The 241,750-nt window shown below is 32.1% G+C and overlaps 25 protein-coding genes, 2 long non-coding RNA genes, 1 other non-coding gene and 1 pseudogene across 49 annotated transcripts; 14 read left to right on the top strand and 15 right to left on the bottom strand.

Moving 5' to 3' along the window:
* Positions 1 to 451: 451 nt before the first annotated feature.
* On the bottom strand, positions 452 to 8,190 carry LOC8276137 (calcium-dependent protein kinase 13). Of its 2 annotated transcripts, XM_002533590.4 has the most exons (7): positions 7,026 to 8,163; positions 5,942 to 6,085; positions 5,611 to 5,763; positions 2,718 to 2,833; positions 2,457 to 2,624; positions 1,076 to 1,306; positions 452 to 992 (listed from the first exon to the last, which is right to left on the bottom strand). In XM_002533590.4, exons 1-7 carry the CDS (start codon positions 7,645 to 7,647, stop codon positions 849 to 851), a joined length of 1,578 nt encoding a protein of 525 aa, XP_002533636.2. In that variant the 5' UTR covers positions 7,648 to 8,163; the 3' UTR covers positions 452 to 848. The 2 variants fall into 2 exon arrangements, with proteins under 2 accessions (XP_002533636.2, XP_048225803.1); XM_048369846.1 differs by lacking the exons at positions 452 to 992; positions 1,076 to 1,306 and adding an exon at positions 1,356 to 1,778 and having other exon boundaries at positions 7,026 to 8,190.
* Positions 8,191 to 22,640: 14,450 nt separating this feature from the next.
* Positions 22,641 to 25,326, top strand: LOC8276136 (trihelix transcription factor GT-3b). 3 transcript variants are annotated; one of them, XR_001536274.3, is made up of 3 exons: positions 22,641 to 23,150; positions 23,340 to 23,950; positions 24,704 to 25,326. XR_001536274.3 is itself a non-coding variant. In XM_002533591.4 (2 exons), the coding sequence occupies exons 1-2, from the start codon at positions 22,848 to 22,850 to the stop codon at positions 23,880 to 23,882; spliced, it is 846 nt and encodes a 281-aa protein (XP_002533637.2). In that variant the 5' UTR covers positions 22,641 to 22,847; the 3' UTR covers positions 23,883 to 24,135. The 3 variants fall into 3 exon arrangements, 1 of the variants encoding a protein (XP_002533637.2); XR_007214461.1 differs by having other exon boundaries at positions 24,861 to 25,326; XM_002533591.4 differs by lacking the exon at positions 24,704 to 25,326 and having other exon boundaries at positions 23,340 to 24,135.
* Positions 25,327 to 35,080: 9,754 nt separating this feature from the next.
* Positions 35,081 to 36,828, bottom strand: LOC125371282. Its single transcript, XM_048379810.1, has 2 exons — positions 35,608 to 36,828; positions 35,081 to 35,485 (listed from the first exon to the last, which is right to left on the bottom strand). Exons 1-2 carry the CDS (start codon positions 36,572 to 36,574, stop codon positions 35,136 to 35,138), a joined length of 1,317 nt encoding a protein of 438 aa, XP_048235767.1. The 5' UTR covers positions 36,575 to 36,828; the 3' UTR covers positions 35,081 to 35,135.
* Positions 36,829 to 46,863: 10,035 nt separating this feature from the next.
* Positions 46,864 to 54,726, top strand: LOC8266616 (annotated as a pseudogene).
* A 12,872-nt stretch (positions 54,727 to 67,598) lies between these two features.
* LOC8286343 (omega-3 fatty acid desaturase, chloroplastic) lies at positions 67,599 to 70,458 on the bottom strand. 2 transcript variants are annotated; one of them, XM_048370089.1, is made up of 9 exons: positions 70,343 to 70,361; positions 69,613 to 70,211; positions 69,419 to 69,508; positions 69,266 to 69,332; positions 69,061 to 69,153; positions 68,787 to 68,972; positions 68,601 to 68,681; positions 68,303 to 68,440; positions 67,599 to 68,168 (listed from the first exon to the last, which is right to left on the bottom strand). In XM_048370089.1, exons 2-9 carry the CDS (start codon positions 70,131 to 70,133, stop codon positions 67,986 to 67,988), a joined length of 1,359 nt encoding a protein of 452 aa, XP_048226046.1. In that variant the 5' UTR covers positions 70,134 to 70,211; positions 70,343 to 70,361; the 3' UTR covers positions 67,599 to 67,985. The 2 variants fall into 2 exon arrangements, with proteins under 2 accessions (XP_048226046.1, XP_002532116.1); XM_002532070.4 differs by having other exon boundaries at positions 69,613 to 70,458.
* Positions 70,459 to 75,495: 5,037 nt separating this feature from the next.
* On the top strand, positions 75,496 to 77,766 carry LOC8286342 (selT-like protein). The gene is made up of 4 exons (XM_002532069.4): positions 75,496 to 75,798; positions 75,882 to 75,970; positions 76,925 to 77,243; positions 77,453 to 77,766. Exons 1-4 carry the CDS (start codon positions 75,610 to 75,612, stop codon positions 77,546 to 77,548), a joined length of 693 nt encoding a protein of 230 aa, XP_002532115.1. The 5' UTR covers positions 75,496 to 75,609; the 3' UTR covers positions 77,549 to 77,766.
* Positions 77,767 to 79,338: 1,572 nt separating this feature from the next.
* On the bottom strand, positions 79,339 to 93,980 carry LOC8286346. Of its 3 annotated transcripts, XR_003080716.2 has the most exons (25): positions 93,751 to 93,980; positions 93,462 to 93,592; positions 93,292 to 93,376; positions 93,150 to 93,203; positions 92,612 to 92,703; positions 92,389 to 92,492; positions 91,676 to 91,751; positions 85,376 to 85,835; positions 84,077 to 84,415; positions 83,777 to 83,983; positions 83,600 to 83,698; positions 83,428 to 83,500; positions 82,465 to 82,592; positions 82,031 to 82,343; positions 81,683 to 81,924; positions 81,477 to 81,601; positions 81,152 to 81,266; positions 81,007 to 81,062; positions 80,834 to 80,927; positions 80,563 to 80,749; positions 80,414 to 80,482; positions 80,237 to 80,337; positions 80,081 to 80,143; positions 79,517 to 79,720; positions 79,367 to 79,423 (listed from the first exon to the last, which is right to left on the bottom strand). XR_003080716.2 is itself a non-coding variant. In XM_015727181.3 (24 exons), exons 1-24 carry the CDS (start codon positions 93,805 to 93,807, stop codon positions 79,613 to 79,615), a joined length of 3,378 nt encoding a protein of 1,125 aa, XP_015582667.1. In that variant the 5' UTR covers positions 93,808 to 93,980; the 3' UTR covers positions 79,339 to 79,612. The 3 variants fall into 3 exon arrangements, 2 of the variants coding, with proteins under 2 accessions (XP_015582667.1, XP_025015379.1); XM_015727181.3 differs by having other exon boundaries at positions 79,339 to 79,720; XM_025159611.2 differs by lacking the exons at positions 93,292 to 93,376; positions 93,462 to 93,592; positions 93,751 to 93,980 and having other exon boundaries at positions 79,339 to 79,720; positions 92,635 to 92,703.
* A 60-nt stretch (positions 93,981 to 94,040) lies between these two features.
* TRNAA-AGC lies at positions 94,041 to 94,113 on the top strand. Its single transcript has one exon. It is a non-coding gene; the product is annotated as a tRNA-Ala (tRNA).
* A 2,566-nt stretch (positions 94,114 to 96,679) lies between these two features.
* Positions 96,680 to 102,573, top strand: LOC8286340 (acyl-coenzyme A oxidase 4, peroxisomal). 2 transcript variants are annotated; one of them, XM_002532067.4, is made up of 13 exons: positions 96,683 to 96,945; positions 97,231 to 97,335; positions 97,484 to 97,590; positions 97,916 to 97,993; positions 98,075 to 98,198; positions 98,349 to 98,422; positions 98,519 to 98,578; positions 98,696 to 98,805; positions 99,750 to 99,909; positions 101,146 to 101,222; positions 101,309 to 101,480; positions 101,565 to 101,657; positions 102,209 to 102,573. In XM_002532067.4, exons 1-13 carry the CDS (start codon positions 96,915 to 96,917, stop codon positions 102,338 to 102,340), a joined length of 1,323 nt encoding a protein of 440 aa, XP_002532113.1. In that variant the 5' UTR covers positions 96,683 to 96,914; the 3' UTR covers positions 102,341 to 102,573. The 2 variants fall into 2 exon arrangements, with proteins under 2 accessions (XP_048236233.1, XP_002532113.1); XM_048380276.1 differs by having other exon boundaries at positions 96,680 to 96,945; positions 97,916 to 98,198.
* A 1,088-nt stretch (positions 102,574 to 103,661) lies between these two features.
* On the bottom strand, positions 103,662 to 104,844 carry LOC8286339 (protein RESPONSE TO ABA AND SALT 1). The gene has a single exon (XM_002532066.4). It carries the CDS (start codon positions 104,462 to 104,464, stop codon positions 103,766 to 103,768), a length of 699 nt encoding a protein of 232 aa, XP_002532112.1. The 5' UTR covers positions 104,465 to 104,844; the 3' UTR covers positions 103,662 to 103,765.
* Positions 104,845 to 113,972: 9,128 nt separating this feature from the next.
* On the bottom strand, positions 113,973 to 116,083 carry LOC8286338 (PHD finger-like domain-containing protein 5A). 3 transcript variants are annotated; one of them, XM_002532065.4, is made up of 3 exons: positions 115,929 to 116,083; positions 114,910 to 115,298; positions 113,973 to 114,676 (listed from the first exon to the last, which is right to left on the bottom strand). In XM_002532065.4, exon 2 carries the CDS (start codon positions 115,267 to 115,269, stop codon positions 114,937 to 114,939), a length of 333 nt encoding a protein of 110 aa, XP_002532111.1. In that variant the 5' UTR covers positions 115,270 to 115,298; positions 115,929 to 116,083; the 3' UTR covers positions 113,973 to 114,676; positions 114,910 to 114,936. The 3 variants fall into 3 exon arrangements, with proteins under 3 accessions (XP_002532111.1, XP_015582662.1, XP_015582661.1); XM_015727176.3 differs by having other exon boundaries at positions 114,893 to 115,298; XM_015727175.3 differs by lacking the exon at positions 113,973 to 114,676 and having other exon boundaries at positions 114,711 to 115,298.
* Positions 116,084 to 117,381: 1,298 nt separating this feature from the next.
* Positions 117,382 to 124,641, bottom strand: LOC8286337 (phosphoinositide phosphatase SAC8). Of its 4 annotated transcripts, none has more exons than XM_015727184.3 (20): positions 124,268 to 124,635; positions 123,882 to 123,959; positions 123,590 to 123,717; positions 123,407 to 123,498; positions 123,206 to 123,263; positions 122,302 to 122,358; positions 122,083 to 122,116; positions 121,829 to 121,909; positions 121,625 to 121,731; positions 121,101 to 121,187; positions 120,926 to 121,003; positions 120,627 to 120,691; positions 119,516 to 119,614; positions 119,303 to 119,402; positions 119,048 to 119,156; positions 118,716 to 118,788; positions 118,528 to 118,621; positions 118,332 to 118,418; positions 117,712 to 117,778; positions 117,382 to 117,625 (listed from the first exon to the last, which is right to left on the bottom strand). In XM_015727184.3, exons 1-20 carry the CDS (start codon positions 124,443 to 124,445, stop codon positions 117,498 to 117,500), a joined length of 1,800 nt encoding a protein of 599 aa, XP_015582670.1. In that variant the 5' UTR covers positions 124,446 to 124,635; the 3' UTR covers positions 117,382 to 117,497. The 4 variants fall into 4 exon arrangements, with proteins under 4 accessions (XP_015582670.1, XP_015582671.1, XP_015582672.1 ...); XM_015727185.3 differs by having other exon boundaries at positions 123,882 to 123,956; positions 124,268 to 124,633; XM_015727186.3 differs by lacking the exon at positions 117,382 to 117,625 and having other exon boundaries at positions 117,741 to 117,896; positions 124,268 to 124,640.
* An 849-nt stretch (positions 124,642 to 125,490) lies between these two features.
* LOC8286336 (bifunctional monothiol glutaredoxin-S16, chloroplastic) lies at positions 125,491 to 127,705 on the bottom strand. The gene is made up of 2 exons (XM_002532063.4): positions 127,239 to 127,705; positions 125,491 to 126,183 (listed from the first exon to the last, which is right to left on the bottom strand). The coding sequence occupies exons 1-2, from the start codon at positions 127,656 to 127,658 to the stop codon at positions 125,680 to 125,682; spliced, it is 924 nt and encodes a 307-aa protein (XP_002532109.1). The 5' UTR covers positions 127,659 to 127,705; the 3' UTR covers positions 125,491 to 125,679.
* A 2,395-nt stretch (positions 127,706 to 130,100) lies between these two features.
* LOC8286335 (protein trichome birefringence-like 3) lies at positions 130,101 to 132,355 on the top strand. The gene is made up of 6 exons (XM_002532062.4): positions 130,101 to 130,489; positions 130,599 to 130,836; positions 130,939 to 131,110; positions 131,281 to 131,480; positions 131,633 to 131,791; positions 131,895 to 132,355. Exons 1-6 carry the CDS (start codon positions 130,342 to 130,344, stop codon positions 132,226 to 132,228), a joined length of 1,251 nt encoding a protein of 416 aa, XP_002532108.1. The 5' UTR covers positions 130,101 to 130,341; the 3' UTR covers positions 132,229 to 132,355.
* A 385-nt stretch (positions 132,356 to 132,740) lies between these two features.
* LOC8286334 (mitotic-spindle organizing protein 1A) lies at positions 132,741 to 133,238 on the bottom strand. Its single transcript, XM_015727187.3, has one exon. The coding sequence runs from the start codon at positions 133,211 to 133,213 to the stop codon at positions 132,989 to 132,991; it is 225 nt and encodes a 74-aa protein (XP_015582673.1). The 5' UTR covers positions 133,214 to 133,238; the 3' UTR covers positions 132,741 to 132,988.
* A 100-nt stretch (positions 133,239 to 133,338) lies between these two features.
* Positions 133,339 to 136,052, top strand: LOC8286333. Of its 2 annotated transcripts, none has more exons than XM_002532060.3 (5): positions 133,339 to 133,475; positions 133,975 to 134,074; positions 135,430 to 135,491; positions 135,586 to 135,644; positions 135,728 to 136,052. In XM_002532060.3, the coding sequence occupies exons 2-5, from the start codon at positions 133,998 to 134,000 to the stop codon at positions 135,743 to 135,745; spliced, it is 216 nt and encodes a 71-aa protein (XP_002532106.1). In that variant the 5' UTR covers positions 133,339 to 133,475; positions 133,975 to 133,997; the 3' UTR covers positions 135,746 to 136,052. The 2 variants fall into 2 exon arrangements, with proteins under 2 accessions (XP_002532106.1, XP_015582674.1); XM_015727188.3 differs by having other exon boundaries at positions 133,431 to 133,624.
* Positions 136,053 to 136,750: 698 nt separating this feature from the next.
* On the top strand, positions 136,751 to 140,958 carry LOC8286332 (protein SCO1 homolog 1, mitochondrial). Its single transcript, XM_048380171.1, has 7 exons — positions 136,751 to 137,205; positions 137,308 to 137,478; positions 137,553 to 137,643; positions 137,930 to 138,142; positions 138,791 to 138,880; positions 138,986 to 139,118; positions 140,584 to 140,958. The coding sequence occupies exons 1-7, from the start codon at positions 137,065 to 137,067 to the stop codon at positions 140,696 to 140,698; spliced, it is 954 nt and encodes a 317-aa protein (XP_048236128.1). The 5' UTR covers positions 136,751 to 137,064; the 3' UTR covers positions 140,699 to 140,958.
* Positions 140,959 to 142,450: 1,492 nt separating this feature from the next.
* Positions 142,451 to 152,711, bottom strand: LOC8286345 (AMP deaminase). Its single transcript, XM_048380178.1, has 18 exons — positions 152,117 to 152,711; positions 151,099 to 151,271; positions 150,693 to 150,891; positions 150,195 to 150,373; positions 149,923 to 150,102; positions 149,637 to 149,816; positions 149,387 to 149,454; positions 148,504 to 148,646; positions 147,937 to 147,998; positions 146,853 to 146,966; positions 146,198 to 146,338; positions 145,393 to 145,545; positions 145,063 to 145,116; positions 144,877 to 144,987; positions 144,547 to 144,720; positions 144,387 to 144,467; positions 143,564 to 143,662; positions 142,451 to 143,029 (listed from the first exon to the last, which is right to left on the bottom strand). Exons 1-18 carry the CDS (start codon positions 152,481 to 152,483, stop codon positions 142,961 to 142,963), a joined length of 2,547 nt encoding a protein of 848 aa, XP_048236135.1. The 5' UTR covers positions 152,484 to 152,711; the 3' UTR covers positions 142,451 to 142,960.
* Positions 152,712 to 168,131: 15,420 nt separating this feature from the next.
* Positions 168,132 to 170,914, top strand: LOC125368654. The gene is made up of 3 exons (XR_007214361.1): positions 168,132 to 168,941; positions 169,275 to 169,733; positions 170,442 to 170,914. It is a non-coding gene; the product is annotated as an uncharacterized LOC125368654 (long non-coding RNA).
* Positions 170,915 to 177,082: 6,168 nt separating this feature from the next.
* On the bottom strand, positions 177,083 to 178,375 carry LOC8283151 (vacuolar iron transporter homolog 1). The gene has a single exon (XM_002530464.4). It carries the CDS (start codon positions 178,040 to 178,042, stop codon positions 177,380 to 177,382), a length of 663 nt encoding a protein of 220 aa, XP_002530510.1. The 5' UTR covers positions 178,043 to 178,375; the 3' UTR covers positions 177,083 to 177,379.
* Positions 178,376 to 179,686: 1,311 nt separating this feature from the next.
* LOC8283150 (exosome complex component RRP41 homolog) lies at positions 179,687 to 184,221 on the bottom strand. 3 transcript variants are annotated; one of them, XM_002530463.4, is made up of 12 exons: positions 183,898 to 184,221; positions 183,321 to 183,377; positions 183,118 to 183,164; positions 182,982 to 183,042; positions 182,852 to 182,890; positions 182,685 to 182,752; positions 181,552 to 181,630; positions 181,408 to 181,444; positions 181,016 to 181,132; positions 180,840 to 180,925; positions 180,260 to 180,349; positions 179,687 to 180,107 (listed from the first exon to the last, which is right to left on the bottom strand). In XM_002530463.4, exons 2-12 carry the CDS (start codon positions 183,372 to 183,374, stop codon positions 180,060 to 180,062), a joined length of 726 nt encoding a protein of 241 aa, XP_002530509.2. In that variant the 5' UTR covers positions 183,375 to 183,377; positions 183,898 to 184,221; the 3' UTR covers positions 179,687 to 180,059. The 3 variants fall into 3 exon arrangements, with proteins under 3 accessions (XP_002530509.2, XP_025015136.2, XP_015581668.2); XM_025159368.2 differs by having other exon boundaries at positions 183,321 to 183,380; XM_015726182.3 differs by having other exon boundaries at positions 183,321 to 183,483; positions 183,898 to 184,216.
* Positions 184,222 to 188,495: 4,274 nt separating this feature from the next.
* LOC8283149 (mitochondrial succinate-fumarate transporter 1) lies at positions 188,496 to 192,187 on the top strand. Of its 5 annotated transcripts, none has more exons than XM_048369783.1 (5): positions 188,496 to 188,651; positions 188,869 to 188,974; positions 189,137 to 189,219; positions 189,341 to 189,770; positions 191,354 to 192,187. In XM_048369783.1, exons 4-5 carry the CDS (start codon positions 189,354 to 189,356, stop codon positions 191,888 to 191,890), a joined length of 954 nt encoding a protein of 317 aa, XP_048225740.1. In that variant the 5' UTR covers positions 188,496 to 188,651; positions 188,869 to 188,974; positions 189,137 to 189,219; positions 189,341 to 189,353; the 3' UTR covers positions 191,891 to 192,187. The 5 variants fall into 5 exon arrangements, with proteins under 5 accessions (XP_048225740.1, XP_048225744.1, XP_048225745.1 ...); XM_048369785.1 differs by having other exon boundaries at positions 188,607 to 188,767; XM_048369787.1 differs by lacking the exon at positions 189,137 to 189,219.
* Positions 189,777 to 190,513, top strand: LOC125368631. The gene is made up of 2 exons (XR_007214308.1): positions 189,777 to 190,050; positions 190,129 to 190,513. It is a non-coding gene; the product is annotated as an uncharacterized LOC125368631 (long non-coding RNA).
* Positions 192,188 to 192,691: 504 nt separating the features above from the next.
* Positions 192,692 to 197,390, top strand: LOC8283148 (chlorophyll synthase, chloroplastic). The gene is made up of 15 exons (XM_002530461.4): positions 192,692 to 193,118; positions 193,217 to 193,261; positions 193,382 to 193,476; positions 194,259 to 194,346; positions 194,706 to 194,791; positions 194,880 to 194,966; positions 195,063 to 195,128; positions 195,204 to 195,287; positions 195,389 to 195,450; positions 196,009 to 196,084; positions 196,170 to 196,232; positions 196,360 to 196,441; positions 196,528 to 196,604; positions 196,865 to 196,912; positions 197,020 to 197,390. The coding sequence occupies exons 1-15, from the start codon at positions 193,001 to 193,003 to the stop codon at positions 197,080 to 197,082; spliced, it is 1,140 nt and encodes a 379-aa protein (XP_002530507.2). The 5' UTR covers positions 192,692 to 193,000; the 3' UTR covers positions 197,083 to 197,390.
* Positions 197,391 to 197,520: 130 nt separating this feature from the next.
* On the bottom strand, positions 197,521 to 198,856 carry LOC8283147 (protein SLE1). The gene is made up of 2 exons (XM_002530460.4): positions 198,182 to 198,856; positions 197,521 to 198,091 (listed from the first exon to the last, which is right to left on the bottom strand). Exons 1-2 carry the CDS (start codon positions 198,294 to 198,296, stop codon positions 197,868 to 197,870), a joined length of 339 nt encoding a protein of 112 aa, XP_002530506.1. The 5' UTR covers positions 198,297 to 198,856; the 3' UTR covers positions 197,521 to 197,867.
* Positions 198,857 to 199,388: 532 nt separating this feature from the next.
* On the bottom strand, positions 199,389 to 200,068 carry LOC8283146 (multifunctional methyltransferase subunit TRM112 homolog A). The gene has a single exon (XM_015726191.3). The coding sequence runs from the start codon at positions 199,875 to 199,877 to the stop codon at positions 199,509 to 199,511; it is 369 nt and encodes a 122-aa protein (XP_015581677.1). The 5' UTR covers positions 199,878 to 200,068; the 3' UTR covers positions 199,389 to 199,508.
* Positions 200,069 to 204,260: 4,192 nt separating this feature from the next.
* LOC8283145 (ERBB-3 BINDING PROTEIN 1) lies at positions 204,261 to 208,989 on the top strand. The gene is made up of 10 exons (XM_002530458.2): positions 204,261 to 204,460; positions 204,563 to 204,682; positions 204,846 to 204,930; positions 205,037 to 205,186; positions 205,292 to 205,445; positions 207,720 to 207,935; positions 208,027 to 208,163; positions 208,250 to 208,341; positions 208,423 to 208,602; positions 208,686 to 208,989. Exons 2-10 carry the CDS (start codon positions 204,592 to 204,594, stop codon positions 208,763 to 208,765), a joined length of 1,185 nt encoding a protein of 394 aa, XP_002530504.1. The 5' UTR covers positions 204,261 to 204,460; positions 204,563 to 204,591; the 3' UTR covers positions 208,766 to 208,989.
* Positions 208,990 to 209,852: 863 nt separating this feature from the next.
* LOC8283144 (ran-binding protein 1 homolog b) lies at positions 209,853 to 211,998 on the top strand. The gene is made up of 4 exons (XM_048380103.1): positions 209,853 to 210,148; positions 210,230 to 210,381; positions 210,552 to 210,677; positions 211,508 to 211,998. The coding sequence occupies exons 1-4, from the start codon at positions 209,979 to 209,981 to the stop codon at positions 211,735 to 211,737; spliced, it is 678 nt and encodes a 225-aa protein (XP_048236060.1). The 5' UTR covers positions 209,853 to 209,978; the 3' UTR covers positions 211,738 to 211,998.
* A 2,701-nt stretch (positions 211,999 to 214,699) lies between these two features.
* On the bottom strand, positions 214,700 to 226,782 carry LOC8283143 (importin-11). 3 transcript variants are annotated; one of them, XM_025159363.2, is made up of 24 exons: positions 226,269 to 226,779; positions 226,019 to 226,128; positions 225,557 to 225,629; positions 225,303 to 225,364; positions 223,864 to 224,005; positions 223,266 to 223,484; positions 223,098 to 223,164; positions 222,126 to 222,525; positions 221,137 to 221,284; positions 220,859 to 221,019; positions 220,245 to 220,344; positions 219,798 to 219,872; positions 219,373 to 219,507; positions 218,773 to 218,862; positions 218,321 to 218,503; positions 218,103 to 218,207; positions 217,696 to 217,854; positions 216,977 to 217,021; positions 216,652 to 216,873; positions 216,270 to 216,376; positions 216,135 to 216,191; positions 215,966 to 216,038; positions 215,627 to 215,885; positions 214,700 to 215,007 (listed from the first exon to the last, which is right to left on the bottom strand). In XM_025159363.2, the coding sequence occupies exons 1-23, from the start codon at positions 226,407 to 226,409 to the stop codon at positions 215,724 to 215,726; spliced, it is 3,036 nt and encodes a 1,011-aa protein (XP_025015131.1). In that variant the 5' UTR covers positions 226,410 to 226,779; the 3' UTR covers positions 214,700 to 215,007; positions 215,627 to 215,723. The 3 variants fall into 3 exon arrangements, with proteins under 3 accessions (XP_025015131.1, XP_048225599.1, XP_048225600.1); XM_048369642.1 differs by lacking the exons at positions 226,019 to 226,128; positions 226,269 to 226,779 and having other exon boundaries at positions 223,864 to 224,000; XM_048369643.1 differs by lacking the exons at positions 214,700 to 215,007; positions 215,627 to 215,885; positions 215,966 to 216,038; ... (2 more) ...; positions 216,652 to 216,873; positions 216,977 to 217,021 and adding an exon at positions 217,148 to 217,475 and having other exon boundaries at positions 226,269 to 226,782.
* Between the last annotated feature and the right edge of the window lie 14,968 nt (positions 226,783 to 241,750).

Raw genomic sequence — 241,750 nt, forward strand, 5'->3', positions numbered from 1 at the left:
ATATTCTTGAAATTATCTCATTTCTCATCTCAATGTAAGGGTTCTTTTGAATTATGTTTTCTTTTCTCTCGGTCATAAAATTAATTTTGTCTATAACTATAAAGTGATTTCATTATAGTTATATTTAACACGGGTAGTGATATAGACTCCATACACAATTAACACTAATAATGTAATTATGATGAGAAGTAACTTAATATTAATTAATAATAATAAACATAAAAATTACACACAAAATTAATAAAAAGAAATATTCCACACCTTTAGACATGCCAAATGTCATTTTCCAGCAGTAGAACCCGAAATAAGTTGGCACGACCAAGTGCAAGAAACTAAAGACTCAAACCAAGAATTGGCCAGTAATGACTGATTTAATTTTCATGATTACGTTTTTTTATTTAATGGAGGTGAAGACAAGAGGGAAGTGCCTAAGGTCAGGTGCATGTCAAAGTTGCAGGCACAAAATGCATTTTATATCGAATTACCTCTTTCCTTATGAGGAAAAATTATACACAGCCCCCCTATGGCTATGGAGTTCAAAACTCGCATTGTCAACCGAAACAATTAACAAAGGTTGAAGTAATAATGGACAGAATCATACATCCTGTATCAAGGCTACTAGGGCACTATTTTTACATAATCAACATTTGCAGAGACAGACAAAGATGTAATCAGCTTCCCATAATCCTCGAAAGCTCCCAAGCAAAAGGGCGCATCCACCCACCCACATAATCAAGAAAGCTCCAGCAAATAATCACAGAAGAAGAAAGCAGGGTTTAAGATGGACATCGAAGATCTAATACTTTCTTTTCATGGATAAATCAAGCACACCTGTGTATTTGTCGCTCTCAGCCCAAGTTTAGAGAACCATCCTTCATTAACTTCATGCTTAGACTGTTAAATCTCCCTCTAGAGTAATGCCGAGAAGCCTTCCTCCAGTCTGTTCCAGTTTTCATCATAGCAACAAACTCATCGTAGCTGATTTTCCCGTCCTGCACTCATAGAGCAACGCTGTCAGACTTCAGGCCACTGAACAAAAGAAAACTTACAATATAGCAAAATATTGGCTCTTCACCTTATCCGTATCCACTTCTTGGAAGATGTCATTTGCCATGTCTGTACAATCATCTGCTCCATCTTCCATCAAGGCATCCCGAAGATCGTCTGGTTCGATATAACCATTGCTATCCTTGTCAAAGTAGGAGAATGCTTTGTGAAGATGCTCATCATTGGCCATCCTTTGTAGATGGAGGGAAACAGCAACAAATTCCCCATAATCTAGCGTACCTTTCCCATTAGCATCTACCTGTTGCAATTGACCATTCAAAACAATAAGCAACTAACAAAACAATCTTTTTTCTTCAATGCCTTTCAAAAAACTGGCCACATCATATACATCATTCATTATCTTCTCAAGATGGACAGATTTATGCAAGCAGGTTCAGACACATTTTTTCCACAAAAATTTTGAGCTTAATTACACAAACCTGCAATTTTCTACCTAAACTTTGTTGTTTTACCAGGAGTTTTAAGTGTTATACTTAAAAGCTCAAGACTTTGAATGAGATTCAATGCTAACTCAAGTGACAGCAGCTTTTCCCACCTTTTTTTACCTTTTCTCTCACAAAAGAAACCAACTTGGAAATAATAAAATAAAGGTTTATTGTCTGAACCACTCAAAACTTTGATTTCATGTCTTCAATAATAGCTGATACTTTAGTTCATGTCTAGTAAATATAACCTTTCATGTCCGAGTCGATTCTGACCAGATTTGAGACCTGAAATAACAGAGTCAAAACTTTCACTATGCTAAATATTTCATTCAAATGAATTCCATACTAGCGTCTGATATGGTATATTTTGCTGAGCGCTCCATTTAGAAGTATTAAAAACCAACAATGGAAAAGGAAAAAGATGTTTTCACTACATTCACTCTCTCCACATTCACTCTGAAAACCAAAATAAGAGGGCGGAAGTGGCTGCATCCAGATCTTGCCTCAATAGTCCCCGAATAACACTTTACAGGAAGAAAGAGAAAATAAGTGCTTTGCATACTTGCGGAAAGAAAGAATTAAGAGAAGGGTTGGAAAGGAGCAAGAGCAAGCAATGCAGATTATTTTTCTTTTGGTGGTCTCTCGTTGTACATGAAGAGGGTTCAACTGCAACATTATTTACATAAGCTTCCCAAGCCATGAGGTTATCTTTGTGGAGTCTGAAATGGGAATTTTGGGAACAGACAGCCTAAACCAAAGACTAATACATCAACTGATCCTAAGACCACTAGCCAGAAAAAGATTTAACAGGTCAGCTAGTTAGGCTTCAAACCATGTGCCAATAGACAATGTTCAACGAGTAAATCACCAAGTTACCAAAGATAAACATCACTGATGGGGAAGGACTTGTTTCAATCACGTTAGAGACATTATTGGTGACAGTGAAAGCATAAGTATACTCACAGCTTCTATAAGCATTTGAACTTCAGATTCTGCAAGCTGGGAGTTGAAATTTTGGAGTCCAGATTTCAATTCTTCAATTGAAACAATACCATCATTATCAGTGTCCATCTTCCTGAACATATCTTTGATGTCTTCAATTTCTTCAGTCGATAAGAACTCAGCAATAACCTACATCAAAGTGCCAACTATTTCTTTCTAAATGTACGGGAAGAAAAACCATAGAAGCAAAAAAGTAAATTTTCAGCGGAAAGATGCACCAACCCTGAGTGCTTTTCTTTTGAATCTGTTCATCATTGAAAATTGCTTGAGTCTTGACTTAACAACATCACCAAGAGGAACATTTGGAGCCTTTTTAGCATTTTGGAGCCATGGGTGCTCTGTAAATGAAAATAAGACAACAGGTGAAACATAATCAGAATATATCATGATAGCTGTAATGTAACAATTGCAAAATTATGATTCTCAGAAAACTTTAATAGACCAATCCTAGTCCTACAATATAAATAGAGAGATGGACATTAAATATTTATGGCTTAACATAATCAAAAGATAAAAAAGAAAAAATTCATATGAAAAATATTAGCATGAATTTAGCTGAATACCTAATTACAAGCTTAAACGCATAATCATGCAATATCTCTGAAACATATAGTTTTTTAGAAGTTGTAAGATAAATAAAACTCTAGCATCTCCCACTCTATTATCCAAATCATACCCAATTTCTGATAATTAAAATATGTTAATACATCTATAAGGAAACCTGTCCTCTTACATTTTCATCCATATTTTTCTTCATATTCTAAAACACCTTTAAAAAAAGCTTAGAATCTGGAATTTTCTAAATCATGGTACAGGTTTGGATACAGGCATATTGGATACACCAAGTAACTTATATATTGTATGCAGGGGGGCAAGCTCAGTTGATATGCTAGTTCGGCTTGTGGTACAAATACTGAACTTAGGCTAGTTTACTTTTACAAGCTGTAATTCTCTTTTACGGTCACCTGTATTCGACAGATAGTGCATAATTATGCTAACTAACCAAACATTGACATTTGTTATTACGTAGTCCAAATCACACCCAAGTTTCTAAAATCAAGATACATGTTTATAAGCAAACAACCCTATACTGCTACATATTCTGTCCAATTTTCACATTCAGAAGTTGATTGGATAAGACTATTGATGCTAAGGGACTCAAGAGTGAATTCATGAGTTTGAAGAAAAAAAACATTAGAAAGAAGTCCTGTGGTTTGATCAAACATACACTTTCCTACCTCACTTTTTAAATCAAACAATTTTTTCCTTGAATTCTATAAATTTGATTCATGACATGCCAAATAATGCATCTCTTTTATCAACATTACATCATTTTCTGGAGCTATTTTTGTCTAGTAAATGACCAAAATATCAGTTATTAAACTAATCAAAGTATTTCATTTCTAAGGGAACTGAACTTCTACAGACTGAACAGCAGGGTTTATGTAATTTTCCCTTTTCAAAATCAGTAAACCCAAGTGTAATTCTCTGTTTGTATTACAGGGGAAATATAGTAAATCATGACGGTGATATTTGGAATCTCTTTCGAGCGCCATTGAGAAATGTAAACATCTAGGTAAAGCTTGGATAGATACAGAGGGAACCCAACTTATTTCCCTTTTAGACTCCTCTCTACCGCAAGCTTAATTTTGATTTCTAATGAGTTGAAGTTGAATCTAGTATTCTGCAGTTCCTAAGGTTAAGCTCTGTTCCGCCTCTAAAATCCAGGATACAGTATTCCAGGAAGTCTAGGAGTCTGCAGGTTTACTCTTTATTTTCTTGGAAGGTACATAAGCATCTCAAGTTCCAGATCCTAGGTTTCTGAAATAAGTATTTAGATTGAGGGTTTCTGATACTCATGTCATATTCATATTTTCTTAGGTTTTAATACCTAGAATGCAGTTATTCTTGTTTTTCATTTTTGTGCTTCTCTCTCCTTTCTCAAATTTCTTCAATAAGGGGTAATTACTATTTGCCCTCTGTTTTTCCATATTATACTAGTTACTCCTGACATTTAAAAAATATATCTTTTCATCCTTCTATTTTGCAATTTTATACTAAAAACCCCTTCCTTACATTAGAACTTCTGTTAGGAAATTATTAATTAGGTTTGGTTTATACTATTTGCACCCTGATTTTTTGTGCAACATACAAAATGCCCCTTATACTTTATTTATTGCACTAAAATTCCCTTGTGTTTTAAAAGTCAATGTAATTAAGGATATAAATTGATAAAAAAAATATAATTTAATCCTCAATCATCTTATCAAAATTCTTGTGTTTTAAAAGTCAATGTAATTAAGGATATAAATTGATAAAAAAAATATAATTTAATCCTCAATCATCTTATCAAAATTACAATTCTACCGTAACAAAATTAATAATAATAGTACTATCTATTTTATTTTAACAATCTTTATATAAATTTTTAATATTTTGATTAATATACATACTTTTAAGATATTTAAGTTTTACTAGAATTTGATAATGCTAAAAATTAGAGTAATTAAAGAACTCTAATTAATTATTTTTGTACAAACACTAAAATTGATTTTTGTATTAAAATTAGACAAGGGGATTTTAGTATAATAAATAAACTATAAGAGGCAACTTGTATATTACACCAAAAATCAAGAGGCAAATAGTATAAAACCAAACCTAGTTAACAGTTGTTTAACGGAAATTCTGACAGAAGGGGTTTTTAGTATAAAATTACAAAATAGAAAGATGAAAAAATATACTTTTTAAATGTCATGGGGTAGCTAGTATAATATAGACAAATACAGGGGTAAATAGTAATTACCCCCTTCAATAATTAGCACCAGCCTAAATATCGAACAAGGTTTCAGCCTGTGCAAGGCCCAAAGATGACATGTCAAACTTAGAATACGAAAGCAGAGAAAACACATAGAAGGGAGCAAGCTCACAGTTAAACTAATTGGGACAAGACTACTTCTCTAAAGTTTTAAATTTAATGATTTCTCGTTCAAGACTTCTGTACTTTTACCTTTATTTCTTTAAATGCACCTATACCACAAATAATTACCTTGGAAAAAGAACGAAGCAGCACAAGAAGAAGAAGAAAACACGTGAAAGTTCTAACATAAGGTGGTACCTAGTACTTGCTTTGCTGTTAATCGAAGTTTTGGGTCAGGCTCCAACATTTGCTTAACAAGACTCTTAGCACTCTCAGAAATGTTTGGCCATGGATCCCGTTTAAAATCTATAATTCCACGAAGAATGGCCTGTGCAACCCCTTGCTCAGACTCTGCATTACAACAGAAACATTTCAACTTTCATAGGAAAACACACAAAGCAAAATGGAATAATAGCTGTAACATGACGATGTAGGATGATAAAAAGCTGTTTGATCATACATGGAAATGTACCCTCCTTCAGCCCATATATATACATGCATATCAAGAGTATCAAAAACATATACTTACCAGCCCAAAATGGAGGGACTCCACACAACAAAATGTAGAGGATGACTCCTGCACTCCATATGTCAATTTCAGGCCCATAATTCCGCTTGAGGACCTCTGGGGCCATGTAATATGGACTTCCAACAATTTCAGAGAACCTCTCGCCTAAAACATTTAAAAGTTAGGCAGAAAATTTCATCAGCATAATATGGTAACCAAATGTAGTAATGACTATATCAATTGAAAGTTTTTAATGATTTTACACAATATGACTATTACTTCATAATATAAGGAAACAACGGCAGTCTTTTTACCTCCACCAAAGAGATGTCTATAGCAATAAAAGGAAAAAAGAAAAAGGAAAGTCATATCTAGAACTTAGAGACTGCAACTCTCGCTCAGTTAACTTAGAAACCACTTTGAAGAAGGTTTTAAAGTCCCCAGAAACACTTATTTAGCATAAGAATGTTGACAGAAAAAAGAAAAAAAAAAAAAGAAAGAGAAAAGGAAGGATTTTCTGGGCATTGCAAAAGTATTTAATTACTTCAACGATTTCACGAGGCATTTTAATGGAAATAAAGAAAGTCGCAAACTACATAAAGTTTCAAAGATGTCTACAGAAATAAAAAGGAGAAAGAAAAAGAAAGTCATATCTAGAACATAGAGACTGAAGCTTTCGCTCAGTTAACTTCAAAACCACTTTGAAGAAGATTTTAAAGTCCCCAGGAACACATTATTTAGCACAAAAAATATTTACAGGAAAAAAAAAAAAAAAAAAAGAGGAAGGATTTTCTGGGCATTGCAAAGGTGTTAAAAAGTTGATAACCCTTCTGATTTGAATTACTTCAACGACCTCGCGAGGCATTTTAATAGAAATAAACAATTTCGCGAACTACAAAATGTTTCAATTAATTTATCCCACTTCCTTATCCTTGTTTCAATTTTTAAGCATATTATTGATGTCTGCAGCCAAAGTATCCCCAATTTAACTAATCCTTCAATATTGAAGAGATCTTTGTCACAGTAAAGCAATACATTAGGAATAGAACATTATCCATGTTAACGACATACATTGTCTAATTTCACTAATAATAAACTTACTGACCTGGCTTAAAGAAAATAGACAAGCCAAAATCAATAGCTTTCAAAGGCGAATTCTCTTTCTTATTAGCAAACAAGAAATTCTCGGGTTTCAAATCTCTATGAATAACACCATGCTTATGACAAAGCTGAACAACTTCAACAATGGTTCTAGTAACCGCCGCAGCAGCTCGTTCTGTATAATGACCTCTAGCGACGATCCGATCAAACAACTCACCACCTTCGCATAACTCCATAACCAAATGCACCGCATTATCATCCTCACAAGCTTCTTTCAAACTAACAATACTCGAATTTTTAGGCAAGTGTTTCATTATAGCAACTTCGCGTCTCACATCTTCAATATCAACGGCCGTTCTAAGTTTCCGCTTTGAAATGCTTTTACAAGCCAACAATTCTCTATTATCACGATCAATGCATAAATAAGTAACGCCAAACTCACCGCGACCTAGTTCTCGATCTACTAGGTATTTCTCTTCTATGTTCTCTTTCGCGACGCCTGTTAAGACTGTGATCGGTTGTTTCTTAGTTGCTGCGTTGTCTTTCTTGCTGTGATCATGGCTTGAGTAGTTTGATTTCACGTCTTCCCTGGCTACTGCCGCCGGAGATCTGCAGCAATTTCCCATTTCTTTTTCTGTTTACTTTTAGACTCTTTCGCAACAGGAGAAAAGGTGAGAGTGATTCAGCGACGGATCTTGTAGTTAGGGTTTCACATTCTACTCTTACTCTTGTTTAATTGAAGAAAGAGAGAGAGAGAGAAAGAGAGAGAGAGAGAGAGAGGAGGGGGACTGGTGGTGCTGTGGTGTTAGTGAGGTGTGAAGGTGAGTACGGTGGCTTTTTGTGAAGAGTTCGTCTTTTGATAATATAATTTTATTTTATTTTACTGAGGAATTAATAATAATTTGTTTTTTGTTTTTTTCTTAAAAAAAAAAAAAAGAAAAAAGAATCGTCGTCTTTGGTAGTGTGACTTTTGTCGGCTAATTGAGGTCGGAACGGGACGGTGGACTGGTTAGAAAGAGAGAGAGAGAGAGAGAGAGAAGGGTTTGTTTGGCAGCTAATTTATCCAACAGCTACAACCAGACAGAATGATGGGAATTATATTTCTGTATACAGTTTTAGATTTACGATAAAGGACCCTCCCCTTCAGTTTCTGCTTTCTTGTTTCTATTCATTTCCTTTCCTCCCTCTTCTACTCTTCCATCTTCTGTATTTGCTTTCCTTTTATTTTTCTTTATTAATTTGAAATTCTTCGGTTATTACTGAGAAGTGCTTTTTTTTTTTTTTTTCAATAAATCAGTGTCGATTATGTAAAACTGATAATAAATGTTAGTTCTCAACAAAAATTTATAATTGTAACTTTAATATTGAAAATTAGCTAAAAGTTTTGTACTTTAATTACACTAATTTGCGATGTCCTTTTATGCAAGATTTTAACTTTTTGACTATATTAAACAATAACTTAAATATATTCTTTTAAGAAAATAATAATTTAAATATATATATTTCTAATACATTCCTGCGATGATCACGTATTTTTATACTAAAATTCTAATTAGACCTTTTATTCAATGAGTTTGGCTAAAATTTATATTTATTTTTTAAATTTTAAAATTTTATATTTTTATAAAATAGATTAAATCACTTAAATTTTTCTATTTAAGTTTGATTCGCCTCGTCTAATGATTAAATTAATTTTTTAATTGAAAACAAGAGGGTTACAAATCGAAATCTAATGTCATATTAAGAAATCATATTATCAAAAAATGTATTATTTTTTTATGAGAATTTATTTTATTATGTGATTAACATAAAGAAAAACCGTCAATTAATAATTATAGTTTTGCTTGTTGATTATATAATTTTTCAATTGTTGAGCGCATCTCTTTTGCAAAATTCACCAAAAATATATATGGGTTAGAGGTCGGGAATACTTTTAACTACCCTAAAATGGACCTTAATCTTCTTCCTCCCCGTTTTGTTAGAAAATTGGAAAAATATAAGACTGGTTTGTCTTTTAGAAGAGAGATTGAGCAAAACTGTAATTAAAAGACGAATACATGTGTGATGGAGTGTTTGTGAAATAAAGTAAAAACATTATTTATATTTATTATTTTTAGTGGAAATCTTAAAACGAAAGGCAATGGTAGGAGCAACAACAAAAAGATCCGAACCCAAAAAAATACAAATTCAGAAAAGAAAAGAATAGAATTGCGAGAATTAAGAAGAGAAGATGCCATATGTTGTCTCTTTTTCTTTTGCAAACATTTGAAATTAAGGAAGGGAGGGGTCCTTCTGTCTGTAACCTTTGTGTTTGTTTGTTCAAAGGCTAAGTTAAGTGGGTCTCTTTTGACACCCTAACAACCACCTTCTTCTTCTCCTCTTCTCTCTCTCTCTTTTCCCTTCTGTTCTCTTCTGTGTTAGCTTCTTCTTCCTTCCATATATCATTCTTCAGTACGTGTTTTACAAGAAACCCAAACCATGTTTTGATGTCTGGTTATTTAGGGTTACTTATTGTTGTTCTAATGGCAGGGCATGTTTAGGACAAACCCCCCACCCCACAATATTGATGAATCAGAAAATAGTTAATTAGTTAGCCTAAGGTAGCTAAGTGCTAAGACAACAACACAAAAAGGAAAATGGTTTTAGCATTAGGGTGGGTGGCTTAGAACACAACTATTGAAAACTCCAAAGAGAAGAATCTGTCATGTTCTTTTAAAAATATTTTTGTTGTGAGAAAGAATCTCTGACCAAGATCTTTTTCCTAATAAAATCATTACGATCAAACAATACTCCACATGTAATTCGAATTTTAAACCATTTCTTGTTATATAATACCATGCAAGGAATATCAATGATCACTAAAAAGCTTTCTTGATTAGCTGCTGTTTTTTTAATTAATTCGTCTACATATATAAAATATATAGTAGAGGATAGGTTTTTTTGGAGTTAAATTAGAATAATATTTTGTTATATTATACTTTTTCAGCATTTTTTAGTTTAAAGATTTAAGAGGGGTCTAACGGTATTTGTGTTACACAATAAAAAATAAATATTTTCTTACATTCATCATAAAAGTAGAAGCATACTTAATTCATAAATTAAAACTTGAACTTAAAACTTTTCATCTCAAAAAAAAAAAGAAAATGTTTTTGCTAAAAAATTTTATAATAATGTCTTTAATGAAAGAGAAAAGCTGGATTGAAACTAAAATGCCAATTTGGCATGAATTCTCAAGAATTTGAGCTCATATTTTACATTTTCATTTTTAAATTCAAGATATGGATGTGTTATTTTAATTTCACACCAAGTGCATTAAAAAACATGACCAAAGAGAAATTTAAATCATAATATATATTATGTGTGTATGCATACGTATGCTTGGATATTAAAAAAGAGTTCAATAATGCTCAAGCAATTTAATAGTTAATTTCAATTAAAACATTTGTCAAACATTGACCCAATTCAAAAACAAATTATTGTTTCTAATTCACATTACTTTGGCATGAAGCACAAGAAACTCAATTGATAAGGGTTTAATAAAATAATTTAGACGTATACATACATTATTGTCAGCAACATTTAATTCTTCTTTTTTTAAACAAAAAAACATAAATTAAAAGTTAAACTTAAAATATATTAAGTGCTAACATCTCATTTCATAGCAACTAATAATAATAATAATGAATCAAGCCATCGATCAATCAACAGTAAATTATTTTTCTTGAAACTAATTAGACTATGCTTTATTGGCAAATGAAATCTCAATTTTCTTTTATGGACTATTAGAAAAATGTCAGTCTTTCAAACCCCTCTACAAACATATGATGCACATGCATGCACCGAGTCAATAATAACATGTAATATTTTTTACATTAATTAATTTGATGTATCAAATCAACATATATTGACTTTGTATTGTTTTATTTTTCTTTTCTTTTTTAATTAATAGACAGACATTCATTTAGTAAATTAGTGACTCAATTTCTTGAAGACTAAGGCTAAGAATTTGACATTATTCCTGATTTTGTTGCAACTTATGATTAAAAGAAAAATCATAATTGAGCCGTCAGAAACAGCTAGAAATAGAATGCTAGCGATGATGAAGACATTTTTATGGTAATTTGTGAAAGACTTTTACTTGAAATTTTTTATTTATTTATTTTGGATCCCTTGGAGAAATAAGCACAAATTAATTCAAGAAAGCATGAAGAAGAAGAAGACCCCACCCAAATATGGTATGCTGGGCAAAGGCTAACCTTATTGATGGGTCTGGTCTCATGCTTTGAGTCCATTGAGTTTCAAACACATTATCATTGCCCCTGTGGAAGTATTCCTTTCTCTGTAGCTGTAGGGTTGAACATAATTAAGACACATTTATTCAAACAGAATGCAAAAAAAGATCCTTTGTTTCCCTAAGGGATCGACGGACTTTTAGCAAAGGCTTCTATGTGATCTCCAGATTCTCTTTCTCATAACAATATCTCTACCAATTAAAGTTAGGGTACTTGCTAGTATCTACTCCAAATTTTTATGTCTTGCTCTTTAAAGAGATATACTGTAATTAATAAAACAATGCCAACCAAAATTAATAAAGAGTAAAGAAAAGAGAAGTTTTATCCATTAGGCATTTCACAATTATAATTTCATTAAAATTTTAATATTTATTTTTATTAGATTTTTTTTTTTATTTAAGCCATCTATTTTTTAAAAATTTCAATAATGAAAAATTCTCAGTATTTTATCAGACATGACAGTTTGGATAAATATTACCAAACACTTTAATATAATTACTTATAATATATTTACTCATCACAAATACTGACTTTTATTATAATACCAAAAAGAGGTTTAATTTGTTATAGTCTTTTGTAAATGAGATAACATTATTATAGTTTATTGTTAATTCTTTTTTTTTTTAAATATCAAACACCATTTTAATTAAATAATAAAAATCCATATATATATAAGACTTAATTAGATTTGACAACAGGACAAGAAAAATCTTTTTAAAAAAGAAAAACAAAAGCTAAACCCTAGTTGGTGTGATGGATGGTTTAAGAAAGACTAGTATACAAATTATGTTGTTGGAATTAATAAAGTGATGGCATTAAAACAAATGGGGTTGAAACTTCAAGTGTAAGATTGTTAAGGAAATATAGGGATAAACTCAAAGTACCCTTTTGTTTTATATAATGAAACCACACCATGTGTGATAGACTAGTCATAGATAGTTCATCAATGGTGTTTTATTTGCTTTACAAAGTGTAATGTTGCTGACCACCACCAGCTAATTAACCTATCTTCACCATTACAACTAACAAAAAGAAATTCTTTCTCATTTTCTACTTTTTTAACTTTTGGGCTCAGCTCTAACTTAAGGACAATCTGTAAATTGATCAAGCAGTTGGGAGCATACTTGATCATAGTATGGTCTCTCTTCACTGTTTTGGGTACAAACACAGCAACATGAACCCTTACTTGAAGGAAGTTGAACATAGATAGACAGTCCCAGTGGCAGAGTTAGAATTTTTGAAGATTGTAAAATTGCTAAAAATCTTCTAAAAGGTTTTCCAGGAAAGAAAACAGATAGAGAATATTGGACTAAAATGTCAATTTACCCCTATAAAGTTATATGTGATGAGCAATTTACTTAAATTTTAAACTTAGAGTCGATTAAAATAAACAAAATATATATATTTATTTTTGACATGTACATATGTATTTTAATTATTATTTTTATTAGTTTAAAGTTTTAATAAACATAAAAAAAATAGTCTCAACAGGAAAAAAAAAAGAACAAAAAAATCCATTATAATCCCTTTCATTTCTATCTCAACTAAATAAAGCCTGAAATTGAAAGTCTTAATTGAAACTTTTTTTTTCCTCCTCTCATGATTAAAATAAATGTGATTATATCATTCTCTTCAATCCGAACTCCAAGAAAAAATGAAATAGATCTTCTTTTATTCATTTCAGCCAACTTTACAGCTTAATCCCAATAAACTGCCAATGACATCCAAATTCAGAGGATAAGTAAAGATCATAGTATTGCTAAAATTCTTTTAAAAGAGTTTTCAAAAAGCAAAAGAAAAACAAAAAACAAAAAACGAGAGAAAGAATATTATGAGAGGTGAAAATGAATGGCAAAGTCTCCTGTAGAAGAGGAAGAAGACAGAGAGTTCCATTCATTTACCCTGTGGAGCCACATCATCGTGTTACGTCAACATCATAACTGCGAAAGCCATCTCATGCATGTGCCACGTTTCATTGCGGGGGGGAGTCTCAGTACATTAATAACGCCAGCCCATAAAAAGGCCTAACTTAAGTCAAGCAGGCTTACAAAATGGGTTCGAAAAGAAAATCAAACCCAGTATTTAGGCCAAGCCCATCTTTAGATTAATATAGTTAGGTTAACAAACTCTCTTTTTTCTTTTCTCTTTTTTTTTTTCTTTTTTTTTTTGTATGGAGAAGAATAAACGATCTTCTTATATTAGGAGGAGGACAATTGATCATTTAGGATTGATTATGGTAATAACAAAATTATTTGTTTTCTTACCAGTTATCAAAATTAAATTAACGTTGCAAAATTATTAAATACTCCATATACTGTTCTTCTTTTCTATCAAAATTTCTATGATTTTAGTTTGTAATTTTTGTATTTATAAACAATCTTAATGCTTCTAATCAAGTGTTGTAATGATTTATTTATCGACTCGGTGTTGATAGAATAACTATAATCTATTTTGATGCTTCTAATCAAGTGTTGTAATGAAATCCAAAGCTCGCTTTTGATTCATTTATCGACCTAGTATTAATAGAGTAACTATTAATACATATATATATATATATATATATATACACATACGAATGTATGTAAATGTTATTTCCATAATATAAATTGCTAGATTCATTAACCTTTTTCTTCATATAAATAATTTCTTGTATGCATTAGCATTTATGTTGTGGAAATAGATTCGTCTAAATTTTAAGATACAAACGTTTTTTGACATATATTATTATGTTATTAAATAAATTTTTTTGACATGTTTATTTATTTTTGACATATAAAATTCGAATTGATATGTAATTTTATATTTTGTTTGTCTTAATTTATTAATAAATAAATTATTATTTTGATTAGACAGTAATTTTTATTTTAATTATATTTTAATATTATATCAATAAATAAATTAACTTTCTAATTAGATAATAATTTTAAAATACATTAATAAATTCTTAAAATATTTAAAAAATACTTAAAAATATTTTACATTATTAATATTTTCTAAATTGTACTAAATAATTATTAAGTACAAAGATTTCTCTTTTTATTTATAATTAAAATAATAATAATAATAAACCATTAGTTTGTTTTTATTTGTCGATGCTAAAACCCTTCCTAGATCATCTATTTTATGGATTGATTTGTCTCAATAGTATTTGTAAAAAAATAAAATAAAATTTTGAGTGCTACTTTTGTGGAATAGCACACAATTCAACACCAAGTACTCCATAATAAACTTAAAATTAATTAAACCATAGACCATGTGTTTGTCTGACTTTCAATAAACCAAACAAATTCTATTTTGTGTTCTTGGGACAGTGAAATGTGATGACAAACGTCTACATTGAAATGCAGTAAAGAAAATGACACTAATATTAAAAAAAAAAAAAAGATTATTTGATTTCTATCATCAATCAAAACCCAAAATAACATGTGTTTCTTCATATAATATTATAATGTGCACTAGAATCTTTAAACCAAAGGTAATTCTAATCAATTAATTTTGCAAGGTATTTCTTTTAAATTAATCCAAACTTAAAAAATTGAGTTTTACCTTGAAAAGGTCCGTAATACTTCATGGCTATACCTTATTAATTCTTTATATAAATTTCACCATAGGGGCGCGCACCAATTTTCTTCTTTTTTTTCTCCTTCAGAAACAACACATTCCAAAATCTACAGCCAGAAACTTTAGATGACCAATACTTTAATTCCACGTGGATTTGTTTGGCTTCAATTTCGTCCTCTCGTCATCATCGGTAGTATGGTAACAAAAGCGATTTTTCAATATCACATGGAAAATGCATAATATAATGTATATATTTATACATCGAATGGTAGATAATTAAATAATATATATTTTATTAATATATATATATATATATATATATATATTAGAATATTTTTTCTCTCAAAATTTAGATTTTTCTTTTATTTACAGCTTTTTAAAACCTCGTTCTAGAGATAAACGTAGTCCTCCATATAAAACTCAGATTTCAAAAAATAAATTAAATTACATAAAAATACATAATCCCCAAAGCCACTTAAAATCTTCATAACTATAGATTTTATAAGTTTTTACGTATAATTTTCTATTTTATTTTAATATATAAAACATACAGACTATCAATAGACACATAATTAATTTGTTATTTCATACTACAGAATTAGAATTTTATAGTAATTTTCTATGTTAACACAAACATGTCCATTATTATATTATCTTAATAGATAATGAAAAATAATATTTTATTGAGATTTTATTAGCACGACTGCATGTGCTCAAAATCCAACATAAATGCTTGATGGAATAACAGGGAGCTAGTTTGTTGAAAGACAAATTGGAATTTGATTGACCGGAGGAATGTCAGAACCCAAAAGGATCCAACGGAGAAGCAGCAAAGTTTACACGTAAATTTGGTCATCATATGGCAATCTAGAAAGAATTTTATTTTCTTGGAAATGTATTGTCCTGACATGTATAAATGATATATTGAATTCGTTTTGGTTTTTGCCTTTTCAGCAAAGGGAGAACATGTGTACGCATTTATGTAATTTAATAATTATGTCAAAAGTTCATATAATAAATTCAATTAAATCTATAAATTCTAAAATAGTTCAATTACTCTCTTGGTTCTATTTTTAGAATGATTATGATTAAAGTGCAATTAATGACTTTAGTTTTTAAACATTCAGTGATTAATACGATAAATAAATCAATCAATATAAATATAATAATTAATAAAATATTAAACATAATTTTATATTTATATTTATTTACAAGTAATATAGCAAAATAAATCTTTTTAGATATTGTGTGCCACAAGATACATTTTCTTTAAAGTATTATTGGCCTTTCTCAATTGGAATTAAAACTGTTATGAATTTCATATTATTTTTATTTTTTAGTCAAAAAAAGAGCAAGAGCGACTAGGAGTAGCAACTCTTGCTGAGCATGACCATACGGGCACTCATTCATTGTAGAATGTTCGTATAGCTATAGGTAGTATGGACCGGGCTCAAAGCCCATCAATGCTGCACTGACTTCGAAGCTAGGCAGGAAGATCCAATTAAAGTGAGACTTCGGGCGCTCTTGAGAAAATATTCTCAAGAAACCATCCCTTTAGGATTTAAACTCAGAACTTCGAATCGCTTGGTGAAAGCCGTTCCCACCGGACTACCATCCTAATATTAGTGGCTAAAAATGATTTAAAGTGGAAGTGTATTTAGTACTCGTAAGTGCACAAATCGTTTTTATAGTAAAAATAGTAAACTCCTCGAAATCGATCTTTTAAGAAACACGAAGCCACTTATTATATAGATTAATTATAAAACACAAAACAACTAAAAATAAATCTAAACACATTAAATCGATATTTTGAGAGAATAATAAAGTTAATAAAATAAATATGTAAGAAGTAATAATTTTAAAAGAATATATGATGAATATAGTATCTAATCGAGCCAATTATTTAGTATTACACTTGTTTTACCAATAAATACGAATCTAATAAATTAGAATAATAGAAACCTAAAACTAAATGTTTTCTGATGAAGAATAATAGAGAAAATTGTGGATGCAGAAATGATGGACAAATAATGAATAAAGAGTAGTGTGTCTTGTTGAGATTTTTTTACAGAGTCCTTTAAGCACAAGTCTTTTAAAAGTTATCATTATCACAAAACTTAATTAGCCTTAAATAAATAATTAATAAACATCTATAAATATAAAAAGACTAGTTTTCTCCTTTGGGTCATATAAATTTCGGCTGGACTTGTAAAATAGTTAATCCATACGTCTTGATTTTAGACTTTTATACAAACACGTCTAATTAAATTTATTTATCAATATAGACAATTAAATTTAAATGAGATAATATATATATATATAAAAAAAAATTTGCAAGCTCACACTACCAACATCCCAGATGCAGCTTGAACAATATGGACAAAAATCTTATATTGAAAAAGCAAATTTTAATAATAAGTAGCACAAAAATTCAAAAGTTTTTTCTTAGTTGAATTGAGAAAACCTTTGCAAGCCGATTAATGTTATTTGAATCGTGCTTTATATGTTAAGACGCCTATTCCTTCATTGCCAGGCATTAATTCCATTTTATTCTGGTCAGAACGTCTAATTCCATCAATGAAAAACGGAATACTAAGGCTTTAGTCTTCTATCCCCAGATTTCTTCGTCATTTTGGTCCAAAATTTCAGCTGAAATGCCCAAAGTTACACCAAATTATATAGACAGTTTGTATCAGGGAGTTTGCTGTATTGTTTTTCATCATGAAATTTTAATTTATTTGAATCAACTACATAATTTAATTCTTTTTTAATTTATTCAATTTCGTAGTAAAAAATTAACATATTACAAAATAAATAATTAAAAAATTATAATATATTATTTTTTTCATTCGCAACGTGGTTAAATTGAAGTATATAATCGGTAGTTAAATAATGTTTTCCTTTGCAATAATAAACTCAAGATAGCAACTGGAATGGAATTAAAGAATTTACTTCACACACACGGAATCTAACGGTGGTCCTAAATGGGTACTCGAATATTTTTAGCAAGCATTATTTCTGCGAAGAGGAAATAAATCAATTAATTAGCACCATTTCAGTTCGTTAATCTTATTTTGACTGTACTAATTGACCAATTAATTTTGGGAAACAACAATTTTTGACGTGACCAAAAAGAAAAAAAAATAGTCCTCCTAATTGGTAAGAAGTAATTGGCAGCTGAGTCCTAAGGTGGAAACAACAATTTGGACATGACAACACCACCTGTTTATTTATATGCTATAGAACATCAAACTACAGCTGCTAATAGTAATTAAATTGAGACGTCATAAGTCAGCTACGTGACAATTATTTCCCTTGGAAACCCACAAAAAAAAAAGAAAAAGTGGGTCAATTACGGGTCTCCCTTTGCTTCCAATCAAAGAACAATTATCTTTTTTATCATCAAAAAGAATTCCAGAAGATATGCACATATTTATGGTCAATTTAAATCAATTTTTACCACTCCCCTTTTATTAATAGTAAAATAAAGTCGATTTATATATTTTAAAATAAAAAAAAGTTGGTTAAGGACATTTTACCACTTTTGCTAAAGCTTCTTTTTCCACCCATGATGCTGAAACATATATTGAACGCCTCAAAGTAACCAATTAATGAACCGATAGCCCTTCTTGGATGAACATAAAATAACCATAGGATAAAAAGAATTATTCTTTAACTTTTTAGTTTCTCCAATTTATAAAAATCTAAAATTTAGTATTTCTAGAAAAGAGTTAATTTATTGGTAAAATGAAATCAAATTTAATATATTACATAACTCGAAAAAAAATTTTAATTAGATATTTCATTTTATAAAGTTATATAGTTAAAATAATAATAAATGGTCACATAATTAGCAAACAAGATTTTTATATTTAAATAATAAAAGATCTTCCGATATCCCATTCTGGATTTATTGTCAAGTTATTAAGATTATTATTATTATATGCCAATGGCATCAATATGTTGATAGATAGATATCCATAAAAATATTACTAGTTGTTGCTAATTATCTTATTTAGATTTGACATCATTAAATAACAAAGAAACTTCTCATACTAAGAGATAAACAATAGACGTTCACATGTCAATAGCTTTTCTTTTATTTATTTATTTATTTTATATGTTCACATGTATTAATAGTAAAATCTTATTATTATTATTATTATTATTATTATTATTATTATTATTATTATTATTATTATTATCATTCAGAGGGCAATTTATAGCATGAAAATAAGCTTTATAATAAAAAATGGTCAAACAGTTGACAAACATATTATATTAAGTGAAATTTGAGTCAACCTGATTAATAATATCATGATATATTATAGTGTCAAGTCGAGATAAATGACTTTAAAAATATTAAAATTCATCAATGTGGTCCATAAGAAGACTATTTTATAAATTTAGCTATTCAACATGCAATCTTTTTTTTTTTTTTGCTTGTTATGCTATTTTGTTTATCTACTCTTTATTCGCAAACTTTTGTAAATGTGTTGATAAAAAAAAGAAAACTTTTGTAAGTGTAATTGGGGAGTAAATTAGCCTATTGGTAACTAGTATATATTATTTTAAAACTTTTGCTATTAGGGTATGTTTGATTAGAAGCATAAAGAAGGTTAAATCAAGATTTTAATATTTAATCTCTTTTATCTTATTTAATAAGTATTTTTATTACAGATTAATGGTCAATTCTTTTATAATATACTTTTTATTAACTGCTTTCCTTCTAGATAAGAAGAGTTAAAAGAAAAAAAGATATTGTTATTTAATTCATCCTCATTTATTTAAACTCTAATTCAGACCCACTTTTATAATATTTCTTTTTCTTGAGAGAAAAAAAAAAAAAAAAAAAAGCACTAGGGGATCAATTTCTTGGGCCAAAAGTAGAATGGGTCATCTGAGGTGTGAACACAGAGAAAAGATGGGCCCGGCCATTATAAAGTCTTGTAATCTAATCCGTGCATGTACTACACGTGTAAAGAGATGGTATGGTAGCCGCACGTGGGACATGGCAGAATTCCGCGTAGTTGATTAAAACAAAACGGAAACAGCCCACAGAACACACAGCTTTTTTTAAATAAATAAAAAGAAAATTAAAATATTTTGCTCAAAAGAAAAATGTTTAGTTTTTCCAGACATAACTTTATGTTACATTGCAATCAAATGATTATTATTCACTATGTAATTGTTGGTTGGTTTACTTTATTTTGCTAATATACAAGTTGGTTTTTTTATATAACTAATGCATTTAAAGCATTAAAATAATTACTAATAACTACACTTATTAAATTTATGTGAAACGTAAAACTTATAAAATTATATAAAACTAATATATTTAAAATAATTCATATAATAAAATTTAAAATTAATAAATTACGGCATAAAAGTGTTTATTATAAAAGAATTGCAAGCTAAATTTTGTATTCATTCTAACAAGAAAAACAATTAACTTCTAAAACAATTTCACTATAAATTGTAATTTTTCCACATGAGTAAATCTTTTCTTTATTTTCTTTATTGACACCACATGTATAAAACTAAAATTATATGTTTTTAGAATTAGTCACTATATTTAATAATTTCCAATATTTTAATTCACCACTTAAGATAAGTACTAAAATGATAAATACTAAAAAATAGGATTTAAATGTTTAGTATTTTTTCTAATAATAATAAAATAATAAAATAATAACAATAATAATGATAATAACGATGATGACGACTATAAATTTTAAAATATATAAAAATGTTAATTAATATAATTACTAAAAAGAATAAAATTATTTTTTAAAATATTAAAATTAATAAATTTTAGTTATATGAGAGTCCACTGCAGTTATATGTAAGTTAAAATTGACTATAATATTATTTAACTTATTATGTTTGAAAAAAATATTTGGTGTTGTTATGTGTAATTATGAATAATATCAAATTATTTGTTGATAGTATGAAATTATGAAATTGAAGATAAATCAAACTTTTTTAGCCGATGGACAATTCTTAAAAGAATTAACTTTTTGATAAAGAAAACCAATTTTAAATAAATAGATTAATATTTTAAAAATATAAAAAAAATTCAAATTAGAAGCGAAAGATATATACAAAACAAAAATCAAAAATTTACTAAGGAGTGTGTTTAAAATTTAATGTAAAAAAATATAAACGGGTGGTATGTAGTTTAATATTAAATAATTAATATTTAATCTAAATCCATAATAAATATATACTACTTATTTATTCATTTGGTATACAATTGAGGGGATTTACTTTAAGAATAGATAAAATTTCTTTTCTAAAATCACAAATATTAATTACAATTATATAAATAGATTTTTTAAAAAATAGTAGCAACTACTCATCACAATGCTTATATACGTACCTGATAGTAAATATATATTATAATCTAAGTAAAATATTAAAGTTTAAGTCCGTCTTATTTGTAACTCAAAAAAAAACTTATCATCCTAAGAAGTTACTTATTGAGAAAATAAAGCAAACAAAAATTAGGTTTAACTTCTTATGTAAATCAATTATTTAAAGCATGTGTGATTAGAAATGGTCCATTGTTTACCCTTACTTCGTTGTACTATAATTACATAAAATTTATCTATAATAACTAAGATTAAATTAAAAAGAAAAAATAAAGTATTTAACAAATTAACCTATATTTCGGAATTTCTGGGATGAAAAAAAAAAAGAAAATAAAGAGGGAGAATAGGTGCCAAGACTCTTCCTTTATTTTTATTTCTTGTATTTTGGATAGAAAGAAAATAAGAAAAAAATAATATTACTCCTCATTTAAAAAGTGAAAATATAAAATACAAACTATTTATTATTTGACCTTTTATTTAATATAAAAGTACAAAATGACAAAGTCTCTCTTACTTTACATATTTCCTCTCTGTTTAAAAAAAAAGAAAAAAGAATATTATTCTATAGACTTTTTTTTTTTCCTAATTAATTTTCCTCTTCATTTTTAACTAAACTGAAATTGTTTTTCATTCCAGGTTCAGATAATAAACGGTACAGATTTTGAAAATCCATGCAAACAAAACAACCGTTACTTTGAGAGAAAAAAACAAAAGCATTATGGGGTGCCTCCACGTACAGTAGTACTACTCTCCAAGCTTTTTCTCATCCTTTCCCCGGTTTAAATTTGTTTGTCCCCTTTACACGGTTCAAACTTCAAACCCACAAGGACCAGAAAGTTGACAATATTATATATCTATCCCTTGGAACAAGATCAAAGTTTCAAAACCTTATAAATATTATAAATAAATAAAGTCGACAATGACCCCAATTTTCCATTTAATTTAATTTAAAATACAGCAAACGAATAAAGATGTAGCGAACACAATAATTTAAATAAAAAGAAAAAAGAATTTAGTAGCTTGCAGTGCAAGTTTTCTATAACTGGTCGCAGAGAATAAAGTCCCCACCTCATCAGGTATTTCTCGTAAGCCTGACGACACGTAAACGCAATGTGAACTCAGAAAAATAAAATAAAAATTAAAGAAAAGAGAGGGAATTGAAATGAAAGGAAATTTAGTTTCCGCGTAGACAGATATGAGAAAACTGTAGAAAATGAATTAAAAAAAGAAAATGATTTCATTTTCTACATCTGAACGAATAACAAAAGCGCACTCTCTTTGACACCTAAGCTATAAACAAAGAACTTAATATATTTTTTATTTAATTAAAAGAAAAAAAAACCCACACAGATCTTTATCTTTCTTTTCTTTTCTTTAATTCTTTTCTTGTCTTTCCTTTCTTTCTTCTTGAGGATTCACACTGCCCTTTCTGTTCACACAAGCCTCAGTATAAATCTTTCTCTCTCTATCTCTTTTTTGTTTCTTTGATTTGCTTTGCTTTTCCCTTTGATCTATATCCTTTTTGGTGGGTGCAAATTTCCATCGATCGTCTTTCTCAATTATTTTATCCAGATTTTGTTGCGTGTGGTGTGTGTATTAATGGAAGGACACCATCCCCATCATCATCATCATCAACAGCAACATCAGCAGCAGCAGCAGCAGCACCATCAGCATCAGCATCACATCAGTGTTAGTGTTGATACTGATAGATTTCCTCAATGGAGTATTCAGGAAACGAAGGAGTTCTTGATGATTCGAGCAGAGCTGGATCGTACTTTCATGGAGACTAAGAGAAATAAACTTCTTTGGGAAGTTATATCTAATAAGATGAAAGAAAAGGGTTTCCATCGCAGTGCAGAGCAGTGCAAGTGCAAGTGGAAAAACCTCGTTACTCGTTATAAGGTATTAGATACTCCTTGTTTACTTTTGTACTTACTTTATTCATATAGCGTCTGTATCGCCCATATCCTTTGTTTGTTTTTTTTTCTTCGTTTCCTTTCTTTGCTTGGATTGATTGATTACTTTATCTCAAAGGAAAGAAAAAAAAAAAACCCTATTTGGTAGATATTTTATACCTTTGATCGTGTTCAGGGATGTGAAACCATGGAACCTGAATCTTTGCGGCAACAATTTCCATTCTATAATGAGTTGCAAGCGATATTCGCAGCAAGGATGCAAAGGATGTTATGGGCTGAAGCTGAAGGAGGTGCAGGCGGGTCTAGTAAAAAGAAAGCGGTGCAGGTATTATCCGATGAGGAGGATGATAACGAAGATAGTGAAGGAGAGAAGGGTAGCATTAAAAAGAAGAAAAAGACCAAAAGCACTACCACTGGTGGAAGTGGGAGTGTAAATAATAATAATAATTTAAAGGAGATCTTGAGGGATTTCATGAGGCAACAGATGCAAATGGAGATGCAATGGAGAGAAGCCTTCGAAGCGAGGGAAAACGAGAGAAGGATAAAGGAAATGGAGTGGAGACAGACGATGGAAGCATTAGAGAACGAGAGGATAATGATGGACAGGAGATGGAGAGAGCGTGAAGAACAAAGAAGAATGAGAGAAGAAGCTAGGGCTGAGAAAAGGGACGCACTTATTACAGCACTTCTGAACAAGCTCAGAAGAGAAGAAATGTAACCAGGCGTTTTGCTTAAGCATTTCTTGTTTAGAACAACAACAGCAACAAGAAGTAAGAGCTTCCAGAGGTTTGTCCCAGAAATTCTCATCTTGGAGATGTTATTAGTTAATGTTCTTTAATTATAGATACATGCTTTCCATTATAATATCTCTGTCTCTCCTTCTTTTTGCCCACTATGTAGCTACTTTTGCTAAGTAGGAAAAAAGCTTCAAAATTTCTCTTATATTAAAATCCTTAGTTATTTTGCTCTTACAATGATCTTCATCATGAAGTTTCCTTGTTATATATCATTTGACTCAAGACTAAGTTAAAAGCAAACAAGCTTTCTCTAAAACATCATGAACAAAGGTTAGGTGGTGTATATTGATAGAGTGGGAGGGGCAAAGAACACTAATCTACACAGCACAATCCATGAGATAATAATGCTGCTCATGGAAAGCACATACATATATACTCTATATAGGCGCAATAAGCTCATAAGATCGTGGTGTGCACAGTTGTGTTGTTAATGGTCCATTCTTGCTAATGGCTTTCAACTTCATCACCATCAAGAAGAAGAGGTGTGTGTGTGTTGCAACTTTCCATTCATTTTTATGCGCATAAGCTTGCCTTAAAAATTCTTGGCAGTGCCTGCTCTAATAACTCCCTTAATCAAAGTGTTGTTAACTGAGTTTAGACGAAACATTTTCTTTTCATACATGCAAACTTACTTTTTCTTTCTTTTTATTTGAATGTAATTAGGTTTCTTAGAAGATCGCTTCAATAATTGACAATTGTAAATACATTTCTTCTAATCTAAGAAAAAGGTGTGTGTTTTTAGGGGTTTGCACTGCAACATATGTACATTTATGGATGGCGGAGGCGGTGGTGGTGGTGCAAATGTTTCTTGCTGCTAACAAAGTTTTCAACTTTGAACCTTGACTGTGAAAGTCAAAAAAATGTGCTTACGACTTGTTTTGATTTTGCTTCTGGAATAGTTAATGTGAGAGACAAATTCTAATTGTAATTCTGAAGATGGAGAAAAGAAAAAAAGAAGAAGAAATTCAGAATATGTGCATTTGGTTTTGTCATGTGCATGAGGTAGGACAAACCAACAAGCAATCAGAAGATTGCCCATTTGGGGAAACAGGCTGGCTGTTGAGCTTCTGAATTTTCCTACGTGGGAAAACAAAAATTGGATTCTGGAAGGAGATGCCACCGATGTTGATTATATTTATGGAAGTCGGCCCTATAGCTATATTTAGGCATATAACTATATATATATATATATACACACACATATAGCTGTTAGAGGTTCTTTAAGAAATGATATGTCTATCTACTAGCTATATGCATGAGCAAACAGATTTTATTTTATTTTATTTTGTTTTTACACTGGTGAATACATGTGTAACACAAATTAGGTTAATTAGTATGTGTGTTTCGTGGAATGTCTTTTTTCTTTTTCAAACATCTCAAATTTTAGATTGGTTTTTCTTTCTTCAGTTTTCTGGTACATGAAAATGAAAATGTAGAGAAATGTTTAGATAATTTTTATTTATCACGTTGTCTATAGATAAAATTATAATATAGTGATATAATATAGCGATATATAGTATTATTTATTAATTATTATATTTATATCCATTCGTTTTTAATTATGAATAACTTATAATAATAAATAAACCAGTTAATACAAATATAAGACTTAATAAATAATATTACATATCAATATTTAGTTCAATCTTTTTACTAATCATATATGGTAAACCGAATCTACCTAATCTACCTAATAATCTTTCAAAATGTAATACATTAGCTAAGCAATTGTATTGCATGGAAATTAACGTACGTAAAGCATGGAAATGTTAAGTGTATCTGTTTCAGATTTTAAGAACAAATACCGTCTGAGGAACAATTATTAAACTTAGTTTATGGGAAATACTTTAGCGATGTAGGCTTTTCTTTTTTTCTTTTTGAGCATTTGGGATGGGATTTCTGAGGTTGAGACTCAAAGAAAGAACTCTCCCATCTAATTTATTTCCAGAGCTGAATTAATATTAGTTAACAATGCGTAGAGCAAACGAATCAGGATCATAAGTAGATGACAATAGCTGATAATATATTCATAATCTACTTTACCATATTACGCTAGTTTAATATAAATGTATTTATGTTCAACTTTACTAATCAGTTGAAGTTTTAATGTCAGTTGTAGAAATTATGTTTTCTATATCCTTTGCATATTTTTGATATGAACAAAATATATATTGATACGGATTATTATCAGTATTATTATTATGTGTTATATTTGTGTTGATTAGTTTGTAATCATGATGAGTAATGATAGTTATATATTAACCAATATAATTATTGTATATTATGTCATTAGATCAATGATTATGCATTTTTGTCAATTATAGAGAACAAAGTACATTGGTATGACTTTAAAATCTATATTTAAGTATGCTCAATGTGTAATTAGATACTTACTTCATTTCAAACAAACCAAGGGTTCAGTACCCACTTATCTTATGCATGAAATTATTACTTGTTTGAGTTTTGTGTATGTAAGCGACCTCATTATGATGACAAAATTGTGAGGCAGTGCTTATGCAATCCCATTTATCGGACCAATTAAAGAAGAATGATGACATGATTAATTTAATTAATCACTAATTAGGAGGTCTGAGCTCCATCTATCTATCTACTCATCCATCCATCCACACTTTAGTACGAACGCATTAATACTGATTACTATTTTATGATTAACGTTAACTTTAGTTCTGATTTCGAGATATTCTTACAGTAGTAAATTTTTTATGGCTGTGTTTCTAAGCAGCTCATCATCATCATCATAATATATTAACGCGTAAGCCAACTTCTTTGAACACTTTGACATGCCAATTCACAACTGTAATACAGATAGATAGACAGACAGTTAGATATATATATATGTGTGTGTGTGTGTGTTCAAACATAACCGTGTTCTTTTTTTTTTTTCTTCTTACAAACCGCGTTTCAGGCTAAATCACTAAGGAATTTTTCTCCCTGACATTCATAGTGCTTTGTGTAGAATATTATGTTATATCTTGGGTCTGATAAACAGCTCAATTGATGCTTAAATTCAAGACAAGTACATTAGAATCGTGAACCCACTCGGATTCAAAATCTTAACAAGATAAAATAGAATTGCACTCGGACCATAGCAAATGTAAATCAAAACCTGAGTCCCACCAAATTTATATGCAATAATTTGCCTAGAGATGAGGCTGTTCATAAGTTTTGATCATTACCATTGCAGTTTCTTTTCCTTCTTCAGTCACGAAAGTGATGAAAAACATATGATGATATGATAATTGTTTGTTTCCTTTTTTTTTCTTTTTTCCCTCAGAAACTAGATTCATAACATCCAATTTATGCCCAGTTCACTATATACTTTCTCCCTCCACAAGTATGTATAATTAGATTGTAATTTGATATGTAGAAAAATATGTCTGGTGTACGTTCCCGCATATGCACCAAACTGATAGATGATGAATACATATTTATTAATTTTAAATACTGAAATATCTTCAATCATCTAATACTAAAGTGTAAAATACTCATACATATGTGTCCCTATTTTATTAGTTGTAGTGTATATACCAAGCATAGGGAAGAAAAATTCAATATTATATTATGGTGTATATACTAAATATAGGTAAAAATCTTCCAATATTATATTATGGTGTATATATACCAAGTATACATAAAAATCTCTCAATATTACATTGGTGTATATAATGGCAGTGTTTTTTATCTTTTAATATATATGAGTTCATAAATATTATAAAAGTACAATAAAACTATGAATAAACACTACTTAATAAGTTTAATTATAAAAAAAAATTTAAATTGAACTAAATTATCCCTCAATAGATATATTTAAAATTTATTATTTATTATTGGAAAACATAAGAATAATACAAGGATAATACGAGAAAAAATAAATATTAAATTACAAATATAAAGATAGATAATAAAAACTTATTTTATTTGAAAAAGCGTAAAATACTCTTGGACTGATGGGAGTAAATAAGATTCTCAAGCAACAAATATTAAAGTCTGAAAATAATTGCTCTCAATTATGAGTAGCATTGATGGCCCCAAGCAATGAGTGACCGCAAATTCATCTTCTTGTCCACCATCCATGACTATCACAAATAGTTGTTCTTAGTTTCGTTCCCTTTTCATATTATAAAATGGTCCCTTTCTTTTATCTATGTATATGTTGTGATTACTGGACAAAGAGCTGTTTGCTTTCCTTCAAGTTTGTTTGTACCATGATTATCAATTCGTTGCTGAAACTGCTAGCTCAATACGAAATAATTGGTTTATTATATTATACTAATGATCAATTAGATATTTATGTAATACAAAAGAAATAATTGAAATAAAAATATGATATTAAAAAATAATTATTAAATTAGTTATTATATACTGTTTATTTATATAATGGGACATTATTATAAATTATTACTCGACAATCATATAGATACGTGGAATGTATGAATCTCACTCTGTTATAGCAAGTCCCTTTTGCACACAAGTAATCTTAATTCTATGATTTTCCAGTATATGTTAAATACTTCTGCATTCACACTTGCATAATTTATATTTTCTTTAATCGAGTCATAAATCTACTAAAGATTTATTTAACTGAAACATAGAAAAATATAATTAAAAATCTTTATGTGGTTTGACTCTTCTTTTACCTTAGTCTATGTAATTTATTTCATCAATAAAATTAACTATACTAGTTGTTTATTCGTGCACGACTGTTGTTATTAATTCGATTATAAAATTAATAGATATAGTTTAATAAATATTTAATATTTAATATTTAATTTAATAATATTTTAAAAAATAATAGTAAAATTAAATATTTATTTTAAAATTGTAAAGTTTATTAGTGTGATAATATAAAAACTATTTTAAAAATATTTATTAATTAATTTTAATATTATATAACTTAATACTATAATTGATATTATTACTTTTAAGATTAAAATTTTATTATATAATTTAAAAATTAATTTATTATTAAATATAATTTAAGATGTTATTTTTAGAATTAAAATTATTATCTAATTAATTTATTAATAAATATAATATTAAATTCTATTTTATAAAATAGAATTAGTATCATTATCTTACTAAAAATCTATTTATTAATTAATATAATATTAAAATATAGTTAATATCTTATTTCTCAGGATTAAAATTAGAGTATTGTTTAATTAGAAATGTAAATTATTAATCAATAAATTAATAAAAAAATTATAGAATATACATAAGGTTGAATTTTATGTGTCAAAAATAATACATATATTTAAATAAAATCTTATTGTGTCAAAAATTGAGCACACATGTCAAAATAATTTTAAATCTCAAATATATATATATGAAAATTTAAATAAAACATGCTTCTAAATATAAGCATAAAGATGTTGCTGGATATACAAACATGAAATTTCAAGAAAATAAAAAATCTTCCCAAATATACTGTGGTTAGCTCAATGCTAGAGTATAGAACATCGAATTAAAAAAAAAAAAAAACAAAAGAAAAACTGAATAACAAGAAAAAAGAAGAAGAAATTGAATTAGATTACTCGTTTTGAGACCGTAAAAAGCAATACGAATGAGTGGATGATTTTCATTAATTTTGGGAGATAGATTATAAATAAAAGTGTTAAGAATGGATATATAGGTTCATAAACAAGGCTAACATAATTAATCTATTTTGAATTACAGACATTAACTATGTACTGTTTCAAGTGAAGCTTTATATATATATTTTTTTATTTTTAGAAAACCTAATGGATCGTGACTAAGTTGTAGAAAATGAAGAGCTCAAATATATGAATTGTTAGTGTTCTTTTTTAAAGAGAATTTCGCCTCCCTTGACTCTATCTATCCAAAGGAAAGACTTTCACTCACCTTCAAGCCTTGCCACAATTTTAAAATACTATTAAAATTACTTGTAAAAGTAACTAATTCAAATTTGAAAATAGATTTTAGAGTACTATCAAAATTACATATAAAAATAACTAATTCAAATCTTAAAATAGATTTTAGAGTTAGTATTGCACTATTCTCTATTTCTAATGTGATTATTAAGATAATTCAATTACAGTATATAACATCCAAGAAATAGAAATAATGAAAATTAAAAAGATTAAGATTAAAATCTTTTAAAGTAAGATATTAAACCGGTCTGAACCTGAAGTCGGTATTCTTTTCTTCAGAAGAAAGTAGAATCTTATAAGCATGAGAATGAGAAGACAATTGTATTAAATTGCTTAAATAATGGGCCCTACAAATCCAATGCACTGAAGAACTACAACAGTATAAACGAACCGTCACCAGTTATGATATAATATTTAAAAAAAAAAATACATTTAGTAATTTATAAAAATGATAGTTTTATTTTATACATAAAGTAAAAAGTTTCTAAAAGAAGCTGATCACGTTGGCTGTTGGTTTAATTTTAATCTGCAATCAATAATTGAAATTAAATTAGCTTTTCTTTTCTTATATTTGAGGTCAAAAGCAACAATCTTTGCTATTATAGATTCTATTTGACTAAACTGTTACTAGTAGGTGGGATAGTTGATTAATAATTTAGTAGTTAATAGTTGATTAATAATTTTATTTGATTTATTGTGGTTGTTGTGTATATGTTTAATTACCAATTTAGCCATCAATTTATTTTTTTAATTAAATTGCCATATTTATTATTTCACTTACAGAGTTTTATATATAATATAACATATTATTAGTAGATAGAAATCATCATTTTAAATTTATTTTTATAATAGCATATACATAGAAAATAAAAAATAATAATAAAAGAATTGAGGGAAATAATTAGAAGATATATATTTTATAATAGTTTATTTTAAAATATTTAATAGTTAATTTCCTTTCTTGCATTTATTTCTTATATTTTGAAAAGATACTAAAATTCTAAATATTTTAAATTAGAATTTTAAAAATAAATAAAAATAAATTAATTATTATATTTAAATTAATATAGTCATTCACAAAAACTCCAATTTGAATCTGATATGAACTGCATTATTAGGAATCCTAAAAACTATCAGCAATCATTCAAAAAAATTTACCAAACACATTGATATGACTATTTGAAACTGAAAAACTATTTGTTTATCTTCAATGGCTATGTCAAATATTATCTTGTGCTTTAAGCCATAACATTAAGACTATTTTATCGAGAATTGATGTTCCATTGGCCTAATCAAATAAGCCAATTACAAAGGAATTCTATAAATAAGGCTATGTTCCTTAAACGTAATTTAGTTATGAAATAAAAAAAAATATTTGTGAATAACTACAATTGGATAATAAAATATTATATCTTCCTATAATGATAGAAACAAAAATGAAGAAAAAAAACAATGTAAGCATAGAATACAACATTCGATGAGTTCAAATACTTCATTGAAATGAGATTATTCAAGATATTTGGAAATGAATTTTGGTTAATGGATAAGAAAAAGATATTTGAACATGCATTCTATTAAAACCTTTTAAAAGATGAATAATACAAAAGATAGAAGAATCCACATGGACCAGAAAATCAGCCCAATAAAAATAAGATATGGGTAACAATCCATAGACCAACAGCATTAAAGCCCATCTAAATCATCTTTTCCTTTTCCTAGTTTGAAATTGTTTAATTTTCAATAATACTTTATAATTAGGGACATTTACCCGTCTATTACGGCAAATTTTTATTTATAATATTTTTTTATCTGTATTATAATATCATTTTGATATTTTTATTGATATATTTTTAGAATATTTTTATTACCATTAAATATATTTTAAAATTTTATTTTAATTATATCTTTTATATATTTTAAACTTCATTTAGTAGGTATATTTTTAAAATATGCATCTTTATATCATTAAAATACACCAGTTACTACAAAAACACGTAATATCATTCGTTTCATAAATACCAAACATAGATATATAAAATAGAAACGATATATATACCTCATTTGGATGCTTTCGTAGTCATATAAGCTAAAATCATATCCTATTGGTATTTTATGGGTATACTTTTAATATTTCTCGAATGAAATTCATAATAATACAAATTAAAATAAGAAATCTTTTAGTATCTTTTAGGTATACTTTTATTATCTTTTTTTTGATGAAAATATAAAAAATAAAATAAATCTAAAATAAAAAATAAATTCACAATAATACGAATTAAAAATAATATCTTTTCAGTATTTTACAGGTATATTTTTAGTATTTTTTTTCGGTATCTTATAGGCATATTTTTAGTATTTTTTTCTGATGAAATTTTAAAAAAATAAAAAAGATATAAAATAAAAGCTAAAGTTATAATAATACAAAATTTTTAAAAAATATTATTCAATAATCTTATAGGTATACTTTTAGTGATCCGTGAAATTTTTTTTATAATTACGGTCTTATTCTCCTTTTCGAGGTTTGGTAGTTTATTGAAATTTGGACTGTTTAATTTTTTTTTTCTCAACATTTTCTATATCTTTATGCTTTATGAGACTTTCAAATGAGTTTGAAAGTTGTATTTGATTAATTTACATCTGCCCCAAATCCTGTTGAATTGGTAGTCAATTAAAGTAGAAATAAAAGAGGAGGACGAAAGTGGTGACATTTGAACCAATAAGGAAAAAAGAGCCTCATTATGTTAAAGAAAGTTCGTCCAATTCTAGTTTATAACTATATTGTTTTCAATCTTGTAGTTGTAGAGGTAATTAAGGAAAAGTAAAAGCAAGTGGTACGACATCGTGTGGTTCAAGGCGAATCCCCCCTCTTTTAAACAGATTTGTTTTGTTATAAATGAACTAATAAATGTGTCATCTTAAATTTTGTGAAATCTACCACGTGTGATAAATTGAAGGAAAAAGTACACAAAATCTCCATATGATTTCACACTTTTACATTTAAGAAAATATGATTTTCATTTAATAAAAAAATACTCTATAATTTAATTTATTTACATTTTTACTGCCTACAAACTAATATTTTTAGATTTCTTATAATTTAATAATAATATAATACTTATTTTTAATAACGTAGTTACTTATTAAGTGATTTAGCATATAATGAACTACATTGAATTTATATTAAATAAAATTAATATTATAATTTTTGATTTTATTAGAAATAAAATAAATTAATTTTTAAAATAAAATTTTAAATTTTTTAGGAGTATCCTAATAGTTGATTTGATGGTAAATCACCTATACAATAATTTTAATATTGAAAATGAATATTATACTAATATTGAACTATAGAAATCTAAATATATTAATTTATAAGGTAGTAAAAATATAAGAAAATTAAATCACGCGGTATTTCTTTATCACGAAAAGAACTACAGTCCTCTAAGTGGAAAAACGCCTAACCACAAAGGTATGTTTTTACATTTTTTCCTAAATGGAATTACTTATTTATTTTTTACACAATATATGTATTATTCTTTTAGTCAGTTTACATATCAATCAAAACTATATTTTGCTTTTATGACATTTAACTTGTTGAAAATAAATTCTCAAAATGGGTGCCATTGAGGAAATCGCATAATTGTAAATAACAAAAGGGAATAATTTTCGGATAATATTAAATCCAACTCTATACATGTCTCAATATTTATAGTTTTCTTTTAAATTATAAGATTTCCTTTTTAAACAATAAAGTGCAATTATATGTTAATTTGGAATAATTTTTTTGAACCAGCTTTTCCTTTTCATTTTCTAACTTTTCTAAAAGAATTTCAAGATCAGTCTTTTTAAATACAATTATCAAACATTTCCTGCAAAATTCTAAAAACTAATTTTTAAATTATTAAAAAATTAAAAATTCAAAGAAAATAAGAAAAAAAAAAAACTTGTAACCTTGACTCCACAAAGCTAGGCTACACCACAGAATTAAATGGCTTTAGAATGTATTTCTTCGATAAAAGTTCAAGTCTAGATTTAGAATATATCTCCTTTCATGTACCAATTTAATAAATGATTGACACATATTTAATAGTTAAAAAATAAAAAATATATTAATCATTCAATACTAAAATATAAAATGTTTATACATACATGTCACTCTTCTATTAGTTAATAATATATATACTAAGTTTGGGTAACAATTACCCTTCTTTCAATGAAGCGAGCTATATAAACTTGCTTGCTAATTGACTAATTCTTATCTATATCAAGTGTATATATCTCAATAAAAAATACAAGAATATGTTTGTATTAAATAATTAGTATATATTTAATTATTTTAGATTAATAAATATGTATTGTTAATTTATGAATTTAGTGTTTAAATTGGGAGAACACTTAAATATAATAAAAGAATTTCATGGGAATTAGACATTGAATTAGGTTTGTTGATTTCACACGTTGTTTAATAAAATTGAACCTCATGTGACTTGGAATGGGTAGAAAACACCAAAAACAAAAACAGAATGCTGCAAGGAAAGGTACTGAGCCATAGGTACGAATTATAGATCGGGAGTGGACTCCACACTTTGCCTAAAACGGAGCAGTTTTTGGCATTGCAACTCCCAATCATATGTATATACATATATCTTTACGTTCTAATTTGAAAGCTTCCCCAACTCTGCAGAGCCGCATAAGTTGACAATTGGTTGTTTTGGAACTTCGCCACATGAAGAGCAATTGTGTACTGTCAGAATCCCCTGTCGCATATGTGCAGACCTTTACTCTTCTCCACCAAAATCAATTGGAACCCACTTATTATAACCCTCAACTCAACTAATTCCCTCACCTCTAATCTGGATTAATTAAGACTTTGCATCTCTTTTGAGATAGAAATTTAATATTCGAGACTTTATTTTAAAAACTAGATAAGAAATATGGGATTCATTATTATTAACCGGAGGCTATTTTATATTATATTTATAATTATTTTAAATTAAATTTATAAATATTTTCTTAATTTAGATAAATTTTAAAAAAACAGAGTTAATATGAAATAAAAGGAATTCAAATGAACTCTTAAAAAACAGAGCTAATATGAAATAAAAAAAAGGAATAGTTTTAATTCCTATCCACATGCGCATACATAATTGACAATTGCAATAAATGCACAATCTAATTAATTGGTATTCGAACTTGGTGAATTAAAATGGCAGAAATACACATACATATATATATATATTTTATCAGTGTACATTTACATTATCAAAAAACTTTGCCATCAATAAAATTTTTCAAATGAAATCCCTCAAGTTCTTCTACTACTTGCTTTACAAGTACATTGAGGATTTGTTGCCCCAGTTCCACACAGATATCTTCGACGCTTTCATAATCCAAGGAGGCCTCATTCGTGCTCCATTTTGACTCTTTGATATCTTCCTCTGTCAATCTGCATAGCTTTTTCACTACTTCTACGTAATACCTGGAATCTCTTCTCTGCTGACGATAGTCACTTTTCTTTAATTCCTTTGGCTCAAGATCAATCGATAAGCGAGCTGAGTGTGCAATTGATGAATAGTCGAAGTTAGTGGCTTTCGGTGAATGGTTCTTCTGATCTGCTCGACAAGTTCAAGATACAATTTATGAGCTTTAATGGTGGTGGGTAAAAAGATTGACATTTTTTTAAGAAAAACTATAGAAATAACAACGATTTCAGTTTCGAGATAAGAGAAGTGACCTGACAGAAGCATTTCTTCGTGAATAGGAAAAAACTCATCAAGATCAAGAACAGAAACTGGACTTGAATCTTCTGAGCTACACTCAGATTGCACGTCTTTAAATGCTTGTTGGTTCTTGATTTTCTTCATGAACTTCGATTCGGCTAATGCTTCCTTCTGATTCATCGGTTTCTCTGGACTTTTTGGCTTTGGATTAGTCATTCTTTCCTTCTTATTACGAGGTGAAACAGTGCCTGATGAAACTTGGGTTTCTTTGCAGCTACCGAATCTCGAAAATTGCTTGTTAGACACTTTTCTTGGCTCCTCATCCTTGGACTCGGAATCTTTCGAAATGTTCCGTTGATCTTTCTTTTCCTTCTTCACTGAAGCCACTCCTTCTATGTTGCTGCTATTGTTTACCTTGTTCTTGCTTTTCTCTTCCTTCTTGTGCTTAATGATTTCCTCAAGACCCACTTCAGGTTTACTCAGTTTAGATCCTGTTTTCTCTGCATTATCGTTTAAGTAAAGAACGAAGATATCACGATTATGATTTTGCTGATTTAACAATGTTGGTACCTCACGAAATGAGACTGAAGTCCTCACTCTACGATGCTGCTGGTCCTCAGCTTGTTCTAAATCAAACTGAAGCAAGTAATCCATAAAATTCACTGACCTACTTCTAGTGACTAAATCTGCTGGAGTTCCTTCTCCTTTCAAAACCCAGTTGGTTTTTGGCAATGAATCTAAACCCATTAACCTTGCTACCACTCCAGGAGTAGTCGTAGTACTAGTTGCTGGAGTATGATCGACTTCGACATGGATCATCACTTCATTCTTTGAGTCTTTGTTTACACGACCACATTCAATTGGAGTGCTGTTGGGCTCTGTTATCTGATCCGATGGGTGGGTCTGGAGACTGCCTTTGCACAGAAGCAGCCGTGCAATCCCTGAAAAACACCCAGAACCTTTGCTGTGTGATTTAGTCATGGTTTTGGAATAGCAGAGCGGGCGATGAGAAAGAAGAAGAAGAAGAAGAAGAAGAAGAAGAAGAAGAGAGATAGGCTTGGGATACAGAAGGGGAAAGGTTAATATTTGTCAGCAAAACAATAGTTGGAAGATTCTTTCCTACTCCTTGCTGCTGCATAAAGCCAAGATTATACTTGTTAATTTTTTATTATGCAACTATAGAACAACAATAATTCCATAAATTAAAAAAATCACGGAAAGAAAATAGAGAGATATTCACGTGAATTGGAATTACAAAGTTATGATCGCGTGTAATTTTTTAATAATTTATAATCTATGATGGATTTTAAAAAATTAAACATGAAACTCTAATACTTTTTCAACCCTTACATTCCCAAAAGTTAAATTAATTCAAATATCCATAAAGTTGATGAGAATATATAAATATTACTTGACTTTATTTTCAAAATACCTTTGATTCGAAATAAAGAAAAATGTAGAAAAAAGAGGGGAGAGAGAGAGAGGCGGGCTTTGGATTTAAATGCTAATTTTTGTTGGGTGGTAGAGAGAGAGAGAGAGAGGAAAGGACGTCGGTTTGGTCGTTGGATTCACATTGAGAAAGAAAAGGAAAGAAAATGGAAATAGCTATATCATAGGCTTATCGTCGTACAGTCTACGATAAAGTGCACTAAGACAAACATCGCCTTACCAATATTTTTCCCTGCCATTATCATCTATTAAAATAAACTTATTATCACATTCTCTGCCATAACATTCTATTGGTACCTGCCCACTGATGACATGATATCCCATGTACATTGTTCTGTACCAGTTTTTTCTATGATATCTTCATTTCAAACAAATATTATTTCATTTTAGATGAGAAGAATTAAATTATATTAAATAAAAATAAAGTCTAATTTAATATAAAAATATATTAATATTTAAATAAAATATAATAAAAAATATATATATTATTACTTTTCGGTAATTTTTAATATTATATTTTTAATAATAATACTTAATGAGACATATAGTGGTAGTATCGAGAGCAGTGAAGATAAAAGTAATTTTTGACAGCTATTTATTATTTCATTATATTTAGATTATAAATATTTTTAATGTAATTGTAATAAAATTATATTTTATTTAAAAAAATGACTCTTGTTTTTTATTTTTCAAGATAAAATTAATTTAAATAAAGTATATTAAAATTTTATAAATTTAAAAAATAACTAAATAAATTCAAATGATAAAAGCAGTCAAATTGTACTTTACTCTAAATAAATAAATAGTATAAAATATTATTTTATTATCTATTTACTGATGAAAAAATAGAATAATAAAAATATTATATAATAACACATCCTTATTATATTATCTAGCGCAGAATAATGAATGTTAAAGAAATTGAGACAGAATAATTTGTGTGCTCAGAAAGAATATTATTAATAATTCGTGCGCACAATAAATATAAACTTATCTGATATCACAATCATATTATATAGAGTTTAATTTATCAACTGAGAAGTTTATATTAGCTGACAAAATAAAAAAAGAAAAGAACACGAGATCATTGTTTGGAAGATTCTTAGAGTTTTGTTTGGGAGTGGGTAGAGTTGGATCTGTCAAGGAGTAACGAATTTGTTCAAGTAGAGCCGTGTTTATTGACTATTTTTGAGTCTACTCGTTTTCTGTGTTTTGGACCACCGACTCACCTGACTCGGTTTTCTTTGAATTCGATTAGGATATGTATGTCCATAGGTTGGCATTTATTCCATTTGGGCTAAATACATCATATGGGCTTTAATTGAATTTGTTAAAGCCCACAATCTACAGAAACTGTTTTGTATAAGAGTGTAAAAATTAAAATTATGAATTCCATTCCGGTCGTAATTCCAAATTTTTCATTAGAATAAAATATTTAAATATTAGAGTATTTCAGCATTCTATTTTAGACTATTTTAAATTGTATAAATATAATTTAATTTTAAACCATTAAAATACAATACGAAAAAATTATTATCCATAATCTAATTAAATAACATATTAAAAAACAACAAGCAAACATGAAACCAACTTTTTATTATTATAGAATTATAATAATAATTTTTTTTTATAATATAATCGACTAAGGTACAAAATAGTATCTTGTGGTGTAAAACTATGAAAATCAAATTATATAAGTCTTGAGTTGTTATTATTAAATAATATAAATTCAATCACAAAAATATTTTAATGAATTAGTGAAAAGAATATATGGTTAAACAAACTATAGAGCACTTGAAATGATAGATAAAGATAAAGAGACTATTATGTTGAGTTTTTAGATCTTTGGTCTTGAAATTTTAGATTTAATTCATTTTTACTGATAGAAAAAAAAACTTTATTGAGTTATGGTTAAATGTTATTGAACTATTTAACTCAATTTAATAACATAATTTTTTTTTAATAAAACTACCTTATCTCAGTCTACCTCGTTAATTTCGACTAAAATGGCTATTTCGGTCCAATCTCAACCTTTCCGACCCGAGATGGATGAGATTTTGGCCGATATGAAACAAAATGTATTTTATTGTCTTTTCTTTTTAATAAAATGAGACATTCTAGCCGACATGGAATAAAATCAATAACCTTAGTAAAAATATTTTAAGCAGAGTTTTATAGCTAATGAATTTATCTAAATTTTATGTATTTATGTATTTATATATTTTAAATATTTTATTTTTTAACTAAACATAAAAACTATAAATTGATAATTCAATTAATTTTCTTTTATTTAAAGATAATAATTTTAAATAATATAAATTTAGTAATATTAAAATAAAAACAATCCTTAGATTTTAAAATTTTATATTCTACATAGAAAATTAAAATTTTAAAAATTAAAAATTTTTCAGAGTGAAACATTTTTTAAAATACACAAATTTAGATATTCTTTTACTTACCAAAGAAATCTAGATTAAATCTATAGATTCTCCCTTATAATTTCTTAACTTAAAGGAAGTCTTACAACAAGCAAGTTAGAATAAAAGCCATAAATTTTAACTGAGATAATAGCATATACTTTGACTTTGTAAAATTTGTAATACTTAAAGGGCTAAAGTGAAGAAATTTCTAAAAGAATTTACAGTTGCATATCACAAAGTAACGATTAAAGGAAAACTCTAGCGGCTGAATATTTACTTTTTCTATTTTCTGTTTCGATGTTATTGATTTTTTTTTTTTTTTACTTTCGACAATAGCTAATTCTAATTTAATTATAAAAAATAATCAAATTGTATTTCAATTTTATTTGTGTCAGTTGGTCGAATCAATAGATTTTAATAGTAAAATCTTTTATATTTTTTAGCAACAAATTTAAAAAATAAATAATAAATATATAGAAGAAGGTCCATTACTACTAAAATTTTAATATTTTGAAATAAATCAATATTATGACTTTTTTATTTTATCTTTTTTAATTAGAGTTTTTTTTTTTGTTTTTATTTATGGGAATTTATTTATTTTCTATTATGAAATTTAAGATGAATTTGAGTTTGATATTCAAAAATTTAGATCTGTTTAAAAACTCGTCAGATAACAATTAAGTCGATTTGTTGCTGAGTGTAGCTACTAAGTTGAATGTGTTTCTTATTAATGCGCCAAATACAACCAAGATATTGTATTCAATTGTTCTATCAATACGATTAATGAAGCTCAGAAAAAAAAAAGTTAATTTTTTAATAAGATTAGTATTATATCTCTTAAATATAATCAAATTTATTTATCTATTACAAGTTGCACTTATTAGTTATTATTAATAAATACTTATATTATTTAAAGAAAGAAGTAATGATTGAAGGAATTAGAATTTAGTTAAGATATATATACAATATTTTCTTCAAAATGCATTGCATTCATATTCTTAGGGGATTTAAAAAAAAAAAAGGTGAAGCTCTAAGCTAAGAGTTCTTCACCCACAAAAATTAGCAAAGGAGGACTGAATGCCATAATTAAGGGAAAGACTCAATTGCTTTGTCTAATCCTCCAAACATGAACCTTGTAAATGAATAATAGCGACACTGTAATATTTTATATCATTGAGTAATATTAACAGTGTATAGCTTGAATTAATTTAAATATAAAATGTCAATCAGGAAATAATTTGATTAGTAATTTAAATTTTCTCATCCATCTTCCATGATAAAAAAATTATCACTTTTATTTTAAATAATAAAAAAGGATATAGTTATTCTGTTACGTAGTTAATGGTTCATTAAATTAATTCTGATTTTTTTTCTAATAGAACTTTTAATCCCAAAATTAACATTTAATTACATTTATTATTGATTTATAAATATAATTGATTTATTAACTAATAATATTGACAAGAAGGAAAGAATTCTAAAACACTTAAAGTTCAAAGAATTGTAAGATATTGGATTTGATACACTATTTATTAAGTTGTAGTTTTATATATTTAATTTATTATTAATCAAATTAAATATATCAATTTTTTTTTAAATAAAGGAATTAGGATTATAATTCTTAAACTAAAAAAAGTATTTGTAATTGATATTAATATTATAACAACAGTCCGCAATGGGTTTTCTTTTTTCTTTTTAAAATTCAAAGTAAACAACTAGTTAATATAGAAGGAAAAAGAAAAGGAACCACCAAGCATGATATATAGGTAACTTTCCCTAGTATTGTTATGTAAACTACCTTTTCTTTTTATTAATCCATATATTATATATATGTAGGAAACTATCATATCTTTTTTATTAATGGAAGGACCAATGAATCATAGATCAGTCATATCTTTTTATATTTATAAAAACTTTATAAATTTATTTATTGTGAAAGAGAAAATTTAAATTCAAAACTTTTTATTTTTAAAAATATATACTCTTATCACTTCAGTTAGGTTTTAAGTATTTATATAGTGAATTAATTTTTTTTTTATATTCAAATTAAATATGACAGGTCGGGTTTGGAGATGATTTTTATACGATATTGCAAGAATAATATATATAATAATTTAGAAGTATATTCTTGTCGTTTTCATTTCTTAATTGTGGCATTTGTCCATTGATTTGAAGGGGTGGGGTGTTGGTTCTTCTTTTCTTTGCTTTATTGGCACCCATTATATTTTGCATAATTGATTTGCTTCTAGGCGCAGTACAGCCTACGTGCTATGTGTTTTACAATATGCTTTTGGTGGGGATTATGTAAGCCCTAACAAAAATGTAACTAAATGTTAACCCAACCAAGCTTTTTAATCTAAAAAAGGAAATAAAATTTAAAAATTTTAATTTTTAATTTCAATATCATATTTTAATACCAATTTCAATTTTTATTTTTTATTTTTTATAAATAATTTTTTAATATTTTAGCTCTACATTCTATTTCAACATATCCTAAGCATTAAATTGAAAACATCCATTCTAGCAATGTTAAAATATGAAGGTTCCATACGTAGTATGTCATCTATTTTGGATAATGTTAATCTAGCTTTTACATTATTATTCTTCTTCTGTTGTTTTTTTATTTTTAATATTTTAATATCGTAGTTTTAAATATTTTATTTATTTATAATATTTTAGTATTGTAATTAAATAATTTTTTTACCTTTTCATTTATACTCTTTTAGTATTCTAGTTATATATAAATTTTGTCCTTATATTACCACAATATATTATCTTTTTAGTTAATAACATTAAATTAATAAAAACCTAAATCAACCGATCTTACCACTACTAATTATAAAGGATCTTTCAACACTTTTGCCTGTCCCCCCTCTTGTGCTCTTAAATATATTAGTATTGTTTCTCACACGCTTTACATATGTAAATTATTATTATAAAAATTACAATATAAAAATATTTGATAAATTAATATATAAAATTATACTAATTAAATATATTTAACTATTTTGTTGATTAATTATTTTTATTTATTTTATTAATAATTTAGTTATATTATTTAATACTTATTTAATAAAAAACAGTGAAATAAATCTCCATGTTAATAAAGAAATAAATATGAAAATAGTTTAATATTTTAACACGTTTAAATTTTTTTAGTATTAAATTATGCTAGAGAAATAAAAAATATAAACAAGTAAAAGAATATTAAATTTATAATTTTAATCAGACACTAAAACTAACATGTGCTAAATAAAATTTTTACTCTAATTTAATAATAAAATTAATTCTTGATGAGTTTGATCCTTGATAGTAAGTTTAAGGACCAAATTGTAATTTTAAATTATTCATTTAGCTCTTCAACTAATACTAAAAATGGTAGTAGTTAGTTTTATTAAAACTTAAGGAGATTTTAATGTAATAAAAGAAATGCAGGAATCAACTCATATATTAGATCAAACTTGAGGAGGTCAATAGTGTATATATATATATATATATATATATATACATATGTATATATGTATATATATGTATATATATATCTATAGTGTATATGATATAATAATTCATCAATTTTTTATAGGATTAGGAATGTATATGAAATTATGATATGATTATAATTTATTAGATTAATAACTAATTAATTTTATAAGAATTTAAAAAGTTAAATTAATTCCATATAGAATTACGATAAAATAAGATTAGTAATTACTCATTAATGCTAAGAATATCTTGGTCAGTTCATAATTTTTTTTTATATATTAGTTTTTTTTACTCACGTGCTACGTACGTGAATATTAATATTTGGACTTGTTATTTTTCACATAATAGAAAATAAATAACTATTGAGTTTAAAATAAAAATCAACATTTTTTGTGTAATAAATTAATATAATATTTTAAAATAAAATATTATTTAAATTTTAGTTTATTTTTATAAAATATATTGATGTGTTCACAATTTGAATATGGTTGTAATGCTTATCTATCTTTAATTCTAACCCACCTAATTATATATTTAATATTTTAATCTAATTGCCAAATTTAAATAAAAACATAAAATAGATATTTATATTATATTAAAACAATTATTGCTTGCTTATATTTTTTTTCCTTCTTAATTTCTATTAATAATCTTAAAGTAATTAATATAAATACAAAAATTTGATAATTAATTTTTTATAAAAATAATTTTGAATTAAACTATGATTATCTAAGTATGTACTGCAACTACATTAAAACTCTTGGGACAATACTTTATCACTCGTAAAAATTATGTCCGATGCACTCTAAATTAACTCTAGAACTCTTGGGACAATACTTTATCAGTAGTAAAAATCATGTCCGATACACTCTAAATTAACTCTAGATAAATGTAGATTAAAAGAATACATAGTCAATATATGTACTAGATCAAATTTTAGAAAGTAAATATTATTTATTTCAATTAATTATACAACTTACTATTGGCCAAAAGATGGTAAGCTATCATCCATGATCTCTTTCTATTGGCTTATAATATCTGCCGGAGTTAGTTGTCAAGGAGTCTAATTTTGAGGGGTATCTATTGGTAGGTATTTGAGGTCCTCATGAAAAATATCGGTCCTGTAATTGCACGTAGGGGTATCCTATTTTTTCTTATTTATTGTCATTGTGAAGTCTTCTACTTGAGGTATTTCTCTCCATGGGGTTGGTGGGTTTCTTAAGGGCTGTGATATTGTTCCTTCGATGGTTTGAAGATTAATAAGTGGTATAGGTGGAGTACCAATTCCTGATATCAGTTCAACCCCCGGAGGAAGAACATCAGTATTTTCATGTATGTTTTTACCTTGTGATTTGATTAATAGAGAAAAAGATTTTATGTTCTTTTTTCTACGGACAATGCCAATTGATAATTGGTCAAAGAATGGTAAGCTAACAATAATGATCTCCTGATTATTTGACCTTCTTAATTTCTGCAAAAATATTAGCAGAGGGTTGTCCGACCACTCACTCCGATAACTAAGTCAATAAAAAGACTTTAAGAATATAATATAATTAAATTGTGAATGTATTATGTCTCTGGTAGTCTTATGGCCATACATTTATACACGGCTTTGAGATCTTCTTATCCTACTACTCGGAGTATATGTGGAGCACTCTCATTCCTTCTAGAATTAGTTTTCTTCAACATCTTATATTTATAGTGCGCCAATATATGTTGTTTGGATACACTATTTATAGTTCAACTATATTAAGTTTAGAGAAAAAAATTGATTTTGTATATATTGATGTTTTAAAGAATACAACCCTAGATATATTTATAGATTACAAAAAAAAATATTGAAAATAAAATATAGAGCTGGAATATCTAATAATATATCTTATACAAACTATAATTTAAAATACGAGGGAAGATTGTTAGTCGGTTAAGCTAGGGTTTCCTTGATAAACTAGAATTAATATTTCATGATGCTCATAATCTTAATAAGATATGGACCTGGCCAATTACAATTTATTCTGTATAATTTACTCGGTGTGTTCTAGTCGATTATCAACCTTTTAGAAAGCACTGAGTCGATAGAAGTAGGAAAATAATTTTTTATCATTTTTTAGAAAATGAAAATATTACTAAATGCCAGATACCATAAAAGCAAATTAATGTAACTCTATCATATATGTAAATACATTTAATGAGAAATTTAAATAAAATAAGAGAAAAAAGTAGAAAATTTACTAAAAGTTTCATTTTTGGTTGAAATGTATTAAGAAATTCATTTCATTTGAGAAGAATACATAAAAAAAGAATGTGAAACAAAAATGACAAAGTTGAAAGAGATATTTTAACATTATAGAATATATTGACTCATTAATATAGAATTCATTTGGAAATTTTACCTATTTTGTTAGAATTTAGTTTAGCTATAACCAATTAGATACAAATTTGACTATATAGAAATCTAAACTAACTTCACTTCATTCAAAGCACATAAACTTTAGATTTACAAATGAATTTCATTAGTTATATGGATTTCCACTAAATACAATGTAAAACTGCATTTAGAATTGTATTTCTCATATCATCGTTTTTAAAATATGTATTTTTATTATTATTCTTTTATTCTTAAAACTTTATATAAACTTCTCTAATAGCAGATTTTATAATTGCAATTTATAAAAGAATTAAGAAATTAATTGATTTTATAAATAGAATAACTTTTTTATTTCACAATCTAGTTTATGTTGTATTCCATTATTTAGTTGATTAGCATTGATATGTAGAATGAGTAAATTATGGAATAGAATAATTATTTTATATGATGTGGACCAAATTGTAGAATAAGAATAGTTTTACCTTTTGTAGTCTATTCCATTTCTAGTCAATTTCATTTTGTGAAGCATCTTTTTTCAATTTTGCGATTATTCATGCCAGATGTGACAATATAATTATTTTGTAATGGTTTGATTATTCTAGTTCTCAATTTAAATAGTGCCAAAAAGAAAAAAAGATTTCTCTCATTAAAAGACTGGTTGAAATTAGTTTTCTTTAAATGATAGAACAAAACATTTTCCCGGTTAGCTCCAAAAGGACGTGTCATTTTGGATTTAAATAGAAGTAATAGGATCAGATTGTCTAATAATTTTAAAATATGATTAAATTTAATATTTAATATATGTTTATTCCTTAAGTTAAATTTATAAAATTATATTTTTTAATTTAAATTATGGAATTATATGACAATTCAATTTTGACAAGAATAATGAAATTTACTCATTTCATATATCATGCTAATGGACCAAACAATAAAATAGGAATAGTATTCGGTCATCCCATGCTATGGACCAAATTATAGAATAAAAATAGTTTATTCTATTATCTTTTTCAGAAATAATCTTTTCATTATATTCCATAAAGGAAACATGACCATATAGTATTTAAATTAATCACAAGATTTGGTACGTTTTAGCTCAGTTTACTACGTGACCAATGGCTACGTTAATATATTTTTATATCAAATTGAGATATGCATTACATGAATATAAAAGATACAGAGTGTTATAAGTCCAAAAACAATTTCAACCTAATTCAAATAAATAAATAAATAAATAACCCAATTTGTAAAAAGAAGCTCTACTCCTAATTTTAATATTATGTTGCACTTAGTGACGAATGCAACATTAATTTAGGATTGAACATCAAGAATTAGGTTTCACTAAATGTCAATGCCCAAAAAAGAAACCTCATGATTATGATTAACCTGCATAGATATAGATACCAAGAATTTTACAAGAAAGCAGGGTGTAGATATTGAGTTCTTGTTTTTCTTTTCTTTTAATAAAGTCTGGATATTGAGTACGTGGAAATTATATATTTACAGAATCCTTTTGGACTGCGAAGGAAGCATCGCCTTCTTGTTAAAATAATTACATGTACTTATTATTTTGATAATATATAACATATATAATTAAAAAATAAAAAATAAGGCAGCCCTTTCAGGCTTCCAGGGAAGAAAAAGGTCAATCTATTGGGCACCTTCTTCATCTATAAAAGAGGTTCTACTAAGCAGAAAGGGAGATTATACAGAGAAATATGGATTCGTTAGGTTCAAAAAATTCCTCTCCTCATGCAGTTTGTGTTCCGTTCCCCGCACAAGGTCATATAAACCCAATGCTAAAGCTAGCAAAACTTCTTCACCAAAAAGGCTTTCATATCACTTTTGTTAACAGAGAATACAATCATCAGCATCTCCTCAAATCAAGAGGCCCTGACTCTCTCAATGGCCTCCCTACTTTTCGGTTTGAAACTATCCCTGACGGACTTCCTCCTTCATAGAATGTCGACTCCACCCAAGAAGCTTCTTCCATCTGCTACGCAACCAAGCATAGCTGCTTAGCTCCCTTCAGCGACCTTCTCTCTAGACTCAACAATTTCTCTTCGTTGAATGTCCCTCCTGTCACTTGTATAGTTTCCGATTTTATCATGAGCTTTACAATCAAAGCTGGTCAGGAATTGGGCATCCCTGTCGCCCTTTTTTGGACAGCTAGTGCTTGTAGGTTGATGGCTTTTTTGCATTATCGCCCTTTAGTTGAAAAGGGTTTTATTCCCTAAACCCTAAACCCTAAACTCTACTTTCAGAGCAAGAGGATCTTACCCCAGAAAGCTTATTTGGGTTAGAAAAAGAATCTGAAAAAGCACTATTCGGCTATGTCCAAACTCTACTATGTCATTGGAGGAATGTCTTTATCTCTTCCAGAGTACACCAGGCTTCAATTTGTCGCACTGCCAATCTATCCCTCAGTGATCCTTATCTTTCCACTACACTAAAAGGATAAAAAGAGGGTTTGTAGCTTGAACAGGGGTCGGAAGATCAGAGAAACAGAAATGTTCAATGGATTGTCCAGTTGACTGATCCGGCTTCGATCTTATTTCTGAACATGGAGTGTCCGTCCCTTTCTTTTGCAGATGAAACATCTGTCAGACTTGTCCAAAAGGCTTGCAACAAGAACCACCTCAAGATTAAGTGCAAAGCCGCCAACTGCGTCTGTTCAACCTTGCTTTCGGCATCCAAAGAAGAATCCTCGAAATACTGCGATTAAAGTCATGGTTCAGCAGGTATGTGGCCTCTCGAACATAGTTTAGGATTCCAAGGACTCGGTATCCAGCCCACAGAGAGATACAAGACCAAGCTCCTTTGTCAGGTAGGGACCATATGTATACTGGCCATTCACCCACTACTTCACAATGGGCTTGCCAAGATAGATGGGAAATTGGACCAAGCTTTATGCCAGTTGGAAGAATTTGGAGTTTTTGAGCTTGATGATAAATATCAAACCATCTTCTAAAACCAACCTGCAACCTCCTTCACCACCAGATCTTCCCAACAACCTCACAACCAAACAAGTCACTGACTTTGCCCGGAACATGATGTTCCAATTCCAGAAGACCATGATTAAGATTTTTGGGCCTATCATTTCATCGACGTCATTGGAGGACATGATGGTGACGATACATTGTCCAGTTGACTGATGTCCATTGAATGTGCATACTAATGGTGTTGAGACATTAGCCATCATTGATTCATTTTTGGATGCCGAAAGCAAGGTTCAGCATAGTCTAAGTCATCGTCACAAGTGCTTTCACAACCAGAACAACCACAAGAAACCCTTTATCAGCCATTTGGCACTTTCTCTCTTTGATCTACATCGACGACATCCTACTATTCTCAGAAACAACAGAGGAAGTTGGGATTTTGAGAGTAACGTACTGAACCCAAGGGTTCTCCCATCAGAGTATTGGAAGCCCCCAGACAAAGTGTCCTTTGACCTGGGCGGCGTAGATCTAGTGTCCAGACGATCGTTCCGATCACTGCATGCTCATACTTGAGGTAGACCATCTTGTAGAAATTTCTCATATACCTGAGAATGTTCAAATAGGTCGGAAGATCAGAGAAACAGAAATGTTCAATGGAGTGAGAAGGTTTGTTGAAAAGTTGCCAAATAATGGAACATCATGTTCCGGGCATTTCCAGAAATATACGCGCAGCAACAAGGAGTTCAGGAAAAAGGATGTCGTCGATGTAGATCAAAGAAGAGTAAAGGTCCCCACCTGACAAAGGAGCTTGATAATTTTCCAGAAGAGTCTGGAAGAGATAAAAACATGCTGACTTGTTGAGCGAATCAAGTCGATAACGCTCTTTCTGCAACCCTAAATAAGAAGAAGTCTGGACATCATTTCCAGAAATACACGCGCGGACACTCCATGTTCAGAAATAAGATCGAAGCCGGATGACCGGAGTCCTCACAAGAATCTTCTTCAGACTCAGACGATAGAGATTCTATCTCTGCTTCAAAAGAGTCTGGAAGAGATAAAGACAACAGCTGTCAAAAAGCTAAAAGAGCTGGCTCACAAACCTTGTCATAAGATAGCAGAAACAAGAGTTCTTTGATAAAAAATGGCTTCGATCTTATTTCTGAACATGGAGTGTCCGGTGACAGTCCTTGATATCTCTTTCGATGAATTTAAGGTTTCTAAGCATGTGATGTTGTCGGCCACTCCTCCTCTGATGCGTTGTTCATTATGGCCGACTCTGGCCAGATCCCTACTATTGTCCAGGCTCCCAGTTCCAGTTCCATATATTCCCATACAGATCCTACCTTCAAAATACTCCAAGCCTATACCAGTAATAACTTTCTTTGACACTGGAGCACAAAGAAGCATGATGAACCCAATGGTTCTCCCATCAGAGTATTGGAAGCCCCATGATCAGTTCTTTAGGGCAGCCAATGGTCAAACCTTCAAAACCACTCTGATCACAAGACAGAGGATCGGAATACAGTTCTTTCCTGATTGCGTTGTATGGACGCACATCATTGGTTCGGATATTCCAAATAAGGATATCCTACCTAATAGGACAACATACAATAATTCACTCCACTATTCTACTTATATGCCTAATAGGACAACATACAATAACACATTCAATGGACATCAGTCAACTGGACAATCCATTGAATTATCCAACAAGATAGACCATCTTATAGAGTCTGGAAGAGATAAAGACATGCTGACTTGTTGAATCATCTTTTGTTTCTTCAGCCGTGTGATCTTCTTTTCCTTTTGCACGAAGGCGGGAGTGATGGGCTGAGATATCTGAAGCTCTCTATCCAGAGCCTGATACTTTATAGTGAGTGATGAATGGAGCTGGAGTACTTCTTGTGAGAAAGTATCCAACTTATGATCCAGTTTTTGAGCCAGGTGTAAAGCTTGGTCCAATTTCCCATCTATCTTTTTTAGATAAGTATTATGGACGATCAAGTTGGAGGTTTGCCAGTTTAGCACCTCTTTTGGAGGTGTCAGGGGCTCTATAGATCCAGAGGGAGAAATCCTTGAAGGAAGAATTTCTGATCTCTTGTTCTCCATTTTCCTTAAAGGAGGGAAATCCTCTGGCTGGAACATGTAGCATCCTTGAATTAATGGTTGTACCACTGGTAGATCTGGCTGGATCTCCTTTCTGCAGGTTGCGGAAGGGGCTTTCCTAAATTCGAGACCGAGTTGGGCCAACAGTACCTTAAATTCATCGAAAGAGATATCAAGGACTGTTTTTCCTTCTTTTGCAAGGAGTTTGATAGCCTCATCAAACATTGGGAGTGGTGTCTTACTCTTCTGTTGTTTCTGGGAATCATCCGGCTTCGATCTTATTTCTGAACATGGAGTGTCCGGTGACATATTTCGAGGATTTTTCTTTGGATGCCGAAAGCAAGGTTCAGCATAGTCTAAGTCATCGTCACAAGTGCATCCCGGGCGGCACATCTCTGGGGCAACATCCCAGACAAAGTGTCATTTGACCTGGGCGGCGTAGATCTGGTGTCCAGAGGACTGGAATGAATGAATAGGGCTCTTTTCCCTTAGCCTTGATATTGGTTGTATCATGGATGCTTGAAAAATGGATGGAGCTGAAGAAGTTTCTCCAGTCTTTGTGAAGATCGTTTTAACAGTCCCGTCTCTTTGTTGGATAAAAAGAGGGTCTGTAGCTTGAACAGGCTTAGTTTGGGATGCCTGAAGCTTCTCATAGTTAGTGACCCATTCTGTTGGGATCAACTTTTGTAGATCTTCTTTTTCCAGTTGCCTGGGAGCCTGGACAATAGTAGGGATCTGGCCAGAGTCGGCCATAATGAACAACGCATCAGAGGAGGCTTAAAAGCATGGGATCTGTAGATTCAATGCATGATCCTGTAGTCTATAGACTATCTGATGGTGTAGGGTTACAGAGAGAGCGTTATCGACTTGATTCGCTCCTGTTATCTGGACTTGAACTTTTAGTGTAGTGGAAAGATAAGGATCACTGAGGGATAGATTAAAATTAGGGAAGAAGGTCAAGACAACACTTCCTGTGTTGAGTGTTGTGACGATCGTTCCGATCACTGCATGCTCATACTTGAGGTATCTTGTATCCAGTAGCGACATACGGGCTGTGACCGGTAGACCCATCCTTCCATGATAGGATAGAACTAGTCTAACTGCTCCAAGATGGAGGTGTGTATAGCCCTGTTTTCTCTATTGTTCTATGAAGGAAGTTGGAATTTCGAGAGTAACGTACTGCTCCTGTGTAGTAGCAGTGAGAGAATATTGAGAAAGGGAAGAAGATTGAACATATTCCTTTACAGAAAGAGGTTGTTTATGGATAATCTGGTTAAAGGTTTTTTTGACAAAGTTTTATTTTTTAAAGATATTGTATGAGTTCATAATAGGTACAAGGGTGTTTTTCAATTTGAACATTCTCAGGTATATGAGAAATTTCTACAAGATGGTCTATCTTGTTGGATAATGTTTTCTTACATGAAGGAGAGAGTTGCAGGGTTGAAGTGTGGGTTATGATTTCTGAAGTCATTGTGGTTGGGTTTCTCTTCTCTGTCACCAAAGGCTCTGATACCAAATGGAGCCGAGAGCTGTTCATGGTATAGTCCTCATGCTGTAAACTCAAGGCATGTGAATATCCTCAAGCCAACAGTACCTTAAATTCATCGAAAGAGATATCAAGGACTGTTTTTCCTTCTTTTGCAAGGAGTTTGATAGCCTCATCAAACATTGGGAGTGGTGTCTTGCTCTTCTGTTGTTTCTGGGAATCATCCGGATCCCGGTCATCCGGCTGTAAACTCAAGGCATGTGAATATCCTCAAGCTAAGACCACAAGACAATCAGGATGGCTTATAATAATTCACTCCACTCAGTGACAGATACAATTCCACCATTCCTACCATACACAGAACTATTTGAAGAGGATTCTGAATCATACGGACTGATGAGAGATTGCTCTGAAGCAGAGATAGAATCTCTACTTTCAGAGCAAGAGGATCTTACCCGAGAAAGCTTATTTGGGTTAGAAATGGAGTTCTCTCTTGTTCTCCGTTTTCCCTAAAGGAGGGAAATCTTTCAGATTTTTTTCCATATAAAAGGCTTGGCAAGTCCATTGTGAAGTAGTGGGTTCAATTAGGCCTTGCACGTGTAACTAGACAGGTGTGGAATGGCCTTTCGAACATAGTTTAGGATTCCAAGGAACAAAGTGAGTTATGGTTCTTATGGTGCCTATCTACAGTTTGTCGGAGTGGCCGACAGCTTCACATGCTTAGAAAATATGACATTCATCCGGCTTCGATCTTATTTCTGAACATGGAGTGTCCGGTGACATATTTCGAGGATTCTTCTTTGGATGCCGAAAGCAAGGTTCAGCATAGTCTAAGTCATCATCACAAGTGCATCTCGGGCGGTCTCAAATTTGGGAAAGCCCCTTCTGCAACCTGCAGAAAGGAGAACAAGAGATCAGAAATTCTTCCTTCTACAGGATCATGCATTGAATCTACAGATCCCAGGCTTTCAAGCCTCCTTCAACAAACCTTCTCACTCCCAATACAACCCAACTTCTTCTTATCTGTTTTCTGTGACAGATACAATTCCACCATTCCTACCATACACAGAAAACCAAGAGTTCTTTGATCGAAAATGCTGTTCATTAAAAATGAAGGATCTGGAAATAGTGCTCTTCTTTTCTGACAGCATAATGCCATATTTCTGGATCTACAAAAGCTGATCCCAACAGAATGGGTCAGTTCTTCTTGAGCATCTTTGAGAGGTGGCACTTACATGAAGGAGAGAGTTGCAGGGTTGAAGTGTGGGTTGTGATACCATTGGAGAACACTTAATAGTCCTCTAAGTCCGTATGATTCAGAATCCTCTTCAAATACTTCAGAAATGGCGGCCCAAATAAGCTTTCTGGGGTAAGATCCTCTTGCTCTGAAAGTAGAGAATTGCCAGATTTTGCCAAGTGTAATAGTGGTGACTGGTCTCTTTGTTGCCGTATTGCGGCAACAAAGAGACCAGTCACCTCTATGCATGGGGGGCCATCCTCCTAGAAAAGCTCCACGACAAGGAGGACAAGCTTTCCGAATTCTTGGCATGGATTGATCTTCAGATGACCCTTAATACTCTGATGGGAGAACCCTTGGGTTCATCATCAGAGTGGTTTTGAAGGTTTGACCATTGGGCCACACTCAAAAAGGTCCTTGCTGAATTTGTCACAAGAGACCAGTCACCTCTATTACATCCGAGGAAGAGGAAATTTGTTGTCTTGAAGGAAATGGTTTAAGGGCTTGTCAAATATATATATATATATATATATATATATATATATATATATATATATATATATATATATAGATAAACTAGTACCTTTAAGGAGAATAAAACTCATTGGTCAAGCTTACTTTGATTGATGATGAAACAATACAAGTAATATATGCTTCTTATTTTTGGCTTTAAAAAACATTCAATGCATGCAGATGCAAGCTACTTGACAAACGGATACTTGGATACTGTTATCAACTGGATTCCTGGTATGGAAGGTTTTCGGTTGAAGGATTTGCCAAGCTTTATTAGAACTACAGACCCTGATGATTTTATGGTGAATTTCATCATAGGAGAAATTGAGAATGCTCGATATGCTTCAGCAGTAATTTTTAACACGCTCGATGAATTGGAGCATCAAGTTTTAAAGCATCTTGTTCAATCCTTCCAAATCCAGTGTTCAACATTGGCCCTCTTCAGCTGCTACTTCAACATCAGGTCCAGGAAAATGGTTTAAATTCTATAAAATCAAATCTATGGAAAGAAGAACCTTATTGTCTAAAATGGCTCGGTTCGAAAGAGCCCAAATCAGTTATTTATGTAAATTTTGGTAGTATCACGATCATGACACCAGAACAACTAGTAGAATTCGCATGGGGACTTGCAAATAGCAAGAAACCATTATTGTGGGTAATAAGGCCTGATCTTGTAATTGGCGAATCCGCAATTGTCCCTGCAGTATTCTTGGAGGAGACTACAGAAAGAGGTTTACTGGCAAGCTGGTGCCCACAAGAAGAAGTTTTAAGGCACCCTTCAATTGAAGGATTCTTGACACACTGTGGATGGAATTCTACAATAGAAAGTTTGTGTGGCGGTGTGCCTATGATCTGCTGGCCTTTCTTTGCAGAGCAACAAACAAATAGTTGGTTTTGTTGCAATAAATGAGGTATAGGAATGGAAATAGATAATGATGTGAGCAGGACTGAAATTGAGAGGCTAGTGAAGGAGTTAATGAGTGGGGAACAAGGAAAAGCAATCAAGAAAAAAGCAATGGAATGGAAACTGAAGGCAGAAGAAGCTACTAATAGTTCTATAGGATCATCTTACATGAATTTGAACAAGATGATAAATATGGTGCTTCGTTCTCCAATAAACCAAATCAATTAAATAAAGGAAAAGGGAGAGAAATTTGAATATTTTATTTTATTTGCTGGTAAAGTAAAAAGTGTGTTAATTTTTAATAAGTTAAGACAGTGTCAAAGAATGTTTTATTGTTCAACATTTAACATTTCTTTTATGTAGGCCAAAGGTGCCACCCTCCTTCATATATGAACTTGAAATTATTAAGACTCTGTTTGGATAAAAGAAAATTGTGAACGACAGATTTCAAATATAACACACGGGTAGACCATGGTGTCACGTGCCCGCCTCGCAACCAGGCCAAGAAGGCTACCGATGCGCCGAAAACTGCCCAACGAATGCCCGTATGGACGGATCAGTGTACTCTCGAAAGTTATTGGAGGCACTACGTGAGGAGATTGGGCGAAGCTGCTTGATGTTGCCCAATTCTTGTACAATTTGCAAAGAAGTGAGTCTGCAGGCAAGAGTCCATTCGAGGATAGTTATGGGTCGGCAACCCTACACACCAGGTACTCTTGCCTTGATCTGGACAAGCCGCAGTCTACCCGCCTTCAAGCTTGCAAAGGAATGGTAGGAGCAAGACGACGTTGCTCGAGCCTATTTTGGAGAAGGCATTCAAGCAAGTGAAGGAGCGGGCAGACAACAAGAGGAGACCAATGGAGTTCAAGGACGGGGATAAAGTGCTTGTCAAGTTATCGGCATGGCAAGGCAGCGGACTTCATTGGAGACTCCGGAAAAGGTATGATGGACCTTTCCTCATTAATAAAACGAGTGGGAAAGGTAGTGAACAAAGGTAGAGTAGCAAGGTAGATCTTCCACAAAGGCATCAAGATCCATCCCGAGCATGTTGAAGCTTTATAAGGAGGATCACGATGACCCAAGCCAGGGTAAGTCTATAAGAGCTCTTTGGAAGGTGCGGGCTCAGTAGGACAAAGAGGTGGACTACATCATCTCCCATCGTAAGGCGCCACAATCCAAACAACCTCCCATAACGGAGTTTCTTGAGGAAGGGACTCCCCGAAAGTGAGACAAGTTGGGAGCTGATTCGTGATTTGTGGCAACTCGAGGAGGAAACAAGAGCTTACGAGGAGAAGGCAACGAGGGCGTTGCCGGATTGAGTGGGGGAGAATGTCACGTGCCCGCCTCGCAACCAGGCCAGGAAGGCTAGATGCAGCGCCCGAATGTCGTATGGACGGACACGGCCGTGTTGGTTTCAACACTGCCCGTGTTGACCAACACGCCCACGGACACGCCCGTGTTGGTTTCAACCCTGCCCGTGTTGACCAACACGCCCAAGGACACGCCCGTGTTGGTTGAATACAAATGCGAAAGGCCTAGAAGCTTCGGAAAACACGGCCACAGTAGGTAACACGGCCAATTACCCCAAACCGTGTTCCCAACATGGCCTTGAGCACGGCCATGTTCCCAACACGGCCAGGAACACGGACAGGGGGAAAAGACTATAAATACCCCTTCCTTGTATCATTTGGAAGGGAAGAAGGGAGAAGAAGAGAAAGAGAGAGAGGAAAGAAGAGGGCTGGAGAGTGAGAGTCCATAAAAGGGAACAAGGGCAGAAATAAAAGAAGAGTGTGTGGGCACAAGGTGTGCCAAAATGTAGCCATATAGAGGGGAAGAGTGTTGCTCTACATAGAGCAAAGAAAGATGCTCTATGTAGAGATTGTTGTAGGAAGTAGTTATGTAAATTAATACATGTTATGAGAGAGGAAGAGAGCTTGTGTAGAGAGAGAAAGTGTGCTCATTGTAAGTAGATTTAGTGTGAATTAATCAATATAAGTATACACTTCCACAACTCTTGCGTCTCTTTGTGCCACTTTCGTGAATTTACTTCCGCTAGCGTATTTGCTATTATTCTGCCGGGTTTGGCAATCAAGGATAGGCTGACTAGCTATCTTGACTTTCGGAGAAATCAAGCGAGCTAGGCCGCACGTGGGCAAAGTTTTGGAGATAAAACAAAACTCACGTGACAATGGGTGGATTTGATGTAGGAGTGTTTTTTATTACTATTTTATATATTTATATTTAAGAAATTGAATAGGTGGGGTCAATTGTTTTAAGAGACAAGGTTCAATTAAATCCTAAATAACTGCAATAGAACTGCGTGAACCGTCAAATTACTCTCAATTTCTTAGGATTAACATTAATTTTTTTTGGCATATGAATTCGATTTGTAGTATTTTCGTGTTAAATTGGAAATTAAGGTTCCACCGATAAAACCACAAATTTTGATACATAATAAGGAATGTGATTGTTTTTTTTTTCTTTAGGAAAAATAGTTGAGATTGAATTGAATTCAAATCTTTTAGTTACAATAAAAGAATCAGAAATAATAGCCTAAACAATCCAAATTTTTATAAGATTTTACTATTTTGATTAATTTTTTAAAAATTTCAACGTCAAAATTATCCTACTTAAAATTTCTTTTATCAGGAAAAATTTAGCGAACCACCATGTCGATTCTAGCATTAGCTTAAGCGGATGAAACTTACCTATACGCCCCTTTTTCAGCCTTTGCCTGTGTGCTTCAAAAGTGGAGCTTGGAACTATGCCTCCGGGCCTCTGTTTGCCCCGATGATTTAGCCAAGGGTAAGAGTGTGTTGTCAACTGGTTCATGAGGTATATAAAATTGGAATGGAAGACTGGTCAATTTAGTCACGATTTAGCAAATTGAGTACAATTTGACTTAATTGAATTATTTGTTAAAATAAGCAACACAAACAATGACATGGAGGCTAGTTAGGAAATAAAAAAATCTAAATGATGGGTTATATAATGCCACATTATTATACATGTTACTTAATTTTAAATTTTTTTTTAAAATTATATTCACACTACTATCCGCGTTGTTTAAATTTAACTAGACCGTTAGGCAAAAGAGTTATATTTTGAAATCATTACATGCATGGTTCCAAGTTAGAGTGATTAACAGGCATCAACCATCATATACTAGCGGTACACTAATATCTAACAAAATTTTTGCGCACAAAGCACTTGAGTGGTATCATCAGTTAGCAGCAGCAACAGCAGTTTTATCTTCTTCATTCAGATAGTTCCCATCCAAATATTTTTTAATTTCAGTTATTATCGTTTTGACAGGAATTTATAGAAGACACTCAAAAGATGATATCGTTTTGACAAGTATATATTCTTACTTATAGTAAGTGGGAGAGGAAAGAAGTCATGGTCCCCTAAATTGAAAATTTCTTTTAGAGTTTATTATAGAAGCCTTCCCTAATTCTTTTTTTAAACTTCTTTTGAAATTAATTAGAGTTTGATTAATAAACTCTAATTTAAATTTATTTTACTTATTTAAAAGTTAAATAAATTCTTAAAAAAGCTTACACCTTTTAAACTTTAAATAGGAAAATTTTAAAAATTCTAAATAGGAAAAGAAGTTTAGAAAATCTATATGAATAAATCTTACAACTTTAAAATTTAACGTAACTAATGGTTTATGGTAGACCCATGGAGTAATTTTTTTCTCTCTATTTTTGCTGTATATTTTTATTAGTTTGTTAATTGTTAATTGATTATAATGATATTGTTTAATTTTTCTATTTTGTTATATTATTTTGTGAATTCTACTTTATTTTAGATATGAAATAGTATTAAATGAATAAATTAATAACAAATGATACATTTTTTAAAAGAAAAAAATATTCAAAATTAAAAAAGTAGAGAAAATAGTCAATCATCATTCCAAACTCTAAAATTTTTTCGTACATGAGCCTCTTAATAAGATTCAATGGGTTGATGTTGAAGAAATTGACATTGCTTTTTTTAGAGCAATGTCAATATTCGCCAAGCTTATCTCAAAGACGGGTGATATCAATTTAATCTTAAAAATTATTATTTATCTGGTTCAAAGATACATCTTCATCATTTTTGCAGTTTTTAGTTTTAAATTCTTTCCATCTTAACTAGAATATTCCCCAACAATCAATAATGTCTTTCTTGTTATCTATTTAGTAAGCCACATGGACGGATTGAGTTAAAAAATCTGTTGTTAGTGAGTTCAAGAATTGGAAGAAAGTCAATGATGGAGAAAAATGTATTTTCTTACGCTATGTAGGAAAAATCCTACATATAGTGATTTGATGGATGCTTTCTATACTTTTGAATAAGTCGAGACTAGTTGCTTGAGACTTCAAGTGTCAATTGATTTGCTTTCCAAGCTTGCGCCTTTTAAAGACATGATGAAAGTCAAAAATCAATGAACCATAGAAATTTTCATCAACCTATTAAGTTATTAGCTTCTTATAATGAAAAAGGTAAATCTCTAATTTTAAAATTCAACTCTTTTTATTTATTTTATACTTATTCTTTATTAGCTTATAATAATAAAACTCTATTTATGATGATAATAGATTTGTAAATGTTGTTCAAGATAGTTAGTTATTTTTTAATTGACTTATTTATTGCAACAATTAATTATCAGTTGCAAGAATTGAATAGCAGATTTGATGAACATGCTGTAGAGTACATTGGATCGTAGAGATGGATTTACATTATTGAAGATTGATGAATCAATCCTAAAACAGAAGGAGGTGAGTTGCTGGTAAAGGAGGAGTGCCTTCACACATAGAGTGTCTTTACAAGATAACCAGAGTGTTTATGATCAAAGTCTTTACTGTTCTTTATTATTCATAGTCCTCTTCCTAGTAACTTCTACTTACAATTATCATCTTGTTATCCTCTTCCTAGTATCCTTTATTGTTCGTCATCCTCTTATCAGTACAATCAAGAGTATGCTCTGTGCTTGCCTCTTTAGAGGATCCTGCACATCAGAAATTGCTAAAGTACTTCTGATCTGAAAGTTTATAGGCTGAATAACGGAACCTGCAAGAGCTTTGCTCCCACAGGCTTAGAAAGCGCGGTTTCGGTTACAACGCCACGAACTAAGGATCTTTTATCCTTACCACCATGGAAACCAGTACTAGCCCTATAGTTCAAACCTCTTCCCTTACTCTACCTGCTTCCTATAAACAATATATTACAGATAAGATAGATAACCTGGTAGAGATATCTCATATACCTGAAACAGCCCAGATCCAAAATTCCCTTGTACCTATACTTAACCCTTACTCAGTCTTCCGCCGTAATCAGTCTTTCTCCAGACAGTTAAGACATATAATTTATAGGCCTTCTATTGCAGTGAAAGAGTATGTACAGTCATCCGCTCTTTCTCAGTGTATTTTGTCCTCAGTAACTACTGAACAGTATGTAACCCTAGAAATCCCTCAACACTTCATACAACAGTGGAGACAACAAAAGTATACACATCTTCATTTTGGAGCCATTAGACTTGTGCTTTCCTACCATGGAAGACAAGGACTTCCAGTCACTGCTAGACTCTCTTTGTTAGATACTCGTTATCTAAATTATGAACATGCGGTGATCGGCTCTATAGCTACAACTTTGAATGCAGGGAGTGTCGTGCTGACATTCTTCCCCAATTTCAACATGTCTTTGGAGGATTCTCATCTTAGTCAGGCCTTAAAATTTCAAATTCAGATTCTGACACTATTTCAGCCACCCTCCATCATCAGATGGTGTACAGGCTACAAGACCATGCTATAAACCTGCAGACTCCTGGTCTCTCCAGCGGAGATGCAGTCTTTATCTTTGCTGACAGTGGTCTTACTCCAACCATAGTTCAGACTCCCAGGCAACTGCCTCGTGAGGAGTTAGAGAAATTGATTCCCTCAGTATGGATCACGAACTATGAGAAGCTTCACCAGAGCTCAAAGGCTGTCCAGAAACAAGATCCCATCTTCATCAAGCAACTTGACAAGACTGTCAAAGTCTCTTATCTGTCCTCCACGGCCTTGTCCTCTTCAATACCTCATACTATCTCTATGATCCAACCAGTAAAGAGATATTATGAGAAGAAGATTCCCATTCACAGCTTCAGTTCAAATGGATGGGAAGTCTATGAAAGCAAAATCAATGGTCATTTTATTTGGGATGTTGATCCCTCTATGTGCGATGCCGAATGTCTTTGTCATGATGATCTGGATGACTTAGAGATCATATCAAAGGAAACTAAGACTTGGAAAAGAAAGCATGCATGTACTAGTTCTCATCGACATAATGACAAAGATGATGATCAACCTGATTCAGTTCAAATTTCTGTTCAAACCAGGAAAGACAGACCTTGGATTGGTCTTCCACCAGAAAAGAACAAACCTATGACCAATGATGATTACCTGAGGAGATGTTTTGAGATACTAAAAGAAGAAGGACTTCTGTCCTGTCCTCCTCCTCCAGTTGTTTGTTCTTGTTCTTTTGAGCCAGTTAAGATTCCAGAGCCAGTTGCAGTACCTTGCTTTATGGTTAATCCTGAGGAGTTCCCTCCTCTGGAAAGAAAAGAAAATGAGCAGTCCAAAGCTCCTACACGACCTTTTATTGTGAAAGATACAATACAATCTGCAGGCAGCTTGGCCCCTCTCTCAGCTGCAGAAGAAGTTTTAAACTGGCAGACTAACAATGCCGTTGCTCAGAATCGATATCTAAAGAAGATTAACAACAGACTCTCTGAGGTCTATGAAAGGACAAGCTCCATTGAAACTCATGTCACTTCTTTCAGACAAGAAGCTTCACAAATGCATACAAAGCTTTCATTCAGGTTATCTAAGCTTGAACAAGAGATGGAACAAATTCTGGTAACTCAGCCTACATCGCCTTTGCTCTTACAGAAGGACAGAGAAATCCTGAGGCTGAAGGAACAGATCAGAGAAATTGAAAGAGATCTGTATCCCAATCAACAACCTGTCTCTTCTCCGCTCAACTTTCCTATTGCTACACCTCATCCTTTCATGTCAAAGGTTATGCTTGTCAAGCAATATGCCACAGTCTCAGATTTTGGTGCCTCGGGCACCCAAACTGGCGTCTAAACCTGCAAAAAGGACATCTTCCACATCCTCTAAAAATCCATCCTTTTCTTCTCAAACCTCAAAGGATAAAGGACCTGCCAAACCACAGTTGGCAATACAGCATACAAACTCTGCCTCGACAGAGTTGACTCCTTCCTCATCAGAGTCGTATGTTTCTGATTCAGACCTATCTCAGTTTGAGCTACGACGCTCTAGTTCTTATTCTTCTGATCAAGAGACTGGTACCTCTGTATCTACAGCTGAATCTCAGACACAAGGTCCTCATGTATTGATGAATATACAGCAAGAGCCAGAAATCACAGAAGAAACTGAAGAATTAGAATCTCTTGCTCCAGAATATTCTCTCCCGCCAAAACCAGGTTCTGGTCCCTGGTTCTCTTTGGATACTGTGCCTCCATCACAATGGCAAAACAAGATCTTGGAATTCAATGCTTGGCTTGATTTGCAAATGATAAACTCTCAGGCCAATCTCCAAGCTGTCTTGACTGAATTCATGTCAAGATTCACTGGCACATTAAGGGAATGGTTCTCTCACTTGTCTGAATATCAACAGCTCCAATTTGTTCAAACTGGTACTGTTGCTCAAGCTCTAGCCTAGATTTATCAACAACTTCTGGGAGATTACAATTTGATTTTCAGGCAACGGAAACAAGAATACTTTGACAGAAAGTGTTGTTCTATGAAAAGAAAAGACCTTGAAGTTCATTATGTTCATATGTCAAAACTTTACTATGAACTTGCTGGTCCTAACAGTGATGATCTTAAGTACACATTCGTCAGTTCTCTGCCTGAAAAAATGCAACCAGAAATTCAGAGAATGATGACAGAAATACATAGAGACATCACTCATATCTCTCTTGGAGAAATTTGGCAGTTTACCATGGCTACCCTTGATAAAATGTGTGAGCAGCAAAAATTATTCAAGAAGATTGCAAAAGGAGAAGCACTGTTGAAAAATCTATGCAATCAGGATTATTTGCAAGTTAAATGCAAGGATAAGCACTGTACGTACAAGCCAAAGAAGAAGAAACATTTTTCATCTTATTCAAAGAAACCTCCTCAGTACAAACAGAAAAAAGGAAGAAAGTTACGCTAGTTCAGAAGAAAAAATACAAAGGAGCGTAAATCAGATAGATGCTATATATGTGGTCAATCAGGGCACTATGCAAAAAGATGCCCCAATAAGCCTAAGAAGACTGTTGCTCTTCTCCATCAACTAAAGGCTTCATGTCCAGATGACTTATCTGATCATGATCTTGAGTCTCTTTTCTCAGAAGAAGAAATGGCGTCTTCTTAGACTCTATTTGCCATTCCGTACTCAGACACCAGCATAGATGATGAAAATTCTTCAGACGAAGAAACATCTATTTTTACTATTGGTCCTGCTCTTCAAGTAAAACAAGAACCACCAGACCTTCCAGATCTTCCATCAATTTTTGAGGATTTACAATGGCTGTCACCTCTACCTTCATCTGATTATATCCTTGCAGATATATCTTACTGTTTCCCTGAAATACCTTCTCCAAGAAAAATACCTACACCAGTTCAAATCAACTCTTCTTCTTCTACATCATTATTCATTCCTACTTCTCCAGAAAGTATGGAAAATCCATCTTCACCTAAGTCACATCAAAGACAACCTATTCATCCTACACCATTGGTATCCATCCATGTCTTACCTGGCAAATATGAAAAACCTATTTCTGTTACTGCTTTGATGGATACAGGATCTCATTGTACAATGTTAAATCCTGATGCTCTGCCTAGTTCAGCATGGAGGAAAAAGATTTATCACTTCACAGCGGCAGATGGCAAAAGTTTTCAGACCACAATGGTCTCTAAACAAAAGATTGGAATACAGTTCTTCCTTGACTGTATTGTATGGATCCACGTCATTGGTTCCTATCTATTTGGAAGAGATCTTCTAGTTGGGTTTGATACTTATCATGCGGCTGAAAGACTACAAATCCTGCCAACAGGGCTTAAGTATAAGCGGGAATTTCTCCCTTATACTCAGAATCCCAACCAGTTCTCCATTGCAGAGGTCCCACTGGACTTTGCTCACTTAAAAGAGTTGTTCATACCATGTTGTGCTGATTCTCATAGAAACTTCTATCACCTTTATCCACTGTACAAGAACTCAGACTTCTTCATCACTCTCCCCTTCAAATTAAATGAAGATGTCAACCCCACTAAAGCCAGCCATCTTGGAATGTCTCCATCTGATTTGGCTTTAGCAAGACAGGAATGCCAAGAACTTCTCCAGCAAGGCTTGATAGAACCTACACAGTCTCCTTGGACATGCCAAGCATTCTATGTAGAAAAGAGATCAGAGAAATTGAGAGGAAAGAAAAGGCTCGTAATTGATTACAAGCCTCTGAATCATTTTCTTTCAGATGAAAAATTTCCAATTCCTAAAATCTCTTCTCTATTGATTCGTCTTCAAGGAGCAACCTATTTCTCTAAGTTCGATCTAAAGTCAGGATTTTGGCAATTGGGCATTCACCCTAAAGAAAGATATAAGACCGCCTTTTGCATCCCAGATGCTCAGTACTAGTGGACTGTTATGCCTTTTGGGCTTAAAACAGCTCCTTCCATCTTCCAGAAGGCGATGGTCCGAATTTTCGAATCAATCCTGGATACTTGCATCATTTATATAGATGATATCCTGCTTTTCTCAAAGTCAGCTAAAGAGCATGATGATCTTCTCAGAAGATTCCACAGTTTAGTCCATTCCTACGGGATAATGCTTTCAGAAAGAAAGTCTTACATTGGACAGACTGAAGTTGACTTTCTCGGGCTTAAGCTAAAAAATGGGCAGTATGAAGCAGGCTCATACTTAGCCCAAGAATTGTGGCATTTCCCCAATGAAAATCTATCCAAGAAACAGATTCAACAGTTTTTGGGGATCATTAACTACATTCGAGACTTTATTCCAAAGGCCGCGGCCCATACAAAAGCCCTGACTGCACAGTTGAAGAAAGATGCGGGCCCATGGACTCAAGCCCATACTGAAGCTGTTAAGATGTTAAAACAGCTGGCCCAGAAGACTCCAGCCCTCACAATTCCTGCTGATGACGCACAGCTGATCCTTCAGACTGATGCAAGTGACTATGCTTGGGGCGCTATTCTTCTCGAGAGACATAACAATAAGGAGTCACTATGCAAGCATGTATCGGGACAATTCAAAGACAGTGAACTTCATTATCATTCAAACATCAAAGAAATTCTGGCAGTAAAATATGCAATTCAAAAATGCGAATTCTTCGTTGCCTCAAGACATTTTTTAATTAGAATGGACAATTCTAATTTCCCTCGCATTCTGGAATTCAAGGGACGACAAATCCCTGACAAACAACTGCTCCGCCTGAAAGAATGGTTCTCTCTATATGATTTTGAAGTACAACACATTCAAGGTGATAAAAATCTTATCCCTAACTTCTTATCCCGATTATCCAAATCTTTTATGGACCCTCCTAGTCCTTCTTTCTTTATCTTTATGGCACAATTCAGTCCCAGGACTTTGCACCCAAATCAACCTGAAGGTATGTCTATTCAAGAATTTGAGCTTTGGGTCTATAGACGTATCTTAGCCTTCTATCAGACTATTGTACCAAATCCAGAAGACTTTTCTGCCTCATTTCCTTGGAAACTTTTCCCCACCATTACAGAAACGTTTCCTTCAACTTCTGAACAGTTTTGGTATCTCTGGTACCTCACATGTCTGTATCATCTTCCTGTAGAACTACCATTGTTGCAAACCTTATGGTTCTTACACAAAGAAGAAAATGAGTCACATCCAGCCTGGCAATTTTTCCTACTATTTGACAATCAACAGGCATGGCAATATCGACTCAGAAGGTTGGTTCACCAAGCAAGTCTTCTCCACATGGCAGATCATGATAAGGCTTTGACCTATCATACCATCCTCTTTCTCCATCAACGACACAATTCGAATGACACTGTTTCAACAGTCATTACAGAATGGAGAACTCTCCCTGGACGTTTTGAAGAGATGCCCTTTGTCAATAAACATGCTTTACTTCACAAAGGGAATGAGCTAAATCAAACAGCCAATGAGGTGATTCCAGTCATCAACATGCAAAGGCGATCCTCAGATCAAAGACGGTACTGCTCACTTCTACTTCTTCAACACAAATTAGTCAACAACTACATCTTCAATGGCAATGAATCCAACTTTTCAGGAACCATGGTCACAACTAGAAAAGTCTCTTTACCGTACCTCACGTGACTTTTGGCCCAAATGACACCATTAAGGCCTTCTAGGCCTTGTCCAACCCGAGAGCTATAAAGATAGTGACTCGGATGATTCTGATGATAACTACTCAGAGTGTGGGTCCACAAACAGACAAAATAAGTGATGTCATGATGCACTCCCAACAACAAGATTCTATATTAAGGTCTCCATCATTAAGAGTCGTTTGGCCTTATATATTTTAGCATTATATGTCATTATTAGGATCTCCATTATTAAAGTCATTTGGACATATATGTCATAATGTTTTGGAGTCTTGTAAGGGGGAATATATTCCTTCACATGTATGATATAGAGATAAGGGTTGAGAGTCATGTAAGATAAGATTGCCAGATGGCAATCTCTGATAGTTGGGATGTATTTCTAGAGAGTTCCTCTTCTTCTATATAAGGAAGAGCTCTCCTCTCTTTTAGTCAGGTTGTCGAGTAAAAGGTTGTAAAATACGAGTTGTGAGAAATAAAAACTCTTATCTTTTCTTCATATCTCTCATGGCATTCTAAATTCTTTATACTCCTTCTTTAACAGTATTCTCCTTCCTTCTTCACTTGGGTTTTCGAGATTAGACTCTGGTCTGTCTCCTGTATCCATTAGAAATGGTAAAGTTATGAAATTCTATTCTGAGTTTCGATTTTCGTCTGCTAAGCAAGTTTTATACATATTAAAGACCCAGAACGGCATTTGTAGCCCAGGAGTGGCTTTGTTGGCTGTGGGGTTGCGTATGTGTAAGCGTGGCTTAGAGATTGATGATGATCAATAGTACTTTCTAGTGGGTATAGTGAACAGCTCCCGACCGCCTGCTCGATGAAAGTACGCAAACCTCAATTTACATATAAGAAAGAAAAAAAAGGAAATGTTCAGGCCGGGCGAAAGTAATATTAATTTTTTTGAATTTATAAGTCATTCTTTTTTATCTATATGGTTATATTTTGTTTTGTTGTGAACTTTGACCCTCTTATGCTTATTTCTTGTTGGTCACTGCCTATACATTAAACTAAAATAATAATTGATATGTATTTATTAATTTTAAATAATAAAATCTAATATTAAAATATAAAACATATAAATCAGTCTCTTATTTACTATTATGTATATACTAGATTTAGATAAATTTTATTTTTCTAATAATACAAATACACACAACTTAGAAATAGAACACCTGTGATTTTATTTTCTTCTTTAAATTTCGTTGCACTTGGAATTTCTTTTATCTCAAAAATCAATTTTTATTGCTAGACGCCATTTAATTTATTTTAAGAAATTATAATTATCAAAAGAACATCGTATGCAAAAAGAAATTCATCAATGTTATTAAATCTAAAATACATAATATTTGCACTGTAATGTCATTTTCAATACAAGGAAAAAAAATAAATAATGATTTTGATAGTTGATGGGATTTGATTAGTCATTATAGAGTTGAAATGTTTTTCAACTTTTTTTTTTTTTTTTTGACAAGAAAATGATCCAACTAAAAGATCATATATGAAAAGTTTGATTAATTGACTATTACTTTTGTCAGGGCCTACCACTCCTCAAAGGTAAAGAAGGTGCGGCTGGCATAGTCTTCATGCCCTTCTCTATCACAGAATATGGAGAGGGAAAGAAACAAACTAATTGCCTCCAGTATCTCTGTTATCAATATCAACTTCCTCTTTTCTTTTTCCACTCCAATAACTAGAAGAAAGAAATAGAGGGACAGATACTCAGTATGAATCAATTTAGTTCTTTTCAATTATGAATCAATTGACCAATATATAATGTAATTTGCTGAAGAAATTAGGACTTCCTCTTCAAGAATTACAGCATTACTATGCACACTATCCTACATATTATATATATATCCCTGCCTTGACTAAAAAGACAGCCTCAATGATCTTATGGAGGCATAAATTCCCTACCAACAATGATCTCTAACAGACATCTATAAGAAAATTATTTTCCCAGGACGAGTACGTTGGAAAATAATTTATACCAAGTGCGCCTGATCATGCTACCGAAACACATCCCGGACGACTTGTTGAAGTTAAGCAAAGAGACATTCTATGGAGAACCAGAAAGCCCTGTTTTCAACACAGTTCAGGAAGGACATATGAGTTTTACTCTGATGAAGTGCCACTAAGTTGAGGATCAGTTTGATAGTACAAAACATCCCCAGTGTCGCTAACGTAGTGGTCTTTCTTCAAGCTTCTTATTAAATCTTCAATTAGGTGAAAAGGTAAAAGTCCTGATTTCTTTGGCTCCCGGTAGTACTTTCCGAGCACGGGTTTGGCTGCTTCAGTCTAGGTACAAGGTTAAAGAACAAAATAATTAGAAAAGAAAAGGAATAGCAAAATGAAGAAAAGGAGCTCTTAAGGAGAACGCTTTCCACAATTGCATATAGAAATTTGTTTCATAGAAATAAAGAAATACTCACTGCCTCAATTAAGTGATAATGTGGGATTTGGGGGAAGAGGTGGTGAATGACATGGGTCCCTATATCATGATGGATGTTATTAATCCAGCCATAGTCACGATCAAGTGTCGTAAGCCCTCCTCTCAGATAACTCCATTCCTGTCCAATTCGAGGGAAAAACATAAACTTCAGGACAAACAAGACAAGGCTGCCACTGATTGATAGCATTTTTTTCTTTGTGGTGGTGTATTTAGAAAAGACTTGTTGAACCAATTTTCAACATTGATCACAAATGTCATTCACAATTAGTAATGCTTACTTTTCCACGGTACCAAGGAAGTTTATCTTCATGACCATGGTGATGCATGTATGTCACAGAGTCCAGCCACATAACAAAAACCTGATATCAAAGCAAAGTCAAGTTAAAACTTTTCCAGTTGGAGGAACAGAACAAATGCAATGCATACTCAATTTCCATGACAGGGGAAAGAAAACTCAAATTTACCCAGTATGGAATTCCATAGAGCTTAAGCAACTGTATAGGACCCATTACAAAAGATAAACCCACAAGCAAAGCAACCATGGCTGTCCAGCATACGGTGGAAGTAATCACATCCTTCCTCTCATTCTTCACAAACAGGTCACTGTCCGGATGGAAGTGAGAGCCAGTTTTTCCAGGGCTTCTGCTCCACTGAAACGTATTTGAAGAACTATTCATCGACCAAACTTTCATCATCACACTGGAAAAATTTTGCATAAACAAGATAGCATACACTTACAAGATAGAAAGGATATGCAAGCATTGGGAAAGGTAGACTGAAACGCAGTGTCCTGGTAATGCCATCCAAATTCCTAAAGATTTTCTCAGACAACTACAAGACATAAACAGGAACTAATTAAAACTTCAAGGCAACCTGAAAAAAATGCAAAAACAAGCCCGATAGGAAAAGAATAGACAATACATAAATAGATTATATCACCTACCGGATGCCATGATTCATCATTCTCAACATGTCCATGGTTTTGATGGTGAGTCCTGTGACTGATTCTCCTGTGAATCAATGACAATATGAATTACTACTACCAAGTTACAATTACAACAGAATTACATTGAGACAAGAAACTAACGTATATTACCATCCATGATAAGGTACAAGAATTGAAGAATGAAGAAGATGTCCAACAACACTATTTAACTTATTATTATTTGAAAAGCTTCCATGCCCACTGCATAATCAAATCCAATCACCAAGAGAAACAGATTATCATTCCAATTGAGAAAGAAGAAAAACAGAATTCAGAGATCTGTAAATAGAAGAGAGAGTGATTACCAATCATGGCCAAGAACAAACAAAGCCCAAAACATGGTTCCTTGAGCAGCCCAATACAAAGGCCAAACAACCCAATTATTGAGATAAGCAGCAGCAGCAGCTAAACCAAAAACAACAGCAACATCCCTAACAACATAACTCATTGACCTCCATGAATTCTTAATCCAGCAATGCTTTGGTATAGCAGCTCTAATATCAGACAATTTGAATGGAGGTGGTGCACCCGGGTCAAATTCAGCTTCTTCTTTTTCAATTCCAATACTGCCATTCTTTTCTTCCTCATCTTCTATTGATGCACTTCTATATGGAGCACTCACTTTAGCACCCCAAGTTTTCTCTCTAGAAAAACTAACAAAAGGAAGCTTTTTTAGATCTGTAGCAGCATTAGTACTCTTGCTTATGTGTAAAAACCTAGGCTTTGAAAAATTGCTGTTAGAGACAACACCAGTTCTGGTTCTGGAAAATTTTTGAGGTTGAGAAAGAGGCTTTAAGCCACATTCTGATATAACCCAACTCGCCATTGAAAACCCAGATAACGAATTTCTTTATTTATACAGAACGAGTTCCCTTTGCTACTCTATCTCTCTCAAAATCTCAACCTTAAAAAGAAAAGAGAGAGAGAGGGACAATAAGTAAGTGAAAATAGAATCTGGGCAGATCAATAAGAAATAAATGAAATAACACTAAAAGACATGAAAATATCAAATCCTTCTGTTGTTTCAACAACAACCTCAAGTTTGTATTTTTTTAGTATTTCTTTCCTTTGCATAAAGTATTATTTGCTTTGCCTATCCATAAGCCTGAGTTGTTTGTCGTTGAATAGGCCTTAAATATAGCAAGTACAAGGTGGCGATGTGCTGCTGTGTTGGTGGCGAAGACTTATACTGTGCTTGGTACGTGTGAAAATTTTTTACCGCCGCTGGCTAGGGCTTTGACCTGTTCGGGAATGGAATAATATGTTTGTAATTGGTGGTAAAGGCACTGTGTTTTGTCAGGTTCATTTGTCTGTCAAGATTAAGATTGGGTAAAATTAGAACACGTATGTATCATAATAGCCATGTGTTTCATAGGAACATTCTTTAATCTGTTTATTATTATTCTTTTCTGTAATTGGAAGGTCCATAAAACTATCCTTTTTCTTTGTTAAAGAATTTTGGACCCACTCCATTAATAGGACATACTGAATTAATAAAATAATTAAAATGATATTGAAAAATTAAATATATATTTAAAAAAATCAATTTCTAATTTATTAATAAATATTTTTGAAACTTATTTTATTTATACGTATTAAATATTTATTTATATTAATTAGTAATACATTAATCATTATTTCTCATTTTATAAATGTTATTCAATAGGGGTACAATTTAATAGTTATATATTTAATTATTACACTCTTAATTATATAACTATTAATTCTATGTTTTAATCTTGATCCAAACATATCCTTATGGTGACTGTAATTATTATGTAATTTTGGTTTATTAGCTCTAATTAATCAAATAGCCCCCACCATACCATGCTATTGTCATTTTGTCTTTTTTTTCTTGAGAGTTTAGTTGTGTATTTTTCTCATTCCAATAAATATCTTAGAATAATCTCTTAAGATTGAGAAATTTGGATGGAAATGATATGAAATTTATATTATTTATGAAGTAAAATTAAATAAGATTATTTTCATTTAATATGTTTGAGAGTTATTTTATTATTATTTGACATGCAGAAACTAGTAATCTAATAACATTTCTCAATTGTATTTTATAATATATGTCATATATAATTTATTATTATAAAAGTTATTATCATAATTTAAATAAATAGTTATACGATTGAGCCCTCCCCTTTACTAATGTTGGCTAACCTTTGACCAAATTAACCTAAATTGTAATATCCAAATTTTTTATATATTTAACAATGAGTATTTATTTAAATTAATTTTATTTTATTTTTATTTGGTTTAATTGGAATGATTTAAATGTAAATTTTGAATTTTAATATTAGACAATTAAATGAGTTATTTTTTTTATACCCAATTTATTGGATCTTTAAGAAATTAATTAAGTAAATTATTTGGAGGGTAAATTATAGTTTTGGTTATTCTAATTTTTCCAATGTATATGTAATTTGTATAAATAAAATTATATATTGGAAATTTATTTTTGGATGAGGATTAAAAGTATAATTTTATTTTTATGGGGTTCTAATAGAAATTTGTGAGTTTGGTAATTTTATAAATAAATATGTCGGTCAGGGATATATATGTAATTGTGTATTTTCAATAATTCTATTTCGTCCGCAAATAATTAGTTAGGGGTTTAATTGAAAGGCTAAAGGAAAGTTTATGCGTTAAACTGGAGTTCTGCTGGATGAAATTGTAAGTAATTAAGAAAGTTGAGTGACCAAATTGTAATAAAGAAAAGTTCAGGGGTCAAATGTCGATATTGAAAGAAAGGAAAGAAGGATCGGGGAGAGAGAAATGAAAAATCGGGGAGAGAGAGGGAGACGTCGGGAAGAGGAAAGAAGAAGCTGCGGTGTTGGAGGCCGAGCCGGGCGAGGAGCCTTGATCGAGCGCAATGACAGCGGCGTGGGGGCGGAAGCGGCTTAGAGTGTCGTCCATTGCTTCCGGCCTTTGCGGCCGATCTCGGTGGCGATCGGCTCCCCTTGGAGAGAGCTTCCTTTTGGCGGTGGCGGCGTCAGTTTTAGTGGCCGGAGGAGGGAGTTCCGACAAAATGGTGGCAGCTGTGTTTTTCGACTTTTCCGGCGATCTCCGGCGGAGGATGGACGATCAGAGGATGTATCCCGACTCTCATCAGCTCAAGCTTCGCAATGGCACCGGTTTCGTGGCGATCGGGCTCCGATTGCAAATCGATGGCCGAAATCGTCCGTAAATCTCTCTGGACGATCGGGTGTCAGATCGAAAAATCAGAAGTGGGGATCGTCGTCAGCGTGTCATTGTGAGTCCGATGGTGTATTCGGATCGTAGATTGGACTCCAGCGGCCGGAGGCGAGTCGACCGAGCGTCTCGGTAATTTTCTCTGGCCCGTTGATCTTGGAAATCCTTTAATTTAAAATTGTGCTTATTGTTTTGTGTTGAGTATTTAATATTTGTGAGTCAAAAATAATTATCTGTCAGATTGTCTGCCTCGTATTTTGTGCTGCGTGGCGGAGTCGGGAAATAGTGAAGTTTGGGGACCCGACTTCCGTTGTTTGAATTGTTGAATATTTGAAGTATTTTTTTGGCAGGTCCTGGACCTGTTTTTACGGGGAGGTAATATTTGTGTTGTATGGGAGGTTCTGCCGAATTTTCGGTAGAATTCTCCCGAGTCGAGATTTTTAGACAGTCAGTCCTAGGAGTCTAGACCTAGGATTAATGATCGATTGTTTCAGTGACTAGATAGTCCGTTTGTTCGGCTCGCTCCAACCGAGGCACCGGAGCAGAGTTAGGAGGTCGCCAAACCTGTAAGTTAAAGTCATATATCGCTTATGCACGTGTCATGCATAAAATTTGATTTGCTACTGTGATTATTCATTTGCAATTTCAATTTTTTATTTAATTATTATTATTATTTACATGATGCTTTTAATTACTATTTAAATATGTTTTTCCTTTATCATCAATTTTAATATTGCATGATGACTCAGGATGGGACGACAGTAGAACATAGGAGTTAGATGAGTGTTCCAATATAAATATGAGAGAGATGGGGAAAGGGTAAAGAGGTAAAAAATTTAAGAAAGAAAGATTAGGACTTGCCCTGGTCGAGCATCGCTTTCTGGGCTTAGTTGAGTGTGGTTGCCGGAGTAAAGGTCCCTGATCGAGCTTTGCTCTCTGGGCGTCGGTTTATTTAGAAATTTAAGTGACCAGACTGGAGGTAAGGTCCCTGATCGAGCTTTGCTCTCTGGGCACCAGTCCTATTGGAATGAGAGAGTTGAGATATAAGTGACCAGGCTGGAGGTAAGGTTCCTGATCGAGTTTTGCTCTCTGGGCGCCAGTCCTGTTGGAATGAGAGAGTTGAGATATTAGAGTTGAGCTTGGTCGAGACTTGAGTTTTGAAATTGATCGAGATGTTAAGTTGGGATTAGGGTTCTACTGAAGTACTCTAACCCGTTGCGTGTGGAATAATTTTTGTTTAAGCATGGCATGATACATATGTTTTAACATGACACGTATGGTTTGCGTGATTTATTAATTATTTTAAAATTAAATGAATGTGATATTGAGATGTTTGAAACTGTTTTAGATATATGATTTTAGCTCACTCTCGAGACTAACAGTCTCCATTTACTGTTTTTCAGATTCGTGACTATTAATCTTCCCTCGACTCTTACTCAGTAACCTGACTTCTTCATCATTGGGTGGTGTTTGATTTGGTATGTCAAATTGTAAAAATTTTAGATTCTCCGCAGTAGTAATAGTAGATGTATCAGTTATAAATTTTCTGAGTTTCAGGTCTCGCCTAGTTCTTTTGGCAGACCGATTTAATTGTGTAAAATTTAATGTTACTGTAATTTGTGGCTTTAATAATATTAATTTGAGATGAGATTTGTTTGAGTTGTGAGTTTCAGGCTTATTACGGGATTCGGTGGCCTTACACCTACCCATTCCCTAGTGCCGGTCACGGACCCTCGGGTGGGGTCGTGACATAAATTTAATGGTATTAATTTGCCTAATTTGTATTTTGTTTGTTATTCATCTATAAATCTTTTCCAACATAATTGAGTGTGGTTTAGTTGTCACTTTACTATGTTTGAATATCATTTCAATTTATATTGAACAAATCTACATTGTATACTAATTAATTTACAATATCAGAATTATCAACAATTTAAAATATTATTAAAATTAGTTTATTCTATTTTAAAAATATTCAGGATACATTTTTGGTTCTTTTAACCTTATCCAGTTTAAAATAAATATTTATATATTTTTATTGAATTTAAGAAATAATATATTATTAGTAGTTTATCCGTGAGTTACATGACCGTTATTATTATTTCTATTACAAAATCAAGTTGATAGATACATTTTAATAAATATTTAATATTAATATTAATTAATAATATTTTAAAAAATAATAAAATAATTATTTTTAAATGTCTTTTTTATTTTTTAATTTTATTAATACAATAATATAAAAATATTCTAAAAACACTTTTTAATTAATTCTAGTACTATATGAATTAATACTATCAATATAATTGATATTACTATTTTTTAAATTAAAAATTTATTATATAATAAAAATTAATTTATTATTGATTATAACATTAAAAATATAATTTTAGATATTATTTGTTAAAATTAAAATTATTATCCAATTAGAAAACTAATTTATTAGTTAATATAATATTAAAATATAATTAATATGTTATTTCTTATGATAAAATTAGTATCATTATCTTATTAGAAAACTATTTATTAGTTAATATAATATTAAAATCTAATTAATATCTTATTCTTTTTAGAATTATAGTCATTATTAATTAAAAATATAATTTATTAATTAATAAATTAATAAAAATTATAGAAATATAATTTATTATTAATAAATTAATAGAAAAAATTATAGAATCACAAACTTAAATCTCATGTGTCAAAAATAAATATATATATTAAAATAAATAATACACATATCTAAATAAAAATTTTATATGTCAAAAATTAAATACACATATTAAAATTAAAAATTAATATACTATATATATAGATTCAGTGGGAAATTTAGAATGGAAGGACGAAAATGTTTTTGGAAAAAGTGTAGGACTAGATTGTAAAATAAAGAAGTTTTAGAACTTAATTATAAAAATATATAACGTTTAAGACTTTGGGTGACAATATCCCATCTCAAAATAATAAATTAAAGAAATTTTATTTTATCTTTTCCTTTATTCTTTCTCTAAAGAGAAGACCCTCGACTTATCAAACGATTCATCATCGTCTTCTTCTTTGTGTCTCGTAGAAGCGTTGTGCCTGGAAGTGTGCTTAAAATTTCAATGGATCGATCTCAATTACTGCTATTAGGGTTACCAATCTTTCTATTATTTTCAGACATTTTAAATCTATTCACAGTATCACCGCCACCTCCAAAACCCACTCAACATGTTCATAAAATCCAATCCAATCACAATCATCTTCTCCAACAACCCCAGCCCCAGTCCCAACCCCTTCAATTTCCAACTCAGGTTTGCTTTCCAATTTCTTGTTTTAATTTGTTTGATTTCTCATTAAAGAGACAGTGTATCTACTATTTTTTTTTAAATTGCAGAAATCATCAGACGTTATTGGAGGAGCAGGAGGCCTTACTGGCATTGGAAACACTGTTAATATTGACTTCTGCGCTTCTTGTTCTTACAGGTATTTAATTCCTTTTGGTTTTATAGGTGAGGTATTGAATTGGGGTTTTGCATTTACTGATTTAATCACTGCTTAATTTTTTTTATGCAATTTGTTTGTTGCATTGGATTCTTTGTCAATTGAGTTTTAATGGAGGTATATACATGTTTTCTCAATTTTAGATAATAATACACCATTATGTAAGTTCATTTCTGATAATTGGTGACTGGACTAGCAATGAGGAATAGAAGAACTAAACCATCATTCCAAATCTGTTACGATGGTGCTTGATAGTCCAAGCTGGCGTTCCTGTAAGATAGAGAAGGTCAGAAATGGTCTGGGAGGGGTTTTGTCAACATCATTCCCTAAAGGTATTCCTTGAATATAGAGAATAGAGAGAAAAGTAAAGAGAAATAAAATGAGAGAATGGAAGATAGAATATAAGACATTAGACGGTTGAGAGGTTTTCCTTACTTAGGGCTTAAGTTATTTGGAGTGTTCCATTAGGATTTATTGTTGAGTGGACATGTCAGCATGTCTGCTACTGGGAATGTGTTGGTCGTGCTGAGACGTTTTCTAACTTTGCTCAAGTATTACGCTAGATCTAGTTCTGTTCGATATACTCTCTCTTTAGTATTGTTATCAATTACGGCTATGAATCAGTACACAAAGTCCGGATCCTGATAGATCCACTATCAACATGAGTAGTTTTTCCATTTTTGCTTAGTTCCTTTTGTTTTTCAGTACCTTTGATTTTTGAGAGATCATTTTCACATTTATGATATGGGCTCTCTTCACCCCTCTCTGCAGTAGTATCACATAATGCATAAAAGCTCTTCTTTTTTTAGGTTTCTTAACCAAAAATGAGAAAAGCAGTATTGGCTTATCTTCTTATAGGTTAATTATGTGTATATTTGGTTCTTACTATTCATATTCACATGAAAATTTTGGGTTTCCTTTTTTCTTTTTGGGCAGAGGAACTGCTATGACTATGAAAAACATGCTGGAATCACAATATCCAGGGATTAATATCGTTTTGGCAAACTATCCTCCCTCATTTCCAAAGCGCTTATTGAGCAAAGTTGTTCCAGTTGTTCAATTTGGAATCATTGGATTAATAACGGCAGGTGAACACATTTTTCCACGGTTAGGATTTGCAGTTCCACCTCCTTGGTACTACTCTTTACGTGCAAACAAGTTTGGAAGTATTGCAAGCACCTGGCTCTTTGGAAATTTCATCCAATCGTTCCTCCAGAGTTCTGGTGCTTTCGAAGTATATTTCAATGGTGAACTGGTAAAATCCTATCTTTTTTCCTTATTCTGGCTTTTTGACTGAGCAAATGACTTTTGGTTATGATTCTTTGATAGACTACTGCAGACTTTAGGTGGAAAAATTCCCATAATATGTGGTTACTTGTTTGGACAACTTATAGTGATGTTGCTATATCCAAACATCTATTTTTGCATGTTTTTATCATTTTGGTCTATTTTTGGACATTGTAGGTTTTCTCCAAGCTGTCAGAAAACAGGTTTCCTGGTGAGATTGAGCTGAGGGATCTTGTTGGCCAAAAACTTGCTATAACAAGAACTGTTCAGTGATGGAGGTGTCTTGTCATAGTGCCCTGACAAGAGTAGCAAATTCGATTTTCAATGCTAGTTACGTGTATCTCATAAGCATGTCTTAGTAAGCAGGTATACTAGATAAAATGGCATTTTTACCTGTTTGTAACCTCTGCTTTGATACGTTTTCCTGAGAGACATTAATTGTGAAAGGAATATTCACATCTTCATGAAGATCGTTCATCTGTTTCTTACAACTTGCTGCCATTACATGTTTAGATTCATTGATACTCTTAACTCGCAGTTTCACAAATTAGAGTTGCTGATGACAAACTCTAGTTATTTGTTCTTCTACTTCTCCCCTTGCGTTGATAAATTGCTAGCTGCTTCATGTGTAGCCTTTATTTCTTATTCCGAGTCCTAAACACATGGAAATAAGTAAGACTTAGATAGCTGCTAGCTGTTGGCTTTTTAGACATAGTTCAGAGTTCAAAGAATATATATTGTACTTCCTATTGTTATGTCTCTCCATGAATTAACTATACTAGTCATTGTATCATTATTGCACTGGGGTCAGTGAATGGAAAAACTCTGTTTCTATAATGGACGCCTAGATCTGCCAGAGTCCATGCTTTTGGACAATGAGGTCCCTGACTTACAATGTTAAGAAATCTCTACCATTGAAGTTGAAGAGATGGAGTTGGTGGTGAAATTAAAGCCTTTTGAGGACATGCAGTGCTCTTTCATATGCAGGGATCTGATATAATGCTCAGGTTGGAAGCTTGACTGTCAAAAAATGGTCAAAGCTCAAGGCTTGTAAAAGGCCATTGGAACTCACTTAAGGTCATTGAGCTATTAGTTCAAAAAATCAGTACTCCTGTTTTTGGGTCCATCTATTGTAGGTTATAGTCCGTGGACAACTATTGAAAGATATGGTTGCATAAACCTTAATAATTTTGGAGGTTCCATACTATTCGGCTATCGCTTATGACAGTGCAATTCCATTTGTCAGGTTATATGCATTAAGGTTAATAGAAGTAAAATACGATATTGCTGTTAGCAATTTTTCATGTGTCCAGAATTTACTAACTAATCGCCTACGGCTATTATTATTAATTTAATTATAAAATTAAATTAATAAATATAATTTAATAATTTTTTAATATTTAATATTTATTTACAATATTTAGAAAATTATAGCAAATTAATTATATTTAAATATTTATTTTAATATTTTAAAATTCATTAGCATAATAATATAAAAATTATTTTAACAATATTTATTAATTAATTTTAGTATTATATAAATTAATACTATTAATATAATTGATATCATTATTTTTAAGAATCAAATATTTTTTATATAGTTAAAAAATTAATTTATTAATAAAAATAATATTAAAAATATAATTTAAATAATATTTTTTAAAATTAAAATTATCTGATTAAAAATTATTTATTAATTAATATAGTAATTAATATTTTTTAAAAATTAAAGTTACTATTTAATTAGAAATTATTAATTAATAATAAAATTATAAAATTTTACGTGCGATACATATCAAAATAAAAATTTTATATAAAAATTAAACATGCATATCAAAAAATTTAATTTAAAAAATTTATATATATATATATATATATAGATTACCAGTCTACAATTTCCTTTTTTTTTTAAATGTGTTCTTGTTTGTGCATCGAGATGGACTCAAATTTTGGGATATTGACTTGGGTACCTTTGATCACAAAAAGGAAAAAGACTTGAGGTATCATACGCTAGATTAGCTTCATTAATCATTGGAGCGCCGTAAGAATTTCTCGATTCCGAATTAAATTAAAAAATTACCTTCTTTTTCCTTTTCCTTTTCCTTTTTCTTTTCCCCTTTTGATCTACAAGATGAAATGAAAAATCTCCTGTACAAGGAATATAACAAAAATAAAAATAAAAAATGCTGCACACAAGCTGAATGTTATAATGTGGAAAAGGAAAATTAGGCTGTGCTTTACATCCAACAAAACGATGGCACTTGTTGATGATGCCCGAGTTACTAAGGATGTGAGCAACCAAGTTGCAGGAGCCGATCTAACCAGACATTCTCTTGTTCATATTTGCCACCATTTTCTATTCTCCATTGCCTTAACTAGCTCATCCGCTAATGATGCAAAGTCTTCAGCTCCGTTTTGCAGCTCTGCAGTGCGCCTACTGATTCTCTGATAAGGAGCAAAGGTTGGTATTTTTAGAGGTCAGTCAGGACACCTTTTCCACAGTTAATAGATATAGAAGAATAAACTGATCTGGACCAGAGATATACAAATATAAACTACAAGGACTATATCTACGGTGTAAAGGTAGTAGTGGACTTGCAATATAGGTTGTTCCGGTTAGATTTGGGGATTAACATTTTAACTACAATTGGGAAGAGACTTTATACATTAGGATTATCATTTTGTTTCTCTCATCATTGCCACTCAAGAAAATGTCTAGGAGATAGGTTATGTCCAAAAATAGGAAGAATGCCTTGAGCTTTACAAGTTACTAAACAAGTTCCACATTAATCCTCAATAACATACCTCCAGCTTTTCTTGCCTTTCCACAAGCTTGTTTCTTGCATGCGCAGCAACCGACGAGGCATCCTGAAAGCAATTACCAGGTCAAATAAGGCGATCTATTGAAATAGATGTTACCATGGCAATAAAGTTGATTACTGATACCATCTGCAACATTACCCCAACTTTTCTATATTGAGCTATAATTTCTTCAGGTGTCCTAAGTCTGGGTTGCATATCATCAGCCTTGCCCAATAACTGTTCCCTTTCCGTACCCTTATCTGCAGTGAAAAATCATTTTTGTAAGCAATCAGCGAGCCAAGATATGCACCCCAAATATGGGAAAGTCAAATTTACCTTTTCTGCTTTTCACTTCCTGTGATGAAGTTCCTGTGGCTAGAGGAGATTCATCTATCTCAATATCATCTGTACTTAACAAAAGCATTTAGTGAGAAAGAATAATTAGCAGAATAGAATATGGCAAAGATAATAGATATGAGTGAAACCTATATTAAGCTCCAATTCCTGATTATCAGTGCCTGTTGGAAGTAAGCCTGGGAATGGGGACTTCAAGAAAATGTCCTCTAGGTGTCTAAAATTGGACTGCGCTGTTGGAGTAAAATCCAGAGTCCGCTCTATTTTTTCTGACTTAAAGCCTTTGACAATACCACCTAGAATTCCGGGTTTAGTACCCTGTAGAACAAATATAAGCCACAGAAGAAAAATTATACCACGCAGTTCTGAAAAAGAATAAAGTCTCTGTTCATTAATTTGAACCTGCTTTTTCTTCTGGTCTGATGAGAAACTAATGGCAGCATCTGCAGCGGCAGCAAGGACATCATCATGAAGACACGGAAATGACTCTGGGATCCTAAAACAGCAACTTTTTTTAATTAAAAATTTGAATTTATGCATCTTTTCATAGCATAGGCTGAACATAGACAACATACCTTAAACCAGTTTCATCATATAGTAGCGAGATAAAAGCCAACTCGCATCCATTTGCCTAAAGATTACAGAATTCTCAATATTAGAAACAAACCTTCAATTGATTCATCTAGAGTACAATACAATTTCAAAATTTTAAAACAATACCAATGCAATGTGCTCATTGTCCGAAGTAATCATTTTCTCCATGTTTGCTTTGAAGTTCCACCTAAGAATTGACATTAAGGAGCTTTCTTTCACCAATTCAAAATCCAGAAAGGATCTGCCCAAAATACAAGGATTACAAACAACAAAGATAAATTAATATTAAAATTAAATAAATTAATAATAAAATTATTATATTTATTTATAATAATTATAAATAATTATATTATTATAATTATATAATTTATAAGATAGTGCTAAGAAGGCAACTACCCTCTACAGATCCTGATTCTTTAACTAAATATCTTAATGCTGGTAAGTGCTTCACCTGATTTCAATTACTCCAGTCTGAAACAGCAAGATCAGTCCACAAACTTTTTCATCTTTCTTAAAAGTTGAAACCCAACAGCAAGGGTTTGTGTGTTTCACTTTGGAAATGGATTTACTGTTTCCCTAAATATAAATTTGATTTCCACTTAGCTTGCTAACAGAGTATGACACTATAGGATGCACAAGCAGGGGGAACACAACTACCTGAATCACATTCTTTGCAGAGTACAAGCTCAATGAATCTTCACAACATAGCAGAATAAGTGGATCCATTAATCTGCCTGTGGTGAGCGTGGCACCTGCAGAGGAAGCGTGCTTGCTGCTATGTGAGCCGGTGTCTGTTGAAATAGTTTTATCCCTTGGCTCAACACTATGTGTAGCCATATCCTGGAAAGACTCCTCTGCCTGCTTTCCATTTGTCGAGACAGAGACTGGACTACTGTCCTCTGTGATTTAAATGATGGAAGATTTCCAAAGTCCACTAATTTGTAAGTGCAAAGCAAATATGTAGGAAAACAAAAATAATTCAGTGTCGCAATTGAAGATACTTGCCTATAACAAACATCGAAATAGCAATTATTTTCTTTTTCGGATATGATTTCTTTTTCAGGTGCCAGGGACTAGAGCTGATCATGCTACCACTACAACCATTAATAATGTTAAGGAAGCCATCCTTGGTTGAGGAAAAAATGACTTCATCTTCAGGATTCATAGGAGTATTAGTTTCTGAATGCTTTGGTGTTTTTAAAAGGCTACCAATGCTTTCATATTTCAACCAGGTCAGTGAAATGACTGGAGAGCTAGAGCTAGAAAGACAGTCCGTGAAGAACAGAACTGTTAATGAACACATGTCAAGGACTGCCACCTGAAACATAAACATCAAATCCATCTGAACAGGGAAAGCTAAAAGAAAGTGACAGTAATCTAACTTGATCATAAACAAATTATTGGAAGACGGCACAAATAAAAATACTGATGATACTCACCCGACCGTATTCAAAACCTATGGCAAGTTTTTCTCCAGAACTTGGAAACTGTAGTACATGAATCGGGGATGTAAGGAGAGAAAAAACCGCTCTACAGTGAGGTCTTTTCCCTTGAGGCAGAATGTGAACTACAAGATGAGTAAATATATTAGTTTGAAGAAGTAGATGTCTAGGAGGCCAGCAAATCAAGCCAAATGTAGCACATTGATGTAGACACAAGCTACAGCATTTTTTGCAGCGAATTTACTAAACCAGCAAACATACAGTGCAGTAACTGTTATTTAGATGAACTGATTAAATTATTGAGGAATCATCTTGCTTGTCTACTACCTATATTAATTACAGTATGGACGGATGCAAGTAAAGTGAAGCAAACAATAATAAAGACTAATGAACTAAACTACCATACAGATTCTTTTGTTTACAAAAGCTTCTCAGTTGGCTACCACCATATACTGTCCCATATAAGCTAATAAAATGATTTTGAAGTCATATTTTCTTGATGTACAGTTTTTTGAAAGAGGTGATGCTTTAAATCAGCTCTCAGAACAATCTAACAATTTTCTCCAGTCTAAATCATTTTAACTGGGTTTTGAAATTTCACATCAGCTTTAAAAATGGTACATTGGCAAATTATTATTGTTCTAAATTCTGGCTATCAAATGGAAATCTTCCTGTCATCTTTTGTCCTTGAAAAGAATAACATATAATTGACCAGAACAGAGAGCATATAACATATCTTGGCAAACCTAGAACTTGAATCTCTCAAATTTGGAAGCACGTGCTATAAGAGGACAATGAGACAAAGATAACCAAGGTGATCTGCTTGTAGACTGTAGGCATATTTATATTCATAATATTTTATAATATAAAATATTATTTATATTAAATATATTTATAATATATTAAATTCTATATCAAATTTATATTGATAAATTAATTTATGGCGCATGTGCAACTTACTTTCATTTTTATTCTGTGTCACAAGGTGAAAATTCTTCTCAGTTGAGTTGCTGCTGAGGTTATAAATACGAACCTACATGTTTAAGATAAAGCCCAAGATCATAAATTATTTGACAGGAAAGTGATGGGGAATAGAGGAAAAATAAAAGACCAACAAAGAAACATTTCTCACCACCCCATGCTTATTGCCAACTGCCAAAGTTAAGGTAAGAGGACAGAAGTCCAGACTTGATACCGGAGAACTAAAGCCAGCAACTTCTACACCTTCCACCTGCAAATCATACAAAATTACTAGACATAAAAATGGCTTTATAGATAGCTGATAAAACTTTTGCAATAGGATTCTAACCTTGCCTTCTATAACACAAATAGGTGATAGGACAGGACATGAGGCATTCCAAAACCGAACAGATCCGTCTTCATAACCTGCTATATACAATCTTTCAATACTACTTTTATTTGCCGAGGACAAATAGGCAGGTACACCCCCAGTCAAAGGCCACTTAATACCACCGGTTGGGGCAAGGGTGGTGCCTTGTTTTTTAACTAAGGCCATCTGATCAATAGTATGTGAACAATTTAAAATATAAAATCAGCAGACAACCAAATGGTTTCAATTAAGATATAATTATTTAGGAGTTAGATGTACCTCAGATAGGACTTTTGACAAGTTTGTGCATGCAGGCAGCACAGTGAATTTTGCAAGAGTCAAGGATGGATCAGCCATAGGTATCATTGCAGGAAACTCTACAGCAGAGACAGATCTTTCCTTCTCTTGCTGAGATAACAAGACAGATAAGCTAGCTTCATCATAAAGATGCAACTTTCCGGGATTTGTCAATACAAATACAGCAGCTTTGTGACTACCCCCTGTTGACCCAGCACTTGGAGACAAAATCATGTCAGCAAAAGAGCCAGTGAGTGTGATGTCAGCACGACCTGTACATCTTAATGTCTCTGTCCTAGATGACCATTCTAGTGTTAAAACCTGCGGCACTCACATATTAGAGCAATTCTTAGCCTTGAAAAAAGTTGCAATCACCGATTAAATAATGCAAAAGGTACAGTGAATGAATAGAAGTTACTACAATAAAGCTTATATAACTAGGACATTCCTCACATAAAACATGTCAGTTTTTCCTATATAAACTATTCAATGATCCGAACTCCAATTATGAGAATGCAAGAATTCTTGAAAAAGTAGCACCTTCATTAATTGCAAAGTTGGTATCGTATTTCTCCTAATCCAACACACATTATAATCATGACAACAAACCCCTAATTATGTATTTATAGCAATTAAGGGAACTGAAAGCGATTAAATTTGGTGTTTAGAAACTTAGGATCTACCTAAGGCTTCTTAAGAGTCTCACCAAGAAAAGAAATTTCAAATGGATTCTGAGATGTAAACTTGAAGTAGAGGTAAATCTAAAAATCAATGTAACAACAATAGAAGAAAACAGTCTTGATCTGTAACAAAACAAAATTGTACTTACTAAAGATTCCCTACGTAAAACCAAGTATTAACAGGATGGACTACACTTGTAGCCACAAATCAACTGAAAGTGCAAAGAAACCCCAGTGCTATGAAATTTTTTTTATACATGGTTTTACTATTTATTACTAATGCTGAAACTAATTAATTAATCAAATCCTTAAAAAAATCCTTTAAATGTAGTTACTAACTAACAATGATAAAGCTAATTAACTAAACCAAACCAAAAATCCATCACCATGTAGTATCTATATAATAGTCTATTCTCGAAATCAGATTGCCTTTGCTAATACCATGATTTCCCTTTTAGGTCACATATTTGCAGTAAGATCAAATTCTTACTTGTATGAGTGAAAAGTTAGGGGAAGAAGAAAGGCAGATCCCACAAATGGATACAACTGTGCGCCAAGAGAAACAATGAAAAATAAATAGCTCTGATATACATCAACTCACCGTCAGAACTTCTTCAGCTCCTATTTCATCACCACCATAAATAAACAGATGACCATCACAACCATTACTAGATCTATTGCTGGCAGACCAGTGTAAGACAATAACAGGTAGTCTCCTCTCAGCAGATGATAATCGCAGCTTAACAATATTGCTGCTTGAGGATTCATTTTGTTGACCTCTAATTGAGGAATCAGTTGATGTTTTCCAAAACAAGATATCTCCATCTACATATCCAACTGCAAGAATGGACCCATTGGAAGATGCCCAGCAAAGAGCACTTATCTCTTTGTCTTGTAATTGATCGTTAGATGCGTTGTCTTGAAGATTAGTATGTGGCCCACTTTGGGAATCAACATTTCCATCCTTCAATTGAAGATCCTTACTACCTCCAACAAAAAGAATCCGAGCTTCAGAAACATCCCAAAGAACCATCAGTCCATTTTCATATGCAATCAGCACTCTGCAATAACAAAATGGATCAAATTGTTCCCTCTTCTTGAGAAGATCTTTCATTATATAGGCAAGACTACCATCTGTGCAAGGAAACTAGAGCTGTACAAGTTACATAGAGTGATCCTAGGAAGCTATGTATGGTAAGCTAAATCTCCTCCCTTATTTATAAGAATATTTACAGCCTAAATTAATGGCTTAATTACAGAAGTAATTTAGTTGTTGACCCTATTTATGGCTTTCCATTGACATGCAAGAGATTATACATTAAAAATTTCAAGTAGAGTACAATAAAACACCTAGGATTAATATATCGACAGCATAATCTGATGAAGGTTAAATCTCAATGATTATTCTTAACTTAACTAATTGAGGATGTTGCAATAGTGCATGATGTACAAAACTAAGGGCTAGATCTACATTGGAACAAGAAACAATGAACATGTAGTGATCCTCTGCACAAGACAGCCACACTGTTTTCGTACGGTTGTTCAGGTTAGTAGTCTTGTGCCTCAAATATAACCACTACTAGTATCTATTTGTTAATTCTAGTAAATAATTCTTCAGGATGCCCAGATCACTTACTTAACATTGATGAAAAAAGATAACTTTAACCTTTACCACTCAAATAACTACAGACACAAAATTCTTCCAAGGACATGCACGCACACACAATTACCACTAGTACAAATACAGGAAAGCTAGGAAAAAAAAGATGGGAGAAAAGGTAAACGATTCAACAAATGAGCATCAATATTAGGGAATAACTATTCCAGTAAAACTAAATTCGCAGTAATACCCGATAGATACCTATATTCACAGTGTGACTTATTTGCATAACCATTAGCAATTATGAAATAAGGATTTTGCAACAGCAAAACGAAAAATCACTTTTTACATCATTAGTTCTATTTTGACACATCTTTGGATAGTGAAGAACACATGAAAAAACTAAATAAAGAATCACTCTATGCATCAAGTGAAATGACAAAAGATGGTTGGTAATGAAAACATCCTAGGCTAATAAGTGTTGAGATTTTGAGTTGTTAGGGTTATTAGGATATGATAAGTATTTATCTTTTAAATTTAGAGTCTAGCTATTAAGAGGTTGTTATTTAGTTTCTATCAAAGTCTTCAATATAAGTATAAATATAAGGCTGATGTATCTCTTTTTGATATCAGAATACAATAATGAAAACCTAATTCTTAGGTTATTTCTTTCAAATTGGTATCAGAGCCTACCAAAAAAAAGAAAAAAAGGCTTTGAAACACTTAAAACAACATAAGTGGTAGAGATGGTGAACTATCTGGATTGAAACCTATTATCATTCAATCTGAAGGAGCATTCAATGCAGGAATTACGCTTACAGAATCGAATTATAACGTATGGTCTCAACTAATGGAAATGCATATTGTTGAAAGAGAAAAGCTTTCCTATATTCGGGGAAAAACAAAACCACCTGCTGAATCAGATGATGGGTATGAAAAGTGGTATGCTGAAAACCAAAAGGTGAAGAGATGGCTGCTAATATCTATGAGTCCAAAGATCATGAAGCGATATTTACGCTTATCCACTGCCCATGAAATCTGGACTGCTTTATCAAAAGCTTTCTATGATGGCAGTGATGAGTTGCAGCTCTTCGCCTTAAACCAGAAAGCCTTTGCAGCCAAACAAAATAGAAGATCTCTCTCTGAATATTATGGAGAACTAACTGTAATTTTTCAGGAATTGGATCACAGAGACAAAGTGGTCATAAAGGATCCTAATGATGTGGTTGTGTACCAAAAATCTATTGAACGACTACGGGTGCATATGTTTTTAGCTGGACTGGATGATCACTTTGAGTAGGTTCGCAGAGAAATCCTACGTCAGGAGTCTACTTCAGGCCTAGAAGAAAGCTATGCCCTGATTCGACGAGAGGAGAACCGCCATGTAACATTAAAAGGAGACTATGGAGACTCTGATGCTGCTGCTATGGTGATTCGCAACAAATCAAAGACATCTGTTGGTATTGGAAAGTCCACACAAAAATGTACTCATTATGATAAGTCAGGCCACATCAAAGATCGTTGCTTTGAGCTTGTAGGCTATCCAGATTGGTGGGATCAGAATTGAGGATCACAAAGAAGGAAAGCTAAGAATTCCCTGATTTCCGCTGTTGCTGAAACCAAAACAAGTGTGGACAATGTTGAATCATCTTCAACATTACTAGCAACCACAAGCAAGAAAGGTAAGGTGTTTAATGTTTCTACATCTGTTTGTGATAGTACATGGATAATTGATTCTGGTGCTTCAAATCATATGACCTTTGATTCTGGACAGGTTAAGAAACTTAGACCATCCTTACAAAAATCTGTTTCGATAGCAAATGGTAATGAGGTTCCAATTATTGGAGAGGGATCTATTACTGCCACCAATTCTTTAAATTTAGACTCAGTTTTAATTGTTCCATCATTAAATTACAGCCTTTTATTTGTTTTCCAAATAACATCAGCTTTGTCTTGTGTTGTTATTTTTTGGCCCAATTTTTGTTGTTTTAAGGATATCCAAACGAAGCAGACGATTGGCTGCGGTATTAGGCGAGGGAATTTGTACTACTTGGACATGCAATCGAATACTTCTTCCAAGTTGCATCATGCGTTTGCAATGGATGGTCTAAAGAAGGAAAAAAATGAAGCAGAAATCTGGTTACAACATAGACGACTAGGGCATGCTTCTTTTGGCTACCTAAAAAAATTATTTCCTGGTTTGTTTAACAACATTGATGTTTCTATTTTTCGTTGTGATGTTTGTGAACTTGTCAATAGTCATCGAAGCTCTTTTTCATCAAGTTTTAATAGAGGTCATTTACCTTTTATGATTGTTCATTCTGATGTTTTGGGTCCATCTAAAATTTCAACTTTGGGGGGATCTCGTTGGTTTGTTACTTTTATCGATGATTGCACAAGGATAACTTGGGTGTGCTTAATGAAATCTAAGAGTGATGTGAGTGCATTGTTTCAGAAATTTCACATACATGTTAAGACTCAATATAATGCACATATTCAAGTGCTTCGCAGCGATAATGGTGGTGAATACCATAACTCTGAATTGAAGCATTATTTGGAAGAAAATGGAATTGTCAATCAAAGTACATGTGTTTATACACCCCAACAAAATGGGTAGCTGAAAAGAAGAATAGGCATTTACTAGAAGTTATTCGTGCCTCATTGCTTCATGCAAAAATGCCATTATCATATTGGGGAGAAGTTGTTTCTTCTGCTGCATATTTAATTAACCGAAGTCTTTCACGGACTCTTGATTTTCAGACACCTTTTCAGGTTCTTAATAATACTACAGTTGCTCCATCAACATCAAACTTATCTCCTCGTGTCTTCGGCTGTGTAGTATTTGTACATATTCATAAACATCACCGTCATAAGCTTGCTCCTCGAGCAATAAGATGTGTGTTTCTTGGATATGCAACAAATAAAAAGGAGTACAGGTGTTATCATCCTCCAACTCAACGTATGTTCATATCCATAGATGTAGTCTTTCATGAAGATGTGATATATTTTGAGTCTGAATTTCCAGAGGAGAGACAGGAAGAAATTCAGACATTAGATTATCAATTTCAGGAGGAGTATGAAGTGGTTGATAATGGTGTTGGTGATCACTCAGAAAATCATGGGATACGTATTGAGCAAGAAGATCTAACTCCATCGATTGAAGAAGAGTCCTCAAGTGAAGAAGACCCTGAATCCCAAGCTGAAATACCATGTCAATCACCTGCTGAAGATATTCCTATTCCTGAACCCGATCCACCGAGAAAACAATTACCAGAACGATCCACCAGAGGTATTCCTAAACTTAGTTATGAGCTTGAAATTTCTGGTAAAGTTAAATACCCAATGAGTCATTATGTGTCGAATCATAACCCGCCGAATCAAATAAGTCATCACAAATCAAATATCTACTGTATCTATTCCTAACAGTGTGCAGGAAGCTTTATCTGATCCAAAATGGAAAGCTGCAATGAACGATGAAATGAAAGCCTTGCAAAAGAATGAAACATGGGAGCTTGTTGATTGTCCAGCAGGAAAGAAACCAGTAGAGTGTCATTGGGTCTACACCATAAAGTATAAAGCAGATGGCACAATCGAGTGATTTAAAGCAAGATTGGTAGCAAAAGGATACACTCAAGCCTATGGGATTGATTACACTGAAACCTTCTCTCCCGTAGCTAAAATCAGTACTGTAAGAGTGTTATTATCCTTGGCTGCAAATTTGGGTTGGCCATTACAGCAGTTTGATGTTAAGAATGCTTTTTTACATAGTGAATTATCCTAAGAAATCTATATGGAGCTTCCACCTGGATGTATGTCAACAAACAATGCATAATGGGAAAGTTTGCAAGTTGAAGAAATCGTTGTATGGACTGAAACAATCTCCACGGTCATGGTTTGGGAGATTTTCAAAGTCTATGAAAGCTTTTGGATATCATCAGAGTAATGGAGACCACACCTTATTTATAAAGAAGGCAAATGGGAAGATCACAACTCTCATTATCTATGTGGATGACATGGTAGTTACAGGAAATGATCCAGAAGAGAGGAAGGCATTACAAGAATACTTGTCCAAAGAGTTTGAAATGAAATACCTGGGTTACTTGAAATATTTTCTTGGGATTGAAGTTTCAAGATCAAAGAAATGAATTTTTCTGTCCCAAAGAAAGTATGCATTGGATTTATTGCATGAAGCGGAATGTCGATGTCAACCAGTTGACACACCAGTTGAGGAAGACCTGAAGTTGTGCATTGAGGTAGACCAAGTACCCGTTGATAAAGGAAAATATCAGAGACTTGTAGGAAGATTAATGTATTTAGCTCACACAAGACCTGATCTTGCGAATGCTTTGAGTATTGTTAGCCAATTCATGCATAATCCTGGAGAAAGACATATGAATGCTGTCATAAGAATCTTATGGTATTTGAAGTCTGCACATGGAAAAGGAATTTTGTTCACTCAACATATAGATTGGCAAAACATAGAGGTTTACACTGATGCTGAATGGGCTGGATCAATCGATGATAGACGATCAACTGCAGGATATTTTTCGTTTGTGAGTGGAAATCTTGTGACATGGAGAAGCAAGAAGCAAAATGTTGTTGCCCGATCTAATGCAAAGACTGAGTTCAGAGGAATGGCTGTTGGTGTGTGTGAAGCCTTATGGTTAAAACAAATTTTGGAAGATTTGGGTTACGCACTGAGGTAGCCAGTTAGATTGTATTGTGACAATAAAGCAGCACGTGATATAGCTTATAATCCAGTACAACAGGATCGGACAAAGCATGTAGAGTTTGACAGATTTTTTATCAAAGAGAAGTTGGATGAAAATATCATAGAATTGCCTAAAGTTTGTTCTGAAGATCAGTTGCCTGATATCCTTACCAAAGCAGTCTAGAGTCACATGTTCTTTAAGTGTCTAGGCAAGTTGAGCATGTATGATATTTATGCACCAACTTGAGGAGGAGTGTTGAGATTTTGAGTTGGTAGGGTTGTTAGGATATGATAAGTATTTATCTTTTAAATTTAGAGTCTAGCTATTAAGAGGTTGTCATTTAGTTTCTATCGAAGTCTTACATATAAGTATAAATATAAGGTTGATGTATCTCTTTTTGATATCAGAATACAATAATGAAAACCTAATTCTTGGGTTATTTCTTTCAAGTATAAGTCACGACGGATGCATCAAAGACAGAAAATTCCTCAACTGCTGAACAAGTGAAATTAATGATTATGTCAAAATCTATATCCAACTTCCGAAAGCAAAAATATCTTATCTGATTATTTAAGCAATTTTTCCTTACCTATTTCCAGAAGAACATGGATGAGGAAGAAGTCCCACAATAGGTTGGTGATCAGATGATGGAAATCCAGCCACTTCTGTGAAATAACATAATACAGCAAAAAATATGAGTTGTAACCCTGCCCTGAATTCTCAGTATCACTTACTTACAATTGGCTCTGAATGAGATAAAAGGAAAATCATATTTAACACGTTGTCAGATATTCAAGCCTCTTCTAACATGCTGTATGTGTGATACAAGCATCTAGGCCTGACTAATCTTACATATAATAATTATGAGATGACTAATGACACCATGATTTAGTGGAGAAACAGTTCCTAAAACATGTATATTATAAAAAGAATTTCAAGTGTTTCTCACATCAAAATGAAATCGACTTTGCACATCAAGATTATCAATTAGTGAAGCCACAATGAGAAGCGAATTGATTAAATTGGTAAGGACCAAGTAAAACAAGAGAAGGGGAGAGTGCCAACAAGAGAAGACAAGATAAATGATGCATGCATCCTATTAATATCTTCATAAAAAACTACTGGAGGCTCATTTTTTACCTAATTTTCTAGTTATCATATTCATGGTGGCGAAGAAATGGATTTGGGATATATATAAAACAGCAAAATTTTGATTTGGTAAATGTGTAACCTAATAGCTCAATGTGAAGAAGAGTGTCAAGTAACAGGTGCCATAAGCATATCAAAGGAAAAAGAAATTACCATTTAACTGGTTTGAAGGTATGTTATATGGCAACCGTAAAAGCTTAGCATTATCAGCGTCATACTTCACTACAGACATCAAACCATATTCATCTCCAATATACCTGTGTGAAACAAAAATGCAAAAGCAGCATGCATCAAGCAATCATTTCTGTTTCCAGACGATTATAAGCAAATAAAAAGCACATTGGATGCTCTATATTATATTCTGGCAATGATATACATGAGGTAGGAGCCACTGATTACAGAGAATGCAGTAATATTTTTTTCCCATTGCAAACAACATTTCAGGCATCTGCTCTTCAGATTCCACACCTGCCAAAGTTGCAATTAAAGTTATTCACACATGTTAACATATCTACACAATATTTTACACCTTAACTCAACACCCAGTTATCCTGTTATCAAGAAGTCAATAAACAATTAACAAAAATGAAAAATGGATATTAAATCATTAATTCGTACAGTAAAAATCAACTAGTAGCAGCATTCATTAGTGTGTTTGGGAAGTCTAAGAATGTAAGAACTTATTACTCATTTCAATTGAATTTTATTTAGTCAATTCTTGTGCTTGGAAAGCCAATAGTTGGAAGAAATGAAATCACTCCCAAAATGAACTGATTGTGCAGGAATTCAGTCTCAAAAATGTATTTCAATATGTGACAACTGAGAAATCTAAAAAGAAGCTAAAATGCACGGCAAAGCATACTCTTTTATAGCGAAAAGAGGCAGAAACTGCACATCTAGTGAAGTATAAATACCTCAATATCATTCTCATTTGAAATGCTAACTAAGAAACCACGGTTTTGCAGAAACTGCAAAAAGATACTAGACATGAATCAGAATTTCTAGTTTAAAAAGAAAAAAAGACAAATTTTTTTTTTTCAGTAAAATGAAAATAACCTCTAAGTTTTTATAAGGCAATTGCTTCGGGGATATAAAAATTCCTTCAATTCCATCGCCACCAATAACTTTAATTCGCCCATCTCTGCAAATAAACGCGAAATCTAAATTTCATTAATTGTATATATTCGATATGTACTGATAAATAAATAAAGGACAATTTAACTTACAGTGTTGCAATGGCTAATAGACGCTGAATAGAGTCAAAAGCAAGAAGCGACGCCGTAGAAGGGACACCGTAGTGAACAGAAATATGTAAATCCAAGTCCGTCGATTTCAAGTTGCCACGTTGCACGTCCAGCTCCATTAACACACACACACACACACACACACACACAAAAAAAAGAGTAGAGTGCACATTTATACTTCACATAAAAATTAACAAAATTTCAAATGAAAACCTAGAGAATACATGCATGATGAAACTGAAAGAAATGGATGATGATTATGCGTATATACCTGCTGGTGGTGGTGGTGGTGTACAGCTTTCTGTATCAGTCGCTTAGCGGCAATCATGATCGAATTTGATTTCACGGTAAAGCGAAATGATGTTTGAATTCGTGACAAATTTATATATTTGAAAATGAAAGTTTGATTGTCTGTTTTGTTTCTTCGTTAACAATGTGGATTATACCGATGATGCATAACGGCTCGACTACCCCCTCTGTCTTACCAGTCAATCCAACAGCAAATATGTTTCCATCCTCCGACATTTTTTCATTCGTAAAATGAAAATCAAACCAAAAGGTGGGGATGTAGCTCAGATGGTAGAGCGCTCGCTTAGCATGCGAGAGGTACGGGGATCGATACCCCGCATCTCCATAAGTTTTAATTTTGCATGTTCTAGTTTTAATTGATGAATAATTTGGCTGTTATTTTAATTTCTCATTAACAAATTTCAATATGCATTTTTCTTTTTCTTTTAACTGATGATTTCTTTTTCCTTTTGACTAAAGGATAAGTATTGTATAATTTTCTTATATATATTCTTAACCAATTAATAAAATCTCTCTATAATAATATTTTATATAGAAATAATCTCTACATACTGATAAATAATTATTGTTCAGCTAGTTATAAATAGAAATAAATTCTTTATTATAATAAGTTATTAATTTTTTAAGTCTCATTTTGAGAAAATATTTCTTTATTTAATAATATTTGTACATATAACTTTTAAAACTATATGTTATAATATTATTTTGTCTCATAAATTTTATTTGTATAATATGACAAAATATTTATGTATCTTATCTTTAATTTTTATCATTTCACTAATAAAATTAAGGATTAAGCTTTAAAAAAAAATTAGTGTTTAAACTTCCATTAAGTTATAACTTTTTGATAATCATAAATCTTATTTGGTTCCACATTTATCTATAGAAAAGTTCTATTATACACTTTTGACTGATGAATATGTATTATATAATTCTATTTTTTTTTAATTCTTTATTAAATAAACATCGATGTAGATCTTAATCATTCTCTTAATTGATAAGTTTTGCTTTTAATTTTAGACTAAATAAAAGGTGCTTTAGAATTTTCTTTATATATATATTAGGAATGAGCGATACCTTATGACTAAAAGTGCCTACTATCTATAAATGACTAGAATCAAAATACCAATCACTAGATAAGCCTATGAAAGATTTAAAGTTCAGACTATAATGACTAGCATCCTCATGCCACGAAATTGAGTTGACGGAGTAGCCAGTGCCCTTGAGTTATTGACTAGAATGAGTGAATGTTAGGCATGCAGGGAAGGCTCTTACTATGCGCTGGCACTAGCCCTAGGCGGGATTCTTCTTTGACTGAAGGAATAGGATAGAACATAACCATAACCCTATCTTTCACACATTTAATCTGATCATTCAGACCTTTCAATTCATAGATATGGATTTCAGACCTATGAATGGTATTCCCGAAACTCAAAAGCAATTAGAAAATTAGTAGAGAAAAAACTTGGATAAAAAGAAAGAAAATGCCTTAACAAATTTTTTTTATCGATAATCCTATACCAATCAATCGAATATTGTTTAATACGTAATCAATTGAACATTACTTGAAAAAGAAAACAATTCTTCTGCTCAGAAATAAAATGTTGCAAATGTATATATATTTTAAATGACAAATCTTTTTTTTATTATTATTTTAATTCTTCATTGATAAATTTGAATATGAACTCTTCAGTATATTTTTAACTAACAAATAAGTGTTGTATATTTTAAATTTTACTAATTTTAATTCTTCACTGACAAGATGATTTTATTCTTTTTACTTCTGACCGATGAATATAAGGTCTATAAAATTTTCTAATTTAAAGAGATTTGCAAGACGTGGGGAACCATGGCCTTCTATCTACCCCTTTATACAGTTTTCTTAGGTAAACTCCATACTTAAAAAAAAGTCCCTATAGTTTTAGTTTTAGTTTTTTTCTTTTTATTTTTCTTTAGGCCCCAGCATTTTATACAAATCACAATAGTATTAAAGGACAATATACAAAATAAATATAGCTACTCATTATCAGTCAAATATAAATTAAAAAAAAATGTTAAGTTCAATTGAGCACAATAAGAATGTGGACTTTAACCTTTATTTTTCCATCCACAGCCTATATAATATATGACCCTAATCCGTGACTCTAATGACATTATATCTACCAATAAAAAAGATTTAAAAGTGACTCCAATATATTTACATACATTAATAAAAAGGAAAAGTATTTAAAAGGCGGCGATATTTAATATAAGAAAATATTAAATATGGTCAAATTGCTGATTCTTGATCAGCTTAGACGTCATGGGAAGTTCCCTTGACCAAATTGTGGGTTATATTATGTAACTTCACTAGCATGTTGTACTATCACTTGCAACTCCGTTAGTATGTGTATTTGAACCACGACTTTCTCTTGTAAGCCTCTTAATTTTTATGCTAAATCGGTACCGAATGACAATAAATAATTAAATCATAATCTATATTTATATTTATGTATAAATTTTAAAAATTTTAGAATTATTATTATTTATTTTAATATTTGTATTTATTTTGAAATATAAAATATAAAATTTATGTGTAATTTTATATAAAATTTTTAAAAATAAAAAAAATATAATTTAATAATAATTACTAAAAATTATAAATTTTATTTTAAAATTAATTTTATAATTAAAATAATAACACTGCACCGTAAAAATATAATTAAATCTCAAAATACAATAGAAAAGATTATCTTTGAAATTTTTGCCTAATTAAGAAAAAACCCGCAGTTTTGACTTTTGAGCGTTATCCCCATCGTGGCGCCACTTTTTCTACCAATTTAATGTAAATAATCAATCAATTAATTACATTCGTCAAAGAAATAAATAATTAATTAATTACATGAATATGCGTGCCATTCTATCTCATCGAATCATATCTCGTCCTTATGATCATCATCATCGTCGTCGTTAGCACCATCATCATCGAAAACCAAAACTACTGATACCTCTCTCTCTTCCTCTCCCTCTCCCTCTCCCTCTCTCTATATCTTTCTATCCTCCATAAACTCCTTTCTGCTGCACATCAATTATTCCCCCTTTCTAAAATTCTAATTATTTAATTGAGTTCCAATCACTCGATCAATCATGACAATTTACGCTTCTTCTAAAAATCAAGGTTTGTTATTTGGTTTTGTTTGTTATGGATTTTGAGTATTGCCGTTCCTGCTAATTGCAGATATAAATTTTTCATTACGAATGCGAAAGTATGGATTTTTGGTTGTAGTATTTCTTTGTCTGATAGAGATTGAATATCATCAACTGTTTAACCTAAAGTTTTTTTTTTTTTTTTTTTAAAAAGACAAAGTTAATATCACTTACTTCATGATTTGATTTGGTTTGAAATATGATTTTCTTGTTGTTTATTAAGTCTCTGTTTTTTTTTTTAATTTTAATTTTGCAGATGATCTTGATCACAGTCAAAAGAGTTCTTATTTTAATTTACCACCATTGAATGTGTCTATTGCATTCCCTCAAGCAACTCCAGCATCCATATTTCCTCCTTGTGGTAAGAATGAAGCTATAGTGTTGTCTGATAAGTATGGAGTTCCCCATATTCTGTCAACTTTTTTTCTTTTGCAGTTCCTATAAGCAATTTGTGCTATTTCTTTAACGTATTGTTATTGTAAAATATTTACTGTGTTCAAAAATTTCAGCTTCCGATTATTTTCAATTGGATGATCTATTGACTCCTGAGGAGCAGGCTATTAGGATAAAAGTAAGACAATGTATGGAAAAGGAAATCGCACCTATAATGACAGAGGTATTCTTTTTTCTTCTTAATGAATCCTTTTGGACAAATGATGTCAATTGACTGCACAATGGCTAAGTAAAATTGGAATCTTTGCCAATGTTAAAACGGAAACTTAATTTTCAAAATCTTTTTGTGCATATCCAGAATTTGATTGGATCGCTCTTTATTGGATTGATAGAATGGGTGTTTCATATAATTTCTCAATCTTTGAGTTTATTTTATGTTCTTGACAGCTAAATGTTGCTGTTATTTTATCTTTTATTTCTCTGTGTAAGTTACATGGAGATATGTTTAGAAATAACCAATGTTTCTATGTGTATATTGTTTTGCTCAGTATTGGGAGAAGGCAAAGTTTCCGTTTCATGTTATTCCCAAGCTCGGTACCCTTCGCATTGCTGGTGGCACAATTAAGGTAACTTTTCTGATCTTTTTTCAGTATTTTTTGTTCTTGAGGTGGAACTTTGAGGAGTTATATGATAGTTATAAATCCCAGGGTTATGGGTGTCCGGGCCTCTCCCTAACTGGAAGTGCTGTTGCTACTGCAGAAGTCGCCAGAGTTGATGCAAGCTGTTCTACGTTCATTTTGGTGCATTCATCTCTGGCAATGCTTACAATAGGTGAAATCTTGATTGTATTTTCCTCAATTTCAATGTTTGTAACTCTAGTTTCTGGATTTTGTTTGCAAAAGCCCAAGGCTCCTCACAAGTCAGCATTCTTCTAAGTATACATTATTTGGTCTAAATTGTTTTTGACTGTCAAAAAAACAGCACTTTGTGGGTCAGAGGCACAGAAGCAGAAATATTTACCTTCTTTGGCTCAGTTAAGCACCGTAGCTTGTTGGGTAAGTTAGTCCTTTCTGCACTTGGCTAGTTTGTTCATTTGGTATTGGTTTCTGCTAAATTTTAAGTTACATGGGCATGTTTTCCTTCTTCTTTAGGCTTTGACTGAACCTGAATATGGAAGTGATGCAAGTGCTCTAAAAACTACAGCGAGAAAGGTTCAAGCTATTACCTCTTATATGTGATTTACATTTTTAGTTGTCTTCTTTTCTATCCTGCCATGCTGCTGAACGTCACGCTATATTTTCTTCCTGCTCTCTTGTTGGGATATTCAGGTGGAAGGGGGTTGGATACTGGATGGCCAAAAGCGCTGGATAGGAAACAGTACCTTTGCAGATGTTTTGGTTGTATTTGCTCGTAATACTTCAACAGAGCAGATCAATGGGTATGTTAGATGATTTACCAAATGTAGGAGACTTGTGTCTGAGGTTTTATGGAAACAGAATCCACCCAAATTGGCTTAAAGATTTGCAGAAAAATTACTTAAAGATGTGCGGAATAATTAAGTCCTCATTAACATGCACACATAAGGAATTAAAAAAAATATTTAAGCCGCCATCATCATGCATGCATAAGCTCACATCAATATGCATGTTAGTGGACATAAATTGATGCTTTATCATATCCAGATCTTAAACGTGTGCATGTTGAACAGTAGATATCTGTGCTAATATGCAATTATTCATCCTTCTCTTCTCTTCCTTTTGCTTAATATGCATGCATGTTAACATAATTACTACTATTTGATTGTGCATTTAAATCAAATGAAATGGTGTTCTAATTAAAACATCCGGTTCCTAGGTAGAGAATGGCCTATTTATATTATTTGAGTCACATTATGCTGACTCAGGAAATGCATAATAAACATTAAGAAGTTACAAATAGATGAAGGTCTCTTCTTGGTCCACAATGGGATTTTCATTGATATATAGTCTGTAAATGAGCTAGGTTCCCTGGATAAATGAGCTTTCTAAATATACAGGCTTCTAAGCCAATATCTGGAAGTTCTTGCTTATCATGAACAAATGCTTTGAATAATTGATATGTTGATGAATGGAGTTAGAAGTCTGGTGGATCCCAATGTATATTTAAAACAACAGCTGGTTTAACTATTACATTTGGCATCTTCACTATCTGCATCATGTCTATTTTAGGTAATTCTTTGTGCAATTCTATACATTTGGATAATAATTTCAGATTTTATTCTCGTCCTCATTTTTGCTCTTTTTTAGCAACACTGCATTTTAGACAGTTTCCCATCTTGTTTGCTATCTTCTTTACATTCTTAAATTGCCTTTGCACTTTTTCTTTAAAAATTTCTTTTTTCAGATACATAGTAAAGAAGGATGCCCCAGGGTTAACAGCTACAAAAATAGAAAATAAAATCGGCTTGCGGATGGTACAGAATGGAGATATTCTGCTAAAACAAGTTTTTATCCCAGATGAGGACAGGCTGCCTGGTGTTAATTCCTTTCAAGATACAAATAAGGTACCATCGATACGATCCTCTTCGAGGATGATTGCCCTTAGTCATTTGTGTACTTGCTTGCACTTTTTGGCGTATTATCATCTGCCCAGTGGTCAGCATCTCATATTTTGTTTTAATTATGTAAACAATCAACTCGGGCTGCCTATAGATGAAGATGAAGAAATATGAAAAGTTTGTCTTACAACTGCAAATCTGAGCCTATGTCATTCTCGTCGAATTCACTACAATTCATTTGATATATCTACCGCAAATGATTATTGTATGCAGGAATCTGCTACTAGAGCTGCTTCAGCTTTCACTTCAAAACAACAATGTCAATTCGGCATCAATTCCAACTAAATCAAACTCTAATGCTCCCCAAAAAAAAAAAAAAATCAAACTCTAGTTTGCAGTATCATATACACACATGAGATAACCCATAATTTTCCGTTAGATAATGGATTCTATGCTTCGCTACTCTCTTTCCCTATTTCCCGATATTTTTACCTTATTGACCTCCCAATATTTACCTTTTTTTTTACTGATACGTGCTTTGGTGCAAGTTATATTTTTTGATTCAATAAAATATTCCTCATAGGTGTTGGGTGTTAATCGAATAATGTATTGCATGTATAAATTCATTTGTTATTCTAATTGTTTTTACAAGTTTATGGTAGCAGCAGGTATTCGGTCCATTACAGGCCGATTTAGCTCAATATGTTACCCCATTTTCGATATTGATACGGTGCTCGATACCATTATTTAACAAATGAAAACCAAAACAAAAGATATAAGCTGTTGGATTAGATAGAACTAAAACCCAAAAATTTAATTGGAATGTATTCTCCCTTTTCCACTATCACCTGTAATGGATGGGCATTGTTAGAAATCGTCTTGACTCCACAATGTTTCTGTGCATTTTTCTTTATGCATTGGTGGCTCTTAAAAATATTTTAGGCCGAGTATATCTATATTGGTTTGTCTATTGCTATTATATCTATATTGCTATAAACAGGCTTGTATTATTTTTTACAACAGTTGTGAGCAATAATTCCAAATAATATATTAAACCTAAAAGAACATCTTTTTTCCCTTTTGTCCCTTAGAGTTTGTGCTCCTTCAGTAAACTATATAGATATATCTACTTTTCGTTTTTAATGGATAGCTAGATTATTTGAATTGGCTCGCATATGTTATCAATTTGCAGACATATCTTCTCTAGTGTTGCCTCATCTCATTGCTGCTGTTTAAGACTAGGTTCTTGCAGTTTCACGTGTAATGGTCGCCTGGCAACCTATTGGCATATCAATGGGAATTTATGACATGTGTCACAGGTATCGCAGTATATATGTTTTTATACTGTATACTGTTTAATTGTTTCTCCCTGAATAACATTTGCTTAATTTTGACTGATTCGAAGATATTTAAAAGAGAGGAAACAGTTTGGAGCCCCATTGGCTGCTTTTCAAATAAATCAACAGAAACTTGTTCAAATGCTTGGTAATGTTCAAGCAATGGTACTTGTTGGCTGGCGCCTTTGCAAATTATATGAAACGGGTAAAATGACTTCAGGTCATGCCAGCATGGCAAAGGTGTGATTGAAAATACAAAATCCTGCAATAATTTGGCATGAACTGTTCTCTCTTTAATCATGACGTGGCTTTTTGTATCTGTAGGCATGGATCACTTCCAAAGCAAGGGAAACTGCTGCCACTGGGCGGGAGTTACTTGGCGGCAATGGAATTTTGGCAGATTTTCTAGTTGCCAAGGTTCATGCTCTAATTTTTCCTGATACATTTACTGATTACTTGAGACATGTAAAACATTGGCAATGTTAGAATGGGGTCTCATTTAAACTCCAAAAATACGTGGTATGCTGTAAATGTATTTGTGGTGGAATGCTTATCTCATAGTTTAATAGATTGGGGATTCAAATATAAATCTCCTTTGCTTCCTTTTTCTAAAAATTGATGATAGAAAAGACGTACTTAATATCCCTTTACATTGCAGTGCCCACAAACTTAGAATTGTCTTTGGTGCCTTGAGTTTCTTACTCAGCGATTGCATGGACTGATGGAAAACCTAATCATTGACTCGTAAACTTCTTGTTTAAAGAATATGATGAAGCTAGACCTCCAAGCATGCTAAAAGTGACTAATTTGTACTTGACTTTTATCAGAAACTGGTTGCACCTTTTCTTTATATTACTTGTATGAACCAAGCAACCCAGACTACTTGCTTTAAACATGAGGCTGTTGCATTGAATCTGTTTTTTTCATATTCACTAATTTAGTCTCTTGTATTCTGTGTCACGTTTCAGGCATTCTGTGATTTGGAACCCATATACACATATGAAGGCACCTACGACATCAACACCTTGGTAACCGGTAGGGAAGTCACTGGTATAGCCAGTTTTAAGCCAGCTGCATTGAGCAATCGAAGCCGATTATAAAGTTGCAGTTTCAAGCTCTCTTCCTCGCGGTTCCTGCATGGCAACTCTGCCTCGCACCATATAAATGTGTTACACAGGTTTGATATATGCCAACAACAGAAGGCAGCTTAATAATCTTTAGAAGGGTCAGTTGTTGAATAACGTTCCGATACAGATTATGGCACATGAAAATAAGAAGTTTGTATTCAGTAAAGCTTTTACCTTTCAAAAATATTTATTATTTACGGCCCTAACATTGCAGACTATGGCAACCCCATTGATCTTTTCCTGTGCAAGGCCCTAGAGGTTAAAGCTACAATTTTGGGGGCACAACGAAGAAATTATAATGAAATTCTATTTCTATAGCCAAGAAATTTTAGCATTTAGCATTAATAAATCAATTGATTTCGCTAATTCATTTAGGACCGGGGAATGGGAAGAAATAATTATATTTAATGTATAAATAATAAATTATTATATATTATTAGTTTAATTGATTTTTACCAGAATAATAACGGAGAGGGTGAAAAGGGAAATTTCTATTGATGTAGGAATTTAATTATGATTTTCTATTAATCTTTTTTATGAATTAAACATTAATATTGAAAAATTATTTTCGTTTCTATTCTATTCTATGCTTAGCCGTTTGATATATCCGCTTGTCCCTTCTCATGAACAAGTCATTATGAGAAGGATATCATTTATAGGAATTTAGAGGTTCCGTAGCACTTTTCATTTTTTTTTAATACGGAAAAAGTTATCACGAAAAGTTTAATTTTGTATTTAGATTAGACGCTAAGTATAGTGCTAGTGTTACCATGATAGAATATGTATGCAGTTTATGATTGGTTACAAATTCCTTTTCTAAAAAAAAAAAAAAACAACAAAATAAGGCTTAGGAGTCCAAATTAATTTTGTAAAAATTCAAAATGCTAATGTAGCTTCTGACTGGCTACAAATTCCTTTATTTTTTAAGAAAAAAGAAAAATTAAATAAGGCTTAATTTTGTAATTTCAAACATATCTTTTCTGAAAGGTTTGTTTGAACTAGGAAGAAACGGTCTGATAAAAGCTTTATAAAACTTTTTGAGGTAAATTAGATCAAAAAATTAAAAACATTAAAAAGTTGATTTTGGAGTCAATAAGACCTCGAAAAATAATTTCGCGCCAAATTGACCCTTAAGCCTGACAACAGCTATCTATGATAACTGCCATTTTGTCTACTTTTTAATTGGATTTCAATTCCAAATGCCAATAGTCTTTCATATTTCAAGATGAAAATTTCATTGACAATCAGAGAAAAATATGATAATCTCGTAACTGTCTAATCGAAAGAAAGAAGGGAAAGAAAACCTGATAACAGATTAACTGTATTAACAGAAAAAAGATTTAAAAGAAAAGAACCCGATAATCTCAACAAAAACTGTATTTTCCTCTCTAAAGATCTCTAATACTCCATATTCCTAATCCTTAGCTGAAGTCGAGTTACTGCAGTCAAAAAGTTAACCTTCTGCACGGAATTCAATATCTCCATTACTTTAACCACTGTATTAGTCCTCAACAAATCCGCTTTTGCCACTACGGCTTCCAGCCTGGATCTAAGGGACCCAACGGCTAACCGATCACTCACTCTTCCATCCTCCCCCGCGCGCCCTTGTAGCCTCGCTTCTTGCAGCAAAGGTGGCGACGCCAGACTTTCTTGGATTTTGGCGAACTCATCAGCCAACAGTCTTTCATTCACTTTCGTCTCTTTCTCTAACCTACCCACTTCTGAATTCTGATCCTCAGATAAATCATTGACGGAGTTACTAAGTACGCGGAAAGCTAGCGAAGGTTTGAAACCTGCAATCCAAAAAAAGCTCTGCTCAAGAGAAGAGAACCACGGGGGGGAGAAGACGAGAAAGACGTTTCCTTGAACGAGTCTTGATTTTTCTTCGTAGTATTGTTCGTAATGAGAAAGAATTCTTGAAACGAGTTCTTTTAAATCTTCCTCTGTGGACTCGTGGCAGTGTTGTTGAACGGATAATAGTTCGTCGAGGTAGTGTTCTTGACGCACAAGCCATCCTTCGAAAAATGAAACGAAGGACTGGGCAATGGTTTTACCATCTCTTGTTGATCTTGACGTTGAACCTAACTCCTTTGGCATAAAAATACCCAAAGAAAAAAAGAAGACGACAAATAAAAGAAGGAAGAGGAGTAACGTAATTAATAAGCTAAACGAGAGTAAAAAGGGATGGCTACTTCTGATGTGTAAACAGACTTTGATCTGTTCTTGATATATATACAGGAAGAGCCAGGTGATTTCGTAATTCTAAGTTTACTAATTGATGTCTGCAATATGCATGTCTTTCTTGCTTAGTGTGCAAGTAATCCAGGAAGGAATTGCTTAGAGAGGAAGGTTTGGTTGACTGAAACGAGAGGGATAAAAAAGGATAAGAATTGAAAGACTCCCCAGCTACATATTAAAGCGGTTTAAAGGAGCGCGTGCTGGAGTTTGTCCTGAAGCAGAAATGAAAAGCAGAGGACGGTACCTGAAAAATGTACTGTATACATTGGGGACTTAAGAGGGAGAAACAAGGAGCTTATGTGGCAAAGTAGTGGTCAATTAGGGAAGCCAAGTGTTAAGGACAAGAAACTGCAAAGTGGTGGCCAATTAGGGAAGCCAGTGTGAAAGGACAAGTGTTGATTGAAGCTGCACGGTGGAGGGGAAATTGGGAAGCCAAATGTGTGTGTATCTGTGGGTGTGTTTTCCTTTCTTGAACTTTCTCTGGGGATGAATACAGAAGAGGTGGTATGCATGGGGTCGGAGAGAAAGAAGGGAAGAGAGGTGATCCAACTTTGATGATTGGATGGATGCTCGGCGGTTAAGGGACAGAGGAAATATAGTATGGTAACGGTGATGTGCTTTAAAACTTCATATACTAAGGTGCCGCTCTTTTATGCCTCAATTTGAGAGGTACAGGTGATGAATGTTGATCTTTCTAACATTTAGTCTTACTTAGAGTTCATGACTATCTATCAAAGGCTATTATTATTTTATACAAGTAGAGGGTGTAATGCTATTTGGAATACGGCTAGATAAATTAAAGCTCGTTTAATAAATAAATCAATTTCAAATTTGATAAAGCTTAATTTGTGAACTAATTTATATATAGATTCATGAACTAACTTGTAATTTAATATGTTGTTAAGGGATTATAGAAGATTTATATGAATTTATTTATCAAAAGAACTTCTACTTAAACATAATTATTTGACTAAAATTATAGAATTTATTAAATATGTTAAAAACTTTATATAGATATTGTAATATCCGGGAATTTTTCCTTTTTAATAATAGTAATATTAGTCTAATAATGAGTTTTTATTTAAATTAATATTATTTTATTTTTCTATTAGTTTAACTGGGATGATTTAAAATAGAATTTCAATGCTGGATAAAAATAAGAGAGTTATTTTTCTATATCTAACTAGTTTGATTTTCAAGAAAGTAATTAAGTAAATTCCTTGGGGAATAAATTATATTTTTGGTCATTAAATTTTTCACCCAATATGAAAATATGAATTAAATATTATATTTGAAAATTATGGAATAATTAGTAAAGAATTTTTTTTTATAAAAGAATTATTGGGAAAATGTAAAATTTTAATCAGCAAATTGTGCTAATTTTGATGGGAAAATAGTTAGAAAAATTGATTAATTAAGTTAGTTAAGGGTTGATTAAATTGATAATTAATTTTGAAATAAAGACTAAAAATATAATTTTATTAATATGGGATTTTTATGAAAATTTGTGTGTTTGGTATTTTTGTAATTAAATATGTCGGTAAGGGTATTTTGATAATTTTATATTTAAAAGCAAGGGTAAATAAGTAATTATATATTTTCAATAATTCTAGTTTGGCCTAAATTAAATAGTTAGGAGCTTAATTGAAAAGCTAAAGAAAAGTTGAAGGGTTAATTGAAAATTTTTCAGGACGAAATTGTTAGTAATTGAAGAAGTTGAGGGACTAAATAGTAAAGAAGAAAAGTTTAGGGACCAAAAGTCGATATGGAGAGGAAAAGAAAAGAAAAGAAAGAAGGAAGAAAGAGGGGAGGCGTCGGGGATGAAGAAGAAGAGTGTCGCGCTGCCATCCGTGGCTAGCCGAGAGTGGCGGCCAGTGCAGTGAGGTCGAGTGGTGGCGATGGCGCCAGCGTGGCTAGAACGACAGATTTTTCCTTGCCGCCGATTATAGAGTTTCTGGCGACCATTTGTGGCGTTCTTGGGCTCAAAATGATCAGCAACTTCTGGGCTTTCTTTTCCGACCATCGCCACCCCTTGAAGCTGCCGGAATTGCAAGATTCGGCGAGATGAAAAGAGTAGGGGCAGCCGGAATTTCGGGCTTTTCCGACAAGTTCCGGCGAGTTTTGGCCGATTGGAGGGCATATTCAAACTCTTCTCAACTGAAGCTTTCCAATGGCACGGGTTTCATGGCGATCAGACTCTGTTTGAAAATCGACGGTTGAGATCGTCCGTAAATCTCTCCATCATCAGCGCGTTGTTTCGAGTCCGTTGGTGCATTTAGATCGTCGATCGGACTCCGTCGGCTGGAGGCGGGTCGACCGAGTGATCAAGCGTCTCGGTAAATTTCTAGCCCGTAAATTTTAGAGTTCTTTGATAAAAAGTGATGTATTTAATTATTGTGTTGAATATTAGAAAAATTATGCGAGGTTTATTAATTAAAATAAATAGTTTGTCGGATCGTCTGCCAATAGTCGTAATTTGTGATGTGTGGCGGAGTCGGGAAAAATAGTGAAGTCTTGGGGATCCGACTCCAGTTAAAATTAAATTGTTGAAATATTTGAAGTGTTTTTTGGTAGGTTCTGTACCTGTTTTACGGGGAGTAAACGTTCGTGTTTAGGGGATGTTCTGCCGAATTTTCGATAGAATTTACCCGAGTCGGAATTTTTAGACAATCAGTCCTAGGAGTCTAGACCTAGGATTAATTGTCAAATGTTCTAATTTTATTGATTGAATTATTTTCCGTGATTAGATAATCTGTCAGTTCAGCTCGCTCCACCCGAGGCATCGGAGCAGAGTTAGGAGGTTGTCAAAGTTGTGAGTTAAAGTCATATGTCTGTTTACATGTGTCATGCTAAGATTTTACGAAATAACTCTGATTACATGATTTAATATTTTAATAGCTATTTATATAAGTTTCATTTTCTGCATTATGATTTATTGATTGCGAGTTGACTCGGGATAGGACGACGGTAGAACATGCCACCTGATGGGTTGCATCAAGACCGCATGTGCACCGATATGAATCCGAGACTGATAATAAAAGGGTAAAAGGGTAAATTTAGGACTTGCCTTAGTCGTGCATTACTCTCTTGGCTAAGTAGAGTGTGTTTGTCGAAGTAAAGGTCATTGGTCGAGCATTGCTCTCTGGGGGCCGACTTATCTGGAAACTTAAGTTACCGAACTGGATTTAAGGGCCCTGGTCGAGCTTCGCTCTCTGGGCGCCAGTCTTATTGGAATAAGAGACCCGAAAGGCTAAGACTTATAGTGATAATTAAGTCACCGGACTGAAGTTAAGGACCCTGGTCGAGCTTCGCTCTCTAGGCGCCAGTTCTATTGGAATGAGAGGGTCGAGATGTTAGTATTGGGATTAGGGTTCTACTGAGGTGCTCTGTCCCGTGGTATGAAATAAAAAATTTATTTTATTTTATTTTTGCAGAAGCATAGCATGACATGTATTTTTTATTTTAAATTAAGCAAATATTTTATTGAAGTATTTATATTCGTTTTTGGGATATATGATTTTAACTCACTCTCGAGACTGACAGTCTCAATTTCATTGTTTTTCAAGTGATTGTTAGTCTTCCCGCAGTTCTTATCTAGCAGTCTGACTCCTTCATCGTCGAGTTGATGTAATTGATTTTGATACGTTTGGCTTGCAAAATTTTAGATTCTTCGCAGTAGAAATTTTAGACTTATTAGTTTGTAATTTTTTTATATAAATTCAACTCTGGCCTAATTATGCTGGCTGACCGAATTTAATTTATAGTACCCGTTGATTTAAGATTAATTGTGGAAAAAAGTTCTTTGGATTGAGTCTGAATTCCAATTTGATTTAGTGATTTGTCAGGCTTACTATGGGATTTGGTGGCTTAAGCCTACCCATTCTTTAGTGCCGGTCACGGGCCCACAAATCGGGTCGTGACAAAGTTGGTATCAGAGCTTAGGTTTAGTTTTCCTTCGACCTAGGTTAAGATTCTTACTACTGCTAGCTAGGATTAAGTATGTCCTTGTTTGTTTTCTTTGACTATAGTGTCTCAGCTTTCACTGTTAGGGGGTCTATCTTTTCTTTTCTTGTGAGCTTGTCTTTGATGCCGTATTGGAAATGAACGCTATAGTGAGAGCAAGATCAAAAGCGCGGTAGACTCATGTCGTTTTCTTTAAGTGATTAGTGCAGACCGGCCTTAGATGCTTCGATTGTTGTTTTGATGGTGGGCACCACAGTCAGAATTAGTATAGAGCGTAGTCGCAGTCATGTCATGAACTGCCTCGTCATCGCATCAGGCATCGCCTTAATGAGTAGCACCGAAGTTAATGCGTGGAATGTCGAGCAGAGGTCAGAGCATATATAGTTGAGTTTTGTGGTTGTAAGAAGTTTAAGAATGGTGGTAGGAGTATTCTCGGATGCTCGGAATTCAGAGAAACTTAAGCGAACACTATTTATTTTTCTATGTAGAACAAAGTGTTTTAAAGTACAATATTACACCCATTCCCGAAAGAATTCGTTATGGCATTTCATTGTTAGGCATGCACATTTCCATACTCATTTTTAGGGCATGCATCATACATCGTGCATTGCAACTCTTAGTGATAGGGGGCATCATCACCCTGGTGCGCGATATTGTAGAATTTTATATAAAGAAAATCACTAGAGATTTTACGATTTTATAAAAGTATTTTTTTTAGAATATAATAAATTTATATCAGTGATGGTTATAAAGCAAATAAATAAGTAAATCTTTCAAAATAAAATTGTGTTAGCTTGGGATTCTCTGGATGACAAGATGAGTTGTTATGAGAATGAATCTGTGGCGCAGTAGGTTTCATGTCGGTTTTTAGAGATTTTTTAGTTTTCACTCGAGGAGGAATTTTATGACAGGATGACATGGTTTTGTATCGGTTATCGCAACCAGATGGATGATGTGACGTGGGTGATGTGATGTGGGTGATGTGATGTGGATGTTAAGGATATTCTGTATGTGCAAGGGACACGTCATTAGGAAGGAATTTGGCGAATGGATTTTTGGCAGGACTAGAGTTGATCCAAATCTTTCAGAGAAGATTCTTTTCTTGCGAGCGACTGAAGACAGCTTTCAGAAAGCAGAGGAGTTGTGTGAACCCGAAGTGGGAGCACGTGAAGATTTCTTTTAGAGAGTATGTATTCCTAAGGCGTCTCATGTGCAAGAAGTGATGTGGTTTGGTAAGGAAGGCAAGTTAGCCCTTAATTAGATATAAAAAAATAACTCTCTTATTTTTATCTAGCATTGAAATTCTATTTTAAATCATCCCAATTAAACTAATTAAAAAATAAAGTAATATTAATTTAAATAAAAACTCGTTATTAGACTAATATTACTATTATTAAAAAGGAGAAATTTCCGGGTATTACATTCTCCCCCCTTAAGAAAATTCGTCCTCGAATTTTAAAAGAATAAGGCTCACACTAAGACTGAAACTAATGAGAATAAGAACCTCTCATCTCCAGCTTGGCTTCTCGGGGTACTTTCCTCGATAGAATAATTCAACCACAAGACCTTGGCCATCGGCAATACTCAAGAGCAAAAATTGATGAATTTGAGAAACCACGATCCTGGCTGACTGCTCCTCGGAAGTCAAATCTTCACTTACTTCCACACACCGAGGTTACAACACAAGCGAAAGATCGAAAATACACTTCCTTAATACAGATCTACGAAATACTAGATTGACCTGCTAAAAAAATATTTTGCGGCAAGTCCAACTTGCATTCCACCTTACCAATCCTGCCGATAATTCCAAGAGTTCCACAAGTTTGATTTTCAAGAAAGTAATTAAGTAAATTTCTTGGGAAATAAATTATATTTTTGGTCACTAAATTTTTTTCCTAATATAAAAATATGAATTAAATATTATATTTGAAAATTATGGAAGAATTAATAAAGAAATTTTTTTTATAAAATAATTATTGGGAAAAGGAAAATTTTAATTAGCAAATGGTGCTAATTTTAATTGAAAAATAGTTAGAAAAATTGATTAATTAAGTTAGTTAACGGTTAGGATTAAATTGATAATTAATTTTGAAATAAGGACTAAAAATATAATTTTATTAATATGGAGTTTTCTTGAAAATTTGTGTGTATGGTATTTTATAATTAAATATGTCGGTAAGGGTATTTTGATAATTTTACATTTAAAAGCAAGGGTAAATAAGTAATTGTATATTTTCAATAATTCTAGTTTGGCCTAAATTAAATAGTTAGGGGCCCAAATTAAATAGTTAGCTAGCCGAGCGTGGTGGCGATGGCCAGAGGTGCAGCGGAGGTCGGCGAGTGCAGTGGCGGAAGTGGCTAGAATGACAGATTTTTTCTTGCTGTCGATTATGGAGTTTCCGGCGACCATTTGCGGCGTTCTTGTGCTCAAAATGATCAACAAATTCTGGGCTTTCTTTTCCGACCATCACCACCCCTTGAGGCTGCCGGAATTGCAAGATCCGGCGAGGTGAAAAGAGTAGAGGCAGCGAAATTTCAAGCTTTTCCGGCGAGTTTTGGCCGATCGGAGGGCATATCCGGACTCTCCTTAGCTCAAGCTTTCCAATGGCACCAGTTTCGTGGTGATCGGACTCCGTTTGAAAACCGCCGCCCGAGGTCGTCTGTAAATCTCTCTGTCATCAGCGCGTTGTTACGAGTCCATTGGTGCGTTTGGATCGTCGATCGGACTCCGGTGATTGGAGGCTGGTCGGCCGAGTGATCAAGCGTCTCGGTAAATTTCTAGCCTGTAAATTTTAGAGTTCTTTGATAAAAAATGATGTATTTAATTATTGTGTTGAATATTAGAAAAATTATGTGAGGTTTATTAGTTAAAATAAATAGTTTGTCAGACCGTCTGCTAATAGTCGTAATTTATGATGTGTGGCGGAGTCGGGAAAAATAGTGAAGTCTTGGGGACTCGACTCTTGTTAAAATTAAATTTTTGAAACATTTGAAGTGTATTCTGGCAGGTTCTGTACCCGTTTTACGGGGAGTGAACGTTCGTGTTTAGGGGAGGTTCTGCCGAATTTTCGGTAAAATTTACCCGAGTTGAAATTTTTAGACAGTGAGTCGTAGGAGTCTAGACCTAGGATTAATTGTCAAATGTTTTAATTTTATTGATTGAATTGTTTCCCGTGATTAGATAATCCGTCAGTTCGGCTCGCTCCACCCGAGGCATCGGAGCAGAGTTAGGAGGTCGTCAAAGTTGTGAGTTAAAGTCATATGTCTGTTTACATGTGTCATGCTGAGATTTTACGAAATAATTCTAATTACATGATTTAATATTTTAATCATTTATTTAATCTCTATTTATATAAGTTTCATTTTCTGCATTATGATTTTATTGATTGCTAGTTGACTCGGGATGGGACGGCGGTAGAACATGCCACCTGATGGATTGTATCAGGACCGCGTGTGCACCGATATGAATCCGAGACTGATAATAAAAGGGTAAAAGGGTAAATTTAAAAAGGTAAATTTAGGACTTGCCCTGGTCGAGCATTGCTCTCTAGGCTGACTAGAGTGTGTTGCCGGAGTAAAGGTCTCTGGTCGAGCATTACTCTCTCAGCGTTGGCTTATCTAGAAACTTAAGTGACCAGACTGGATTTAAGGACTCTGGTCGAGCTTCGCTCTCTAGGCATCAGTCTTATTGGAGTAAGAAACCCGAAAGGCTAAGACTGATAGTGATAATTAAGTGACCTTACTGGAGTTAAGGACCCTAGTCGAGCTTCGCTCTCCGGGCGCCAGTTCTGTTGGAATAAGAGAGTCGAGACTGACATATCATGACATGTATTTTTTATTTTAAGGTTCTACTGAGGTGCTCCGTCCCATGGTATGAAATAAAAATTTATTTTATTTTATTTTTGCAAAAGCATATCATGACATGTATTTTTTATTTTAAACTAAGCAAATATTTTATTGAAATGTTTATATTCATTTTTGGGATATATGATTTTAACTCACTCTCGAGACTGACAGTTTTAATTTCACTGTTTTTCAGGTGATTGTTAGTCTTCCCGCAATTCTTATCTAGCAGACCGACTCCTTCATCATTGAGTTGATGTAATTGATTTTGATACGTTTGGCTTGCAAAATTTTAAATTCTCCGCAGTAGAAACTTTAGACTTATCAGTTTGTAATTCTTTATATAAATCCAAATCTCGCCTAATTATATTGGCGGACTGAATTTAATTTATAGTACCCGTTGATTTAAGATTAATTGTAGAAAAAAGTACTTTGGATTGAGTCCGAACTCCAATTTGATTGAGTTAGTGATTTGTCAGGCTTACTACGGGATTTGGTGGCCTTAAACCTACCCATTCTCTAGTGCCGGTTACGAGTCCACATATCGGGTCGTAATAAATATTTTACTTTTTCAATAGTTTGAAGAATTATTTTATTTTACTTTGTATTTATTAAATTTGTTTAAACTCAATTAAATTCGTCTAAACTCAAAAGATGGAATGAATTTGAATCGAACTGATTCAATAATTCATAAATCAGTCATGAGCTGATGACTTCTTAGCTCATTTTAATCTGTATTGAAATGCTTTATAGTTTTAATAGCATATGATGATTTATATACATTTATAATAAAATTATTATATTAGTAGAATTTTTATCTGTTAATTTAAGATTTTACTAAAATATCATTGATATAAATCATAACTATTTCAAGTTACATGTGCAATACAGTAAAGTAAAATTTTTTTGTGGCGATACTCTAAATAAGAATGACTTTATATAGTTATAAAAGAATCTAGCGCTAATTTGGGCCAGTTAGGAATAAATTATAGACTTTTTAAATTCCGTTTTACAAAAATATTTTATATATATATATATATATATATAAAATATATATTATGCTATATTTTATATTATTATGTTATTATTTTATCTTTAATTTTATTTATATAATATGATAAGATATGTGGTTACTATCATTTTCATCAATAATATTAAGTATTAAGTCAAAAAAAATAAATTTAATACTCAAACCTCCATTAAATTATAACTATTGTAGTCATAAATCTTATTCGGTCCCAAATATAAAACTATAAGGAGGTTTTACTGTAATTATTTATTTCAAAGAAAATTATTCACTATATTTAGCATAACCGTCCCGATGAATTTTCATGATGATCGAACAGTCTACAAAGACATGAGAAAAGATTAGCTACCAATGAAATAACACAACTAACAAACAAAAATTATTTCATATGTGAGTTAATTCCTCAACCAAAAAAAAAAATACTAACACCAAAAAGAGTCTAAATTAGTTCCTAAAACTTAACAAGTCTCATATTTTTATTTATTTAACTCCAACCAAAAAAGAAAAATAACTGCAACAATCGACGCGCGAGAATTTTCAGCCACCAGCAACCAATCATCAGCAATATTTATTCAGAATGACCTGATTCACCCGTTGAACTACAGTTGGAACATTACAAAAAGATGTTCCCACAAATAAAATTGCGTTTGAAACACATTTGACTTTTGAAGCATATTCTGAGGACAAACCAAACAGGGGTAAGCTATGGTTGTCTTTATCCAGCCATTTATTGCTGCAGCTAAAGGTACTCTATATCGGTTCTTAACCTACAACTCACTGTAATTATTAGGTATGGTGTGCAAAACATGGGCTTCTCCTACCCATTTTGGTTTACCTGAACATGCAGCTGCCAAGCTTGTCTGCATTAACCATGAACAATCACTTAAGTTGCATCTCCTTCCTCAAAGATGCTTAGACAATTGAAGAGCGTGCGCAGCAATCCAAAGGTAGCTTCAGTGAGCATGAAATTAAGAAATCCATTAATTCAAATCAGTTACAATTGCAACATTCTACAGATATTGCACTTGTGCGCTACAAATAAACACAATGCCAGTTATCCATCTGAACAATGCACTAAACCAAGAGTTTCCAGTTAGTAGTTCTTTTGCTGGATCTCTGAATATGTAGATTGTTAAGTCATAATGCTGTATAAGGATTATGTGCCTGGATGAGGATTCTTGGAATTGTGGATGACTTGCTCATAATAAAAGTCAAATCAACAAAAACAAGATAATTCCCTGCAACAAAATTGAAAAGCTTGAGTTTACCATGTAAAACTAGAATATTAGACTCATTTAAACAAGGAGGTACCAAGACATTGCCAATTGTGATTTCTGATAGAGATATCAAGTCCCAAATCCATCAAAATCCAATGGAGAAAACTAACACTAAAGTAGGCATCTCATACTGATAGGAAAAAAAAAAAAAAAAACCAAAAGGAAGCATCCGCTCACAGCAAGTAATTTGTTACCATGCAGCAACATGGCTGCCCCTGATTTCATCTCTTCTTAAAGCCATACTTCTTCCTTTCATAAAATAGATCTGTTTTTGCACTTCCCAAATTGACAATTTTTGGACACCCATCTCGGTCTTTCTCCTGTTGAGTACACTCCTTGCAGTAATATGCATCAGAAATGCCAACTCCTCCACAGATAACACACCGACCTTGGAAGGATCCATAGTTACATTCGTCGCAAACCCGCACAAGCGTGCAAGGACGCACATATGAGTCGCAAATCACACACTTACCATCACACTTTTCACATAGCCGTCCAATAGCAATTCCCGGTTGCTTCCTGCACATGATCAAATCAGGATGATGCTTTGCCATTCTGTATTACCTTCTGCACTTTGAGTTCTCTGCATGTACCAAACAATTTTAATTTATTAAAATCTGCATTGTATATAACCTTAACTTAAAACAATGGACAAAAAAAAAAAGTGTAATTAAAATCAAACATGAGGTGGCTGTGGGCTTTCGAACTAATACAACAATCATACGGAGGTTGAAAATTGTACTTTAAAGTTCATGGGATAATGTCAGAGGAAAGCATGAACACTTAAACTATTTTTACAATTTAAGCCAAAAGTATACTCCAGTAACAATCGCGAGCTAGGAACTTATCCATCGTTAAACCAAACAAAACATATTAATCAATTCAAGTACAATTACAAGTGTCAGGTAACACCCATTCAAGTTCAAAGACAAATTAATAATAAACTGTTTGGACATTTTAAAACTAACTCGGAAATTAAATAGTAAAAAAAGAATTTGAATTAAGAAATTGAGCGGAGGAATTTACGATTACTTCCATAACTAAAAACTCACACAAATGTGAGTTGATTACTTATATTTATAAGTATTAGCATTCTACACCGTTAAACTTATATTATAAATGCAACACTAATATGGAGTAGCTGATAAACTAAAACCGCAAATAAACCCTAAATCTTGTGCTGTAGAATTTGTTAAGGTTCAGAAATTCGAACCTGATTCCTGTCGTTGCTTCTTTCGCTTCTTTCTTTCTTTCTTATTTTTCATTCATGACTTGAACTTTTGCGAAGAAGGGGTTCCTGTAAAAGTTTTTTCTTCATATGCAATTACTGCTACGTCCTCAATAATTCTTTTCCCTTTTTCAAACGTGTAAATGGACTTCAATTCTGCAAAACCGAGCACGTAGAAAATCTTTCTATTTTATTTTCTAATTTTTAAAAAAATAATAATTTCTCATTTTTATAAAAAAATTGTAGAATTTGTATAATATGTACTTGCTATAATACAGAAAGTTTTTAAATTATTATTTAAATGATATTTTAAATTTAGAGAACAAATTTGAAATAAATTCATTTAAAATAAATATAATTTTTGTTTTTCAAGTTTAATTATGATGCAAAAAATATAAAAAAATATTTTTTTATTTATATCTTAAAAAAATAATAGAAGCAAATATAAAATTTCATTTTTAAATTTTGTTTTAAAAGATAAACTTTTTATAAATAAACATGCTTGAAAGGAAAGAAAATGAATGGACTTTTTTATAATAAGACAAGTCCACTATTTATTATCAATGGACTTTTATAATAAGACAAGTTCACTATTTATTATATTTTTTTCTTTATTTCAGAAAAAAAAAATGGAAGAGAATAAAACTTCTTAATCATTTAAATAAGGGAATTTTTGAAAAATATTATTTTTATTGTGTAATTTTTTTTAAAACTGTTTTTCTATTTTTTTTTTTAAATTTACAATGTAGTTACTTTTTAATTGTTTTACCTAAAAATAATAAAAAAATAAAAATCAACCAAAACTTAAAAAAAAAAAAAATCTACCATATTTTTAATATTTTAATACAGTATCATAAATTTGATAAAAAATAAAAAAAAACATAAATATTTATAATATTTTCCTTTTAAATAAAGCGTACAAAATAATTTCAAAAGTTTATGTAATGTTGCAATTTTATCCAGTGGTTTCTAATTTTTTACAATTCGATTTTTTTTTTTAAATTTTACTTTATATATATATATATTTCAAGAAAGAGTCAAACAGGCATGTAGTCATTCTCTCGCCATAAATATAAAAATACCCCTAATGCAAAAAAAAAAAAAAGACTCAAACCTAAGATCTCTCGCACACAAAAATAAATACACTTCTCATACACAAAAACAAATACACTTTTAATTGCAATTTTATCTTGCAACTTAATTTAAAGGCTCTTTGACTGCAGTCAATAACCATCTTCAAATTACAGAGCTTAGCTATTCCTTTCTCTTTTCAACTGTCATTTTGAGAAAAAGAAAAATTTGCCTCAAAAGAACAAAGAAAAAAAAAAAAGGAAAATTGATGCCTATTGGAAATGATAGCGTAAACGTTGTACGTTGTTGCGGAGTCGCATGTGAAGTCCAATTAAACTATTTTGTGGCTATATACAAGATGCAATAATTTAATTGAAGAATAACGAGGATTATTTCTTATAAGTTACAAGAGAATACATTTTGTACAAGTATCTTGAGTGGCAAAAAAAGAAAACAAAGAAAGAAAGAAGAGTTGAAAATAACTTATAGAAGGCCACACAAGCGAGGCCTAGAACAGAACTGCCTTCCATTAGCTTTAACAACCGCCATGACTCCCGCAGTCACTCCAGCCCACAGCACAGTCGATAAATATTGTTGTGCATTTCGCCCGGCTGTTCAACAAATGGAGCCGGAATGTTAGATCTTGAAAAACAAGAAAGCAGGAAAGGAAATTCAATACTCAAGAATAGTGTAACACCTTGCTGAACGGTGAACGTAGTCAATGTCAAACCTCCAATTACCAAAGCTGATGCCACAGGAAGATACTGCAATATGTTTTTTGTTTTGTTAATCAAAACATCGTTAGGAAGAATGCCAAAATCCAAGGACAGCATGTAAGGTTGTATGACATGGCAAGCACTCCAACCAATGCTACCCCTTTTTCTAAATAAATAAAAGAAAAAGAAAAAGAAAGAATCAGAACACATTGATGCTTAAGAAATGCTGCAGCTACAATAAGTTTGACAAATAATGACAATCCTGCTCAACTGAATCTCAAAAGCCACCAAGGCCTTATACTTTTCGACCCATGATTGAGAGAAACCATCTCCAAGAAAATATCTACCCAAAATCTGGAAGCCTTTTTAATGTATGGGCATTTCGTACCATGAGGCAACCAGGAAAGTTCAGTAGTTCATCTAAACTACTGCTAACTTGATAAAGAGTAACTGGTTTGAGTTAGGACAATCCAAAGTGGGGTTTTGTGAGTGCATGCATTTGGCTGTCTGGATTACTATTGCTTGGAATGGTAATGCAGACAGGACTAATACCAATGACATTACATGCATACTAAAATACCAACAGTATTGTATTACATACAGAGAATGATTCGAATCCATTAAGCTGGAATGGTGAAGGACCATTTCTGTTGATTGTGTAGTGGCCACTTATAAGATCCAATGCATCCTGAAAACATGTGAAATTTGTTTAAGCACGTTTCAAGAATGTAGCCAGAGCCTTGGCTCTCTTTGAGTGAATAACAGAATTAAACTGAAAACATAGAGAGGCAGCTTGCCTGCCGAACTCCATCTTGAAAATTATTCAAATAATATCTTGAAAGAGCACTCATACCATCTTTGATTGCTCCCCCTAAAGTCTGTTTTCCATATCTATAGTATTGCATAGTATATCCAAATTGCATAAGAAATAGGATATGCATCGAAAATAATACTTGCCAGAGTATAGATTTTAAATTCAGCTTACCTAACCAGGTCCCCTTTCAGTGCATGAGTTCCAGCATATTCTAGGCTTATCTCATCTCCTTGCTCGGCCCACACTAAATGATGGTTCCAAAGCAGGAAAACAAAACTATTGTTACAGCATGTATATAGGATAGGTTGTATACCCTAAATAGGATTCCTCCTTGTATAGTATTCCTACCATGTTTAGGAGTCTTCCTACTTGTGTATATATATTTGTTTTTAGTGTGAATAAAGTACCCGATTTTGTTTGCTCAGATCTGTGATTACAACTATTACACAGGAATACCAAATCATCATCAGGGGAGATTGTAACAATATATCGAAATTACATACATGTTCTGAACTTTCCATAGTCTTCAGTAAATATAGAAATGCACTCGTTAGAATTAAGTACTCCTATCCTCTGCAATTGTAAATTTAAAGACTTCTGAGCCAGAAAACTCTGTTGAAACATAAGATGGAAGTAGCTTGGTTAAATAAATAATATAGCACATTTCACCTAAAAACAGTAAATATCAGGGAACAAAAAATGCTAAAGAGAAAACTAGAATTATGGGCAAATAACATGCTAAATACTTCTACACGGACCTGGGTAACATTTGTTCGATCAAGGCAGTCAATGCAGTTAGATCTAATAATGCCTTTCTGCTCCTCTAGTATGTTTCCTTCTGGGTCTACAATGAAGTATCTGCTCAGCTGGAAGAGTAATGATTAAAAGCCGTATTACGGATAACTACCATGCAAGATCATGGCACACTTTTTAATAAGAATACATGTATGCTTTCCATTTGTTTTTATTACCCTTGGTTCCCGAAATCCTCGGATATTTGATCATATAGGATCTGTAGGTTATCAAAGTTTGAGTTGCCACAGACATGATGAAAGTCAAATGACAGAAATCTGCAACAAACACAACAAAATTTATTAAGTTGACCACAAACTAAATTTTCACATACAAATGTGATTTTGGCAGAAGAAGGCATACGAGTATGCTATGCTAACAAATAGCATAACTGAAGCCACTATTTGCTCCAGCTTTTGAGAAAAAGGCAACTAGTTGTGATGAATGGGCAGAGCAATACATTAAAAAGAAGGTAGTCAAATTTCACAAGCAATCCCATTAATTTACGTTTTAGAGAATGAAAATATAAGCTTTAGAGGCAATAATTTTTCAAAAAAAGCTTATTCTGAGAACATAAGTTGGCATTTTTCTTCCCCTTTAGAACAACAAAACTTTTACAAAACTTAAAGGTGCTAGAGAGTAGCAGATTCGGTTCCTCAACATTGTTCTAGCAAACTGCGATTAAATTTTGCCTTAACTGGTGAATAGGATATTTAAAGGAGGGCTAGGCCATGGAGTGTAAAAGGAGATGACTTAGCTCAACTTCGAAATCCAAATGCCTAAATAAGATATGGTTTGCACATAAACATTCCAACCCCACGTATCAACACATATCCTCTTAGATCCCATTTTACCACTTGCAAACCCTATCGCATCTTGGAGTACAACTTCGTGCTGAACAAATAAGTTATTTTGTTTCAAAACTAAATCTAGTCCTTCAGCATTTTCTAATTAAGTTTGTCCCTAATCAAGACCAATGTTGACAACCAAAACTTGTGACAACAATTACACGAATGGAAAAGGAAAATCAGAAAACTGCTTCATACTAACAGACAAAAACATTGATACTAAAATCAAACTATATAGTGCCAAAGTTGAGAGTCAAATGGGAACAATCAATGCTTTGCTATCAGCATATAAACAGTTCATAACCTGAAACCATTGATGAAAACCATTACAGAGTAAAGATGATGACAAATTTATCTAGAAGTGATCTCATATCTTGAAGAAAATTATATAAAATGGACTGCAGATTGACATATTTACATACATAGAAGTGCAAAATGTCACCTCACATTTGGAAGCTTTTGCACTTCTGCAGCATATGCTGAGCTTAATTTCCCTTCCTCGCCATGCTGTAATGGTGAAACAAAATGACTACTGAAATATTTCTACATTTTGAATCTACTAAATATTGTAGCCTTGAAGATTTATCAGATCATTAAGACAAACAATATGTCACCATCCATGAGCTTTGAAGAAAAAAAGAAAAAAGTTTTATGCTCCTATCTAGCTGGCCAAACTACACCTTCTATAGTTTGCCAAATTTTTTGAATTGCAATGAAAAACATCAGGGAAAAATGCCTTACTTTATCGGTTAAGTCAACTGCAATAGCGCCCCCATATCGCTGGAGAAGATCATGGAAATGACGCTCTACAACTTTTGACTGGAGGAGATTAAAAATATACATTGGCCTTAATGGGAAAACTTCATAACAATTCAAAAGGAAAAGAGCCAGACTATGCTTTGGCATAGAAACTTACTGTTTGCTCATGATTGATAATTCTAATTCGTGGTTTATAGCTCAAATCAACAATCTGTTCCCAAAGAAGAGGAATAGAACCGCGAATCTGAAGAAGTAGAAGAAGAAGGTATCATATATTGAACAAAACATGCGGTCCTACTAATTGGTTAGATTAAATGTGACTTTGGGGAAAAAGCAATTGCTTGTTGCGTCATGATACGTAACTCAGGCTTTGAACAGATGAGGTAGATGTGCTAGTACACATAACTATTCTTTAATCTGAATCCAAATTCTTTTGCAAAGAACAGAACTATGTTAAAAATGTACTGTTTGGTTTTAATAGAACATCAAAGAAAGTGAATTAAATTACAAATGTAGGATGTCAAAAACAAATACATTCATGCTTCTCCACCCTTTGAATGCAGGAATCCTCACAGAAATGAACAAGCATGCACTTGTCACGTTTGGACTACCTTGAACATATAAATCATTGTGCTGAATGATGAAGATACAACTTTAAACTATGAGATACAGAAGACATACCTGCAATAATGAGGACCTGAAACCTCCGAGCTCTAACAACTGCTCGGTTTCAATAAAATTTGCAGTATCTCCTTCAAGGTTGGCTCCCCTCCTCCACATTCTGGTTCCTAGACCACCATATTACCATGTTATAAAACATAAGTTTAACTGCTCACATGTAGCCATATGGAAAACTCAGTATTAGTAAACCCTACAAAATTGTACCTAGACGCCGAGTACACCTTCTTGAAACTAACGTGATAGTTGCAGGTTTATCTTTCAGTTTCAGCTGTGCAGCTCCAAAGCGTGAATCTTGGTTAAATGAAAACAAAAGAACGAACACTCAAATGGAATGTGTCAATTCAATCTTTTAATCTCCTCTCATGAACACAATATATGTCCAGATATAGGCAGAGAGAGTAGGAAGAAAGGGGCTGGTGTTATATAATTAACATATGATATTAGACACTTTAGGATATTTCCTTGGAGAAGGGGGATGATGAACTCATCAAGCTGCCAACAGAAAAACAGAAAAAAAAAATGTATTAGAAAAATTAAAAACATTTTGAATATCCTATTTTAACTAAGATAAATTTGTATATTTTGGTAAAGAATGTCCATTATCATTTTCATTTGTGCAAACAAGAAAGTTAATTCCAAAATGTTGATGCAGTTATCTAATAAATAAAATTTCTGACCTTACACTCAATGAATTCCTCCAAAAGATTTTTGTTCCAAACAAATCGAGGGTCAGCCTGAAATGCATGAAACCAGAAGTTCAACTTTCAGAACAAGCATGAGTGATTACAGATGATTGCTTGCTATAGGAGAAGAAAGAAAAGTGAAATGATCAGAAGCACTTTTCTTTTTGAAAAACTCTGGACAAAAGCCCCAACTGAGAACAAGTTGGTAGTGAACAAGAAAGCAAAGAATTTAATCAAGAAGAAAAATCTCCACTTGAGAAGATAAATGTAAACTTAACTCATAGAATCTATATTTCACAAGGATATGCCAGTTTTCTTTTTCATTATTTCAATAGAACAAAAGGATGTCTTCCAACTTCCATGCAAATGCAAGTCAAAAAAATATTATGCGATATACCACTGTTTTCAAAATCAACAGGTAATTCAAAGAAAAAAAAAAATGGAACCTCAAATAAGTGAATTAGCATAAACTTCCATGAATTTTTCAAAATTATAGCTACTTAGGGGTGAGGGTTTGGTATTGTGTTAGATTCCCATGTTTGTGTTGAGTAAAAATGACTTGAGCAAATATGCTTTTCTAAAACCTGAGTGTAGGAGTTTTATTCATTTTAAAAATCTGTTTTAGTGCTCATCACCAAATAGTTATAAAATTGTGTTTAATTTAAAAAGTGTATTTAAAAGGTGAAAATACAACCTCAAACGGACATTGAGCAAATTAAATTTGTTGCCAAACAACACCAATTACAAGAGCAGAAAGCTTTTCACCCTATTAAACACAGCATGCACAAAAGAAAGATAAATTGAAACACACACACACACACACACTTGTATATTGGCCACTGCAGCAGATATTATCTTCATCTAATAAATTAGCTTTATAATTGATGTGGAAGCTAACCTGCTTCCAGATTGGTTTACCCATCCACCCTTCTGCTAATTTACATCTTCTCTGTAAACTGGAACATGTGACGAAATGCAGCTTTATAAACATAAGACTAGAAACCCACAAATAATGACTGAAATATCCACAGGCCTCAATAAGGACAACAGAATTAAACAGTACACCAAGAAAATATAAAAAAAGGAGGAGATAAATTACTTCAGTGTTATATCTGTTTCATATGAATAGTACAAACCAGGAGTTGATTCAACTGTTTTCAACAGATTCATAAAGTAAGCCTCATCTCTTTTCTGCATTTAACAAAGAACATCTTAAGAAAAAAAAACGCATTTCTGAAATATATGAACCTTGCATTGATGAAAAGTAAGTCAAAAAGTTTACTTCTTGAGAAGTCGAAAACTTTAATGATTCATTGCAGGATAGAAACTTCATAGACACTATCCTAAAAACTGGAAAACCAAGAAAACTTCCAACTTCCTCCCGCGAAGTTATTACAAGTATGTATGTACCTGCATAAACATATAAGCAAAAAAATTAAACGCAAAAGCCTTATGTAACCACCGAAAAGAGCTTATATTATAAATTCTCAAGAACTGCACAGAACAAGGGTAGATTTACTGTTCATAAAATAAGTACATCACTTAAAACTGTGAATTTTTCCTTAATTGAATACCTGCAACCAGTCTAATTGTACCAGCTACTCCGTAGATTATCGAGGGTTTTGACGGAGTTCCAGAAATTGTATCATCTGCTACAGATTAACAAACATAAACACATCTTTTAGATATTTGGAAAAAAACCAAAAGAAAAAACAAATAACAGACAAATAGTCCTGTTTTCAAGTTTGGACTCTATGCAAAATGCTTGACGCGTGATTGATCCCACTTAACAAACCAAAAGAGTACTTTCTCACTTCACATTTCATAATCCATTAAATGACGTAAAAAAAAAACTGTCGTATTAACAAATCGATCAAATTCAACATCCACATCACAGGTTTTCAAAGCAATAGCCAAACATAAGAAGGGAAGAAGAAAAAGAAAAAAAGAATCTTCTCACTATTAAGTGGCTCGATGTTGCCATCGCTACGTCCAATGGAGAAACCTCGGTTAGGAGATTCAACAGATTTGATGACGTACTTGTCTTGAAATTCGTGCAATTCTAACTGGTCATAAAGCTTGAATCTACCTGAAGGAGTTGGTGAAGATGGAGAGGACGAGCTGCTGTCCATAATCATGGAAGAAAGTGCGCGACGGATTGAGAACTGAAATGATCGAGGGGATTATATTTTAGTTATCGGTTGATTCAGTGACTGAATGAAAATCAAAGCAATGACGTGAACAACTGAAGAAGGGTAGAAAAGAAAGTCGCAACAGCCATTCTGTTCATTGTTCAACGCATATCAGACAGTTTGTTTTGCGTTTTTATTACGAGACAATAATACGGGGTGTTTTCGAATTAGTAATTGACGTTTATAACCTTAATCATGCACCCTAACCTTTTTAATGACAAAACGAGCTCCTGCCTGTAGGCAACAGAACTTGGGCGCCTATAAATTGATTCAAAAGGTTAAAAAAGGAAAAAGTTGAATTGAGCTTCTGCAATAAATGAAAGGGCCAAATATATAACAAGTTAGGGATAATATGCATTAAATAAAAACAAGTTGGTGAAGTACACCTGGATTAAAAGAAAATTGAAAATTATACTCATTAGCAAATGTCTTTGTATGAAGATATTTCGTTATTGCATCAATTAATTATTATCCCTATTATTACATTTGTAGCTTACAGCTTTCTATGTCCGGTGGTTAAAAAGACAATAATTATGTGCCAAAATAATAAAGGGAGGAGATTAATACAGTCACGTCTGTAGCTCCAAGCATACTGTACCGTACACGTCACAACCGGTTCTAAAATAAGATATATACCAAGAAATAAGTTATGCATATGTTCAAGGAAGGGAGGGAAAGAGACCTTGTTCAGAAGGCATTTCCAATGTCAAATAATTATACGAGTCCTACTTATTCCAGTAGAAAACTAGAAACACTGCTTTATCTTGACATTGTCATTGCTTGTAACAAACTTTATATCCGACACAAGCTAGTTCAAATTAAAACCAACTTCACCGAAATATCATATGTACTTGTTTCATAGCTTTTCTCTACTCTTCTGCAATATATTAACATGTCACAGCTTCATTACTTACATTTGAATGCTAAATAAAAATAAAGATTATGGTGTCGCCTCGACAAGGACAAACATTTATGATGAAATCCACAGGTCTGTGATGAAAAATTAGCTGGCATTTTCTCATCTTTACGACTCGGATGGAAGAAAGCTTACGAGTTGAAAACATTAAAATACAAGAATGATAAACTTTAAAGAGCTCCATTTTCTTGGTTTTCTCCTAATGTCAAATTGATCTATTACATCTCCCCATTCAGAAAGGGCAAGTGCTGAAAAGTTAAGACCCTACTTTTTCAACAAACCAGCAAGCTCACCCTTTTCATGCATGGAGGTCAAAATATCACATCCTCCAATCAACTCACCATTGACAAAAACTTGCGGGAATGTAGGCCAGTTGCTATACTTCTTTAGTGTCTCCCTCAACCCATAATTGTATTCTTCATCAAGAACATCTACACTCTCGTAATCTACTCCTTGATTTTCAAGAATGCCAACTACTCTTTGAGAGAATCCACACATTGGAGCACTTCGTGATCCCTTGATAAAAGCCACCACCTTATTCTCCTTCACTAATCGCTCAATAAGGTCCTCTAGAGGAACTGTTAGCTGCACGTGACGGCCAGGGGTAAGCCGGAGATCAGCCTTCTTCTTCGGTGGCTGCTTGATCCATGTGGCATTCCCTGATTCATTGCCTGGTGGAACCTTTCCAGTGGTTTTTATGTGTTCTTCTATCCATGATTTCCATGCTTGGGTAAGTGTAGTTCTATCAGGTTCATCTACCACTCCAACCTGCAAGACAAGTTATCTAAATCATTTTATGCCCACTTTCAACAATCAAGTTTTGATGACACCTTTAATACTGAAGCCAAACGGCATTTCCATGCATCTATAGAATATCCCTTTTTAATCATACCCCAACAGCCTAACAAGTAAAGCTGACTCCAACATAGCCCACATCTCAATTTCAGTTGCCTCACAATGCTTACTTTGACCACAGCAACTAAAGGCGCAAAGTATGAAAGCTGATTCAAAAACTCTCAACATATGTGCATTGCAATTATAAATAATTCAACCTCAAATGCTCTATAAATTACTCAACCTTGGTCTTCGTAGTGCTTAAAAAACTCGAATTTGCTTATGCTATCAAATTATACTAATTTCCTTAAGCTATGTTCAAGATTTAGGGTATGGATTTGTAACAAATATTTTGTTTGGAAATCAGATGAATTTGTATGAATGAGTATTTGAAAGAAGTCCATAGTGAGCTCGAAAAGGCAGTTAATGAGGATTTAAAATAACAACTGACTACATGTTATATTAAACCCTTATACTCGGAATTTAACATTTCAAACACAAAATCTTAGATTTAAATCCAGGAATTGAGATGCAAGGTAATAGAATAGCTACTGTATCATTATTTTCATCCAGTGGACTTTGGATATAGTGCAGAAACTGTTCGGAATAAATCAATCACAAGAATTCACTTGTTCAATCCAATTCTTGCAAAATCGTGTCACCTATGCATAATCTCATTTCTTTCGAAGTGCCTTGTTTTCTTAAGTTGAAATAACTAAATTCTAGCATGAGAATTAACCAAATTGAATTCGATTGACTTGAATTCTTGCATTTTTATAACTTTGCAATAGGGCTAGTCCTTCAATTCTACATAAAGCAGCATCTATCCATGAAATTAAAAATACAGCACGAAGAAATCGCTGACTTTCATCATTACCAGATAATCCAAAAACAGCATCGCTTCATTAAGTAATACCAATAAGAATCTTACAGAATAACTTCTTATTATTAGCTAAACAAACCAACAGAAATCGTTCTTAACGGAGTACCTTAACTGAGCAGCAAAGCTCTGGCACAGACTTAAGGTGAGAGAAAACGCTAGCAGCGATGTCCCGTGATATACCAATGAATTGAAGGTCATCGTTCTTATCGTAAACGGCGTAAACCCCAGATTCCGACGGTAATTTCTGGGAGAACTCATCAGCCGTTAACGGGACGGAAACTAACTCCGTCTCCGTCAGGTTCTTGACGGCTGCAGAGATAAACAGAGGACGAGGTTTAATTACTGTTACGGAGGGCTTTAAGGAGATGGAAGGGAAAGGGAGGAAGGGTTTAGAGTGTGAATAGAATGAGAGTTTAGGGGTATTTTGGGAAGAATAATAAGAAGAAGATAGTAAGCGAAGATGAAATGGAGATTTTTGAAGTGGAGAGAGACTGATGGTGTTGGTAATGGTGGTGGTAGTGGCCATTTGATGGAAATGCGAAGTGTTACAAAGGTCAGAGGAGAGAGAGGCTTTTAGGATTTGTCTGATGAAAACTTTGGTTGAAACGGGTCGGGTTCGGTTCGGTTCGATTCGGTTTGGTTTGGTTTGATGGGTAGACCTGTTAGGCTAGCTAGCTAGTCAAGGGAAGGAGGTTCCAGTGGTTTGCATTGAGACGAAAGATTAGTGTTATGCAATATTAATTTAACGAGAAGTGTTAGCATTATTCTCTTTTGGACAGTTTCTTAGATATTTTTTCTATTAATAAATAAAAATAAAATAAATTTATTTATTAATGATCAATTTTAAAAATATTTTATTATATAAATAATAATATTTTTATTTTTTAAAATTTTAAATTAGATTTTACTTTTATACAAATAATTATAAAACATAAAATTATTAAAAATAAAAAATATTATTATTTATATAATAAAATATTTTTAAAATTCAAATTAAAATAGTTAATTTTAATAGTATATGTGAAAGCAATTTATTTTAGTAAATAAATTTATTTTAATTTTTATTTATTAAGAAAAAATATAAAATTAGTTTAACTTGTTAAATAGATAATAAAATATTAAATTTAAAAGGTTGAATAAAGTGAACCAATAAAAGAATAATTATCGAACAAAAGAAAATATTACTAACATTCGTCTTAATTTAATTTATATATTGAAAATTTTTAATTCATAAGAAAAGATTTATTTATATTTTATGATTCGCATATTTCAACCCGTGACAATTAATACAACATTATCATGAGAACAAGCTATCCAAAAAAGAAAAAACAAAACATGATTAACAGAACAAGATGAAATTTGTGCATATAAATTATTAATCCCTAGTGGCTCTCCATGATTGGAACTCGAAGCCTTCTATTTCTTTTGGAAAGGAACTTTGCACTTTTGAGGTCAGTTGATGTGAAACATATATTAGGCTAAAATCCATTTTTTAAGCGACAGCATGCTCCACACCTCCATATTACTCAAACTAGGACATATAACTGATTTAGATATTATATCTACATTGTACTTTAACTTTTCATTTCGGTTCTTGATTTACACAAATTAATCATGAAGGATTTTGCCAATTTATTCAATGAAAATCACATTCATAAACAATGATCCAAAACCATAGTTAATGTTTCAATCATAACATTTCGATTTTAGCTATTTTTTCGCCTGACGCAATTTAGAAAAATAATGATTTAAGATTTTGAATTTAAATTCTTCATGTAAGAGAATAATTACATTTTATGACACAACTAAATATTTCAAAATTTTGTTATTTAATTAATTTTGAAAAGTAATAATGTCCCGTTGTATAGATATATATAGTAGTCATTATGAGAGTGGTGCAACCAATTTATAGTCTGTTGCATTAATGATATAGAATGTAGTATGTCATTATTTCTTAAAATATTATCCAACTATATAGCAAGTTGTTGACAGCATGTATATTAAAGGGACATTTGATTAGCAAAATCTCTGCAAGAAGTTGTGTTAAAAGACAATTAAATACTCAAAAAGTTGAATTCTTGAACCCATGAAACATCATGTCAAGCTCAATGGAAACTTAGCCAAGAACATTCAGTCTGCTGACAGTATTTGATCTCCAAGAGAGAGCATTCCCAATAGTGCTGTCTGTTTCTCCATTTGAAGCAAATATATAGTAACTAACTATAATGCAGGGATAGGGTCACCACAAACCAATACGGTTGATATCAATCACCAAAATTCCAAAAGTACAAGTTCGATATATGTCAATTTTGAAGCCATTACTAGCACATAAATGCATGGATAGGGTCTTGCTTTGTAAGGATTGAAGAAGATATGTCTATGGTACACAAATACAACCTTCCCCCTACTTTATACGATTATATTTTTCTCTTTTTCTTTTTGGTCGAAAAATCACATATTATAACTCCTGCCAGAAGAAGGATCTGAGTATAATAAACTCCTCAACTGAGGAGGAGGAGGAGCATACAACCACAAAGGAACACAAACTTGGAAAATAGATTCTCTAGCTAAAAAGCCTGCAACACTATTTACAGCAGATATATTGAAACATCAGCAGATAACAAGGATTTTGTTTCTGCAAAATACGACTATATACAGCATATATATTGAGCAATGTTAATTTCAAGCAAAAAGAAAAAGAAATGTGCTCTGAGACATACTGAACAAAAGTCAAAGTGTTAGGAAACAAGAAAAGAAAGAAATACAGAGAGAGAGAGAGTTCAAAACCTTATGTAACAAGAAACCTTTTCCTACCTAATAACCATTTTAAATGGGTAGTATTACATGATGATAGCAATAGTTAGCATCACAATAGTGGTTAGGGAGCTAGTGATGTAGCTTCCACTAATGGAGAAAGAAAGCTAGACACAATGAGCCCAAGATGTATACTTCCCAACTTATTTCCTAACCTCCATTTCACATACTAGAAAAAGATGTCTAAAAATTAAGGGAAAAAAAGAAAACCATTAATGGCTTTAGCTTTACTCCTACTCAAGCCTCCATAAAATAAACCTCCATAGATACTTATGACCAAGTCCTCATCATTCTGTTGTTTCCAGTACTACTCTTTAAGACTTTAACCCACCATTTGTTATATTTTCCATCCGTTTTCTCTAACAGTGAGCTTAGTTCCTTCTCCCTCTGCTAGAATGAATTCTTCACGAGGAAAGCTACCTCTTCCAATCATCACTATTGTGATATGCAGTTTTGCATTTCTTGCTCTCTTGTATACAGACACTTCCAGGTCCTTTTTCAGGCTTAAATCCTGTCCTAGAAGAAATGCTGCTAAGAAGTCAAGTAAGTATAACAGGTAGAGCAGCATATTAAGTAAACTTTCCTGTTTAGATTCATTCAGATAAAAGCATGATCTCATGTTGTACAATGTATGTATTTGTCATTGTCACAGAAGATAAAACTGCCGAGGGTAATCTTAAAAGCTTCGAAATGGATGATAGATTTGAGTTTGACCCGGAAGAGTGCACTGTTAACTCTGGAAAGTGGGTGTATAACAAGACATTCAAGCCTTTATACACAGACAGAAGCTGTCCATATTTAGATAGACAAGTTTCTTGTGTAAAAAATGGAAGGCAAGACTCTGATTATCGTCGTTGGGAATGGCAGCCAGATGACTGTACCTTGCCAAGGTGCTATTACAAGAATGTTTGTGTGCAAGAACAGAATGCATATTGAGTTAGTAATCTTTCTTTCATCTAACAGTTGTAAGTGATGATTACTTCCATGTGTAGATTTAATCCGGAGCTCGCCCTAAAGAAGCTTCAAGGGAAGAGGTTACTGTTCGTAGGGGATTCACTACAGAGGGGTCAATGGCAATCATTTGTGTGTCTGGTGGAATGGATTATACCTGAAGACAAGAAGAGCATGAAACGGGGTCGCTCTCATTCAGTCTTCAGAGCCAAGGTATTAACTGGACTCCACTATTTGGACGCTGTCCAAGCAACTTATACAGGACAAGCAATTTCTAAACAAACTTTATTTCCATTAGAAGTTCTGCACATCTTTTTTGCCTAAAAGTGCTTTAATTGCTACAATAAAGCAGAAAAATTAAGCTACTGTGATCAATGCTTCAGGAATATGATGCTACCATTGAATTCCACTGGGCTCCATTTCTAATCGAGTCCAATACTGATCTCAAAATTATAGGGGATCCAAAGAAGAGAATAATGAAAGTAGACTCTATTGAAAACCATGCTAAACACTGGAAAGGAGTGGACTTTATCGTCTTCAATACTTATGTTTGGTGGATGAGTGGTCTTAGGCTCAAGACATTGTAAGTTTCTTAATTTAACATTTGAAGTTTGAGAATTAAGGCTTTGCTTGGTAAACAGTGACAATCGCAACAAGCAAGAAAAGCATTTATCAAACCAAGCCTAATTAAACATTGCCTCATTGAGCTCAAAAAATATATATGGTTGAGTGCAGATGGGGTTCATTTGCAAATGGGGAAGAAGGATATGAAGAACTAGATACCCCAATTGCTTACAAGATAGGATTGAAGACATGGGCGAACTGGGTAGACTCAAATATTAATCCCAACAAAACTCGAGTGTTCTTTACTACTATGTCTCCAACACACACAAGGTTTCTTTCATTTCCTTCTCTATTGCCAACTATTCAACTTTACTTCACTTAGGCTACAATTAAGTGTATTAACATACTGCCATCATATTTTCTAAATATGCAGAAGCGAAGATTGGAACAATACAAAAGGGATAAAATGCTTTAACGAAACAAAGCCAGTAATGAAAAAGAGACACTGGGGAAGCGGCTCTGATAAAAGAATTATGAGTGTGGTGGCTAGCATAGTGGGGAAGATGAAAGTTCCTGTTACTGTCCTAAACATTACACAATTATCAGAGTACCGAATCGATGCTCACACATCGGTCTACACAGAGACTGGAGGCAAAGTGTTGACAGATGAAGAAAAGGCTGACCCACTACACCATGCAGATTGCATACATTGGTGCTTGCCAGGAGTTCCAGATACATGGAATCAAATATTTCTTGCATATTTGTAGCAATAACTAAAAGGAAATGAAAGGAATTCATGTTTTTTATTGATCAACTGTAAACATAGCATGAATTTTGAGAGATTTCTGTGTTATAAAGATTCTTTCTATTGCAGCAAAACAAAATTTGTTCATTTTCAAATATTTCTTCTTTACAACATAAGAATTCTGTATTAAAATTTAGAATATATAATCTCTACTGACATCCTAACCATATTACACTAACAGTACTGCATCGTGGGTTTTGCCACACATATCTAAACAGTGGAAAAGTGAGAATTACCAACAGCACCAAAAAAATAAAAACGTCAGCACATGAATTGGCTTGAGTTTGCCATTTTTGCCATCAATTAACTTGTTGATCCCAATGACTATACTACACTACAAATCATTTTCCATATCATGATTTTAAAATCTAATCAGGGAAAGCAACAGTTTTTTTCTTTTTGGTAGGGAAAGCAGCATTACTCATCAGCTATATATGGATATCTTCAATTAAAAGCTTTCTAAAATAAAGAAGATCAGGAATTATAAGATTAATTACAAAGATTCATAAAACAATATCACATTTCAAATCCTTGCATTTTACATTGTGTATTTCTTAACACAAAGAAACCAGAAATTATATAGGCAAATTTAAAAACAAAAGAAGAAAGGAAAACATCAAAGGTAAAATTCACACCAAGTAAATCAACTCAAATTTAAACCTAATCTAAACTTGGGATTTTACTATCATGGCAATGATATTGGTAATTCCAAAAACCTGTTTTTATGGAACAGATGAAGGAGCATGATTAGGGATTGATGGAGAGGAAGAGGGTTGTTGTCTGAGTTCTTTAACAACAGCAGCCAATGCTTCAGGATTTAAACCCAAGTCACACAACGCAATTAGCACTGATAGCGTGTGGCGATCAAGCCCTGTGTCAAGAATGTTTGACATGTGAAATGCCAAATCTAGAGATTCCCGTGCAGTCTTTGCAGCCTCTGGATCCATACCTCAAATTTTCTTAAATCTGGAAAGTGTCTTGTGTGCATCTCCGACGACAGTAGCTTTTGTCAGTTCAATTCGGAAGGGTAAAGGAAAGATCCAGTTACAAGAGCTTTTGTATTTAGGCCCATGGGCCGCGGTTCGAACATTTATTTAAATCGAGAAAAACCCTAAACACTCGCCTCTATAAATAACTAAAAGGCGTCCAATTTCCCAATTTTCCGGTAGCTTCGAGAAATCTCCACCGTGCCAATCAACCTTTTGACGGGTAAAATTAAAATCCCCAATCTACGAAGTTTGCTTCATGAATTAGGCGTATTCGCTGCTTTTTAATCGGTTCTGTAGGCGGATTTGGATCATCGTGAGGGTTGATTTATAGTTATCTTTCTTTTTTTCCATCTGTCGTTAATTGGCTTGGTAGGGGTACTGTTTGTTTCCTTTTTTATTTTTTTGTTTGTTAAACAACACCGTTTGTATCTCCTGTAGATTCAATTTTGTACTAAGTTTTGTCTGTTTTGTTTCTACGTAGTTCATTATACTGTTTGGATTGATTATTGTGCTAGAATTCCATGCAATTGACTGTTATCAAATATTTTCGCTGAAATGTCCTACTGATATATTTTTCCAACTTAGATGATTTCATTTCTTTTTTTTTTTTATAACTCGAGAATTTCATTATCAACAAAATTTACTTCTCAGAGCATGAAAATTGCGATAAAGAAGAAATCATTCTCACTGAATTCTTGCATATTTGTTTCATTTGATAGAGGTGATAATTGAACAAGAGGCAATGGCGGGTGGGAATTTCATGCACAGAGTGATTTCTTACGTTGTCAATGAGGTTCTTGTCAATGGTCTTGCTAACAGGTACTTCTGCACTTCCACCATCTATATACAATTGCAAAAGATATATTTTATGCTGTTGGTTTAGACTGGCTTCTTTCTCTGACCAGTGAGGGTTCGTAATAAGTTCCTCATTGGTTCGTTCCATTGAAGCAAAAGTGTCTCATGTCTTCATTGTTAGTTTTGTTTGCAGTGTCAAATGTTAAAAATGCACTGTGGCATCTGAAGTATGAGAAAATATTGTAATAAAAAGAAATGTTTTATTTAGTTAGTGATTTCTGTTATGAGGCTGTTTATTATTTTTACTATAATGAGTTGTGAACTTGGTCATGTGAAGTTTCTATGATTGGCCGTTGGGGTTAACTAGCCCATTCCTAAACATTTTGCTCCCTGAAGTGAAAATGTCTCAAAGCCTCCGTGTCACTGTGGCTGCAGCGGTGCTACTGCTGGCATGTATTTTTGACATAAGCTGAGCGTCCTAATTTCGACAGTTTAATATTACTCCACCATGCATCCACCTAGAATTTAACTAGTTCAATTTGTGAACTTGAGAATATTATTGGGATTTGAAGCCATTAAGACATATGTTTATGTTAGTTTGTTGTTGCAAATTTACGATAGTAATTTTTTTTAACTTATCAACAGATGAAGGGCCATATAATTGTAATGATCTCGATCAATCTGTTTTTGTTATTGGCTTGTGAACTTGTAACATTTCAAGTCTGTAGTTGATCTTCTTGGCTGAATACTACTGGAAAAGTGAATTCGTGTCTGTCTACTTCTTACTGCTACTGCCTATGTCGACTCTTTAGATCTGTAAGATAGCAGAACTGCAAATGTCATTTGACATTTTAGAGTTGAAATTTTTTTGGCTTACACTCTTCCTAATGATAAACTTCTTTTTGTGACCAAAGTAAATGGATTGTCCCTGAACACATTGCTGGCCTGCAACGTCACATGCTAAGCATCACAAGTGGCATTATCTTTCTATCCTATTTTGACATCTTTTCTTTTCCTCTCATATCTTAAGTAATTTGAACCAGTGAATGCGCTTTCTTGGATTAATGCATTGGACTGTTGCAACTTAGTTTGTTCTGTCAGAGTGGTCAATATCGGAAGGCTCTTTCCTTGGTCTTCGTCTTCCCTTCTGTACTTTGAAAGTCTTATAATACCTGCTTTGGTGTTGACTTTCTCATCTCTATTGATTCTAAGCCAGCTAGAGTTAGTCAACTTCTTAACTTACTGTCTCTTGGTATTTGGTACCTTCTTTCTTTTTTTTTAAGCTTTTAGCCGTCCAGGACATTATTTGAGTCAATTATCTGTGGATGAGAAGATGTGAATGAGCTTTAAAAATTCTATTCTTCCTTTTATGGTTACAGTCCTGCATTTCAGAGGTTCGCAGTAAGGACATCTAGAAGGATTGAAGATATCTCAAATATTGGTATGCATCTGCCAACATACATGCAATTTTTGAGTTGCAGTTGACCTAACTGTCATGATGTTTAACTGATGTTGATTTGCGGTACTGACTTCAGCTGAAAAAAAGAAGCGAGAACTTGCGGAGCAATTGAAAGATATCTCCAAGAATATGGATGTGAGACACTGTTATCAATTTTGATCAGTTCCAGTTTTTGTCTTAAATTAATTGCTGCTAATTGGTTGTGATATTTTCTGCAGTCCTTCAAGAACCAGTGATGTATGGCGGTGGTTATTATCTTTGACTCCTTGTTTATCCCACTATAATGGCGCGGGAAACTACAGAGATGTGTAAATAAGAGAATGTCACTATAATGCTAGCTGTCAAGTTGATGGATTTATATTGGTGAAAGATATAGTTTAGGGCTTGTCTAGTCCTCTGTGTGGCCTGTAGACATGTTGTGTTTTAGGGTACTCTTTTTCGAGATGCTGCAAGGGATTTTTGGTGCTGTTCTGGCAAGGGATTTCTGGATAACGTTATATGAACTATTGAATCAATATTATTTTTCGGATTTAGATTGCACAATTGCTACATGTTGATACGAAGTGACCAACACTATAAAGGCTAAGAGGATACTAAATACAGGTTCCATCCATTTCTGCATTCTTGTTTATAGCCACTAATTTTTGATACGACACATAACGACGGGTTTGGTTAGGCTTACACGTGCAGGCTATAAATGCTCCACTGCTAAAAGAGTTGGGTATAATCGCTCAAGCCGCTTACCCCAATTTAGCATGTTTGATGTATTTAATTAAATTTTATTAATATATTAATCAAGTCCTAAAAGTGATTATGTTATAAATTTATCTATTGTTTTACCTTCTATTGAAAAATATGATAATTTATATAAAGAGAAAACTATAATTTTGAGTGAAATGTTTGCTCAATCTTCAAATCTTTTCCCTTTTTGAAGATAAAATAAAGGAAGTGTAGTGGTAGTTATTTTATTTAATTTTTTCTATTTTCCCACTAAAAGAAACCAGGAATTCTTCTTATTTTCATTTATATCTTCCCAACTTTATTTTCTCCTAATCCAAACATAGGATTAAGAGTAGGCAGGTAATTATGGCCTTACTAGTGATAAAATAAAAGTTTAAATATGGATATTATAATTATTTAATTATTAATTATATAGTTTTAAAAGAATAATTGTTTGCTATGGATGGTAAAAGATTACTCTTATATTTTTTACAATAAAAGTGAATTAAAAGCTGAAAGATGAAAAAGATAAAAAATAATTAGATTCTAACAAAAAATAAAAGTAGTTAAGAATTATATAAATCAAATTTATGAAGTGCCAGAACTCAATTTGGAAAGCTTGGAAATGGAATTGTTTATTCCGCGAATATCAAATTCCAAAAGGAAAAATTCAACCAAAAACAAAATGGGCCAACAGAATCTCTGAGGTCAAGGCCCATCTAAACCGAACAATGTTGACAAAGCTGAAACAAAAAGAAAAAAGCATAAACAAAAAGTAAAACCCCTTGATAGGGTTTAATCTAACACGGAAACCGCAGTGTAATTAGTTTCATCAATGGCGATTACTGCTTTAACCAGAAATGCCAATCTTTTCCGCAACGCCCATCGCGCAATCTACTCCCGCATTCTTGGCCAATCTCCGCCATTACCGCCACCGCCATCTGTGCTTCAGAATCGAAAACTCTCTCTACTTCCGGTTTGTTTCTTTTTTTGTTTTAATCTGTTGTTGAAGATTTTTCTTTGAATTTTAAATCTCAGTAACCATTAATAGTCTTTCTTTTAAATTCCGTTTAATTAGGTTATACCTGTAGGTGTAGGAGTCCATTCCCTCCCTATTTATCAAAGATTTTTATCCAGTACAACGGCGTCTACTATTACTTCAGAATCTTCATCGGAATCTGGAAATGCTGAATCTGATGGAACTGAGAACTCTGGTGATTCACAACAAGGAAAACCTGTGCGCGGCGGGGTAATTGCTTAGGTTATTATCTTGAAATTAATTGAATCATTTTATGTAATATTGGTTACACTGTTTGTTTACAGCCTGTTTCATGGCTGAGTTTTTTGTTCTTGATGGCTACTGGAATCGGAATAGTCTTCTATTATGATAAGGAGAAGAAGCGACATATTGAAGGTACAATTCTAATGGTGAGTTGCATTTTAAAAAAGAAATTACAATTTACCATCTGCCTAATCATCGGTTTAGAAATTAAAGAGACCATACTTGAATTGTGAAAATCCTTTCCTCTTTTTTCTTTGTCTAATTTGGAAGTTGACTTATTGATGGTGCTGCTGCCTTTTTTTTTTTAAGAAAGAAAAAAAAAAAACTCAATTTAAGCTTTTTTACTTCAAAAAAAATTACTCAATTTTTGAAGCATGATGTTTAGTTCCTTTTCTAATTTTATTATGAGTTCTTGCAGAAATTAACAAAGCTTCTGAGGCTGTAAAAGAAGGACCGTCTGCCGGAAAAGCAGCCATAGGTGGCCCATTTAATCTCATTAACCATGACGGAAAGAATGTAACAGAGAAAGATTTCATGGGGAAATGGACAATATTGTATTTTGGTTTCACTCACTGCCCAGACATTTGCCCAGATGAACTGCAAAAGCTAGTTGCCGCAATTGATAAAATAAGTGAGCTGCTGCTGGTGTTTTCACTTGATGGGAACTTAATTTCCATGTGCATAGCTACAGAGTAGGTGTAGAATTATGAGTTTCGTCCAATAGAGGAAATTGTTATCCAATATCAAGCACCAATGCTCACCTGTTGATTTTGGAATGGCCTAGAGGATGTTTTACTGCATTTGAGCAAGATATAATCATAGGTGTGATTGGTAGGCTGGACTAGTCTAGTTGGCTGTATGTCTAGTGGTCACAGTACTTAAAAGTCTCTGAAAAGGTCTTATTTTCTAAAATACAGACCCTCTCGTAGCCAAAAAATATGTTTCCTATACCATGCGTTCTATGACAGTCATTAGAATCTTGAGGGCAAATTGAATAGTAAATTGACCTGGGCATAGTTTATCAATTCTAGAGTTAATATAGCAAACTGTTGGTAATTGCCCATGAAGGAGTTCTCTTAATCTCTGCTTCCTAAATTGGTCCATAACAATTTCAGTTGCAATATGGATTGCAGAGAAACTGAAAACTTATTCAATGCCATCATTTGCCTTAATGCTTAGCATCATGTTTCCATTTATGTACATATGGAGTGCATTTATCATCACCCCTATGTTTGCTTGATGCTATGTTATGACTTTCTTTTATCTGCCATACTTGTAGAGGAGAAGGCCGGGCTTGAAGTTGTGCCTGTTTTCATCTCAGTCGATCCTGAGAGGGATACTGTTGAGCAAGTGCGTGAATATGTACAAGGTGGTTTTTTAACATACTTCATGGAGTATGCTGTTAATTTATTCTCACATCTTATTTGTAATTTGGTTGTCAAGTTCACATGTATGCTTCTTTTCTTTGTTACAGAGTTTCATCCAAAATTAGTTGGGTTAACTGGCAACCCTGAAGAGATAAAGAAAGCTGCTCGGGCATATCGAGTCTATTATATGAAGACAACAGAGGAAGATTCAGATTATCTGGTTGATCACTCCATAGTCATGTATGTATCTGCTATTGGCATTTAAAGTTTGCTTAGCACTTTTGTATCGACTCCAAAGAGGTCACAAAAATATTTTGTGAATGCCTGCACAGTAATATTTTGGGTTTGGAATGTATATACAGGGCGTGTTTATTTGTATGTTGCTATCTTCTTAATTGTTTTTCCACAAAAATAGATATGGAAAACTGAAATTTGTTGTTCAGATATAATAATGTTCCAATTCTTTAGGAGCAGATGTACAGTTTCTAAATTCAGTTAATACCTGAAAAGGATTTGGATATAAGTAACATTGTTTCTGCTGTTTCTTTTATAAAGTTTCTTGGTTTTTGATTGAACAGCTTGCACATATATTTTTTCATCATCACCACATCTGCTATTACCACTAGAACTTAATAGGTGGCATTGCTACCACAACCACATCATAGTCGCCAAGACCTTTAACACTGCTTACACCAGCAGAGTATTATTATCAACACTTTTTCGATTGCCGCTGTCAGCCAGCGCCAGTAGTACTATGACTATCAGCTCTGCACCCGTAACACCTTGATCGCACCAATGGCATTACTGCTACCACATGCTGCCACGGCTGCTTTCTACACCTTCCTGCTACTGCAGTCACCATGGCCATTACTGGCATGAAACCATGACCATCACCCTCATATCTTAAAGATTGATGATATGCTGTCACCTTTTCCATCACTACCCACCACCACATCATCCTTGCCAACACCTTTAACACTGCTTACACCACCAGAGTGTTATTATCAGCACTTATTAATTGCCACCCACCAGTGACCACTAGTAGTAGTCTGACTACCTGCCTTGCACATGTAACACCTTGATACAATCAATGGCATTACTGCAACCACAGGCTGCCACTGCTGCCTGTCTACACCTTCCTGCTACTGAAGCTGCTGTAGATATTGCTGGCATGCGTGGCCATGCCGATCACCCGCATGTCTAAAAGATTATTGATATGCTATCACCTTTGTCATCACCACCCACCACCATTGTACCACAATCACAGCCATCATATTAACATGAACACTTGTTACTTCCATAACAAGTAATTTTGTTTCTTTACTTTGTATGTAAAGTTTATCCAATTTCAATAATTGGAGAACAATTGCTGAAGTAACATCTCTGATCTTCATGTGAAAGAGAACTGGAAATGGAAAACAAAATTTTGTTCATGCATGTGCATAGGCCATTATCTTTGGAAGAGATGGATAAGAGTTGATTAATAGAGTGTATAACTAATGTTTAATTCTTGAATTTTCTCTTCTTTCATTTCTCTGCAGATATGCTCACCAACTTTAAGCTGCATTTTTATTGTTCTGCATGCATACTGCGTACTGTAATTGGTTATTGCATATGTTGGATTGCCACCTTGAGGTCAAATGATCTCCTACCAACCCTTATGTGTAATTTTTCTTTTCTAACAATTGGCTGTTATCTTGTGCAGGTACTTGATGGGTCCTAACATGGACTATGTCAAGTTCTTTGGGAAGAATAATGACGTGGATTCACTCACTGATGGCGTTATTAAAGAGATAAAGCAATACAAATCCAAAAAGTAGAAGAATATGCTTGGTTTTTAGAGGTGCCTTTTCCTGCTAAAATGCCTCTTATATATGCTCAACGCTGTGACGTTTCTTCTTGCTGGAAGCAATTACAATTTTATTCCCATTATTTAATATTTTTCCTGAGAGATGAAAGTGCTGCTCTGATAATCGTTTCCTCGGTGTCCTAATTTTAGAAAACCTTAACTGATTTATTGTGTTTTTCCTCCGACATCAATGGAAAGACAGCTGCAGAAGAGAAAAGATTTACAGGATAATTATATTCTACGTTTTGACGTTTGATAGTATGGTGTCACAATTCATTGTTGTAACCTGGAAAAAACATGACCATGCGTAGTAATAGAAGCAATCCAACTTGCATGTGCTAGAATAGAGAAATAGGCAAAATAACAAAGACTTGCGAAATGCAGTCCCACCTTCAGCGACAAGATGCGTCATCATGCAGGATGGAATATGGAATTTCTAATTCCTATGGAAGAACCCGTTTTCCGCTCATGTGGCCGCCACATTGCAATTTCCTCCTAAAAGCATGCCAAATTCACCTAGTATTATCTGGGCAGACTTCAAGCTATTAAGTAACTGAACGAGAACTTCTATTATGCTCTTGATGTACAGGTTGGAACATTGGAGTAGAGAGAGAGAGAGAGAGAGAGGGTTCTCATTTATGCTGGTGATATATAATTCGCTTTTTTCTTTTTTTATTCAAATTATCCTTGGAGATTCGCAGAGGAAAAAGGTCTGACGCATTTAGTGTTCAAAGGAAATACAAAACAACTCATTGACACAGGCTAATGGTAGTACAAGCATTTCTCAAGAGCTTATTTACCGTTGCCTCTAGGAATATTCTTTTCCTTTTGTTCCTAGGCTGAGTAAATGGGCGGCTGATTTTTAGGCTAATGATTTCCTGTGAATTCATCTAGAGTTAGTGATTAGCTTTAAGAGTCTTTTTGGTTATACTATATCCAGAGTTAATCTAGAACGTGCTAGCAGAATTCTTACAGATAGTAAAATATTATTTCAAAAGTTTTAATGCAGCTGTATATTCAAATTTGAAATCTTAATTAAACTAGAAAAGACATTTACTATCTTATCTACACGCATTTAAATAGCTTTAAAAGTCTTTCAATTTGTAATTTGTTCCTTTATTAATAAAATCCTGTGTTAAAAAAAGAATCAACCCTCTTTGTTCAATGAAATCGTATGACAAAAAATTATTTGACTATTTTTATAACACCAGATGTATCATTATTTTATTTGTTCTCGTCCTATTTAATTAATAATATTTACCAATACAAGATTGCCATATTATATGGCACAAGAAGTAATACAAAAGCGTTTCATGAAGTTAGAAGGAGCAAAAGGAGAAAGAAAAAACTTAAGATAAGTCCCTAAAGTTTGTGTATCAAAAGAAATATTAGTGAAAAAAACAAGTGATTCTTGGAAAAAATAGTTGCCCTATACCATACTCATCCTTGAATACAGCATCTACATCATCTTCCCCCCTTGTTTCTTTCCAAAATAAACGAAGCACGTGGGATTATATCCTCGACCGAACACCGACACACCTGAGAGATTCACCTTTAGTTCTAGGACTCGGACAATTGCACACAAGGCCAGGACTGTCGGAATAACATGTGCTTGGATAGCATTGTTTTTTGTTTCATATAAAATAACAAAATTCTTCAATTATGCAGAGCAGTGAGACAAATTGCAATTTATAAAAAAAAAAAGTAAAAGAAGAGTAAAAAATAAAAGAAACAGAGGTAGGCAGATACACTAAGAAATAATATAAACTTCCAACAAAATTTTGATGAAGCACTACTGGTGAAAAAAGACAAGCCAGAGTGCATCCTTTCTCTTCTTCTCTTGGAATACATCGTCTTTATTATATTCTAAAAACACCACAAAATTCATCCTTTGATGTATGACATGATTTTACTAAGCTACATGTAATAATATAGATTACACAGTTATTTCAGCTGCCACAAGATCGCCCCTTGTTGCGGTCCTACAGATTTCAGCTCTCAAACTCAAAGTCTTAACAATTTCATTTTGTCATCATAATTGGTCTTGGTTCTCCAATCTCGATCAACCCCTCTTGGCATGTTTGATCCAAGATTTGCTACTTCTCACTTTGCATGATTAGGGGGCCATATTGCCCTCCTTTAAAAATTTATCATGCCAGCAGGAAATGATGATTTCCTAGAGAACCTTTACAATCACACGTTAAGGATGGGGCTGCAGGTGATTCCCCGCTATTTACTTGTCCACCTCGACAGGAATAACAGGCTTGCCAAGATAAACCTGCCGCATCTCTTCTCTCCATATCTGCAAGAGGCATGTGTTACGTTGGTCAATCCTGACTTGAGGCTCAACATGTTTCAACACAAAAGAAAACTAGGCAACAAACTTTTCTCAGCGCTAAAAATCTTTGTTCAACAAAGTATTTGCACATCATCAGTATGAAAAAAAAAAGGTTTCAAGAGGGGAGAGAGATTATGCAAGTGTTGAGGTAACACTTCCCATGGAACAGAATTAAGACTGATGTATCTCACATCTTACTGCTATTAAACAGCATGGTACAGATGATAGAGAAGCATTTACAAGAGATAAGGAAGCTTCAAACAATCCAATGATAATAAAGGGCTCACATGGTGCACAAAATGCTCCTTAGAAAGTGCAGGGGTAGGGAACGGGTGGGCAAACATGTATGTAGCCTTCCCCTGCTTTTTTGCAGAGGCTTGAACCCATATGACCGACAGGTCACCAAAGGAGCAACTTACCAGTTGTGCTTAGGCTCACCCTTAAGCAAGCTATTGGTGATAAGACTTTTTTAAATAATTCAAAGAAAAAGGTCAGTACCGTATCACGGAATTCCAACCGGATATGAGGCACGTTTGTCCTGTGAATGTCATTTCCATCAGGTCCTCTCTTGTAGTACTCTTTCCCAATCCAGTGCGACTGATGCACAAATCAAAGGCTTAGTTTCAAACTACGTTAAAAGCATCAATTATCCAAACTGCTCCAATAAAAAAGGAATACAATTGATGTCAGTAAAGTAGATATGTACTAAGTTTGAGCTAAGAATATGGCACTTAGTTTAAGAAAAGCAGACAATTAAAAGCTGCTTACTGAATCAATAAAATCCTAACAGATGCTAAAGGCAACTCTTTATAATCACATTATTATAGCTAAGAAGCACTTTTTTAAATAATGAAAACAATAAAACATGGCATCCAAAATTGGTTGAACTGCAACTGGAATTACGATTCATTAATTTGGGTAAATGCCACCTATTACACCAGTCAGTAACTACAAGATGCCTGTTGCAGTCCAAGTAATGTCAGTAAGAATTGTCAGATAGATACTATTCAATAGTACCACAGCCATAACGTCAATAGACAATTCACTATATTCTGAAGATAAACCTCCGTATTAAATTTTTCCTACTCAGAAATCCATCCATGAATTTTTAAGTTCCAAAGTACAATTTGTTTTCTCATATATTTCCATTACATTCACAGGGATGAGCACAAAATGCTATTTGGGTTAGCACTACTAGCCCAAGAGGAATAATCAAATCATTGCCAGTTTTAATGCCCCCACTCTATCTTCATTATTGCCACACATGTGGATAATCCCCCATATTTCAGCATCTTCTGTCAAGCTAGGATAAATTACATACCTTCAAAGCATGTGAGAAACCTGATTGGTAGACTGAATTACGGGCAATCTCACACAGATCACATGAACTTAACTTCCATACCTGTTAAGAAAAGATTTAACATCTTTTGACCTTTATAACTACAAATCTCAAGTTTAGACAGAGTGAAAAGAGTTCTCACAGAAGCAGCTATGCTATATTCTTCAACCAAAGGCTCTTTAGTCAGGTGGATTTGGAGTGGATCATCTGTTGACAGGGAGACATTGAGACCGCGCAGGAAAAACATAGGAAAAGGGTTCCGATGGTAGTCTAAAAATAATGAATTATTGCTCAGAGGAGACATTGCCAGACCAATCTGATAAAGACATGCCATGATTTGTCAATTAAATATCACAAAATTGAAGTGAAAAACCTCACTTTTCCTTCCTTCCATCGCCACCCCTCAAACCCAAAAAAAGACCTCTCAAACCCAAAAAGAAAAAGAGTATAACACTTAAAAGAAAAAAATTACCTGTGCTAGATAGTATAAATATTGAAGCACAGGAGATTTCCTCAAATTGATCCCATGCGCAATGTTATGAGACGTAAGAAATGTTGCCGCAAGGTGGTCAATGTCACCAGCCTGACAATAACAGCCATATGAGAAAATCCAACATTTACACATTTACATCAAGTAGGTTAAAGCTTCCATTAATACCTCTCCAGAATGTGGGCGGAATTTGATGGTGGTCATACCCTTAGATTCACGAAGCTGGAAAATGAAATAAAGCATTAGATTGTTTAAAAAGATTGCACTACTTAAATCATAGCATTTCCCAAACTCAGCTGTCGAGAACTGAAAATAGATAAATTTTCAGACTAATGACCTCATGAGAAACAAAAAGAGAACAAAAAGGAAAAAGGGATAAACTTTGCAACAACTTCTAGAGAAAATTATCAACAAAGAAGACAGGCGAATAGAGACTGACAAAGCATCCACAAGTAAAACCTCAATACTTGTGATATTTTCTTATGATACATTACACACCTTGTTTAACGTGTACAGGTTGGCATAACAATAATACACATAATATGAAAATGCAGGATTGAACACATTCGTCCATTGAGCCGGTGTAGGCATGTGCTTTGTGGGGCGTCTTTCAGGCTTACTTTCATCATCAACCAAATCCAATCCAACAACCTGACCATTAAAGAAAAGCAAAGTCAGACATCATTGATCAGAGAAGAGACTTATGCCGTTGAAGTCTCCTAACTATTTCTCCACACAAATAGGAATGGAAGGTGAGGTTACCAGATCAAGGAAAAAATAAGTGACAGAAATTTAAGTACTTCTAGTACCCAAATCATTTTATGCTTCAGTCCTAACTCATATACTTGATCCACTGAAACTCCTAGTTGACCTTTTTCTCTTCCTTGACAACCCAACCAGATGTTGTCATTTGAACTCATTAAATAGTATTGTATGACGGAGTTCACATTAAAATCCTAATCTCCAACAACAATGCTTCTTCTAGAGTAGGATTTTTTTTATTGATCTACCAGTTTGTTCAATAATGATTTAAATTTTATTTTTCATACATGCATAACATAGCAAATAATGTACATAGAATGTAGGCAGATAAAATTGGAAACTAGCACCCATGAAAGGCAAAAAGAAGAATCTAGAGAAATGAAGCAAGCAAACTAATCAAGTTTATCAAAATCAGTTCGCTAACTCCATGACTGTAATTATCTTCATATACAGATCAATAATCAAATATATAATCCAAACACCATGCCTTGCACCCTTTGGCATGTGAACTAACAGATCCTACAAACAGAAAATGACAAACCTGTTTCAAGAAAACATGCAACTGAGGATGTGAATCTGGATCCACAGTAACCTCAAAGAGTGGAATGAATATATTGTCAAGAATGTTCTGAAATGATGTCACGATCCCCATCTCTTTGTAGATATTGTACAGTCTTGGAAGCTGAAAAGAGTACAAGAAATTAAACAATAGAAACTCAATGAGACTCAAAAAGTTTTTCTTCTGCAGAAGTTGAAAAATAACATAATAGTTTAAACAGCCAAATAATATCCAGAATCATGTCAGGTATCATATCATATTAACTAGTAGGTTCCGTGACAGTTAAGTATCATCATCATCATCATCAATAAAACCAATGAAACTGGCAAAAGCTCTGATCCAAGAAACTCTTTTTCAATGCCACTGTCCTAAGCTTACAATAAACTAAGGCGCGTTCCAAGACCACACATTATAGTCATGCCAACAAGGAATTAGATATTTACTTCACAACTTAAAAAGAAAAAGAATGTCCAGAACTTCCTATTATCATCATATAAGCATGTATACAAGCACATGACGTTTTAATGTATCACAAGCACAGACAATATTTTGTTGTTGGGCAGTGATTTTCTTTTGATGAATATATGAAAAACAATCAACTTCCATAAGAGGAGTTTAGATATTTTGTTGCCAATACCTGAATTAACCAAACAACATTCTCACTGTATAATTCATTATTCACTATCCAGCTTGCCAATTGATCCCATTCACTCTGCTTCCGACCATATATTGATATTCGATATTCAGCCATCTGCAGCCACAAAATTGTGTATCAGGCATATATAATTTCTCTCAAAAATTTCCATAGATGAAAGTCATACATCAGAAGCAAAATCTAGAAGAAAAAGATTTCACCATTATATATAGAATATCAAATATTAGAAGAAGTTAGAACTTATACACGTTGGAAAGAAGAAGAAAAAAAAAAAAAAAACCTCCCTCCCATTTTTCAAGATACTATTCAATTTCTTTTTAATACCAGAAAAGCTTCTAAAAGTCCTCTGCACTTGTGCAATGCAGTTACAATTTGACAATGTTCATAAACATGCTTGCAGTTACAAGCAAATGCAAGTATGTCAACAAGTTGAACAACATATCAGCAAACATATTTCATCTGTCCTTGATTCTCAGCATGATGTCTGGAAGCTTGTGAAGAAAAATAGGAATGATCAACAACTCATATCCCGAGCAACATAGCAGAGGCACTTGAGATATGAACATTTCAGAAGTTCACATCACTATGGTAATATGCCATTTTCCCTTCACTTGATCACCAGATCAGGAAAGAGAGTGAGACATAAATAACAAAAGCAAGCTCTTAAATTTACAGCGAATATATGCCAGTTTGTTTGTTCAAAACAAAAAGAACTTCCGATCCATTTTAGCACCCCAAAACAGAAGTCTTTTTCCTTTAGTTCATTGTGGTTCTAATATGAATACAAGGTTTCAATCGATTTATAATACAAAATATGAAAATATAAATTGAATACAACTATATAGAAACAAATTATTCATTTATATAATAAATAATTAGTAACAATGCCAAGAAAGAATTTAAGAATGACTCAAAGCATGCATTTACTTCTGGCCATCCTTGGTCATCAAAAGACCACGGATCTCAAGATTCTATGATTTCATTTCTCGTGAGCATTGACTAGCAAATCCAAGAAGACAAGTGAAATAAAACATATGCATAAAAATTTATCCATGTAAGGAATCACCTGATATTTACTTGCACCAAGATCAGAAAATACTTGTTTTGTCAGCTCAGCGAGGAAACGACCTGCCCATGCACAGACAAGATAAGATCATACTAAGCCTGGTCAAAAGCTCAGATAGGTGAGACTACCTCCAACTACCTACCCTTTACCATGCTCAGCCTGGCTCTAATTAATATATAAAAATACATATAAGATATATAAAAAATATTGATCTGGGCAGGTGAGGCTTGGGCTTGCCTAATCCCAATAGATTTGAGGTTGGGCCGGTTGAATACTGAGGTCCATGAACAGGTCTAAATCATAGTGGAAAGTAGGATTGTAAATTAAAGACAAACCTTACATAGTGGCTGAAATAGAGGCTGGATAAATTTACAATACTACTGAATTCTACTACTGTGAATTTAACAATGCAAGCACTCCCGAAGTCACCACCCCCACCCCCGCGCCCAAAAAAAAAAAAAAGAAAACAAAAAAGGAACACACTATACGAACTCGGCATAAATAGTAGTTTTTTATCTTGAGTTCAACATCGCAAGGGCCATCCCTTAATCAAGAAACAAGACATACCTTGGATGAGATTATCCTGCTTCAGAAAAATCTCCCTGAGTCTACTCTGACCACATGGATTGTACTTGAGGTTGAACTTATCAAAGCGATGAAATGTGCTCTTGTCAGCATGAACATCCAAAAGGTCAACATTTAGGTCATACCTATTTGTGAAAATATGTGTGTAGTTAAGCTTCTAACCGAAGTGTGTATTTGTATGACCGTGTATATATATACATGGTCATACATACATATATATGTATCTGTACACAGTTACATATGCATAACCATGCAGAATCGTATACACTGTTACTTTTAATATATAAGAAATGAATAATTACATCAATTAATATATTTTTGAGGAACCGACTCAAATCCACATTGGGCAATTAATAATTCCATCATTTAATAATTAATAAATCTTAATTAAAATCCTTCATAAATAATTATTATTAGAGATGATTTTAGATAACAGTTAAGGGTTTGTTAGTGACAACGCCAACTTTAAGGTATGAGTTGGCAAATGACGTCACATTAAATTATTACTTATTCATTGAGAAAATTGAAAAAAAAATTAGGATACAAGCACATAAAACAATCTCATCATTGCTATAAAAGACATTAAAAATTTTTTCTAGCGCATGATATTTTTAAGTAATCGCTTATTAAAGTGGAGTCTAAGTATTTATTTGAGAATATAATCTTTTTAGTTCAATAATTTGTTCACTTTAAACCTATATACATGAGTTGTTTTGAATAAATATGATGTTATAACTATATTATAGTTTTCGATCTTTATAAATTTGATAAATTAAAACTTCTAAAATTTAATATTTTTTCTATCCACCCAATATTAGAGGGTCAACTGTATAAACCAATGAACTACAGGCCACAAAAACTTTACCCAGTCAAATCCAAGCTCTCAAAAACTTCTTTTAAAGTCAAGTATGTCCCATCCCGAAATATGACGACCTGAAAGTCACATAAAGTTCAAGATATCAAATATGTTATACATTTCAGTAACCAATAGATAAATTATAATGTTGCTTTGCAAGTCTTTAATCTTAGAATACTGGTCAAATGACTCAAATCAGCAAAACTTTTTGGCTATGTTAACAGGTCCCAACACATAAGCAGGGAATACGAAGTTTCACCTCATCAGGCTCTTTCCTCAATTTTGACTTTATAAATCTTAAAAGATGTTTCTGGTTCATGCACGCCGAATGATGAACATGTGTATCAACTTTCCTGACATTATAAAAGTCACGATGAGGGGCACTTTTTTGAGCAAGAAACTCCCTATCCGCATTAAGCATCAAATGAAGGTTGAATTTCTGAACAGCATAGAAACAAGCAAAATGTCAAAGGTCAGTCATTTTTCCGTCATGTAACAAGCTTGCATTTCCGTGATTTGCTTCCATCAAACAAAAGGATATGTACTTGCTCAAGAAGATTTAGTCGATGATGGCACAAAGTTCTGATATTCCCAGCTGCAATAACTCTAAGTATGTGATGCAAATCAGTGAAGAAAGTTGTTGCATCAGCAACTGGAAAGAGCTCTTCCTTACAATCTTTATTTGGATAGACATGAATGACCCCATCTTGCATCTCAAAATAATGCTGCAAAGTTGAACATGTGTGTGAATAAAGAATAAAATAGGTGAAAACCTGCATAATAGTTTGCAAATACAAGAACCGCATATTAGACTCACATCAGATTTTCCCTCTGGGGCATAGAAGAATGGATCAGGATTAGGCTTCGGTGTGCCAGGGTCAGAAATAATTTCTTTCTCCCACGGAGCAATTGCTTCCTTGAATATATACCTCTTTCGCATTTCAAGACATTCTTGAAGAACTATATAGGACTCCACTTCATCAGGAGATGGCACCTCTGTTTAAATTATAAATTACAAAGAAAGGCGAACAAGAAGAAAATAAATCAAATCCCACTGTTAAACATCAAAGAAATTATCATGTACAAAATAACAAGGGACAAAGAAGTTGATCTCAAAATGAGAATTCAAGTCATAATAGAAACTTAATAAACTAACAGATGAAAAGATAATTTATAAAGATAGGACAGACTAAACATAATTTAAAGCACATAATTTAAAGTGATAACATCCCCCTTGACTTTATAAAACACATACAAACAATGGCAGTATCACAATTAAAATCAAGTGGAGATGGAGACAAAAGGCAGCAAGTACCAGTGGGCGTAACTTTAAGCCGTGCAAAAGTTTCTTGTTCTGGCTCTTTCCTTAGAATATCAGCTGCAATAGGATCAGGCTGAACACCATGCAGGTCACCAGATACACTATGCGATCGAATCAAAGTTGAAGCAGGTATAGGGATTTGCTCCCCATTGGCATTAATGTGTTCAGCTAACAGGCTTTTACACTCAGGACCCTGAAATTGGTAAGTACCTATAGATCTTAAAAATGCGGAACATATAACCAAAAAGTAACCTCAAGCTCTTTGGCAAGATTGGAAGTACTTTGTTGACATGTCTGTGTGTGGAAGTTGGAGGCAATGAGAGAGATTGCCCATTAAGAGGAAGCGGGAGAATTACCCCATTGCACAGAATAAGGAATAAGCACATAACAATAAACTTACAGCATTTCCATTGGTATGCAGATATGCCGTATCCAGCTTGGAATTGTCAGTGAGGTTATCTTCTTCATCTGATCCTTCCATACTTTCAAAGGCACTGGCACTAGCAACAGGAGATTTTGGAGAAGTTGGTCTAATAAGATTTCCAGATCTCTTTGGATGACTAGCAGCTTTTCCTGAAATAGTGTTATTACCTTTAATCAGGATCCCAAATTCCCATTTTACAATAAGAAGAAGAAAGAAGGAAAGAATGATCAGAGTAATTAAACTAGAGTTTATAGGAGGTAGCAAGAATTTATTGACAAAGGCGAAATATTTCAGCTGCAACCAAGTTCATCTCTTGATGTAACACAGTATAATTGGACGCGCAGAAAAGCAACAAAAAAGAAAAAGGCCAAAATGAGCTGGAGCGTCCACAATTTATTAATTGTGATGAATTGCATTCTCAACATCTATAAGTCCCTGGCCTTGGTTTCCTATATCCTCTCTGCTGGATGACCATCTTCGCAACCAAATACGCCTAACCCTAACCTGACAAGTTAACAATATAGGATTCACAACATTAAGTCGCTAAGATTTATAAATCCTCTGCTTGTAGTTGGCTGAAAACTGTTATTTTTGTTTTCCCATCATTTTGATATCATCTTTTTCTCACAACAAAAAGGGAAAATAAATGATAAGTGCAAAAGCTTTTGAACTATACCAAAATGAATCAAATTCTCCATAATATGATCAAGTGTGGTTCCAATATCATTTTATCTAAACAATTAGCAAAAGTAAACTGGAAAGCCCCAATCACTTGCAAATTGGTATATCACACTGCAAAAACTAAATCCAGGCTTAATCAGATTTATATATATATATATTTTAACAATTAACTACATAATTATTTGAAAAAAGAAAGGCCTAATTAAAACATTCCTAAAAGCATCTCTCTCTAAATTCAACAACATTTAAAGTTATATAAATATCATGCAAGCCGAGTTAAATTACTCCGGCAAGAACTCCGACAAGCCCGTACCTTCCGGCAGCGTGTGAAGTCTAGGTAATCCCGGCGGAATACCGTCGACATGAATAGGACCATTCCGTTTCTCCTCTCCATCGCCAGCAGAAATGACAGTTACATCCGGCAGAGAAGCAGAGCCCCGACGGTAATAACCGTTCCCCTTTCTCCGACCACCACCACCGTGATGGCTACGGCGCTTCTGCTTTAAATGCAGAGGCGAGTCTAAATCCGAGTTATTATCATCTCTATCTCTCTCAACAGTCTTTGCAAATTCTAACAACTGAGTTAGGGTTTTACGATGCATATAATATGCCGATACTGCCACTAGTGAAGCTCCTACTAGCGCCGCCATCGCTAGATGCACTGTATAATTTGTATCCATCACTTTCTCTCTCTAGAACAATCTCTCTCTCTCTCTCTCTCTCTCTCTCTCTCTGTGTTTATGTATAGACACTTTTACAGTAGAGTACTGGAAAACAGTAGAGGTCGAAATGAGAAGCCAAATTAGAAAGCTCCTGAATAACAGTAGAGAGAGCTATAGAGGGAAGAGGAAAGAGTTCTCTCTCTCTCTCTTTTTTTTTCCTGTGTGTTTTTATTCGAGACAAGTGCGGCTTCTTGTGATATTTATAGGCTTGAAGAAAAAAAAGAAAAAAGAAAAGGACATATTTATTAATACTTTCTGTGCCTACTTTTTAAATGTGCACTACTCAACTGGCAGTGCTCTGCTGCTTTTTACTCGTTTTAATCATTTTTTTATCTTCTCATTTTATTAAATTGGAAATTTAACTGCATTTATGATTCCTCAATTACAGAGCTTGCTTATAATAATTAATATTTTCAATATTCATAACTATAGACATTTAAGTGTATACTATAATTTTAAGAGATTAAAAAATAAGCTAAAATAATTTATGAGCATATAAATTTAACTCAGTAAGATATTTAATATTAATTATATTGAACTTGAGCTATTTGATTTAAAAAATTATTGAATTTAATTAATTTTATTTTAACTCAATAGATATTTTATTTAGTTTCTGTTACATTATTAAAGATATTTATTAAAAATTGAGTTAAATTTAATTTTCGTGAACTGATTTCGTATTTTTGAAATAAAATATGATCAAATAATTTTAAATTTTATAATTTAAATATCTTCTATTTAGAGTGAATTTCACTTTTTTATACACTCAATTTAGAGCATTACAATGCATAATTATAATTTATTAAATTTAAAATAATTAATATAAAGCGATTAATGTAATTGTATAAATTGGTAGATACATAATTAAAATATCAAGATATTTTAATTTTTATAAAATAATTATTTTGCTGTGCTGTTTTGAGTTTTTAGAAAATTTATGTAATAATGATTTAATGTAATGAGTACATTTTAGTATAGAAACAGATCAAGTTTGACGTTTGATGGTTTAAACCTTTGGTATAACGAAAACGAGATTTCAATTTGAGATTTGGGATTTGGGATTTTTCTGTGATATAGAAAGAAAAAAGAAAAGTATTTTGGATTGAAATAAAGGAGAGAGAGTGGGGCATGGATTCGGTGGGGAATGGGAGAAGAATGCGTGGAAAGAGAAGAGTGGACGGTCAGTCCTTTTCGTTATCCATTACTAATGTGGTATCTATGCAGATGCAACACACATGTTAAAGGAGCTCTTTTTCTTTCTTTTTTTTATGTTGCTGTTACTCTTTATTTCAGATGTTTCACATTAAAGCAAAAAGAATTAGAATATTATTTTCAAGGATTTTCGAATATTATTATTATATTAACTATATTTTTTAATTTATAAGGAGAAATTGAATTCCTTTGTATACATAAAATCTGCTTAATTATTAAATTGAATAAGTAAAAATATACCTTCCTTATCTATTTAAGGAAACAATCAGACTAGTGAATAAATAGGGTAACTCATTTTTATGCTTATAAGTTCAAGTCTCTTTGATTATAGTTCATCAATGCTGATGGAGTTTGTATTAATTAAATAATCAGAAATCTATATATATATATATATATATATATGAAAGTAATATTTTAACATTATTTTCTCTCTCCTACATAATATATTATATGAAACTTAAATTATTTTTTAAAATTTTTAGAAAGATAATTTTATATATTTTTAATATGTTATATAAAATATTATATTACACCTTAATTATGATATATAATTATTTCATTTTCCTCCACCTTTTAAATTCTTTTCAATACTTTCACTTTAGATAATTCTTTTACATATTGCAACATAAAACAACTTAATTATAAATTTTAATTATTTTATAATTTTTTTTTATAATTTCAAATTTTGGTTTATTTTTTTAGAATTTTTATTTTTATAATGTAATAATTATTTTATTAATTAAAAAATATTTTTCTTTCTACTTGTCACATTTGTACTCATTTATTCTCTTATTCTATCTTTTCATTCTATCTTACATATACTTCATTGAAATTATTTTGGCAGAATTTAGTTTCAAGTAAAAGGACTTCGTTAATGAAATTAATTTTTATATTAATAAATAAAGTATTGTTAATGTATTTATTATCTATTTATATATGAGAGTAATTTTTAATATTATTTTTCTCTATCCTATATGTCATGTCATATGATTTTTAAACTATTTTCTTTTAACTTTTAGAGAATTAATCTATTTTAACATATTTTTCTACTATTTTAAAGAATATTATGTTACAACTTCCAACATTTTAATTATGATATTTAATTATTTCATATTCCTATACCCTTTTGGGTTCTTATTTATAACTTCCACTTTGAATAATTTTCTTTTCAAATATTGTATTACAATATACAACACCTTAATTATAAATTTTAAGTATTTAATAGTCCTTTTTTTCTCTAAATTCTTTAAGATTTTCTATTTTCATAGTTGAATAATTATCTTATCAATTAAAGAACTATTTTTTAATTATAGTGTTTATATTTATTTATATCTTTCATCCCTCATTGCATTTTATCTTAAATATATTCCAATGAGATTATTTAGATATGGTTCAATTTCAAGTAAAGAATTCAGTTAATTAAAAATGAGATTTTTAGATTAGTTTTTTTTATAATTTAAATCAAAAAAATAACATAAAATATTTTTATTTTTTATATGTAAATAAAAAAATTACTAAATTCTATACTTAAAATATATAAAATACTAAATCAACAAAAATATTAAAAATAAATGACATAATCTAATATTAAATCAAGTTATAACATAGTAATTTAATTTGATTTGATTAATATTATTAAAATATTTAATTTATTTAATTTTATGAGATACTCTTATTTATTTGATTTTATATAGATGTTACGAACGTAAAAAAATAAAATTAGTGAGTTCAAACTATAGAAAATTATTAAATTATGTAAAAAAAATAAACATTTCTTAATGAATGAATGTAACGTTATTAAAATTAATAAGTACTTAAATCATTTTAAAAGATATAACAGGCGTATATATCCACTAAAAAACTTAACATAATATATATTGTTAATTAATTAGTTATATAATCAATTAATCTTTTCAATATTTTGCTAAATCTTTATGGTATGATGTTATTCAATTTTAATTTTAATAATTTTATAATTTTTATTAATATTAAAATTAAACTGCTTATAAGACATGCAATCATCTAATTATTAAATAAGCTAGTTCAGTTCACTACATAGAATTCTGAAATTATTGTAATTATCCATTTTATATAATTTATGATATATTACACGAATTACATATTAATATTATACAATATGTTATGTTATATAATAATATTAAAGAAAGGAATATATTATTGATATCGGAGAATAATATCTTTTTAACAATAAATAAATAAAGCAATAAAAGCCATGTAGTTCCTAGTATATTAGGGGGGGAATTGCGTTAGATTCCCGCAAACAAATTGTACCTCAACATTTAATGTTTGTGATGATTTTCTTATTTCGTTTTGTAATCAAGATTATCTTTATTTTCTCCTATTTCCTCTCATGTTTAATGTTTTTGTATTCGAATTTCAATGATGTTGGCTAATATGGAAGGCTAATAGTATATTCCTTTTTAGCATTTCGTCATGCCGATGAAGAATAATCCCTTGACACGGAAAATATGCCAATTCAGCTCAACAGGAATACTTCTTTCTTTCTTTCTTTCTTTTTTTCCTTTTGCAAATGCTTAAAAAATAAACATAAAATAAATATCTTCTATATTTTTAATTAATATATAAATTGTATCATAATACTTTTTTAAAATTTATCTTGCAACTCCTCTATTGAAGTCCCACTGAAAAGAAAGGAGTAACTCGCTAAAGAAGAGGAGACAATTACTTCTTACTCTTAATAAAATAATATATTATTTAATACTAAAATTATAGTTACATTTTAGATTTTTGCCCTTCTTGTAAACAATAAATAACTGGCCTAAAATGATACAGTGGGGTAGGCCACTAATACAACCGCCTAAGGCCCTTCAGTTATGATGCTCTTCGTTTGTAAAAGTTTCATGTAAATTATAGTCTGAAAATTGAAAACTTTGGTTATCTTTAACTATAACATATATAAAAAGTAAAAAATCATAATTTTATTAATTATAATTAATGTTATTAAGATTTATTATATTTTAATATTTTATTAATTAAATATAATTAATAGAAAATAATGATATGTAATAGTAGTATATAAATAAAATTTATATAAAAATAGCACACTAAAATATTATTAATAAAAAAGAAAAAAATTACATCAATAAAAAGAAAAGAACCAATGATTGAAAATCAAAAAAGTAAAGAAAATTCTATTTAGAATAAAAGAAGAAAAAAAATCAACAGAAACTATGAGTTTTAGATATATCTTAATGCTCATCAAGTATCAAATTTGGACATCATCATCATCATTAAATGCAAATTTGGACATAGTGATTAAATTTTTTAAGATATATTATATTATATTATATATTGTATACATGAATTATAATTAATTAGAAATGACATTTAATTTAAATTTTATAGTTGTAGAAAATAATTGACTCTTAACTTTATTTTCTTTTTGTTTCTAAAAAAAAGAAATTTTTTTATAAAAGTTTTTTATGGGCACAAAGTAATAGAAAATGATATTCAAATAATATATAATTATGAGACTCACATAATTTATTAATTTTCATTCATAAATTAAATATGAAAGAAAAAGTTAATATCATTACTATGTTAACCTACTAAACAAAAAACTAAAAGTTTATAGATTCTTAGTATTTATAATATAAATTATAAATACAATTTTTTATTTTTCTATTTATTAGAGGTCTAATAGTTTATAGGTCTGATATAAAAAATAAATATTAAATTCTAACTAACAGTGAAAAGATTATAAATAAATAAAAAACAAAGAAATACAGTTTCAACATTAGAAAGAGATAATAAAAACTAAGTTGACTCCCATGGTCACTGTTTAAAGTGGCGAAGGTCGCTACCATCACCACATTCTATTTAATTGCATGTGACCATCCATAATCGCCACTTTAGGTGGCCAACGCATGACACATTTTTTTTAATGATTTGTATTGGTATTAATTATTTTCTAGAAAATAATTCAATTAGTTGACGACTTAAGTATCCAAAAGCAACATTTGAATAATATTTGAATTTCTGACTTTATGGATTTTGAACTAAAAACTAATTACTAATGCATATGATATGTTTTGCATATCTTCAATTAATAGCCACATATATTATAATATTATTGAAGAATTAATATAAGTTGTAGAGATAAAATATTAAAAGATTGTCAATAAAATTTTTAAAAATTCTACAAAAAAAAATGATTGCAATTAAGATATATTTCGTTAATATATCGATTTATTAAGTCATTATGTATATAATTTATAAACTGAATCAGTTTTGCAGAGAGTTATTATTATTATTCTTTAATAATATATTCTGGAGAACTATTAAATCAGTTTTTACAGTGTATTATTAAGGTTTTGTGTTGAAATGTATTTTAACTTGGATTTTTCACTTACAATTGAGAAATTAAAGACTCCTTTCAAGTCTATTTAAATAGGTCTCTTAGTTTGAGTAGCTATTTCTAATTGTAAATTTTTTTGTTAATTGATAAAAATATGATTATCAAAACAAGAAAAAAGTTGAATTTAATTATAATAAAGAAATAATTTGATATTTTATTTATTAGAATAATTCAACTAATTATTAAAATCTATTAGTACTAAGATTTAAATCTATTAACTAATTAATTACACACATGTGTATGACTAATATGAGAAATTTGAAATAAAGCAACAACTGTGCATATTAATATTCTTTGTGAAAAATTGAAATTTCTTAAAATGTTTAATGAAAATAAAATAAAATAATAGATTAGGATAAAATTAAAAAAGAAATTTAAAATAGATTAATATTGTTGTAATATTATTATCTAAAATTAATACTATTGACAATTGATATATTTTATAATAATTTAATATTGTGATCGACTATATATGAATTTTATAATAATAGTAAAAAATAGAAAAAAAAAGACCGAAAAAAGTGATAATTCAAGGTTTAACATACAATAATGCTAGATTAGAGCTTTAATAATAAAAAAATTTGATGAAAGAAAAACTTAAATAGAGATAGCCCTATTATATTATCCTTATTAAGAATATTGATTTTCTATATCCGACTGACCTGTCTAAGCCCGCCCAAAAATTTCTGAATTTGGACACCTTCCTTTATGTAAGCTCGCCTAAGTTTGAACCCGCAAAAGTTCGATTATTTTTTGAGCAAGCTTGAGGATATCATTTCTTTGAAATCCCCCAAACAAGCCTGACCGAAAAATTATAAAAAAAATATAGTAGATTTTTTATGATAAATTGGGCTTGATCAAAAGTTTAAGCTTGTATAGCCGGATCAAAGCGAGCTCAGACCTAGATTTGAAAATTTCAAGCCCAACCCGAAGTTTGAATAGTGTTACTATTAATAACTAATAAATTTAATAATTTAATAATATTTTATTAGTGATTACTGTTAATATATTAAATGATCATTGATAGTATATTTAATTTTAAATATATTTTATTTTGTTATACTATTTTCAATTATTAAAATTAATAAAATAATTTATAATAATATTATAGTTAATTTTATTTAGCTCAATTGTATTCATTATTATAAAATTATTTTAAAAATAGAAATTCAAATTTAAATTTCACTAATAAAAAGTTTATAATTTCAAATGGTAGAATTATAAATATCATAATTATTTAACTATTAAGTATAATTTAAAATAATAATATCAATTATGAATTATTTAAAAAAATTATTATATTGGATGAACTTTTTTTTTGAAATAAGAGTTTTTCATTAATAATGATTAATAAGTATAACTTATGGCGGACAAGTAAATTTGACTACGTTTAAGAAATACATACTAATCTTGCTATAACGATGAACTTTTCCTCTAAGCTCCATTGATCATGTTAATGGAACAATTTTATACAGCATTTTTCTTGCATTTGGCTCATCGACAAGCAACACATTCCATTTGATGTCTATAATAAACCACAAATCGACTTTATTATCGTTTGGCGAGTCTTTAAATGAGTATGATCTTTCTAATATTATAATTAAATTTATGTTAATTCCCATGACGAAAGATAAATAAACTCCCATAAAAGAAGAATAATAAAATCCTATTAAGGAAGATAAAACAAAAGACTCATAATATTTCATATACAAAATTAACAAACAACTAAGAAAAGTAAATCTAACATAAAATCCTAAACGAATTTTCAATCAAATAAATTCATCTTCATTGTTGTGAGGCTTTGATTTATCTCCGAATATTGAAATCTTAGTAGTCATGAGATTTTCTTTCATGCATTTTTAATTTGCTATTTATTTTCTCAAATTCACTACTTAAAAAAAAAAAACAAAACCCTAAGACATTTTACCATCAAAATCTATAAGTTTCGATCAATTCATATAAAAGAAATCAAGATATAATTTGGTTAGTTATTATAATTTGAAAAAACTATTAGAGGAGAAAATGAAAAAAGTAGCTAGCAAAGAGTTGAAATGGCTACCGTCGATGGGAAAAAAGCCACACCCGACAGTAAAAAGAGAAAATAAAAAAGAAATGTCTATAGGTGGCTAGGGTTTTCTCTTTTTATTATTAGGTAACTATTACAAGATTATATAGAATCAATTTAAAATAAACTATTATTAATATATTTTAATAGGAATAATAATATTTGAATAAATAAAAGAATTAAATCAATTATCAACTGATAAAAAATTCTAAAATAGAGTTGATACAATCTGTAATTATTTGAGACTAAATGAATTATTATATACTAATTTTTAAATATTTACTAAATAGTTTAATATAGATATGGAATAAAATACAAGTGTGAACTACAACACCTTTCAATCTTGCATTTTACTCATTTTCCAAAACTCCATCCTTTATTATAATATTTAGGTTTACTTTGCATTTTCTTTTTTATTACAAACTTTGCATCTTAGTTAATTGGCATTTTAATTAATTTCAGATTTTAGTTCTTATATTTTTCATAAAAGAGAAGACAAAAACAATATGTAAGAAAGTTATCAAAATCTATGACATGAAAAAGGCCTAATAAAAATAAAATCTAAGCATTTTTTAGTCAATTATATGCAGAAGTGGCGTTTGTCATTAACACCGTTGGGTTCCAGCTTCAGAAGGATGAGGCCAAATGAAATTATTAATAGCGGAGCGAGGACCAAGATAATGTTGGATCAAAGTGACATGTTTTCTTGTCTCCTTTGTACTATTTGTTGAGATTAACCAAAAATTGAAAGTATTAATTTAATTTACCAACAGGATTTAGACTGATTGCATTTACCCAAGACTAAATCTACAAAAGACTTTAATCAATTCATTTTTACTTTTTCTTTTAAAATTCAGAATCTCATATTTGTTTCATTCAAAGTTATCTTTTTAATATTTATCATTAACTGGAATAAGATTTTTAATATTAATGATATAGTATATGATAGTATTCATTTCTTAAAATAATTATACAAATTTTATTTTACTGCTAAAATAAAATCGTCGTTTTGATTGAAACCTTAAAGTTTATTATCGATCAATGCATATAAAAACAAAACTTTAAATGGGATTTTGAATTTTATTGATTTTAAAATTACAATTTGTTTGTTATGTATATAAATTTTATAGAGTTTAAAATAATTTTAGAGAAAAAAAGAAAGTTGGATAAAATTTAAAAACTGATTTTTGAAATATTATTTTAAAGAAATAAATGATGAATTTCAAATAAAAAATCTATTGACTTTAGTCATTCTTTTAACTATTAAATTATGTTTTTTTTTCCAAATTCATGACTCTTACAAAATGGCGGACCGAACATTGCCTGAGGCACAAATTGTCTGGCGGCAGTAAGTATTGAAAGGCAAAGGCATAAATCTAGAAACGCAAAAGTCAGGACTAAAAGGTAAACACGGAAGCCACTCTATATCAGAGCCAGGTTTCGATCCTGGGACCTGTGGGTTATGGGCCCACCACGCTTCCGCTGCGCCACTCTGATTGTTGTTCAACAAAGCAGGAATAAACTCAAAAACAAAGTAGGTCAGGAAAACGTGCCCCTGGCGTGCAGAGTGTGAAATGCTGATGGTGTTGCAATACATTCTGGCACATTATAATCAGGCGATTATTCCTGTTTCCTAAGAGAAGAATCAAAAATAAATTTTAATTGACTATATTTTGGAACTGATGGTACACTATTTTCAGTTTTCACCAACATTTGAACTTTCATGAATCACTCTTTTCACGCAACCTGGTTGATATTTTTCACTTGCGAGAGCTGAAGGAGCTCATTTGGATCTCTTCATCAACCATCCACCAATTTTAATATACTCATTGTTCTCCAATTAATAAAACGAAAGCTCATCATATCAACCCTCATCTTTACCCTGCACGCCATATTGGATCGTAATCTTTTCTTCATCCCAATTAAAAACCTAATGTTTTAAAATTACTCCAATGAAAATCCTGCATTAATATTTTTTTATTCTAACTTTTTATTCAATATTCTCTATTCTAATTTTCACCTTTTTTCTAAAAATATTTATACTTAAACTTTTCTTCATCTTCGTAGCTATACCTTATCTTTCAAACTATCTATTCCACCATCAATATATCCATCTCCATCACAAGTCATAAACCCTTCTCCTTTCTCATTCGAATCACACCCCAAATCAAACCCATCAAAGCTCATGCCAAACTCATCCAAATTCAAACCCATTTGCTACATACCTTTCTCATAAATAGTATTGCAGCAAAAGGGCGGAACTACCTTGGAGCTGGGGTGGCTGTAGTACTAGATAGTTTTGGAAAAAAAAAAAAATATATATTATCTTTTAACTTTTTTAATTTATTCTAGTTCGGAGATAATTTATAAAAAATATAATTAAAAGAATACAATTTTAACTCGGAATTAATTAGCAATTATTATTATAAAAATATATTTATAGTCTAACTCAGACTGACTAAAATTTCCGGTTACGCAACAACGCCAAGACAATGATAGCAACTCCTTTCCATACTGGTGGTGGTGAGCAACCAGTGAGCAGTTGGATTTTCTTTTTCTTCTTTTTTCGCATTTTTCTTGTATTTGTTGTTAAAGGCGAATAATCTTTTTGGGTTACAAGGCAAAGTTTAGGCCTTGATTCAATATGCATTTGTCGCTATTTTTTGTGTGTGAAGATGGTGGAATTGGGAGGAGGCGATGAAGAGTATCAACTATGGATTATGGCGACAAGCAATGACAGCAACATAATTGATGATTTTTTTTTTCTGGTGTTGATGGTGAGGTTGTGGTTGTGATGGTGCAATGATGTTGGACGAGTTGGGATGAGGTGGTAAGAATAACAATCATAGATGATAACAGATAGATTTGGTGGCATGACGATGGATGGATTTTGGTGCAGTGGCGGCGATAGAGGAGAGTCGTAATAGGATTCGGTCCCGTCTATCTCGCATAGTTAGTATAATGGTATAAAGATTCAGTTCATCTAAGCCTAAAGAAATTCAAATACGAGCAGAGGCATATATAAGAGACTCGAAAGGTAAGAATACTCTATTCAAGCCATTCACCAGCAAATTATCTCACCTCATTATTATTAAAATATAAATCTAATTTGATTGTTGTAGTAAATATGGAAGCACCGGTTCAATATTCCCTCTAATCCTTTGTTTTTATAGAATCAGCCAGGGAAACAACGAATGAAATTAGACTAGAAATCAAAACAGATTGACTTTATAGAAATCAAATAAGACTAGAAAGAAAATAAAAGTAGGTTTTGAAATTGGAATAGAATCCATTAATAATCCAACTTGTCATTAAAGCCACAGGAACTATGAGCATAAGAATCAACAGATGACCGAACGAGGGCCACTAAGGAAAATTCTGTGTTTCCAACTCAGGACGTGCTTTCATTTACAGCAGGGAATATGGAGTAGTAGACTAACATCCTCCTTTTTATTTTAAAAAAAGCAAAAATTTTATGATAAATAATATTCTTTATTATACTTTTATTTTTATAAGTATTAATAGTATATATATTTTTTTATTTTTCTAACTTTAGCTAATAATAAAATAAAATTAAAAATATTAATTAATCTTTTTGTATTAATAGTATATATAAATTTTATTAAAAAGAGCAGCTTAAAGAGCATGTATTTATCTAGTTTATTAGTATTTGTTAAGAATCTCATATAAAAATAAAATAATTTGAATATGTATAAATATAGGCGGTGGCAACTCACTTTGACGGTACTTTATTGATATAATTAATTTTTAAAGTATAAAAGTTACTTTTTTTGGCTTCTTAAAATACAAAATCACCATTATTAATCTTTTTGTATTATCGTCTAGAATGTAATCTTTTGTCACTGACAATTTAGAGTCCTTAATATCATTTTGCTAAATAAAAATAATTTATAAGCAATCAAAATTGTAGCACTGGATTTATGTTATTATGACAAACTAATGTAGAATTAGTCGTTTAACCGTGATTTATACTGCCGCTATTTTTATTTTAATTATAAAATAAAATTTATAAATAAAATTTATAAATAAAATTTAATAAAAAATTAATATCAGTATTAATTTATAATATTTTAAAAAAATAGCAAACTAATTATTTTAAATGTTTTTATAATTTTTATAGTATAATAATATAAAAATTATTTAAAAATATTTATTAATTAATTTTACTGTTATATAAGTTACTACCATCAAAATAATTGAGATTATTATTTTTTAGGATTAAAAATATTTTATATAATTATAAAATTAATTTATTATTGAATTTAATATTAAATATATAATTTAAGATATTATTGTTTAGAATTAAAATTATTATCTAATTATCTAATTAGTTTATTAATTAATATAATATTAAAATATAATTAATATGCTATTTCTTAAGATAGAATTAATATCATTATCTGATTAGAAAAATATTTATTAGTTAATATACTATATTTTTTAGGATTAGAGTCATGTAACTTATTAATTAATAAACTAATAAAAAAGTTATAAAATTACACATAAATTTGAATCTCATGTGTCAAAAACAAGTAGATATGTCAAAATAAAAATTTCATGTATCAAAAATTAAACACACATATCAAAAATATTTTAGGCTGAAAATTTTATATATATACTATTTTGTTAGAATTAAGTTTGGCTATAACCAATTCTATATAAATTTGGATATATAGAATTATAAATTAATTTTGACTTCATTCAAAGCACATAAAATTTATATTTACAAATGAATTCTATAAATTTTATTAATTTCAATCAAACACAATATAAGTGTATATATATCAAATCGATAGATGATCTATACATATATATTTATTAATTTTAAATAACTAAATATGTGTCAATTATTAATGCTGAAGAATAAAAAAAATACTAATACATATATGTCATTTTTCTGTTCATTACAGTATATAAACATAATATAGGTAGGAATTAGCCATTATGACAATAATTTCGCCAACAATTACAACCAATTAGATGTGTGCAATATATATGCGAGATCATGCAAATCAATCTTAAACATTTTTTTTCATGGACTAAAAGAAAGAAAGTTATTGTTTAGACTTAGTATATGTCTCTATCTATACACCAAACCAATGAATATTTGACACATATTCATTAGTTCTAAATAACAGATATGTGTCAATTATCTACTACCAAAATATAAAACACTTACAGTATTTATTATTCTCTTATTTGTTATAGTATATACACCAATCTTATATAAAATTTCTCTGAAAACAAACTCTTCGTGGCCAATGAATCACAATTCTTCATGGTTATTAAAGGATTAAAATATGTCTTCACCAATGCTTAGGGTTAAAATATTTAACCTACTCACTTATTCATATAAATCTAGCCCTTAGAAAACTTTGACTATTATTGATTAAAAAATTTATTTTGACAAAAATGGATGGAAGGATATCGAAAATGACCTTGGTGCATCTTATACCTGTATCGGTGGTTCCTTGCAACATGATCAAACCTAACAAAAAGATAGATTTCATTGCCAAATAACCATGACGACATTTGCCGAACCATACATTTTTGGGCATGACTAACGTTCCAGTAGGTTCCTCTGTCAAGTATAAGTTGAAAATTAGACTATAGAATCGAGGGAGTTGAAGTTGAGAACCCAATTCTCTTAAAATGCATGAATGCATGTAATTCGTCAAGAATCTGAAATAATACATTTGAAAAAAAGGAAAAATGAAAAATGATAATAGCACAACTTGATTGGAGAATAGAGAATATTTCTCCATTTGTAGCAACATTTCCGGACCAACTAGATTGGAGTAATATCTTTCAACCAATAGTTCGTCCCTAACTCATCTCTTTATGCTGTTAACCTTCTCCTTTTCTAGGATAAGGTCAATGACTGATCTCTTTCTCGTGTATTTTGGTTAACCTTCTCCTTTTATAGGACATGTCTGGTTGGAAGTTAAAAAAAGGTTTCTCTTTTATTACAAGTAGAGGGAAAGGAACTTGAATTTAAAACTTTGGCCAAATTGAGATATGCACCTATGACGAGCTAAACCTACGTCTGCGTACGGGGTTAAAAGAGGTTAACCAATTAATAAATTAACACTTGATTGGTGTGTGTATATATATAAACACTGAGACCAAATTTTCTTGACACAGATATATAATTCTGGTACATAAGTTTTTATGTTTCGTTGGATTATTATTATTGTATTAATAATATTATATTATAACTAACACATTAAGTAATTGCACAAGTCTCGTCGGTGCTCTTCAATATTTGACACATACAAGACCAGACATGTCTTTCAACATTAACAAATTGAGCCAATTTCTTGAAAGTCCTACCTTGAATTAGAAGGACCTCTACCACTGCCAAATTCGTTGCACTCGAGAGTTCAGCTTCTTGGAGACAAACTTAGAGTGATAGAAGGACCTCTACCACTGCCAAATTCGAAAGTGGATGTTGAAGCAAGGACTCCAAATGACTGGTAGTTAGAGGCCCAGACCGAGGACCCCAAGAAATAGGGGCCCAACAAATTATATATATTATGTTATAATCATTGATTATAGAAAGCTAATTTTATTAAAAAGCCTAATGACCTTAAAAATTTAAATATTTATGTTCTTTTGCATATTTGACCAATTTTTTAAATTTTTATTTAAATGATTCAATTTGGCTAGTATCACTAATAGTGGTTACAAAATTGGATACTGCTCTCTTAATTCATAAAATAATTTTAAAAATTCATACACTCTTAAAATATATGAAAAGTTAGCTTAATTCATGAAAATATATGAAGATTATCGTTATTTTTCTTAATTCAGCAATAAATTTTGCAATTATAAAAAGATTTAGTATTTTTCATAAATTATTAAATTTCATAAAATTATCATTTTTTTTCGTAATATTATTCATTTTTTCGCAACTAGTAATTTATGAAAAAAATGAAAAAAATTGTAATTTAGCAATACTTTTCATAAATTTATCAATTTTTTTATAAATCATTAAATTCCGGAAAAGTAATCATTTTTTCGTATCAATTATTTTTTTGCAACTAATAACACTTACGAAAATTTAGTATGGCTTGTAAAAAATATGAAAGTAATTTAATAAAATATTTTGTAATTACAAAAAGATTTAGTATTTTACGTAAATTTATCATTTTTCCATAAGTTACTAAATTTTATAAAAGTAATCATTATTTCATAATATCCTTCATTTTTTTGCAACCAGTAACACTGAGAAAAAACTAGTATAATTTGTAAAAAAATATGAAAAAGATTGTCATTTTTCATAATTTAATAATATATTTTACGATTACGAAATGTTTAGTATTTTTTCATAAATTTAATTTTTTCATAAATCATTAGATTTATTTATAGTAATAATTTTTCGTAATACTATTTATTTTTTTACAATTAGTAACTCTTATGAAAAATTAGTTTAATTAGAAAAAATATAAAAATAATTGTCATTTTTCGTAATTTAGCAATATATTTTGTAATTATAAAAAATTTAGTTTATTTTTTATAAATTTATCAAAAATTTTATAAATCATTAAATTTTATAAAAGTAATTATTTTTTCATAATATCCTTCAATTTTCTTAATTAGTAACACATACAAAAAATTACTATAATTTATAAAAAAATGAAAAGAATTGTTATTTTCGTAAGATATTAATTATTTTTATAATTATAGAAGTATAAAAGATTTCACAGATTATAATTCATTTTTATTTATAAAATTTAAATTAATTAATAATTAACGATGATATAAATACAATTAGTTTATTTTAAACAAAGTGACCTATAAAGCACCTATTGTTTATGCATATGTATTTGTCTTTTATGTTATGCATGGCTTTGAAATAGTTTCTTGCTTACACATAATTTTCCCTCAAGGGTACGTGTCGGTGATCTGCCATGAAGACTTCAATTTCTAGTACTAATTGTCTTAACAGAACATCACATTGCTCGAGGTTTTCTGTTTTCTTTTTTGTTTTTCCATATGGATGCTAGAATGTTAGAATTTGCCGATAAAATTGTAAAAATGGAACGGCTTACTTCTATATTGTGGAATGAGAAAAGGTGCATTTTAGCCCTTAACGTTTTAACACAATGAGTAAATTGGTCTCTAATCTATTTTTTGGAAGAAATAACAGTAAAAACTATATTTTTGTGTGGTTTTAACACCTCAACAGACAAAAGTATAAACTGTGATTAGTTGAAAATGATGTGGTAAATTTTTTGACTTTTATTTAAAGTGGATCTCATTTTAGTGCATAAAATCACTTAAAATTATAAAATTATTAATTATAAAACACTTAAATTTATGTTTTCTCTTTTAATAGTATATTCAATTTTTTTATTTTTTCTAACTTATTCAATCAACCATGGTTTTTTTTATCCACCATTCCACCACCATCCATTATCACCACCGTCTCTCCACCATCTTTGGTGTTGCTTTAAGACCAACTGCCACCACAAAGCACTATCACATCTCATTATCACCATCAAAGTAACCAACAACGAACCAACATATTTTAATTTTATTAAATTTCTCAAATACCTAAAGTGCTCTATCGTTCATTACTTTCTTCATTGCAAATGCAAGACTCAATATTACTGTCAAATGAAGCTTTTCTGGAACTGCAACAATAGTTATAGTCACTGAATCTGCATTAAGCTCCACTTTCAATGGTATCTCATTTTTCTCTGTTTCACTCAAGGTAACTATTAATCTGCCTCATTTAGTCCTCATACCAACTGTTGTGACCAACATTTACTATATCTTTGGTCCTTGGAGAAGAAAAGGTATGTTCTTACTCATATCCACTGGTTCACTCTCCCCTAACAAACTTGATTCATTGATGCATAAGCTATGTCATAATATAAGAACACCATTTGCAAGAACTAGATCTCTAATAGAATGTGAAATAAAAAAATCCATCAAACTGATAGTGTGCATTTTATGCATACTAATTATCATATTTTCTTGGCTATTATTGAAGTACTTATGCTTAATTATGGATTTTAAATGTGATTATTGATTTTCATGTTAGAAGGAACGCTTTGATGCAACATGAAGCTGAAAGGATGATATTTGATGAGTTTTCATAGAGATTGATGCTTTGGAGAATTTTGGATAAAATGGAGAAAAGATGGCAGAAGATCACTTCAGTTAGAGCGTGCCCGCGGCATATTCTAGAAATCCGAATTTGGGAAAAGAAGCTTAAAGTGATACTATTTGCCATGTGACTTTTTAATTTATTTTTGGGAATGTTTATTTACTAAAAACCCCTCACAACTTAAGGTTATTTTAGGAATTCTTAGGGATCAAGTTCTTCTATAAAAAGAAAAAGATGAAAAAGAGAAAAGGAGAGTTTTTTTTAGGTTTGAAGAAAAGGGGGCTACAAACTAGTTTTCTTCCTATCATCCATTGTTTTCCTTCTTTGCTTTATTTTCTCTACAACAATTATGTGTGGCTGAACTCTTTTCTTTCCAACTCAAGATTAATTAAGGTTTGAATTCATATGGGTTGTGAGATTTAATTATTCTTCATTATTTTCTCAAATCTATTAATATTCATGTATCTTCTATGTCTATTAGGAATTCTATTTTTGTTGATTGTGTGAGAAGGCCTATTACTCAATTATCAAAATAGTCTATGCCAAATTAGAATATTAAATCCGTAATTGTTTAATTATTCTAATAATTAGTGGTAGAATAACATGCCCATGTTATGTGAATACATGATATAGTCTAAATGAATTCATCTTATGTATTTGTTGGTTAGGGTTGGGTTTCTCTAAATTGCATTGCTATTGGTAAATTAAATCTTGGAATCTTTTCTAGGGTTGTTTATTCAGTAAGAGAATTAATCAAATGGCTTCTATTGATTAACGAAAAATTAAGGAGAAATTAGGTTGTTAGAGTTTCTCAACAACTATAACCAATTTATTAATGGATTTGGAAATTATATTTGCATCAATGATCAATTCAATGAATTAAAACTGAGATTATACATTGGGTTGGAGTTTTCTCATATTGATTTATCTTCTCAAATTTTATTATTGCTTCTAATTGATTTCTAGTTTAATTTGTTTTGATTCCAAATTTAAAATCTCTCTAATTTTATTTGAATTTTGTTAAAGAAATAAATCTTACCAATCTCTATGGATTCGACCCTACTTGTCACTATTTACAAGTTGTTTTTATTTGAAGAATAGGAACTTATTTTTGTTGGATTCGACACCCATCACAAACACTAGAGAAAGACAAGTTGTGCAAGTTGTTGCTTCAATGACAACGAGGACGAGCCGAACAACGATGAGCATCAAAAATGTCGTAGAGCATCAACGCCGTCGCAAAGAATCAATGTCATCGCAAAGCATCAAAGTTCTCGCGGAAAATCAACATGGACGCAGGATTTTAGAGGAAGAATAGAAGAAAAATGGCACTTTTTGAATACTTAGGATTTAATAAAGAAGAAAAAGGAAATAGATTTTGGGGATTCAATGGAAATAGGGAAGATAACTTCTTTTTTCCCTTCCTTTTAGTTTTTGTTTCTTTTAATTAATAAAAATATTACATTTAAAAAATTTAATTAAATATTGATGAAACACTCCTAATGTCAGTTTAATGGCAACTTTATTAGCCATGTCAGGGATAAATAATGAAAGTTCATTCTGTTTAGTTTTCAGTAAGATAGAAGGACCTGAATTACGAATTTTGTAAAGTTTCATAGCTCATCTGCTCTTCGGCCTCAACATTAAGGGTGAAAATGCACCTTCTCCCTTGTAGAATTTATTGGAGAGGAAATTTTTTTATTTTTTTTCATGTTGGTTATAACAAAACTTAATAGTAAACACATTAATCGATGTTAATTTACTTACTTCTATATAATCTACATTTGTTTAGATGGCAAGCTTATTTGCTAAGTTCTTAATTCATCAGTTGGGTTATGCGAGGAAGTACAATGATCTGTCAATCTTTTCTTTCTTTTTTTTCTCTATTGATTTCTTTTAATTCAATTTACAGAGTTGAATTTTCCTTTCTCTAAAAAAAAGGAGTTGAATTTTCTAACTTTCTAATAAAAAAAAAAAATCCATAGTCCAGATTTTAATTAAAAAATTACTATCTAATAAATTAATTAATTAAATTTTTTTCTTTATCGTTGTAATTGAAAATAGAAAATAGAAAATATTAATGAACAATACAAGTAAAGAGAAATATGAAATAAAATTATTAATTCATAAATAGCAACACAAATCTATACGCATAAATTTAATTATTAATTGATTTATTGGACTGCTAAGTTTAATCCATTAAAATTAATCCTAATAAGAATGTGTAGTTGAGACTTGAGCTTATGCCAAAAAATTATATTAAAAAGCTAAATTGTCTTTATTTGTAATTTTAATTTTGCATGAATGAAATTTATAAGCAACTATGTGTTATTATTAAATAAATATAAAATCAAGTATATAATGTGTTATTATTATATAAATATAATGTAATTCCTTATATATGTAATGTTTACGGTTATTATAAATGAATTATTTAAATATTATTTATATATATATATTATATTTAAATAATGTAATTCTTTTCGTTATATAATATATAATTCATTTATAATAACCTCATTACATATATAAGAAATTACATTTAAATTAACATAAAAATAATAGTTCATATGCATTAAAGTAATGAAAAAATGGTTGTTATTTTGTATATTTTGTAACCTTACTATTTTTAAATTCTCTATTCTACTATTCCTTTACACTTTTTTATACTCTTAATTCATAGTTATTTCTAATTATAATAACAAATTAAATTAAGTAGAAAATATAATAATTGACCCTAATGTAAGTTATTATATAATAATCCGCCCTACAGACAAACACAAAAACTAGTGTATATGAAAATAATATTTTAACTTTTTTTTTTTTTTTTTACATGACATATTATATGAATCCTAAAACTGGTTTTTTTTTTTTTAATTCTTAGAGAACTAATCTATTATAATATATTATTTCAAAATGAAGAAGGCTTTTGGAGAATAAAGAGCGATGATCAATCTTTTTCATTATAGGAAGCCTATATCTACTGTTTTATTTTTTATATTTAACTATTTAATTATTATGACCATTTGATTAAATATGTTAAGCTAAATTTTTTTTAATATTTAGTTTAACCTTTTTACTTTTGTATGAAACCTTGTTATTTTTATATTTAATGAATTATTTATTTGTTAACATTTCTTTATTAGTTTCATATATTATTATTATTATTTAACTATCGTATTAATTAAATAATAATAATTGTTATAAAAATATTTAAGTTGAATACATTAAAAACACCATCTTTATTTCAATCTATATTGATATAAGGAACTTTAGTTACACAATTAATTTGAGTGATTAAAAGAAAATGAATATCACAATCTTATTCATTAAATTCATATTTATTATTAAAACAAAAGGAGTATTAAGTAATTGGTTAGGCCAGATACTGCTCTTATTATATAATTTTTTAAAATTATCTCATTTATTACTTTATTAGTTTATTTATTTATTTTAAAAATTTATTTATTTATTTTAAAATATTTTTTTAGTGTGTTTAGATTTACCTTTTGTGTTTTGAACTCGATAATTAGTCTTTATAATAAATGACTTCACATTCATTGAGAGATCTATCTCGGAATGTAATTATCTCTTTACTATGCATTTGCGAATTCTAAGTTTGACAAATTAATAAATGAATAACAACTAAGAAAATGATGTTGATTTTCTGTATTTGCAAGTTCTAAATTTGACAAATCAATAAATAAATAACAATTAAGAAAATGATATTGATTTTCAAGTTTCATCTTGATTGAGAGCTGCAATGGAACTCTTGTACTAATTTTTATTTGTCAATTAATTTATATAAATAATAGATAAGATATGGATAAAATTATATTATATTATTTAGAAACATTATGTACGGTTAAGAAACAATTTTTTTTAAAACCATAATCTTTAGTTTTTTAAAACACAAATTCTGTTTATTAAACTGTTTTGAAAAGAATTAAATACTTCTAAACAACACGTGTTATTTAATTTTATAAAAAAAGAAAAGAAAAAAAAAAAACAGAAAACCAAAACGATAAAAAGCACTCCCTAAAATGTTCATCCTTTTTTATTCTTTTAATCGAATAGTTTTTTATTAATTAAAGTTCCAGAATATTAACTAAATAAGCCTTAAATTTTACTTGCATGCACATTTCACATTCATCACAAATAGCATTAAGATGATTTTTCTTTTATACTTTTATACGCCTTTTAACCTTTTTTAGAAAAAACTTTGAACACTTTTTGAATTCTTTTTCTTACTTCGGTACACTTTTTGGATTCTTACTTTAATACATGTTTTAAACTCTTTTAACTTGATAAGATAAATAATATCTATGCATAAAAATATGACCGATCCGATTAGGATTAAAAAGTCAGAACAATTCGGATTAATAACAGCTCAATGTGCAAGTCACAAGTGAATAAAGATTAATAACTAGTAGAGAAACTCGAACAACATGCTCATTCCGAAATATAGGAATAAATCCGAACAGAATAAAAAATAGAATTTAAGTAGAAGACTAATGCTCTACAAGCAAGAAGATAAATTCTATTTTTATACAATTAAGGATCAATCAAGCAGTATATAAGGAGGAGGTTTGACATCCTCCTTATATACAATTATATATTATTTAAGTAGAATACAATTATATAATCGTAATATTCATCTTACGATTATATATTCCTTCACTTGTCCTCCAAATCACTCATTTAACCATCGCAGTAGATTTAAAAGATTCCCTTCTGGTGATTCTTTTGTTTTACTTATTTATAGGTATTCATTTTTAAAGATTATTGTGCCAGGCGTTCATTTACCCAACCAGGTGATTTTTCAATATATATATCAAATACAAATGATATAAACATAATATTACTAAATTCAAAAAATATATACTTATGATATATCTATATATATTCGATATATGTTATTCTATATTTTTTTGCAAAATATATATAATCTCTTAATTTTCTAAAATTATGAGTTTTAAAATCTAATATTCATCTTCCACAATTTTTAAATCCTTATAAAAATTAGCCATTTAAAAATTTTAATGCAATAAAATTTAAACCAATATAAATTCAACTAAATTTTTTTGAAATTAAATTTACCTTTTATGAAATTAAAAAATTTGATGATTAGTTTGGCAGAATAATACAATGAATATATTGAAAGGTAGAACAATATACTAATAAATATGGTTGCGGGGTATATTTGAGGTGGTATAAACAAAAATGGATCTTAAAAGTAAATGTCAAAAGGCTTTTGGTACGAGAGATAAAGGTTCTGAGTTCAAGATTTCCATTTATTTTCTATGGAGGTAATCTTTATAATTGAAAACTACGAAAAGTGTGAAATCCATAAAAAAAATTCTTCATTCCTCTAATATTAACATTTAACATATACTAATCATATTTTTGATAAACAAAATATAAAAAATGCCACAGGTTTTCCTTTGATACTGATCCAGCAATGGAACATTGGGTCGAGCAGAATAGAATCTGAAAGTTTGGCTTTCATATATATGGATGCATTGTACAATGGTGAAAAATCCTTGTTGAGGATGAATTCCAGCCTTACATTTCAAGTTTTGGACTGACCCATCTGGTGTCCAGGTACCTCCAATTTCTCAATTTCGCCATCCTAAAAGCAATTGTAAACCCGACAATGAGATCAAACAAATATCAGCTCTCTCTAATTCCTACTTGGTACCGGAAGCTCCAGTATTCAGAAACCAGATAGAGGCGTGTTTTTTTAGGTCAATATTATTGTTTGATTTTGAGCAAAATCATGTGATTTTAAAGCCTGAAAGTATAAAAGTTAGATGAGTTAGTTATTTTGAGCACTATGACGTCATAAATCAGAAGTGTGCATTGGCTGACTCGGTTTGTAAACCAAAATTTGTTAATTTTTATAAACCGATGCAGATCAAATAAGAAAATTTCAATTCGATTTATAAAATCAAATTATAAACCGAACCGAATAAAAGATGACAATAAACTAATATGATTTAGGTGAATGAGATGCTTGCACTTTACCTTATGAACCATAGTTTGATACGTAAGGCTTGCCATTTCTTTCTTTTAAACTTCTTTTTTAATTTCTTTCTTGTTTACTTCCTTCTATTTTTAATTTCTTTTTCCGTTAATATACATATAACTTTAAAATCAAAGGCTTATCATTTCTTTCTTTTATTTTCTTTCTTGTTAATCTACATATAACTATAAAATCAATTAGTATATATTTCAAAATAATTATTATAAATAATTCATAGTATTTCTTTTTGAAGAAAAAAAATTAAAATTTAACCTACTAACTGCTATTCTAATATTTTTTTCATTATCAAATTTAATATATTACATACAACTAAATTGATTTCTTAAAACTTATTAAAAATAATCTGTTACATAATTTCCAAAATTGGTTTAATAGTGTATTTTATTTTATTAAGCGCTAAATGAAAAAAGTTAAAAAAGAAAATCATAATTAAAACATCGAAATAAAACACACCCTAAACAAGATTGCATTACAGCAGAAGACAAAGTTTCATAGTCGCCAAACAATTTGCAGTATAGACAAAATCTCCTGTGCAAACCTATATTTAAAAAGAGAGCAATTATATAAAAAATTTGAAAAAAAACTCTCACTCATAAAAAAAAAAAATATCTGACTAATAAGCAACACTTAAGATAAGAAATTGTTCTTTTTTTTCAAAAAATTATGGCACGTTATGATATCAACAAAAAAATCATTAAAATTATAATTGATTGTTTGTATAATGGAAGACCGAAAATTGTAACCGACTCCTAAGAATTAGTTAAGGTATAATCTTTTATGTCAAGTGACATCTATGTGACAAATGGGACTTCTATAGTTTAAATCAAGTGGTATATATGTGTCAAATGGAACTTCTATAACAACAGAGATAATACAATCTCTTTAAGAAATTAAGAATATATAATTTAAAATTATATAACTTGCCATATGGAATATATAAAGTAATGGTAGAGAATAATGTTAATAGTAAACATTAACTTGATTTTAATAGTTTAAATTTCTTATAATAAATAAGAAGTTATACTTTAAATGTTACTTATAATTTAACAAACCTAATAGTGCACTAAAATAACTAAAATTCTTATAATTTAAAAAAATAGTGTTAAAATTTATACAAATTGCTAAATAAGAAAGAAATTTTTTTGTATAGATAACTGCTTTCATATATATATATAATTTGTTATATTTTTTCTTGTGAATCGTAAGAAGATAAAAGGCATATAATTTTTCAACTTTTATATATTGATTATACAATAACTATTAATTAATAATTTTAAATTTTTTTTATTTAGATATATACGTTTCCACCTATATACCAAATCAATAAATGATTGACACATATTTATTAGTATTAAATTACACGGTGTTAGCTATTTATTTGGAAGTGCGGTTTGATGAGTTGAAATTTTATGTTAGTTGCTGTTTAGGAAGAAAAGTAAAGCATGTTAGTGACTACCACTTCTCCTTTCAATCGTCCACTTCCACGATTCTTTGCTATTCCGTTTCCAAGTTCTGGTACCAATCTTTTCAAAGAATCGACTGGAAGTTTTGAGTTTGTTCTTGCTAATAAATGTAGAAAGCTAAAGGGAGAAGGTGTCCCTTCGATAAGATATTATTACCTCATTAATAAGATATTATGATGAAATTATTAGAAAATCATAGACAAGAATCAACTATAAAACATCATATAGACAGATTCTGTAATCTTAAAATGCATGTTTTGAAGGGAGAATACAATACGTATCCCATGTCCCTTACTTTGCAAGAACTGGACATCTTTATTTGTAGTAAGACACATGATCATTAGATAAGACAGGCGATGCAATCAGATATCACTTCTTTGTTTTTCTGTTGGCTTCTTTCTCATCAAAGCCAACCTTCTTTCCATGCATATGTCATACCTCATACACACAAGGAAAACACAGTAACGTAGTTATACTGGACACGAACAACTTCACAGAAAGAAAAAAAATAAAATAAAGAAAAGGGTAAGTCACAGAGCAGTTGATCCAATAAGTTTGGTTAGACCGAAGGTTATAGCAATAGCTATCAGTCCTCCAACCAAAACCCTAGCTGAGGACCTCACCACTGGAGCCTTCCCCAACACAGCCCCAACCCATCCAAAGATCACCAAAGCCAAGCTCACAGCTCCAACTACTGCTCCTAGTCTCGCCTTATAATTACTTATGAATGAGGCAGCTAGCAATGGCACTATTGCACCCATTGAAAAGGCAAGAGCTGAGGCTACAGCAGCTTGCAATGGGTTTGGTAAACTCTCCTTATCTCCTTCTTCTTCTTCTTCTTCTTCATTTCCATGGTCTCTCTTTTCTTGAGCTAGCTCTATATCCAACTGAGAATACACAGACACAAACTCGCCTATAGCCATACTACAAGCACCAGCTACCAAACCAGCAAACCCAGTTAATATCATGGCCTTAATGTCTTGTTTTATAGCACCAACACCCATCATCAATGATCCAATGGAGACCAAACCATCATTTGCGCCAAGAACAGCCGCTCGCAGCCATTGTGCTCTTTTTGAGTAGTCAAAGTTGTCCTTGGCTTCAAGCTCCAGAGTAGTTATTTGTTGCTCAACATCATTATGAACAGCAAGAGGAAACTTGGTGCTGTTGAGAGATGCTTGATTGCTTGCCATTGAAAATAGAAAAAGAAAAGGTGGAATGGGAATGTGACAAAGATGTTATATGATGATGGAAAGCAGATAGAGAAGTGGGGAGGACACAAGCCCCTGAAGAAGGGTATTTATAGAGGGACAACTTTGCTCGGTGGAGGCAAAAATGGCCATATATTTATGAATAAAACTCGTTGCACTGAACAACACTGTAATAAAATGATTTCTCACGCTCAGTTTTGGTAAACATTTATCTGCGGAGTCATTTCAGTAGCTTTAGCTTTTGTCATAGAAGACTGTTATTATTATTATTATTATTATTATTATTAATGCATAATCTGACTTTCTGCAGCATACCGAACCTACCTAAGTTGTATCAATTTTAGTACAAATTGATTAATTAAAGACAGCTTTTTAATAGCATCACTGACTATAAGTAAGACTGTATAGATAACTAAAAGAAACATAGTTAATGACTCATTATAAGGCCTAAAGAACGCACACACACACTCAAAATGAATTGCTGAATCGGAGAGCACTTGTGGATGAAGTTGCGGGTAAGGATATAATATTTGTAAATTAGAGGGAGTGTGCCTTCCACACGAAAGCCGCCATCTTCCCATTATATTTAATTAACAAAAGCAGCAATGCCGATATTGGGGAATATCCCACTCAAAAGAGGCCATCGCTATATGTGTCATTATTCGGTTTTTTTCCATCTTTAATGGAGGCCCAACTCTCTCTTATTATGCATTTATAATTTTATTCGTTTCTTTGTCTTTGTTCACGTGGGTGATACTTATAAGGAGGATTAAGTATCGTTTTTTATTTTTTGCATAGGCTTGAAATCTGGCAAGATTTCATTGTGGAACTTTACATGCTAAAATAATGAAAGAAAAATATGGTATTTATATCCCTTCATTTACTAGTTTATCCACAAATTAACTCATCTGACGTGATTCTACTATAAATTAGAAATTTGAGGCATCTCAATTTTAACCACCAGAGGCGCTTGTGCCGCGCACGCATTCGAGACCCACCTCTTCCTCTTCCTCCTCCAAAATTATAATTGTTAAAAGAAAAAATCTCTCAATTCTTTATATCCCATGGTGTCCTGAATTTCTAATAAACAAATAAGCACTTCCTTATGGTGGAGACCTTGCACTATGGTTTTTTATATATAAAAGAAAGCAAATTATATCTAGAATCGCTGGGATCTTATTATTATTATTATTATTATTATTATTATTAATATAAGGAGCAGTTAGCTTTACAATTTTGAAGTAGTTAATAATCACTTGACCCAATACCTCAATGAGCAACAGTTGGAGTCGCAAAAGAAAAGAACTGTGAAAGATTAGAATACAAGTAAGCTATCTGCAACCACTCCAAGCAATCCATGAGGCCTCATTTAATACAAGCAAGCATGGATAAAAAGGACAATTGACACAGAAACACAACGCAGCCATATTTCCAGCACTAAAATCTTAAGCAAAACTCTATGGTTTTGCCATAAAAGATGCATGTTATCGTCCTCTTAAGAAATTCTAATCTCTCTTCTTCATTCCCAAACCTGTTCCCATCTCTTCTCTCTATCACGGGTCTGATATTATCATCAGCTTTTATGCAACAAAGATGCTACATAACCACTTCAAAACATATGCCACATTACTAGAAAAATGCTCTAAAACCACTTAAAAGTGAACAATTTGCCAACAATATTCAAAATTGATGCCACGTAATTTCTAAACCAAATGCTACCAGCAGAAGGGAAAAAAAATGAAGCTAAACATGTTTGCCACTCAATTTTACCTTGGGATGTAACACCCACTTGGAACTGGAATAATACAGGCTGAATAAGATAGGGAAATTCAAGAACCTATGAATAATACAAGGTGTACTTAAAAGGTGTTATCAACCAGGCCGACCTTTGGTTGGTTATGAGTAAGTGACCTTTTGAATTCCCTCGTTGACTGTTATATCCCTATTTGACATTATCAGGTTATGAGCAAGTGACTTTTTGATTTCTTACTAACACCAACTACAACCCTCTCCGATATTCCAGTTGCTTGGTATTCTCCAGCAATATCTGCAAGGAAGCCGTCACAGAAAAATAACTCTAATTAGGCCGTCACAGACACACATGTGCTTCTCAGAAGGAATAAAAACATTCAAATTGCACAAGATATTGATTTCTTAGTGCTGATACTCAAACAACATTTTGTGCAAAATTTTCCTTACTTCTCGAATATAATTTGCTATTGCCTTGCAGCCCTCGACAGCAAGTTGCATAACGTTTTCAAAGGTATCAATTGGCAACTTAGCATCCATCTGCATTAGAAAGTACAACACTTCATGAGTTTTAACTTTCATCTCGGGAAAAGGAAAACTAAAAAAGCTAGTGAAGGAAAAAAAAACTAAGCCCTAATTCTCTAAAGATGGCTTAGAAGTTAGAAAAAAACGAGATTGGTTGAAATCCAAGAAGTTAACAAAATTTTAAGTCATTGAAGGAATTAAAGAAGCAGACAATGTTAGCCGACCCTTAGCCCAACAAAGCTGGACAAAATCATGCTCAGACAACTACAATGACTTGGTGTTTTCTTTCTTCTAATTCTTACATGAAGAAAGATTCACCTGGAAATTGCAGCCGAAAGGGGACAATGAAAAGATTAAAGAAACAGAGAAAAAAAAAAAAACAGAAATAGGAACCTCAAAAAGATATCACGCTGCAAGATTACATAAGCACAAAACAGGAAGCACAAGTCTCAACAAATTTGTGACAATTAAATGAGAGACGGATCAGATCTTGAATGATGCAAACCTGAAGAAGAGTGACTTTGTCCAACTTAGGTAAGATTCCAACAGTAACATCCGGACCTCCTGCACTGTCTTCAACATAGTTCAAATCTGCATACATTTGACTAGTGTCAACTTCACAATTAAACATCAAATTATCATTGGGAAAGAGAACTACATACTCCCATAAAGTTCAATTACCAAGAAGAGGAGTGCTATTGAGATATCCAGCACTACAAGAAGTAACAAGATCACGCATGGGGATTCCAGCATCTGCCAGGGCCAAGGTTGCAGCATTGATACATGCAGATCTAGTTCCTGCAGACAACATATAGCAGGATCAAGAAAACCTGTTTCATTCTTGAAGATAGATCTTTAACAGGAATAAAGTGAAGCATGGAGTAATTCCCACTATTAAAGATGCTACATAAACTCTAAGAGATATAGGCTGGTTGAGCTTCTTTACTTTAGGTTGTCTTGAGAGTCTATGCCTCCATGCACCACCACAGGATCAATTTGTTTTACAAACATATTACGAGTTGACAATTAATCATCTAGTTAGCAAAAGAACTCATTAGTGACTTGGATGTTACCTCCATCTGCTTGCAGAACTCGTACATAGATATCTATCTGCAAAGTAAAATACAATGCTTTAGAGATAGGATAAGAAGGATGGGGATGTGGAGGGTAGCAATATCCAGTCATGTTAGAAAGATCCCAAGAAGTTGCAACAAGACCTGAGATCGAGGCATCAAGTGTGTCAATATGCATTCTTCCATTGTCTGACGAATAACTAGAGATATTTCTGTTGATCGCCTGCATTTAAAACAACTAAATAACCATACAAAGCCAATATATAGAGTGACAACCATCAAAACATAAAAGCCTTGCCAATGTGTTAACAGCATGCAGAATGTGTTACTACTACTGCAACAACCAACTATATATGTAAGCAATGCAAACACAGCCCAATTTGTGACTACCATTTGAAAAATGAAAGCAGCCTTATTAACACTAGCTATTCAGGATACAATAGCGTAAACTAGAAAATTAAGGAAGTATTAGTGTAGGTGATCTCTTTAATGTTCTAGATATTCCTTCACTTGAATATCCTGGGTATGATCTAATAAAAATTAACAATCACAATAGACCCAAATTGTTGACTAGTTATCAATGATTTTAACATTTAGTTCTTAATAACAATTGCTGCATTTATTTATGAGTTCAAATATGAACCTCCATTGCAACTAAAATGAAAAAAGAAGGTCCATAAAAGTAAATTTGTTACAGTTTGACGTTTACCATTCTTTGGATGCTAAGATGTCAACCTATTAGCAATTCCAAGATGGCATAGGCAACATCGGAAATCTTGTAAAAGCATTGGTTCAATTGAGAAAAGCAATTGCCCCCTGAAGCATGAGTTTGACAATATACTTGAAACAACAGCTGCATTATGGACAATCTGAACTACATATCAATAAGCAGTTGCTCTTACTATACTTGCAGAACCTCCAGCTAATTATTGTTGGCATCATTTGAAAGTAGATGGGTTTATTTATTACTTCACGAAAACAAACAGGATTTTTTAAGCTTAAAATTTTACAAGAGTAGCTCCCAAACAAATATTTCTTCCTCTTTCAATTATATTATAGATATGATTTGCGTTGACTACCACTAAACAGTTATTTTGACATAATAAAACTAGCTGAATCCCGATTTTAACGGATTAACAGTTCTTAATGAAATAAAGATTACAATAACTTCTTTAAACGTAATATAAGACTAAAAAAATAAAAAGAATACATTAAAAAGTCAAATGAAACAGTCCATTTTCAAGTAAATGAACCTCACAAAATAAAAGGTTGATTACCTGTCCCCCTTTGGTTTTCTCATGCGATCTCCAGTACTAAAATTAGCCATGGTGTACTCACATCGCACCTGAGATATGCATAAAGACAAACATTATGTGAGAGTTACTCCTAATCAAAAGGAAGATACCAAAATGTAGGGGTTCAAATACAGAAATAAAAATATTACCAATGCCTGATCAATAATCTGTTGGCTTCTGTTTTGGACCTGGACAAGAAGGGAGTAGAAACCAATTTAAACTGACACAAATATATGACCTCACAACCTGACAGAGGAAATATATATAAAGAAAGAATACCTCTCTTGGCCCATAAACTGCAGCAATCACTTTAGTGTTACCCATCTCAAAAACAGCAGAACTGCAAAACCCCAACTTTACTTCAAATATTCTAAAACAGAGCCAAGAATAATTGAAATATGAGTTGTTCACATACCCATCGGCTTTGGAAACAGCACCAATCTGTGCTCGAAGTTGCCTCATCTGATATTAAGAAAACAAATGAGAATCTAAAAAATAGGCAATGAAGCAAAAGCTGAAAATGGAAATTAAAGTTCTACTATTAAACTACTAAACTAGGATCAATGTACCTAAACCGATGAATAAAAAAATATAGTGTGAAGAGAAAGAGAGGCATACTTCCATGGGGCGCCGACCATCCAGACGGAGTCCTTCAGGACTAACGTACTCCATCTTCTGCTGATGATGGAGCAAAGGAATAAAGAGAGAGAACCAAAGCAACAATACTATAACAGGAATAAGAGCGTGATGGCCTAAGATGTCACTTCCAAATCAGCAAATCCTGAACATACAATGCAATAAGGATCAACTTAGGCTAACCCAAAAACAGTACTAACAGCTAAAGACCCATGAGAAGCTATTATTCAGCGTAAGCTAAAAACATTGAGCATGTCATCAAATTCGAAAATTTTCAATTTGAAACTATTTAGGCGAAGGGCACAGTGACAGCAATTCGGTTTTATATTTAACATGTCAAGAAATCAGAAACTGCTATTGAATGTTATTATTCCATGTCAAGAAAAAAGAAAAAGAAGAAGAAGGAATTAAATAAGACTAAACATGCTTCCTGCTGTAAAATCCTTCTCAACAAATCTAAAAATTCAATCTTAAGCTTTCACAAAAGAAATGTCTAATTAAAAACCTTCAAATCTATCAAACCAACTAGTTTTAATCAACAAAAAACAAGCAAACAAACCTTTTTCTATGGGAGAGCAGAAATCAATGCCATTCCCTTGCCATCCATGTTTCGACAAAACTCGATGAACGGGTCTTACTCAATGGAGGCTGGCGTCGTGAAAACTCAACAGCACCACCTCAAAGAAGCAGTGAAAGATTTCTACTTAAGGTGGAGCGAGGATGGTGAGAGAATGGGTTCGAGTTTAGGTTTTTGGCATGATTTTTTTTTTTTTCTTTGTAATATGTTTATTTTTAAATTCACTTTTTTTATAAATTAATTAAGAGTATAGTATTTTGGACAAAGGGTCAATCCTGTTAAGTGGTCAAACAAGTCGAATTTAGACTATTTCAACAAATTGGCCCAAATTCTATTTTTTAGAGCAATTTAGTTCAAATTATATTTAAATATTATCAATTCACTAGCTTAACTGGTAAAGACTTTTACCACTAGAAATAGAAGTCTTAAATTCGAAATCCATATATTTCTTATGGGATTAATTCTTTATCCAATGAAAAACTAAGAAAAATATAAAATTCAAAGTGACCCATTCAAGAATCTAACATTCTAATAACTAACATATATTAATCGTATTTTTAATTAAAAAACATTTAAATATTATATATATTTTTTACTCTTTAAAATATATTAAAATACTTATTCTTAATTTTTTATACTAATTTATTATTTTTGTTAGAAATGTAAAGAAAAGTATTGCTTCCCCACACCAATATCAAAAGCAACTAAAATCATAAGATTCAATTGGGAAACAAAATTAAAAGCTACGAAGCAATAGAATAAATAAGATATAACAATTTAATACCTTATCAATCTCCTATTTATCTTTTATAAGGATTAAAAATATCTTAAATTTTAAATTTCTAGAACGTCCAACATAAAATTGAGAGATAAATTTTTATTTAAAATGTATAAGAATAAGTTAGTAATTCTAATACTAATTCAATATTTTTATTATTGTTGTAGTTTTAGTAATTTCATTAGAGGTTAAAACTAAAATTAATATTAGAAATATAAAAACCATTTATGTACTAGATTTAAAATAAAGTGTAAATTAAAATATTAATTTAGCAATCAAAAGAATTTGTAACAAAAAAAAAATAGACATATTGCATGATGTTCTTACATTTTATTTGATTTTTTTAGCTTTTCAATAAAATAAAATAAAATAACATATTTATTACTGGAGATTCGTATCTCAAAATTTAAGAAATATAACAATTTTTCTTCTCATATTTTAACTGAAAATAAAAGATTCAGAAAAAAAAAAAACTGAAATAAAATTTACATTTTGCTAGTTGAGATTAATTCATCATTTCTCAATTTCATGGAGAAAAAATAATAATAAGCTGGTGAAGCAAGCAACATTAAAGCAAATGAAGCTACTAGAAAAAATATTCAAAAGCAAATTGTCTATATTTACAACACTTATTAATCCAGCAAAATTATCAAAATCAACTTATTAACTTAACATTGTTCTGTAAGAGCATCTCAATAATTTTAAAGAATATAATTTTTATTATAAAAGGTATTTTAAAATATTATAAATAGTCTTTTATTTTAAAAAATTTAATTTTTATAATAAATTTTATTTGAAATAATGAACTCTTAGTAATTTACTTTTCTTTATTCTATAAATATTTATAAGTTCTTTCTTTTCAAAAATTTCTGATAGGAAAGATAAAAATAAAAAACTTCAATTAATAAAGTATATGAAAACTGTTAGTCCATTTAATTAATTTTAAAATAGAAAATGAAGTTTGATTCTTTAAATGTAGAGAGTCAAACCAAAACTCACTTTATATTTAAATAATAAAAGTCTATTAAAATTTTACTTTATGAAATGGCTTTTTAAAATAAATTTTTTTATTTATATAAAAAATACGTTTAAGGTAGTCTAACAAAATATTTCAATATAAAAAATAAAATAATTTATTTAAGTCCAGTAATTTTTATATTTTACTTTCTATTTATTTTTATAAACATCAATAATTTAAATTTTTTTAATTTTTTTGTCAAAAAATTAAAGATATCAATTAATAAAATATATGAAGATTTATACTGCATTTAATTAACTCAAAAAAAAATTAAAATTGGGCTATTTAAATATGTAAAGTCATACTAATTTTTGTTTTATATCTAAAAAAAGTAAAAAAATTATTAAAATCTTATTTTATTTTTATGAGATGAGTCATTAAAGTAAAAAATTAATATATATTAAAAACAGGATAATTACTATTTATCCATTGCCTTTTTATTTAAGAAATTATCTCACAAAATAAAATTTTGATGGATTTTTTGTATAGAGATTGACTCTTTATTTTTTTTTAAGTATAAAATGAATAGTTGATTTGACTTTCTATGTTTGGAGCCACACATTTCACTTTCTATTTGAAATTTAATAGATACACTATAAATTTGTATATACTTTATTGTTTGATATTTTTAATTTAATTTTTATTGTCAAAAGTTAAAAAGATAATGAAAAATTAAAACCATAAATATTAATAAAATAAAAATAAATAATAAATAATAAAATATTGAAAATCTCACTAAACTTAAATAAATTCTTATATATTAAAATATTTTTTAAAATATTATTTATTATAGAAATCAATAGTATTATTGGAGATGCTTTTATATTATTTTTATTATATTATTTCCTTTTTATATTTCTACAAAATTAATTATTAGCGTTCTCCTTTCCAATCAACACAATTAGAAGACCAAATTAATAAATAAAAATATAATTTGATCATTAAATTTATTATTAACAGTTAAATCATTAAAATTAATTTTTTACTCAATTAAAATAAAAATTTTATTTTTAGTATTACTTAATTCTAATATCTAATAAAATAATAGTAAAAATAAATATTTTAACTATGAATTTGTTTTTATTTTAGGCTGTCTATTTCCTTTAAAATAACTTGTTTCTTGAAAATACTTTGTAAGGAAAATATTTTTTTATGTGTGGCTGCAATGTTCAAAGTCATTAAAAGTGAAGAAAGAGTATGTACTTTGAGAAGAGGAAAGAAAAATATTTACTTCAATTAAGATAAAGAAAATTATTTTACCGTTTTAGATAAAATTTTCGGTTGTTAGTGAAAAAATATTAAATTAATATTTAATACATAATATATAGTATAATAATATAATAAATTAATATACATAGTATGATATAGTATAATAATAAATTATTAAATAATATAGTTAATAAATAATATAAATTAATATAAATTAATATTAATATTAATAATTATTAATAAATAATTAATAATTAATAATTAATTAATATTAAATAAATAAATTATTTAAATTAAATTTATATTAAATATTCAATTTAAATTATATTAGATAATTCTAGAAAATAATTATAATTATATATAGTTGAATATTTTAATTTTAATATAATTAAATATTATATTCAATTAAAATATTATAATAAAATATAATGAAATTAATATAAAATATAATAAATTTAAATATTCAAATTAATAAAATTTATAAATAAAATTGATTTTTCTTCAAATTATAAAAAGAATAAATTAATAAAAATATTAATATAAAATAAATATAATGCGAGATAAAAATAGATAAGACTGCTTCCTACATATTTTATACCCTCTCTTATAAAAAAACTGGTAACACCGACTCTATTGGTAATTTCATCAATCATTCATTTATCATAAAAATAAATTAATTCAACTAATCTTTTTATACCTCTAGTAAAAAATATTTCATAAAAAATATCTATATGATCTTAATTATAGAATGAGTTAAATATGACATTTATTATTTTGTCTTAAAAATTCTCTTAAAATATTTTTTGACGAGCAAATTGAAAAATTTTAAATTTTGTAACGATGAATAAACATGCTTATATAAAGAGGATGTGTAAATATTATAACAAAAACTAAATTGGTAAAAAGAATATTGTTTTAATTTTTAAAAGGAAAGTTATTTTCTTCTAAAAATTATAAGATTTTTTATCTATTAAAAAATATACTTTTTAAGTCATTTTCTTAAGCATCGAAAATATGAGAAAGTTTAGAAAATACTTTTTTGATAATATTTTATGTAAAATAAATAGAACTTTAATAATCTTTAAATAATTTAATAATTTAATAACCTTATTCTAAATATAAGTATGTTTAAAATATTTAAAATATTAAGACTAAATTATAATAGAATTAAATAATTTTAAAAAATATTTAATTATTTTCACTATGTACTAAAATTAATTTATTATAAAGCTAATTATTATTTCCACTAAGATTAATAAACACAATACAAAAATAATAATTTCGAATGAGTTTTATATTTATAACAATTTAAAAAATTAAATATAATCTTTTTATAAATTTAACTATTTAGCCATATTGATTTTATTTTTAATATAATAAAATGATACGAAAAATAAGTCATGTATTAAAAGAAAAATTGAAAGATAAATAATAATTTTGTCATGAGTAAAATATTGAAAATGCTTTAAAAACATTTGAACACTCAATTTATCTTCATTTCAGGTCACAAAGAAAACCCTAAAACGCATTTCCATTGCCTCGCACAAAATGCCAAACATGCCCTTTTAACTCTTTCGGCCCCAAAATTTTACTTTTACTTGTAAATATATATATATATATATATATATATAAGCCTTCAAAGGCAGAGAACGGGAAGATTCCTATGTAGCTGCCACAAGGACTAAATCTAGCTCTTCACTGAGCCACCTCTTTTTTTTTTTTTTTTTTCGGGTAAATATTTATTCTCTCTCTTTTCTTCTCTTCTTTTCTCTGCTAAACCCTAGCTTCTAAATTATACTCTCACCCACCAATTCGCCGTCAATTTTACTTATTTATAAATTATCTCTGTAGGTTCTATTTTCCTTCTTAGATCGATTTGTTTCGTTTTTGATATTAATACTTTGTTTTTTGCTTGAATTGACTCCAAGTGATATTTCTGGTAATTTAGGAGGAAGTTTCTTTAAACTTTATCGAACGATGTCGGACGATGAAAGAGAGGAAAACTTCTCCTGAAGTATTTACCAAATAAAAATACCCTGCTGAGATCGTCAATAGTATATTTCTCTTTCTCTCCATCCTTGTTTTTACTCTCTGTAATTAATGTTTATTAAATGTGTTTTTTCTCTTTTCTTTTTATTGGTATGCGGCTTGTATCGAATTAAGTACTGTTTGATTTTTGAGTTTGAGCTAAAAAGGTGAAATCTTTATTTGCGAAGGCATTGCAGTTGGGGATTTCAGAATCTAAACCTAAGGCTGAGATCGTTGACGTTTGTGCGAAAAGAGATACATTTGTCTGAGAGTAAATAAATCACTTAATCTCTACTAATGGATAATGTAGGCTTTTTTGGTTATTTCACTTGTTAATTATGTAAATGATCTTTGGGTTTTTTTTTTTTTTTTTGTTGTTGTTGTGTTTATAGGCAAACTGGTAATATGTACAAGAATGTGACGGAGAAGAAATCAAAGTCCCAAAATGACAGCAGGATAGCAATCCCACCCTACATGAAAGCAGTGTCAGGGTCAATAGGCGGGGTTATGGAGGCGTGTTGTTTACAGCCAATTGATGTAATCAAAACAAGATTACAGCTGGATAGGAGTGGGACTTACAAGGGAATAATCCACTGTGGTAAAACCGTTTCGAGAACGGAAGGAGTGAGGGCTTTATGGAAAGGATTGACACCGTTTGCTACTCACTTAACGTTGAAATATGCATTGAGAATGGGATCTAATGCGTTGTTTCAATCTGCGTTCAAGGATTCTGAGACTGGCAAGATTAGTAATCGAGGCCGAGTGTTATCTGGCTTTGGTGCTGGTGTTCTTGAAGCTCTTGCTATTGTTACTCCCTTTGAGGTCTGCTTATCTTTTGTCACCCTTTTGTTTTCTTAATATTTTTTTATTGAAATTTAATTCCTTGTGCTTCTCAGTATTTGGATTTTGCTGTTAATCTTTGTGAACAGGCATCATCTTTGTGTTTCTTAAACTACCAAATTCAACAAATGCTAAATTTTGGTGATACAACAGTGAAACTAAAGGGTCTGTTTGACAGTAGAGGAGTTGCCCATTTCATGCTAGCTTTTCTGATATTTTGTGCCTATCATTTTGTTTGCAACAATACTATTGGTCCGATCAGGTTTATGTAATTTTTATTTTTCAAATGGATTTTACTTTGTGCAAATGGAAGCTCACATGAAAGGGAAATAATTTTCAGGATTCGTATTGTGCTTGTCTGGACAAAAAAAAAAGACTTTGTGTTGAGGAAAATCGTGGCACTCGCTTTGCTTTTTCAAATTATTAATACATTCTATTTCATAGCCTGGTGGAGGTCAAGGAGATCGTGTTTTGTTGTTATTAGTATTATTTTTGTGTTTCCCTTTCCTTGCATTCTGCAAAAAGTAAATCGAGCAAAGGGGTAGATTTGTGTTTTAACCATATGACCTTGTTGATGGTCAATTTGGTACATGTGAGGTCAGTTCATACTTTACCCTCTTGGCATATTTGCATATTTGAAGAGGTTATAGTATTAGATGCCTTTAAAGTGAGATCTCCTATATGTAGGATGGTAATGATATAATGATCCTTGGTTCAGGTTTTTAGTATTAAGCTTCTTCAGTCGCTTTTATCTTTCTTTTCATTTATATCTTTATTTCCTTAAAATTCATAGTTATTTGGATTAAAATGATGATTGCTAAAGCTGCGCTATGAATTTAAGGTTGTTTAATACATGGAGATTGGTTAGCATCTTTCAAGATTATTTTCAACTGATAGATTGCTGCCTGCGAAATCACAATTTGTTTTTCAACTAATCTGCCCATAATGTTTAAATCAAAGAGATAGGTAGCCTTTTTTTTGGAGTTATCATGTCATATTGTATGCTTGCTAAACTTAGGAGCTCTATTGGCAAATTAAGCTTTATTTGTTTAAACCTTATGCTTTCCAAAATGAGGATGAAAAGAAACGATAATGCTTAATGATTTAAATTCATGAAAAGCACCATTATCATAAACAATGATGCCAGTGGCATGATCTATTATCTCACTAGAACATTTTGTCTTATATTTATGTGGGGTATTTCTTTGTTATTATCAAGAATTAAACTGAGATTAATTTCCAACTAATTCTCATTAATCCAACAAACAGAATTACATTGCTTATATCTATACAGAATTGCTGAGTCAACAATGAAAGAATCTACTTTGACTAGTTAGTCTAGTAACCAATAAGAACAGGAGATAGAAAAGAGAATCTAACAAACTAGCTAACTAATCCAGAATAAATAAATTAATTCTACTTGGTATTATATCCTGTTGTTGCTGTACTGCTAACTTTTTGTCTGCTTGAATAGTTATAGCATGGGCATATCAGCATCTATGCAGTCTCTTTTATAAGATTTTAGGAGATGACTTTAAAGTTCACCTGATATCTGGTTGGTGCAGGTAGTGAAAATTAGACTGCAGCAGCAAAAAGGGTTGAGTCCCGATCTTCTGAAGTACAAGGGTCCTGTACATTGTGCTCGTATGATCATCCGTGAAGAAGGCATCCTTGGGCTCTGGGCAGGGGCTGCTCCAACTGTGATGCGAAATGGGACAAATCAGGCAGCCATGTTTACGGCAAAAAATGCTTTCGATGTAGTGTTATGGAAGAAACATGAAGGTGATGGGAAAGTCCTTCTACCTTGGCAGTCTATGATATCTGGATTTCTTGCTGGGACAGCAGGTCCAGTGTGCACTGGGCCGTTTGATGTTGTCAAAACAAGATTGATGGCTCAGAGCAGAGAGGGGGGCAATTTGAAATACAAAGGCATGATCCATGCTATCAGAACAATATATGCTGAGGAAGGCCTCCGTGCCTTGTGGAAGGGACTGCTGCCCCGGCTCATGAGAATTCCCCCGGGCCAGGCCATAATGTGGGCTGTGGCTGACCAAATTATTGGTTTGTATGAGAAGAGATATATACACAATGCTCCCTTGTAGGTAGTTTTTTTTTTTACCATGTCTTGCTCCTTCTGATCTTAAATACTAAGCAATTTTGCCGGCTGAGAGGACATTGTACCCCCTTGTAAGTACTATTTACCCTGTTTTGTCTATTCACCCTTGTAGGTATTGCTTACATTATTTTGCTTGTTCTGGTTTCAAGTCCGGTGCAAGTATATTTCTTCTTGAATTTGTTGTTTAGAAGAAATTATTGAAGTATGAATTGGACAATGATAATAAGCAGTGTAATGTTTACATTGTCTTTATTGAGGGACAACAACTTCAGTATTTTTGAGACGCTGGGGTGAGTGTGGATTTGTGTTTTCTAGGAGTGTAATGGCACTTAAGGTTCATATAAGGTGGTATCTTCTCCCCAATGTATAGATGTATAATATTAACGAGCTTTTCATAGTACATGTATTTTATTGATATTAAATAAGTCGTATTGTATAAAGGAATTAAGTGCTTAATGCTATACAATTGAAGTTTAATGCCATACAATTGATGTTTAATAGTTTAATAAAACGCACATGAAAATTTACAGACTACAAAATAAGCTTCATCAGTATTTCTTTTAATCGCCAATCAGAAAGATTACAGAAATAAAAATGTAACAACTTAGATAGAATACAAAGAGTAAAACTGTTAATGTAATACAATTAAAGTTTAAAAACTTATTTAAAACAAAATGTGAAAGTCTGAGGCTTAAAAATGTAAGAAAAAGGAAAAACATCTTTACTACGTCGTTTTAAAGTTAATTGCTGAGCTGACCTTGAATTGAGTACTGTCGGAGATTGGTAGCTTAATCTGGTCCGATCAAAAGCCAAAATCACCGGACCAAAGTTTCTCAATATGAGGTCCCAATCAAACTCCAGAATCAACTAATTCAACGCCGCCACGTCACGGATAGACCTCACTTTGAGTACAATCAAACACACATTAATCGCACTCCTCTTTCTTCAAATTTTTTTTAATCGTCGTCTTCATCATCACCAGCATTACATTACATTATATTAATATTATTACTATTTTTACACTTATTCTTCTGCTTTAACTATCTCCGCCAATTTGAAACCTCCATTAGCTACAGCTTCCTGCTCTTTATCTTGAATGGCGTCCTCACTGCATACCGTTTTGTCAGTTAGTGCATCATCATCAAATATCTACACTAATAAACGAGTTTTTAAAACTCGGTCACTTCTCTCTCCGCTCTCTGTTTCTTTTTCAAGTGAGTCAACTCAACTCAACTCATCCAAGTTATATTCATTTGTTATCAGTTCTTGAGGACAGTTCTTTCTTTTTTCTTTTCTGAAATGTTGTTTTCAGGACGTAGGCTCACAATTAGAGCAACAGAGACCGATGCAAATGAAGGTTTTTGAGTTTTTGTTCTTTTTTTTTTTTTTTTTTTTCTATTTCTATGCAGATTATGAAATGAAAAGGATTTTTGTTTTCTTTTTAGTGGAATTTCTGAATTGTTGGTTTATGTGGCAGTTAAACCTGAGGCACCGGATAAGGCTCCAGCTAGTAGTAGTGGTGGTTCAAGCTTTAATCAGCTTCTTGGAATTAAAGGAGCTGCGCAAGAAACTGTCAGCACTCAATACTCCTTATGATACTATTATTGTTCAAGTTGTTGCTTTTAATTATTGTTGTTATTATTATTATTATTGTTATTATTATTTGGAGATATTATGTTGAGATTCAGTTCCTAGATTTCTTTCTTTCTTGCTAATATACCAAGAAATTTGATTGATTTGTCGGATAACTAATTATGAATCTTAATCTCAAAAATATCCATCTCTGTAGCATATTAATTCATCAAGATTGAGACTTTGGCACATGGAAAAGGCAAAATCATCTATATTGTTTGATCCTACAAGTAAACAGGATATAAGATTGACAGCTAGCATTATATCAATGTAATAAGCAACATTTTTAAAACGAGGAGAGACAACTGGTTTATTAGACTGGTAATACTATTATGATTCAAATAGAGTACTGGCACTAAGCATTAGTGTAATTTTGAATTTTGTATGCAAGATATAAGTAAATGTGAGTTGGCATTCTATGCCTAAAATCAAGGTTTCCATTCATAGCATTCATGTTTTGTCGTTGCCTAGTAGACGGCATATAAATTTATTTCTCATCAGATAAACAGGTAAATAATAATAATAATAATAATAATAATAACAATAAAAGGGCAATTATGTACCAAGGAAAATTGTACTGTTTTGGTACAGCTTTCTGAATTTCATTTTGTTCTCCTATAATTGATTTCATCTGCAGTTTAATTGTATATTTTGACATAGAGTTAAGAAAGAATTATAAGCCATGAAAAGGTATGAGCTGATTGTGTGACTTTAATCTGCAGAACAAATGGAAGATCCGTCTTCAACTCACAAAACCTGTTACTTGGCCTCCATTGGTCTGGGGAGTAGTCTGTGGAGCTGCTGCTTCTGGTATATCCATATATATTCTTAAAGAAATTCTGTATAAGTTTTCCTGGTCACTTGATATGTAACACAGGACATTTCAATTCCAAGTTGCTAGCATAATCCCGAAGTTTGAATATTTTCCTGGTCATTTTCTCATGCAGTGGATGAATTTTGGCCATACATAATCTTTCTCTCGTTAAATGTATAGATTGTCACTTTTCTAAATTTATGGTGCGAGGATAGCCAGATCATTAATTAGCTCATTAGTACTAGTAGACTCATTACTCAGAATGCTTAGTTAATAGCTTTTCATTCTGTGCGAAAGAATTGTAAGGAATCTAAACCTAGTAATGCACTTTTGACAATATTTGCTTGCTTGGCAGGAAACTTCCATTGGAATTTGGAAGATGTTGCTAAATCAGTTGTTTGCATGCTGATGTCTGGCCCATTTCTTACTGGATACACGCAGGTTAATTTCACAGATTAAAATGGTCCAAGTATCTGACTGACTTTATATCATTGACCTCATATTTTGCAATTTTTCTTCACTTTTGTAGACAATTAATGATTACTACGACCGAGAAATCGATGCTATTAATGAACCTTATCGGCCAATTCCATCAGGGGCTATTTCTGAGAGTGAGGTTTGTAATACAACTCATTCTTACAAATTTTTTTGTATGTAATAGAGCTTGGGCAATATATATATCTTCTTACCTTTTTCTTGAAACTTACTGTAGGTTATTACCCAGATATGGGTATTGCTTCTTGGAGGGCTTGGCTTGGGTGGTTTATTGGATGTGTGGGTAGGTAAAATGTATGAACATGTTTTTTTAAGTTTATAAAATTAATACCAAGTCTTGATTCCATGTACTTTATAGGCGGGGCATGACTTTCCTATAGTATTTTACCTTGCACTGGGTGGATCCTTACTGTCATACATCTACTCTGCACCACCTTTGAAGGTTAGTTTACATTCAAGACAAACCATATCATTTTCATGTTATGTACACCAAAAATAAAAGAAAAATGCTTAAAGAATGACTAGGCTTCAAATTTATTGCAGCTGAAACAAAATGGATGGATTGGAAATTTTGCCCTGGGAGCAAGCTATATCAGTTTGCCATGGTGTGAGATCATCCCTTTTTCCGTTCTGTCAAATTGATGTTTCTAGAATTGTTAAGTGATTATTGTCATCTACTATGTCAACTAGCTCATTCATTTACTTAACCTCTGAAACTCCAAACAGAAAGTTTAAGATATTCTATCGTAGTTAGTATGGTGTACAGTGCACATCGCACCATGCACATGAGGGGGGCAGGGCGCGTTTGGTGGGCTATGATCAGAAGATTCTTTTATGTTTCCAATTGAAAATGATTCTAGAATAACCCTTTATCTTGAAATATATAGGAACTTCTGCTGATCATGAAACCAGTCATGGTAAGCAATAAATAAGATGGGCACCATATTTTCTTATTCTTGCAGATGATATCTTAGTAAGGACTCTCCATCTGCTTGTGGCTTTTGTTACTTTTACATCTCACAAACTTTGCTAGTTTGCATTGATAGGCAGGTCCTGGCCCATCAAAAATCATTTTTCTAGCATCTTACAATTGGAAAGTAAAAATCTATACTATATACCATTAGGCATCTTTCAAAGTTTTAAACTCGATCTCTTATTGATAGGTGGGCTGGTCAAGCTTTGTTTGGGACCCTTACACCGGACATAATTGTTCTAACTCTCTTATACAGCATAGCTGGGGTATGAGCTAACTGAAATTTCTCATATGAGAGCTATTGGTTCTATCCAACCATTATTACCTCACAATTAACATTTCACATTTCAGCTGGGAATTGCAATCGTGAATGACTTTAAGAGTATTGAAGGAGACAGAGCAATGGGTCTTCAGGTTAACGCTATTTTCTGCAGATGCTCATAACATGAAAATCTTATCATCTTCGAATGTAACATCACATGTGATTATGTGCGTAATTTTTTCTATATGTAACTTTATTGTGCTAATGCCGTTTAAACAGTCACTTCCAGTAGCTTTTGGCGCTGAAACTGCCAAGTGGATTTGTGTGGGTGCTATTGACATCACTCAGATCTCTGTGGCTGGTATGCCTTTCATGATGGATTCATGTTTCGTAAATATAGCACTTCTTGTACAACATATTGATCTACTTCCATTCTCATGATTGTAGGATATCTACTAGGAGCTGGTAAACCTTACTATGCTTTGGCCCTACTTGCTTTGATAATTCCACAGGTTGTTTTCCAGGTAAAAGAAACTCCTTAATTATTTGATTAACATCATGCTCAGAAATTTTATTTTGTGATACCCTTGTTGCTTTAATATGCTATTTTAACATGTTGGGAGCTGAGTGAAAGTAATAAAATCTTGCATCACCGAGTATTTATATGCGGAAAGGACTATACATATTGCCTTCGGGTTTTAGTTGGATGTGGTTTCCATTCTGCATGAATACTCCTCTTAATTACCCTGCTATTGCCGTCTTGTCTAACTTATATGTACTGCAGTTTCAATACTTTCTGAAGGATCCTGTCAAGTATGATGTTAAATATCAGGTAAATCTTGACAAGCTATTCTTTTTGACATTCCATTGATATGAACTGAAATGAGTTTTATTTAAAAGCCATCAGCATCATATATTCTATGATTCCTCGTGTTTCAGGCTAGCGCGCAGCCCTTTCTTGTGCTTGGTTTGTTGGTAACAGCTTTAGCAACTAGCCACTGATTCCCTAAACGAGGCAACGACAATAGCAAACTGCTGGGTAGGAAAGGTGCTCCACGCTAGCGCATAAATGCCAGACATCCATACACATCACAGGTTTGCTCTAGGAATGGTGTCTGCATTAATAAGGTCCCCTCTCCTCCACTCCCCCTGCCTTGAACAAAATTCTACTCTTAAAAAAGAAATATTTTTTCCCTCCTATGTTCCTTCTCCTGCCCTCTTTTTTTTGACCGTGTCATCTTATTCATGAAGGAACCAGTAGTAACACTTGCTGTAAAATTTTCCAAGGATGATTTAAGCTTTGTTCTGTACTCCCACTGTTAAGGACAAATATAAGAGAATCTTCTTAGGGCTTAGCACACAAGGCTCAAAGGCACCCAAATTACACAACTTGAAATAATCAATCAAATTGGTAAAAGATCAATCAACTGAGAGACTTACTAACAAAAGTGACCATCTGTATTTCGTACACAAACTACAAGCTTTTAACTGCTAGCACATATAACAGACACTGCATACTGTAACAAAAGGCCACAAAAACAGCCATGGATGACGGGAACGGGAGGCCTGTGCCAGATAAGAGGAGAAGCTAACCTACATAAAACTTTCTACAGTACAACAGGTACCACACGTATTGCACTGCTCAAAGTCATTTAAACAAACAAACAAACAAACTAGAACGAGAAGTAACATGTCTATGCACTATCCCTACTACTGCCATGAAAAAACTAAGTACTAGAAAGACGAACAACTACTGGAAAACAAAGACCGAAGATCCTAATTACGGGCTAACTACGGGCTTTGTACTTGGACTCGTCAATTTCGATCCCTTCCTCAGCAGCACGTTCTCCACCGGACTTGTCAATAGTGCTAAGTCCACCTTTGCGTCCCATTTCCTGATACCCTTCAGTCCCAATCTGCTCCCTTCTGGTTTCCCCTCCTTTGTGACCTAGCTCCTTGTAGCCCTCAGTTCCCAGCTGCTCCCTTCTCGTCTGTCCACCGCGGCTCCGCCCTATATGTAACCATCGCCAGGAAAAAAGGAAATTATAGTTATCAAAGTTTGAAGAAGATTAATTGACAAGCAAATTGGTAAGGAACATACCTTCAGCAAGGTGTTCTTGAGCTTCAAGACTCTTGCCACCAGTTCCACCAGGAACAACAGTCTCTCCTCGCTTAGCTCTAGCGTCAAGTTCAGCTCTTTCTTGATCAGAAGACATTCTTCTGGCTTGAAGTAGTAACCCCTTTCTTTCCTGTCTAACAAGGATGGTTTTCTTTACCAAGCCTACAAACTCTCGATATCCCACTCTGCTCAGCACTCAACTGAGACACGGCACATGTAGAAAACATATTTATAGTGCAAAATAGTGACAGTGAGTGAGGAAGCAGAAGAAAGGAGAAAGAGACACGTAAGAATACAGACGCGGCAAAGCAGGAAGAGAAAGCTATGTAGTAATGACACGCTTGCTACATACAAAAGCAAGCAGAATGACACGAGTCCTGGCCTGGTGGTGAATATATTTTCTTTTTTCTTTCATTTCTCGATTTTCATCAAACAAGATAATAACAAATGGAAAACAAGAAAGCAAAACAACAACTAGATTTTGTATAAATGAGATATCACTGATCTGCATATGCAACGTCCACCTCAATCTCGAAGAGAATTACTCAGATAGAATTAAAGAAGACATCCATTCCGCAAAAGTATTCCTCCACCTGCTGCACATGAGGAATCTCTTCCTACGGCTGGGGTTTCAACGTCAGTTCAATTCCTTTGCCAACTTCGCCTACCATTTCGAGATTCCTCATCAGTGTCGTTCTTCTGTGGCTTTTATTCAACTATTTGATGTTCTTTCTGAAGTCTAGGATTTTTTTAGATATGATCAAATGCCTTATATTCATGCTTATTGTTATGTTATTGTCCGCCTCTAGGATAATATGTCCTTTTTACAAACTGGTAGACAGTTTCGTTAGAATTTCTGCATATGCAGTCAATTAAGAACCAACAGAATTAGAAAATAAGGACCACTTCAAATAAAATTGAAATAGATGAATAGAGACCGAATGAAACTGAGTCGACAAGTGCAGGAACAAAAATATGCATTCGGCCCGTCCGTTTAAATGAACAGATGCTTTACATTAATCTAAGCAGCTCAATTAAATTCTGTAACAAAATTATTATTAAAAGAAATGCAAATTATATTGAGGATAGTGTTTCAGTGAAATTGGAGGCTATGATTGTTTTCTTTTTCTTTTCATGAAAAGAATGAGATCATTAAAAGAAATTGAAACTGCAGCAATGAAGCTTATAATCATAGAAGACACCTCCAATATATTTATACTTGGGATACAGGAAAATCCATCACTCAAATCTCTAAACCACAAAAAAAAAAAAAAACACAAATCTCCTTCAAGACAACCAAAATCCTAATCTACACCTCATCTTCATGAAGAAGCATATTAGGAATCCCTTTATTAACAGGAAACTTACGACCAGTTTCAGGGCAAATCAAAGCCCCTTCTTCAAGATCAACCTCTAAAAGCGCGTGATGGAACTTCCTCATAAACTCCTCCGACTCGAGCATCGACGATTCCGCCGCGTCCGGCAACTCAGTATATCCCATGGTTCTTGCCGCGTCGACGAGTGCTTTCCATTCGATTTTTGAGAACATGTTTTTCAAAAAATCGGGATTGAAATCTACTTCCTTTTCAATTACTTTCTGCACTTCTATTCGAAGAGGGAAACCGTTGGCTACTCCCTTGATATTGGAGGACAGCATGTTGTGAGTGAGGAGTCTCATGTCTCTCTGGCAGCAGTAGCAAAAGTCGCAGAACTAGAATTGGCTACGAGGAAAGAAGAGTATTTAGGAAAGGCATGGGCTAACCCTAGGCCGCCTTTGGGTCCTCATATAACAAGAAGGCACTGTGTTTGTTAGGCCTGATAATGGACTCTTACTTTAGGTTTTACACCCGTTATGCACAAGAACCAGAAAAAAGAAAAGAAAAATTGAAAACATCTTAGAAAATTAATACTAATGTTGTGTTTGTTTGGTGGAAAGTAATCCATTACAAAGTTTATTTTGCTTAGAAAAAATATAAGATAGGAAATAAATTAAAAATAATAAAATCAAAAATTTATTTCAAATTCCTTTTATTTAAAAAATTCAAAATTAAAAATTTACTAAAAAATTAATTTTATTTAAGAAAATATATAAAATAATAAACTAAAAATATTTCTGATATTATAAAATATGTTGGTGTGAAAATTTTATTTATTTTATTAAAATCTAATTTAATTATAGATTAAATTTTATATAAATTTAATTATGTATAGTTTTAAATTAAATTTTATTTTATTTAAAATACATAGATTTTAAATTTGTAAATAAATTTTTTGAATTTGAACATTTTCTGTTGGTTTTAATAAGGATTATACTTTCTTTTACCGATTGCCAAAAGCAAGTGTTGTTAATTACTTTTTTTTTTTTCTTCTTATGTTGTAAGCTAGTTGAGTAGAATATCATATTGAAAATACCCTTTAAAACTATGAAATTCTGAATTATAACTTTAAATGAGCTCAATTATAGAAAACTATCTCAATTTTAATGAAAGTTATTTGGCTATTAAAATTCAACCAAGGTTAAATCACCGACTAGTACGAAATAGCAGTAGGAAAGAGTGAAGGAAATAATAGTCCCATGGGGTGCAAGATGGGAACTAATATTCCATTTTGTTTTTATAATATATAATGTTTTCTTTCTTTTCTTGGAAACGATAAATATATTTATTAGCCTAAGTTACTTCCTTTTTGTCAATAGAAAGGGATATTTGCATTAAAAAGTATTTATTAGCAGAGTCTCATTGGCTGGAGTTTGAAGAAAAAACTTGTACCGAAGGACCCAAACACTAATCCACGAAAAGGAAAAGGATTTAAGATGGGCACACAAGTGACATAGTGTTAACTCCTTTTGTCATAGCTTTGTAGATCTACCACTTGTGATGAAGAAGGTCCATTCTATCTTAATAACAAAAACTTGCTTCCACTTTTGAATCTTTGTCAATATCCTCTTCTCCCTCTCACCGCTAGCCATCAGAGACAACAACCTCAAAGGGCTAATTTCAGTGAAAGAGCCAAACGGCGCCGGACTTAACTAAGGCTGGCATATCACCGCCACAAAAAAAGATTTGCATATCAACATCAATAATAAAAAGACAACAACCAACATATAAGACACATGGCCATAAAATAAGAAAAACCCATTAACTAAATTATATAAACATAATAAAAGAAAAAGACAACCGGAGAGGTAGATTCCAGTGGCTAGAGCCACTAGAAATCACCCCTCTGGGATAACCCAAATCCTGGGTACTGCAACTAATGGAAAACTATGAGAGGAAAGACACTAGAGAGAGAGAGACGGTACAAACTTAAATGCCTAAGTTTTTTCATTCACTTGGTCATCTTTAATTATAATATTGACAATAAAATTAAACAGTATTAATATTATTTTTAAACAATTTTCATATATACTCATCATTTTAAGATTGAGCTTTTATAAATCAATTTCTGCATAAAAATTGCGACAGTAAATTTCAAGATGCAACCATAATTTTGAAGTTGTAACCGCAAAAATAGATAATTTCAATATAGAGAAATTTGACTTAATTTTACAACAGCTAAATAAGAAAGTTCAATTGTAAAAATTATATAAAATCAAACTGTTAAAGACTGTCAACGGCTATTTTTTTCACGTATACTAGTTATTGCAGAAATTTTGCAAATTGTCACTACAATTCTTGGTTTTTCAATGCAATTGATGCACTATGTAAAGTAAAATAAAAAGTAATAGCCTAAGGTTTTAATATAATGAATCTTTAGAGTTTGAAGAGTATAAATATCCTCTCCAAAAGTCATTCATGGATGATCGACAACCTACATAAGTGTCAAATCTTTGCTTACTAATTTTTTATTTTATTATAACCATTTTAATTTGGTTTTGGTTTTTGTGAGGTTTGATTGTAAGCCGTAAGCACTTTTAGGGTTTGAGTATGAGCTTCAAATACTTGGGAGAGTGTTTGAGAGTTAGCATTAGGAATTACTTTTGTATGGTTTAGTATAAACCTAAACACTAAATTTGAAGGTGAACTTGAAAAAACTCTTAAAGAAAAGTTTGAGTGTGAGTTTGGAAACACTTGGATTTGATCTTGTATCTGTAAAATGATCATTGATAGTGAAATACTGAATTAGAGATTGGGGAATAGATGTAAGGTTGATTTATACCCGAACTACTATAAATTTTTGTGTTTATTTTTTTTCTTCTTTCATTCTCTTCTTTGCATAAAATTGTTATTTATCATTGTTTCTACTTCACCAATTCAGCCCCTCTTTCTTGGTGTATCAAGGGCCAACAATGTCATTAGTGTTCAAGAGGATGTAATCCAACTAGAGTGACCTCTCCAGCTGCTGATCAGGAACAACCAAAAACCAGTTGGGATTACATATTAAAGAGTAATCAATCCGCAACAACATTACAAAACCTGCTAATATATATACAAAAAAAAAAAAAACTCAATAGAATTTGCTAATTTTTTGATATTCTTGACAATGGATTTAATCTCTCAAAGAATTTTCTTACTGTGGTTGTTACACTATCAGCAACTACTAAGGAGTCAGCTTCACAAACTACCCTATTTAATATGAGATAGTTTGCGCGTATGGCTGGATCCTTAGAGCTTGAGCTTCTACTAATAACACATAACTGCACAAGATTCTTTTTGCTCCACCAACAATCAAATGATCCTCTCAAATCTTTACCAACATAAGTTGCTGACACTTACTTGAATTGAACTGGCATCAAATAAGACATCTGAATTCAGTTTAATAATTCCAACTTGAAGGGGTTTCCATCTGCTATCAGTATTATCCCCGTTATAAATAATGAAGGGTTGCATCTCCTTGTCTTTAGATCGTCCACAATTTATAATTGAATCCTTGTATATGAATATTACTTAAAGGGTACCTTTAGGATCAATAGTCTTGCAACTATAAATGGCTTTATTCCTAGCTATCGACATCGCCTAAAAGATATGAACAACCTTCTCAATCCAACCATACCAATCTCAAAACTACAAGAAACCTACTTGTTTTATAATTTGTTGTAACGTATAATATTAATGTCGTGTTTTGTTAAATTTATTAAAAAAATTATTTCATTTGAGAGAGAAGACACAAGAAAGAAAGTAAATTAAAAATAATAAAGTTAAAAAATATATTTTAATATTATGAAATATATTAACTTACTAATATAAATTTTATTTAAATTTTTTAAATTATTTTTGTTAAAATTAATTTAATTATAACTAATTTTATGAATTTGATTCCGTAAAAATTTAAATTAAATAATTATTTTAATAAAAATATATATATAAATATTAATTAAATATAATATAAATAATTAGAATTAAAGCGCGTATTAGAGGCAAACCATGCAGCCCGAGCATGGCTACATAGCAAGCACGTCCATGATTGTGTTGTGGCTCCTGATCACAGACACGACACACATTTGGTAAGCAGCAGTTCCTTTTAAACAAATTGTCCATTACTGCAATCACGCTCTTACGGCACCTCCAAACGAAATTGGATCCTCTGGTGGCACTTTCAATTTCCACACCAAGTATATCTGCACAATTTGCGTTCAACTGTTTTTCTCTTTTACTTTGTAATTTTACAAATTTGAATTAACAATAATTGTAACAATCGTTATGCAATAACTCTAACATTGAATTTGAAGCACTAAACATAACGTGGTATTCATTTTGCTAGTTGAGATTTTAATTCTGCCATTTATCAAATTTATAGGAAAAACAATATAACAAGCTAGTGAGTGAAGCAAGACAAGCGACATAAAGCAAAGTGAAGCCACTAGAAAAACAAAAGCAATCAAACTCAACTAATTTACTAAAAATAGTTTTGTGAGGACAGTTGTACACTCCTGCAGTCAAAAGGACACAAAGAAAATACTAAACCGTATTTATTTATATCGCCTCACACAAAATGCCAAAACAAATAAAAGGCCAAACAGGCCCTTAACTCTGTAAGCCCAAAAACTTGATTTTTTTCTTAATTTTACGCCCCCAAAAGGAAAAGAAAAAAGAAAAAAAAACCTACAAAGGCAGAGAAGTGGGGAGAAAAAGGTTCCTATATAAGCAAACGCTGCCACAAGGACTAGAACCCTAGCTCTTCAGTGAGCCACCTCATCTTGGTTTCTTTATATATTTTGCTTTCTCTTCTCTTTTTTTCTTATCTCTGCTAAACCCTAGCTTCTTACTTTATATTCTCACCTTCCGCTTCGCCGTCAATTTTGTTTATTTATAATTTATCACTGTAGGTTTTGTTTTCCTTCTTAAATCGATTCGTTTCGTTTTCGATATTAATACTCTATTCTTTGCTTGAATTGACGTCAAGTGGTATTTCTGCTAAATTCAGGAGGAAGTTCTTTAAAGCTTATCAAAACGATGTCGGACGACGAAAGAGAGGAGAAGGAGTTGGATCTCACTTCTCCTGAAGTTGTTACCAAGTACAAAAGCGCTGCTGAGATCGTTAATAGTATATTTTCTTTCTCTTTATCCTTATTTTTACTTTATTTGAAATGCTAATGTTTGTTACTCTCTTTAAAATGATAGTATTTGTTAATTGTGTTTGTGTTATTATGTGGTTTGTGATGTATTGGGTATTGTTAGTTTATTGAGTTTGAAATCTTTATTTGCAGAGGCATTGCAGTTAGTAATTTCAGAATGCAAACCAAAGGCTAAGATTGTTGACCTTTGTGAGAAAGGAGATGCATTTATCAGAGAGTAAGTAAATTACTGAATCTCTGCTAATTGACAGTGTACTTGTCTTCTTGGTTATTTTGTTAATGATGTAAATGATTTATGGGTCTTTCTTTTTGTGTGCTTTTAGGCAAACTGGTAATATGTACAAGAATGTGAAGAAGAAGATTGAAAGAGGAGTTGCATTTCCTACTTGTGTTTCTGTAAACAATACTGTCTGCCATTGTTCTCCACTTGCTAGTGATGAGACTCTGTTGGAAGAAGGTGATGTTGTCAAGATGTAAGCTTTCTCCAACATCCTTTTTATCCCCTTTTACATGTATTGTATTTAATTTCTTGGTCACTTTGGTTAGTCGTGTGATTATGTGTTTTTACTGGGATGCAGTGATATGGGATGTCATATAGATGGTTTCATTGCTGTGGTTGGACATACTCATGTTCTTCAGGCAGGACCAGTTACTGGCAGGGCAGCTGATGTTATTGCGGCTGCAAATACTGCTGCTGAAGTTGCCTTAAGGCTTGTAAGGCCAGGAAAGAAGGTAATTTATTTCTGTAGTAATTTTCTTTTGTTTTGTAATGACTATCTTTGTGTCAATTGTTGCATTTTGTTGAGTTTCTTTTATTCACTACTCATATTTTTTGCACCATTTGCTAGTGATATGCAACAAATAAATGATTTCAGTTCATGATATCTTTGATGTGCTAGTTATAACACCTGCCCATCCTGGAATGACACTTATCGTGCCATCTAATAGGGATTGCATTTTATACCTTCTATCTTGTCCCCTAAATGATGAAGTTTTTTAGTATGCTATGGATTAACATCCAAATGATGCATTAAGTCATAGTTACTCTGATAGGGGTATCCTTGTAATGCAAGAAAATCATTTCTTTGAAGCAGCAGTTTGTATTTTTAATGTCAACAAGATCATTCCTTGTGATGCCAAAATGAGTCTCATTTCGTTTTGTGCATATTAAAATCCAACAGTTATACATTTGACTACATTTCTTTTTCCTCCTTAGTTCTTTGTTGGTCTGAATGTAAACCATTTTGAAGTTTGAAATACAGGCAACTTTGCCGAGGTGATTAATTGTTTGTTGATTTCCTCTTTTCCCTGTTGCCTAAATTTTTTCTGGCCATATTGCAACTATTTTTGGTTGATACATCTTATTCAGATTATACCTATTGTTAGCATGTGCCAACATCTCTAATCATCAAGCATTAATTAAGTACTGTTGAGCTCTCAACATAAATTTGCTGACTTTTTGTTTGTTAAGCATCTTCTAAATGATGTCATCTTATTTCTAATTTGTGTACGATATTAGCTTGCTTCAACTTCCCTTTTTCCTCTAATATTAGATGGGGTTTCATTTAGGCAGGTTAAATCCAACAAAAATAATTCGTCTGTTGTCATGATCTCTATATGATGAAAACTTTAACGGGCTAAGGACTAAGCTCCAATGAAGCTTGTTTTAGTCATAGTTACACTGATAGAGAGCATAATCTATGTTATGCCATTTTCTTTTTAGTTATTCTCGTGTGTTTTTACTTTTCTGCATTTTGTGTGTTCAATGGCCTTGGAGATATATCTTGTGTACTGTTGCACTGCCTTCTCAAGAGTTTAGCCTTTAGGTTTTTAGCAAGTGTTTTGTTGTATGCTTTACTGCAATTTGACTGGACTTTCTGAATTTACTACTTGCATTTTATATGACGGTAATTTTGGTTGCAGCTGATTTTACAGTAGCACTTAAGACTGACTGAAGATTGTGACTAGCTATGGTATCCCTAAATGATGATATATGTTTTAAAGGCCATGGGCTATCAGTGTCCAAGTGAGGCTTTTTGTCATAGTTACTCTGATAGGGCAGTTTTCCTTCTAATTATTTTTTTTCTTCCGCTGACTATTTTCTTGTGTGTAGGCCAAAGGTTAAATGACAAGTTTAGACTGGTCCTTGGTTTTAGTTAGAAAAAAATGAAAAAGTAAACCACTTCATTATCAACTTATTTTTGAAGATGATTTCTTAAGCACTATGTTTTGGAAAAATAATGTGAGCAGTGAATAATCTTAATGCTAATAGAAAGGCAACTTTGCCGAGGTGATCAGTGCAATATTGATTACCTCTTTTCCCTGTTGCCTATATTATAAATGGCTGGATTTTGTTGTTTGGGACCAATCTGTTTACTGTTGGTGTGCATTCAATCTACACTTGCCTAAATAGCCATAAAAACATTGATAACATATATAATTACTGCTAATAGAAAGGCAACTTTGCCGAGGCGATCAGTGCAATATTGATTTCCTCTTTTCCCTGTTGCCAATATTATGTATGGCTGGATTTTGTTGTTTGGCACCAATCTGTTTACTGTTGGTGTGCATTCAATCTACACTGGCCTAAATAGCCAAAAAAACATTAATAACATATCTACTTCATGCTAATAGAAAGGCAACTTTGCCGAGGTCAACAGTGCAATATTGATTTCCTCTTTTCCCTGTTGCCAACATTATGAATGGCTGGATTAGATTGTTTAGGACCAATCTATATTTTTGTGTTGGTATGCATTTAATCTCCACTGGCCTAAATACCAAAAATGCATTTATATGTATATAAATAAATGTGTGTATATTATTTATTTATTGTTAAATGATATCTGTGTCTTGCTAATTCATTTCCTTCTGATTTTATATATTTTTGTGATATTTAAATTATATTCAACTTTTAATTTAATATAATATTGTTGGTTGATTGACTTTGAAGTTCCCTCTATTTCCTGTTATGGACTGGTTCATTCTCAAGTCTTTCATTTATTGCAGAACAAGGATGTGACAGAAGCGATTCAGAAAGTTGCTGCTGCTTATGACTGCAAAATTGTTGAAGGTGTCCTCAGTCACCAGCTGAAGCAGTTTGTTATAGATGGGAACAAGGTTATACTGAGCGTCTCTAATCCTGAAACAAGAGTCGATGATGCTGAATTTGAGGAGAATGAAGTGTATGCCATAGATATAGTTACTACCACAGGTGAAGGCAAGGTAATTATGAGCCTGGTGTCTCTGAAGCTTCTATTTCTGTGATTGTCAAAGCTATTTTCGTCCTTTGACATTTCAGCATTGATTTTTGCAGCCTAAGCTGCTGGATGAAAAGCATACGACCATTTACAAGAGAGCTGTGGACAAGAATTATCACTTGAAGATGAAAGCTTCTAGATTTATCTTCAGTGAAATTAGTCAAAAGTTCCCCATCATGCCATTCACTGCCAGGTTTTTCAATTTTACATTGTTATATAGCAATGTCGTCTAGTTCTTGTTCTGTATGTCTTTACATTCATTTGAGTTTCTGTGGATAGGGCATTGGAAGAGAAAAGAGCTAGACTTGGATTAGTGGAATGTGTGAATCATGATCTTCTACAGCCATATCCTGTGCTTCACGAGAAGCCTGGTAAGAATTGTGGGAATATTTTGTTTTTGGCTTAATGTAAAGAGATTTTGACTTAAAGACTATTGAAACCGTGCGTTGCAGGTGATATTGTTGCTCATATCAAGTTCACGGTCTTGCTAATGCCAAACGGGTCAGATAGGATCACATCTCACTCTCTGCAGGAGCTGCAACCCACCAAGACAATAGATGATCCAGAAATCAAGGCCTGGTTGGCTTTGGGTACAAAGACAAAGAAGAAAGGCGGTGGAAAGAAGAAGAAAGGTAATAAGGATATGAGATGTCAGTTACTTTTGGCCTAGTTGTTCAACAGTAGCGTCATTGAGACTTGTTTTATATGGTTGCAGCTAAGAAGGGTGACAAAGCTGAGGAGTCGACAGAAGCAGAACCTATGGATGCAACAAATGGGGCCGAAACCCAAGAATGAGGCTTTAATAAATAATTATTTTATTCTGCCTTGTTTCTTTCAGTTTTGTTACTATGTTCACCTGATTGTATCTGGTTGGTTATGAAATGATTTTAAATATAGTCCCTGGACATTGAATTCCCCACCATGAAACCCATCTTGTTGCATTGATCCTGCTTAAATGTTAAATCCATACTGGAATATGAAATGGGCATCAATAATAAGCATACATACTTTTGCATAAATATCACTTTGCATTGTTAACCATCCCATCTTTCGACTGTATGCAGCCATTGAACTTGCACTTTTATGGTTTCGGGTACATGCCTGACCTGATTATGATTTATTTCTTTTCAATAAGTAATGGTTGTTTCTTTTATTATTTTTAAAAAGGTTTTACTATTTTTACCAAAAACCGTATTTGATTTCCGCCGTTGGATGCCTCGTCATAAAACCAAGTTGAATTGTGATTTGATTGAATAATAAAATATCAAATCAAATTGAAGCAAAATAAATGAGATGTTCGACTTAAATGCAATGAATAATCCTAATTTATATAATTAGTTTTAGAAAAAACTAAGATAAAAATGAAAATAGAACTCATTTAAAAAAAATTGATTAATAGATTATTGGTTGTTAAGAAAAATGTGTCAGTAAAAGGGAATTCTAAGTACCGTTCAATATTATCTTAAATAAAGTTAAAGTGAAATACATAAATAAATTCTCCATATAACTTATAGGGCATCCTTAAAAAAGAAAAAGAAAACAGCTGATAAAAATGGAAGAAAGTGAATCCTACAATGGTAAGAGAGAATAAAGTGTAGAAAATAAAAAGAAGAGAGCTCTGAAGATGGTGAAAAGAATAAAGTGAAAATAAAATATATAAAAAATAAAGTCATATGTAAGCACTCTCCAAAAAAGAACAGCTGACATGACGGAAAATGGAAGAAAGTGAGAAGAAAGGAAGAAAACATAATTTGTTATGTAATTTTCCTCCGCTTTCCCAGGAACCAAACACAAAACACACAAACAGTCAGCAAAAATATCTTTACACCTGTCACGCGCACTACATCTCGGTCCCACAATTCACGCCTCTCTCTCTCTCTCTCTCTCTCTGTTTTCAAATAATAAAACGTACTGTCATCTCTGCAAAACAAAATCCCTAACTTGCTAATTACTCTCTCTCTTTTCGCGAGAAGCTTTCACTTTTAACGGCAACAAAGTTTAAATAAAAATGGCAAGCACCGCGGCAACTAGCGATCCAGAGCACACCAGCAACAAAGAAAGAGAAGAGGAAGAGAATGCACCTGATGAGGACACCGGTGCTCAGGTTGCTCCCATTGTGAAGCTCGAAGAAGTCGCTGTTTCTACCGGCGAAGAAGATGAGGATTCTATTCTCGATCTGTACGCCCTCTCTTCTTCTTTCAATATTTCTAGCTTTTCTAAGTTATGCTAATTTTGTTTTTAACTGTAAAAAAAAAAAAGGAAAGCAAAGCTGTACAGATTTGATAAGGAGGGGAATCAGTGGAAAGAAAGAGGAGTTGGAAATGTGAAGCTGTTGAAGCACAAAGAATCTGGCAAAGTTCGCCTTGTTATGCGTCAATCTAAGACTCTCAAGATCTGCGCTAATCATCTAGGTTTCCTTCTGCTTTTGTTTTTTTTTTCTCTTAATTGGATTAGTCATTTTTAGTAATCGTTATTTAATTTTATTACTGAAAAGTGGATAAAATGTTTTAATGATTAGTTTTAAATCAATGGCTCTGATTTTTCTTTTTTCTTAAATGTGTGGACGTGTTTGGTTTTACAGTGGTCGCTTCCTTGAATGTACAAGAGCATCATGGAAATGATAAATCATGTGTTTGGCACGCCGCTGATTTTGCTGATGGAGAATTGAAGGACGAGCTCTTTTGCATCAGATTTGCTTCTGTTGAAAGTATGTTCTTTTTCTCTATTCTGTTGACACTCTTTATTTATTTTATTATTGAAATTTTCATACTGCTTTCTTCTTGGAAAACTTGGATATACGATTTAGAGAGATAGATAAATCCATGTTTGGATTTAAATACCATTCTGCTATGCACATCTTTCCTTTTGTATTTTTTGTCCATTGTCAATAGGCTATGTGTTTGTTGCCTGTGTATGCTTGCTGTGAGATAATTTAGGCTGTTATAAAATGAGCCAAGCTATTCTAATTTGTGTGCTGGATGAACTTTTCGTTGCTCTATCTTCCTTTTCTTAAATAGTTATCCAACCCATTGTAGCCCTTATTCTTTGGTGTCATGAATTGACATCTCATCATTTTGCCTTTAGTGTTTGGACTGCGTGAAACCCTCTCTTTGGCTCTAGTTTCATCCAACTCACTTCAGCATTGATATTCTAGGAGGAAAATCATGCAAGCACTACAAAAGTGCTATATTACTGGCTTTTTGTTACACTCCCAAATAGGGAAATTTTGAAACCTATTGCATGATTCTTTGCATTGGCTTATAATATTTTTCCCCTAGTACTTGTAATTGATAATTTCCATTTTAAGAGGACATAGTAAACGTTCTTCCTGCGCAAGTAATGACACGTGTTTAATCGCACAAACAATTATGTTCTCAGAAGTTCGGCTTCATGTTTTGTCAACCGGAGATATATGGTCTACTCCTATACTATACTCTTGAGACTTCCTCAGTTTCTGCTGCTTACTCTCATGTTCTGCAATTGGGTCTTAGAGTATCATCTTAATTTCTGCATTTCTGATGCTTTTGCATCTTTTAGATTGCAAAACCTTCATGGAGACGGTTCAAGAAGTGTCTGAAACTCAGGGAAAGAAAGAAGAAAGGAAGGAAGCAGAAGATGCTGCTGGATTACTTGAGAAATTGAGTGTTGGGGATAGTAAAACTGAGGAGAAAGAGAAGGAAGAGGTTCCTGTTGAATCAAAAGAGGCTGAAGGTGAGAAAACAAAAGCAGAGGCAGGAAAGGATGACCAACCTGCTTCATCAGCATAGACATCAAAGAATCTTGCTCTTCTGAGGCGGCATTGCTGACTTGGTTTCGAGTGGTTACTTGATTTCCCACAGTTTTGGGATTACGTACACAATTTTATTGATCGTGTTGGAACAGGTGGATGGCTTTTGTTTGTGTTGGTCGGTTTGAGATTGCAATTTATAAATCATGGGTCTTGGATTCTGTTTCTTGGTAAAAATCCTGGCAATTATAGTATGGATGGGTGCTTCTTAAACTTTTATGGATTCCCTTTTTCGCCTGGATTTAGATTTTCTCCTTTGTTCTTTATGTTGCTTTTGAAAGGGTCATGATTATGCATTTGCTAGCAGTTCAAACTGTTTGAAGCATCATCAGTTTACATGGGGTGAGAATGTGCATGAGCAATTTGGCGAATAACTAGGTGCGTAATCCCAGGGAACAATATAACACTCTATTTGTTTACACAGGCGTGCTGTTGGACATATATATTCACCTGATGAATTCTTATATATTTTTTATACTAATGTAATTTTTGGTAAATTTATATTATTCTTTAATTTGAACCAAAAAAAAAATTAAACATCAATTTATCATATTTTTATATTTAATATAAACGAGAATTTCTAAAATATCTGAATTAAATTTTGACTTATGAATTTAAACTAAATCTATGAGTTTTAGAATCCTTTTACCAAACAAGGGTTTAAAAATTTATTTATTTATTATACTCTCAATGTAACAGAATTTTATAAAGGGTATCAAGAAAATGATATTATGTTTAGAAAAATATTTGTCATTTATGATTATTGTTATTCATATTTTTCAAAGCTGACCTAAAATATGCCTAGGGCGCTGAGCCTGATTCCTTTCTTTTATATGAAATTGTTTTTTGGTTTTTTTATTAAATATTAGAAAATTATATAATAAATATAAAATGTGAAAAAATTTACCAATAATAAAAATATCTAAAATGAAAAATTTATTTATAAGAATATTCTATAAAATGGTCATTTATAAATATATATATTTAATTTCTTTCAGAAAAAAGATAAATATTTAATATATTTTTAACAGATATTGAATGTGAGATATATTAATTTTTATGAAACATCATTGCATTTTATTTAATTTTGAGATATTAGGGGTGAATAAATAAATAAAATATTTTATTGATTTAAGAATTTTAAAATATGTTGAGAATATTATATTAAAATAAAATTGCTATAAAGTGAAAAAAATTATATATTTGTATTATACTGAAGAGAAAAGTATATATATAGTATATTTTTGATATAAACTAAACAAAATATATGTTGATTTTCTAATATGTTTATGTTTAAATAGTAACATTATGAAATATCAATTTCTTAATATTAAAATTTAAATGAATAATTTATTAATATTTACAGTATTTACAAGTATTTTAATAATTTAAAAAGAATGTGATAAATTTATAAAATAAAAAAAAATAAGTAATAGCATAATAGAGATATGTTTAATAAAAAAATTAATATATATCAAATATAAATTAGGTATTCAATTTTTTACAAATAAAATAAAATATAAATTTTAAAAAAATCAAATAATTATACATTTACAAAATAATAATATCTTTAGGTATTTAAATTTTTTTAAAATGAAAGAGAATGCAACTCAAAAAATGCTCAATAACAGAAAATATATATTACAAAAAAAAGATATATGTTAAGTATCTGAAAATAATCTCGACCTTATGCGGAAAGTTTTTTTGATTCATATATAGAGTTTGCTTTCTTCTCTATTCTTCTGCCTCTTCTTTTCTCCTTCCTCCAACTACTTTAATCTCCCAAACTCTAGTTATAATGTCTTCCCACCATAGCTGATTCCTTTCTACTTTTTGTTTCATTGAAAACTGTTTAGATCCGACGAATCAGCAACATAAAAATTCATGTCTCATTCTTCTCTTGCTACAATGATCTGTTTAGCCATCTGCTAGTCTCTTTTGCCAAATTTGGTACCAGAATTAAACTCTCCATCCTTAAATTTTTTTTAAGTAAATCACAATAACACTTGACATCGTAGTTTGACTGGAGACTTAATGGAAAAAATAAAGAAAGGTGAAAAACAAATACTTTTAAAAAGAACAGTGATTTTTTTGAAAAAGAATAAATAAAAAAAGGTGTATTTTTATAATTGTTCAGAAAAAATGGGTAACCGGTGATCTTTTTAAGAGCCTAACTGGAAGTGTATATTTTTGTATATTCATAAGGATTTGGCCTAGACTGGATCGAACATACTCTCACTCAACCGGATGGGTCTTTGGACCTAAATAAATTAACCTTATGCTTTTAGGATAGTGTGTTCCAAGTTAATTTTTTTAAACTGTTTTAAAAAAATAAAAATTAAATGTATGCTTTTAAAATAAATTTGATAGAAATAATTTATGATAAATACATAAAAGAATTAATCAATTAAATTAAAAAAAAATTTATATTCATTCCTACATCAGTAAACCCAGTGAAACATAGAGCAGGAAAGCTGCACTCAAACAGGTGCTTCAGCAGCTGTAGCAAAATACATATTTTTCTTCTCATGGTAGCTAGAGAGGAGATAATTGAGCCAAAAAGAAAGAAAGAAAGAAAGCTAGCAAAATGATTCTCAAAAGCCAATTTGAATCTAAACTGTGATTCTCTGCAGTGTGCAGTTTAGTTGCCATCAAAGAGGAAGTTGACAAGTAGAATATGTATAGTATTTGGAAATGAGTTGGCAGTTGGATTGGTAGGAGGATTACAAGTGTCTGTCATTCATACATTTTAAAGGAAGAAAAAAGAAAAAGAACACAAATAAAAATTGCACGCAGCCACTTGAAATACTCTTTTCAGCCGGAGTTTCTTTCAAATAATCACAAGCCCGCAATCAATATTACAATGACCAGAAAAACAGAAATTAGTGAAGGAAATTGTTCAGAACTGCGTAAAGAAGATACAGTACAATATACGCCCTCTCTCCTCTATAACATTTTCTTTTTTTTTTTTTAATTTCATTTGTGAGTAATGACAAAAACCTATAATTAATTAAAACCCTGCGGCCGTTATGCCTGAATAAGTAGGCAAGAAAGGGCCAGCAAACTATTTACAGAAATCTCATTTTGCCGATAAGGGCATATACAAATGATTTCCGGAAAAAAGAAAAGTAAAAGAAGAACTTGCCCACTCTTTGTTTTTCCCCTCTCAATAACAATCAAAGAAAAAGAAACAAAAATCCTAACCAAGAATGTGGAAACCACCAGCTAAGTCACCAAAGCATCACCACACCTAGCATTAGAATAACAAGTAAAATGATATCAGAGTTAATCTACAGGATACCAGCTACAATAATGAACTGGTCGTTGTTATAAAAAGGGAGGGGATATAACCTTTATACTCCCTCTATCAGTTTAGTCAAGGTTGTGGTAGGTTTGCTTAATAAACTTGCTTTTTGCTATTTTATTTTACAATACCAAAAAGAAAGCAGGCAAAGAATCCATTTAGCAGGCTCCCAAGTATCAGTTCACTAACATACAAAAGCATAAGCTATTAAGAAAACATTTGCAAGCTAACTAAACAGAGCCTAATACAAATCCAATAAATCTAAGTGTAGTCCTTGATTATTGATTTTTTTCGGATAGGGGGTGTGTGCGAGTTGTTTATTTCAAGAATAGGCTGGATTATAATCCAGCGAATTACTTCTGAATAAATTGAGAAATCATCTTTAAGAACCATGGCACTTTGTGATGCATGGATAAGTAAGTATGCTTTGATTCTCTATCAACCAATAATGGGGTTTCATTGGCCTTAAGATAATGTTAGATGACTCGAGGGAAGTTTTTACTATTAAAAAGAGGGGATAAATCAAAGAATAACTATTCTGGTTTGATCAAGAATCAAGACTTACCTACATCTCCCTTAATGCATGAAACAAATAAAAGAATTGAAAGAGCCATGAGCATGACATCATCACTTGATCTGAAAAGAATCTCTGCAGCATGCAGCTATGGCATCTTCAAAGCCTGTTTCAATTGTGCTAGTGCTGCAGGATGCATTCTACTAATGGCTGAACTAAAACATTCACCATGAAGAGTAGCGCATGTTTGAAGATTCTCACGCACCGAGTTCTCTAGTGACAGTCGGTTGATAGGGTCTGCTAAACTTATCTGAAGACAACAAATCCACTGGCATAACTATTCATTCTTTATCAGAATCTGGAACTTGGGCATATTTCAGGAATATTCACCTGTCTTTTTCTGAACTCTTTGCTTGGAACAATGTCCTCCCCATGAGACATGCTGGAGCTCATGTTATCACCACTGTCATTCATAATGAAAAGATAAGATTGTCAACTAAAAATTAACTGAATAAAAGTGCAATCAAACAAATCAAGCTAAATGCACAAAACATCTAACCTGGACTCCTCCTCAGTTTGATCATCATTTCCACCCAGAATAACACTTGTACATACACTGCATGGATAATTAAACATCAAAACAGGTAAAGCAAAGTGATTCAAAATGGACCGTGGACAAAGATTGAATTCACACCTAAGGATCTGATCAAGTTTATCAAGCACTTGAGGCAATTTTAGTGTCAAAATTATTGAAAGCGCTAAGCCAAATATCTTTCTCTGGTTAGAAGATGCACTATCTACCTGCACCGTAATAGTAAAATGAAGCAGTGAGACTTACCAATCATTAATCACTGGGAAAAGTCTCAGGAATATACATATCAATTATGATTCATCAACATACATTTTATTCCTTCCCCAGATAATATGGATGCATGAACTACAATTAATCCATAACTAGCTCTATGCATAACCAAATATAGTCTAAAATGATATAAGTTAAAATGATTAAACAAAATTAGAGGAGTGCTAAGTCCAACAATCGTATAAAGTATTCAATAATTTCAAGATCCACTGACCTTGTCAAGCCATAGGTCAACTAAACAAAGAAGTATATTTTCTTCAATTTGAATGCCTGCTTGCTGGAGGAGCAATGGAAGAGATGGTTCTGCTGTCAATTGGCCAAGGTAATTGGTATTCATCACTAAAATCCTAGCCAGTATTGCAGCAGAAGATACTTTAACAGCTGTCTTGGAAGGCTCACGGTCATCTCCTCCGCTCAAACATATAACAATTAATTTCTAGCAACAAGAATAGAATGCGGTTAAGAAAATCCAAGAGCATAAGAATCCTGGATTATGTATTTAATTCAACAAAAATCTGCACAGACAAGGAACTTCTTACTTGTAAGGTACTGCTAATCAATGGTGGCACTTCTACTGGGAAACACTGCAAGAGATTGCAAGTTATCGCAAATCCAATAACAATTTATGGGAACACACAGGAACCTTCTTTACAGATTTCAGTATAATTATTGAACTTCAGTAGTATTCATCATGCAACTTAGAGGAACACTCGAAAAAGAATCGTTTTTTCATTTTCAACTTAATTTTACTGCACAAATTAAATTTCAGTAGTTTGTACAACAATCATGAAAATTCACAATTTGTTACAATAAGATATCCATCTCCAGCTTGCCAGAAGCACAAGATGGCACCCCAAGTCAGCTGTGCGCAATTGGGCCCATAAAATTGTGCCATTTGAAACATTTAAACCAAGTTATCTCACTTTATCAAACCTTCAATTAAAATCCACTGGAAGATATAGATAAAAAGGAGAATGATGATTGTGAAGAAAAATGGAGAGAAGAATATGTAACTTTGAATTGGCCCAAATAGATGACCTGGAAGTCCAAAGCAAGTTTATGGTGAGTTAGATATAAGAATCCAGCCTTGAAACCTTGTTGCAACAATGTGTCCTCTGATGTTTTGTATAAAAAAATGAAATTTAGAAACCATGATGAAACAAAATAATAAATTTGGTGACTATGGATGAAATTTACTTATTATGTCTCAGTAACTGTACTTGGGAAATTTAGACACGGAAGTTTTAAGAACAAGTACCTGTATTAATATATCAATGCCAGGAAGTATTGAAAGTAGGCCTCTATCATTGACATTTCCAACAATCAGATCAAGAAGTTTAGCCACAGTGGAAGCATGCACAGTTAGAAATTCAGTCCCACCCAGAATTATGTAACTCTCAAGTATATTTACTGCAACCTGTGATTTTCAGGGCAAATAAAATTCAGAAAATGCTGGCTAGAAAAGATAAAAGACAAGAACAGAAATTTTCAAAAATGATGTAAACCATAAAACAATTTAAGAGCATCCATATACGGGTAACTGATTGTTAACATATACAATTACTGGTCGATAATTCGGCAAATCTAGGTACGAGATTATACATATAATAACATATTAATGCACGTAAAATGTATTACATGCTCATTTGACCCAGTGAAGCTAACCTGCAAGTGATCGAAACTTCTTTCCATGACTTCCACCAGACATGGAAAGTATGCTAACAGCTGAGGCACCATTGCAGGAGCATGTGAGAGCGTGGCTTCCCATAGCTACAAAATTAAGCAGAACACAGTTGTTATGATTTATTTAAATAGCAAAAGCAGCCATTTTTTCTTCCTCGTCAATTCTTCTTCAAAAGATATAAACTCGTCAGTCAACTAACCAGCATGATGTCCTCTAGAAGATTGAGTTCATCTGGGTTATTTATATCAATTCCCCTTTGCAGAATAGGCAATAGTACATTGTAGCAACTGGGTGACTGATAGCCAAGTGCAACCACAAAGTTCCGCAAAGCAATTAGAAGCTGAATCTGTAGAAGGCTCTCGCCAGAAGATTCCTCCCAAACCTTTCAAGCAACAAAACAATTAATGGCACCAAAAGGCCAAAATCAGATATTTATTGAAAATGTACCCCAATAACTACCTAGCTCAACCTCATATATAAAATCAGGATTTCTCAAAGCATCTGCGCAGTGCTAGCTCAGGAGCAATTATCCACTCAGCATAAAACCAATCTTTGATAATCATGCCTTTGTCCATGTCAATGGGCATATTACGTGCACCAAACTATTTTAGCATTAAACACAAGGAAGAAAAAGTAACACAGTTTCAATACCTTCTGAAAGAATTCCACCAACTTGTTTGCGAATGGAATGACTTCACTAACATATCCAATTAAAACAGAGATCAAATTCAAAACCTGCACCTGAAATTCAATGATAGGAGACGCGAAACTCAAGTTAGTTTATGAAAAGTAAGTCAAATGGAAGGGAAAATGAGAAGTGATTAAAGAAAAAACAATCCAGAGTAATTATGCTGCTAGCAGAATTGATGCTTGCAAATATGCAGAACTAAATAACTTTTAACATTTAACAAGATGAATAGCCAGATGCATATCTTCTGCAAGACAAATTTCCAAGAAAGCAATAATGGGACATAGTAATCTGCCGGTCCACACAAAGTTCATATCTTCTATACAAGATAAAGAACTTCAAAAACTGGAGATGCATGACAAGATTTCATGATATTTAAGTGCACATCATACCTCATAACTCATCTAAAATCTGAAAAAGTAAATGCTTGATAGTCTTTACTCATGGTGCAATATGATAAGTAAAATAATTGAAATATGAAAGAAAACAATGACAAGTAGCCATTATAGAAGTAGTGTTGAAGCACACACAAAAACTGAACATTAACCTAAACACCATCTAACCTTTGAATCAAACTCTTGAACCTCCTCAATCAGCTTAAAACATGAATCCCAACAAATAGGAAGGAGATCTGCAAATTCTTTTTCGGAGAAGTTTGCGTCTTCAATATGCAAACACAAAGACCGGCAAGCTGCCAGCTACAGCAATTAATGCACAACTTTTGTCATTGAACAGAACGCAAAGACGGAAATCTAGGAGGCACAGAACTATCAACCTATTCTGACAAATTTAAAAGAAAGGAAAAAAAGAGAAATAAAGCAAAAACAAAACATGACGTGATTAAGAGAGCTAAAAAAATCATAAATTGCTGCTCCAGGCAGACAAATGAAGGTGGTCTAGGTGTCACCAACTTGCATTGTGTCTGACAGAGAACTGCTCTTGGAATCCATAATAACCTCTCTAAGAGAGGTGAATTTGCAGGCCATACCTTGACAGACAGATCTTTGTCTTGTAGCAGTCTGATCAATCCACAGTACACTGGTCTTTTTATTTCATCTTTAATCTGCCAAGAGACAGTGATAAGTGACCGTTCATATCAAATACCTTTTCACCTCAGTGGGACACTACAATCTGACATGTTCTTTTATATTATAGAACAAGCATGCAGGAGTCTTAAATCCTAATAGAAGTATACATGACAAGACCAGTTTATTCACAGTAGCACTGACACACAGATGAATAAGTTTTAGTTAGCCATTCATTAGGCGAGCCACATTAAGAGCAACTTCTAGTGACTATCATGACACTAATCACCATATTGAGGAGAAACGTCCATAAAATTGAATACACAATTGCATGCATTGCTGACAGAAATATAATATCACAATTACTTCCTGTAGACATGTATATCATGCAGCTTAGAAAATACTGGTACCTCAGAAACCCATTGTCCCAATATTAATGCAACTTTCCGATGGATGATACGCATATTTGGATGATCATTTGACAGTTCAAGGGATAAAGCACCATTAAACCTGCAATCATCGGTTTCAGGGGGAAGAATATGTCATTATATGATCTGACAAACATAACACTAGAATGGCTAAATTTGGTAGCGAAAATGCTAGTTAATAGATTAATGCATTTACAGCATTTCCCCCAGGTAAAGCATCAAGCCATTGACCAAAAGACAAAAACAGTGAACTGCTAGTTGTCAGCATTACTCCTGATAGTTTACTAGAGCTGAAGAACATAACATAAGCCAGCAATGAAAAAACAAACTTGATGAGATCTGTCACAGAAGTTCTCCTATCTATGAAACCTTTTCTCATCCACAAAATCTAGCATTAGGATTAAACAAGTTCAGTAGCCAGCAGAAATATCATTCTGTAACAGAGAGCACGGTAGAAATGCAGCGGAGTAATAAATTGCAATTGCAAAACACAGCCTTAAATGTAAAAATAATTGATTGCAACCGAAACTAATTCATCCAAAGACATATGGAGTGATGAAAAATACTAAAGCTTTGCAACAAGGAAATCAGAATACCAATCTTTGAAGCTTAGGTAGTTTGACAACTCATAGTAAACATATGCAGCAGCACCATAAGCAGCATCTTTAAGAAGCAACCCCGAAGTGACATCAGTAACTGATGATGGGCAACCATTCATTGCTTCTCGAAGGATAGATACCACCACAGGACCTAACAGCTAAAAGTAACAATGAAGAAGAAAAATATAAGCCTTAAAAAAATTTTATTGAACATGTTAAGCATGCAATGTTTCTGCAAAAATTGTTAAAGAACCACAAAAGTAAATTCCACCTACTTGGCTATGGTTTTCAAACAATACAATGTACAATGCTTCAGCACAAGGCCTCAGTTTTTCAGTCCACTGAACCACATCTTGCTCATGATGAAAATATTCAGGGTTCTGGTACAACTCCTCCAAATCACTTGCTGTTAGAACAAAATACCTGTCAAAACATCAATTACACATTTACTCATAATTTTTAACAAGATCTAGTGTTATAAGATGAAAGTGCACAAGTAAATTACAAATTATCTGCCAATAATTCTTGAATGATGTGAAATGAAAACCAGCAGGCAGGTGCCATATGTGGCTTTCAATGATGAAATCAAAGATTTCTCCTCGTGCGATTGCTAGAGCCAAAGCCTTACCACTCTCATTATATCCATGCCATTTTGGTTCCCCCATAACTCGCACCCATGAGTTCTGGTATGGTCAGGCAGATTATTGTTGCCAAAACCATTACCAATAAACATCTAGAAGTAACTAGGACAAAGAAGCAAGAAGCACTAGTGTTCAAACTACAAATTTGCAAATAAACACAACTACATCTTAATTGTATATTCATGCGCATACTTTTCATATTCTAATGACTTGAACAGAAGTGTTTCAAGGTTTTCCTACAAGATACTATGGAATTGAAGCAAATGATGCAAGTACAAGACATTTAATGCCACATGGAACATGCATTTCACAAATTTATATACAGACCAAAGACATTTCTCCAAATTTATACTTGGTATTGTGATTGTCAAAGCAAAGCCTTAGGACTTTAAATTAAGAAATGACCAAACAAGTTACAATAATGCAACAGTTGTTGACCAATGGTTTCTATCATTAACCAGCAATCCTTCTTTTGCAGGATAAAATTCAGAATAGAAATTCAATATTCTAAATGTGGCAATTAACTCAAACAGGAATATAACACCTCAAACTTTCAAGTAAGAAATTCCAAGAGTCATCCGTAACAAAACTATGAAGCTAAGCATAGGCTAGGGCGCCATTACCTCCTTATTAATACGTTGCATAGATGTACTAAGCGTTCACCCGGGAGAAGTGAAGTGAGGACACCACCAACAACATGAGAGATATTTTTTTTCACCTGCTCTAATGTATTTGTGTTTTCATCCATCACTCGACCAGTAAGAACTGGCTTATATTCCTTACATTCAAGTACACACTTTACCATTACCATGCACTGAATAAGGAACTGCTCAAATGATAATAAATCAGGCTCAGGCTCTGCAATCTTGTTTAAACAGAAATCCACAACAAGTGGAAGGACGGATTTATCACCAAATGAATAAGGATGCCTGCCCTGAATTACAATTAAAACCTTCATCAACTTCGTGCATGCCCTCTTAATAAAATCCAAGAATTTTGAACGTCCCTTCTGAAAAGATGAATCTGCAAAAATGAGAGAATGCATTAACTAGTTTTAACAATAGACTTGCGACCTGAAAAAGTGATATGAGATGCAAGTGAAAAGGCTTTTTTCCCCCTTTACTAGATTATATGTATGACGATTACACTATTAAAACGAGGTAAAATTAAATATTTCTCTAAGAATTACAATAGGAAATATGACATTTTAGGAGCCAAAGAAAAAGTATTAGTGGAAAGAACCCTACCTGTCACCATGTACACAAGGAGCATAAACAGCAGGAAGCGAATTTATTATGCTCATGAAATGCACATTGTGGATGGATGACGTCGAACAAGTAAAGTTAATCCATTATTTGTCTATACTTTCTTTTGTTCATATCTTGTAAAGCTATTAGAGCTTATCTACATTGGTTTCAGTCTGTGAACTTCTTTTTCATAATCTTAGGACTAGTGGTTAACTTAGCAATAATAGTAATTCTATATTTTCGAATACTCCATAAGTGCTAATAATTAGGATCGCCTCCAAATCCTACATCCCCATGAATGCATGTGTGACACAAATTAATTGTCAAAAAACAATAGGGTCATCTCACAGTATGGAAGCAATGACTGAATGGCATTTAAGAGCATAGGAGAGACCTCCTTCACTGGTCGGACTTCCTGCACCACATAAAAATTGAAAAATGTAAACTGCTCGCTTCCAGGTTATTAGCAGTTACAAGTCATCAAACTCATAGAGATAGAGAATCCTAAAAAAGCACCTGTACACTTTTAGCATCACTTTGAAACCCTGAAACTATCAGCTGGCGTATAATCTTTGAACACAACAACCATCTTTCACTAATTAGATAAAGCTCGTCATGATGCTGTTCCAGAGCATTTGGATTGTAGCTTTGAGCAAGTGCTGAAAAACCATGTAATATGGTCTGCACATCACTCTGCCATAGGCGCCAGCAATAATCAAAGAAGTGGGATGATATCTGCCATTGAATGTTTGTGAATGCATCATCCTCTTATGAGACAGAAATATAAGTCAAGAGTATTGTATAAGAAAAGAGAGCTTGTACAATATTGGCAAGAAAACCAAGCAAGATCATATGCACTAACTGATCATGAAAAGCCTGCCAATAACTAATATCATTGTAAGGCCTGAGTGCTCTTTCTATTGCCAAGGGTATGCATAATCTTATTATGACTGCTATTGCTTTTTTTATCCCATAGAATTAACACAAGATTTAATCAGTAAATTTCAAAAGAAGTTGGCTTTTGCTTCGCCCGGCTAGATAGCATAGACTAATTAAGCAGATTGGACAAACAGAGCAAAATGACAAGATGAAACTATAGATTCAGTAGCTATACCTCTGCAAAGTTCCTCTGGTCTGCAGTTAGACGTTTTGTGGACAATTCTTTCAAGGTTCGAAAGAGAATCATGAATATCCTGTGAGATGTGAGAACATCTGCTGACTGAAGCTGGTGCGCTAAGACTGAAAAGAGCTCTGGCCTAAATATATCATGTCAGAAGATAAATGAAGATAATTATCCTAATGGAGGCAATCAATAAATGAGAAGATTGACAGAACAAGGAGAATATAAATTGGATCAGTAGGCAGATTCTGGACCTATTAAAATTTGGAGGTGAAATTTCTTTCAACATTATATTCTACCATTGTCTACCTACAAACAATTTAGGCCTTCCATAACCCCCCACCCAAATTAACAAAGGAGCACTCAACAAATCTTATCCATAGTCCACAGTAGTTGGGATCCACCAGAACTCATATTTCCTCAATCAGATATAACCAGTTTATCATGGCATTAAGATCAGCTCATAAATGCCCTTGAAACAAATTATTCTTCAAGCTTCTTCATGGCATTTTGTTTTGTCCACATTTTATCATATTTTTACAAAATGAAAACTAGCAGAAACTATGACCACCTGGCAGTCATCATGTTCCAACTTCAACAGTAGAAAGATGTAAGGCAAATGGAATTATATCACCATGGGATGTGGAACCAAAACAATGACACAAAACAGAAGTTAGTATAGTTTTCTTAAAGCACTTTTGGTATTGAAATTGGGAATCGAATGCAAATTTTAATAGGATCCCTTTTCCCTGATTGGTATGCAAAGAACCCAAGCTTTCCATGATATTTTGACATTTGAATAACTTGAATTTACTGGAAATAAAAGTCACCTATAAGCATAAAAATCCTCAAATTTCATAAATTATTTTAGAAAGAAAATTGGAATAGAATCTTTTGTATCTAGAAATCCTGTCTCCAAGGCATACCAAACATATGCCCTTTGACTACAGAGTCAAAATAAAGTAATAACAAAGAAACTTTGTTGTGTCCACCCCTTTATTTAATTGCCGTATTACTGCACAATGCATTGTTAAATATCAGGAATCTGTATAAATGGTAATTGCATCATCACTTTCTCCATCACTGATTAGAATGTTAGTTAAGGTACTCCAGAAATTGCTCATGAATCTAAAACATACATAAGGGTACAATAGACTGGTTAATTTCCTTCATTTTGCAATAGAAGAGCATCACAGAAGTTTAAAGAACTTGAACATTCCAACCCCAAGTTTCTTACTGAACATCAAACTGCATCTTTAAAGAAACAAACATCAGACAAGCTTCAGGCTACAATGTTTAAAATTCTAAATTTAGTCATGCTTGCCGCAACTTACACCTTAAAATTCTCAAAAACATAAACAGAATAAATTGACCATCAAGTATCAAAAGCAATTAAACAGAGAAAAAAATCATAACATAAGTAAAAGATATACCATTCTTTTGGATAATCGAAACGAGCAATTTTGGCGATGAGCACAGACAGCATTACAGCTATCTGACATGATGAAAACACAGAAAAGCATACTCAATTAGCTAAATTAATTCCTAAACCGAATAAATTGCCAAGGCATATAGAGTGATACAAAGCAAATGCCACTTTTGTATGCTCTAAAATGCACCAGAATAACGCAAGATAAAAAGGAAGGGGGGAGGGGGAGGAGGAAAATAGAAAAGTTTTGAACAACACCTTATCATTCTCTTCTCTCAAATATGACAAGAGTTTTTGTCGCAAATGGTTTTTCTCCTCACTGCTTATTCCCCTGCACACATAGTATACACATTCACATATAATACCAACTCCAGTGAATGTCATATAGTACTTGAAAATAGACCAAAAGGCCTGTTTGGAATAAGCCATTTGAAAGAATTCAACACAATATCACCTTTGAAATGATATTTTTTTCAAAATGCCTTCCAAGTTGAAAGAACTGAATTCATGCAACTAAGACCTTCCAAACATGAAAACTAATTAAGCAGAATTCAATTACATTGAACTTTAGCAATTTTTAGACTTTCCAAACACTAAGTAAAACAAATGCAATTTCATATTAAAACTAAAGCCGCAACTAGAGTATAAACTTGTAAAAAACTTCACAAATAACAAAAGGCAAAGTTCAAGAACACTTAGTTGGTAAAAGCACTATCTTACGAAGAATCTCGCCGGTTCCTCCAATATCGGTTGATACTATTCTTGAAATAAACCGAAGCTAACAAGCGAACATCGATTTGAGATACTAAATCTTTTGCAGTTATCACTTCCTGCATTAACATAAAATGCACAAGCTCGTTAACGCGTCAAACGATATATAATATAAATAAAATCAACACGCATTACAAGAAAGAAAGCCAAAACTAAAACCCTAGAAAATGAGAGAAAACCAAAAGAGATTGTATGTTACCATTAGGCAAGAGCAGAAACCAGGCCTACTCTCAAACTCAGATAGCGCCGTCTCGGCTGGTCCGCGTACTCTCTGGTCGCCGCTCATTGAATTAGTTAGCATCGAGTATATCATCGGCAAATCAGAACCTGATAGCGCCATCGCTGTGCTTTTTTCTGAAGATTCTTTTCAGTTACAGTCAGTAAATCGGATCCAATAATGTTTTTGCGTAATGAAAATAATTAGAAATGATAATAGCGGAGAGTTTCTTTCTTAAAACAAAATTAAAAAAAAAAAAAACGGTTTTGGGTGTTTCCTTTTTTTCTATATTAGAATGGTGATGTTGTATTGTTGTGGAGTGTGAAATTTATTGAAGAGTTTTAATGACTGATTCTTGTTCTTCTCTTCTGTTCTTTCTGCGTTTAAGCACAAAACGGTAAGGGAAAAATAAGAAGCAAGAGCTGAGCTGGTCACTGTTCTGTTTTTGTGCTGCTTTGGTGTTAAGAAACTTTGGCTTTGTTTGATTGGATAGAAGTGAGGAGAAAAGAAAAGAAAGGAAGGAAAGAAAGCTAAATAAAATTATATTTGCTAAATTTATTTGAAATTAGCTTTTCAGAAGAAAATTATTATTATACATAGAAGTGAATTTATATATTTTAAAATAAAATTATATTATTATAAAAATAATTAGAAAATATAATAATACTATAAATTTCTATTGATTTTAAATCGCCTTAGTAAAATTTTAATAATTGTCTTTAGCTTTTATATAATATGGAAAAGATAAAAAAAACTTTAAGAAATAAATTATTTAAAAATATATAATCATAAAGATTATAAAGTACATCTAAATACTTGAATAATATCAATTTATCTAATTTTACCAATAAAATCATAAATAAATACATAAAAAGAAGTCTTTAGGAAGTTAAATCACATCATTTTTTTTTTCCTTTTTAATTTTATGTCTTTTCCTTCCTACAGTCAGTGCACCAAACACAGTGTTTGAGAATTCTGATAGGCTGTGGGCGAGCCTACATTCTCTATGATGCAACTCTACTATTTAGCCATTTTCAAATGCAAATGTGGTAGTAAAAAAATAATTGTCCACCTATATATCAAATCTAAATATATATCAATTATTCAATATTAAAGTATAAAATATTCATATATATATATATATATATTATTTTTTATTAGTTATAGTGTATAAATCAAGTTAAAATAAAAAAAATTTAAATAAAATATAAATATAGCAGTTTTTATGTCGATTTTATTCCGTTCTTTTTAATTTATAAAATATTTAATAGATTGTGAGACTACACAATAAAAATAGTAAGTAGTAGCTATTCATTAATATTCATTATAATAAATACAAAAATACATTTAATACAAGATATTGAACTCAAAACCTCTATTTTCGAATAGCAAACACTCTTACTATTTAAACTAAATCTCATGTGCATTTTAATCTAAATTATTGCACTTAATAATATCAATTGTATGAAAAACAAAATCAATATCTTGAAAATGTATTTTACGATTATTTAATTTGTTTCATTGCTTTTATTAATTATAAGGTTTATAATATAATTTTTATATACAAAATATTATTTTACTATTTAGATATTTATCAAGTGTTGTGTATCTATTTATATATTAATTTTTGAAACATAAATTTTTTAGGCATCTGTATCACTGTTATGATATATAAAATTCTTTTACGTGCGTATTTATTTTTAACACATAGAATTTAAATTTATGTTTTATTTTATTATTTTTATTAATTTATTAATTAATAAATTAAATTATTAAATAATAATTCTAATCCTAAAGAATATCATTTTAATTATCCTAAAAATAAGATTTTAATTCTAATGTTATTTTAACTAACAAATTAATTTTCTAATTAAGTAATGATTCTAATTCTAGAAAAATAATATTCTAAATTATTTTTTAATATTATATTAACTAATAAGTCAATTTCTAATTATATAATATTTTCATTCTAAAAAATAATAATATCAACAACATTTATAGAATATAAAAATTAATTAATAAATACTTCAAAAATAATTTTTATATTACATTAATAATATAATTATCTTTCAAAACTAATATTTAGAAATATTTATTTATTATTATATTTTAAAATATTAAAATTCTATTAAATTTTATGTATAATTTTATATATATATATGGTTTCACCACAGTTTGCTATGTAGGGTTATTAAAGCATGACATTTGTCACTTTTCTATAAATACTAATTTATAAAACTAATTCTTTTCTTTTTTAATCTATAATTGTAATAATAATATTTTTTAAAAATTTAAATTTTTATATGCACATTTTTTGTTATTATTTTAATTTATTTATTCATTTCATTTTATCTTTGTATGATATTCTTAGTATATTATAAGATCTTGCTTTAAACTTAATTATTCATTTGATATATATATTTTTTTATTTATTAATTTGAGTTCATTAATAAATTTTATATTCTTTTTTATAGTTTAATTATTTTTTATTCATTTTCTTTTAAATTCACATTTATTTATAGCTTTTTATTTTTTTCAATAATTTTTTTATTAATTGTATAGAAATTTTAAATATTATATAATTTTATAATATTTAATGAATATACTCTGACCTTTCAATTCTATCAAATTTTTTATTTCTCCTAATTTAATATTTTTTATATTTATATAATATGAAATTGTTTATTTTTAATTTTAGTAGTTTTTTAAATTTTATTATTATTAAGCCGCATGAAGGGCAGATATTAAGCTAGTTATAAGTCTATAATGAAATTTGAATATAAAATTCTTCAAATTTATAGTTTCGGAAGTCTAAGTTGATATGCAAAAATCTTACATTAACCTAATGTGCATAAAAGGCGCAACTAAAGAAATATTGACCTTATTTAAACTGTATTGATAAATTGAGTAACAAAATTTTTGATTTTTAGAGTATGAAGAAGGAACTTTTAGGAGTTTCTCAACGCCAATGCCGTAGAAGACGTGTTAGCATTTTCAACAAAAAAGAAATAGTGCGTTATTTGCAGTTGTCTAGTTCGAGAAATTGAATCTCGAAGTGCCCAAGTCCATGTCATAAATTCCATACTTATATTTTATTTGGTAATAAAATATATGATATTTATTTATAAATTTAAAATGTATGTCCTTCGAATTAAATAAAATTTAATTTAGAATTTTACATAATTAAATTATATAGAAATTGGTATAGCTAAACTAAGTGCTAATAAAATAAATAAAATTTTAAAATAAATTTTACATTAGTAAGTTAATATATTTTATAACACCAAAATATCTCTTTTCATTTTATTATTTATATTTTACTTTTTCTCTATTGATATATTAAAATATAAATATATTTAATTAAAAAATATAAATATAAAAATATATTAAAGTACCAAAAGGAGCCGAGAGCTGTTCATTCTATTAATCCTTATGCTGTAAACTCAAGGCAGATGAGTATCCTCAAGCTAAGACCACAAAGAGGCACCTCGCCATGGGGGTCTTTTTGCTCTTTTGGACCTCGATAGCCGAGTTAGCCCTTTTGGATCATAGAAGAAACAGATTGTAGCCACAATTAATTCATTGCCAATGGATCGAGAAGAAGAGAAGGAAGAAATTTAGAGAGCCATAAGAAAGAGTATGATAGACATAGATGAAAGAGGAAAACTTGCTTGCCTTTTATTCTCAATAGACTTCTCCTTATATCGGGAGAAGTGTTCATGCAAAATGACAAAGAGAGACTGTGGGAATCTTATCTCGATTTCCCACTTACAAAAGTAAGACCCATAATACTATACTGATAGCTAATAATACATGAACCGACAGTTTCACATGCATATTAAGACAAAGTCTTAATAATGCTCCACTTATAAAAGTAAAAGTAAAGAGCAATAATGGCCAACAGCTTTACAATAATGGCCGACAGCTTCATATGCTTCGTAAGACAAAAGACCCAATAATGATGTTACTATACCCATGTGAGAATAATTCACCGAAAGATGGAATTGACATCTCATCTTTCTTTGTCCTGATGTCTAGCATACACAACCACTATCTTTTGGATTATTGAGGAGGATACATACGTCCATCAGTAGTTAGAAAATATCATCATCCATAGGCTGAGAGTCTTGCATGATGGCCTCTTTCTGTTCATTGGTCAGGTTTGGATCATCCAGTGGGGTCGGAAGTATAGGAAAGGTGAAATATTCATTGAGTTGTCCAGTCCATAGATGTCCATTAAAGGTGCAGACTAATGGTGCAGAGACATCAGTCGTCCTTAATTCATTTCTGAGTTGCAGGGCCCGCTTTAGATTTTCTATGATCGTTGGAGGAGCCAGATGCAGAGGACTATCAAGTGTTCTCTAATAATGGCAGAAATTTTGAGTTGCATAAGTGTTTTCCAAGAATTGGAGATAAGGCCTGTGCAAGATGAAAATGGCATGGTACTCCGAAGCTCTAGGATTATTATCTGTGAATAATCTGTTGTCATGAATAAGCTTAAGGAGCTCCTGTGTCCATTGGTATGGAGTTTTGAACCAAGTAAGGTATCTCCATGGATATGATCCCGAGTTTGTCTCATTATTGAAAAAATATAAGAGATCCATGATGGGGATTTCAATAGTATGATGACAAATAGTAGAAAGACACCATAGGAACCATAACTCATTTTCAATCCGCGGATGAGTAGGAGATAGGTGATAAATCAGACACCAAGGGTAGTCTGGGAAGAAAAAGTTGGGTTGCATTGGTAGTGAGAAGGTTTGTTGAAAAGTTGCCAGATAGTGGAACATCATGTTTCGGGCAAAATTAGTGACTTGTTTGATTGTGAGGTTGGTGGGAAGATCTGGTGGTGAGGGAGGTTGTTGCGTGGTTCTTGAAGATGAAGAAGCCATAAAGATTATAGAAAGATTTACTGTCGAGGTGAGAAGAACTATAGGTTGATTTTGTGGTTTTGAAAGTCTGGATAAGAAATCGGGAATTAGATTTCTTGTCCCTTTTATATGCTGAACTTTAAAATCATACCTACCGAACCATGATTTTAGCCGCAATAATTGAGGCTCAGGTAAGACCTTCTGGTTGGATTCAAGGATTTTCAGGAAGGAGGAGTTATCCATCCGAACTAGGAAGTGCTGTCCAATCAAGAAGAATTCGAACTTCTTTATCCCGTACTTGACCGCCAAAATTTCTTTATAGGTTGTGTGGTAATGCTTTTCTGAAGAGTAAAACTGTCCAGATGCATAACCACATAATTGTTCTTTGTCATGGAGCTTCTCTAGGAGGATAGCCCCCCATGCATAATCAGACGCATCTGTTTGAAGAATGAGTTCTCATGTGGACGGAATTGTGAGAGGTGGAGGATTGTGGGCCAGCTCTTTTAGTTTTTTGACAGCTGTAGTTTACTCTATCCCCCAAGAAGGAGGGTCCTTCTTGAGCATCTTTGAGAGATGACATGTGTAACTAGACAGGTGTGGAATGGCTTCCTTGACATAATTCAAAATCCCAAGGAACTATTGAATTTATTTTACTGAAAGGTTCTCTTCTGGGAAGTGATCAAGTTCCTTCGTCAGATGGGAACCATATGTGTATTGGCCGTTCTTGAAATGCATGCGAAGAAATTCTATCTCCTGTTGGCCAATAAGACTCTTCTTTTCTAACAGCATGATGCCATATTTTTGAATGATGGCGAGGAACTGTTGTAGGAGTTGATGGTGTTCCTCAGCTGTTTCTAAGAATAGAAGAATGTCATCTATGTAGATCAAAGAGGAATAAAGGATAGGCCCAAAGATTTCAATCATGGTCTTTTGAAATTGTGATGGGGCCGTTTTTAGCCCAAAAGGCATGACTGTCCATTGATACTGTGCATTAGGGATACAAAAGGCTGTTTTGTATCTCTCTGAGGGCTGGATACCCAATTGCCAAAAGCCCGCTTTTAGGTCAAATTTGGAATAGAATTGGGCCTTTTGGATATGGACCTTGAGGTTTGAGATTCGAGGGAGAGGAAATTTGTTGTCTTGTAAGAAATGGTTTAAGGGCTTGTAGTCTATGACAAGTCTCTTTTTTCCTTGTATTTTTTCAGACCGTTTTTCCATATAAAAGGCTTGACAAGCCCATTGTGAGGTTGTGGGCTCAATGAGGCCTTGCTATAGCAGGGTTAAGCATTCCGATCTGGCAAGGGCCAGATCTGTAGGAGACATTCCCATGTGTGGCCTTTGTTGGGTTGATGTCTTCATTGAGCTTGAAAGGGAGGCTGATATAGAACTGAGGATTTTTCCATAGAGGAAGAGGGTGTTGAAAGTGTGAATGAGATTCTGGACAAAACTGAAGGAATTTTTCTGTGTATTGTAGGAATTGTGGACTCGTATCTGTTATAGCGAACAGATTTGAGGTTTCTGTGTATGGCCGAAATTGTCTTTTGAATTTTATGCCAGTTGGCAGAATCTGGAGCTTCTGAGCTTGATGGTAAACATCAAACCCTATTAGAATATCCTTGCTTGGAAGATCCGAACCGATGATATGCGTCCATACTACGCAATCAGGAAAAAACTGTATTCCGATTTTCTGTCTTGTGATCATAGTAGTTTTGAAGCTTTGACCATTGGCTGCCCTGAAAAACTGATTATGGGGCTTCCAGTATTCAGATGGAAGGACCTTTGGATTCATCATGCTTTTTTGAGCTCCAGTGTCAAAGAAAGCTATAACTGGGACAGGTTTTGCATATTTTGAGGGCAGAATTTGTATGGGAACATAAGGAACTGGAGGTATTTTAGTTGTAAGCTGAGATGACTCTAGAGATGAGAGTGGAGTAGCAAACTGAGATAACTGAGGGAGTGGATATGGAGAGAAAGGATACTGCATCACATCTCTCAGAATATCTTCTTAAGTTTCTTGTCTCAGAGAGAGACTGATCATCAAAATTGGGATCCCACTTTCATCCGAGTTTGAAGAGGACTCTTGTGAGGATTCTGTGGAATCTGAAAATTCTGTCTCAATCCCAAAAAGACTTTCTAGAGTAAGATCATCTTGCTCTGAGAGGAGAGATTCTATATCTTCTTCAAATGAGTTTGGAAGGGACATAGACATGCTGACTTGTTGAATCATCCTTGCTGATTTTTCCGGATTCTGAGGACAGTTTTTTGCATAGTGTCCCTTTCTTTTGCAGATGTAGCATCTGTCAGATTTGTGACCTTGATTTCGTTTCTTCCGAAAATATCTGAATCCTTTTGAGCGTTTCTTCCTTTCTCTGACCTCCTTATTTCTGCGCGGGTATTTTTGGAAATGATACCCAGTCTTCTTCTTATGATTAGAACAGACGCAGTTTGAGGCCTTGCATTTGATCTTGAGATGATTTTTATTACAGGCCTTCTGGACTATCAAATCCCTTTGAGATAACCGTCTGAATAATTCCTGTTAATCACAGAGTCTCTTGATGGAAGAGAGAGTGAATTGCCATATTTCTCCAAGTGTGATAGAGGTGATTGGTTTCTTTGTTGCAGCAATCATGTTGTTGACCTCTGGTTGTATTTCATCCGGTAAAGAGGTGATGAAAGTATACTTCAGTGTATCATCACCGTCATGTCCTCCAATGACATAATAGAGTTTAGACATAGCAGAATAATGTCTTTCCAGATCTTTCATCTTTAATGAACAACATTTTCGATCAAAGAACTCTTATTTTTGCTGTCGTATGACAAGATCATAACTTCCAAAGAACTGATTATGGAGGATTGTAACTACTGCTGAAGGAGTTGGCAGTGCCACAAATTGAAGCCTGGTATACTCAGGTTGTGACTGAAACCAATCTTTTAAACTTCCTGTGAACCTTGTGACAAATTCGGCAAGAACCTTTTTGAGTGTGGCCCCTTCAAGGGTCATTTGGAGATCGATCCATGCCAAGAATTCAGAAAGCTTGTCTTTCCATTTTGATGGAGGCAAGTCATCAAAAGAGAACCAAGGTCCTCTTAGTTTTGACCTTGGGTAAGGAGCTCCAGTAGGAGCAAAGAATGACTGTGCATCCTCATCCTCAGGTTCCACTACTTCTGGTCTGGGATCAGTAGTAGAAGTATTCATCAGGATTTCAGTAATATCCGCTATTTCTGAGGTGTTTGAGGAGGAATCAGAATCATAGGGGCTGATGAGAGATTGTTCTAGTAGTTTTTCTTTAGAGGCTGGAGAAAAAGAGGTTTTCTTTTGCTGGATTTCTGAGTCTTTTGGGTAAAGATGAGAAAAAGTGCAAAAGGGCTGATAAAAGGTTTCTTGTTGTTGTTCTGGCTGTGGGAGGAAGGGAAATGAAGAGTAATATGAGGGAGCAATAGCAGAAGATGTAGAAGCTGCTGATGTAAAAGATGGGATTACAGTAGACTGATCTTTTCGAAGATCATGCTCAATCTGGTCTATTTGCCTTTTTAGCCTTGTTATCTCCTTTTCCTTTTGCATGAAGGCTGGAGTGATCGGCTGAGGAACTCGAAGCTCTTTATCCAGAGCTTGATGTTTGGCAGTGAGCGATGAATAAAGCTGGAGTACTTCTTGAGAGAATGTATCCAACTTGTGATCCAGTTTATGAGCCAGGTGTAGAGCCTGATCCAGTTTTCCATCTATTTTCTTTAAATAGGAATTCTGGACAATAGAGTTGGTGGTTTGCCAGTTCAGAACCTCTTCTGGTGGTGTGAGGGGCTCTATAGATCCGGAAGGAGTAATCTTTGAAGGAAGGATTTCAGATCTCTTATTCTCCGTTTTCCCTAGAGGAGGGAAGTCTTCCGGATGGAACATGTAACAACCTTGGATTGGTGGTTGTACTACTGGTAGATCAGCTTGGATTTTCTTTCTACAGGTTGCAGAAGGACTTTTCCCAAATTCTACTCCCAGTTGGGCCAAAAGTGCCTTCATTTCATCAAAAGTGATGTCAAGGACAGTCTTTCCTTCTTTTGCAAGAAGGTCTAAGGCTTTCTTAAAAATTGGGAGAGGAGCTTTGTTTTGATTTTCTTTTTGTCTCTTGTGGATGCTAATCCAAGGACCGTCTGGATCCCGATCATCCGGCCTTGGTTCCATGACTGAACATGGAGTCTCTGGAGTCATATTTCTTGGATCTTTCTTAGAACGCTGAAAACATGGTTCAGCAAAATCTAGATCATCTCCACAAGTACATCCTGATCGGCACATTCCTGGGTCCACATCCCAGATGAAGTGTTCTTTTACTCTGGCAGCATAGATCTGGTGCCCAGAAGACTGGAATGAGTGGATAGGGATCTTTTCTCTAGGTCTAGATACAGGCTGAATCATTGATGCTTGGAAGATAGTTGGTGCAGAAGAAGATTCTCCTATCTTTGTGAAGATCGTCTTGACAGTCCCGTCCTTTTGATTGACAAAAAGAGGGTCAGTAGCTTGATCAGGCTTAGCTTGGGATGCCTGAAGCTTTTCGTAGTTGGTTACCCATTCAGTTGGGATCAACTTTTGAATCTGGCCAGTTGCTTGGGGGCCTGGACAATCGTAGGAATCTGGCCAGAGTCAGCCATAATGAACAGAGCATTAGAGGAGGCTTGAAAGCCTGGAATCTGCAGATTAAAGGCATGATCCTGTAATCTGTAGACTATCTGATGATGTAGAGTCGCAGAGAGAGTGTTATCTACTTGATTTGCTCCTATTATCTGGACTTGTACTTTAAGTGCAGTGGATAGATAGGGATCGTTAAGAGATAGATTGAAATTGGGGAAGAAGGTCAAAACAACACTTCCTGTGTTGAGTGTTGTGACGATTGTGCCAATTACTGCATGTTCGTACTTGAGGTATCTGGTGTCCAGTAGCGACATACGGGCTGTAACTGGTAGACCCATCCTTCCATGATAGGATAGGACTAGTCTAACTTCTCCAAGATGGAGATGTGTATAGCCTTGTTTCCTCCACTGTTCTATGAAGGATGTTGGGATTTCGAGAGTAACATACTGCTCCTGTGTGGTAGCAGTGAGAGAACATTGAGAAAGAGAAGAAGATTGGACATATTCTTTTATAGAAAGGGGTTGTTTATGGATAATCTGGTTAAAGGTTTTTCTGACAAAGTTTTATTTTTTAAAGATATTGTATGGGTTCATAATAGGTGCAAGGGTGTTTTCTATTTGAACATTCTCAGGTATATGAGAAATTTCTACAAGATGGTCTATCTTGTTGGATATGGTTTTCTTACATGAAGGAGAGAGTTGCAGGGTTGAAGTGTAGGTAGTGATTTCTGAAGTCATTGTGATTGGGTTTCTCTTCTCTGTCACCAATGGCTCTGATACCAAGAGGAGCCGAGAGCTGTCCATTCTATTAATCCTCATGCTGTAAACTCAAGGCAGATGAGTATCCTCAAGCTAAGACCACAAAGAGGCACCTCGCCTATATAAAAATAACATAATATATAATAAAAAAATTAAATAACAGGTACAAATATTAAATCGAGGTGTCCATTCTATAACGATTCTCAACAGCTTACCCTCCATTTTTGTGCCTTTAGTGGGCTTAGTATTTCTGGCAATTGCGATGGCTTCCTTATCTCTTCATGTTCAAAAAAATAAGATTTTTTAAATCCAATTAGGTCTAACGGCGGTAGATTTTATTTTTTCTTTTTTTCAAAACTTAGACTTGGATCATAATATAATACAGATATAATATGTATATCTCTTTAGTTTAGTATAATATGATATAACATATGAGCAGCTCACTTCAAACGTAAATGAAAATAAAAGAATTTTTATGCAGACGTAAATATATGATATATGATATATAAGTAAATGAACTATTTGAAAATAAATCGAAACTGTGGCGGATGCCTAAAAGAAATGCAAAGCAAAGCTGATATTTTTATAGTATCTTTTTCTCAAATGATATAAATTTTTTAATGGATTTCAACCAAATATAATATTATGGAAGAATGTGTTTAGTAGTTTTTAAAGTTTACTCTACGAGAGAATACACACTTGTCACGATGATAAAATTAAAAGAAAAAAAAATAGTCATTTGAACATAGGATGTAATTGTTCCATTATCCACCTCAAACTGACACAAACTTATAAATAATAAATTAGTAATGAGATAGTTATGTATATATACATCAACTAATTATCTATCGGGTCATAGAGTGATGACTGAAACGAATTTATAAACTTTTATACAAGTTTTATTTTATATTACAAATTATAAATAAATATAATTTTTTATAGAATTTAATATTTTAATAAAAGTAAGTGATATGTTCAAATTACTTTAAACACCAGAAAAATAAATATTCATATAAATTTTATGGTGTAATCAAAATAATAAAAAGAAAGCTCAATAACAAACTTTCTAAAAGAATTTGTGAAAATTAAGTTATTTTTCTCAAACAACGCAAAACATAATTCACTATTTGTTCCTTTTAGAATAAACAGTTTTAACAGTATATAATATATGAGGCTGAGAGTACTATTAATAATTTCATATTAAATTTACAAAATGATTGTTTTAATGGCAGCCGCGAGATAAGATTAACAAATGAGTCTTAAAGTTCTGCATGCTAAAAGAAATTCATAATCCCTACAAGTCATCCTCTTATGATACAAGTATAATATATTTATGTTCCTTAACAAGCAAAAGAATTGAATGGTCTTTGCGAATTACACTGATAGGAACTATTTCTAAAGCATGGATTTCCAGATTTTTTTAGTGCAAGTAGAGAAAAAGCAGATAGAGGAATGATCTTTCTGTAAAAGTTAAATTCTTGATCATTCATTTGCAAAATTTCAGAGGAAGAAAGTTATACTTATTACTTATCCACCTGGAGAGCCTAGTCAACAATGGCATATATACATATTAAGGTAATTAGGGTATATTAAAACTTGACTATTTACGTATGAATTACAGCCTTTATATAACCAGCAGTATGATTGGTGTACAAGACTAAAAATAACCTAATTACAATAGGAGAAGTAACCAACTACAATAGGAAAGTATATACAGCAATATATTAGGTGCCGTATAGGAATAAAATCTCTATAAAATCTCCTTAACACCCTCCTGCAAGTTAAGCGTCACTGCAACTGATGATCAACTTAGAACATATATAATGAAATGGTTGTTTAGCAAGTCGTTTTGTAAAGATGTCTGCTAACTGATCTTTAGAGGAAATGAACCGAACCTCAAGCACTTGTTTAGCCACTAAGTCACGAACATAGTGATAGTCAATTTCCAAGTGCTTTGATTGCGAGTGAAATATTAGTGTAGTAGTAAGATATGTGGCTCCTAAATTATCACACCATAGCACAAGCTTAATGGGTGAGGATAAACCTAATTCCTGAAGCAAAGATAGAATATATCGCAACTCCACAACCGAATGAGCAATTGCTCTATACTCAGCCTCAGTAGATGATTTGGCTACGGTGAGTTGTTTGCGAGTGCCCTAAGCCACCAAGTTAGTGCCAATAAAGATGCAATAACCAGAAATAGATTTTCGGTCATCAATAGAGCTTGCCCAATCTGAATCATTATATGCAGAAACACAATGTGATGATTGAGAGGACAAAAAGATACCTTGAGTAACAGTGCCTTGCAAATAGCGTAGAATACGCTTAACCACGATCCAATGCTTCTTGGAGGGAGAGTGCATAAATCGAGACACTTTATTAACCGAATATGAAATATCTGGTCGTGTAAGAGCAAGATACTGAAGACCACCCACTATACTCCTATATAATGTGCTATCCGAAAAAGGGTCATTGGGATCAAGACACAGTTTTTCTTTGAAGTCCGATGGAGTAGAGATTGGGTTGGCCGAGTCCATGCTAGCTCGTGATAACAAATCCCTAATTTACTTAGATTGACATAAATGAAGTTCAAGAGCAGTCCGTGTGACTTCAACACCAAGTAAATAATGAAGGAAGGCAAGATCTTTAAGTCGAAAGGAAGAGCCAAGGGAAGTAATTATCGATTGAAGAAAATGAGAAGAGCTGGCCGTGAGAATTAAATCATCAACATACACTAATCAATAAGCTTGCACGCTATTTGTATTATAAATATACAAGGATGGATCATTTTTGGAAGCAATAAAACCTAACCGATTTAGAGCTTGAGAGAGATATAAGTACCATTGTCGTGGGGCTTCGCAGAGACCATATAAAGACTTGTTGAGCTTACAAACATGAGTTGGAAATTCTTTACAGACAAAACCAGGGGGTTGAGACATATAAACATCTTCCTCTAATGTGCCATGGAGAAAAATAGTAGAAATATCAAGTCGAATATTCCAATTGCAAGAAACCGCATGACTGAGAATGACCCGGATTGTAGTTGGCTTGACAACCGAGCTAAAAGTTTCCAAAAAATCAATACCAGGTCATTGATGGTACCCCTTAGCGACTAATCGAGCTTTATAGCGATCGATAGAACCATCAGTATGTCGTTTAATGCGATAGGCCCATTTGCAACCGACGATATTCTGATCAACTTGAGAAGGTACCAACTCCCATGTTTTGTTCAACTGTAAGGCTTGGATTTTATCATTCATTGTTGACTGCCATTGAGGTGACTTAGCCGCTTGCTTGTAAGTGACAGGCTCTAATTCATTAGTGATTTGAGAAAGGAAGAGTTTAGGCTTTAGGCTGCCGGTTTGGAACCTAGTGACCATGAAGGCGGGTGGTAACTTTGGGTTAGAAGGTGGGTATTTAGAGAGATCAACAATAAGGGAAAGACCTAGAAATGTAGGTGGACTAGAGTGAGGTATTGGGTGATCAAGTGGTTGCGATGGAGAAGGTTGTGTAATGGACGTAGAATGGAGAGGTTCAGGTGTTGATGGAGAAGATGTAGAACGAGGTAAAGGAAGGTTAGTGGACGGAATAGAATTAGAAGATGCAAGTGGATTAGATAGGAGAGCTGGGTGTAGAAATAACGTGGAAGTAGTGGTGGAAAATGGTTGGTTATCCGAGTCATGAGGGAGGTCTTGGGAAAAAGGAAAATTTCTTCATAGAATTGCACATGACAAGAAAAAAATAAGAATTAGACTTGTAATCAAAACAAAGGTACCCCTTTTATAATTTGGAATAATCGAGGAAGATACAAGGTCTTGATTTAGGACTGAATTTATTTTTGCCATATGGTTTAAGCTAAGGAAAATATAAACAACCAAAAATCTTTAACTCATCATAGAGGGGAACAGTTTTAAATAATTTTTCAAATGGAGAAATACCACTTGAAATAGATAAAGGTAAGCGATTAATGGAGTAACAAGCCGCATCTAAAGCATATGTCCAAAATTTATGTGGAACACATGAATGACTGAGTAAAGAAAAACCAATTTCAATTAGATGATGATGTTTTCTCTCTGCCAAACCATTTTGTTATGGAGTTTTTGGACAAGCAGTGCGATGAGTAATTCCCTTATCAATCAAATATGATGATAAAGTTTGAAATTCGCCACCCCAATCAAATTGAAAAATCTTTATTTTGCGAGAAAAAAAATTTTCAACAACATGCTGAAATTTAATAAAGACATTTAACACATTAGATTTATTTTTCAAAAAGTAGATCCAAGTGTAACGGCTAAAATGATCAACAAAAATAACATAATAATGTAATCCATTAACAGAAACAACTGGAGCAGGACCCTATACATCAGAATAAATTAAATCAAGAGGTTCTTCAAAAACTGACTTAGATAAAAGAAAAGGTAGTTTATAGCTTTTATTGACGCAACAATCCTGACAAATATCACTGGAACTATCTAAAGAAGCTTTAATTTTGGACCTAGATAAAACATCATGAACAACTCTACTATTGGCATGCGCAAGACGCTTATGCCAAGTACTGAAGGTTGATAAAAACGCAGACTTTGGTGCAGGAAGAGGCAAACCAGGTTGGAGAAACAATGAATAAAAACCATCCTTACTCGGGCCGCTGAGCAGCAAATCCTTAATTTCAAAGTGAGACGGAAAAAATTCAATGGAAACATGATTAGCATTAGTAAAAGCAGAAACAAAGAGCAAATTTGTTTGTAAATTTGGAACATGCATAATATCATGCAAATGGAAGGAATTATGAGAGACATGACAAACCGGAGATCCGATAATAGTAATTAGAAGAGTCTTACCATTGCCAAAAAGAACTCCATCATTGCCCGGATAAAATCGAATTTTGAATATTGTCGGAATTAGGAGTGAAGTGATGAGATGCGCCAGATTCTAAGATCCAGGGTTGATGGTTCGACTGTGGAGAAGAAGCATGGTTAAAGTTGCTAGTGGGACGAGGTGTTGGTAGAAGAGGAGGAAGAGCCTGTCAATTTACTCTTGGTGATGAGCAAGTGCGACTAATATGACCAATACCATGACAATTAAAGCAAGTCAATGATGAAGCATCTTGAGAAGGAGAATAATTCGGAGAAGACATCAAAGAGGGAGCTGACTGAGTATGATAAGAAGGGGAGTAACCAGAATTATAAGTAGGTCGGTATTACCCATGTCCCCTGCTCT

Source organism: Ricinus communis, chromosome 10 (assembly GCF_019578655.1).
Source record: "Ricinus communis isolate WT05 ecotype wild-type chromosome 10, ASM1957865v1, whole genome shotgun sequence".
In the NCBI taxonomy this organism is placed as follows: Eukaryota; Viridiplantae; Streptophyta; class Magnoliopsida; order Malpighiales; family Euphorbiaceae; genus Ricinus; species Ricinus communis.

Bases quoted from the DNA above. Each gene is read 5' to 3' on its own strand.
- LOC8283151 (XM_002530464.4), bottom strand. From the start codon at position 178,042: ATGGCAAGCAATCAAGCATCTCTCAACAGCACCAAGTTTCCTCTTGCT.
- LOC8283145 (XM_002530458.2), top strand. From the start codon at position 204,592: ATGTCGGACGACGAAAGAGAGGAGAAGGAGTTGGATCTCACTTCTCCT. The intron at 204,683-204,845 runs GTATATTTTCTT...CTTTATTTGCAG, and splicing joins CGCTGCTGAGATCGTTAATA to AGGCATTGCAGTTAGTAATT. The intron at 208,603-208,685 runs GTAATAAGGATA...ATATGGTTGCAG, and splicing joins CGGTGGAAAGAAGAAGAAAG to CTAAGAAGGGTGACAAAGCT.
- LOC8286340 (XM_048380276.1), top strand. From the start codon at position 96,915: ATGACAATTTACGCTTCTTCTAAAAATCAAG. The intron at 97,591-97,915 runs GTATTCTTTTTT...TGTTTTGCTCAG, and splicing joins TCGCACCTATAATGACAGAG to TATTGGGAGAAGGCAAAGTT. The intron at 98,579-98,695 runs GTTCAAGCTATT...TGGGATATTCAG, and splicing joins TAAAAACTACAGCGAGAAAG to GTGGAAGGGGGTTGGATACT.
- LOC8286336 (XM_002532063.4), bottom strand. From the start codon at position 127,658: ATGGCCACTACCACCACCATTACCAACACCATCAGTCTCTCTCCACTT. The intron at 126,184-127,238 runs GTACTCCGTTAA...CTTGTCTTGCAG, and splicing joins AGCTTTGCTGCTCAGTTAAG to GTTGGAGTGGTAGATGAACC.
- LOC8286345 (XM_048380178.1), bottom strand. From the start codon at position 152,483: ATGGATACAAATTATACAGTGCATCTAGCGATGGCGGCGCTAGTAGGA. The intron at 149,455-149,636 runs GTGAAACTTCGT...TGTGACTTTCAG, and splicing joins TGAGGAAAGAGCCTGATGAG to GTCGTCATATTTCGGGATGG. The intron at 143,030-143,563 runs GTACTGACCTTT...TGCCTCTTGCAG, and splicing joins GGTTGGAATTCCGTGATACG to ATATGGAGAGAAGAGATGCG.
- LOC8286337 (XM_015727184.3), bottom strand. From the start codon at position 124,445: ATGATTATGGACAGCAGCTCGTCCTCTCCATCTTCACCAACTCCTTCA. The intron at 121,910-122,082 runs ATATCCTAAAGT...ACCAAGATTCAC, and splicing joins CATCCCCCTTCTCCAAGGAA to GCTTTGGAGCTGCACAGCTG. The intron at 117,779-118,331 runs GTATGTAATACA...AACATATTGCAG, and splicing joins ATGGATTCGAATCATTCTCT to TATCTTCCTGTGGCATCAGC.
- LOC8283147 (XM_002530460.4), bottom strand. From the start codon at position 198,296: ATGTCTTCTGATCAAGAAAGAGCTGAACTTGACGCTAGAGCTAAGCGA. The intron at 198,092-198,181 runs GTATGTTCCTTA...GGTTACATATAG, and splicing joins TCAAGAACACCTTGCTGAAG to GGCGGAGCCGCGGTGGACAG.
- LOC8276137 (XM_002533590.4), bottom strand. From the start codon at position 7,647: ATGGGAAATTGCTGCAGATCTCCGGCGGCAGTAGCCAGGGAAGACGTG. The intron at 6,086-7,025 runs GTCAGTAAGTTT...TAAATGTTTTAG, and splicing joins GTCTATTTTCTTTAAGCCAG to GCGAGAGGTTCTCTGAAATT. The intron at 1,307-2,456 runs GTGAGTATACTT...CAATTGCAACAG, and splicing joins TTCAAATGCTTATAGAAGCT to GTAGATGCTAATGGGAAAGG.
- LOC8283146 (XM_015726191.3), bottom strand. From the start codon at position 199,877: ATGAGACTCCTCACTCACAACATGCTGTCCTCCAATATCAAGGGAGTA.
- LOC8286333 (XM_002532060.3), top strand. From the start codon at position 133,998: ATGGCGGGTGGGAATTTCATGCACAGAGTGATTTCTTACGTTGTCAAT. The intron at 134,075-135,429 runs GTACTTCTGCAC...TTATGGTTACAG, and splicing joins GTCAATGGTCTTGCTAACAG to TCCTGCATTTCAGAGGTTCG. The intron at 135,492-135,585 runs GTATGCATCTGC...TACTGACTTCAG, and splicing joins TGAAGATATCTCAAATATTG to CTGAAAAAAAGAAGCGAGAA.
- LOC8283149 (XM_048369783.1), top strand. From the start codon at position 189,354: ATGTACAAGAATGTGACGGAGAAGAAATCAAAGTCCCAAAATGACAGC. The intron at 189,771-191,353 runs GTCTGCTTATCT...TGGTTGGTGCAG, and splicing joins CTATTGTTACTCCCTTTGAG to GTAGTGAAAATTAGACTGCA.
- LOC8286335 (XM_002532062.4), top strand. From the start codon at position 130,342: ATGAATTCTTCACGAGGAAAGCTACCTCTTCCAATCATCACTATTGTG. The intron at 130,837-130,938 runs GTGCTATTACAA...TTCCATGTGTAG, and splicing joins GATGACTGTACCTTGCCAAG to ATTTAATCCGGAGCTCGCCC. The intron at 131,111-131,280 runs GTATTAACTGGA...TCAATGCTTCAG, and splicing joins ATTCAGTCTTCAGAGCCAAG to GAATATGATGCTACCATTGA.
- LOC8286339 (XM_002532066.4), bottom strand. From the start codon at position 104,464: ATGCCAAAGGAGTTAGGTTCAACGTCAAGATCAACAAGAGATGGTAAA.
- LOC8286346 (XM_015727181.3), bottom strand. From the start codon at position 93,807: ATGATTGCCGCTAAGCGACTGATACAGAAAGCTGTACACCACCACCAC. The intron at 82,344-82,464 runs GTGAGTATCATC...TTTATGTTTCAG, and splicing joins TAGGTTTTGAATACGGTCGG to GTGGCAGTCCTTGACATGTG. The intron at 80,928-81,006 runs GTATGTTGTCTA...TTGCTGTTTTAG, and splicing joins TATGATGAAACTGGTTTAAG to GATCCCAGAGTCATTTCCGT.
- LOC125371282 (XM_048379810.1), bottom strand. From the start codon at position 36,574: ATGACTAAATCACACAGCAAAGGTTCTGGGTGTTTTTCAGGGATTGCA. The intron at 35,486-35,607 runs GTCACTTCTCTT...CTTGTCGAGCAG, and splicing joins CGAAGAAATGCTTCTGTCAG to ATCAGAAGAACCATTCACCG.
- LOC8286343 (XM_002532070.4), bottom strand. From the start codon at position 70,133: ATGGCGAGTTGGGTTATATCAGAATGTGGCTTAAAGCCTCTTTCTCAA. The intron at 68,973-69,060 runs GTAAGTGTATGC...AATACGTTTCAG, and splicing joins TTGCATATCCTTTCTATCTT to TGGAGCAGAAGCCCTGGAAA. The intron at 68,682-68,786 runs GTAAATTTGAGT...CTTTGATATCAG, and splicing joins TCTATGGAATTCCATACTGG to GTTTTTGTTATGTGGCTGGA.
- LOC8283143 (XM_025159363.2), bottom strand. From the start codon at position 226,409: ATGGCGCTATCAGGTTCTGATTTGCCGATGATATACTCGATGCTAACT. The intron at 225,365-225,556 runs GTGTTGTTCAAA...TCATCATGTCAG, and splicing joins TGAGAGAAGAGAATGATAAG to ATAGCTGTAATGCTGTCTGT. The intron at 218,863-219,372 runs GTTAGATGGTGT...ATTGAATTTCAG, and splicing joins TTCAAGAGTTTGATTCAAAG to GTGCAGGTTTTGAATTTGAT.
- LOC8286334 (XM_015727187.3), bottom strand. From the start codon at position 133,213: ATGGATCCAGAGGCTGCAAAGACTGCACGGGAATCTCTAGATTTGGCA.
- LOC8283144 (XM_048380103.1), top strand. From the start codon at position 209,979: ATGGCAAGCACCGCGGCAACTAGCGATCCAGAGCACACCAGCAACAAA. The intron at 210,382-210,551 runs GTTTCCTTCTGC...TTGGTTTTACAG, and splicing joins GATCTGCGCTAATCATCTAG to TGGTCGCTTCCTTGAATGTA. The intron at 210,678-211,507 runs GTATGTTCTTTT...TGCATCTTTTAG, and splicing joins CAGATTTGCTTCTGTTGAAA to ATTGCAAAACCTTCATGGAG.
- LOC8286338 (XM_002532065.4), bottom strand. From the start codon at position 115,269: ATGGCAAAGCATCATCCTGATTTGATCATGTGCAGGAAGCAACCGGGA.
- LOC8283150 (XM_002530463.4), bottom strand. From the start codon at position 183,374: ATGGAGTACGTTAGTCCTGAAGGACTCCGTCTGGATGGTCGGCGCCCC. The intron at 181,445-181,551 runs GTCTTGTTGCAA...TTTACTTTGCAG, and splicing joins ACTTGATGCCTCGATCTCAG to ATAGATATCTATGTACGAGT. The intron at 181,133-181,407 runs GTAACATCCAAG...TGTTGTCTGCAG, and splicing joins AGTTCTGCAAGCAGATGGAG to GAACTAGATCTGCATGTATC.
- LOC8283148 (XM_002530461.4), top strand. From the start codon at position 193,001: ATGGCGTCCTCACTGCATACCGTTTTGTCAGTTAGTGCATCATCATCA. The intron at 193,262-193,381 runs GTTTTTGAGTTT...TTTATGTGGCAG, and splicing joins AGAGACCGATGCAAATGAAG to TTAAACCTGAGGCACCGGAT. The intron at 193,477-194,258 runs GTCAGCACTCAA...TTTAATCTGCAG, and splicing joins AAGGAGCTGCGCAAGAAACT to AACAAATGGAAGATCCGTCT.
- LOC8286342 (XM_002532069.4), top strand. From the start codon at position 75,610: ATGGATCGATCTCAATTACTGCTATTAGGGTTACCAATCTTTCTATTA. The intron at 75,799-75,881 runs GTTTGCTTTCCA...TTTAAATTGCAG, and splicing joins CCCTTCAATTTCCAACTCAG to AAATCATCAGACGTTATTGG. The intron at 77,244-77,452 runs GTAAAATCCTAT...TGGACATTGTAG, and splicing joins TATATTTCAATGGTGAACTG to GTTTTCTCCAAGCTGTCAGA.
- LOC8286332 (XM_048380171.1), top strand. From the start codon at position 137,065: ATGGCGATTACTGCTTTAACCAGAAATGCCAATCTTTTCCGCAACGCC. The intron at 138,143-138,790 runs GTGAGCTGCTGC...CCATACTTGTAG, and splicing joins TGCCGCAATTGATAAAATAA to AGGAGAAGGCCGGGCTTGAA. The intron at 138,881-138,985 runs GTGGTTTTTTAA...TCTTTGTTACAG, and splicing joins AGTGCGTGAATATGTACAAG to AGTTTCATCCAAAATTAGTT.
- LOC8276136 (XM_002533591.4), top strand. From the start codon at position 22,848: ATGGAAGGACACCATCCCCATCATCATCATCATCAACAGCAACATCAG. The intron at 23,151-23,339 runs GTATTAGATACT...GATCGTGTTCAG, and splicing joins ACCTCGTTACTCGTTATAAG to GGATGTGAAACCATGGAACC.